This window comes from Carcharhinus amblyrhynchos, chromosome 3 (assembly GCF_965287045.1).
Source record: "Carcharhinus amblyrhynchos chromosome 3, sCarAmb.v2.hapA, whole genome shotgun sequence".
Lineage (NCBI taxonomy): Eukaryota > Metazoa > Chordata > Chondrichthyes > Carcharhiniformes > Carcharhinidae > Carcharhinus > Carcharhinus amblyrhynchos.
In genome coordinates, this window is record NC_137326.1 from 113,665,652 (window position 1) to 113,947,181 (window position 281,530).

Below are 281,530 nucleotides of genomic sequence, written 5' to 3' on the forward strand. Positions count from 1 at the left end.
ATGGCATTATGGGTACATAGCGGTCATAAAGCATACTAGAAATGCAAGTTTTAGAAATACTTCAACAGCATTTCCTGCCAGTGACTTGTACTACTGAGGACAAGAACAATTATACATGCCAGCATTCTATATTTTCCAATTCATATACCATATTGACTTGCATATATGCTGCTCTTTCACTATCACTGCCAAATCAATATTGCAGCATTCTTTCAACATTATTAGAAAAGCATGATCACAAAGATCAAAGGTTCTATTCATCCCCAAACCAAACATCTGAAACCTGCAAAAATCATGTGCAAACCTGTATTGTGATCATAGATTCAGTTAGCTTTTTCAGTAGATTCTGAGGAATCTCATTGCTCTGACTATTCTTGCAGCAGTAGTGCAAGCTGTAACATTTAACAATTCTAAATCTGCTCCTTCTGATTCTATTAGTGGGATTCTGCCATAAACCCCACTTTGAGTTTTGCTAATTAGAGATGAATAGCCAAGAACAGTACCAAAACAAAAAGCAAGAAATTTCACCTTGAAGTAATCTCTGACCTGTTGATAAAAAGCATTTTAATAATTACACACAATAAAATTTTCTTTTTAAAAAAAGTACAAGAATACTCTTTTTATCCATGCACTGGACAGCTGTCAACATGAGAAAATGAACCAAAGTTATAACAAGGCCTTTGCATAGTGGAAATTAAGAATTGAGCTAATTAGTATTTCAGAAATTGCTTGGCAAATGGTGAGGTACTTATTTGTAGGTCTTGGGTTAACTGAGGAAAATGCTGTTTTCTATTCAAGTCCAAAGGGAAAATTGAAGGAAATCTACAATACATAAATAACTTTGTTTAATAATAGGCTGAATAGGAACAGACATATTTCATAAAGAAGCCTGATTCTGGAAGAACTTGTTGTTCTTTCACATCCAGTTGAGGCAAAAATGCTGCCTTCTCTCAGTACTGTGCCAGCCCAGATTATGAGTCTAAAGTCTTGAATCCATAACCTTTTGACTCAAGAGGAACCAACGCTGAATGTATCTGCAACATAAGTTCAACTACAAGATTACAAGAGGTGATGTAGGTACTGCCACAAGACAGGTAAACTACAGACTCAGAGCAAGATCTGGGGACCAGAGTTCAAATCCCACTATGGCAGATGGTGAAATTATAGTGCAGCATGGTGACACAGTGGTTAGCACTGCTGCCGCACAGTACCAGGGATCTCAGTTCGATGCCCAGCTTGGATCACTGTCTGTGTGGAATTTGCACGTTCTCTGTGTGGGTTTCCTCTAGGTGCGCTGGTTTCCTTCTCTCAGGCCAAAGATGTGCGGGTTAGGTGGATTGGCTATTGCTAAATTGCCCTTAGTGTCAGGAGGACTATCTAGTGTTATGGGGATAGGGCCCGAATGGGATTGTGGTCGGTGCAGACTTGATAGGCTGAATAGCCTCCTTTTGGAGTATAGGGAGTCTAAGATTCATTACTGGAGAAATATGTAGACTTTTTGGATTTCACAGTAAGATGAAGAGCATTAAAACAAAAGTATAAAATCTATGGTTACAGGCTATTACATGAACAAAACATCTAAAATAACACAGCAACTAAGATAAGTGTTTGTGAAGAAAAGCTTCTGATATTTTCCAGATTGTATTTCTTCAATGTCTCCTAATGATCTATTGGTTAACAGGCTTCTTGTATTTGAAGAATTTGTGCTGATCAAGGCATGGTTAAAAAAAAATACTGTGTTAAATCCAAATAAAGCTCTTTCACGTGACACTAAACTCAGAGGAGCTCCTATGTTTAATTTAGTGAGCCAGTAATCTTTACGGAAGGTTTTTTTGCAGAGGAAAAGTTTGGTGCTGTACTCTGTAAGATAGGTGAGCCAAATCTGTCTGAACTGCATTATTCCTTTGCATTGTCCAACCCTGTATTTTGCCAAACACATTACCAAGCAATGTGATTATAGCCCAAAAAGTTCATTCTTCTATCACATACAATAATCGTTTTGAACTGATATGGCAAACTCATCTTATGTGCAATTCAAATCAATTGAATATTTTGAACAGGCTGGCTATAACAAACTCATTTAACTGATTTAAAATAAGATTCAGACCTGAAATGGTGAACCTATTGAGGGCTTATTGTTTATGAATGTATTTATCTTTATTGAAGCAATGAAATTTAATTAAAACAGTGAGTGCAAGAGTAATGGGGACACTGAAGTAACCATTAGATAAATGCAGTTCTTTTATTTTTCCAGAAGTTTTGTGTCTTCTCGAAGCAGTGATGCACGGAGTCAACTAACTACTCTGGCAACAGTTAATCTGGATCAGGGTGTAAAAGCAATTTCTCTAACACGTAGTGCATCGGCCATGGATACCCGAGCCAGCAGTGTGAAAAGTGAGACTGAGCGTGTCCACAAACGGAAGAGCCACTAACCGACCAAAACAAGTTATAATTCACCACGATTTTAAATCCATTGTTAAAAGCATCAAAAATTTAAAAGACAACTATTCACTATTCCTCGATATACAGAAATTATATTTTAAAAGCCCCCATAGGGTGTAGTATAACCAACAGTACATCTAACAGTTTTTTGAGAATGAAAATAAATTCAGATTCAAAATTAGTTTTCACATTTATTTAATAGGGACCACTCATTACTGTTTTAAGATCAATTCAGGAATAAATGGTATAAAGCTATCCTGTAACTAATTGGAAATAGCAAATTGATTGTATGACCACCCAAACAAATTTTCAAAGAAAGTTGTGGAATGGAATTGTGCCCCATAATTTGCTTATGAGCTGAATCCATCCAGGGATCAGTCTAGAGATACTTCACTGTGCTATCACTGTAATAACATAAGTCTGAGTAGTGCTTGGCTTATCAAAGAACAATTGCTGAGTGGTAATTAGGAAATGCGGAAGAATGGTCAGGGTTGTTTCACCTTCCAGTTCCTCTTGAGCTTCTCTTCCTGTAATGATGTATGTGGACCTCAGGCTGAGGACAAGATTATCAATTGTGGTGTACTCTTTGTTGAATAGCATACCTCCATTCACTGTCTAGACTCACACATGGAGTAATCTTTTGAACAAAATATCAAAGTAGCACTGGTTCCTGCAGGATATATCTCAATAAAGAGTCAATCTTCTTTCAAAGATAACACATGGGAAGGGCTTCATGTCATACAATGATGTTTAAATAGCCTAAGTTGTGTCCACTACTGCAGAGTTTTAACTTAAAGTTTAAAAGTTTATTTTGTTAGTCACAAGCTTACATTAACACTGCAATGAGGTTACTGTGAAAATCCCCTAGTCGCCACACTCTGGCATCTGTTTGCGTATAGGGAAGGAGAATTTAGCATGACCAATGCATCTAGCCAGCACATCTTTTGGGCTGTGGGAGGAAACCAGAGCACCCAGAAGAAACCCACACAGACATAGAATGTGCAGGCTCCACCCAGACAAGCCGGGAATCGAATCCGGGTTCCTGGCACTATGCCTACATACTTTAACATATATTATTTCTGCTGAAGATGGACACAAAGGAACACAAGCATCACAGCTAATTGAACAAAAGCGATTGTTATAGGCAAGAACTGGTGACAATCATCACCAGATTTCACCAATTGTTGTTCACTTCGATGTGAACGTCACTGTACTTGCTTTATCACTCCCCCCCCCCCCCCCCCAGTCATTAGTTCATGCTTTCTTTTTTCATTTGAAATGGGTGAAGACAAGTATAAAATAATCTTTTTGGTTGTCAGTTAATTATTAAGTACCGAAGATTTCCATGTTATTTTGAGCTGAATTTTAGGGTCTGATACAGGAATATGCTAAGAAGCAAGAGAAAAAAAGCATGCCATGGAGAGCTGATGTTCTCAGACTCCTCCACTGTTTATCCTGTATTTGTTATTGGGTGGAAATGGGTGACATAGTAAAGAAAGGAGCCATCATTAGAAACAGGCTTAATGAGATGAGAATTACAGGGAAAATGTGACTGAGCAGCTCCTTTCCTATTCTCTCACATCTTCATCCCTTCACTGTCATTCCTTGAGCTTTCAACCATCCCCTTCCTACCCCTCATGATTGCCACTTCTGCTTCCTCTGAACTCTCTGCTCAATTCCTTCTTTCCCTCTTCTCATTTTTAATGCTTCTAAACACTTCTACCATACCAGTGCGTGTGATGAGGAGGCCAGAAACATCCACATCTTTAACCGGTTTACTCCTCACTGTTTTCCTTCATATTTTTAACACAGTAACTTTGCTTACTTTCATTTTGGTAGTACAAACTTGAATGCAGATCACAGGTTCAATGGCAGGGTACTGAGGAATGTGGAGGAGCAGAGAGATCTTGGGGTTCATATCCACAGATCTTTGAAGGTTGCCACTCAAGTGGCTAGAGGCGTGAAGAAGGCTTATAGTATGTTAGCATTTATTAACAGGCAGTTTGAGTTTAAGAGCCGTGGGGTTATGCTGCAACTATACCAGACCTTGGTGAGACCACATTTGGAATATTGTGTGCAGTTCTGGCCCCCCCACTGTAAGGAGGATGTGGAAGCATTGGAGAAAGTGCAGAGGAGATTTACATAAGAACATAAGAAATAGGAGCAGGAGTAGGCCAACTAGCCCTTCGAGCCTGCCCCGCCATTCAATAAGATCATGGCTGATCTGTCGTGGCTCAGTTCCACATTCCCGCCCTCTCCCCATAACCCTTAATCCCCTCTCTTATCAAAAACCCATCAACCCACGTCTTAAAAATATTTAGCGAGGTAGCCTCCACCACTTCAACAGGCAGAGAATTCCAGAGATTCACCACCCTTTGAGTGAAGAAGTTCCTCCTCAACTCTGTTCTAAACCGCCCCCCCTTTATCTTGAGGCTGTGCCCCCTAGTCCTACTATCCTTTCTGAGCGGGAAGAGTCTCTCCACCTCTATCCTATCCATCCCATTCATCATCTTATACGTCTCAATGAGATCTCCCCTCATTCTTCTAAACTCTAACGAGTACAGCCTCTCCTCATAGCTCAACCCCCTCAACTCCAGAATCAGCCTAGTAAACCTCCTCTGCACTCCCTCCAAGGCCAAAATATCCTTGCGTAAGTACGGCGCCCAAAACTGCACACAGTACTCCAGCTGCGGCCTCACCAATGCCCTATACAGCCGCAGCAAGACCTCCCTACTTTTATATTCAATCCCCCTCGCGATGAAAGCCAGCATCCCATTCGCCTTCCTGACCACCTGCAAGCTGGGTTTTTGCGACTCATGCACAAGGACCCCGCAGTCCCTCTGCACCGTTGCCTGCTGCAGTTTTTCTCCACGTAAGTAATAATCCTTCCTACCATTATTCCTACCAAAGTGGACCACCTCGCACTTGCCAACATTAAATTCCATTTGCCATTTCCTGGCCCATTCGCCCAGCCTATCTAGATCCTTCTGTAGACTCTCACCACCCTCCGCACAATTTGCCTTTCCACCAATTTTGGTGTCATCAGCAAATTTCGACACCCTACACTCGGTTCCCTCCTCCGGATCATCTATATAAATGGTAAATAGCTGAGGCCCCAGCACCGACCCCTGGGGCACTCCACTAGTCACCATCCGCCAATCCGACCAGGATGCTGCCTTTTTTTTTGGGTAGGTCTTATGAGGAAAGGTTGAGGGACCTGGGACTTTTCTCTTTAGAGCAGAGGAGGATGAGAGGTGACTTAATAGATGTTTATAACATGATGAAGGGGATAGATAGAGTGGACGTTCAGAGACTATTGCCTCAGGTGGATGTAGCTGTTACTAGGGGGCATAACTATAAGGTTACATAAGAACATAAGAAATAGGAGCAGTAGGCCATCTAGCCCTTCGAGCCTGCCCCGCCATTCAATAAGATCATGGCTGATCTGTCGTAGCTCAGTTCCACTTTCCCGCCCTCTCCCCATAACCCTTAATCCCCTTGCCTTTCAAAAACCTATCCACCCGCGAAATAAATATATTTAGCGAGGCAGCCTCCACCACTTCAACGGGCAGAGAATTCCAGAAATTCACCACCCTTTGAGTGAAGAAGTTCCTCCTCAACTCCATTCCAAACTGTCCCCCCATCTTGAGGCTGTGCCCTCTAGTCCTACTGTCTTTTGAGCGGGAAGAGCCTCTCCACCTCTATCCTATCCATCCCATTCATCACCTTATATGTCTCAATGAGACCTCCCCTCAATCTTCTAAACTCTAACGAGTACAAGCCTAGTTTATTCAGCCTCTCCTCATAGTTCAACCCCCTCAACTCCGGTATCAGCCTAGTAAACCTCCTCTGCGCTCCCTCCAAGGCCAAAATATCCTTGCGTAAGTGCGGCGACCAAAACTGCACACAGTACTCCAGCTGCGGCCTCACTAGTGCCCTGTACAGTTGCAGCAAGACCTCCCTACTTTTATATTCAATCCCCCTTGCTATGAAGGCCAGCATCCCATTCGCCTTCCTGGCCACCTGCAGGCTGGGTTTTTGCGACTCACGCACAAGGACCCCAAGGTCCCTCTGCACCGTTGCATGCGGCAGTTTTTCGCCATGTAAGTAATAGTCCTTCCTACCATTATTCCTACCAAAGTGGACAACTTCACACTTGCTAACATTAAATTCCATTTGCCAGTTCCTGGCCCATTCGCCCAGCCTATCTAGATCCTTCTGTAGACTTTCCACACCCTCCGCGCAATTTGCCGTTCCACCAATCTTGGTGTCATCAGCAAATTTCGACACCATACAATCGGTTCCCTCCTCCAGATCATCTATATAAATGGTAAATTGCTGAGGCCCCAGCACCGATCCCTGGGGCACTCCACTAGTCACCAACCGCCAATCTGAATAGCACCCATTGACCCCCACACTCTGCCTATTTGACAGCCAATCCCCTATCCACGCTAACACCCTACCCCCAACTCCATGCCCCCTAACCTTCTGTAATAACCTCTTGTGCGGCACCTTATCAAACGCCTTCTGAAAATCAAGAAACACCACATCTACCGGCTCTCCTCTATCCACCGCCCTAGACACATCCTCATAGAACTCCAATAAATTTGTCAGACATGACTTCCCCTTAACGAAACCATGCTGCATCTGCTCTATCAAACAATTCTCCTCAAGATGCCTCGCTATTTTCTCCTTGATCACAGATTCTAGCACTTTACCTAAAACAGATGTTAAACTAACCGGCCTATAATTCCCTGCCTTTTGCCTGCCACCCTTCTTAAACAACGGTTCCTGGTGAGAGATATAGGAGGGATGTCTGAGATAGATTCTTTACTCGGAGAATAGTTGGGGTGTGGAATGCACTACCTGCTGTGATAGTGGAGTCGGACACTTGAGGAACTTTCAAGTGGTTATTGGATAGGCACACGGAGCACACCAGAATGATAGGCAGTGGGATAGCTTGATCTTGGGTTTGGACATAGCTCGGCACAACATTGAGGGCCGGAGGGCCTGTACTGTGCTGTACTATGTTCTATACTTTATAATAAATAAGAATATGGGTAAGACCTTGGCCAACCTTGCTGTAATTATTCCTTAATCCTCAATTCTCTGAGCTCTCAATTTTCTTCATTGCTCCATCCCTATCCTCCTTTGCTGAGGTTTTAAGTCAGTATTAAAACAGTAGAATGAGGAAAGAAACTCTCATGTTCAAAATTAGAATTAGTTCAAAGATGAGCTTTAAAGCATTGACATTTTTTTAACTGCCAAAAGAATACAGATAGAGACGAAAGATTAAATCAAATGTTTGCAACAATGACACTTTCACCACCCCAGTACTCATTCTACATAACACAAACCAAAGTCAACAAGATACAAAGTTTGGCCATTTCCTTCACTTGGACACAGACCAACATGGCCTCTTATTTGAGAAGAATTATCACAACTAAGCTTTTGAGAAGTGTTTTTTTTCACAATTATATTAAAATTACTGATTCAGAAATACAAGTAAAAAATTGAGAGGTTTTAGAAAATTAAGTGCCCTTTACATGCTCAGACTTCAAAATTCATGTTTCAGCTGCTTTTTATTCCAAGTATACCAATTTGAATTTCTGATCTTCAAGAGTTCAGATTGAAAAATCTGAGCTTTCGTAACAAAATTACATTTAATGTGAACTGAAGTTTAATTGCAAAGTCTTATGTTTTATGGATTCAAAAATATTCAATTTATCATGGGTTCAAATTATGCCTGTAGAAGAAATAATCAGAGGTCTGACTCTTGCAATTAAGTAGATATTTCTATTCAATGATTAAACACATAGCAAAAAGTATAAGAATGTGTTCAAACTAGGGCTGAGGGAGAACTTACTGTGTGACTTATTACTGGCAGAGTCATTGGTCCATATTTTTGTAGGCGGTTGTAAAGAAGTGGCACTTATCGTCTTACTGCTTCCCACACACATTGAGCTTTTCAGCAGTAACTTATAGTTTCAAGAGATCACTTCCTCTGAAACAGCACCCTCTAAAAGAAATTTGCAACATGTGTAAGCAAGTTACTGCAGCTAATCAATTGGAGGGAGACTGGCATATTGGCAATGTCACTAGATTTGTAATCAAGAAGGCCAGGCAATGCTCTAGGGACAAAGGTTCAAATCCCACCAATGCAACAGGTGGAATTTTAATCTAATTACTAAAATCTAGAAACGAAAGCTAGGATCAATGCTGGTCACAATGAAACTTATCAATTGGTGCAAAAGCCCATCTGACGCACTCCTTTAGGGAAGGAAATCTGTCTGGCCTACATGTGATTCCAGATCCACAGCAATGGAGTTGACTTTTAACTTTCCTTTGAAATGACCAAGCAAGCTACTCAGTTCAAAGGCAATTAGTGATGGGCAACAAATGCTGGCCTTGTCTGCAATAAACACATCACATGAAATACTAAAATAGTTAAGCAAAGGAGGAAAGAGGCACAAGGGATTTAGAGACAGAATTCCAGAGTTAGGCATTAGACAGAAAAAGGCATAGCCACCAGTCGTGCAGTGACTAAAGTTGGGAATGCTGAAGAGGCCAGAACTGGCAGAACACACAAGGACTTGTAAGGAGATTACGGAGATGGATGTTAAACTGGTGAGCAAATAAAACTCACTCTTTCAGTGCAAAATTTCAATGCCAAGGCAATTGCTGAGGCATGGTTTTCATCATTTAATTATTTATCCACCAATACAGTCTTTCTTCCAACTTTCATTTACCAGTGTGTTAAATTGCTGCATCATTGTACACTTTTCACATACCAGGCATACTAAACCAATGCATTCAATAGGACTTCTCACATGCTCAGCCAACACATTCACATACTTTGCTCCAAGCATTCAACAGAAACTTACAGTCAACGTAAAGTGTAATAGCAAATGGACTTCCATATAAAACATGAAAGAACAGTACAGCACAGAAACAGGTCTTTGGGCCCACCAAGTCTGCTGACACAGATGCCTCTCTAATATTTTCTTGCCTCTTTGTGGTCCATGTCCCTCTATTCCCTGCCTATTCATGTATTTATCCAGATGCCTCAAGAATCTGCTTCCAAAACCACCTCTGGTAGCACGTTCCAGGCATTCAACACCCTCTGAGAAGCTTGCCCCTTACATCTCTTAACTTTCCCCCTCTAATTCTCAATCAATGTACCCAAGTCACTGGCCCGTCAACCCTGAGAAAAAGTAGTACAACTCCAAGTGTGATTGCACCGCTCCTGTTCCTGAGTTCTATCCATTTGGTCTCACTGCATGATCCCACCAAGGTGTCCTCCCTCTGTATAACTGTAACATTCTCCCTGATCAGTAAAGCAACACCCCCACCTCTTTTATCACCCTCTCTATTTCACCTGAAGTATCTAAATCCGAGAATGCTAAGCTGCCAAACTGTCCTTCTTTCATCCAAGTCTCCATAATTGCCACAATTATGGAGGAAGGAATATATTTTGATAGAATAAGGATTCCACATGTAAATGGGTATCTAAATGGGGCAGAAGAGTGGGATCAGTGGATATGGGTACAGATACAGAAATACTAAAAATAGCAATGCCGGTTATTGAGAACATTAAAAGCTCAAAAAACAGATATGTTCATTTCTAAAGGGCCAGAATTGAAAAACAGAGAAGATACGTTAAACTTGTAGAGTCCTGAATGGATCACACTTGGGAAGACTGAATAATTCTGAACTGCATATTATAAAAAGGGTATAGAGGTCCTGCCGAAGGTTCAAAACAGATTTACTGGGATGATGTCAGAACTGAGGGGTCATGGGGCAATTCTGCCAGCCTGTTGCGCTTCTCTTAACATCTCAACAGGCCGGGAGACATCAGCGAAGCCCAGTTAGAGGGCTCCTTACTGGGTACCACAGCTTCTAAGAGTCTCTGACTCCAAGTGTTATGGAGTCATCAACTCTGCACTGGAAATCAACGTGGAGTGGATTTAAATATTGAAATTTGAATTTCCCTATCGTTAGTGGGCCTGGGACTGAAGTCACCAGGTCCGCTGGTGTCTCTCCCCATCCTCATCAGGAGTGGCTCTCTCAAGTGGGGTTCCCACTAATGGGAACAGGTGCCCCACCCCACTGGAGAGAAGAGGCTATGGAGGCTCTCCTGGAAAGTTGTGGGTAAGCGGTGGTGCCTTGGGCAATGCTAGCCTGGCGCCCTGGTACTGCCCAAGGGATAAACTGCTAATGCTCAAGGGGCACTGTGGTACTGCCCAACAGGCACTGGACAGAGCCAAGGGTTCAGGGCCTATAGGGGTTATCAGTAGGGGTGGGGGTTTCTCTGCCACTCTGCATTGGGATCAGTGGCAAAGGATATGGTGGTTGGGGGTGGGGGGCAGACACTGGGGCTTGGCTTGTCTGGGGACACCTGGGAGGTCAGTGATGAGGGGCCAGCAATGCGACGCCACTACTTATGCACCTCTGTCTGACAGATCAGCGCATGTGCAGTGGCCCACTCAGCACTGCTGCCGGTCTCTCCAGCAAGAATAGGCCCTGCCCTCAGGTTTTTGAAGTGAATCACACTAAGGCAATCTGCAGTGCTTAGAGTATCGGAGATTCATTCTGAAAATCCCACAAAAAATAAATCGGCAGGAGTTACTCCAGTTTTCAAGTGAGTTCGGCACTTAAAATGTTTTGGGAGAATTGCCCCTACACCCCCCTCAACATCTACATAGAAGACTGAGCATTTATTTCCTCTAGAAATAGGAAGAGTAAGGCATGATCTAATCGTGTCTAAAAGGATTTTTAAAAAGTTTCCATTTGTGGTCAAAATCAAAACAGGTCATAAAGATAGGATAGAGACTAATAGAAATAGCAGGGAATTCAGAAATCTCTTTACCTCCAGAGTCTATTGAATATGGAACACATCAGGAATGTTGAGGCGAATAGCATAGAAGCATTATATAAAACAAGGGAGAATGGAATGGAAGGAAATGTTGATGGGGGAAGGCGGGGGGCGGGGGGGGGGGGGAGGCAGCTTAAGTGAGACATACATACTAGCATGAGTAAGTGGGGCTAACTGGCCTGTTTCTGTGCTGTAAATACTTTGTAAACACTGGTGAAGTATTGGCTCATACCAAGTTTACCACAAAAATATACTCTGTTTGCAATCACCAAGTGTTTTAAACTGAAAAACTATGAAGTATAGTTGAATGAACTTCTACTGCTCACAATGAGCAGAAATGATGGCTTGTGTTTTTTGTTAGTTATTAAGTTCACTGCAATGATGGTTTTATTGTGCATTCCAAATGTTCCAAATGACATTTCACACTAGAGATGATTCCACAGGTCCCCAAAATCGCAGTACTAATGATCATAAAATGAAAGACGGAAACATTTTTTTATTATTTGTTTTTATATGGCTGTCATCATTATCACACATTAAGTGTCGTTTTTGATTTAACAGTCCATTTTGGCAAGTAAACTTTTAACAGAGTACGGTCTGCATCACAAGAATGCTATAATACAATAAAAAGTTAATCCACCCAAAGCAAAGTGTGACATTGTAGGGCCACTTATACACCTATAACTAACAAAGGATCAAATATGATTGATGTTGGAGTATATATACTTTAATAAGGCAACCAGTAATTTTAAAGTATTTACTTCTCAGGATGCAGTACAACTACCAAGTTAGGACTTATTACAAGCGTAAAATCAAAATTAAAATTTGTGGCACATTACTGGAAAATGACAAAACGTTTTTAAGACATGGCGTGTGCAGAAAAAGTACTGCTTTTTAACTCTCACTTCCATTCTTCTCCAGCTCCTCTTTCATTCTGCCACTACACTCAGCAAGGCCATTATGGGCATTTTTCTATCCCATGCTCTTGAATACGTGACATGAACATGGATAAGTGGTAAGCTCGAAAGTGCACCATGCCTAATATTCCATAGCAAGTCACGGTATAATTACAATTCACCTTTCTCATGGGTGATTTATTTACCAACACCCACCTCATCATCCACCCCCAACTCCAACCACACAATTCTCCAAATCAGTTGTGACTGATATATACATCTTTTACCTACCTTTCTTCCCTAACCTAGAATGTCACCAATAATATACTCTCAATCTTCATATTTGTTGCTTTTTTTAAAAAAAAATGTTCAGGTGAGTTTCCCCAGTACAGCTTGGAGGATGCTGCTGCTTAACAATTTTACAAAAATATTGCCAGCTACAATTGCCTGTCTATCTCTTGTGCTTTTTAAAACCCACACATGCCACTATCAGACACTACATAATAGCTACTTTTTAAACAATGCTAACCCCAATATTCAATCCAACACTAACATACCACATTTAAAACCAATTCAAAGGAAAGCATGCAGACATATAATTAGAGCGAATACTAACCTTTTCTTATTGATCACTGCAATAGCTGACAACATAAATATGTAAAGAAATTATTAAGCAACTTAAAGAATTCACAATGTGCTAAGAAAATGTATAGCAAATAAGAAAACTTATATCTGTGCAATCCAATAAATAATACTTCATGCTTTATGTTAGATCTTTTAAAAAAATAATCAGTGGATTAATTGCTCTTGTTTTTTTTTAAAAATGCATCCAACTTTCTTTCACAAGGATACTGGACAACAAACATGAAAAATATGCCACAATGGCAACTTATTTGTGTTTCTGCTTACATTTCCCTCCATGTTCTTTCCCTTTCTCAAACTCTTCAATCTGACTGAATATTTCCAGCAGATTTTGAGGCATGCTTTTCACTGCCTTTCCTTGAGCAGAATTATGATTATGAGGGTTATCTTTGGAATCCTCCTTCTTATCTTCCCTGTAAATACTACTTTCACTTTCCTCTTTCGAATCCTGGTAGCTAGCACCACTTTCATATATGTAGTCCTTTCTACCATCTCCACTTTTCCCAAAATCATGTCTCTTATCCTTACTAGCAGAATTACTTAACCAGGAATTTTTTCTTTCATGTTGATATCTGTCACCTGACAGATGTGAATATTCTAATCCTGAAGATCCAGAGTAGTTCCTGTTGCTTTTATCACACTTTTTGCTGCTATATTCATTTCCAAATTCATATTCTTGAACCCGTTTCCTAAATTTGTCTTGGTCATTTGATATTTTGTCACACAATTCCCTGCCTTTATCTACTTTGTGCCATTTATCGTATTGGCTCCAGCTATCCTGAGTTCTTGAACTATATGAAGAGTCTCTGCTATCCTCCGACCTACCTCCAAGAGGATCTAACACTTCAACCGATGAAGAAGAAATTGAACAGTACCTTTTTTTCTCCAAGATCTCTGACCACTGGTCTACTGAACTGTCATTTTTTTCCAGCAATTTTGCTACTTCCTGTTTCTGATTCAGAAAAGAAGCTGAAGTATCAGCTGGAGGAGTATACCATTCTTTCTTACTGTTGTGTGAATGATGAACTTTCTCATCACATGAACTCTTACTTAAGCGCCTCTTCTGATTGCGTGAGGAATCAGAATGTTTCCTCCGTCGCTTCTTTGTTGATTTGCGTTTCCTAAAACGTTCAGGTGACGATGACGAAGTAGACCATGATGAAGATTCTGAAGAATCGGTTGAAGATGATGATGTTGATTGCTTTCTTTTTTTCTTCATCCTGAAAAGAAATAAAACAGATTATAAAATTGACATGATTCAGAAGCAAAAGTTGTCATTTGTGTTCAATGTTCATGTTGTTACTTTCAATACTGTTGAAAGTAGATATCGCTGACATTAGCACCCAAGCCAATAATGTCTGGATAAAAAGTAGCCACTGTTAAGCTAGAAGATGTTCACTAAAGTTGGAATTTCAGTAAGTTGTACAATATGTAGAATGAAGATTTAACTTCATTTGAGAACAGATTTCCAAGATAGGCAAGAACTGGTTTAAAAATGTTGTGTCCAACAGATCTGAGAACCAAGCCTCTAGTAATAGAATTGACAACACTCCAATCAACTAAAGGCATTAAATGATATAAAGGAAAATCTAAATTCCACAAGAAGGCTTGCATGCCACAAAGCTATTGGTAGGAAAGTAGGATAAAGATCCTGTGCTGTCCGTTTCATACATGATCAAATTTGTGTCCAAGAACAGATAGCACATTATAAGTCTACGTCCAAAAGATGTGCTGGTCAGGTGCTTTGGCCATGCTAACTTCTCCCTCAGTGTACCCGAACAGGCGCTGGAGTGTGGCGATTAGAGGATTTTCACAGCAACTTCATTGCAGTGTTAATGTAAGCCTTATTGTAACACTAATAAATTAACTTAAAACTTCTGATAACATAGATCAATACTTTCCAGGCCATTGCAGTCTGCTGTTAAAAATAGTTAAGTCTCAGCTTAATGTTCTTTCACTTTAACATTGGTAGGTTAACAGGTCCTGTGAATCTCACCGAGCATCTTGTGATTCATTTTGACATAATTTCCCATGTGGCCTGATTGATACCATTTTAGAGTGGCCACTTCCACTTTCTGACCCTTTGACTTGCGCCTCTGCCCATGCCTAACCCACCCTCATCGCTTTCCATGCATGAATTTACAAAATTCAAATCCAATCCAAAATTGGAACTCAGATTGTGAAAATCTGGGTTCCAATAATGCACAAGTGCCAAGCAGGAGCTGTTATAATGGGATGTTGTTTTTATTAGATGACTGTTAAAACTATTCCTTCTGCGATGTCACTCATGTCCAGAACAACCACTCACAGTAGGGACTCCGGAGAGGGAAGTAACAAGCAGGAGCATTTAAGAAAACAAAACATTCGTTATGACAGGCTCAGCTGGGCACTTCTGCACTTTCACAGCTCCAGAGCAGATCTGGATATTAAACATTCAAAGGGAAGCTGTGAACGGATGGGTTGGGCACAGGGAAAGTTGCAAGTCAGAGGGTTGGGCATGGGGAGAGGCTGGCTTGGGAAGCAGGTCTGACAGTGAACAGGAGGCACTGCAAGTAGAAAAATACATTTTCAAACTTATTTTAAAAGTTATTTAAATGTAAAATAATTACAGGGTACAATGTTTTAATTTTTTTTCTGATTAAAAAAGAGTCCCATAGAACCTATTAATTGCTATGAGAGCTTATTTTCGCTTTGTTATGCTATTAAGGAACTCAACCACAACTTTAAGTGAGGACTTAGTGTAACTCATTTGGAGTGTGCTTTTAAAGAAGAACCAGCAGTAAATTTAATCTTTTGGAAATACCTTTCAAAATAAACAAAGTAGAAGCATTTTAGAATTAAAAGACTTGCAAGGAAGACCCAAGGCAGGATTACAATTTGCAAACAGCACCACCATCTGTGACACAATCCAATCTTTTGGACTCAGCCTCATAGCTGCTCTATGTTGCGCGATGTTTTATAAATGCTTATAGTCACCTGCACAAAATATACCTTGGTATCTGCCATTCACAATGATAATTTGAGTTAAGTAACTTGAAAACACCAGCCAAAGTAAAACATAAATATTTGAATAGATTTTAAATCCCACCTCTCTTGATCCAAGGAAGGCACAAGAAGTCTCACAACACCAGATTGAAGTCCAACAGGTTTATTTGGTAGCACAAGCTTTTGGAGTGCTGTCCCTTCATCAGGACTAACCTGAAGGGTCAGCGCTCCGATGAAGGGACAGTGCTCCAAAAGCTCGTGCTGTTAAATAAACCTGATGGACTTCAACCCGATGTTGAGAGATTTCTTAGTGTGCCACTCCAGTCCAACGCCGGCATCTCCACATCATGGGATCCAAAGAAGCGTCAATTTACCTCATTTTCTGGCAAAGCGTCATACAACTGCACATCTACTCTCAAATGAGAAAATTACCTCTTTTCTTCTTTTAACAGCTTACGCAATTTCTCTGCACTTGACACCTCGATTGTTTTTTCCTCTTCTCTAGATTCTTTTTCTTTCTTTTCAAGCGATTTCTTTTATGCCCAGTCATCATGAAATTGCGGCAGAAATTTGATTTAGTTTTCAGTCAGCAACACCATTGATCATATTTGTATCCAGAAAACCGTGTCACATTACCAGTTTTAAAAGATGAAAGGTTTATCATGTTAATCACCATTTATATATTATGTATATATTGTATAAGGATTGTATAATTTAGATATATTTTGTCAACAATTGGGGAACACAAAGTGGCAATGAAAAGACATTAAATTCATTTAAAGCAGCAATAGAGAAGTAAAAATAAGAAGGAAAGACAAATCAGGAACACATGATGGTAAGGAGATGGCAGTGACACATGAGGAAGTTTAACATTATAACAATAGAAAAAGCAAAGGATAGCATATCAACATATAGCAATTAAAACAGGAAAATACAAAGTTAACCAATATGGCAATCCAAAGAAAGCACAAGGTTCAAATCACAAAAATAGCAAAGCAAGGGAATTATTGAATATTCACAAATTTAATGATCAATTCAAGCAAAGGTTTTGTACAATTTACCAAAAGATATTTTTTATTTTTGCCAAAGTCACCGTACATCACCAGTTGTTCCCCAATGACCAAAGTACAAACCAGGATTGTGCAGTAGAATCCAGTTCAGATCAGGTATGGTATGTAATGAATTTCAGCAGCCAAGACCCCAGAAAGAAAATGCACACAAAAACAAAACAAGGGAAAAAATAATCAGTAATGCAAGAAAATTCTTAACCAGCATATATTATCAAAATGAAAATAGCTCATATAAAATAAAGTTAAAAGTTTAAGTTCTTCCTGCCAATAATTTTCACAGAAATGTTGGCAATAGTGCAAAATATGGAAATCTGTTTATGTTTTCACAAAACTTAATTAAAATTCAAGAAATTTCATGCACATTAAAAGTAACATTTTCTAGGGAGTAAGATATGGGAGTGTGGCAACAAAGGAGCTTTGTAACATTTGAGAAGTGGAAGCCTACAAGTTTTCAAACCATACCCTAAATAACAACCAACAAATCTGCTTGTGAGGGCAATCTGTGAAAAGGCTTCTGGAAAGCTATCTAAAAATCTTAAAAACCTTTTTAGTCACTCTTAAAGGATTGGCCGATTAAGATATTTTGGCGATTAAACTTATGCACATTAGCAGTGGTTTGAAAGATGTGAAATTGACCCGTAATGGTAAAGCAGAGATTGAAAGTGGAAATGCCACAGAACAAGATCTCCATTTTATAAATCTGATAAGTTCAATCTTAAAGTATCTTCTGATGTTAAAAGAACCATTTCAATAGCTCTTCAGATACATTTAACATGAAAACATCCAAAACCTATCAACTTTACGACACTATAAAACATACACCATTGCGAAGTCTTTTTAAACTCTGCCAGTATGATAAGATAGATTATGCTTGATTACAATTTGCTTATCAAAATAGAATTTGTTTTTCTGAATTCCCTTTAATTTTCCTACTCCATATTGTTAAGAGCTTGTAGGCACTTTACTAGGAGGCCATACATTTCAGCCAACCACCAGGGGGTAATTGTCACTGGTTCTCAAATTTGTCCTCGTTTAGTGAAACAGCTACCCATGTTTATCACGATCAAGATTTTAAAAAATTCATTCATGGCACGTGGACGTCGCTGGCTGGCCAACATTTATTGCCCATCTGTATTTGGCCTTGAAGGGCAGTTGAGAGTCAACCACATAGCTGTGGCTCTAGAGTCACATGTAAGCCAGACCAGGTAAAGGTGGCAAATTTCCTTCCCTAAAGGACATTAGTGAACCAGATGGGTTTTTTCAACGATCAACAAATATTTCATGGTCATCAGTAGTTTCTTAATTCCAGATATTTTTTATTGAATTCACATTTCACCATCTGCCATGGTGGGATTTAAACCTGGGTGCCCAGGGTTTAGCTGAGTTTCTGGATTAATAGTCCATCAATAGTCTAGGAATGTCAATTTCTCCACAAATTAACTGTTGGATCACAAACAAAATGCTGTGCAATGACACCCATAAATTTACAGGCCATAAAATAAACAATGAAACTATTATGACAACATTTATATGCTGGAGAATTGGTCCAGTCCCTTAAGATCTTAATTCTCTAGTTATGTTGCAATTACTTTATGAAGTATTATTTTGCAGACACTTGAAAAAAAAGTTCTGGAACTATTTAGGTCTGACAGAATTTACGTGATATCAGCACCGACTTGATTTTATGGAAGATTTTGAGTATATCTAATGTTGTAGAAGTCTAAACAACACAAAACAATTTTAAGTTTCCAAAATAAGCGAAGCAAGATTAAGTGCTAATTGTTCTAAGAAACTGAATTCCAACTTGTTTTCCAGGGGTTTATTGCTAAATTGTCCCTTAGTGTCCCAAGATGTGTAGGTGAGATGGTTTGGCTATGATAAATGTATGCAGTTACAGGGATTGGGCAGGGGCTAAAATACAGAAGCTCAGAATAGCCTTGAAGAAAACCTTCAACACTGCTACGTTTAATGTTTGGATCACAATGGAAAAACAAAGTAGCAAAATGTTTCAAGACAATATTAACTTAACAATGGAGAAGTGCCTAACAAAGATCAAAAAAATCAGAGTTGAGGCCAGCCGTCGTGATTGTATCAAATAGCAGGGCAGGCTTGAAGGGCCTGACAGCCGATTCCTGCTTCTTTTGTTCTTATGAGGTACTGGAGTTTGAAAGTATTAGCCATTTTGAGATTATAACTTGAAATGACATTCCTCTTTAAATAAACAGTAAAAATTACATTACAAAATGAGGCACACTCATTCTTTTATGGGCTACTACTTCAGCAAACTTGAATGCATCTTCCAGAGTTCAACATCACTGACTTAATGACTGGGAATCTTGTACGTAAGAGTTGATAAACAACATCCCTTCCAAAAAATCCTAATCGAAGCTAGTCATGAAGAACTGCTCAGGTTCAAACTTGACCAACGTAATATTACATTCTCTCACTTAGTGAAAACTCACCTCCGTGGATGGCCCAAGAGGTGGTCTGGAGTTTACCATGTGGTACGTAATAGGCCTGTACCCCATATCTCACCAGTCCATATTTCAACACGAGCACATCACACAAACGTGTCATTTCTTCTAGTTAATATGGTGGAATATCCTGTAGGTCTCTACTGAGTGAGGCACATATCAAACAGCAGTAAAATTATAAGCAAAAACTGAACCCAGTAAATCACCTGCATGTGTTTCCTTAATTTCTGTAAAGCTTCTTCTGCCTCACTGAAAGTCTCATCGAGCTTCAGTGCTTTTTTATAACAATTCTCAGCATTTGCCAACTTTTCTTCTTCTTCTAACCTGTTGGAAGATTTTTAAGAGCCATCAGAAAGTGGTCACACTCAAATTCTTTCCCGAATACAGAATTTCATAAAACACCGACCAAGCAAGCAAGATACAATCACCAAAACAGCAGCTCCAATCTGCAAAGACACCACAGCAAACTAAATTTCACTCTATTCCTATGCAGAGCCATTGGAGAGATCCCAAAATGATTTGAGGTCATTGGGATAATTAATACCATAACTCCAAATGTTGATACATTTCTTCCCAAAAAAATCCCAGGCCTCATCCTTTAATTCTCCTTATACCACATAGGTTTGGTACTTGCATGCTTTGAAAATTATAAGATATTGCCCTCTCTGCTACTTTCTGTTGGGAGGTGTAAAAAAAAGTTAGCTCAGTAATGCTGCCTACAGTGAATCTACATGGTGATTTTTTTGCCCCAGACAGCAGACAAGAGCCCAGTTTATGGCAAAGCTCCAGGTCACAATCATGGTAAATCTGATGCTGGTTCAGGTGTCTGGAAATACTTAAATGCATTCAAGTGGAAACAGAACATGTTATCAAGCAGGAAGATCAAGAGTTGTACTCGGTCAGACAGCAAGATAAACAGCATATGGAGGGCCACAGTAATAGGGCTGAGGACAAAATTTCAATGCCCACAACCATTCACTAGTCAGAAATTCACAACCTGCTTTCATTGTTGAAACAGCTGTAGCTATGCCAATTATCTCTGAAGAAAGTAAATGAAGTCCCTAATTGACTAAGTAAAATTGGTGCGAACATGACTAGTTATTCAAATAACAGTATTCCACCTTAGCCCAAGTCAAAGTTCAGATTTGTCCCAAATAGTCGAATGTTGACAGAACTGTCAAACCAGCAAAAATAGAATATATTAATTTATTTCTTATTACTGTCACAAGTAGGCTTACATTAACACTGCACAAGACAAAAAGGAAAAGAAGCCAGAAAGGTTAACTAACTGAAAGTGCATGGGAAGGAAAAATAACATTGTTCTCTTCATTTCTTCTTCGCAACTGATGATATTTTTGTTAATCAACACCAATGTTATGGAAAAACTTAATTTTTAAACATGTAAATTTTTTGGTAGCATCCATCATATATCTTTTGGTTGTGATTACAATAAAAATATATAATCCAAACTGTTAAATTTCAGGTATTGCTGATGTTGGTTTCGTCATATTGGATTCTGAGAAATTATATCATTTCACATTTTAACGTATACAAGTTTTTTTTAAGTCAGAGGGAGTGTGGTATATTGCAATATCTGAGCATTCTGTTATATGGCCTTCTCCATTGCCCTCTGTGTTGGGGAGATGTAAATAAAGTTAGTTCAATTATGAATCCCCGTGGTGAGTTTTTCATCAGTGCAATGCACAATATTTGGTTGCATTGCTTGGTGGTACAGAACTTGAGTATTTCTGATAAAGGAGATAGGCTGTTGAAGCCTTTCACCTTGTACTCATCTGGACATGTGCAAGAATACCAAATTTTAAAGGGAAAAACAATTTATACAGCGAAAAGATGCTGACTGGGAAGTTGATCAAGGCATTGCCATGAAGAATGCATCAGGGACTTATTGTCCCCGGGATCTTGCTTACTTCAAAAAAGCTCGATGCCTGAGGTTCCTCCGTATAAATATATGTAGCTTCTGGCAAGTGTAAGTGACCCACATTACCTGCCTCAGTGATATTAATTTTGTTGTTAGTGCAATTCTTAGCACAGTCAGGATTGTTCAAGTGCTATCCAATCATGGAATCACATCCAATGTTAGATTTTTTACAATAATTTCATTGCAGTGTTAATGTAAGCCGACTTATGATACTAATAAATAAAGTTAAACCTAAAACATGTTTGCAAGCATGGACCTGTTAAGTACAGTAGGTACTCTGCATATTGTGTCCTGTCCTCTACAAGCAAAAAAAAAGTCCAGACATTTTATCTATTTTGAAATAACCAAAAACCTGGCACTTAATAGTTCTGATGCATTCGCCATGGCAACACCTCAACCACAGTCAACCTGTTAGCCAATTTATGCATTTTATTCACAAAGTATGAACTGCTATTTGTTTTTTCAGCCAAATCTGGTTTCTTTTCTCCCCCTTTCTCAAAGCTCAAGTGCAAAGAAATTACAATTATTGTTTCAAAGTTTAAAAAAAAATTGCCACAAACTTAAAAAAAAATGATGGTAACCATTGAATCTTTCAATACTTTATCATGAAAAGTACTGATGAATAGCGAGACACAAAGGAGTATTTAATTGCATGTTGTAACATTCATCACAGCATACATCATGGGGAAGCAGGTAATTAGCGAATCAAGTAGCATAGAACAGATCTAATAAATTATTCCATTGTCGCCACATCAAAGATTCAACAACAACAAATGGTCGAGAAAAAAATTAGTTCTAGTCACTAATTATTCAAATCAAAAATGATCATGACCTGGCAACTAAGTTCAAATTTTAATGTCGTCTGGTGCCAACTTCTACCTTTACAAATTCACACACCAACATTTTATGATAGAAACTGCCAATGCAAATTTGTTTCATTATAAAAGCATGGCACAGTGGCTAACACTGCTGCCTCAGTGCCAGGGTGCCAAGTTCAATTCTTACCTCAGTTCATAGCCTGTGTGGAGTTTGCACATTCTTCCCATGTCTGCATGGGTTTCCTCTGGGTGCTCCAGTTTCCTCCCACACAAGATGCGCAGGTAAGGTTGACTGACCATGATAAATTGCTCTTTAGTGTCAGTGTGACTAGCATGGGGTAAATACATGGGGTTACGGGGAAAGGGTTAGGCCTGGATTGTTGTCGGTGCAGACTCAGAGGGCCAAATGACCTCCTTCTGCACTATAAGGATTCTATAACCCATCTGTTTCTATGATTACATCCGCCAACCATGATGGTACCGTAATTCCTGTTTGCTTTTATACACATTTCCCAGCTACTCAGGCTCCAGTGCTAAGAGCTCCAATGCTGGAACCAATTCTACTTTTCCACTTGTCAAAGTGGGATAACCTTTACTGCTTGATTATGAAAATTACAAAATTAAAGGTACTATATAAAAATAAGTACAGAATGTATGCGATTAGATGGAAAGTAATTACATGCCTGTGCTGTAGTCAAATTAACCCACCCTTTCATCAAACCCACTTCTCATCGGAACTGTATGTTTTGACTTCTTGTATACAATGCCATGAGAAATTGGTTTTATTAAATAGAAGCATGCTGTATTCAACACTTACTGGCCTCCTCTTTCCACTAGAGTTTGACAGAGATATTTCTTTGCATTCCTATGTGTCGGACATGTCTCCAAAGCCAAATCAAAGTCAGAAATAGCTTTGTTTAAACTCCCTTTTGTTGCATAACTGAAACAAAAAAGGAAAGAATTGTTAACAGGGTCCATGTAGATGGGCATTAATTGATGAATTAATCTCTAATCTCACATCTTAAGTTAAAATATTTTAAGAAATGAAAGGCATGTGGAGAAGTGCTTCCAGTTATTTGGACTGTCCAATTAATATGAGTCAAATAGCATAGTTTCTTCTGGCAGAGATTTAACCAAAACTATTACTTTAAATTAAATGGTAAATTCCTAACAGCATAACACGAGTGAAATACACATCAGCGTTATACATAAATCAAAGAATTATTCTCCAAACATTGTAAAGATTGGGAAAGAATTTATATGCCACTCACAGCATGATTTGTCTCACCACCATTATAGAAAAACTAGAAACCAAACTATGTGCACTGTTATAATTTGTTTTCCATCCCTAACCTTCCTCACCTGGAGGACAATTCATACAAAGTATGGCTCTGTTGCCCTACATTTTATGGCAAGTTTTAGTGGACTACAGAGCAGTGAAATCACACCTGAAGCAAATTTCATTTTCACTCATGTACATGTTCCAAACAAGATCATGAAGTAGCAATTCGAAGTAGAAATGCTAGCCCACCTAAAGCAGAGACACCACTGCTAATTATAAAACTCCTGTGTTATTCTGACTGGAAAGTAGCTAAGTCGGCACAGAGCAGTGATCAAGTACGGTACATTCATGGTCTGCATGGCTTGCCACAACACTATGATCCCTGTGATGCCTAAGAAGTCTTAACTGCATTAAGATCAATACATACAAACAAATGCTGCGCACACAACACACACAAAAATAGAAGAATTAGCAGAAGTAGGCTATTAGGTATCTCGAGCATGACCTGCCGTTTAATAAGATCATGGCTGATCTGATTGTGGCCTCAAATTCAATGACTCAGCCTCCAATGCTCTCTAGGTAGGGGAATTATACAGAGTAACGACCCTTTGAGCAATAAATTTCTCCTTCTCATATCTTAAATAGGAGATGCCCAATTTTTAAAATGTACACCCACAAGGGGAAACATCCTCTCAGCATCTGCCCTATCAAGTCCCCTTCGGATCTTACATGCAATAGCATATAATCTATCACATACTTACAGAGCACCACGAGCCACCAGAGCTTCAACATTATTACTGTCAATTTCTAAAGCTTTGTTGTATTCATTCATGGCATCTACATGACGACCTGCCTTAAAATGTTCCACCCCAGCCTTGACACTGTGGGAAAAAAAGAATAAATCTAAGTTAGTGCAGAATCAAATATTTAACTTATTTCTTCAAAATGTTTCACATAAAACTCAAATTTTTTCCCTGACAACGCTGACACATTTCATCAGCAGCACTTTGAAGAATATTCAATGACTAATAAATATTACAACAATGTTTCTAGCATAAAAATATATATGCACTGAATGCATGAATACAAGGGTAAAATACTAAGGACAATGGACACTATCAATCTTCCTAAGCTACATTCACAGAGACTGAAGATCCGAGAAGTGCTACATCACCAGCTTACCAAGACCAGCCTTAAATAAGATTAAGAAAGAATCTATTCTCTGCTAGATGCAAGGGCTTTATGTAAAATGCCTTTGGGTAGTGTTCACCTAGTTGATAGCCATTACGTGCCGTGGGTTTTTCAACTAGAGGAATGAATAATATAAACATTAATATGATATTTAATCTAGGGTACCTCAGAATTGGACAACTAGATTACAGTCCATTTAAAATTGCTGTTAACTGAGATTGAACTTTTTAAAAGATACTTTTATTGCTAAATTCAAATCTCTCAGTTTGAATCATAGGTTAATTCAGATTCCATCCTAAATAAATTGACTAGTTTAATCTTGGTTCAAGGAGGCCAGACCAAGTTTCCCAAGCTATTCTACGATTAACTATTGTCTAACATTCTGGAAAAGATAAACAATCTGAAACTACCCTCCTTCTGCATCATCTATGACTTTAATTGCAAACCAGAATACAGTATAATCAAAATGAGGCCCAGAAGTAACTTTCCCACAGAAAGTGCAAGCAACTGGATACATGATAAAGTTCTTGACATTTGTAACTTTTAAATAATGTCCAGTTTCTAAGACTAATTATAGTTTTCACTGAAAAAGTTCAAAATAGAAAAAGGTAAAGCAGCAGCAAAGTACATCAATCTGGCATGAACATTACTGAACAAAAAGTTGCTCTGACTGTGAATTCCAAAAACATGCAATTTTCGTGTGGTGTCACTATTCTTCCTGTAATGTACAGAAGCAACAAAAAGACGTGGATAATGGCTGTTCCCCCCCACCCCGCCAAAGACACACAAGCACTGCATTCTAATACAAGCGATAGAAGCAACGCACACCAGTCACAATAGCAATTCTACACAATGCTAAGAAAATGGTCAATACCGATGAAATTCTGCAAGATACCGAATGTATTGCAGGCAGGAATCAAACCATATTTAGTGTATCTTGTGAAATGACTGAATTGCACATCTCTTCAGAGCTCAAGTTGAGATCATAGACACTAATATCCTTTAATATCTGTTTTGATTCCTAATTACTGTAAGAGTTCCTGCAGTATTTTGAATTTTAATTAAAATTGTTTAGTTCCAAATGTTGGGACAAAGTTTTTCTGTTAAAATAACCAATTCAAATTAGGAGTAGACTGCATAATTGTCATCAAGAATGAGACAAGAATAAGCTATTATAAACCTCAACCACCTCCAAACTCACCAATGAACAGGGCATTAAATTCCACCTTATTGGGTGTAATATCTTGGAATTTGACACAATTACTCACCTCAAAAAACTGAACCAGTTTGGTCTATTCCAGGATAGTGCAAACTGAATATCTTCCACAAAGGGAATGAGCTTCTTGGGCTTTCTTTCCTGCTTAATTTGTGTATTCTTAGGATTCATCACAAAAATTGGCAATCTCACACAAGAAATCATTATGATAGCTGGTGTGATAAATGGAAATATTATACTAGGTAATGTTTACAGGTTGATAAAAAAGTCCATTATTTGGGATACAGTAGAGACCAGGTTGTGCTGCCCTTGACTTAGGCAGGTTTGATTAGGTTAATGGAATAGTGTTCTTTTACCAGATAGCTTCTCCTCTGATGAGCACAAAATTGCAACTAAAATTTAAAAGCTATCGTCAGTAAAGTAAAATCAAATAATGAAAAGATTAACCCCCCCACCCCTCATCTGAACCAACCAAATTTTAAGAAGTGCGATGGATGCAGAAGAATAATGGGTTTATTATTAAATGCAGTCTCATCAGAATAAGTATTAAAAATTTAATTATGTTAGCATAAAATTAGCATTTTACATGCTTGAAATTGAATTATTCTGCATTATGATGGTAACAATTCAGGTAGCTTCCTATTTTAAATGTATTACTCCTCACAAGAACCTGTCTTTCCTTTGCTTCCAAGAGTTGTTCTAATGCCATAGGTTACAGGAGTGAGTCAAACATTCATGAGATTTTAAAGAAAACAGACATTTTGCACTGCAATCCCTCATATGCAACATCAACAATGGGCAGACAGGTCTGCATTCCGTCTGCCCATTCGAAATATTACACGAGTTGAGTTGGACTGTACATTTGCTCCCAGATGATCTATAAGCAACAGTCCTAAAACATGACAGCAAGGAATAACCAAGAACGTCAGGTTTCATTGTACTAGATCTCAGGCTACAATCAGAATATTTTGTAACCAAACAACTAATTTACTAAAAATGGGTTTTTGCTTATCTCATTGGCATCAAACCCACAATAAATTTGTTACCTACTTTAAAATTAACTAGGCAGTGGAATCACAATTACGATTTTACTTTTCAGTCTTTTAAGTTAACGAGAATGTAAATACATACCACTTTAATGCCCAAGATGCTGACTGTTTCTTCCTTAAAGCTGCAGCATAATCATCCCCTACAAAGTTTTTGCTGTTAATAAAAGGAAAGGATCATCAGACTTCATACTTGATAGTAATAGCCATACTAGTTCAGAGTATGAGGTAAATACTACCATATTGGTTTGGAAGTAGTCAAATTGGCTGAGTGAGTGGACAAGGACCTGGCAAATGGAGTATAACGTTAGCAAATGTGAGGTTACCCCCTTTGGTAGAAATAATAGTAGGAGGGAATATTATTTAAAGGGCGAAAAGCTGCAGCATGCTACGATGCAGAGGGACCTGGGGATCCTTGTGCACGAATCGCAAAAACCCAGTCTGCAGGTGCAGCAGGTGATCAAGAAGGCGAATGGAATGTTGGCCTTAATAGCGAGGGGGATAGAATAGAAAAGCAAGGAGGTCTTGCTGCAACTATACAGGGCACTGGTGAGGCCGCAACTGGGGTCCCCGCATTTGTGGAAGGATATACTCCCTCCGAGTACAGAGAAGGTTCACCAGGCTGATACCAGAGATGAGGAGGTTAGCTTATGAAGAGAGATTGAATAGACTGGGTCTGTACTCGTTAGAGTTTAGATGGCTGAGGTGGGATCTTATAGAGGCTTACAAGATAACGAAGGGGCTAGATAGGGTAGAAGTAGAGAGATTCTTCCCGCTTAGAAAGGATAGCAGAACTAGAGGACACAGCCTCAAAATAAGGGTGGGGCAGTTTAGAACGGAGTTGACGAGGAACTTCTTCACTCAAAGGGTGGTGAATCTCCGGAATTCTCTGCCTATTGAAGTGGTGGAGGCTACCTTGCTGAATATACTTAAGTCACGGGTAGATAGATTTCTGATAGACAAGGGAATTAAGGGTTATGGGGAGAAAGCGGGAAAGTGGAACAGATCCACTTCGGATCAGCCATGATCTTGTTGAATGGCGGGACAGGCTCAAGGGGCTAGGTGGCCTGTTCCTGCTCCTATTTCTTATGTTCTAAGTTCTTACATAAATTCTCCTAAAATAAAATATAAATCAAAAAGGGAGAAATTTCAAATGTTACCCAAGATAATCGGAAATGGTCCCAACTTTGTTAAGCATCAATTAAACCCAAGAGAATCACTGCACAACTGTTCTGAATACAATGGGCCCGATTCTCCCAACCTGACATGCACAATTGTTTGGCATGTTGGGTTGGGAGCACGTACTGGACATTTAATAGGATTCGCACATGCATTCCCAACGTGCGCGCATCTCTCACCACCGAAGAGCAGGCACAGTCGGGACCGTGCTGGAAGACAGATTTTAATCTATTTTTCATGTAATTTAAATGTGATTATCGGGCTCGATAGTATCTCCCACCCCACCAGGGGTATTTCACTCTGGTAGAGTTGAGTAGCTCCCCACGTTCGGCGAACTAGTGGGACACCCTGCTGGAGTGAAGGGTGGGGCAATCAGGGCCACCTGGGCATGGGTACCCTGGCAGTGCCAGCCTGTGCCCCCTTGCACTGCCCAATGGGCAAAGTGCCCATGCCAAGGCAACATGGCCTATGGGCGATTGGTGGGGAGTCCTGCGGCCACTACATGGGGATTGGCCAGGACTTGAGGGAGGTCAGTGATCAGGGTGGGATTGGGGGGGGGCGCGGAGTGTAGGGGCAGCACTTCCAGGGTCTCAGACCATCCAGCAAATGTGCCCCCCCAACCGAGCTTTTTAATTATATTCACAATTGTGACCTCTGCAATTCACAGAATGTGGGAGATTTGAGTCTAAACTCTACTGAAAAAACAACTGTGATCTGCACCAGTTTTCCTGCCAATTCGGCACTTGGAATTTTTTTGGGAGAATCAGGCCCACAGCATCTGGATAGATTGAGGAGGTCTTTAACAAGCCATTAAATCACAAGCCATAAGCAGGTATTTGTATATTTTGCATTCTGTTAAATGGTTTTGCAGTAAACAGCAAGTTGGACAATGATTTTGGTTCCTCATTCAAAACCGTAATAAGAATGCAGTCACTAATAATTTGGGACTTCGCACAAGCTGCAGTTTAACTGATGAAAAACAAATTTTCAACATTTTCTGAGCAAATCACTGATCCTCCTTTTGGCTCTTTATTGACATTAGAAATTTCACCAATTCAAAGATCAGTTAGAGGAACAACAAGTGTTTAAATATGTATAATCGGAAAGCAATGTGATACTGACACTGTAATTTGGTACTGTTGACCTGCACTATTTTAAATGGCAACATTAAATTATTCTGAATATCAACTTAGTTTAGTGGTTCAGTAGCACTGCAATGCAACATTTGGGCCAGAATTTTCAAGGAGTGCCAGCCATAGCGCGATTGCCACTCCACTGCTCTTATCCCACCTTGGTCAGGTGCTGCACCTTTCTGCCTAACGTTCTGACTTGGGTTGAGTGAGAAAGAGCGGCACAGCAGCTTCCTACGGTCTTCAGTCCACAGTGGCAGAGTTGGAGGAAGTGAAGCAACGTTATTACAGCATTCACTGCTACAAGGCAGTAAAGATTAAGGTTCCAGCAGTCAGAACCATCTGAACTCTCCAATTTAATCAGAGTTTCGGATGGTTCCCAATGCAGGGTAATCACCCATTAGAAGTTGGAACTTCTTGGATAATTGAGTAGCCCTTGTATGAGGACTTGCAGAGTGGGTCTCCCTGCACATCTTCTGGGGTGCCTCTCGGGTAACAATACCCCGGAGACTGGAAGTTGTGAGCCAGTACTTGTTTGTTGGTTTTGGCAAGTACTATGTTATAAATTTCACAAACAGCCCAATTTGAGTGTTTGGCAGATTCTCAACTGAAAATAAAGGATTAGCATTCACATAAATGCTAATACCCAACTTTATCTCCTTCCACTTGTGACCAGTGGAAGTTCTTGTCAATTAATTTATTTGAATTCCAGTGAGCAGTCTGTTGAGTCTCTGAACAGTGCACTTTTCAGAGATGGTAGAATCACTGAGCAACTTCTGGATTTGTACTTTATTCTGTGCACTTGCAGAATATTACTATCAGTTTCTGTAGCTTAAGAGTGCCAAACACTGAGCTTTGCTACTACAAATCTGGATCAATGACAGCAACTTATGGCATTCCACATGTAACTGGACATACGCAGACTCCAAAAAGTGCTGTCAGTTTCAGAGGAATGAGGGGCAAACATGAATCAGTTTGACTGTCTTTACTAATCTAAAACTAGTCCATTGCTTACATTTGAGAATTAAAAAGGACAATGCAAAAGTAGGAATCACAATTTGAGTAGGTGGCCTATAACTTCAATGCAGAAAATATTAGCTTAATATTTTTAACCTCTCACTTGTTTAAACAGAAATTAATACTCAAAATCAAGAAATGTGTTCTATTCTTTCAGAGAAAGTATTTTTATATTGGCTGCATCTCCAGACTGAGATCAAACGTAGAACTCCGATATCTGTCAAGCCATCCCCACAGAAGTTAATACCCCTGGCATTGTGAATCAATTTAAAGTCAGGCAGCCTGTTACTACATTACACAGGCTGATTGCCAAGTTCTATCATAGTCATCAGGCTACTCAGTAAAATAAAATGAGAAGTATTGCAAAATACATGCAAAAGCAATTATAACAGCATAAGATGTTTGGTGATTCCCTTTGCAATGTTCTAACACCTTCAGGTGGTAAAAACTTTTATTTAACGAGTCCAAGACCAACAATCATTGATCCTTGAGGTTCATCTTACAACACCACAGGCCAAATAGCAAAGGCAGAATTCGACCAGCAGTATTGCATGCTTTGCCTATCCAGACAGCAGGCTGCCTCTGCACAAGTAGATTTCTGTGCCTCCTATATATACCAACACTAAATTCAGTCCAAGACTCTCATCCTTGGCTGGCAGCTGGAAGTTGTCAATCCTTTAACACCAACATCTGTCCACAATAAGATAACTGGTCTATGGAACTGCATCAGATAGTAATATCCCCAGTGACTGTCAAGCAATAGGGAGTCAACCTGAAATCATTTTAAAGTTTAGCATACCTCTTTCATCGTTGTTGCAATATCCTGTTCAAAAGCCCTGCTCTAATCCTGTCACTGCTGGACACATCATCCATACATTTCAACTTGCCCAAAATTACATCACTAGCATCCTGTCCCACTCATCACCCCACCTGCATTGTATTGCTCTCTGTCCTTTAACACATTACATTTACAATCTTTGTCCATAAACCTGTCTGTGACCTCCTTCAATCCTGGTTCCACAACCTAAAACAGCCTTATATTACCTCTCAAACTCTGCATTCTTCTTCTACAATACTTTGTGCCCCACCAATGTATTAACATCTTCTGCCATCATGGCCTTATTCTCAGAAACTACAGTTTAAACTTCTTGCTTAAAATGCTGGCAAAACCTATCTTTACCATTTAGCTTTTTAGGATTGATGCTCAATTTCCTTATACCCATTTATGAAGCATCGTGGATGACACTTCTCATTAAAGATGCTGTATAAAGGAAGTGCTGCTGTTTAAATAATCAAAACAATCTTAAACCACTTCGTGTTTAGTCTATGAAAAAAAACAAAGTTTTTGATTAAATTGGAAGATCAAAGATTATTAAACATTTGGGACTGAAAACAAGCTGCAAATTACAGTGCAACCCTTGAAACGCAGCCTCAGACCTCACCTCTGCAATCCTCTCATCAGAGATGGTGATTCAATTTCGCTAATTCCAAGTTTGCCCAGCAAATATTCAACAGTTGATGGATTAGCAAATCCAAGCGTGCGGTGTAAAATTTTGTCATACGTTTCAGCAACAGGATTACCCAGAGTTAAATTACACCTGCAGACAGAAATAAAAAGGTAAGAGAAGCAATAGTAATTGGTTTTGCAGTGTGGTGGTCAACATCGTTGGACGAGCTAGACGAGGAATACGATAACAAAAAAAATCAACTACTCTTAGAAGATCACATTAAACAAGAGAAACCAATGACATATTGATCATCAATAGTGAACTGCTGTATCACAAAATCAAAGCTAAACTGGCCGCCATATTTTTCTACATAATAACAGTGATAACACTTTAAAGCTAGTCAAATGTTAAACGGTACTTTGGACATCTTGAGGTTGTAAAGGTTTCTATGTATAAACACAATCCAAGAGGAAGGGGACATTGCATGATGTAGTTGTGGAGATTGAGATAGGTCAAGTGGATCAAGTGTCAGCAGGGAAAATTTAGAGAACAGTAATCATTGTATCCTATGGTTTAGGTTAGCTATGGAAAAAGGACAAGAAACAATACAAAGTAAAATTACCGAAACTGGGGGAAGACCAATTTCAATGGGATAAGAATGGATTTGTCCTGGGTAAACGGGAATCAAAGACTGGCGGGAAAGCTTGTAATGGAACGAGTGTTTTTCCCCAAAGCCAACATCCACCACTGATGCTTCAACACAACACCAATGAAAGCATCCCCTTGACAAACTAATCAATGGACTAATCACCTTAGCATGGTTTTAGCAATTTGCTTTCACAAAAAAATGGCAGTGAGGTCAACTTGCTTTTCTATTTTCAGAACAACGAGAATTTATGCAAGGAAAAAACATGCAAGGCTCTCTCCGAATAGAATAATTTGTATTTGGCAAATTTCGCATAGATTCTGGTGTTGAAGCAGGCCTCTGAGAATAGAGCAGACACTGTTATCATGTGTGCTCTGCAGTTGGAAAGGAGAATACTGAAGACGGGAAAAGAGAGGAATTATGGATTACGGTTGTTGAAGTGGTGTCAGAGGCCACCACATGATTTAAAGAGGTTGGAAAGGAAGTTTCAGGAGATTCTGCACAATCGAGACCGTCATGACCTGAGTGACAAAGGGTTAATCAACATGCACTTTATCGGTGTTAAATTCATTCAGGGATATCTGATGAAACATAGCTGCTGATGAATGCGGAAGAGTCAAAATAATTGGATGGGAAGAGAGAGATCTAACAAAATGTTAATATCTTGGGCCAGTTAATTAATGGTTGAATTTTGATTTTAGTTTGTTTGTTACAGTTAAAGTTTTTAAAAGTGAATTCTTGCCCAGTGGGTTTCCTATTAGCATTGTGGAGATCACTTTCTTTTTACCAAGCTGTACAGGGATTTTAACATACGATGCTGATAGATCCTGGGAAATTATACACATTACATATTCTGCATTCACCTAGTAAAGCCTTATGTCTGGACAAAAATGTCAAGTTCCAGTCCAAACCTTGGGGAAAGGTTGAGCCCCTTTCAAGTTAAAATAAAATGAAAGCAGTAAAAGACAATTCAATGAATAAGAGGGAGGAAAGAGTTGTACTTTTTGTACCTGTGGTATGCAGGAAGATCTTCACCACTGATGACGCCCAATTTCCAATGCGAAAGATGAGTTGGAAGAGCTGAAGGATGCAACGTTACCGCAAGTCTTTCATGATAACGATCAACATCTTTTAAAACCGCTGTAAAATAGATTGAAGAGAGATGCATGTATGAAAGTGGAAGCACATTCTAAACAACATAAACTTTCCAATAAATATTACCAATTTTCAATACCTCTTATGAGATCTCCTATTTGAAAGTAAGACAAAGGATCCTCATGTTTTCCATGTGAAGGCACATCTCTTACTGGACAAAGTGCCTGTAATAATTTTAAACACTTAATTAATACATAGTTCCATTTTCTATGGTGCATTTTGAACATCCTAGAACAACCGCTTAGTCAAATTTAAAGGCTGTTTGGTTAACTTAAAGATCAGTTCTGCGGGATTCAAATGTTCATATGTTTCCAAACATAAATCAGCCAATTGTGATTTTTTTGAGCCAGGGAGTAACACACAAATTTGGAAAACATTATATAGATGACGATTTGAATCATTCACCGTATTGACCATTACTCATTTCAGGAACTGAGGTAATCACACATAAGAATACAAATTTCATCACAATGCATTCTGTTTTACCTCTAAATTTACAAATGAGAGAAATTTAATCCTGAAAACAAGTTATTTTAATTATCAGACTATAGGCAACTCTGGTGAATTCATTGTCAATATTCTCTTTTCCCTTCAAATACATGCAGTAACAACTATTTTTAATTACATTATTTCCAAAATCATAACCTTTATAGCAATATTGCATGCTGCAATATCTTACTGTTATTTCCAAGGATTCAATATCCCGCCTAAGGTCTCCTCCAAGACAGATTAATGTCATGAAGAATCCAAAATCACGAATGGATGCAACTCGCCCAATCACTATATCTCCACGTTCAATATCACGGAAAAAGTACTGTCTTTTGTCATCACTTGGAACCTCCATTAGCTGTTCTATAGGAGGCATAATTGCATAATAATCTGAAAAGACAAAAGGACTTCAAGATATTTAGGAGTGTTTGGGGTTCCATCAGAAATTTGTAATAACACTATCACTAAAACAAAATCTACATGCAATGAGCATAATTTATTCTAAAATGTTAATAAATTGCAATGGTTAAACTTATTTTAGAACTTTATTCCAAAATATATTTTCAATCACAGTAATCTCTCAATCCAGCCTGTTTCATTTCTCTCCAGGTCACACAAGAATGATAAAATGCATTGGTCACTTTTTGTACATCTTCCTGTACAAGTGCTGCTTGGAATCTTGGTCAGAATGCTTTTGAGCAAATTCTCCACATTTGCATGGGTTTCCTCTGAGTGCCACGGTTTCTCCCAGAGTCCAATAATGTACGGGTTAGGTTGATTGGTCATGCTAAATTGACCCTAGTATCAGAGGAATTAGCAGGGCAAGTATGTGGGGTTATGGGAATAGGGCGTGGAATTGTGGTCAGTGCAGACTTAGTGGGCCAAATGGCCTCCTGTAGAGATTCTGTGATTCCAATAATGCTGCTCAATCACTAGCAGTGGCAGGCATCCAACAAGTCTTTCCAATTTAAATAGTTCAGGAGAAATTTAAATAAACAAACTGTATTTAACTAACACCTTTCACAATTTCAATTCATTTTTGTACTTTATTGCACCTTTTCCTGCAATTTACAGCCAATTAAGCTCTTGTTAAAATGTAGGATATGTGGTATCTAGTTTGCACACAGCAGAGTCCAAAAACAGTGAAATAAATGACTAGATCATCTGTTTTCGATGTTGGTTGAGAAATACGTTGGCCAGGATTTTCGGCACTTCAGCAAATAATTCCATTGGATCTTTCATGTCCAACTGAGGAGGCAGTGATCTTTCTTTCAAAAGCTGACACCTCAGTACTCCACTAAAGTGCTAGATTACGTATTCAAGTAGGACTTGAATCCACAACTTGCTGAGAGATAATTCCAGAATGCTGTTAGACATCCCTTCATTCACCTCAAGGCAACAACTGCAAAAGTGTACCCCTCTTCAGTCAGGAAAATGGGCAGGGCCTGAAAAGATGAGGACCGCAAAAGCAAGAAAAAAAGAGGAATAACAATCCTTCAGAAATTTTAAGTGATAAAACTTAAATATTGATCAAATCTGCATTCATTTCTTACAGCAAAATTGAATTAAGTAACATTCCAAATTTTTAAATTAGAAAAACATTGCAAAAATAGTTGACAAAAACGGTCTAGACAACTTCATGTGCTTGTTACCCACTCACCTTCAGTCTCTTCATCATTCAGTTCAGTACTTGTTGATGACTTCCATGATGGAGCAAAGAGAAGGTCTGCTTTTCTTGCAATAAATTGCTGGACAGCAATATTTTCAAGTCTTTTATCCCTCCTGCAAAACAGTGGCACAGTGCATTAAACACAGTATTACTCCCTGTACTGTGACCTTGTCAATTAGCCATAATGTATGTGAATGATTTATACACTGATGTACCATGAAATTTCACAAACTGACCAATCAACAGTTTTACTCAAAAATATCTAATACTTGAATACATGCATGCAGAATAGAAAAGCTATTACTGCATGTAATATTAAACTGCATAAATCATGTTTCAGCACATTATCAAAACATGTTGCACAAAGGAAGAAAATTATTTTTTGGCCTGATAATAAAGTTTTTTTGATGACAAGAGTGCAGCAGTCCAGTTGATGCCTTTATCACCAGCTATAGAGATATACACAAGGCATTAAAGTTTGCTAGTACACCAGATCAAGCTAAAAATTCCCCTCTTCACTTATCCAACTATTTACATTTTAAAATTTCCTCTTCAATGACTGCAAACTGCAGTTGCACTCCCAAAACAAGGATTTTCAGCATCCTTAGTATTCTGCATTTCAATTAGTGTCCAGTTCACTGCCACCCGCCCCGCCTCAGCCCTAGGACTCCCAACTGTGAAGAAATTCTACTCTGTAACAGGATCTCCGTTGCTTCTTTTACCCTGTTAATTTTCACTGCTTCCTGTTTTCCATCTTGTGTTTGATTACGTTTACCTTCATTTTGATCCTGTGCCAGTCACCTCTTTCCTCAAAACCAATTGCATCCCTAACTTTTCCCAATTATGATGAAAGGTCATCGATCTGAAATATCAACTCTGTTTCTCTTCCTACAGATGCTGCCTGACTGAGTATTACTAGCATTTTCTGTTTCCAGCATCCGCAGTACTCTACTTTTCAAGGTCTGATTTACAGTCTTCTTCATCTGGATTTTCAAAAATTTCCACCTGGGACATCTCTTGTAAATATTGAGAGACTTCCCTGAGCTAACCTCCGACAGTGTCAACAGCCTAAAGGGAAACAGCACTTTCATCACCGATAATCTCTATCTTTTAGTATGCAATAAAAATGTTCGTAAATTAAGTGCAGAAAAAATTCAAGAATCTAAGGACCTTGAGCACCATCTAGAGTCCAAGTTCCCCAACTCCAAACATAGCCTATATTATGGGATTTAGTCAGTCCAAAGCTCCTCAAAGATATTTCAGCAACAAGCTGCTTACCATAAATGTGAGGTTAAAAAAACATAGGTAACTTATAAAAATAAAGCATAGTCAAAAAGTGAGTACTTTCAATACAGAAAAAACAATAAATTCCTGCTTAAGTGGCAAAATGGAATTACAGCTTTTTTTTACTAAAAATGTTAACAGTTCTCAATGCCTGACTAATCATTTTTGTCCGTGTTTGCTCAGGTTGACTCAGGTTTAACAACCAGGTTAAAATCCAACAGGTTTATTTGGTAGCAAAATCCACTAGCTTTTACAGCGCTGCTCCTTTGACAGCTAAGTGGGAGTTCTGTTCACAAACAGGGCATATAAAGACAAATTGAGTTTACTGCCATCAATTACTCCCTAACCACTGCCATAAAATAGCAAGACTTAATAACTCTGGAGCCCTCTATTCAATCCAATGCACAGCTTTCCATGCTGGCACCTTCTCAAGGACAATTTGAGATGGGCAACAAATGCTGGTCCAGCTCGCTACACCCACATGATGTCAAAGAGTAAAAAAGTTAACAAAGACAGTTTAATTCCATCTCCACAACACCTCACATACCTCAGTCCACCTGTGTTGAGGGACTTTTCTTTGCTTCTATCATTATGTTCAAGTCTATTCACTATTTTTCTTCCTCATCTATGTAACCTTCTCCAGAAATAGAATTAGCCTCAAACTCTGTAAATGAATTCTGACATACTTGCACCATTCCACTGCTGATTATTTTGAGTTCAGCTGTCTGAATTCTATGCTATAAACATTCCTTTCCAAAACTTCATCTCTTCACTCTCTTCCTTTAAGACATGCCTTAAAACAGATCTCTGACCAATCTTTCATTGTTTCCTTCTTTGACTTTGAGTCCATTTTTCATTGGACCTCTGTGGTGACTTGGTATAGTTATTCAAATTAAAAAGAGACATGAATGCAGGTTCTTGTTGTTTATTGCCACTGTCAACTGAAGCAAGGTCACAGATGTTTGGTTGCTGGTGATGGGTATGTATGTCCAAATTTAAAAGAGTGCGTAGGAAACAAATTAACTCAGCAAACTGATTTACAATTGTGTAACCGACAACTGAAAAATAGGCCACTGGCTTAAGCATTCAAAAATATTTATAAGCACCTTTTGAAAATTATTAATAGTGTGAAAGCATGACCTCAACATTGGAATTAATTTTCCTCTCCTGCAGTACTTGGAAAAATGACACTTAATGACATCTTTGATCACAGGGGGATATTATAATTGAAATTCATATAGCTAGTTTTCATCTATTCCAATAATGTTCTGTTAACTTTCTCCAGATATTACACTTAAGAAAGCATACTTACAGTTGACTTGGGAAAGAAAAAACAATTAGGACTTTGCTGGTAGATTCTAACTATCACATTGCATTTACTTAGTGCCACCCCCAAAATGCCAGTACAGTACAAAGTTAACATTGGAAATGTAGTACTTGCTCCATTCTTTCATCTTTTAATCTCTTATTTTGTAGATTCTAGACTGTGTTCAAATAGATGCTATAATCTGACTTTTCTTAAGGCAAAAATCACTCAATTTCACTGCTGCTACATGGAAATAACTATTTCCTGGATTTATAGATTTTAAATATCCATTGAAGATGCAAATTTAGTTGTATAAAAAAAGGACAAAATTTCAGGAAATAGCACTAACTCCTGAGGGAAACAACCTCTAATTAAAATTCTGAGCACAATTCATTGAGTGGATCACTTCTCAAAACATCTTGATTGAGGCAAGCCAATGATTTTAATAGAGATGTCCCATTGAATACAAATGGCAAACAATGATGTGAATCTTTATAAAGTTAGTTATTACACCAAAGTCATCAATGCCCAAAGTCAATGCTTCGCAGTGAAATCTGCCTGATATTCCTGTCACCACCGTGCTCACTAATCCACATTGGCTCCTGGTTAAACACTTAAATTTAAAATTCTCATCCTTATTTTGAAGGCTCTCCATGGTATCATCTCTCCTTATTCCTAATCACCTCCAGCCCTACAACCTCTACTATTTATGGCCCCCTTCAACAATCAAAGCCCTAAACAAAGGAATTCCATCTCTTAATCTCTCTTTACACCTTTAAGGTGCCCCTTCATCACTCACCTGATGAAGGAGCAGCACTCCGAAAACTCATACTACCAAAGAAATCTGTTGGACTTTAACCTGGTGTTGAGAGACTTCTTACCATGCTTACCCCAGTCCAACAGTGTCATCTCCAACTCATGACCTTTAAGATGCTACTTAAAACCTAGCATTCTCCACAGACTGGAGGGGCTGATTGTGGACAAGTCCTCAGGACCGGATGGAATGCATCCGAGGGTCCTGAAAGAAATGGCGGAGGTGATAGTGGATGCCTTGGTGGTTATTTTCCAGACGTCGCTGGATTCCGGGGAAGTGCCGGAAGATTGGAAAACGGCTAATGTTACGCCGTTGTTTAAGAAGGGTGCCAGGCAAAAGGCAGGGAATTATAGGTCTGTTAGTTTAACGTCTGTTGTAGGTAAAATGTTAGAATCCGTCATCAAGGAGGAAATAGCGAGGCATCTTGAGGGGAACTGCTTGATAGAGCAGACACAGCACGGTTTTGTTAAAGGGAAGTCGTGTCTGACAAATTTACTGGAGTTCTACGAGGATGTGTCTAGGGCGGTGGATAGAGGAGAGCCGGTGGATGTGGTCTTTCTTGATTTTCAGAAGGCGTTTGACAAGGTACCTCACAAGAGGTTATTGCAGAAGGTCGAGGGACGTGGAGTTGGGGGTAGGGTGTTAGCGTGGATAGAGGATTGGTTGTCAAATAGGAGGCAGAGAGTGGGGGTCAATGGGTGCTATTCGGATTGGCGGATGGTGACTAGTGGAGTGCCCCAGGGGTTGGTGCTGGGGCCTCAGCTATTTACCATTTATATAGATGATCTGGAGGAGGGAACCGAGTGTAGGGTGTCGAAATTTGCTGATGACACCAAAATTGGTGGAAAGGCAAATTGTGTGGAGGGTGGTGAGAGTCTACAGAAGGATCTAGATAGGCTGGGCGAATGGGCCAGGAAATGGCAAATGGAATTTAATGTTGGCAAGTGCGAGGTGGTCCACTTTGGTAGGAATAATGGTAGGAAGGATTATTACTTACGTGGAGAAAAACTGCAGCAGGCGACGGTGCAGAGGGACCTCGGGGTCCTTGTGCATGAGTCGCAAAAACCCAGCTTGCAGGTGCAGCAGGTGGTCAGGAAGGCGAATGGGATGCTGGCTTTCATCGCGAGGGGGATTGAATATAAAAGTAGGGAGGTCTTGCTGCGGCTGTATAGGGCATTGGTGAGGCCGCAGCTGGAGTACTGTGTGCAGTTTTGGGCGCCATACTTACACAAGGATATTTTGGCCTTGGAGGGAGTGCAGAGGAGGTTTACTAGGCTGATGCCAGAGTTGAGGGGGTTGAGCTATGAGGAGAGGCTGAATAAACTAGGCTTGTACTCGTTGGAGTTTAGAAGAATGAGGGGAGATCTCATTGAGACGTATATGATGATGAATGGGATGGATAGGATAGAGGTGGAGAGACTCTTCCCGCTCAGAAAGGATAGTAGGACTAGGGGGCATAGCCTCAAGATAAAGGGGAGGCGGTTTAGAACAGAGTTGAGGAGGAACTTCTTCACTCAAAGGGTGGTGAATCTCTGGAATTCTCTGCCCGTTGAAGTGGTGGCGGCTACCTCGCTAAATATTTTTAAGACGCGGGTTGATGGGTTTTTGATCAGAGAGGGGATTAAGGGTTATGGGGAGAGGGCGGGAATGTGGAACTGAGCCACGACAGATCAGCCATGATCTTGTTGAATGGCGGGGCAGGCTCGAAGGGCTGGTTGGCCTACTCCTGCTCCTATTTCTTATGTTCTTATGTTCTATTCTGACCAAGCTTCTGTTCATCTGCTTTAATACCTTCTCACATAGCCCAGTGTCAATTTTTAGTTGGTCACACTGTGAAGCACCAAGGTGTTTTTCTATGTTAAAAGAAACTGTATAATAAATTGTTGGCACAGTAACCACATTGTCCTTATTGTTGATTACACGTTGTCACCAAATTCATCACAGGTTTAGGAGCCACATTTGGGACAACAATCTACAAAAGGGCATGTAGTTAAATACCATTATAGTTTATCCTATATGGGTACATTTCGTCTATCCGACAACTACAACACCATTTGTTTTTCCAAAACACATTTTGCAGCCTTTTCCATGTACTCCCCCAGCCCCAATATTTTCTTCACTTTTATTGACACATATCCCGTTTCCAATTGTTTCAGTACACACCCCTGGCAAGTCCAATACTTGTTTCTTAGTTAATGGTTCAGCACTAGAAAAGGTGGAAGACCAGCTTAACTGCAAAGTCGCAACAGATTTAAATCGGGAGAGTGGAGTTTTTGCATGAGAAAGTTTTACTTAAAATTCGCAATCCATCCTATTTCCATAATGCGGCGTTCACCACAAATAGGCCACGTCTTAAAATTAAAATTACGATTAATTCCTCAGGACTGACTGGTCTGATTTTGGACCCGCGAACAACTGGGGGCGGGGGGAGGGATCAGATTTAACGCTGGCGGACCGTGGTTCCTTTCAGACACAAAATAAACTGGCACAGGCCTAATAATGCCTCAGTTTAAATAAGTCGCATTTTCTGCAGCAGCTGAATTATGCTCGTTAAGTGTAGGACTCCCTGCAAACCTGCTGGTTAAAGTAGGCGGTGGTGGGGGGTTTGCTGGAGCTCAGTTAAAGAGGGAGGCACTCTGTCTACCTGTGATGAAGCGCTGTTTTCAAGAACTCGGTCGAAACGCTCTGGATGTCTGTGTTCTCATATTGTTCACTTTTCAGAAGAGACAACAAGGTGGGCCCGTGATAACCCACCGACTGGCGCATGAGGTCCTTGTTCATATTCGGCAACAATTTAACGCCCAATGACCAAACTCCTCGACATATTGCCTCCAGAAGTTGGTTGGGGTTAAGCGAGGGCTAACGTGGCACAATCGAGCACACAAGTAACAGCAGACAGACATTTCAGCCCAGCGCCAGAGGCTCACCCCGCGCCTGCGCGCTCCACCTCTCTCGCCCTGTGCCTGCGCGCCGCTCCACCTCCCCCCTCTCTGCGCCTGCGCGCTCCTCGCTCCTCCCCCCCGCACCTGCGCGCTCCTCTCCGCCTCCCCCTCCCCGCACCTGCGCGCTCCTCTCCGCCTCCCCCTCCCCGCACCTGCGCGCTCCACTCAACCCCCTCTCCGCTCCTGCGCGCCCCTCTCCGCCGTCCCCCCGTGCCTGCGCGGTCCCCTCCACCTCCCCTCCGCGCCTGCGCGTGCGCGCTCCGCTTCACCTTCCCTCTCCTCGCGCCTGTGGCAGGTGCCGTTTCTGTTGCTTTGAGTCTGCGCACTGTCCCTTCCTTTTCCTCATTCACTTTGCCATTCTGTGAAAGGGAAGGCGGGGGTTGGGAATACCGTGATTGCAGAATGTTACAGAATAAACTTACGGAATATTGAAAGGCTGGGATAGAGTGGACGTGGGGAAGATGTTTCTATGGGTAGAAGAGACTAGGATCGGCCTCAAAGTAAAGGGCCGACCCTTTGGAACCGAGATGAGGAATTTCTTCAGCCAGAGAGTGGTGAATCAATGGCATTCTTTGCCACAGAAGGCTGTAGAGGCCAGGTCATTTAAGACAGAGACAGATAAATTCTTGCTTGGTGAAGGGATCAAAGGTTACAGGAAAATGGTTACAGGAGAATAAGGTTGAGAAACCTATCAGCCATGATTGAATGGCAGAGCAGACTCAATGGGCTGACTGGCCTAATTCTGGTCCTACATCTTATGGTCTACGTACTACCTTTCACCACTTTAGGACAGCCCAAAGTGCATTACAACCAAGCAAGTATTTTTGAAGAAATGCAATCACTGTTGTAAGGTAGGAAACCTGGCACTTGAACCTACAGTCTGATTCCAAGTCCATGGATGGCAGAACCGGCTCACAGTGATTAGTGTTGCTGCCTCACAGCACCAGGGACCTGCGTTCAATTCCCGGCTTGGGTCACTGTCTGCATGGAATCCGGGCGCTCTGGTTTCCTCCCACAGTTTGAAAGATATGCTGGTTAGGTGCATTGACCCGAACAGGTGCTGGAGCTTGGCAACTAGGGGATTTCACAGTAACTTCACTGCAGTGTTAATGTAACCTTAGTTGTGAGTAAGTATAATAAATAAACTTTAAACTTTTAAATGGGGAAGAGAGTGTGATGAAGGAAGGGCTAATGAAGGTAAGTATGTTATATGATATCTGGAATGCACTGGGGGTGTATGAAAGACAATTCAATCATGACTTTTAAGAGGAAATTAGATTGGAAGCTGAAGGAAAAATATTTGCATGACTGTGGGGAAAGAGTTGTGGACTGGAACTAGCTAAATTGTTCTTGCAGAGAGCCAATACTGGCTCAAGGGCTGAATGGCCTCCTTCCGTCTTGTAACTGTTCCCTAGAAATTGTGTGTGACCCCAAAGTGTGTAATTTCATGGCAGATTCATTAATAATCTTACATCTTTGTGCATTTTTTTCTTTTCTCCACTTGTCTATTTATTCTCACATTTTTGTCAAAGTTGTCAAGTTGACCTTTCACATTATTATTGTTAGTGGGTATATTTATAATGGAATCTATGCAAATAAACTGTTACTTACATGATTTGGCTATTGTGGAATATAGAACAGATCATTGATCCATTTGTCAGCTTTGCTACTTTTCTCCTTATGATGTGGAAATGCCAACATTGGACTGGGGTAGGCACAGTAAGAAGTCTCACAACACCAGGTTGAAGTCCAACAGGTTTATTTGGTAATGACAGATCTTAGTGTCCTCAGCAATGGAACAGAGGAACTAGGCAAAGATCCTCAACCACTTGACCATTTTGGCTGATATGACCTGGACACCTGGATCTGTTAAACCATTCCTGACATAACCTGCCTTCCCCCACTTCCACTTTGGGTCTTGGCTCAATTATCTCGCGTTTTTTTCTGCTGCTGGTGATCTTCTTTTACTGTTTGCAGGATTTTTTTTATTGTTGCAATTTTTATATGTAATTTTAAACATTAAACGTAGAGTTCACCGATGAAGGAAGACATGGATGAGTAACTACATTAGTGGGGTGGACAGAGGAGGCTATATTTCAAATCCTTAGCTTGAAAATTAAATTCCAGTTACTTAACTAAAAATGGTAAATGAATTTTGAACAGTTTGTGGCGATCTAGTATCCAGAATGCACAGAGCTGAATTACTCTGAAAAATAGAATTGATTATTCTACCTGAGGTTCCATTGTTGCTCTCCATTTCTTTTGTATTTTAGAACCTTATCTCTGGTTTAGCGCACAGGTTAGATGGGCTAAAAGGCCTACTCCTGTCCCCAGCCTCTAATAAAGAGACATAAACATCCAAGGTATTTCTTCTAGCTTTACAAATGTGGTTTGGCCTGTTGTGTACAAGCAACATTTTTGTTTATTGAAGAAACCCAAATTTCCTTCTTGCACAAGAAAACAGAAAATGCTGGAAGAAAACTCAGCAGGTCTGACAACATTTGTAGAGCGAGAATAGAGCCAACATCAGGGGCAGTACAGTGGTTAGCAGTGCAGCTCCATAGAGCCAGGGACCCAAGTTTGATTCCGGCCTTGGGTGTCTGTCTGTGTACAGTTTGCACATTCTCCCCATGTCTGCATGGGTTTCCACTGGGTGTTCTGGTTTTCTCCCACATGCCAAAGATGCACAGGATAGATTGACTATGTTAAATTGCCCCTTAGTGCCATGGGGATTAACAGGGTAAATATGTGGGGTTACAGGGATAGGGTCGGGGTGGAATTGTTGTAGGGGCAGACTCAATGGGCCAAATGGCCTCCTAGACATGATTCACAGTCAGGATGACCCTTGGTCAGAGCTGTGCGAAAGAGGAGCAGTACTTCTTCAGGGAAGGCATCCCTGGGAGAGAATTACTGAAACCCCACAGTGCAGAAAGAGGCCATTTGGCCCATTGTGTCTGCACTGAACACAATCTCACCCAGGCCCTACCCCCCTATCCCCACATATTTACCCGCTAACCCCTCTAACCTATGCATCTCAGGACCCTAAGGGGCAATTTTAGGGGGATTGAATATAAAAGTAGGGAGGTCTTGCTGCAGCTGTATAGGGCATTGGTGAGGCCGCAGCTGGAGTACTGTGTGCAGTTTTGGGCGCCGCACCTGCGCAAGGATATTTTGGCCCTGGAGGGAGTGCAGAGGAGGTTTACTAGGCTGATACCGGAGTTGAGGGGATTGAGCTATGAGGAGAGGCTGAATAAACTAGGCTTGTACTCGTTAGAGTTTAGAAGAATGAGGGGAGATCTCATTGAGATGTATAAGATGATGAATGGGATGGATAGGATAGAGGTGGAGAGACTCTTCCCGCTCAAAAAAGACAGTAGGACTAGGGGGCACAGCCTCAAGATAAAGGGGAGGCGGTTTAGAACGGAGTTGAGGAGGAACTTCTTCACTCAAAGGGTGGTGAATCTCTGGAATTCTCTGCCCGTTGAAGTGGTGGAGGCTGCCTCGCTAAATATTTTTAAGAAGCGGGTTGATGGGTTCTTGATCAGAGAGGGGATTAAGGGTTATGGGGAGAGGGCGGGAAAGTGGAACTGAGCCACAACAGATCAGCCATGATCTTATTGAATGGCGGGGCAGGCTCGAAGGGCTAGATGGCCTACTCCTGCTCCTATTTCTTATGTTTCTTATGTTTAATTAGCCTAACAAGTGATTCAGATTCCAGCGTTCGCAATATTTTGCCTTTGCCTGGGTGCATTTCTCACCAGCTTGGCAGGAATTTCCAGAGTTCACCCACGTGACTCGGACTACGGATGACATTTATTGGACGAGTTCCAAACCTAACTATTTAAAGAAATACGCTGAAAGCTTATGGGATTTAAAGCTTAGTTATGTCTTGAGTTTTCTCTCGATGCGGCATGCGGGGTTCCCAGCACTGGACTATGTTTTTAAACAATGCAGGTTATTGCATTATAATATGTTATTGCATAATAACATCGGCTGTATTTCACGAGGAAATTCAGGATGGGTGATTTTGGTGAGCGGAGTAGGCTTTGTGAGGTGGGGGGAATGAGAAAGCGGTGTATCTGCAGCAGCAGTGCATGCCTCACACGTAACAGTGCAGTGGCCAGCGGGCCAGCCTCTGCTGCCTCCTTTCCTTGCTGCAGTCATGCCCGCCGCGCGTGCCCCATCTGACGCGCAAGGCGCGTGAGTGGGGCCGCAGGCGGACGCGGCGCAGAGGGCTTGCGCTCTCCCGGCGTCCGTCGGCAATGCGGGTGACGCATCGATCTAGCGCGGTGTTTGCCGGGTGATGGAGTTTTCCTGGCCGGGGCCCGCTCTATCTCTCTTACGGGGGGATGCGAGGTGAAGGACTACAACTCCCGGCGTGCACCTGGGCTCCTCTCCTCTCCGCAATTGACGTACCGAAATTAATCCACCCGCCCCCCCCCACCCCCCCAGCCCCCTCCGTTAGGGGTGCAGATTTTCCCAAGAAAAAAAAGAGACGTTCAACCGAGAGGGGGAAGGCTGGGGTTTTTTTTGACGGAAACGTTTTAGTTCCTGGAACCATCCAGCGCGACAGATTTAAAATTTAAAAGGGGAGGGAATTTAAAAAAACATGAACGAATGCCGTTTACCCAGAATCTGACCGACCTGGAACTCCCGATCAAAACCATTTTAAAGAGCGAATAATCCGTCAGGGATTGTAAAAAAAACAAATACGTCCGACAACGAATCCAAGAACAGAAGGCGAAGAACAAGGGGGAAGAAAGACAGTTCAGCCACACGGCGAAATCCGAGAGACGAGCTTTCGGGTGAAGATTAAACCGGTGATTTTTTTTAACTGGATCGTGTCGCAACTGCAGTGCAATCGGAGCAACAGGTATCCAAGATACTCGGGATGGTAGATATTTGTAGCCCAGTCAATGCATTTGGGGAGGGCAAACACAAACCAGACTATACGCTACTGACAGGAGACTGACCAGTGCAGACAGGGGTCTTGAGCGCTGATTGTAGCAGGAGGAGCAATGAGAAGGCACGAGTGTTAGTTTCCTTTATTGGCAAGGCGTAACATATAAGAATATGGTCTTTTATACAACACAGACATTACCCCTTCCGCTGCCCTCCTTGCAATTAATGCTTGTACTGTATCAAACACCAGTTAGGCTACAGCTGTAGAGTACTGTGTACCGTTCTGGCCAAGCCGTTGCAGGTAGGATGTGATCGCAGCAGAAGAGGGTATAGAAGAGATTTAGAATGATGTTGCCAGGAATGGAGAATTGTAGTTATGTGGAAAGATTGGATAGGCTGGGGTTATTTTTTTTTCAGAGGACGTTGAAGGGCAATTCATTTTTTAGGTGTATGAAATTGTGAAGCACTTAGAGTGGATAGGAAGGATCTATTCCCATCAGCAGGGAGGGCAACACCTAGAGGCAATACATCTAAAATAGTTAGTAGAAAGATTAGGGGGTAGATAAGTACTTTATCACTCCCTCGGGTTTTCAGGGTATTCTCACTGTCTGGAAGGGTGTTTCGAAGTATAAACCTTCATTGTGGTAAAAAAAGACACCAAGTAACCTACATGAACCAAGATCTGAAAGATGGGATTCAGCTCGATAACATTTCTACAGCTGTGTTATGGTTCAAGTCAGAAACTCGTAAGTGTTTTATGGAGACCGCCTGAATCATAAGTTTTGCCTGTTGAATTTGGTTAGAATAAACATGATATGTTTCACTTCAGATTTGATTCAAATGACCCACTAGGGAGCTTTAATTTATAAATTAAAGTTTATTTAATATTGTTAATGTAAAGTAAGAAAATTGGCAAAGAATGTTGTCAGTTACAAACAAGAAACAGAACAACCACTATAATGTATAAGCCTCAAAGTATATCCAATGTGTTCCAATCAAACCAATCCTGTAGACGAAAGACCCCATTCACAGGTTTAAAGCAGTGAAGACTAATGCTCACATGATACTGGATTGGATGAAGTCTGCAGTTCTCTGGATAGACTCAGGACAGATTCCCGAAACACTGGGGAGACTTGGCAAGCCGGCAATGGCTGGTTTTCCCCCTTCAGAAAGGTAAGACCTTGCTTTCAGGTGACCAGCAGAATTTCGAAAACCAGGGAGAGAGGATTTCTTTTCAGCTTAATCACTAAAATCTCAAAACTGTAGCTCCAAACTGAAAACGAAAAAAAACTCACTTGACCTGCCAACCAGTTTTTCTCCTGACACTGCAGAGTCACAAATGTCCCAGTAAAAATAAACAAACCCCTATTTAAGTAGCAATAAAAAGACTTATAGACAGCCTGGCAACAATGAGAAAAACAAATTGAAAAAGTTTGCTTATGACTGCAAAGAGCATGATTAAAAAAACACTTCTTAAAGGTACATCAACATCACAGCTGGCATAAACACAATGAGTTGAATAACCTCTTCCTGTGTCGTAAGATTTTGTGTTTCCCATGCTCCTTTCTGGCAAAAGGAGCTAATATTAAAGAGGTTGAGTAGTGATGCGAGTGGTTGCTGAATAAACCTGTCAAAAACTGGTTTAATCATGAACTGGCTTTTGTTATCCATGTAATCATTTTAGCAGGAATGCAATATGACAGAAGGTTAAGCACCCTAGCACATATGCGTGTTACGGAAATCCCAGTTAAATATTTTGCATTTTAATGTGCTATATTGTACTCATTTTGCTCTAGTGCAAGCTTATTCTGCATTTAGAAGGCAGTGCTGAGAATAATGAACACTGTATACGAGGGCAGACCCAAAGCCGCAGAATGGGTAATGGGTAGCCCAGCAATTCAATAATTTAAAAACTTGAAAGTACTGTTGAGTTACAAAAGAATGGAATAGTTTATTGTTATTAAACAATATTAAAAGAACAACAAAATTGTAGTGAAATCTAGGTTACCCTTCAGTGTGAGGAAGAAGATTGACAATGAAAATAAATTTTATTGTTTGTATTCACAAAATGCTACCCTTGAAATGACCATGCTAGAGCTGCACCTTACCTTCTGTGCCAGAACGAGCAAAGAGCAATCTGTTTACTTAGAAAACAGTTGCTGTTTGGCATGTCGTCATGAGGAAGGATTTAAGACTTGAGATATCGAATGACTTATTCTTCAGACTATGCTGCCAAGTCTTTCTTTTATTCATTCATGGGACATGGGCTTCAGTGGTTTGCCAGGATTTATTGCTCATTCCTAGTTGTTCTTGGTCAGAGGGCAGTTGAGAGTCAACCTCATTACTGTGCCTCTGGAGTCACATGTAGGCCAGACCACGTAAGGACAGCAGATTTCCTTCTCTAAAGGACGTGAGTGAAGCAGATGGGTTTTTTGACAAGCGACAATGGTGTCATGGTCATCAGTAAATTCTTAAATCCAGATTTTTTAATATATTGAATTCAAATTCCACCATCTACTGTGATGGAACTTGGACCCGGAGCCCAAGAGCATGAGTTGGTGAAGCCTTTTCTTTGTTTTCAAGCATGTCTATTTTTTTGACTAGAGTTTTAATTTTTAATTGTTTTTCTTTATATCTACTCAAAAGCGAAAACACTTCAAATCTTGGCCTGATTTCAAAACATGAGGGACATTGACGTTGGAACAGAATATGCAATCTCCAAGCCTGTGTGTAAATCAGGAAATAGAAATTCCCAGCACTTGGAAAACTGTAAAGAACAAATGGAAACCCAGGTTAGACTCTTTTGTTTTCCTATATATAGAGGTTTTATTGCTGTTGTGTGTGTGAACTGCAACTTGCTGATTTTTGACATGGAATGGCCTTATTAAAATTGCAGAGAATATGCACCTCAGAAACAGGTCATTTGGCCAAACTAGGCCTGGCTGCCATTTATGTTCAAGATACCTCTCATTCTTCTTCATTCAAGTGTCTCTGAGCATATTCCTCTGTTCTCTTTTCCCTCACATGCTTATTTAGCCTCTTCTTAAACAACACCATACATTTAAATCACTCCGTAGTAGCAAGTTCCACATTTCCACTGTTGTGTGGGTAAAGAAGCTCATGATAAGAAATCAGCTGAATAATTTTATTATAACAGAACTTAAGAAGCTATAGAATTTTCTCCAAGCAAAGACAAGACTCAATGTCAATGCATGTTCCATAAAGACATGGAGCTTTGGCTATTTGGCCCAATGGACTGGCATTAGCTCTTGGACAATCCACGTAGCCCGTTTCTCTATAAGTTTTAATTGCTTCATAATTCTGTTTCCATCACCTTTTCTGATGTGGTATCCCCGCCCTAACAACACTTGTATTTTAAAAAGGCCCTAACCCCTGTCTGTTGTTTTTGTGATTCAGTATGTTATTGACTTGTAATTTATCTCAACCTCCCCTTTAAGTGTTCCTTTTATTTACTAGAATCTTTGTTAGCTCTTACCTCAACTTTTTCAGTTCTTGTGAAAAATGCTCCAATTTCCCCCCCCCACCTATAATTAAGAGTCATCAATCATGTCATCTTACTAAGTCTCTTCTGCGCCTTTTCAACCATGAAACCCTAAAGTTTGTTATCCAAATATGGCATTTTGCCCAAGTCTTTGATTCTGTAAAGGTTTAGTGCTGTGACTTATTTATGTATTCTTTGCCCAATTAAAGTCTGGAATTTTTTTTTGAAAGCATAACCAACTCTTCACCCCACTTGTAAAGATTTGTCTGTCTGAACCCCTAAAATGTCCTCTTTCAAACTTTTAATTGTTTTTCTGTGTCTGTGTCCTTCTGCTTAAAATGTATTTTCTGCATTAAGATTTGGTCCTCCCTTTATCTGCCCAAGCTTTTAACGTGTATACATCCTCTTGAAGGCACTTCATAGTTGACCACGCTTGCCTACTTTTGTGTCATGTGCAGATTTTGATAGAGTGCCGCAGAGCTAAATCCAATCAGGGATAAAGAGGAGCAGTGATCCTTGCACTAACCCCTGAATATAGCAATGGTTCAGAAATACTTTGTTTTCTGTACTTTAGCCAACTAATACAGTAGCAGTTATCTGTATGCTTTGTTTTGAGTATTAGAGAATGTGCTGTACCAAGCGCATCCGATCATAGGACCATGAGATTTAAGGGCAGGAGTAGGCCATTCAGCCCTTCAGGCCTGTTTCACCATTTAATACCATCACAGCTGCTGTAATTGTGGTCTCAACTCCAATTTCCCACCTACTCCAATTTCCCATCTACCCCATAACCCTTGACTCCCTTGTCTGTGTCAAATTTAACCCAGCCTTGAATAAATTGAATGGCCTATGTTGGATATGTACAATGTATTTTTGATTAATGGTTGAGTAGTAAATATTTTTTTCCAGCTACAATTGCTAGTGTAATTACAAATGTAAGGCAGCATCTAAAATGTTACAGTTGATAGAATTTAGAGCTTTAAGAGTTTATAATGCTGATAAGAAACAATTACATTTGGTGGATTGGGATGTTGCTACACAGGTAACTGTTCAAAGAAAGATGACAGGAATGCAAGGTAAAACCGTAGAATGTAGGAGCAGAAGTAGGCCACTCAATCCATTCAGTATGCTCTGCCATTCAATTAGATCATACTACTGATATAATCCTCAGCGACGTTTTCTTGCCTTATCTCCATAACCCTTGATTCCTAATTAAAAATCTGTCTATATCAGCCTTGAATATACTGAATGGCCCAGCATCTACAGTTTTCTGTGGTAAATAATTCCACAGATCCACTATATCAGAGAGAAGAAATTTCTCCTCATCAGTCTTACTCTGAGATATACCATCAGGTCTTAGACTCTCCCACAAGGGGAAACAACCTCTCAACATTTACCCTGTCAATGTCTCTGAGAATCTCATATGTATCAATAAGGTCACCTTTCATTCTTCTAAACTCCTATGAGTTCAGGCCCAACCTACTTAATCTCTCCTCATTAGAAAATCCCTCCTTACCAAGGATCAACTGCGTGAACCTTCTCCAGACTACAACCAATGCTAGTATATTTTGCCTTAAACAAGGGGACCAAAACAAAGTTTTTTGATATGGTCTAACTATGACCTTGTATCGACTTCCCTTTTTTAGCAAGACTTCCCTATTTTGATACCCCATTCCCTTTGAAGTAAAGGCTAACATTCCATTTGCCTTCTGAATTATCTGCTGAACTTGACTGCTAGCTTTTTGTGATTTATGCTAGGCAGGTCTTTACCAGTTGCTGGGCTGATCCATGACACTAATCAGCCATCTTTCCTGCTAAACTCCTTTCCCAGTCCATTCCAGCCAACTCTGCCTTCATTTCTTTATAATTACCCATATTTAAGTCTTGCACAGTTGCTTCTGACTCGAGTTTCAATCTGAATGCTAAATTCTGCCATGTTAAAGTCACTGTTCTGTAGGGGATCTTGTATTCTGAGATTGCTTATTAAATCTGCCTGTTTATTACACATTATCAGATGCAAAATCATCTGGCCTCTGGCTAGATCTGCAACATAATTTATGGGGCATTGGCACCAGTATTGGGGTAGGTGGGACCTGTTCGGGCGGGATGGGGTTGGTCTGAACCGTGCTGGGACCAGAGTGCTGGCGAATCGAGTAAAGAGGACTGTAGACAGGGCTTTAAACTAATTGGGGGGGGAGGGTGCGAGGGTAGGTGGCGTTACGAGGTCTAAAGTTAAGGATAGGGTACAGGTAAGGGAAGAGGCCGAGGATGTCCCAATAATAGAGGGAGTAGGGGGCGTGAGTATGGTTGGTGGCGTTACGGCAGATAGGGTCCAGGTGAAGGCTGGGATGAAGGCACTGTATCTGAATGCACGAAGCATTCGGAATAAAGTGGATGAGCTGGTGGCGCAGACACAAATGGATACGATCTGGTGGCCATTACAGAGACGTGGCTGCAAGGTGACAGGGACTGGGAGCTGAATGTACAGGGCTATCAAGTGTTTAGGAAGGATAGGCAGGAGGGAAAAGGGGGGGGGCGTAGCTCTGCTGATTAAGGATAGCATCAAGGTGATAGCAAGGGATGATATTGGAGCCAAGGAGCAGAAAGTGGAATTGTTGTGGGTGGAGATTAGGAACAGCAAAGGGAGGAAGACGCTGGTGGGTGTCGTCTATAGGCCCCCGAATAATGATCTGGAGGTGGGGCGGGCTGTTAACGCGCAAATAAGTGCGGCGTGCAGGAATGGGACAGCCGTAATTATGGGGGATTTCAATCTACATATTGATTGGCCGACCCATGTTGGACGCGGTGGGCTCGAGGAGGAGTTCTTGGAATGCTGCCGGGATAGTTTCCTTGAACAGTGCGTGTTGGAGCCGACGAGGGAGAGAGCTATCTTGGATCTCGTGCTATGTAATGAGGCGGGTAGAATTAGGGACCTTGCGGTGAAGGATCCTCTTGGGGAGAGTGATCATTGTATGGTGGAGTTTCTGGTGCAGATGGAGGAGGACAAAGTGGGTTCCCGGACACGCGTACTTTGTTTGAATAGAGGGGAGTACGGTAGGATGAGAGAAGAATTGGCGAATGTTGACTGGGGGAGCGCGTTGGAGGGAGGGTCTGCTGAGGAGCAGTGGAGGATCTTTAAGGAGATCTTTCTTGGTGCTCAGCGGAAATTTATTCCGATGGTCAAAAAGGACCGTAGGAGGAGAGGTAATAAGCCGTGGATAACGAAGGAGGTGAAGGAAAGTGTTAAATTAAAAGCGGAGGAATTTAGAGTAGCTAAGAGTAGTGGGCGAGAAGAGGATTGGGAGAGGTTTAAATGTCAACAAAGATTGACAAAGAAGTTGATAAAGAAGGGTAGGAGAAACTATGAAGCTGGGCTAGCGCTTAATATAAAAAAGGATAGCAAGAGTTTTTATAAATATATAAAAAGGAAGAGGCTGGCTAGGGTGAACGTTGGTCCTTTAGAGGATGAGAAAGGGGACCTAGTGGTAGGGGATGGGGATATGGCTAAGGTATTGAATAACTTTTGTTTCTGTCTTCACGGAGGAGGACGTGAATAATTTGCTGGGTGTTAGTGATGGAAAGGTGGTAGGACTGGAGGGTCTTAACGACATTACTGTTACTAGAGAGGCGGTGCTCGACAGACTGCAGGGGCTGATTGTGGACAAGTCCCCAGGACCGGATGGAATGCATCCGAGGGTTCTGAAAGAAATGGCGGAGGTGTTAGTGGATGCCTTGGTGGTTATTTTCCAGACGTCGCTGGATTCCGGGGAAGTGCCGGAAGATTGGAAAACGGCTAATGTTACGCCGTTGTTTAAGAAGGGTGCCAGGCAAAAGGCAGGGAATTATAGGCCGGTTAGTTTAACGTCTGTGGTAGGTAAAATGTTAGAATCCGTCATTAAGGAGGAAATTGCGAGGCATCTTGAAGGCAATTGCTTGATAGAGCGGACGCAGCATGGTTTCATTAAAGGGAAGTCGTGTCTGACAAATTTACTGGAGTTCTATGAGGATGTGTCTAGGGCGGTGGATAGAGGAGAGCCGGTGGATGTGGTCTTTCTGGATTTTCAGAAGGCGTTTGACAAAGTACCTCACAAGAGGTTATTGCAGAAGGTCGAGGGACGTGGAGTTGGGGGTAGGGTGTTAGCGTGGATAGAGGATTGGTTGTCAAATAGGAGGCAGAGAGTGGGGGTCAACGGGTGCTATTCGGATTGGCGGATGGTGACTAGTGGAGTGCCCCAGGGGTCGGTGCTGGGGCCTCAGCTATTTACCATTTATATAGATGATCTGGAGGAGGGAACCGAGTGTAGGGTGTCGAAATTTGCTGATGACACCAAGTATGGGGGAATGGCAAATTGTGCGGAGGGTGTGGAGAGTCTGCAGAAGGATCTAGATAGGCTGGGCGAATGGGCCAGGAAATGGCAAATGGAATTTAATGTTGGCAAGTGTGACGTGGTCCACTTTGGTAGGAATAATGGTAGGAAGGACTATTACTTACGTGGCGAAAAACTGCAGCAGGCGACGGTGCAGAGGGACCTCGGGGTCCTTGTGCATGAGTCGCAAAAACCCAGCTTGCAGGTGCAGCAGGTGGTCAGGAAGGTGAATGGGATGCTGGCCTTCATAGCGAGGGGGATTGAATATAAAAGTAGGGAGGTCTTGCTGCAGCTGTATAGGGCATTGGTGAGGCCGCAGCTGGAGTACTGTGTGCAGTTTTGGGCGCCGCACCTGCGCAAAGATATTTTGGCCTTGGAGGGAGTGCAGAGGAGGTTTACTAGGCTGATACCGGAGTTGAGGGGGTTGAGCTATGAGGAGAGGCTGAATAAACTAGGCTTGTACTCGGAGTTTAGAAGAATGAGGGGAGATCTCATTGAGACGTATAAGATGATGAATGGGATGGATAGGATAGAGGTGGAGAGACTCTTCCCGCTCAAAAAAGACAGTAGGACTAGGGGGCACAGCCTCAAGATAAAGGGGAGGCGGTTTAGAACGGAGTTGAGGAGGAACTTCTTCACTCAAAGGGTGGTGAATCTCTGGAATTCTCTGCCCGTTGAAGTGGTGGAGGCTGCCTCGCTAAATATTTTTAAGACGCGGGTTGATGGGTTTTTGATCAGAGAGGGGATTAAGGGTTATGGGGAGAGGGCGGGAATGTGGAACTGAGCCACGACAGATCAGCCATGATCTTATTGAATGGCGGGGCAGGCTCGAAGGGCTAGATGGCCTACTCCTGCTCCTATTTCTTATGTTCTTATGTTCTTATATTACTCTGGGAAACTGTCCCAAATACACTGAATGAATCCTTCCCTATGGCTGCTTCTGCCAATTTGATTTTTCCCATCTGCATGAAGTGTAATGTCACCCATGATTATAGTATTGTCTATTTTTAATATGTCCTGTTATAAGAACATAAGAAATAGGAGCAGGAGTAGGCCATCTAGCCCTTCGAGCCTGCCCCGCCATTTATCTCTTGATTTATTATCTGTTCTACAATATAGACTACGCCAACCAGTGTCTTCTTCCCCTTGTTATTTCTTGCCTCCACTCATATGGGTCTACATCTTTCAATCCAAGATCATTTCTTGCTATCTTACTTACTCCATCCCATACTAATAAAGATACCCCACCACCCTTTCTTTCCCGCCTGTCCTTACGGAAAGTCACGTACCCTTAAATATTCAGTTCCTAGCTTTGATTTCCTTGTAACCCCGCCTCTGTAATGGCTATGAGATTACCATTCACCTCAATTTGTGCCATTAGTTCATTTATTTTGTTCTGAATGCTAGGTGGTTTTAAGTAAAGAGCCATTATTACCACTTTGTTACCATTTATTCCCCTTTTAACTCTATTTGTTGTTTTATTTTCATGGTTGTACACTCTGTCCCTTCCTGTTACACTCTATATATCATTACCTAAATAGCTGCCTTGTAATGCTGCCATACCCTTTTGCTTTGAAAGTCTAAATATCCCCTCTCCAGAACCATCCCTCTATTTAGTTTAAAACCTTCTCTACTTCCTTAGTTATTCAATTTGCAAGAACATTGGTCCCAGCACACCTGAGATGTAGGCTGCCCCAATGGTACAGCCCCCACTCTCCCCTGTACTGATGCAAGTGCCTCATAAACCAAAACCCATTTCTCCCATTCCAGTTTTGAGCCACATATTCATCTCTCACGTACTCTTTGCCAATTTGCACATGGCTCAGGTAATAATCTAGAGATTATAAATTTGGAGTCTCTTTTGTTTAATTTAGTGCCTAGCTCCTCAAATTCTTGATGCAGAACCTCTTTCCCCTTCCTATCTATGTCGTTGGTATGCACATGGACCACAACTGAATCCTCCCCCCTCACTGCAAGTTCCTTTCCAGCTCAGAGCAAGTGTCCTGACTCCTTGCATTGGGCAGGCAACATAGGACTTTCGTTCCTTGCCACAGAGAACAGTGTCAATCTCCCTCACTATATTGTTCCCTGCGACCATTACCACCTTAAATGCTTCCCCCATCCCACAGTGCCATGGTTAGTCAGCTTATCCATCCTGCAGCTCCGACACTCGTTCAAACAAGCTGAAAGAATTTCAGACCTGTTGAACAATTGCAGTGGCACTCACTCCTGCCCTCTGGGTCCCCTTATCTGCCTCAGCTGCAGTTACACCCTCCTGTCCCTGATCATTTTCCAAACTAGAAGATTTTACCCAACGGGTGTGACTGTCTCCTGAAACAATGCGTTCAAGTAAGTTCAGTGTCTCTGAAGCAAAGTTCTGCAAGCCGCAAATACGTACTGCAGACATGCTTACTTTAGATAAAACCAGTATCCATGAGCTCCTACATGCTGCAGCCTTGATACATCACCTGTTCTGCCATATTTATGATCCTTAATTAATTACTTAATTATTTTCAGTTATTTATTTTCTTTTAGATATTAACTAACCTTATCACAAACTGCAGGATAAATTTAAACCTTCTGTAAATAGGCCTTGGCCACTTACTGGATATTTACCAAATACTCACCACTGGATATTTACCAAATACTCACCACCAGTTCTTCTGTAGAACAACAGAAGCCAATGCCTACAAGGTAGAAAAATAAAGGAATGCTGCCCTCCCCACCTTACCAAACTCCCTTCTCTTTTCAAACTTCTGCACTCAGTGCTGGTCACACAAAAAGTTTCTGAATTTATATTTAACATTATGATTTTGAACAGATCGGTTCATAGGGCAGAAATTTCTGTAATTTGCACTTTGAGTTAGAAACTTTCCTTTATGTTAGGACAATGTGACAAAGACAGCTCCTCTGATAGTATTGCTCTTCCTTAGAATTACACTGGATTGTTGGTCTGGATTATGTTTTCAAATCCTATGGCAAGAATGCTATATTACTGAGCCAAGGCTAATGTATTGCTATGACAGAATTTGCACACAGTCTCAAAAATAGCTTTGAGCTATTTGGCTTTGGTAGAATTGGTTGAAGGATGCCTATTCATCATGGTCTGAGAATTCTCTGCTCTTCTTTGGATGAAAAAAATAATAATTGGACCCATTACATCTATCTGAATAAGTAGACAAGGGTTGAGTTCAACATTTTGACAAAGGTGGCATTGATAAAAATGCAACATAACTTGTAGTATCTGACGCATCATCTTAACTAAGGCTTTCAGAGGTTCTTGAAATTACAACATTCTGACTTTGGATAAAAGTTACTACCAGCAAATCAAATTGGCAATTATTCATCATTTTGAAGAATGTTATAGACATCGCTTTCAATAAAACTCTGCCAAACTATTGGGAACATTCACCTAATACTGTACCAAATGGGAGGCATCTAAGAATGTTGGGGGAAGTAAGTGTGGAAATCACAGAGGATCCCCCTGTCCTCTTTAATTGTGGGGTTGGTACAAAAGGACTGGAGAATTAAAAATGTTGCACTTCTGTTCAGAAAAGGGTTTGAGGGAAAACCTGCAACTGTAGGCAGTAAATTTAACGTAAAAGGTGGGAAAGCATTTGGAAATGATAGTCTGGGCCAAAATTAATAGTCACTAAGATGAGCTTTGATTAATTAAAGAAATTCAGCTACCATTTGTGAAAGGAAAACCATTTTTAACTAACTTGATTTTTTTGATGAGGTTAATGTGTTGATATTATGTCATGTATTTTCAAAAAACTTTGATGAAGAGCCACAAAATAGACTTGTCAGCAATGTTGAAGCCCATGGAATAAAAGGGACAATGGCAGCATGGATACAAGGCTGGCAGATTGACAGGAAATGGGGCACTCATTCAAAAGTAAGCTATTGCAGATCCTGGAAAAGTGAAAGAAAAACATAAAATACTGACATTACTCAGCAGGTCAGGTAGCATCTGTAGAGAGAAACAGAATTAACATTTCCGGAAGAAAAGGAAAATAGAAATTTACAAGTTTTGAAGCCAGTCAGGGGGAAGGAAGGAAGAACAAAATGGAAGGTGTGTGAAAGAGTGGAGGGCAAGAGAGATTAAAAGACAAAAGATTTCATGGTGCAAAAGCCAAAGAATGGTAATAGGTATAGTAAAAATACAAAGCTCGGTCTCCTGTGTGCTCACTTGCTGTGTCTTTCTTTTCTGCCCGCTCTCTCTCTCGCGTGCAGTCTCCCTGCCTGGGAGGTTTGGATATATCTTGATTTGATTTATTATTATCACATGTATTAGTATACAGTGAAAAGTACTCTTTCTTGCATGCTGTACAAAGCATACCGTACATAGGGAGGTAAAGGAGAGAATGCAGTGTTACAGTCATAGTTGGGTGTAGAGAAAGATCAACTTAATGTAAGGTAGGTCCATTCAAATGTCTGATGGCAGCAGGGAAGAAGCTGATTTTGAGTCAGTTAGGATGTGTCCTCAGACTTTTGTATCTTTTTGTCAACTGAAGAAGGTAGAGGAGAGTACGTCTAGGCTGTGTTGGGTCCTTAATTACGCTGGCTGCTTTTCCGAGGTAATGGGAAGTGTAGACAGTGTCAGTGGATGGGAGGCTGGTTTGAGTGATGAACTGGGCTCTGTTCATGACCCTTTGTAGTGTCTTGCGGTCTTGGACAGAGCAGAAGCCAGATCAAGCTGTAGTACAACCGGAAAGAATGCTTTCTATGATGCATCTGTAGAAATTGGTGAGAGCTGTAGCAGACATGCTGAATTTCCATAGTCTCCTGAGAAAGCAGAGGCATTGGTGGGCATTCTTAATGATAGCATCCACATGGAGGGACTAGGACAGGTTGGTGATCTGGACACCCAGAATCTTGAAGCTGTCGATCCTTTCTACTTTATCTGCATCGATGTAGACAGAGCATGCCCTTCACCATGCTTCTTGAAGTTGATGACTAGCTCCTTTGTTTTGTTGACATTGAGAGAGAAATTATTGTCATCACATTGGCTCACCAGATTCTCTATCTCATTCCTGTTCTCTGTCTCATCGTTGTTTAAGATCCGATTCACAGTGGTGGTGTCATCGGCAAACTAGAAAATTGAGTTGGAGGGAAATTCGGCCATACAGTCAAAAGTGTATAAGGAGTATAGTAGGGGGCTGAGAACACAGCCTTGTGGGGCACCAGTGTTGAGGATGACCATGGGGGAGGTGTTGTTGCCTAACCTTACTGCGATCTATGGGTTAGGATGTCTAGGATTCAGTTTCGGACGGAGGAGCTGAGCCCCAAGCCATGAAGTTTGAAGATGAGTCTCATAGGAATAATGGTATTAAAGACTGAACTGTAGTTGATGAATAGGAGTCTGACATAGGCATCTTTGTCATCTAGAAGTTTCAGGGTTGAGTGTAGAGACAGGGAGATGGTGTCTGCTGTGGACCTGTTACAGCGATAGGCAAACTGCAGTGGATCCAGGCAGTCTGGGAGGCAGGAATTGATTTGTATCATGACTAACCTTTCAAAGCACTTCATAATGATGGATGTCAGAGCCATTAGGTGATAGGCATTAAGGCACGCAGTATGGCTTTTCTTTGGTACTGGGATGATGGTACCAGATGATTATTACTGAGGAACAATTTGGGATGGCTGGGAAAGCACCTAGTGCTTCTTCACTCCATTCTTTCTGAAACTAGTTACGTGCACAAGAAGTCAGGAAGGCACTGTTACTGCATCTGCAGTTCCTCATGGCTTCTCTGGCTTGGTCTGCTAACTTGACCCATGCTCCTTTAGGTAGCCAGCACCTGTGCTGGAAGGTTGGAAGGTACACGGTCAAAGACATAGAGAATGCAATATGGCTGTTGGGGGCATTGGGGAGAAAGAGAAGCCACTCACCTTTGCAATGGCCATTGCTCTTTTAATCACAGAATGTTTCTCTGCCAGATTGAATGCTGATAGGCTTGTTGGTGCTGAACAGGGATTGAAGGAGTAGGTCATTGTAAGTCTGTCACTTCCACTTGTTGTTATTTTGAACAGTGAGTATATGGGCCAGGTGGAGTTTCAGGGTGGACCAGCTCTCTCTTGTGGGCTGCAATTATATCCAAAGATGCATAATTCATTGTGCAAAATGTGGCCAATTCGTGAACTACCTGAAGTCTTTAGTCTTATTTTGCCATTCTTTCCCTATGTCCTAATTTTTATTCTTTTTTCAAATGTTTAGATTCTTTACTTTTTGTAATTGACTTCAGCATTGTACTTGAATGGTTTTGCATACTGTTTAAAATTAAATAAATGAGCATCTGTTTACTGGAGCAGCTGTACCCAAATATTTATCTATCCGTAGCCAACAATCAACCAGCTCAGATCAAGTCTCCATCACCATATATAAATTTACACCCTTTACCATTAACTTGTGTCAAAAGAAAGTCTTATTTGTGCTGTTAATGTCCCTGATTCTAAGGCAAAAGTAACAGTAAAGCTATTCGCATTCATCTTTAGGTGTGAATCAGACTGCAACTTCTGCTGACTGTTCATATGCAGTAAAATATAGAAGCTAGAAAATTGGAGTTTACTTCCCTGCTTTTCCAATAGCTTTACTATAATGATATCGTGCTGAGAGACTTGGTATTCAAATGCATGGCAATTGGTGAAGGTGGGATATTTACACTAAGCTTGCCAGAAAAAGACAGGATTTGTTAATTTAAGTACATGATTTTTTTTTGAAACCTGGAAAGCAACAGCCAAAACAGTCTTAATTGATGAAATCACCCTATTAGGCATTGATAATTACAAATGTGGAGTCTCATTTCTTCAGTTTTTAATTATTATTTAAAATAAATAGTTATTTTTTCTTTGTCTCTTATCTCTCAACACCATCTTTGCTTTGCTTTAGTTTACTTTTTCCGCATGATTTGACACTGAATTAACTGTTCTAATATAGATTTCCTATTCCAAAGTTTCTGCCTCAGTTGGGAATGTTCAGTCATTGGTTAAGGAGATGTATAATGTTTGCTCTATCCTCTAAAGCCTTGGATCCTCTATTGAGGGCAGCATGTTGTTTTGGATTTCAAGTCATCACAATTTGCAATGCATAAGTCCTTGAAAGTCTGTGTATTCTAGCTAGCTAGAAGTATAAATAGAGTAATAGTTCCTGTAGCTATTTAAAAAAGAAAACAGTTAACAAAGTGAGTTTTGTTTTCATGCAAAGTGAGTTTGAGTAATTAATAATGGAAAATAAAAAGATAGCAAATGAACTGACCATGTCTTCACCATGTAAATCCCAGAAATAGCTGTAATTCAGGAAATGGAAGAAAATTACAATCGCCAAGGAAATGTTACTGAGTAAATTGTTGGAACTGTGAGCTGACAAATCCTTGGCCCCTGATGGACTTCATCTTGGAGACTTAAAGAAAGTGACTAGTGAGGTAGTGATGCATTGCTTTTCATTTTCCAAAATTTCCCCGACTCAGAGAAGATCCCATTAGATTGGAAGATAGCAAATGTAACTCCTTTTTTCAAAAAGGGAGGGGGTGGCAGAAAGCAAGAAGCTACCAGCCTTTCACAGGGAAAATGTTAGAAACTATTATTAAAGATGTTATTGATAGGGCATTTAGAAAATTATAAGGCACTTTGGTGGAGTCAACCTGATTTTGTGAAGGGAAATTATGTAAAACCGATTTATCAGAATTTATTGAAGGAGTAACATTTGCTGTGAATAAAGGGGAACCAACCAGTGGATGTACTTGGATTTCCAGAAGGCATTTGACAAGGTGCCTTTTGAAGGTTATTGTGTAAAATAAAAACTTATGGAGTTTGGCTAACACACTGAAATGGCTAGAAGGCTGGCTAACTAACAGGAAACAAGAGGACAGCTGTGAATGGGTCTTTTTCTGACTGGCAAGATGTAGTATGTGGTGTGCCACCGGTATCAGGATCCTCAAATTATTTTAGATGAAGGAACAAAAGATATGGTTGCTAAATTGGCTGATGACACAAACCAATTGCAAAGGGACATAGAAGGCTACAAAGAGGTATAGATAGGCCAAGCAATTGGATAAAAATCTGGCAAATTGAGTACAATGTGGGAAAATGTGAAGTTGCCCAGTTTGGCAGAAATAATAAAAAAAAGCATATTATCTTCATGTTGAGAGATTGCAAAGCTCTGAGCTGTAGAGGGATCTGGGTGTCCTAGTGCATTAGATAATTAGGCAAGCTAATAGAATTATTAATAATGATGAAAATGAATTAGGAAAGCTAATAGAATGTTATTGTGTATTGCGAGAGGAATTGAATGTGTAAGTAGGGAGGTTATGCTTCAATTATTTAAGTGGTGGAGTAGTGTGTACAATATTGGTTCACCTTGCACAGGAGAGTTGTAAATGCGTTGGAAGCAATTGGACTCATGCTTGGAATGGGCAGGTTGTCTTATGAGGTATGGTTGATAGGCTAGGCTTGTATCAGCTGATGTTCAGAGGAGTAAACAGCATAAAAGTTAATTGAAGCATACAAGATCATGAGAGACTTTGACAAGGTAGATGTGGAAAGGATGTTTACTTTTGTGGGAGAATGAATGAGGGGCCGCTGTTTCTTTAAAAAAAAATGGGGTCTCCCGTTTAAGACAGATTTGGATAATTTTTTCTCATGAGCTTCGTGAATCTGTGGAACTCTGTTCCTTAAAAGATGGTGGAAGAGTCTTTTGAATATTTTTAAGGCAAAAATAGATGGATTTTTGAGATGGGGGGAATGTGGAGTTGAGGTTAACCAGATTAGCGCAGGTTCGAGGGAATGCTATTTCATAAGTTTGTATGAATGATGAACACTATTCATTCACTGCTTACCGCAAAAATCTGGGCCATTGTGTATTCTAGGTAGGCTAGAGTTGCGCAAAAAGGCATCTTGGATTTAAAGCGACATTGTTTTTTGATTTGATTTATTATTGTCACAGGTATTGGTATACAATGAAAACTATTCATTCTTGCGCACTATACAGACAAGGCATACCATACATGGGGAAAAGTTTTAAAGTTTATTTATTAGTGTCACAAGTAGGCTAACATTAACACTGCAATGAAGTTATTGTGAAAAGGAAAGGAGAATGTGCAGAATGTAGAGTTACAGTCGTTGTTAGGGTGCAGAGAAAGATCAGCTCGATATGAGATAGGTAAAAGAGTTAGAATAAAGTTTTGGAAGCATAGAATGAGAGTGAAAGGTAGAATTCTGAGGTATGCTGGGCACAGTTTGCTAAAAGTCACCTCACTCCAGTGCCATCTTGATTTATTGGCATAAAACATTTAGATTTGTAATTTACTGACAACTAGTTCAGATAGTTGCAAATGTGTTGTTCAATCATGTCTAGGACAGAGGGAAAGCTTCTATGGAAGAGATGTGTTTCACTGCAAATAAGAAACAAATTTCCCAAAGTGCTTTATAAGCAGTGAATTACTTCTGAAGTCCTGTCACTGTATTGCAATCAACCAGGGCACCAAATTGCCCAAAACAGTATTGCACCAACAGTATTGAGATGAATGAGTAGTTAATATATTTAATTGTGCTAATTAACAAACAAATGAGCATCTCATGATATTTGAAAAATGTCTTTGCTTTTTGAACAATAGCCCTGGATTTTTTTAACCTCTTTCAGAATAGCTGTATAAACTAGGTTGTTCAGTAAATTGGACTAATTGGAGTAAAATAAATCTCAAGTCTATAGATGTCTTAAGGAACTTAAACAATCACCCCAGTTTCTTTTCAGCCTAACCTGCCAAGTGTGAATGAATGGTTCAAATCATGCACCCATTCTACATCCTCCTGATGTTTACTTCAGTGGAGATTAAAATCTACTGGAAGGAGTATGCTAGGATAAAATGGATAAAACATAAAACCACCCTTCTTCCACCAGGTGGGTTAAGTCAAGGTTATTGATTTACACTAACTCACCATCAATATTGTTAAAATGCTCAGATATAGGACTTTAGCATCTTAACCTTGAAGGAGTTCATTCCGTTATCTTTACTTAATTCTGCTCCAAACAGAAAACACTTGTAAATCATTCTGATACAGGAAGAAAACAGTTTTTGACCTTGATATTCTGCAGCAAGTTTCAACTCTTTCTCCGCATCCCTGCAACACCCCGTCAAAGAAATCCAATTAACCAGGACATGAGCAATATTTGTTATTAAGCCAGAATATTTCAATCAATAATAAAAAGCAAGATGTAGCCATGATGCTAAAAACATCTTGATTTTGATTGGTGATTTATTTTACTTCTGTTCTTTGAACAATGCTGTGTTGGTATTCCTATCTGTTAGCCTGAACGTTAGTTTCTCCTGACTTGTACAAAATATTAGTTGTGCTTGCGAAACTAAAAAGCACTGTTCAGCATTTGATATGAGTCAGCAATTGGCCAACATTTGCTGAATAATCCTCAGCATGTTAAGAATTATGCTGACAACCAATTGTCAGTCAGGCTCGCAATGTGATGTCTTTGCTTGTACTGAAGGCTACATATGTTAACACACGGGGTCCTGTTCTTTGTAGACAGTAAAACGTGTACATGCATTGTGAATATTTCAGCTAGTCAAAATAAGTGTCAGCCATTTGCTGGTTCATTCCTTGAGGCAGTGTCTGACCAATCGATCAATCTGCCTGGTTTAAATTTCAAATAATGCTTGACAGTTAACTGCCAGTCACCATCAACTGATGCATCTCCGTATCAATGCTGCTACCAATCAGTGACGACTTGCCACCCAACCTGCACTTCGTTCTCATACAATATAGATCTGTTGTTACCTTTACATTGGCATTCTTGTGAATTGTCTTGACAAGTGCAAGACTGAAAGCTTTGACAAAAAATGTTTTTTTTTCCAGCAATAAAATATTACTGGAATTGTTTTCCCTTTTTTTCCCCATTTGGTGTCAGCCACGATTTAATTGGAGCTATCATTTCTTGAGCAATAAAGTTCTGGGTACAGCACCCACTCCATTACTTGAGCACAAAAATCAAGGCAGACACTCCTATGCAGTACTGAGGTAATGCTGCGCGATTGAAGATTCCATCTTTCAAATGGGATGTTAACTGAGGTCTTATCCCTTTCATGGGTCTTAGGCATGAAATATGTCTTGGCACTACTTCAAAAAAGAGCAGATGAGTTAACTCTGATGTCCTGGCCACTATTCAGCAACTCAAAATACGGATTGTCTCGTCATTATCACAATGTTGTTATTGGACCGTGCTGTATTCCCAGCATTTTAATAGTGACTATAATAATATTCATTGGCTATAAAGAGATTTGGGATGTTTGGCAGTCATGACAAGCATTATGTACATGCAAGTCTTTCTTTCCTTTCTTTCCCTCCTTGTTAACTCATAGTGGAAAATATAGAATTTATTTTGATTGGGTCAATAGAGCAATGAGTTGTTCACCCACTGATATTAGAGCTTTTACTATCAGGTTACGACATAGATCCAGCTGTGTGACAAATACCACAGAATTGTGTATTTCCACTTGTGCGGCAAGGTTTTAAGTAGAAGTAGAAACTTGGATTGCATCATAGGAAAGCATCAAAAGCAATTTGTGCAATTTCAAGATAACTCAAAATGTCATATTGCTTTTCAGATGTTACAATGTGTGTTCTCAGTGATTGTTTAATATCAGTAATAGGAAATGCAGGATAGTTAGTGGTTTGATTATCCATCATCATATTTATAGGTCACACAAGTGAGATCCAAACACCTGTTAATTGCTTTTGCCGCATTTGTGTCAAAGGGAAAGCAAGAACTAGGGTAGGAGGTTTAGCTTTCAACTGGGCAGGGAATAGAGTGGATGCTAAAAAAAAGCATCACGTTCTGGTTCTCCAGCTCCATTTTGATCCCAGGCCAATTTCAGAGCTGGATTCCATCTCTGCCTTTGCACCCCTCCATTCTTACCTCTTCCATAGTGGTGGCCTGACTGAAAAGGTTATTTTCATTTTAAATCTGAGAAGTTTCGGGAGAGGATACCTCCGTTTTAGGATGTTCCCCCCTCTCACTCACTTACCTGCCTGGGCATCCTGCTGCTACTTTCAAGCTGGAGGGGCTTTTATTGGCCCTGTAGCTTCAAGAGCCTGCTCATCATCTTTAGTTGGTCAATGAGTCCATCCATTGATTAATTATTGGCCATTTTAGGAAAATCACATAAGAGTGACTATTTCTATACAATGCCCATTTCAACCTGACCATGTGAGTTTAGAGTCCTGTAGGAAAAAAATGTGTTCACTAAATTCTAAAATTCTATTTGTGGCCTGTTTTATCTAACTTAAGCATTTTTAGTTATGTAACTTAGAAAATTAGAATCCAAACAAAATAACTGGAATGTCCTTTTCTCCTTTACCCTATATTGACTTTTGGTTTTTGCTCACTATCTCATACTTCCTGTTCTTTTCCCTTATATTCCCTCTCTTCCTTCTCTTCCCTCCCTCCCTCCTTTCTCCCCCTTCCAACATCTTAATTAGACAAAGCTTGACATCTGATTTCGAAGAACTGAAATTGAGTTGGATAAACCAGTATTCTCGGGATCTTTGTGTCACCAAATAAACTGATTTTTTTGCCTTACAGATTTGTACCAAAACCAGCTGATTAGATTCAGATGTTCAAGGTCACCTCCCCTATGGTAGTGGAGGGCAGTGTATTCTGCTTAACGCCAACAAAAACAAATTGGATCTAGACAGTGCCTTTAATGTTGTACAACATTCCAAGTTCTTTAAAAGGAGCATTTCCAGATAAAGTTTGATGTGGAGTCATAAAATGAGATGTTGGGACTGGAAGCAAAATACTTGGTTGAAGATGTTTGCTATAAGGAACATCAGGGAGGCAGTGAGAGGCAGAGCTGGGGATTTTTATGAGTGGAATTTCAGATCTTGAGGCCTTGACGGCTGAAGGGACAATCAGCAGTGGAGAGAAGGTAGAAATTGGAAATGCGCAAGAAATCAGAATTGGAGGAGTGCAAAGATCTTAGAGTTGCATTGTTGGAGGAGGCTGAAAAGATTAGGAAGGGGATATGAGCACACAGTTGTGAATTTTAAAATCCAGGTGATGCAGGATTGGGAACTGATGTAGATAAAAGCAGCGAATGAATGGGAGGGTGCCAGTCAGGAGATGGACAGCAGAACTTTGGATGAGCTGAAGTTTATGGAATGTTTAAGATGGAAGGCAATCCAGAGGTGCATTTAAATAGTCAGGTCTGGAAGTAACTGTTCTGGATAATGGTTCCGCAGCAGATGGGCTTAAGTTGGGACGGAAATAGACATTATTACAGAGGTGGAAGTTGGTTTCTGTGATGGAGGCGATTTAAGATCTGAGGCTCAGTTCTGAGTCAAATAGGATGCCAAGGTTGCGATCGATCTGGTTTAGCCTTGGACAGTGTCTCGAGAGGAGTTGGGATTGGTGCCTAGAGAGTGGAGTTTGTGACAGAGGCCAAGGCAATGGCTTCAGGCTGCCCAAGATATAATTGCGCTATTAATTATTTTCTCTTGTTCCCTCCATCTTTTTGAATGAAAGAGGGAGTCGTGCGATAATGCTTTGGAGACAGCAGGCCGGATGGAAGGGCTGTCGCTTGATGACCGAATGCATTCCTATATGCAAATTCAGGATGAGAAAATCCAGAAGGGAAAGTATCACCATAGCCTACACCTGTTGAAGCCCTTTCGCAGCACCTCTAAGTGAGTGACTCTTGGTAATACAAACTTGGCATCATTCTTGATCTGTTGTCTCTGAAATAGGTGCTGAATATATCTAAAGTTGTTAACATTCTTCCGTGTATTTTCCAATGCAGTTTAAAAGTATATCTTTGGGTTTTACAGCTAAGATATTTTAATAATGAAATTGATACGAAATAAAATTGGAGAGACATTTGCAATTGTATAAAGTTTTTTATTTGAGCTAAATTATTTTTTCGAAACATTCTCTGCTATACAATCTTATTTAGTAAGGTATATTGTGATGTACTTCCTTGTCTCTTCTCTTCCTATCCCCCAATCTCACTCCATGTCCATGATTCAGTATTTGTCATATTGAGTCAAATTTCAACTGTAGAAAAGATGAGATTTTGGCAAATACATGAGGACTTTCAAGGACTTTAGAAATCATAGACCAAAAGCAAATGTGTTGTAATGTATGTAAGTGTTCAGGTAATACACTTGGGGAGAAAAATGAGGAATTGAAAAACAAGAGCAATAAAATAATGGAAAAGGATGTGGAGTTGTTGAAACTGAGAGCTGCAATTTGTGTAATTTATGCAAATTGCACAGGCAGGTAGATAACGCAGTCAAGGAGACATCTAAAACTTTAGGCTTTAATAAATTCGATTGCGAATGAAGAGTGGTAATGTTAAGGTTGTTGAATACAGTAATTAGGCCACAATTAAGGATATGGTGGCATTGTGGTTATGTTATTTGACTTCTGAACCAAAGGACTTTGTAACCAGTGACGACTTTGTAACCAGTGACAACTTTGTATTGGATGTAATGTGACCAATGGGAACAAGATGTAAGGATCAGCTGACCCAGTAAACCATAGAACCAATTACTAAGTGATGTAAAAGTCAGCTGACAAGCAGAATCACTATAAATAAGGAACTATGTAGAATTGTGGGGAACTTAGAATGGCCCGGGGCCAATCCAAATTTGGAGTAATGGTGTTTCTTTATTAAACCTTTCTTTGAGGAGGTAACTAAGTGTGTGGACAAAGGTAGAGCAGTTGATAGAGCAGTTAAAATCCATATACATGGATTTTAGTAAGGATTTTGATAAGGTTCCCGATGGTAAGCTCATGAAGAAGATAAGGATGTGTTGGATAGAAGGAAATTTGGCTGATTGGATAAGTAGCTGGCTGTATTATAGAAGACAGAGGTGGTAGCCGAAGGAAAATTTTCAGACTGGAGGCCAGTTACCAGCGGTGTACCACAAGGGTCAGTGCTGGGTCCTCTGTTACTTGTGATTTTTATCAATGACTTGGAAGAGGTGGCTGAAGGGTGGGTTAGTAAATTTGCTGACGACACCAATATTGGTGGAGTAGTGGATCAGGTGGACGGCTCTTGCAGGCTGCAAAGAGACATTGATAGGATGCAGAGCTGGGCCAAAAAGTGGCAGATGGAGTTTAACCCTGATAAATGTGAGGTGATTAATTTTGGTAGGACAAACTTGAATGCAGATTACAGGGTCAATGGCAGGGTTCTAAGGAATGTGGAGGAGCAGAGAGATCTTGGGGTTCATATCCACAGATCTCTGAAGGTTGCCACTCAAGTGGATAGAGCCGTGAAGAACGCTTATAGTGTGTTAGCATTTATTAACGGCAGGTTTAGGTTTAAGAGCCGTGGGGTTATGCTGCAACTGTACCAGACGTTGGTGAGACCACATTTGGAATATTGTGTTCAGTTCTGGTCACCTCACTATAAGAAGGATGTGGAAGCATTGGAGGGAGTGCAGAGGAGATTTACCAGGATGCTGCATGGTTTGGAGGGTAGGTCTTATGAGGAAAGGTTGAGGGAGCTGGGGCTTTTCTCTTTGGAGCAGAGGAGGATGAGAGGCAACTTAATAGAGGTTTATAAGATGATGAGAGGGATTGATAGAGTGGACGTGCAGAGACTATTTCCTCGGGTGGATGTAGCTATTACTAGGGGGCGTAACTATAAGGTTCATGGTGGGAGATATAGGAGGGATGTCCGAGGTAGATTTTTACTCAGAACGGTTGGGGTGTGGAGTAGACTGCCTGCTGTGATAGTGGAGTCAGACGCTTTAGGAACTTTCAAGCAGTTATTGGATAGGCACACGGAGCACACCAGAATTATTGGGAGGGGATAGCTTGATCTTGAGATTGGACATAGCTCAGCACAACATTGAGGGCCGAAGGGCCTGTACTGTGCTGTAATGTTCTATGTTCTAGACCCTTTCTTTGATATATAAGTTGGAGTAAGTTTTGTTGTATTTTCATTAGCTGCATTTTGAAGAGTTCCTTCTGAAGAAATAGCCCTGACAAATGATCTAGACAGGAATTCTGATCCCACCAGTGAACCCCGTGAATTTAAATTCAGTTAATCAAATAAATCTGGAATGAAAAGCAAGTTTTAGTAACAGTAACCATGAAACTATCAGATTATCAGAAAAACCTTTCTAGTTTACTAATGTCCTTCAAGTAAAGAAATTTGCCTCTCTTATTTGATCAACAACAATGTGGTTGACTCTTAATTGCCCGCTGAAATGGACCAGCAAGTTACTCAGTTCTATCAAAGTTGATGTACACACCTCTGATCAGAATGCTGTACATTTAAAGTTCCGGCACCTGATTGACAAAGTCGAAAAGTGTCCAGATATTTCATAGAATCATAGAACCCTACAGTGCAGAAAGAGGCCCTTTGGCCCATCAAGGCTGCACTGACCACAATCCCACCCAGGCCCTACCCCCATATCCCTACATATTTTACCCACTAATCCCTCTAATCTACACATCTCAGGACACTAAGGGAAAATTTTAGCATGGCCAATCAACCTAACCCACACATCTTTCAACTGGGAGGAAACCGGAGCACCCGGAGGAAACCCACACAAACACGAGGAGAATGTGCAAACTCCACACAGCCAATGACCCGAGCCAGGAATCGAATCTAGGTCCCTGGAGCTGTGAAGCAGCAGTTCTAACCACCATACCACAATGCCGCCCCATTTTTCTATTGATGAAAAGCAGAACAGATTCAATATGGCCAATTATTTGCCAAAAATGCTCAGCTCAGGACCTCATTGCAGCCTTGGTCTAAACATGGGCGATGAATATAAGAGGTGAGAAGAGAGTGTTCGTTCTTGACATCAGGTCAGCATTTGACTAAGTATAGCAGCAAGGAGCCCTGGTAAAATGTAAGTCAGTGGAATTCAGTGGGAAAATTTACCATTGCTGGAGTTATCTGAACAGAAAGAGAGATGGTAGTGGTTATTGGAGGACAATCATTTCAGTCCCTGCATGTCACAACAATGTTCCTCTGGATAGTGTCCTAGGTTCAAACATCTTCAGCTGTTTCAACAATGACCTTCTTTCCAATGGGGGTACCATAAGCATAGACATGGGTCAAGGGTGGAGGAGGAAAAACACATTGTTAAGATGGCGGCGTGGGCTCGTTGGGCCGAAGGGCCTGTTTCCCGTGCTGTGTTGTTCTTTGTTTGTTTGTTTGTTTGTTTTCCATTGTAAGATCGGAAGTGGGGATGTTCGCTGATGATGCACAGTGTTCAGCACTATTCTCTACTCAGATTGAAAAAAACAATCTTACCTACATGCAGTAAGAGCTGGACAATATTCAAGCTTGGGCTGATAAGTGGCAAATAATATTCACAGCATATTAACGCCAGGAATGCCAGCAGAAGTGTATCCAAACATCCCCCCCCATGACAATCAACAGCTTGACCATTGTCAAGTCTCCTCTATCACTATTTGGGGGGAAGAATGGTGAATCACCATTGACTGGGGTAACAATATAAATACTGTGGCTACAAGAGCAGGTCAGAGGCTGGGTATTCTGTGGCAAGTGACAAACCTTCTGAATCTTTCAACAATATTCTCCAAGTTCAACACAATTCATGTTGCCTGATTTTTAAAAAGAAAATTCATGGGATATAGACATTGCTAGCTAGGTCTGCATTTATTGCACATCCCTAATGCCATTTTGGGGGCATTTCAGAGTTAACCACATTGCTATGATCTCGAATTATGTAATCCAGACCAAGTAAAGATGACAGGTTTCCTTCCCTAAAGATCAGTGAAGAAGATGGTTTTTGGAACAAATGACAGTGGTTTCATGATTGTTACTAGACTTTTAATTGCAGATTTTTATTTGATTCAAATTTTACCTTCTGTTTGATGGAATTTGAACCCGAGCTCCCTGGGTCTCTGAAATTACTAATCCAATGACAATATCACTAAGCCACTGTCTCCCCTTCAGTAACGCATCTACCACCTTGACCATTAATTGCCTCCCCCGCATCTGAGCCTTGGTGGCATCATATACAATGGACACTGCAGAAACTTGCCAAGGTTGCTTCTACAGCACCCACCCCCCCCACCAAACTTGCAACCTCTTAAATGAGAATTTTGAACTTAGTTCCATTCGCCTGCCTTTTCCTATACTCTTGCACCTTGTTCCTATTAAAACAAACATCCAATGCCCTATTTTTTTCAATGCTTTGATTGAACCTGCCTCCACCCCTCTTCCAGCCAGTGTATTCCAGACCCAAACCCCTTGCTGTATGGAAAAAGTTTTCCGTGCATCACATTTGTTTCTTTTGCAAATTACTTTAAATTTGTGCCCGCGTACTCCATCCTTTTATGAGCAGGAACTGTTTCTCCCTATTTACTCTACCCAGTCCCCTCATGATTTTCAACATCTCTACCAAATCACCTCTTAGCTGCCTTCTCTCGAAGTAGAACAGTCTTAACATCTGCAATCCATTTTCATGACTGGAGTTTCTCACCTCTGGTAACATTCTTGTAAACCTCTTCTGCACTCTCCAATGATCATAAGAACATAAGAACATAAGAAATAGGAGCAGGAGTAGGCCATCTAGCCCTTCGAGCCTGCCCCGCCATTCAATAAGATCATGGCTGATCTGTCGTGGCTCAGTTCCACTTTCCCGCCCTCTCCCCATAACCCTTAATCCCCTCTCTTATCAAGAACCCATCAACCCGCTTCTTAAAAATATTTAGCGAGGCAGCCTCCACCACTTCAACGGGCAGAGAATTCCAGAGATTCACCACCCTTTGAGTGAAGAAGTTCCTCCTCAACTCCGTTCTAAACCGCCTCCCCTTTATCTTGAGGCTGTGCCCCCTAGTCCCACTGTCTTTTTTGAGCGGGAAGAGTCTCTCCACCTCTATCCTATCCATCCCATTCATCATCTTATACGTCTCAATGAGATCTCCCCTCATTCTTCTAAACTCTAACGAGTACAAGCCTAGTTTATTCAGCCTCTCCTCATAGCTCAATCCCCTCAACTCCGGTATCAGCCTAGTAAACCTCCTCTGCACTCCCTCCAAGGCCAAAATATCCTTGCGCAGGTGCGGCGCCCAAAACTGCACACAGTACTCCAGCTGCGGCCTCACCAATGCCCTATACAGCTGCAGCAAGACCTCCCTACTTTTACATTCAATCCCCCTCGCTATGAAGGCCAGCATCCCATTTGCCTTCCTGACCACCTGCTGCACCTGCAAGCTGGGTTTTTGCGACTCATGCACAAGGACCCCGAGGTCCCTCTGCACCGTCGCCTGCTGCAGTTTTTCGCCACGTAAGTAATATATCCACATTCTGCATATAGTATGGCACTGAGAACTGCTCACAATTCTCCAACTAAGATCAGATTAATATCTTGTGTAAATTTAGCATTCTTGCTCTTTGTCACATAATAGTTGAGTCAGAAATTTGCTGCATAGTTGGAGTTGATGTACATTGGACATTGAGAAAGGTAGCTGAGCTTGGTGTAAAATCAAGGATGAGTTTTGGATCACTCTGTCAATAAGCTCTCATAGACATAATCATAGAATCCCTACTGTGCAGAAAGAGGCCATTCGATCCATCTAGTCAGCACCAGTTTTACCCAAGCCCACCCTATCCCTGTAACCCCGTGCATTTACCATGGCTAGTCCACCTAATCTACACATTTTTGGACACGAAGGGGCAATTTAGCATAGCCAGCCCACCTAACCTGCACATCATCTTTTATGCTGTAAACATCTTGAAATGCCAAGGGAGCTCCTTGCTCTGCTTCAGATAGAACCTCAGAATACTTGCAGTCTTCAATTATGGTGTCATCCGAAGAGTTACAGGGAACAGTTTGCAGAATGGGAACAGGGTATGATGGATGCATCCTTGCACTAGCTTCTGTTGATATGGTGTACTTTTCATATATACAGACAACAGCATCCTGTGGACAATGCTGGTTTCTTCTCGTTCATGACCTTCAGTTGGTTGACGCCTTTGGCCTGGACAGCTTATAAAAAGGGGGAGCTCCTTCTAGAAGATGTTTGGTCCCTGTCAAAATATGAATCTTCTGAAGTCAATAGTAGAAGGTATGTGTATGATATCCTAAATCTCATTATGTCCCATCTGCCTTTAATTGCTGTGGCTCTATAATTTTTCCATGTGTTTTTGTGTAGTCCTTTATAGATATTAATCATAATGTAGCATAAAACTAAATCTGCAAGTAAATATTTTTATTATGATTTGTGTAGAACTGAACTGATCTCTGAACATGTTTTATCACACTATTTGAAACTAGTTATGTTTTTAAAACAATGCTGTAGCATAACATATCCTCTGGGATAGTTATCTGGTCTTGCCTATCCTTCCACTTTTATGCTGCGGTATGGCAAACAAAATTTGTTTCTCCTTCCTGCTCCCCAGGATTGCAGAAATTCCTCAGATTGTTGCATGCTTCAGGGAAAAAAAAATGAGGCTTGCATGTTTATCAGGACTATTGATCTATGCAATAAACTTTATTCTATGATGTCTGGCAGCAAAATACTTTTACTGAGAAAATTATTAATCACAAAATAAAATGCATTTATTATTGGCATATACAATGAATCAAATATAGCAAAGAATCTCAAATTGATTGAGTATTTGAGTAGAATAGCTATTTGTTTTAGAATCAACATTGTATTCACTACAGTTACATTATATGTACAATTTGCATTCCATTCCCTCCCCTTTTACATTACACAGAATTTTAACATCATTTAGTCTGAAACTTCTGTGTTATGCTGGCAGGTTGCTGTATTGTTAAAGGTGCCAATTTTCAGGTGAGATGTTAAGCTCTGTCTGCTTCTTCAAATGGTTGTAAAAAATCTAACTTTTCATTTGTAAGAAATACAGGAAGTTCACCTGGAATTTTGAACAACATTCATCTCACAACTAACATCACCACCTTAAATTGCATCTTATTTGTGAAACCTCCTTGTTTAGTTACCATCTAGGAAACAGTTTGAAAAATCTTCAAGGTTTTGTTTTGTCCAGTTCTTTTTTCTTCTATAGGGTACACAGCTCAAATACTCACAAAGACAATTTGTATAATTGTTCATACAGTTTTCTCTTATCTGTTACAATGCTGTTTTACTAAATATTATTTCTCACACACAGCGCAATGATACGCTCGGGAAGGAGGATTGCGCAGTTGATTTAGCCACACTATCCCACAGGTTGTAACATTAGTGTGAATGTTTAATTCACTCACCACAATGGCCAATGTTTACCTTTGCTATTGTTAGATCTAGAATGAAAGAGACTTACCAGGCTTCTTGCAATAAATTCAGAATGATTGAGTTGTTATAAAACAAGTTGCAAGAACTGGTTAGCACAATCGATCTACTGGAGGTGTAAATATCTATCCCTTTTAAAATTCTCCTGTACACATGTGCATGCGGGCATAGCGCATGGTTTTTGTAGAGGTGCGCAGTTTAAGAAAAAACATTATAAAAAGTGATAAAGCTCAGAGGGTTTTATTGTAATTGATCTGGTGCTACCCAATGTGAAGACAGATTGTTAGTCCTATTGGATGCCTGGAGAGCTGAGATGCTGAGTAAAGTTAGATGACATGAAGTGAGATAACTGAAAATAATGAAAGGCAGAAGATTAAGGAACAGATGTTTGAAATGACAAATAGTTGAATCAAGAGCATAAAATTCATTATGACTGTAAAGGATTGAATTATAAGGAAATGAAAATCAATCTCGTGAAGATCATTCCATGTTTTACACAGAGTTGAACTACTTGTTATGGTTCCAGCTGATACTACTGGACATGTCAGATCCCAGAGTGGAACTGGCTAATAGTTGGTAACTTGTATGTTTTGTTCGGAAACATGGAGGGAGCCTACTGAACAGAATCACATACTGCTATTGAACTTTTAATGAAAGAATAAACATGTATTAAACAAGAGAAATGAACTGTAATGCACTAATCCTTGAGTCAAAACTATACTTTTAGAGATATATACAGATTTGTAAGGATAACACAAGTTACAAAAGCTATCTTGCACTCTGATGTTCTCAGTAAGTGCATAGTCCATGTAAACCAATAGGTGACCTGTAGTCAGATATTCCACACTCTGAAAACATGACAGTTGCCATCCAAAATAACTTGTACAGATTTCTCACAACTCCCACCCCCCCCTCACGTTTGCCACAGAGAGACAACTGATCTCACTGAAACTCAAACAAAAGTTTATAATTTCTGCTCTTTGTGAACACACCTTGGAATCTTTTCCATACGGTGTTTTTATGTGGATGCCTTCATCAAGGATCCACCTCCAGAGTTTCCATTTCTCCTAATATTGCTCTTCCCTTGATCACCATGTGCATTTTAGGTTCGTTCTTGGGTATTCAACCATACTGACAGAACACCACTGCTCTGCAGGCCTTTTTTTACTTTAAATGTGCTTTCTGCCAATTTCATGTTTGAAACTGGGAGTCTCCCCTGCTCTTCACTGTTAATTTCACTGAACAGGATCTATTTACGATTCCTGTCCTTGTTCCTTGCCTTAGCTGTCATCTTGGGACTTTATCCTGTACCTCCGTGGTTTTTAGAGCCCTCTTTAGCTTGGACTTACTCTCTGTCCCTTTTCACGTGCTGTCTGTTCCAGCAGTTTCTACAAACTGATGTTTTCTTCTGGATCACTTTCCAACTGAACCGAAACTGCCTTTTCTGTCTCTGTTGTTCCCTCTATTGCTTGACAACCTCATAGTTTCTTCTACTTTAATAGTTATAAAACCTCATTAAAATGGTAGGTATACAAACAGCTCCAGACCCACTGTATCCTCTCTCAAAATGGACCGTGACCCAGGTTTTAGCTTTTTAACCCAAAAATAAAAGTATGAGTTAAATTTTAAGCTTTATCTTATTCCTGACACCTACAAAATACAAATATAACTTAAAACTATTTCTATTTCTTACCATCCTGTTCATGGTTTGGAGGTTATTTTCAACTTTGCTGGAGTGGAATCACTTGCTCCTTCGAGAAGTTACCTGGTTTTCAGTTTCACTGAAATCAAAGGGAATGCAAGTTGAGTAATTCTTTTGGGTGTGTTGGTAATTTGCCCTCCTGGTGTATGGGTCAAGCAGTGAGTTGAAAATTATTCTGATAATTCCTTTTTATTCTGATATTCCTTTTTAAAAAAATTCATTCGGGTGTTACTGGCTGAGTCAGCATTTATTGCCCATCGCTAATTGCCCTTGAGAAAGTGTTGGTGAGCTCCCTTGTTAAATAGTTGCAGTACTTATGAAATATTGTTCAGCTGTTGCCCAAGTGATACATTTACAGTCAAACTGTGTTATTTTTCTATAGTATAATGAGCCCTGTGTAATGCAAAACAGCGTGATTGATTATATGCTGTATTTCAAAGGAGCTGACCTTTAAAGTGTAACTTTAGAAAATATAAAGATCTTGGCCTGCATTTGTGGGTTGCGAACTACAACTCCAATTCAGTAATATACTGGGCAGGTATGTTGAGACAGCTCAGCATTTCAATTTATATAAATGGTAAGGCCTGAAAAAATGTAAGCTTGGAGTAAAAAGTCCTCAAATTTCATCTCAACATCAATAAACTGTTTTGATAAGTTAATGTCAAAATGTAGAAACATTTTAACACCAATGATTTTGGATTTTTACCAGAAATTGATATGTTTTAATTGTATTTCATGCATATTTCTTGCATGTTTTTTTAACTGAAATATTTTCCCCTCATGAGCTGAAAAATCACTTTTGCCTCTTTAAAAAAAAATGAATGCTGAGTGACAGCAAAGCAGTTTTTTGTTTTGCTGAAATCCTCACTCTGCATATGTTGCCTTTCTGCAGGTTAGAACGACTATGGCAAACAGAACTGAAAGAGCGTGGTCGGGACACTGCCTCACTAAAAACCGTGATTTGGAGATTCTGCCAGACACGGCTGGTCATCTCTATGGTCTGCTTGATGGTTACAATGGTGGCTGGCTTTTGTGGACCAGTAAGTTAGCTTGGCACTTTCAAAATTTTATTAACTTTTACATATGTACTTTTTTTTTGAGTAAGGAAGAGAGAGGAGAGCATTTTTTTTAAGTGGCATTTTGGGTCACATTATGGTTGCTCTCTCTCTTTGCTTGCCATACCTTTCTTCAAAATAATTACCACTGCACAATAGTAAGTTGTTAATTGTACACCAACCAGTCTCAAAAAGAGAGGTTGTTGGAGATGGATGGAAGGCGTGAAGGTCAAACCACTACTATCTGGAATCATTTTTATTGAGTCAACCATATGATTTTTGGTGCATCCCTGCACATCAGTTGTAAAGCTAATGACAAGGTATTTCTGGAACTGCTAAGTCATTTGATGTTTTATACAGAGACTGAATTTACTTCACATGAAAGGAGAAAAAGACAGGTAATGACATTTGAATTGGACTGGAATAGTGTAAGAATGATGTTGGTAAATGTCTTGTTTCCTTAGGCAGGAGTATTGCTTTTGGAGTACTTGAGTTAATTTTTACTCCAGCATCAGTCAGATCCTCCTGTTTACCTCAAAATGAATCAGATTCTTAACTTGGGTTTATTTAAACTCAAACTGTAATCGGTTTTTATGCAGTATGTGGAAAAACTTGTCTGGGACAAGACAAGTAAATACTGCAGGAAAAAGTGAACAGTTATATATATTTGAATTAATGGGAAATAATTTAAGGAAAATCAAAATGTATATATCCGCTCTGCGTATTTTGCCTGACATGCTAATAGACTAAGTGAATGTATGAATTTTGAGAATTGTGTGTGTGTGTGTGTGTGTGTGTGTGTGTGTCTGTGTGTGTGTAAAGTCACTTGAACTGAATCTTCTAACCATGTTGTTTTTGCTCTGGAAGGACATCTTTAAAGTTCTGTGGAAAAGGATTCTCCTCCTGCAGAAAGCTGCTCTCTCCAGAAATATGTAGTACAGTATGTATGAATTTTACTGGGCTGGGGAAGATGGAGTCTGGGAAATAAAACAAGAGGACCCTGCAATATTTTGGGAGCAATTGGCTGAATTTTGGGATTTGGAAAATTGAACTGGATTGAATTTCTGGGTAAGCAACAAGTTGTGGGAAAAGGACAATAAGTAGAAGAGGCTTCGGGATAAATTTCATAGGGAGTTAGAGGGGAGAACAGTAATAAAGTGCTAGTGATGTTGAGAGAATGAAAGCTTTAGGGCAGTGCCTGAGCTTGGTATATTACTGTGGGATGGAATATGTGGGTTGTAAGTGAAAAGCTTAGTTACTGTTAGAGGGGCAGTGATTATTTTTGTGGGGTAAACAATGCCGTATTTCTAAAAACATGGCAGAGTTCTCACCAATAGGCTGCTGAAGTGCTTGTTTTCAAGATCAGCCCAGTGTGCAATCTGTGCCCTCTGATTTGGGAAGCACATGTGAAATACAGTTTCATCTATTATCTGAAAACAAATAGGAGCTTAATAAGTAACTAATGTAGACCAAAGGAAAAGTGGGGTGTATGGAGAGAAGCTCAAACTGTTCATTCACAAAACTCCCGCCCACTGAACAAACACTTTAAATTGAAGTTGTAAGATATTGTTCTTTGTGGTGTTTGAAATTGAATCTAGTTTCCTGTTTTAATACGAGCAGCTTATTTTAGAGCATTTTTTAGTGTTTATTGGGCTACTTTTTTACAAAAAAAACTTTAGATATTTTGTAGTAGCTTAAGTTAGGCGCTCAAAAATTCACTATAACCAGAAGGGTGGAAGCAGGTCCACCATTATAAAATTGCCCTGGAGATAACCTTGCGTAGAGGTTTGGATTTGTTTAAAGTTATACCTCTTTGCAAGTCAGGTAGAGGAGAAATTTATTCAAAGCAATGTATCTCTACCCTTTGGCTTGGGTATTTAAAAATGGTCTCTAATTTGATTTGTGGGTTGGGAAAAGATTTTCTCTGACAAATAGTAAATGTCAAATGACTATTTTAGTCACTGTAGAATTTTGCCCAACAATAAAACAGAATTCATCAAGTTCACCTAATTTCCAATAATGACCCAGAATGCTACAATTCATTAACAGGTGCGAATTTTGTAACATGAAGGTTGACCAGTTGCGCTGGTGCTTGTGCTAATAGCACATTCTCTGCAGTGACAACCAAAAAACATTTTTTTGCATTGGGCTTGCTTTGCCTTCTATTTAAATCACATTCAAGGGGATATTGAATGGAAGCTCAATATTAACCCAGAAGTAAAAGACTGTGCTATAAATGAGTGAGTGGTTTGCTGTTGTGCATCTCCTGGTGTCTGAATGTATCTGTGACTATTTGGAGATGCCTCAGAGCACTTCTCTTTTCAATTTGCAATTAGTGTAGGCACTGAGGAAAGCAACATTTCTAGAAGCGGCTGGTGCATTTTTAAGGGTTACTGGTTTGCTCCTTATGTGTTAATGGCTTATAACAAGCTGCGGTAAGGTGCAGCTGACTTTCAAGTTTCATGGAACATTGATGCTGCCACAACATTTTTTTATTATAAAACGTGGAATTCTGCATGATTCATCTAGGTTCATTTAAGAAAGCTAATTTGGTGCTTTTGAACTTTTTTTTAAAATTGCTTTGAATTCTGTTAGGGCAGCCTCAATATTCTGAGAGACAGGTTCCTCAAATTGAAATATTGGGAAGAGAGAGAAACAATGCTGTTTTAAGTGTCATTTTTTTATTGGTCTGAATGATCTCTCTCAAAACTTTCTAACACTGAATTGAAATAACAAGCATACAAGTCTTTTTGAAATATGAGAAGAGCTTTTGTGCATTTCCCTATAGAGTTCATTAGGTTTTTAAAACTAATATGAGGCCTGTGAATAGCTTTATTGACATTCAACATGGCCCCATTAACACGTTTGGATTTATTTTTTTCCATTATTTTCAGATGGAGAATTAACATTGGAAATATAGTAATGGGAAATATAACCATTTTACTGAAACAATTAAATTCACTCCCAATCAGCTGAATGAAATGAATTGAAATATTGGTAAAAGGCTGATTATGTAGCCAACTACTAGATATAAATGATACACTTTTAAATGTCCTTCTGTACAAAGAATCACAAATGAATCCTGTTTGTGCATTCATTCAATTTATTCAGTAGTTAAAAAATTCAAAGCTGCTTTGTAAGACTTTAAGTTGAAAATTGAAATATTGTGGAAAATATTTATTAAAACTCTGGTGGTGCACTATTTTGTCGTATATAAACAACAAACAGTAATAAAAGAAACCTATTAGGTTGTTAGCCTCTGTCACATGGAATACATTCCCAAAAGAGAGTTTTTTTGTCAACTTTGATATTGTTGAGTCTTTTTTCTTTCACAATCCTAAAAAACCTGCATGTGCTGAATAAGATACTTCTTAAAACCTGCCTCTTTGACCAAGCTGTTAGTCACCTGTCTTTTTGTGAATGTATCAAAATGTTTTTGTTCTTCAGTACCTTGGGATGTTTGCTATTTTAAAGGCACCATGTGCATGCAAGTTGTTATTGTATATCATGACCCAGAGTTTGAACAAAACTAAAGTTATCATTAGGAGTATAAATCCATAGGCACAAGATTGAATCTGTTGCTAATGTTAGAATATCTTGCTAACAAGGACTTATTTTTTAATATCTAGGCACTATAGTTAATTTTATGTTGGTTGCAATAAATAGTCTGCTGAATCTCATATTCATATGATGGCCACATCACTGGAGAAGCCAGCATTTATTTACCAATCCTGATAGCTTCTGAGAATGTGATGGTGAGCCTCAGCCTTGCTAATTAAGTGGCTTGCTTGGACATTCCAAAGGGCAGTAAAAACCATTTCTATGGGTCTGGTCTGGCCTGTAAGCAAGTGCAGCAGATTTCTTCCCCCTGTCTTCCCCCCCCATAAAGAATCAGTGAGTCAGATAGGTTTTTACAATAGTTACAGGGTCACCATTTTTGATGCTAGCTTTTTTTAATAGCTTGACGTCGCTATCATTACCAATTTTTGTAGAAATTCAGCAGGAATGTTTCAAGGATTACATTTTGTCCCAAAGTTTTTAATTTATTAGTTTCAGGGAAAGAGTTTGTAACATTTGCCCTTTATTGTTTGAAAGGGTGCAACTGATTTTCCTGGCTCATTTCTGGCTTGGCACTGGAGAAAGCTGCCTCTGTGGAGAAAAATTCTGCAATTTCTGAACCATTGTAATTGACTATTTGGGCAGTTCAGATGTTTTTGTTATGAAGCCTTAAACTGATGAACATAGCATTCCCTTGGATATTGCAGCCTCATTGCAAAATTGAAGTACAAGAATAAGGAGGTTTTGCTGCAATTGTGTGGGGCTTTGGTGAGACCATGGACCGCACCAGGAGCACTGTGAACAACTTTAGTCTCCATAGCTAAGGGATGAACGTACTTTGCAAAGAGGTGTACAGCAAAAGTTGATTAGATTGACCAGTTGAGGCAAAATTTCTTAATTCAAAGAGTTGTGGATACTTACAATTCTAAATCCCCAGAGGATCCATTTCTGAATATATTTCAGGCTAACGTAGACAAATACTTAAACTGTTATGGTTTAAGTCAGAAACTCCGAAGTGTTTTATGAAGCCCTCCTGAATCATAAATTTTGCATCATGAGTTTGGCTAGGATAGGCATAATATGTTCCACTTCAGGTGTGATTAAAAAAACCCACTAGGGAACTTATATTTAAGTTTATTTAAGAATTTGGTTAACATGTATATTAGCAAGAACTTTTACTAAATACTAGAAACAAAACAACCACTATAATGTATAACCCTTAACAAAGACATTTACAATGTTCCAATAAACCAATCCCATAGACAAAAGGCCCTTTTCACAAGTTCAATACAGCAAAGTCTTCTGCTCACATGAAAATGGAAATTGAGTCCTTTGGTTGAAGTCTGCAGTTCTCTGGATTTACTCCATACAGTTTGAAAACAAGGCAGTTTCCCAAAACACCAGAGGGACTCTAGTCCAGCCCTCAACAACAGTAGATTTTCACCCTTAAGGAAAATAAGACAGAATTTTCAAAAACAACAGGGAGAGGGAAAACACTTTTTAGTTTGCTGTCCCTTCTAAGACTAAAAACTCAAAGCTGCAGCTTCAAACTGAAAATGAATCCCTGTCACCTGATCTGCCTGAACTTTTTTCCTCCTCTCAACAATGACATCACCTAAGATTATGAGCATGAATTTTAAAAAAACTCTTAAAGGTATCCCAACATCACCAGTCTTGTGGTGAATGAAATGATATGGGAAGACGGCAGGAAGCAGAGCTGAGGTTGAAGAGAAACCATGATCATATTGAATGATGAGCAGTATGATCCACTTCTGTTTTTACTTTTAATGTTCTTATGTATTCTTTCCTTCTTGATTGGAAATTTGCAGTTTTTAATTTATGGAGTTCTTGATCCTTTGTGTAACTAGTTGAGTTTTAGTGTTTGGCCTTTCCTGATGCAGCTATTATTTATTTATGAATCAGTGTTTGCTTTGTTTCGCATGTAGGATGAGAAGGGCATGGAAGGTGGAGGAAACTTTGATCACCTTTTTTTAAAATAATTCTTGCCAAGTCCATCCCCTCTTCTTGGTTGGAAGAAGTTACTTACAATTGTGAAATCCTATTTAAAAATCTTCTTTTTGGAATAAGGAGTTAACAGGGGAGAGCATTTGAAAAAAAATTGCATTTTCTGCTGCTCAGGATTCTCTACAATTATGATGTATTTACAAATCAGGAGTCTCTGTAGCGAAATGCACAACAGAAGCTATTCTTAGCATTTACAGAGCTGCCATTTAAAGGGGCTTTTGGATGAAATGTGAAGTCATACGGAAATGGTCACCATGCTCTCAGGTAAGGTAGCGATTACAAATAGTAACATGTTCAGTGCCATTTAAACTCACCCAGTCAGCTTTTTTAAATTTTGCTAAGTTATGTTGTGCCAGCAATTGCTTCTGGATGTTCATACTTCAGTGGAAGAAAATCTTTGTGGAAGAAGAGAAACTTCACATTTGTCCATTTCAAAACTCAAACTTATTTCTGTCAGTCACGGTATTTTGAGGGGAATAATGTAAGTGGTAGAGTAATCCTCCTGGATAAAAGTGACTCTCCTGAATTTCATTTCGAAATAATTCAATGCATGCTGTGTGCAATTGCTTTTATTAGTATTTTGTCTTTTTTTAAACTGTTGATGTGTTAACACTTTTTTTATATGCCAAGCATCACATTTCCCAATTTAAGATCAGGCTTGTATGGTAAATATGAGCAAGAACGATAAGTTCGTGCCACTTAAATCTTGAGACGAAGAATCTTCTGAAAAAGTGCATCTTATTGTATTCCCCCACAACGTTTTGTTGTACAGTCTGAGAATTTTTAGGCTGCTTGCACATATGTAGTTTTGTTCTTGCCAAATGTACAAAATTAAATTTGTAATTATTTAGCTGGAATTTACACTTTCAGAAGTGTGTGCATGATCTCAATAAAACATGACTGGAGAGTTTGCAAGAAAAGCCATTTTAAAATTGACTGGTGTGCATTACAATTTACCAAGAAATGGACAGTTGTTTTCATATGGTGATTCGCCGCTGAAAAGAATAACATGATCCAATTAGCTACAGAGTGAAAATGAGATGAGTGATTCAGCATTACAGCAACTTTCTAACGAGGGCCTTGATCCTCTTGTGGGATTAAATGTGAAAGAATTGCTGGGACTGCAGTTATTATATAACTTGCAAACTGGCACTGTCTATAATTCTAGTATATTTGATTTGTTCATGAGACTATGCGTGAACTGATGGACATCAAAAAAATTTCTGTGGTTTCTCCAGAGCTGTCTTCCTGCCTTTCTGGATCTTTACAAAGAAAGTTGATTTCAAGTTGTCCTAAATCGGTGCTCAGAATTCTGGTATTTGGATAATTATGCCTGTATACATACTGACTATCTGTACACTGCAGCCTTTTAATATAAGCCTTTGTATCAATCAGACAAATGTTTAACCACCACAAATTTTGCCACAGGTCTGGTGTAAAAGTAATGGATTATTATTTAAATTGATGAACTGTTCATATTTAAAAATACTTGTTTTTTGTTACAAATATCAATTGATTTTGTATTTATTTGTATATGCAAACATTTATTCTGGAGAAAATGAACTGTTGTTAATGTGAAAATTAATTTGAGTCACTGAAGTAAGTTAATAACAAGGACTGAAGGAGCAGATTTCTAGCATGAAGAGGGGGTAATTTGCCTGTTGAGCAGATCATGGGGTGGGGATAGGACTGCAATATAGAATTTATGCTCTGTCCACATTTGAATGTGTCGGCAAGAGTAACATTAATGGACAGAAAGAGATCATTACTGATGTAGCCACTGCTGTTCTAGACATATTAAAATGATCCGCTAAAACACTGTTAACTGGGTGATCTAGTCAGTCAGATTTTAATTTTTGTTGTTTTTGTGGTTGCTGTCACTGTTAAACCCATTAATGGAAGTGGGTTGGGGTAAAAAGGGAAAAATATGAGTTACATGATTTGCTAATGTATTGTTAGGATTAGCAATAAAGTGGTCAGGCAAATCCTTGTACTCACAAGTGAATGCAGAATGATTGTGTCACTTTTAGTGGGAACTGCAGTCTCAAGCTTGCTCGTTGCTGGCTCAGTAAATTATACACATGATGAAAATGTGACTGCCTCCAGTTCTTGTGTGCAAAAGCCTTGATACAGCAGAAGGCTTTTGAATTGGTTACATTCTAGCAGTAAAGAACGTTTTAGAGTTCTGCAGTTTTATTTATATTAATTACAAAACAAAGATGTTTGAGCAAAAAAAATTAGCATTCTAAAAGGTTAAACTCAAAAATTTACATTCTTTTTGACTTATTTCACAATCCAAAGTAGAACCTTTTGATTCAAAATGTGCCATTGTGAAATATCTTCAAACTATACTGCTCTTTTTTAGAAATAAGTAACATGTTGCCATGTTTTTGTCTCATTTTCTTCCTCTCCACTTTGTTTCTGCCCTTGTCCACGCCTCCTTCCTACTCCACTGGCGGTGGAAGCATTGAATACATGTAGTACAAAAAAGGAATTGACAAACCCTATAAGCATGTAGAAATTGAAACAAGAAAAATATTTCAAACTATTTAGGTTTGAATGAATATTACATTTCATTTTATGTGCAGTATACATCTTTACATGAATTGGCATTAATTTATTCAAAATGATTGTGGATCACCCACAATTAAGTTCTTGACTTGGCACAATTTGAGAAAATTCTGTTCTGGTTAAGTGTTTCTTAGAGTCTATATATTGTAGTGAGCTCTGTCCTGAATCTACAGACTTCTCATTTTCAAAGAAAAATGACATACACACTGTTTTGTAAATGTAGAGCATGAGTGAAGTACTGTAATGTAGATGCTCCAAGGCTTTCACTTCTTTTGCAGATCCTTTTGTAAGAAGTGGTTGACTTGGTGATTTACTTTGTTACAATAGTTGTACATCATTCACGATGGAGGATCTTATGTAGATCCAAACAGTATTGCTTGTAGTAATGCAGGTAAAATGTAGTGTTTTTTGTTATGACCAGAATGTAGTAATATGACTGTGTAAATGGTGCTATGCATAGCCTTTTTGTATTTATATGTGGGCTTTTATTAAAGTTGATTGTTGTGCTATATTTTATTGGAACTCAAATAAAACTGTCCCCCTCAATGTGAGTTGATTTCATGATGTGATGAAGTTGCCATTCTTGTGGTTTCCATTTCCTCCTTTAAGTTATATGTCTGCATATTCACATCTTGACTTCAGTACAGTATATTTATATGGGAGGTGAGTATTTTCAATCAGGTAGAGCATTAACCAAAAAGTATATGAATGTGAACGTCTCATCTGTTTTTCTCCTGTTCTAGTATGATTAAACTCCCACTGTTCACTTTCAGGAGTGTTTTGCAAACACTACCACTTGATTCTTCAGTCAACTGTAGGTAAACAGATAGATTCTCACAATGGAATATGGTAAAATATGCAATGTAACATTCAATATATAGATATTCTACATGTTATTGTTTATTTTTAAAATTACAAACAATTGCAATAACTTTTCACATTCACATCAGTGTTTTCCTTTTCCAGGCTTTTCTTGTGAAGCGTCTCCTGGACTATGCAGCATTGAATGAGCCGAACATGCAATATGGCTTGTTGTTAAGTCTTGGATTGTTTCTGATGGAAGTAGTCCGTTCCTGGTCATTGGCAATGACTTGGGCACTGAACTACCGCACTGCAGCCAGGCTTCGAGGAGCTATCCTTACCATGGCATTTGACAAGATCCTGAAACTTAAGAATATAAAAGAGAAATCTCTGGGTGAGGTATGTTCTCAATGCAGGTTTGTTGGAACAGTTGCATATTAATTGGTATTGTTAGCGCGAGTGGGCGAAACGACCACCATGGACTCAGGGTGAAGTTCAATAATGGCACAGCTTTATTTTCTTTTATGTCGACGGAGAAGCACAGTCAAGACATACAATCGGACTGTCCCAAAAGCGCTCTAAAGACTCCCCCACAACGGGCTACAGTTATACCTGAACATCGCGTTTCAAATGCTAATCCTTTATTTACAATATTTGACTTCAGCCATCCTGTTTCGATGTTTTCGAGTGTTGGAGCAATTGTTTTACGTGTGTGTTAATCGTTTTTGTCTGGTTGGTTATCAATGGTCTAGAATCTCTGTGGTTTGAGCCAGAGGTGTGTTATTGATCTCAAAGAGGCTTGAGGGGCCAGGGACGTTTCCTTAACTATGTTAATTTTAGGTGTCTCCATGGGTTGTTTGACTGGTTTAGAAGTGCTGATTTTGATGGGGTGGGGATGCGTTTTTTAATTTAGTTCCTGTAGGTGCCATCCTGTCCAGCTTCCCTTATGTGCTAGTCCTCATTTGCATTCTAAAAGCATGCTCTTGCCTACTGATCGGTGTCTCTAACTTTGTGATTTTAATGGAGGGCTCTGAGGGTAGCTTTAGTTTGCTTCCATTTTGTGTGCCCAATTTCATAAAACTTGTTGTCCAATAACAGTTCCCCCCTGTCAGCCGGGAGCGGCTTGTTCTGCCTCCCTCAGACCGATTTTCTTAACAAATTTTATGTCCGGTGCTCCCCGCACTTGCACGCTGCAGTCGTACAGTTTAGGGGAGCCCCGGTTTGTCAAATTAGGTGTACGCGGAAGAAGTCTTCCCGATTTGTTAATTGTCCCATACTGCCAATCATTCTGATTAGTTCCCTTCTAGTTTTGGTTTTCTTGCGCTGGCGGTATGTATAGCAGATTATGACCCCCCAGGATATGGCCAGTATGAGTTGGATGGCAACCAGCATGTGCGAGATTATTCGGATCCAGGGGTGAATGTCTACACTTAGACCCCAGTCCCACACCCTCTGAACCCATGTCTGGCTCTGTAAGGCTGACTCTGTGTCATGCTCTAGGGTTTTCATATGTGATTGTAACTGGTGGTATAATCGAACAGAGTGTCCCGCTTTGAAACGGAGCTCTCTCAGTTCTTCTGCTAAGTGTGGGATGGGAGCCTGTTCTGGCTCTTGGTAATATTTGAGGTCGTCTCTCAATGGGTCTGTGGCATTAAGTGTCAGGGTCTGTCTACTTCGGAAGTTGGTGATGTGGACCTGGCCAATAGTGACCGGTCTGCGAGAGGTGAAGCAGAAGTTTAGGCTGGGGATAGGGCATGTCAGCCCGTTGTATACGAAGGATGTTCTTGTTGTGGCTACACAATACCTGCCTCGTCCTCTACATCCTGCCCAGGCAAAGTGTGGATCAGTGGGTGTAATTTCTAGGGTACAGCCCTGCATTTTATTAAATCCGCATTCAGCTGCCTCTCCTTGTCTCAGTGGGTGAGGGCAAACGGTTATCTCTCCCCTTTGTTTGCATCCCGAGAGGGAGGTACTGAACATCACACCATGCCTTGAGATGGCCGTGACTTTGGTTATATGGTAGCGGAGGGAGGTATTGCCTCTAACAACACCGATGTTTTCAATCTGGAAGATAGGGAATGGTCCCGAGTCTGGTGTAACTATCGGAATCAATAGGACCATCCCTACTCCCATACTCTCGCTAACCTCGCAGTCGGAGATCACCGGATATACCCGTGTCATTCCTTTCAAGGTTCGGCTATCCAGCACCCTCTTCTGATCTGCAAGTTGTGCAAGCTGGGTGCTGTCAATCCAATCAGGCACCTCCCCACTGTGTACCTGGTCCAGGCACCCCTCTCCCCTAAAAGAGCCTGCTCGGCTTGTTGGGCTAGTGACCGTTGCAGGATATCTTTCATCACTCCCTTCAACAGTTCTATCTTATTGTTGAGTCCCTGGATGTCAACTGAGTTAAGAACATAAGAAATAGGAGCAGGAGTAGGCCAACTAGCCCTTCGAGCCTGCCCCGCCATTCAATAAGATCATGGCTGATCTGTCGTGGCTCAGTTCCACATTCCCGCCCTCTCCCCATAACCCTTAATCCCCTCTCTCATCAAAAACCCATCAACCCGCGTCTTAAAAATATTTAGCGAGGCAGCCTCCACCACTTCAATGGGCAGAGAATTCCAGAGATTCACCACCCTTTGAGTGAAGAAGTTCCTCCTCAACTCTGTTCTAAACCGCCCCCCCTTTATCTTGAGGCTATGCCCCCTAGTCCTACTATCCTTTCTGAGTGGGAAGAGTCTCTCCACCTCTATCCTATCCATCCCATTCATCATCTTATACGTCTCAATGAGATCTCCCCTCATTCTTCTAAACTCTAACGAGTACAAGCCTAATCTATTCAGCCTCTCCTCATAGCTCAACCCCCTCAACTCCGGAATCAGCCTAGTAAACCTCCTCTGCACTCCCGCCAAGGCTAAAATATCCTTGCGTAAGTACGGCGCCCAAAACTGCACACAGTACTCCAGCTGCGGCCTCACCAATGCCCTATACAGCTGCAGCAAGACCTCCCTACTTTTATATTCAATTCCCCTCGCGATGAAAGCCAGCATCCCATTTGCCTTCCTGACCACCTGCTGCACCTGCAAGTTGGGTTTTTGCGACTCATGCACAAGGACCCCGAGGTCCCTCTGCACCGTCGCCTGCTGCAGTTTTTCTCCACGTAAGTAATAATCCTTCCTACCATTATTCCTACCAAAGTGGACCACCTCGCACTTGCCAACATTAAATTCCATTTGCCAGTCCCTGGCCCATTCGCCCAGCCTATCTAGATCCTTCTGTAGACTCTCCCCACCCTCCGCACAATTTGCCTTTCCACCAATTTTGGTGTCATCAGCAAATTTCGACACCCTACACTCGGTTCCCTCCTCCAGATCATCTATATAAATGGTAAATAGCTGAGGCCCCAGCACCGACCCCTGGGGCACTCCACTAGTCACCATCCGCCAATCCGAATAGCACCCATTGACCCCCACTCTCTGCCTCCTATTTGACAACCAGTCCTCTATCCACGCTAACACCCTACCCCCAACTCCATGCCCCCTGACCTTCTGTAATAACCTCTTGAGAGGTCCGATGTTTATCCCTGTGAGGATGCCATTGACTATGCCCCTTTTGCTTCTGTGTGTTTGTGTGTTGTCTCTGTAGTGTGTTGCTCCCATCGCATCGATAGCCCACTTTATAGTTACCCTGCCCAGCATTTGGTACATGTCTCGTGTCTGTTCTGAACAGTATCCCGGTACCTGGATCCCTGAGGTATTGATCAGAACAGGCACGATTTTGTGTTTCATGTTGTCATCTACAATTTCTCCCTCGTTCCACAACACCAGTCCTCCCTCCGGCCCCCTGCTCAGCAAGGGGCAGGGTAAGATTTCGGGCGTCGTGGTCGTGGGGGCACACGTTGTAGGAAGTGCAAAACATACATATAGTGAGACTACTGGAGCCTCAACTAGTCCACAGTACCCGCAAATGTCAGTGTCCGGTTTCAAAATATCTCTTTGTGGCTGGATCCGTGGGCTCTCGGGAAGGGCGCAGATCGTTCCAAAGGTGCAGCCAGAGTCGCTCAGCAAGTCTGGCCGTTGGATACATGTTTGGGTCTTATCCAATGTGCAGGTGAAGCAGGTCATGTCGGGACCTGGGTGGACTTGTAGCCATGCATTGGAATACACTCTGTTGTTCTCGGGGTATGGTGCTGCCAGCACGCACAACGCCTCAGACGTATTGAATATTATTCCATGGGATTGTTGATAGGTGGTGTATCCCTGGATGGCGAACCTTGACAAGAAGATCACGGATAGGGCCACCCTCAAAGTGGTTATCATCCTGGAGAGGGGTCGGAAGGGTACACAAAGCCTGGTGGCCGCCAGGTATTAGAATCTTAATATTAACTAATCTCTATAAATTAATCTACTTAGGCATGCCTCTACATCTATATACATATATACACATATTAGAGCCATGGCTGATGTGTGGCTCTCCTCCGTCCTAGAGATGAAGGTTGTTAATTCGATCTCTGCTGTGTGAATAGAGGCGGTTAGTTATGGGTCGATACGTGGCCCATTTATGTCGACGGACTACTCTTGTCTTTACGGTCAGTCTGTCCTGTCTCTCTCTCTCTCTCTCTCTCTTCCACCCAGCCCCCCGCCGGTGGTATGCCTTTAGCTGTAACCAGTGTTTCCAAAGGTCTTTCCCTTTGATGTCAACACAGGCACGTGTGTTGCTGGTGAAGATAATTTCATGGGGTCCTATTCATTTCCGTGCAAACCCTGTTTGATCGGGGGCAACTCGGACCAAAGCCTTGTCCCCTGCCTGGGGAAGTGTGGGGGTATGGCAGATGTCATGTTTCCTAATCTGGTCTTTTATAGCCTGTTGGTCTCTGGCTGCATGGTGTAGCTCTCTGAGTTGGTGGTCTAACTGTTGCACATATCTTTTCATTTTATCCCGGAGGGGTGCCAGTTCTTCTCCTCCTACCGCTATGTTTTCTGGGAGTCTCATTGCCCTCCCCATCATTAATTCAAATGGTGTAAGTCCTATAGTGCAACCGGGGGTGGCTCGTAGGCGCATTAAAATACAGGGAAGGACATCTACCCACCCCTTACCTGTCTCAGCAATTGACTTGGCAATTGCATTTTTAAGTGTGCGGTTCATTCGCTCGACCATCCCAGAACTCTGAGGGCGGTATGGGATATGGAATTGCTGTCGGATTCCCAGGGTCTTACAAGCCTGTTTCATTATTTTGCCTGTGAAGTGGGTCCCTTGGTCGGAGTCTAGTTGTAGTGGGACTCCCCACCTCGGGATGATTTCGTGTGTTAGGATGCGGGCTACGGTGGTGGCTTCACCATCCCAAGTTGGGAATACTTCCACCCAGTGGGTGAATTGATCAATTAAGACTAAACAATATTTCTTCCCTTGGCTAGTGGATAGGGGGCCTATGAAGTCGATCTACAGGTTTTCCCAGGGTCCTTTTGGTTGGGGTTGGTGGGCCAGTTTGACTCTCGGGTCGGCCGGGGTTGTGCTGGGCGCATATGATACAGCGCTGGCAATGTTTGGCTACGTCCCGTCCCATCCCTGGCCACCACCAATCAGCTGATAGTCAGGCCAGGGTCCCATCCCGGCCGGAGTGGTCTGGCTCGTGGTGGAGTCAGAGTAGTTCGGTGTGTATAAATGAGGGGGCGACTACTTGGTGCCCTCTGCACCACATTCCATCTTTGTCCCTGGACGCCCCAGACTGTTCCCACTGTGCCACCTCATCTGGGCTGGTATTACCCTGCAGCTTATAAATATCTACTTCCTCCAAGGGTGCTGTTGTGGTGGCGGCTATATGCGGGAGGGCTTCCCCAGCTGCAGCCTTGCCTGCAGCGTCTGCTAGTTGGTTCCCTTTCTGTTCTGCTGTCTCTACTCTTTGGTGGGCTTTTATCTTAATTATGGCTGCTTCTGAGGGCATACTGGCTGCAGCTACCAGGTCTTGGATTATATTTTCGTGCTTTATGTGCCCCCCCCCCCCCCCCCCCCCCCGCCACCCCGTGGTGATAAACCCGTGCCTTTTCCTGGCCATCCATCATGGAATCGTGGACCACCCCAAACACGTATTGGCTGTCAGTATACACATTTACTTGCTTTCCCCTTCCTGTCTTGAGGGCCTCCATGAGGGCTATGAGTTCGGCCACTTGGGCTGAGGTCTCCCCACTCATAGTGTCTTTTGCTACCAGTGTCCCTTTTTGGTCTACTACTGCCCAACCTGTGCAGTATTGTCCCTCTACTTGTCTTCGGGACCCGTCTACATACAGAATGAGGTTGGGGTTATCTAGGGGTTGGTCATTAATCTGTCCCTCCTCTTCAGTGGCTGGGTTAATCGGGCAGTAGTGTGGACTTCCCTCTGATAGGAGTCCCTCAGCGGGGTTCTTCCCAGTATCCCACAGTATCTGGATGGACCAGTCTCGGGGGAGGAGTACTGCTTCCCAATTGGCCCTTTGGGCATCCGAAACAGTCCGGAGTCGGCCTGTATTCAGGAGCTCGACGATGGTGTGTTTTGTGCAAAAATGATTTGTCCTTACATAGTGATTGGTTCGCATACCCTGACTGCCCAGGCGGCGCAATCTAGAGCCGCCACACACTTGTGCAGTCCCTGGGCTACTGGGGATTGTTGGGTGGAATAGTATGCCACCGGTCGCATGGTACCCCCGTGTTCTTGGGTTACCACGGAGCTATAAAATCCCTCTTCTGAGTCACAGAAGAGGTGGAAGGGTTTGGTTATGTTAGGCAGGCTTAGGCCTGGAGCTGCTAATAATTCTGATTTTAGGCATGTGTATGCTACCTCCTGTTCGGGTCCCCACTCAATCGTTCCTGCTCCTGGCTTTCCCCCTTTGATCAGCCGCTGAATTGGTTCAGCCAGGGATGCGAACTGGTCAATGAAATTCCGGCAGTAGTTAAAGAGTCCCATAACTCTACGCACCCCTTTCACTGTGTTTGGACGGGGCATATTTATAATCGCAGTCTTCCGATCGGAGGGGAGGGCTCTCTTTCCTTGACTTATGTTGTGTCCTAAATACCGGACCTCCTGTTGTGCAATCTGTGCCTTGGTTGGGTTGATTTTAAACCCCGCAGCCTGCAAGGCGCATAGGATTGTGGATAGGGCTCCTATATGTCCTGTGAGGTTGGTGGAGGCAAAAGGATGTCGTCCACATACTGGAGGAAGGTACTTCTATATGGGAACAGATCGCAGTCCTCAAGGGCCTCACTCATAACTCAGTGGAAAATGTTGGGACTGTTGTGGAACCCTTGGGGGAGGCGTGTTCATGTGTACTGTTTCCCTCCACAGGTAAAGGCGAACCTTTCCTGGGTGTCTGTGTGAAGTGGGATGGACCAGAATTCGTTTGCTATGTCTAACACAGAAAGTACCATGTTCAGGTCGGAGTCCGTTAAAAATAGTGGATGGACTCGCGCCTATGGGGTGTCCTTTTGGGGTTATTTTGTTTAGGGCAGTGTAGTCTATGGTCAGTCGGTAACTTCTGTCTGGCTTACGGACTGGCCATATCGGGGAGTTGGTGTTAGACACTAGGTTTTAAAATACCCTGAGCAACCAGAGCCTGAACAATTTTCTCAGTGGCCTGTAGAGCCTCGGGCTTTATGGGGTATTGTTTGTGAGGGGTGTGGATCGGCCCATGTATGTGTAGGGGAGGGATTTTTATGAGGCTGCAGTCTTGTTTCCCTGCTGCCCAGACTTGGGGTAATGATTGGCATAGAAGTTCTACTATCCCTTCCTTTCCCCAGTCTCGGGCTGTGTATGTGTGGTCTCCTGCCCGGACTGCAGCCACGTTTTTGTTCGGGACCCAGTATCCCTGAATCCCACTTTTGTGTTCCTTTCTCGCAGTCCACAGCAGGCGCTTGTTAAAGGCATCCACCACTGCCCCTAACTCCCCCAGGAGGTCTATCCCCAAGATTGTTCCCTCCTGATTCGGGCATACCTAGAAGTGTACTGGGAGTAAGATGTCCTCAATCTCTAGTAGGACTGCCTCGCTCTGGTAAGCTGTAGTTCTATTTCCCTCTACCCTCACTACTACAATGGAACGGTGGATTGTAGGAAGTGCCATGTTGGTGAGGGATATCACAGCCCCCGTATCTATTAATATTTTGCATCGCCGGCCCCCTAACGATGCGTTAACCCAGATGCAGGGTTCGACTCCCGGGGTGGGGGCCGACGCAATTCATGCGGCCTTTTGCGCCGCCAGAGTCTGTATAATGGATAGGATAGAGGTGGAGAGACTCTTCCCGCTCAGAAAGGACAGTAGGACTAGGGGGCACAGCCTCAAGATAAAGGGGGGGCGGTTTAGAACGGAGTTGAGGAAGAACTTCTTCACTCAAAGGGTGGTGAATCTCTGGAATTCTCTGCCCGTTGAAGTGGTGGAGGCTACCTCGCTAAATATTTTTAAGACGCGGGTTGATGGGTTTTTGATAAGAGAGGGGATTAAGGGTTATGGGGAGAGGGCGGGAATGTGGAACTGAGCCACGACAGATCAGCCATGATCTTATTGAATGGCGGGGCAGGCTTGAAGGGCTAGATGGCCTACTCCTGCTCCTATTTCTTATGTTCTTATATCCAGCAGCTGCTGGTGGCTGTGGTGTGCAGTATCGGAAATTACTTTGTTCTCTTTCAGGTCGGAGGCGCTTGCCGGGGTTTGGTCGTACCTGGGGGGATCGCTCTCTCTCTCCTTGGGAACCTACGGCAAACTGAGTCGTTGTGTCCAGTCCTGACGCAATTGTGGCATATGTGGGAGGGTTGGGGCATCTGAACTCGGCAGTCCTTTCTATAATGACCAGGTTTCTCACACCTGTAGCAGCAGCACCCCCCCCACCCCCCTGTCAGTTCCCAGGGAAGATACCCCTGCCCTAGCGCTTTGGATCTTTCTCTGTTGGTTGTCTACAGTAATAGCCCAGTTCTCTAGCTCATCAAAGGTGTTGAAGTTTACCAACCCGGTCTTTAGGATTGCTTGGTGCGCTGGGCTCAGCCCGTCCTTATATAGCTGGAGGAATGCGAGGTTCTGTCTATCGGCATCGGGCATTCCCCCATGGGCCAAAAAGGCGTCAAATTTCCGTCGCCCATATTCCTGGGCTCCTTCCTCCCCCTGCACTACCCCTACGATTGCATTCCAGCTCACGGGGACTCGCCCCATGGTTTGGGTAATATCATCTTTAAAATCCATCAGAGCTTGGTCTTGCTCTCGGCGGCTCTCGTTCAGGTTCGCACACCAGGTCCCATTCTGGTGCTCTACCTGAAGACAGGTCCAATAACTCTCCGGCATTTTGGCTCTTACGAGCCCTGCTGTATCCCGATTATGTAAATTGTGACACATTTGCATCTCCTTAAGTTTTTGCCAGAAGATCGCGTTACTGTGTCTGGGCTGGAGGGTCGGGAGTTTGTCCAGCAGTATCATGGTGTCCCCTGGGGCAAGGGATACATATGTCATCTTTATCTGAGCCTGGGCAGATTGCCCTCGCCCGTCTCCCCCTTGCCCCCCGGGGACACACTCAATTTTAACGGGGGCTGCCATTACGCTCTGGGATGGGGGTCGGTGGTAGGTGGAATGCTCCCCCCTGTTGGGCATAGTGGACCCGTTTCATCCACTAAACATTCCCAGTCGGGACACTCCTCACTCGGAAGTTCGCGTGAGAAGTCGGACAGCACTGGCAGCACAGGGTTAGCGGCCATCACAGCAGCGTGTTGTCGCTGTGCAGCTTGCTCCTGCTTGCCTTGTACATATTTATGAACTCGTCCTGCAAGGATGACATGAGCCTTTAATATTAGGATCCAAGCCTTGTCATCCTTGCTCCTTTTCTGTTTCGCCCACCACTCCCATTGGATTTCGTGAGGGTTGTGGGGCTTCCACCCTGCCTTCATCATGCTTTTAATTAGATTCCTGTTTTTCTCTGCTAGATAGTGGGTGAGGGACCCTTCTGGTCCCCATTCAAAGGTGGTATTGTTGCTATCCATGTTAGTTTCCTTTACTAGGGTCAGTAGTGTACCAACCTTGGCTCTAATGCTTTCACAGATACTTGTGTGTGTATCTCTGGGTTACGGTCTTGTGTTTCCACTGTTAGTATGTTTGTACCTTCAGTGACAACCCGCAGAGCCCAACCTGCGTGTAGCTGGGAGATTGCCGCTCTCGGAGGCAGATGAGCTCTGTACAGCCTCTCCGCAGGGGCCGCAGCGTACGGAGAGACTACCAACTACAGTGACCGGGGCCACTAGCTCCTACCCAAACTCCTATCACTAAATCGACTCTCAGAGGGCAGCCGTTTCCCTATCTCCCAGGGAGTCACCCGGACCTGGGTGCAGACTGGCGTGTAGTTGACCACGGGTCGGAGTCCCCCGATGTGTAGTCGTTTTTTCACGCTACCAGAGGTCTCCTGCTTGTCATGGTCGAGGCATTCACAGAGGCTCCAGACTTAGTAGCGCCCGGACATGTAGCAAATTCCTCGCGGATTTTGCCCCCAGTGGCCCGATCTCTCACGCCTGCAGAGGTCCTCACCGACTTGCAGCACCCGGACGTGTACCGAACTCCGAGAGTCTGATCCCAGTGGCCCGAAACCTTGGATGTCCTCCTTAACCTTAAATCCCAGGGTGCTGTCCCTGAACCTTCAATCCCAGAGTAATACCCCTACTCTGTAACACCTGTTCTGTCGGGTTCACTAGTGGGCAGTCAGTCTGTGGTTGGGCGTCAGCGGAATGTAAAAATAACAAAACAAATCACAGTTCGCGATCCCAGCCGCCCACCCAAAAAGAAACTTAAACCCACGTTACTGCTGTGCAGCTGCTGAACGGACCCTGTTCACAAGTTCAGATCGCGGCAATCGTGAAACACCGCTCTGACACTGGGACACTAATATTCCGCGGGTTTGATGGAATGAGTAAAGATACTCACCCAGTGCCAGGAGATGGCGTTCCAGCGACAGTCGCAATCCCGGACGAGCCCCCAATTGTTAGCGCGAGTGGGCGAAACGACCACTACAGACTCAGGGTGAAGTTCAATAACGGCACAGCTTTATTTTCTTTTATGTCGACGGAGAAGCGCAGTCAGGACATACAATCGGACTGTCGCGAAAGCGCTCTAAAGACTCCCCCACAACGGGCTACGGTTATACCTGAATATCGCGTTTCAAATGCTAATCCTTTATTTACAGTATTTGACTTCAGCCATCCTGTTTCGATGTTTTCGAGTGTTGGAGCAATTGTTTTAAGCGTGTGTTAATCGTTTTTGTCTGGTTGGTTATCAATGGTCTAGAATCTCTGGGGTTTGAACCAGAGGTGTGTTATTGATCTCAAAGAGGCTTGAGGGGCCAGGGACGTTTCCTTAACTGTGTTAATTTTAGGTGTCTCCATGGGTTGTTTGACTGGTTTAGAAGTGCTGATTTTGATGGGGTGGGGATGTGTTTTTTAATTTAGTTCCTGTAGGTGCCATCCTGTCCAGCTTCCCTTATGTGCTAGTCCTCATTTGCATTCTAAAAGCATGCTCTTGCCTACTGATCAGTGTCTGTTACTTTGTGATCTTTAGTGGAGGGCTCTGAGGGTAGCTTTAGTTTGCTTCCATTTTGTGTGCCCAATTTCATTAAAATTTGTTGTCCGATAACAGTTTGATGGATGCAAAATAACATAGATTAATATACGGACCTAAAATACTGAATTTCAGGTTGTTGCAGGCCAATATCTGCCTTAACTCTAATTATTACAGGGACAGAGGGCTGCAATAGTTTAGGGAGTCAGAGTGAATGAATGCTAGGATAGGAGCAGAAAAATTGCAGGTAACAAATTCTGACCCAAAAGTGAATAAAAATCATGGTGTGGGAACTGATTGGATGTGGCCAGTGATGAAAGAAAGCTAGAGCACAGCTGGGGCATGGGAGTCGGTGGCATGTGGTTGAGGTTTGGCGCTCAGGATGTAGTCTCTGCAAGTAGTGAAGTGTAAAGAGATTTAATTTTCAAGAAGTCACGAATGTGTAAAGGGTAAGTACGGAGTTGCAGAGGAAAATGGCAGTAAAGCTAGAAGGCACGCACTGCAACCACATAAGTGGTAGCAGGCCTGCACTTTGTGTAACAAGGCAAATTAAGCTTTACCTTCTGTTGGCATACAGTTTTGTAGCTTTTCTTAATCAAAGTTTTGATATAGTTATTTAGGATATAGATATTGACATAAACACTGTTCAAAATTCATGATCGTAGAAACTATGGCTTGTGGCATTGATTGAGTCAAGCATGCAGTATGGCTTATTGTTAAGTCTTGGATGGAAGTAGTCATTCCTCATCATTGGCAATGGCGCCAGACAATCTCAAGTTACTAATATAATTTTAAAATGTACATTGGACGTATTGCATCTCTGTGTATTAAATGCAAATGCACGTTGCACTAAAAGCATAAATAAAAATAAGCTTTAATTAGAATAATCTACAAGGACTAGCACTGACCTGAACAAAATGCAAAAAGTGCACGCTGGGGCCTCGAAGGACCATACTAAATCATAATATGTCGAAGCAGAAGTCGGCCATTTGGCCCATTGAATCTGCTCTGGCATTCAGCGAGATCATGACTGATATAATCCTCAATTCCACTTTCCTGCCTTATCATAGAAATCATAGAGAAACTACAGCACAAACAGGCCCTTCGGCCCACAAGTTGCGCCGATCATATCTCTGCCTTCTAGGCTTACTTATAACCTTCAATCCTAATAATTCCTATGTACTCGTCCAGAAGTCTCTTAAAAGACCCTATCGAATTTGCCTCCACCACCACCGACGGCAGCCGATTCCACTCACCCACCACCTTCTGAGTGAAAAACTTACCCCTGACATCTCCTCTGTCTCTACTCCCCAGCACCTTAAACCTGTGTCCTCTTGTGGCAGCCATTTCAGCCCTGGGAAAAAGCCTCTGAGAATCTACCCGATCAATACCTCTCAACATCTTATACGCTTTTCTATCAGGTCCCCTCTCATCCTTCATCTCTCCAAGGAGAAAAGACCGAGCTCTCTCAACCTATCCTCATAAGGCATGCCACCCAATCCAGGCAACATCCTTGTAAATCTTCTCTGCACCCTTTCAATAGTTTCCACATTCTTCCTGTAATGAGGCAAACGGAACTGAGCACAGTACTCCAAGTGGGGTCTGACCAGAGTCTTGTACAGCTGCAGAAGTATCTCCCAACTCCTAAACTCAGTTCCTCGATTGATGAAGGCCAGTTCACCATATGCCTTCTTAACCACATCATCTACCTGTGAAGCCAGTTTGAGAGTCCTATGAACCCGGACCCCAAGATCCTTTTGATCTTCCACACTGCTAAGAGTCTTACCCTTAATATTATATTCCTTCATCCCATTGGACCTGCCAAAATGTACCACTACACATTTATCTGGGTTGAAGTCCATCTGCCACTTCTCTGCCCAGTCTTGCATCCTATCTATGTAACGCTGCAACTTCTGACATCCCTCCAAACTATCCACAGCACTTCCAACCTCTGTGTCATCAGCAAACATACCAACCCGTCCCTCCACTTCCTCATCCAGGTAATTTATAAAAATCACAAAGAGCAAGGGTCCCAGAACAGATCCCTGAGGCACTCCACTGGTGACCGACATCCATGCAGAAAAAGACCCATCTACAACCACTCTCTGCCTTCTGTGGGCAAGCCATTTCTGGATCCACAAAGCAGCGTCCCCTTGGATCCCATGCCCCCTCACTTTCTCAATAAGCTTTGCATGGGGGACCTTATTGAATGCCTTGCTGAAGTCCATAAACCACATCTACTGCTCTTCCTTCGTCAATGTGTTTAGTCACATTTTCAAAGAACTCAACCAGGCTCGTAAGGCACGATCCGCCTTTGAAAAAGCCATGCTGACTACTTTTGATCATACTATACTCTCTAAATGTTCATAAATCCTGTCTCTTAGGATCTTTTCCATCAACTTACCAACCACTGACGTTAGACTTACCGGTTGATAATTTCCTGGGCTATCTCTATTCCCTTTCTTGAATATAGGAACCACATCCGCAGTCCTCCGGAACCTCTCCCGTCTCCAGCGATGACGCAAAGATCATCACCAGATGATCCCCAGAACGCCACGGGAATCCCCTTGATTTTCTTACTGATTAAAAACCTGTCCATCTCATCCTTGAACATGTTTAATGACCCAGCCTCTACAGCTCTGTACATTAAAGAATTCCACAAATTCCTTCTCAAGTCTGTCTTAAATGGGTGACCCCCTATTCTGAGATAATGCTGTCTAACCCTAGACTGTGCTGCAAAGGGACACAACCTGTTGCCATCTATCCTGTCAAGCTTTCAAGAATGTCTCCGTCAGTGTCAACAAAACAAAGGACATTGTCACTGACTTCAGGAAACAGAGGAGAACATGCCTCTGTCTACATCAACAGGGGCAAAGTAAAAAGGGTCAAGAACTTTGAGTTTTTAGGTGTCCAGATCACCAACAATCTGTCCTTGCCCCCACTGCCGACACTATAGTTAAGGAAGCACACCATCACCTCTACTTTCTCGGAAAACTAAGAAAATTTAGCATGTCAGCTACAATTCTCACCAACTTTTACAGATGCACTATAGAAAGTATCCTTTCTGGTTCTATCACAGCTTGGTATGGCTCCTGCTGTGCCCAAGACCTCAAGAAACTACAGAAGGTCAGGAATGTAGCCCAGTTCATCACGCAAACCGGTCTCCCATCCATTGACCCTGTCTACATTTCCCACTGCCGCGGCAAAGCAGCCAGCATAATTAAGGGGACACACACACACAACCCCTCCCTCCCCACCGACATTCTCTCTTCTACCTTCTTTGGTTGGGAGAAAGATACAAAAATCTGAGGTCATGTATCAACTGACTCAAGAAGTGCTGCCATCAGACTTTTGAATGGACCTGTCTTGTATTGAGTGGATCTTTCTCTACACCCTAACTAAAACCGTAACATTAAGTTCTGCAATCTCAGCTTTCCTTCTCTATGAATGGTATGCTTTGTATAGCATGCAAGAAACAATACTTTTCACTGTATGTTAATACATGTGACAATGACAAATCAAATCAACCATACCTGGGATCAATCTAGTGAATCTTCTCTTGACTGCCTCAATGCCAGTATATCTTTCTTTAGATAACGGGATTAAAACTGTTCATAGTATCCCAGCTATGTGGTCAAACTGGTGCCTTGTATGGTTTTAGCAAGACTTCCCTATTTTTATACTCCATTCCCTTTGCAATAAAGGCTAACATTCCATCTGCCTTCCCAATTACCTGCTGAACTTGCATGCTTGCTTTTTGTGAATTATGCATGAGTACCCCAAAGTCTCTTGGCTGCAGCTTTCTGCAGTCTTTCGCCATTTAGATAATATTCAGCTGTATTCTTCGTACCAAAATGCATAACTTCACATTTTCCTACATTATATCCCATCTGCCAAGTTTTTGCCCACTCACCTAACTTGTTTATGACTCCCTGTAGATTCTTTGTGTCATCCTTGTCTTCCCACTAAGTTGTACAGGATTCAATTCGGTAGAAAAATTACATTGTTCATTATGTGATATAATGCTCCAGCCCTAACATGTGTAAAGGCAGATGAGCAAAGACAGTAGGGAGGTGAGTATTGAATATACATCTGCAGATGATTTTTTTAAAAAGAAAATGCAGCAAATGTATATTTTGTTAATGTCAGGAATCGAATGCCTTATCTGTAGAATCATTCAAATGTTCTGATTTCCCTTCTGCCCATAGCTTATCAATATCTGTTCAAGTGACGGACAGCGACTATTTGAAGCTGCTGCAGTAGGAAGTTTGTTAGCAGGCGGGCCACTTGTAGCAGTTCTGGGAATGATTTATAATGCTACATTACTTGGTCCTACTGCCTTCCTTGGTTCTGCAATCTTCATACTCTTCTATCCAGCGATGGTGAGTTGTGTCCTCTTTCCAAAACAAAATAGTTTAATTGAAAAGTAGTTATGTATTGAATTATGGTATGTTACGCTTATTATAGTGCAAAATTTGGAAATAAAAATAAATATCATATGAATTTGGACATTTTGATAGTTTTTAATAATTTTGATTAATTGTTTGTTTACATTTTGAAACATTAAATTTAATCTTACAGTGCTTTTTTGGTACTATGGGCAACTAAATTTTTCTACTGCTAGTGTTTAAAGTTGTATACGTTGATTTTAATTTGAAGCACAGTTTGAGTTATTCACATCTTGTACATACTTCAAGAGTGATCACAGAAATCACCATTAAGTGCCCTGGCTTGGGAACATGCTGTAATTTTGATGTCAGTTTTTAACAACACATTTCTTATGATGCATTATGTAAAGGAACCCTCTCTACTCACCGTACTGCGGAGGAATCCTCTGTTCACCTGTTTACAGGTGCCTCAGTTGTCGTTTCCACTTCAAAATCTTCGTCACTGAAAGAGCTTCCTTTCATTCCTACAATTTGTTGATTTCCTTTCCTGTCTCTCAGAAGAAATAGTATTGCAATTTCTTATGATTTCACTAACTAGTAGTCTGAGTAGTACCGTGGACTATTCTGTGCATTTAGAGCACTTCTTCAAATAATAAGTCTTTGTTTCTTTCTTTTTAAGTTTGTTTACTTTTTCAGCTCATGTTCTCTTAAACTTGCTTGCTGTTTGAGCCTTTGTCTTGTCCGTCACCCTTCAGTGACTTGCTGAATGTAGAGATTCTGACATGTTTTACTTGGGGGTAAGTTGGTGTTTGAACACCATTTTCCTGGAGGTTCCTGCCCTTGGGTGGTGCTCGTGTTCACCTCCTTTCCTTTTTTTTAAAAAAACTTATTTTTAATTGTTTAGAGAAAATCCCTTCTATCTTAAAACAAGCCTGAAGCCATAAACAAGCTCTAACTGTAGCAAGGATACATTTGTGTATGTGGGTTTATACTATTGACAATGTATTTATTGTATTTTGAAGGATATTTCTCTTTTTTGACATAGAGAAGGTATATGAATGAAGTAAGAAGTATAAAAATGTAGATAAATCAAAGAAATCATCTTCTTTTCACTCAGTAGTTTTTTGGGGTATACCCACATTTTTATTCTCCTCTCTACTTCATTGCTTCCTCTGTAAACAGAAGGCTTTACTGGGGTGAGCGAGGGGAAGGAGTGATTTTACATTGAGACAAAAATGTATGGGATGTATAAACCATTTTAACTCTTTTTTTTATATCCCATATTTTTATTGCAGTGCAGAAATACATACCTGGTCATTTATTTCTTGTTCTTAAGATTGCCACATTTTAGTTGCAATCTCTTCCAGCTACAGTATAGTATCTTAACATTTTCCTCTCACTCAACTCTGTTGAGGAACAAAACAGACTCCAAGTGTTAATTCTACTCTCTCCCGACAGATGCCCCATCTGCTGAATTTGTTCAGCCTTCTGTTTGTTCTGGATTTCTACATTTAACTGCACATGTACATATGCCAGAACTTGCTGGCAATTTCACAGTTATGCTGACAATTTTGCCAAAAAAAATGGCAAACTATTGGTCAATAACGCGTTAATTGTGATGGAAACATTATTTTGTAATTTCTGTTGGAGCTAATCTCTTGCAGCTATTGGAAGTCAAAAGATGCATCCCTCTAAATTGAAACTATTTTATTTTGTAAAAGATGTTTGTGTCCCGGTTGACCGTACACTTCAGAAGGAAGTGCATTTCTGTGACTGATGAGCGTGTTCAAAGGATGAATGAAATTATCTCTTGCATAAAATTTATTAAAATGTACGCCTGGGTGAAGGCATTTTCACAGAGCATTCTCAGTGAGTATAGCTTATTAAAGATTCAATATACTTTATCTGACTGATCAATGTTTTCCTCACTCTATTTCATAGAATTAATCATTAACACTTGCAGAAGGAGCATCGGAACTATTGGAGCAAGAGTAGACCATTCAGTTCCTTGAGTCGCGTGCAGATGGGCGTAGGGTAAATAGGATTAAAGAGGTGAATGGGTGGCTCAGGGATTGGTGTGGGAGGAATGGTTTTGAATTTATGGGGCATTGGCACCAGTATTGGGGCAGGTGGGACCTGTTCAGATGGGATGGTGTTGGTCTGAACCATGCTGGGACCAGAGTCCTGGCGAATCGTATAACTAGGACTGTAGATAGGGCTTTAAACTAATTGGGGGGGGGAGGGTGCAAGGGTAGGTGAAATTACAGTGTCTAAAGTAAAAGAGAGGGTACAGGTACGGGAAGAGGTCAAGGATGTACCAATAATAAAGGGAGTAGGGAGCATGAGTAAGGTTGGTAGCGTTCCTTCAAATAGGGTCCAGATAAAGGCTGGGATGAAGACACTTTATCTGAATGCACAAAGCATTCGGAACAAAGTGAATAAGCTGATGGCGCAGATCAGCACAAATGGATATGATCTGGTGGCCATTACAGAGACGTGGTTGCAGGGTGACAGGGACTGGGAGCTGAATGTCCAGGGGTATCAAGTGTTTAGGAAGGATAGACGGGAGGAAAAAGGGGGAGGGGTAGCTCTGCTAATTAAGGATAGTATCAGGGTGGTAGTAAGGGAAGATATAGGCGCCAAAGAGCAGAACGTGGAATCGTTGTGGATGGAGATAAGGAACAGCAAGGGGAGGAAGACGCTGGTGGGTGTGGTCTATAGGCCCCCAAATAATGACCTGGAGGTGGGGCGGGCTATAAATACACAAATAAATGATGTGTGCAGGAATGGAACAGTGATAATTATGGGGGATTTCAACCTACATACTGATTGGTCGACCCATGTTGGACACGGTGGGCTTGAGGAAGAGTTCTTGGAATGCTGCCGGGATAGTTTCCTTGAAAGTGTGTGCTGGAGCCGACGAGGGAGCAAGCTATCTTAGATCTGGTGTTACGTAATGAGGCTGGTAGAATTAGGGACCTTGTTGTGAGGGATCCTCTTGGGAAGAGTGATCATTGTATGGTGGAGTTTTTGATTCAGATGGAGGATGAGAAGGTAGGGTCCCGGACCTGTGTCCTTTGTTTGAACAGAGGGGAGTACAATAGGATGAGAGAGGAATTGGCGAATGTAGATTGGGGGTGCAGATTGGGCGGTAGGACTGCTGAGGAACAGTGGAGGATCTTTAAGGAGATCTTTCTTGGTGCTCAGCAGAAATTTATTCCAATGGTAAAGAAGCATCGTAGGAGAAGAGATAATCAGCCGTGGATAACGAAGGAGATAAAGGAGAGTATTAAATTAAAAGCTGATACGTTTAGAGTGGCTAAAAGTAGTGGGCGAGTAGAGGATTGGGAGAGGTTTAAATATCAACAAAGAATGATGAAGAAGTTGATAAAGAAAGGAAGGATAGACTGAATCTAAGCTAGCGCTAAATATAAAAAAGGATAGTAAGAGTTTTTATAAATATATAAAGAGGAGGAGGCTGGCTAGGGTGAATGTTGGACCCTTAGAGAATGAGAGGGGGGATTTAGTGGTGGGGGATGAGGAAATGGCTGAGGCCTTGAATAAGTTTTTTGCTTCGGTCTTCACGGAGGAGGACGTGAATAGTTTGCCGGGTATTAACGATGGAAAGATGGTAGGAGTTGAGGGCCTGAATGAGATCATTGTCACTAGAGAGGTAGTGCTTGACAGACTAGTGGGACTGATGGTGGACAAGTCCCCAGGACCGGATGGAATGCATCCAAGGGTTCTGAAGGAAATGGCGGAGGTGATAGTGGATGCCTTAGTGATTTTTTTCCAAACCTCGCTGGATTTTGGGGAAGTGCCGGAAGATTGGAAAACGGCTAATGTTACGCCGCAGTTTAAAAAGGGTAGCAGGCAAAAGGCAGAGAATTGTAGGCCAGTTAGTTTAACGTCTGTTGTAGGAAAAATGCTTGAATCCGTCATCAAAGAAGAAATAGTGAGGCATCTTGAGAAGAATTGTTTGATAGAGCAGACGCAGCACGTATTCGTTAAGGGGAAGTCGTGTCTGACGAATTCATTGGAATTCTATGAGGATGTGTCTAGTGCGGTGGACGGAAGGGAACCGGTGGATGTGGTGTTTCTCAATTTTCAGAAGGCGTTTGATAAGGTGCCGCACAAAAGGTTGTTACAGAAGGTTAGGGGGCATGGAGTTGGGGGTAGGGTGTTAGCGTGGATGGAGGATTGGCTGTTCAATAGGAGGCAGAGAGTAGGTGTCAATGGGTGCTATTCGGATTGGCGGTTGGTGACTAGTGGAGTGCCCCAGGGATCGGTGCTGGGGCCTCAGCTATTTACCATTTATGTAGATGATCTGGAGGAGGGAGCTGAGTGTAAGGTGTCGAAATTTGCTGATGACACAAAGATAAGTGGAAAAGCAAATTGTACGGAGGGTGTAGAAAGTCTGCAGAGGGATCTAGATAGGCTGAGCGAGTGGGCGAGGACCTGGCAGATGGAATACAATGTTGGCAAGTGTGAGGTTATCCACTTTGGCAGGAATAATCTTAGGAAGGACTACTACTTACAGGGCAAAAAGCTGCAGCATGCTACAGTGCAAAGGGACCTGGGGGTCCTTGTGCATGAGTCACAAAAACCCAGCCTACAGGTGCAGCAGGTGGTCAGGAAGGCAAATGGGATGCTGGCCTTCATAGCGAGGGGGATTGAATATGAAAGTAGGGAGGTCTTGCTGCAACTGTACAGGGGACTGGTGAGGCCGCAGCTGGAGTACTGTGTGCAGTTTTGGTCACCGCACTTGCGCAAGGATATTTTGGCATTGGAGGGAGTGCAGAGGAGGTTCACTAGGCTGATACCAGAGTTGAGGGGGTTGAGCTATGAAGAGAGGCTGAATAGACTGGGCTTGTACTCGTTGGAGTTTAGAAGGATGAGGGGGATCTTATTGAGACGTATAAGATGATGAAGGGGATGGATAGGGTGGAGGTGGAGAGGTTCTTCCTGCTCGGAAAGGACAGCAAGACTAGAGGGCACAGCCTCAAGATAAGGGGGGGGGCAGTTTAGAACAGAGTTGAGGAGGAACTTCTTCACTCAAAGGGTGGTGAATCTCTGGAATTCTCTGCCCGTTGAAGTGGTGGAGGCTACCTTGCTAAATATATTTAAGACGCGGGTAGATAGGTTTTTGGTAGGCAAGGGAATTAAGGGTTATGGAGAGAAGGCGGGAAAGTGAAACTGAGCCACTTCAGATCAGCCATGATCTTATTGAATGGTGGGGCAGGCTCGAGGGGCTAGATGGCCTACTCCTGCTCCTATTTCTTATGTTCTTATGAGTCTGGTCCGATATTTGGATGAATTATACTAAGGCTGGGAATTCTCTAACCTTGTCCCCAGCTAAGATTTTCTGGTGCCCCTGCCGTGAATGGAGATCATTACATTTGTAGCACAGAAACAGGCCATTTGGCTCCGCTAGTCTTTGCTGGTGTTTGTTTTACATGAGCCTACTCCCACCCTACCGATAAACTCTATGTGCAGAGACTTCTATTCTTTTCACCGCTGTAATTATCTAACTTCCCCTTCTGCTATTTCCCACAGCTACTCATGTGATGGCAAGTTCCATATTCTAACCACTCTTTTAGCAATAAAAAAGTTCATCATGAATTCCTTGGAGAGTTATTAGTGATTATTTTATATCTGTCGCTCTAGTTCTAGTTTTGTCTCCACCTCAGTTGGAAACATCTTCCCCATGCCTGCCTTATTAAAGATCTCTAATAGGATCCCTCTCACCCTTTCCTCTTTTCAAAAGGGAATTGGATAAGCACCCGGATTAGGGAAAATTTACAAAGTTATAGGGAAGGGCTGGGGAGTGGAACCAGCTGATTTGCTCCTGCGTAGAGCTGGAATGGATACAGTGGATCAGATAGGCACCTCCTGAATTATAACCATTGTGTGCTTCTATAATTCTGAGATATTTCTAAATATTAGTTCAGGTGGTTCACTCACTTTTGCATGTAAATATGTTTGGTTTTGCTGACTATCTGCACCTTTTGTTTCTTTGCTAGAAATCCGAGAGAAGGAACGCCAAAATTTGGAGTATGCTGGATATTTTCAAAGCATCTCAGTGGGTGTTGCTCCAGTTGTTGTGGTTATAGCCAGTGTGGTAACTTTCTCTGCCCACATGCTCTTGGGATATGACCTCACTGCTGCAGAGGTTAGTTTGTATGATGGAAATTTAAAATGTTTGAAGAGTAGTTATGTAAACGTTTCTGATGATTGTGAATAAAAATATTTCGTACATGTCAAATATATGGAGGTGGAAATAATGAATAATAGCAGAAAATTGCGAATTAATAAATAAAAACAATGCTGTAAGTGAAAACATGGAACTGCAGATGACCCCACCCCACACGTGCACACAGTGCAGATCCTATTCCTGGCCAAAGCCCATTCCAATAGCTGGCCTCCCTCCTACTCCTACCGATCCCTTTGCAGAGTAAAGGCAGTCTGACTCAAATGTTAGTGTATTTCTAGTTTCAATACTTAAACTGTCTGTAAATTTAATTTATGCACTTCAAAGTTTTAGTCTTTTGGTATCATGTGTTATTTTCCAGGCTTTCGCCGTGGTGACAGTTTTCAATGCTATGACATTTTCTCTTAAAGTCACTCCATTCTCTGTGAAATCGCTGTCTGAAGCATCAGTAGCTATCGATAGATTCAAGGTGAGTTTTTTTTTCAAGTTTGCCTTTTAAAATCATTTAAATGAAGTGTTGCCTTCTAAAGTACTCTTCATGTTATCTGAATTTTGGTCCTTGAGTAATTGGCCCTGTGGAACTGGACACCACTAATTTTGCTACTTAAATGTGAAATCTTCAATGTAATCAATAAAAATTGTGTGGTTTTTTTTGAAGTAACTAAAGGCAGAGTCAATTTGGAGTATAGATATGACAACTCGTAAGGCAAATATACTGTAAACAAGTACTCTCTTTATTCAGCATTAAATTTTGGATTTATGTTTTCAGAATTGAACCTCACTTGCATTAATGTGGTTTGTTACTGTAAATAGTTTTCCAGGACATTGTTACTTAAAATAGCACTGCTAATGAATAGCTTTAATAGGAACATAGGAGTGTAGGAGGAGACTATTCAGCCTTTCGACCCTGTTCTACCATTCAGTGGCTGAACTGGTTATGGTGTGAAACTCCACATTCCTGTTTGCACCCCATAACCCTTGCCACCCTTATCAAAAACTGCTTAATTTGCTCTTGAATGAATTCAGCCTGTACTGCTTTCTGTGGAAGAGAATTTTAAAGATCAACAACCCGTGTGAGAGGACAAATTTATCTTCAGTTACTATTTTGTCTTTAGAAACGATTTCAATTTGGAGTTATGACTGAAGTTAATGCTTATAAAAAAAATAAAGCACATGCATTCCGTCAAAAAGAACTCTCATCAATATTCTATGTTTATATCCATTTTTAGAAAACTTGTTTCTCTTCTATTGAATATGCTGGGTTTCATGTTTCCACACAATCATGCCTGACCAGTAGAGACACCTTAATGGTGCAATTAATCTGATTTATTTGTTTTCAGATCAATGGAAGTGCACTGTTATTAATAGATTAATACCTACAGGTTGGTGTACAAACATGATCTTTCAATTAAGCAGCACCTATTGAATGTTTTAAGGACTTTGTCACATTTTCTCAGAGGAGCTAACTCTGTCCCTTAGTAACAAGAATCAAGAAAAAGAAACCTGTTGGATCAGCATTAGTTACATGCTTTGTTGAGATAATTCTCTGTTAAAGACTCTTCTGCATTTCTGTCATGTGTTTTATTAATAGTCTTGGTAATCTTGCTGTTTTGAGAAGTTAAATAATTATTTTGAATACTCTATTGAAGAATTTAAAGGTCAATTGATTTGACGTTTGGTGCTTGCTAAATTCTTGAGGGAGGACAGAAATCTGTTTACGTGGATCACAGTAACATTATTTACAATACTAATTACATTTTCTATTTTTGAAGTGAATGGAAAAAACTCAACTTTCATAAAGCTGAAGATAAATTTGAAACATTTGGTGCATAAAAGGTTGCACATAATTCAGTAATCAGATATTAATCCAGCAATTTTATTTTAGCACAATTGTTTCTTGATCAGAACCTGGATTTTAACATCTTCATGCATGATCCAAGGCATTTTTGGATGAATGTAGCATTGATGGTCCAGTGTGCTGCATCCAATTTCTGTAGGAATAATAGAAGAATAGGTTGAGAATTGAACTTTATAATTTGTGTTTCTGTACCATATTTGGTAAATCAGCAATACCTATTAATTTAAATTTAGAGTGATTCTGAAATCAATTTAAAAAGAAAAGCCTTTTAGAATTTCTTGAGCAGAAAGATTGTGTGCTTTCTTCCCTGGAAAAGGGAAACAATGGGTGCGATCTTGCTGGCTTGTCCTGCCAGTCGATGGGCCAGGTAACCTGATAAGATTGAGCGAGAAGCAAAAAATCAGGTTCGCGCCTGATTTCTTCCATCTCACAATCTTACTAGCCCTGGATGTTCAGGTGAGAGGCTGATTTCAATACTTAAATATATTTAAAATCTAATTTAAATATATCACTTGCCTTAGTGGTCGCACTGGTGGAGGTCCTCATCGACAAGGATCACATGGTCCCTAGCAACAGGGACCTGACATGATGACCTCACCAGTGGGACTTGGAGGCCATTGAGACCCCCTGGGAGGTCAGGGGCAAAGCTGTGTAAGCTGCAATCGAGGTTGAGGGTGGTGGTCTTCTTGGCGGCGATCACCAGGAGGGGGTTGGGAGGTATCAGCTGGGGAGGCCAGCGATTGTGTGGGGTGTGCAATTGTGCCCTCTGATGTGAGCAGCTGCCTTTCAGGTGAGCCCTGCCCTTGCCCCCTGCTGGCGGGAATCAGATTGTGCATCTTTTTTGCACAAAGTGGCGTAAGATTTTCAAACATGCAAAAAACGCATCTGAAACTCTCATTTTTGCTCTCGTTCAGCACTTAGAATTTTTTGATAAGTTCACCCCCAATGTCTCTCCAAGTAGGAAATCAAAAATGATATCAAATGATAAATAAATAATACAGGGATGCTATATATGGCAAGCTTCAAAAGCCTGAACCTAAATTACGATTAAACTTTTGTTGTAGGCAGCCAGATTTTTTGATTTTTATCCTTGAAATTTTTTGCACACTTGCACATGCAATTTTTACATGCAGTAATTTCTGCACTGTACCTTCTCAGCTTCTGTGTGGCTATGCACGTGTAGTTTAGTGGAAATTTTGGCATCAAGAATTTGTCGAATGTTCTTTAGGAGACAGCTTTCTCAGCTCAATTATATTTTCATCTTTTGTTCAAATCTATCATTGGGTGCATTCTACCTCCTCCAAAGTGCATAAAAATTCCCAGTGTCAACTCTTCTGTGTTCGCAAATCATTAATCCTGTTTCTAAAATGTAAAGAACATGGGGGACTACAAGCATTTTTATTTAAGAAAGTAATTTAAATCACTTCATTAATCATGATTTTAAATGGTTCTTTGTTCTGAGTAGTCTCAGCTACATCATGTGATTATACAAGGTGACTTTGCCTTTTAATTCTGAAAACTGTGGGGCACACTTTGAGCATATTAGATATTTATGCAGTGGATTTTGGACATAATATGTTGTCTTGGATTGTATTAATACTGTATTATGTACATCTTTAGTTTGATATTAACTCAGTGAAGACAGAACAGCCCTTTCTGGCCATAGTGTAAAATGATGAAATGATTTTCTATCATATCTTTTTTTATAGACATATGAAAGATACCCAAACTAGTACCAGTCATTACAGTGATTTGTGTAGGACTGTGTACTATAATTTGGTGTTAAATTACATTGAGTAGTTTTGTAATTTTGAAAAATCTGCATTTGTAGTTTTTGAATAAAGAATGTTACTGAAGTTTGGAGTTTAGATAATTAGTTAATGACATTTCTTAACATTTCTTTAAATTACTGCATCCCAGGGATTTTGTACTTTTGGAAAACCTAACCTGATTCAGAAAAATTGTGTGTTTCGTAAAGCTACTGTTGCTGAAGGCAAAAAATGAATTCTGCTGAGATGTGAACTTTGCACTTCTGAATTTTCCATCTTTGATGAAACTTAATTATTGAACAGCTTAGATCATTATTATAATCATTGAATCATTATTGTGTCAATATTTTAATGTCCTGCAATACCTTCCCTTTAAAGTGAATAGATTGATTTTGAGGAGTGAAATTTCTGCATGTAGACAATTCACATTTGGGGTTTAAATGAATTAGATGCATCATTAGTGCTTTTGATATTGTACAGATGTGAGCTGAGTTATCTCAAATTGAGGTATTTTACTTTTGAGTAATTTTATAGATTAAGACTTTCATTTCATTCTTGCAAGTAGAATTTCAAATTGTAAATCTGTGATTAAAAGTGTAACTAAGGTTTGGCTTTTACATTCTTAAAATCATGTGTAAAGTAAGCTTTCCTAGCAATTTTAAATGGGTAATGTACTGCAGGGTATACCATACAGATCAGAAAATTCCACCTTTAAATGGTGATTGGCAGTGAGGTGCCTGACCTTTACCATAGTGCTTCTGATAGTTTTGTTGTTCCCAATCTGGGAAAGCATTGATTAATGTTCTTGCTTTTAACTACTGTTTTTAAGTTCCTGTTGGAACTGTACATGATTTGCCCTTGAGTGGGGACAACACCAGAAATGAGAGTAAAACCTCTTACGTGCAGTTGTTTGCTCATGCTTAGCCTCAAATAGAGGATAAGGACTTCAACGAAATTCCAGAGGGCTGGTACTGCTGCTAGTGTACGTCAGCAGGAGTTATCAGCTTAAGAAGGGGTAAGAATGATGAAAAGGATAAACTCAAAGTACTGCTCCATATTAAAAGCTTTACGTAGGCAGAATCTTTCCAGATAGTAACAGTACATAATGGTTTCAGTAGGATGATTTGGAAATATGTACATGTTGCAAAATGAGTTAGTAGCTTAAATCTGATGCTCTATGGGGACTGATCAGAGTTAGGCTGGCTCCTTCAGTAGTGAGCTTGCAGTAGTTTAGTTTTGGTACAGCTGGATCACTAAAGACAATACTCAGGCTTTATATATGTACTGCAGCTCACAACTTTATTCATCCCTATCAAATTGATTTTACAAGTTTAGAAGAAAAATTTCCTTCCTTGCGTTTCTGCTTGTGGACCACAAGATGCCTGTAAGCAAGTGATGAGAATGAGGTTCCTCACCATCTTGCTTAAAGAAATGGTTATTCTCATTTGGGATTTGCTTATGGGGGTCTGAATAACAATATGGGCTCTTGATAGTCTCCGGCCAATATTAATGCCTTGGTCATTTGTCCAGAATGGTGAAAAATCCATTATACCATGCAAAAGAAGTGGAATTTAATTGGTTTTGTCAACTGTAAATTAGTGGCCTGGTAATACACAGACTGAAAACAAAAGTCAAAAAGGATGTCTTGTGTGTTAAATTATAATGCCACAATAGTGGACCAGGAGACCTTTTGCTTAGTAGTCAATATTGAGCCATATTATGGGGCAGAACAAAGAGTTTTGCTACACATATGGCAGAATATTTTGAGTTGGCACTGGGTATTAAGTGAGAATGTTACAATTCAAAGTTCCAAGATCCTCCTGCTCGTTGAGCACATTTGCACAAAAAGTTAAAAATATATTTGCTAACGGCTCACTTTTTAAAAGTAAGCTTTTTTTTTGAGCAGAGGTCTTATATATCTTAAGTGTGAGTTACTCCCTTATAATAAAAAAAAATCAGCATGAGCTTATTCTTTTTAATTATGTTCCAGCCATTTGAGTCTTGCTAGATTGTAATCGGGCCTGGATTTAGTTGCTACTAATGAGCTCCATTTGCTCTTCAGAAGCTTCTTCTTTAGCCTGCTGCTGTGTAATGCTGCCTGTGCCATTGGCTTAACCTCCATTGACCAGATGTCATAACTTTACACCTCTTCAACCTGTTCAGAGTTTATTTCTAATGGAAGAGTTTCACATCATAAGAAAAAAGCCAGAATGTTCTCAAATCGCCATAGAGCTGAAAAGTGCTACTCTGGCTTGGGACTGCCCAGACTCCAGTGCTCAATCTTCACCCAAGATGACTCCCAAGTTGAAAAAAGATCAGCGAGATACCAAAGTGAAGAAAGAGAAAAAGAAAATGCAGCAGAACGTGCAAAATGGTCCACTAACTGAACAAAATGGACACCTTCTGATAGACAATGATGAACAACCCAGCCCAGATGAGAATAAAGGGACTTCTTTGACTAATCCCAGACTACAGAGAACTCTGTACAATATCAACCTTTGCATAGTGAAGGTAAGAAAAATGTCACAGGAAATAAGAACGTACTATATTAATTTTTATTTTTAAAATTTAACTTGATTACATAAATTATAATTCATTGCAGTATGTGCTAAAGAAAATTAGTTTTTCAAACTTGTGCTTATCATCAACAATGCCTGTTGCTAAAATACTAAGAATTGGTCAATATAATTTCTGACAGGAGAAACTTGTTGGAATCTGTGGCAGTGTGGGAACTGGCAAAACATCCTTGATTTCTGCCATTTTGGGACAGGTGATGTATCTTTAAGTTTTATCACTGCAAATATTAAACAGATTATCAAGTAGTCATATTGAGATGCATTTTTAAAACTACCTTTGAATTAAGTGTGCAAAGTGATAGATAATCATGGAATGGTTACTCCACAGTGGAGGCCACTCAGCCCGTTGTGTCCATGACAGTTCTCTGCAAAAATAACTAACTTAATCCCACTTCCCTGCTTTTTCCCTGTAGTTTTCCATTTTTTTTCTTTTCAGCTAACAATCCAATTCTCTTTTGAAAGCCTTCATTGAAAATGTCTCCACCACACTCTCAGGCAGGCATTTCAGATCCTAAACACTTGCTATGTAAAAATCCTTTTCTCTGTGTTGCCGTTGCTTCTTTTGCCAATCACTTTACATGAGTTCCCTCGGGTTCTTGAATCTGCTGTCTTTGGGAGTTTTTCCCTATCTACTCTGTCCATACCCCTCATGACTTCAAATTGAATGGAAAATATTGTGATTGTAAATTATTGAGTGTATTTAGTTTGCTCCTTTTGCCTTGCTTGCACCACTTCTCTTTCTCACTTCACCCTACATAAAAAGAAACATGGCTTTTCGTTGATTATTCCAGATGACCCTGATGGAAGGCAGTATTGCAGTTGATGGAGATTTTGCTTACGTGGCCCAACAAGCATGGATTCGAAGTGCCACTGTTAGAGAGAATATTCTGTTTAACAAAGCGTTCAATGAAGAAAGGTAAGAATTTAGAAATTGCTTAGGAAATAGTTGGTAAAATATGGAAGTACTCCTTAGTGCAGTGTTGTCAATGACTTAATGACAAGGGAAAAATGTGGCACTGATCTAAAGAAGGGAAACTCATTTGGTTAGTACAGGATTTTATGAAGTAGCCTGTCGTTAAAGTTATGTAAAAATACTAATCATAAGAAATTGTTTAAATTTGACTCCAACTCTCCTGAACATTGTTACTGAAAAGAGTTTTAACAATTGCAGCGAAGTACTACTAAATGCATGCATAATTTGATTTTCAAATAAAAAGGGAGGAGGATTAGAAATAGCAGTGATACATAGTGAAATATTTGGGCAGGTTGCTGAATTTATTTTGCATTAATTTGCAAACATTCTGTATCTGTGCCTTATCCCAGTCTACAGTAGACTGGAATGAGGTTCAAATTTTATTCTTCTTTTGGTCCAACCAGAAATTTCCAATAACTGGGAGCTCAGTGCCTCTTCTGAAAGAGACTCTGCTGAAAATTCTTTTTTTAAAAAAAAGATGGGTATGGTGATGCACATGGGTCCTCATGCCCACTGATCTAAACTGTGCCGACATGGACGATATTTTCCTATCCCACTTGCCGCGGGAATCGTAGCAGTCAAAACAGGATCATGCAAAGATGTGTTGACTTCGGGAGGATTTTTTTGGTCTTAGGGCGAGCATGGCTGGAAACTCCTGCCCCTTGTGTTCCCTCTCCAGGCACAGACATAGCTGCAGAACAGGAGGCAGGCAGTCCAGTGCTCTAAAATGCTAGTCTTGCCCAGGGTCCAGACCAAGGGATAGTTTCACAAAGAGGTCCCCTGATATGCATGTTCCCTTCTACACTGGATGGGCAAAGAATCAAGAGCATATGACCAGAAATTGAGGAACAGCCTCCTTAGTTAATGGAAGAGGGCTGCATCCTCTCACATCCTATGATAGATATGAAACGTAGCCTCCTCCAGGCAGCAGAAATTATATACAGCTCCAGCATCTGTGGGTCAACTTAACAATCTATGTTACAATATTGACTTTGAGTTCTCAAACAAATTCACTCAGCAGGATCACTGCACCTGTCGCAACCAAATTTTAAAAAATGGTGCGGTCTCCTTCAAAAGCAAGTGTGTTTCAGAGGCAGATGGGAAATGCTGAGCAGACGTCTTTTTGAAAACTCAATCATTTACAGTATCCTGTCCTGTTTGCAGCAGTATCTTCTAGTTGCACATCATCTTAACAGTCACTTACCCACTAGAAGCCTACCAAATATCCCAGTATCTGGGGCCCAAAGGATGGACATTTTATCTTTGTTCTTGTTTGTCCTTCAAAAAGATCTAACATCTGTCCCCTCATGAGGCAAAGCTATATTCAACTTTCTTGTGGTTTCATTGTTGGTATTGCGCAGATCCATTTAATTATATATCAACAATGTAGTTACTGTGAAGTTTAAACTTTGAATTATTGATTGGAAGAGCCAGAACTCAGATCAATATGACAAACACTTGTATCCATGTACATGTTGGATTTCCATCTATTCCGTGAACCTGATCTATGAATTACAAAATAGCAAAAACATTTTTATAATTGTATTTGATTGTTATTTTGCACATGATCTATAAAATCCAATTGATAATGTGTTATTGGCTTGGACTTGTCAGATAAGCTGAAGTCTGAGATGGCACTAAAAATGTTACAAGTTTGGCTGTGTTATTTGGAAACTGGTGGAAGTTTAAACAATTCAATGTTACTGCATTATATAATCAGGCACTGCAATGATCTTTTAGAAGTGTTAATTGCTATCCTAAAATAAAATTATAATTCAGGAATTGTTGCTTTTAATCCATTAATTCTTTAATACTTGTGTATGTTAATATTTGATCTGATTTATTAGTGAACTTGTTGAAGTGTAGATTCTGCATTCGTGAAGATCAGAAATGTTTATTGAACTGTAGGTGTTCTTTGTTGAAATTTATTTATTAAGTAGGATTAAATTTTCTCTGTCCTCAACCCAGATACAACAGTGTGCTTGCTGCATGTTGCCTGAGACCGGACCTTGCAATATTACCTAATGGAGATATGACAGAGGTATGTAAAACCACTAGTGTTTCTAACCTACCTGTGTTGTGTGTTTAATTGCCAATTCACCTACACAATATGAAAGAATATTAATATTCTGTTAGCTTGAGATCATTCAAAAACTGTGCTGCCTGAATCTTTGCACCAAGTCCAGTTCCACTAAATCTTAGTGCTTGCTATATGAGTGTCAATCAAATAATGACTTGACTTTAAAAATTACTTCCTTGTTTTCAAATTGGTCTTGCTCCTCTTCTCTGTAATCACCTCCAATCTCACAACTCTCTGAGATACCTGTGCTCCTCCAAATTGTACTGTGTATTCCCAATTATAAGTACTCCATCGTTCATGACTGCACCTTCTGTTGCCCTAGCTCCTTGCACCTCTGTACTTTGGTAAGGAGTATGGTTGAGGGAAAAAGAATAAAAATAACATGGGGAGCAAACCCTGCTGGATTTTTAATAGTATCATTGGACCCTTCATATCCACTTGAAGATGTCCCTCCATCAATGCAGCTTTTCATCTGTAGTGCTCTGAAGTGATTGCCCAGCTATTAAAATAAAGGAGAATTTGGAGTTTTGAGTGGTGACTTAATGGCCTTTTCTCACCCAGCCTCAGCTTTTAGGCTGGTGAGCACAAACACACACCCGCAGTGGCCATGGCACCGTGACATCATACCGGCGAGGGAAAGTAATCATGAGGATGGAAGCAGCTGTGCCAGATTCAATAATTACATTTAAATGTAGTCAATTCTATGCTAATGGGCTTTGTGCCCTTACTGAGCGCAATGCTGTTCTTGCCAGCAAAACGGGGCTATGAAGATAGCAAGGGCGCGAATCGGATTTTTGGCCTCATGCTATCTTCCCAGCTGGCCATGCTGATCGACCAGTGCGTGAAGCCAGTAAAATTACACCCAACGAGCGAAATGGCCTTTCCCTGTACTGTATTCTTTTATGATTCTATTTGTATTTGGATTGCTAGATGTCCTCCAGTCCTGTCTTATTTTCAACAAACTGTTTGGCAATTTTGCCCAGCAGGACGTCGCTGGGTTCCATTCGAGATTACTAATTATGTTGCCAAATATGATTTCAAGTTCCTTATCTGTAAAAAGATTTTAATTGTTTTCACTGATCAGCCCTGTTTGTAAAGTTCTGCCATTCTGACTAGCAAACCTTTGGACTTGTTCCAACTTTTTAAATGGAAGGCATGTTTCAAGTTGCATCTAGATTAGCAAATTGTCGTCTTGTTAATCTTAGCGTAATTCAGACAAGAAGTTTCTTTTGTTATGTAAATACTTACAGAAGCTCAGTTTATTCGAATCCTTACACTGCAGAAAGTGGCCATTAGGCCCATTGAACCTGCACCGAGAGCAGAGCATCTCACCCAGGCTCTATCCCTGTAACTCCATTTATACACCCCACTAATCTACTTAACTTGTACATCTCTGGACTCTGGGAGGAAACTGAAGTATCCGGAGGAAACCCATCAAGACATGGGAAGGAAATGCAAACTCCACATCGTCACCCAAGGCTGGAATCAAACATGGGTCCCTTGTATTGTGATGCAGCAATGCTAATCGCCGTGCTACCATGCCAACCCCACTGGAATTGCTCTGGAATTTAAGCAGTGTCGGCTGATTTCATTCTTTAATGAGTGGATAGCCATGTTATTGGAGAAGTGCAATTACACAACTTTCTTTCAGGAAGAAGGCCATGGGGCAAGTTGTGGGTCATTCCAGCCATTCTACAACTACTGTTTTGGTATATTTCAGTCAGTTTCTAGTCAGAATGTACAAGATTGCCACAAGAAGCAGTCCTTACACTGCTGAGAAACGCTGTTGTTTAGATTTAATTGCAGCCCATAAAACAGTTTTAAAAGCTGAAGCATTGTCTTTGAGCTAAAATACAATTTGGCAGGCTGCTATTTTGTGAGGCAGGTGAATGTGGGTTACATACCTTGTAGATATTTTCACACATCTTTCTAAATTTTGGTCTTGCCTCTGAAACATCTTGGGGATTGTTTTTACATTTAAGGTGCAAAATTAATGTAGGCTTTCATCATCTTTTTACATGCTTTGTTTCCCAGAGATGGGTGTGTTCCTTTGCTCTGTGGGGACATATCCTTTGATAAAAGGCTTTTGTTCAAAATGCTGATGACATAATTATATTTCTCATATATAATTCTCTGATGCTGCTATGTAATATACAGCTGTACTATCATTTAAAACTTAAAAGCACTCCACAATCTATTAGAAATCATTTCCAAGTTTGCCTCACTGATCTGGAAATGTCAAAGCATCTCGGTAATATTCCCACTACATCTGTGTTTCTGCAGAAAAACAACTAATAGATGAAGAAAAAGTTCTTGCTGATTTCCTTACAGTGACTATACCTCAAAGATAGTTAATTGGTTGTAAAGTCCTGAGGTTGTGGAAGGTGCTGTATAAATGCAAGCTTGCTCTCTCCTTCACATATTGACTAACAAACTGAGGCAATAATGTTTCAAGAAATATGCAAGTATTTAATTGCTTTAAAAGACTTTTAACTACACTTTTAGCTCATTTGAAGGTTTTACATTTAGATGTAGTGAAATTGTAAAACAATAGAGTACTATAAAAATCTGCTTCTACATTGTCTATACAAGAATAAAATTAATTGAACCTGTAATGACATAATTTCACCCATTTAAAACTATGGTAAAGTTGGAGTTTATTTTCAAATCAGAATCCTTTGTATCAGCGATTTAGCATTGAAGCCAGAATTTTACTTCTGCAGACTAATACTAAAATGCTATTTGGTTGGAATACAGGTGGGAGAACATGGAGCTAATTTGAGTGGAGGACAACGGCAGAGGATCAGTTTGGCACGAGCTCTGTACAGTGACAGGAGCATTTACATATTGGATGATCCACTCAGTGCACTGGATGCTCATGTGGGAAACCACATCTTTAACAATGCTATTAAAAAGCATCTGAAATGGAAAACTGTTCTCTTTATCACCCACCAGCTCCAGGTAATTTACATCATGGGTAAAGGAGATACTGTCATTATGAAAGAACAAGAATCTTTGAAGCAGGCACACAAAGTATGAATTAAGGTTCCTTGTATGTTTTTTTTTATAAATACAGGTTTTATCAGTGCTGTACACACTGAATATTGTATCATTACACAATTTATTTCTGACAATTATTTTTCTAAATAGTCTGGTTCGAGACGAGATTGTAGTTCCAATTTTTTTTGCTTATCTGGCCTTTCCACATTCACATCAGCGACAGTGAAGATAATGTTTTATTGTGATTACAACATGCATAAGTGTCAATGTTTGTGGAAGGACCTGATATCTGTCAATCACCATGATGTCTTTATGTAAATTGCTCGCAATTATTGTATTTCAAAAAATGGAGTTCAACTTTTACAAGTATAAATTTTGTGTAACACAACTTGGATTTTCCCTTTAAGTTGATATTTGGAAATGGCATCCATGGTAAACCTTCTGTTATGGTTCCAGCTGATACTACTGGACAGTCGGACCCTGGAGTGGAATCTCGGCTAAGTAGATCAGAACTTTTGTTTTTTTTTTGTTTAGAGATGTGGGTGAACAGAGTCGCAGGACCACCAATTAACATTTATAGATGGATATAGATTTACAAGGATAACAAGTTTTTAAAAAAAAGTGTGTTATACTCTAATGTCCTCACTAAATACAGTCTTTATAAACCAATAAGCAAACCATGGTCAGACACACCATAGTCTGAAATCACGTGGCAGGTGCCACTCAGTATAACCCCTGTGGATTTCTGATCAATCCCCGAGATGCTTGTCATACTGTAAGCCAACTGGTCTCACTGGAGCTCTGACTTAGGCAAGAGTTTCCAAGCTCTACTCTCAAAGAGCACAGTTGGAATCTTCACCCAAACAACGCTTACTTTAGGATGCTTTGAACAAGGATCCAGGATTTTAGTCTATCTATTCGGTATTCCTATGCCTTGAATTGCCACATGCATTCAAGTTTTCACACAATCTTCCATAAAACCAACCATACCAACAGGACACCGCTGCTTCAAGGTTGTATTAAGGTGTCACCAAACTTCTGATTTATCTCTGATCTGACTTTAAATCTGGTCCTTGCAGCTTCCTTTTAACTCTGAGCTCTTGCACTGCTTTTTACTTAAATTCTGCCGAACAGGACTTTGTTCAATTTGTTATTTGTTTCTTTAACCTAACTGTCTTCTTGAAGCACTAATCTTGTCCCCAACTCCCTGGTTTTTGGACTATCGTAGAATCCTCACAGTGCAGGAGCCCATTCAGACCGACTCTTCGACAGTCCATGCTATCCAGGCCTTATCTCCATAACCCCATGTATTGACCCCGCTACCCTGCTGATTCCTCTAACCCATAGCATGTCCAATCAACCTGACCTTGCACATCTTTGGACATGCTTTCTTTTGTTTTTTTTCTGGAAAGTTTACTTTGTGCAGTTTCCTGTTCCTGTCCATTTTCTCCTGTTTCCAACTTTAAAAAAAATTCTGTCCCAAGGTGGCCCTGGTTACTAAGCAGCAACCTAGTTTTCCATTAAGCCCTATTTGCTTCTACATCATAAACTCTCATTGCCTTACGTGCATCTAGACCAAAATGAAATCATTAATCCTTTCAAATACAGAAATACAAAATTAAACTTAAAGCTAATCCCTATTTCCAATACCCACAAATACAAATATAAATTATTTAAAACCACCTCTGTTTCCTGATGCTTGTTATGCATCAAAATACTCAGCTGGAGACCTCTTAGAAAAAGTGTGATATTGGAAGCAATGTTGGTGCTGAAATTTTAACTGCCTCGTCAAATTAATTCATTTGAGAGGGAATGTAACCTAGTTGGAATGTACCAGGAATTAACTTAGTTTGATAAAGGATTTTTGTTAGTCTAGACACATAATAGTTTTACTTTGAACAACTTGTTATGAAGTACTAAATAATTGAACAGTGATGTGGATCTGCATTTATACATTTTCTATCAGGGAAAGTGAGAGCTTACTTAACTTATGCACAGTTAATTCTTGGAACTATTAATTGCCAAACTCCGCTCAAGATCATTGTAGCATGATGACTTAGTTTTAAAGCAATTTGCATGCTAGACATTGCAATCTTGCCTTTGCAGCCCAGATTGAAAAAAACTTCACTGCTTTGAATTGCATTTAGTACTTTTGAGTTTCTAAATGGAGATTGGGAAGAACAATGGAAGATATGACATTCTAGAAGAAGTCTTTTAAATCTTATCAAAGCTACCTTCTGTTATGGCTCAAGTCTAAGATGTTCATCAGTTTCATTGTTCATTGTAATGTTTGTGCAGATTCATGTTAGTTTTATTATCACACAATTTCATTGTTATTTATTCTTGGTAAGTACTTCTAGGCTTGTTTCAAATCAGGCTGAGTGCCAAGACTGCAATTTGTTTTCTTTTAATTGGATTGTCAAAGACAAATGAGGTGGCAAATCTGACATTCATGAAGTTGTCAAAATTGATTTAACTGATGAAGATGTCTCAAAGGAAAGTTATCTACTACTTTCAATTTTTAAGCAAATGGTTGATTAACCATTAAATCCATAAAAGTTAAATTTAAATGAGAACAAAATAGTTTTTTTTTGCGGGAAAAATCCTTTTGTTATAGTAACGGAACTCAACAGGAGGGTAGGGAAGCTTGGCCGTGATGAATAAGGTGAAGCAAGAAAACAGAAGATTATGGCAACTTGGAATTGTAGGAGTAAATGTATTACAAGCCGGTAAGTTGCTTTGTTTTTCGGTTTAGCACAAATGGCAAATAACTTGTTTGTTGATAACTGGTGAGAAGAAGTTTTTGATGGAGCATAGTGTGCCTGTACCATTATTGACATTCGGTCTCAACTAATAAAATAGGATTAAGGAACAATGTGATTGGACATATGTGCGTGAGTTGTAAAAATGCAGGAGGAATTAATTTATTCTCTGTCTAACTTGAGCAGTATTTGGTGGACTGTGATGAGGTGCTGTTAATGAAGGATGGCTGCATAACTGAGAGAGGATCTCATGAAGAATTAATGATCTTGGATGGTGATTATGCAGCAATGTTCAACAATCTACAGCTGGGAGACACTCCACATGTTGAGGTAATTTTGAATATCAGTGAAATACAACTCGGGTGTTTTCTGTGTATAAGACATGGTCAGTATGTGGATTCTGCATGTTTTCCCAGTGTCTGCGTGGGTTTCCTCCGGGTGCTCCGGTTTCCTCCCACAGCCCGAAACAAACTTGTTTGGTGCATTGCCCATGCTAAATTCTCCCTCAGTGTACCTGAACAGACGCTGGAGGGTGGTGACAAGGAAATTTTCACAGTAACTTCATTGCACTATTAATGTAAGCCTATTTGTGACTAATAAATTTAAAAGAAGATCCTGTGCAGAAGAGGCCTTTTGGTCCATTGTCTTCAGCGATTCACCTTGGCAGAGTAACTTGCCCAGATCCACCCACCCACCCACCCTATACCTATAACCTCACGTAGATCTCATGGCTAATCCATCTAATCTACATGTCAGGACGCCAAGGGACAATTTAGTATAGCCGATCCATCTAACCTGTTCATCTTTGGACTATGGGAGGAAACTGGAGCACATGGGGAGAACATGCAAACTCTGCACAGTCACCCAAGGCTGGAATTGAAATCTGTGTGAGGTAACAGTGCTAACCACTGTGCCACCGTGCCTGCCCACAATAGATTATGATCTATTAAAATGCTGGGTAATCTTTAGAATCCAGATACTATGCTGATAGAAGGTGTGCTGATCTTATCTTGTACACCTTGCTTATTTGGCTGTAATGGGTAACACATAATGGTACAATGTATCCCATTCAGGAAAAAAAATTATTGCCCTGGGCACTCAAGGTATGTATGAGTAAATAATTAACTTTCAAAACAGGAAAGTGATCAGCAAATATTTAAAAATGGAATTTAGGAAAGTGTATTTTGGTAGTTTAAAGAGTACCACTGGTTATCAGAAAGACCGGTCCAACGCCAGCATCTCCACATCAGAAACGCAGCATTGCAGAAGGATTCATGGAGGTGGAAAGAAATCATTTTGTATAATTCTCTGATTTTATTGGTACCAGTTGCATTTAACAACAAGGCGACCAATGAATAAACAAGGCTGATTAAAAATGAAGCACTGGGTGGTAGAAGGAAAATAGGATTATATGAGGAATAAATCTTCTTGCCATGCTGGCAAAACACAGTGGAAAAAAATTGGATGAAAAGTTTTAAACCAAAGTTTAAAAGCGGCTTCTGAGTAAAAGAATCCATGCCAAACACATTTCAGTGCACTCCCAATCAGGTATAGATTATAGCAAGCCTAAAGCAACCTCACTCCACATCATGCATTTTGCCAACAATTTACTTCACTAACAACCTGTGCTGAACAATCAGATTCTCAACAATGGACTAAAGAAACAAATCATCACTAATAAAGGAATTGAAGTATGCAAGTCTAACCAGTAACAGCCTGGCTTTCTCTACAGACCAGGATAAGAAACTGCAAAGCCATGGGCAGACAAAGTATATGATAAATTATTGAAGCCCTGGATGCAGAGACCTTCACCTTACTGAACAGAGACTCTTTTCAACTGCAACTTCCCCCATCTGCGCTGTCCCCCCGCCCGCAACCACTGCCCCTCCTCAAAAAAACAATTCAGGCTGAAACAGAAAGCAACTGTGCATCTTGCAGTTCCTCACCCAGGACAAGTAAAAAAGCAAATAATAGGTCTAAAGAAGATGTAAATGGGACAAGCAAAGTCATCACAAATTGTTCCTATTCAAAACAAATGTGACTTGGGTGATCTTAATGAACTTGGTATTGAGTTCAGAAGATTAACATGCCAAATTGGAAGATGTAGTGCTGATCCCTAAGTTTGCTTTAAGTTTGTTGAAATAATATAGGTTAGAAAGATAACCATGGAGACAGATAATTAAAATGACAAGTTACTGACTATAAGTTTGGGGTCACATTTCCAAACTGAATGCAGATATTCCATAAGCTGCTACCCAGTCTATATTCAGCCTTCCCAATGTAGAAGAGATCACACCATGAGCAGTTGTACGCTAATTTGAAAGAAGTTTGACCTGGAAGGAGTATTTTGGACCTTGGACAGTTGGAAGGGAGGTTCTTCTGCATGTTCTGGAAGTTATTTTTAAGTAATGTCTTTGGCTGAATGTGTTTCTTTGAGGCTTTTTGAAATCAAAAGCTAAGGTTAAAAAGAATAAGAAAGGTTATTCAAATCAAGAAATGCTAAAAGCGATAGCAAGTTGAGATTTTAAAAGCCTGAAAATTATAAAAGGAAAGATTGAAGCAACCATGGAGATCCTGGGAAAGAGTGCGTTTGAGTGGGAACCGAATTGTAGCATGGAGTGGACTGAGTTTAAAAGAAACAAAAGCTGAGCCTTTAGGCAGCAATTACCATAATATCTGTTGAAATATATAACGGGTTATCTTAACAGTTTAAATTAAACTTACAAGTAAGATTTTTTAAGTACTTGCAGCTAATTACGTTTCATACTCGTTGGTTAAATTATCAAATAGCTTTGCCCTATTTGCTCCTTATCCACATGCAATGGTAAAAATGTGTCTATGTGACCAATAGTTAAAGTTATACTATTGATTTTGACATGGCTGAGGATGATTCTGTTTTTTTTCCAAACATAATGTTTTCTACACCCTGAGACATTTCTCTCTCCCTTGATCACCAAGCTATTTTAATTGTCATTGGGCTAGTATGGTTTATTTTGAGTCCAAAGCTTGATAAGCAGCAGATTCTATCTCCTTGGTAAGGCCCAGTCAGGAACTTAGCAGAGAAAACAAATGCATGGAGTTGTTATTGAAACTACACATTAACCATCTTCCATCAATGCCAAGATCAAGAAGTACTTTAGGATTCCTAATACTAATAAGTCAGCATAAAGGTGCAAATCTGTAAGTCTTTTGTACCACTGATACACTTGTTTTTTGTGAAGGTTGAATCAGAAAATATATTAAATAACTTGCACACCAAGAATAGTTTTCTTCAAGTACTGTAAATTAATCTTCTACGTGCAAATATTCTTCTCAGCCCACCCAGATAGCTCTTTTCTATTTAGTTTAGAACATAGAAAAACTACAGCACAAACAGGCCCTTCAGCCCACAATTTGTGCCGATGATATCCATACTAAATAGGCTTACCTATAACCCTCAATTCTATTAATTCCATATACTCATCCAGAAGTCTCTTGAAAAACCCTATCGAATTTGCCTCCACCACCACCGACGGCAGCCGATTCCACTCACCCACCACTTTCTGAGTGAAAAACTTACCCCGATATCTCCTCTGTACCTACTCCCCAGGACCTTAAACCTGTGTCCTCTCGTAGCAACCATTCCAGCCCTTGGAAAAAGCCTCTGAGAATCCACCCAATCTATACCTCTCAACATCTTGTACACTTCTATCAGCTCACCTCTCATCCTTCGTCTCTCCAAGGAGAAAAGACCAAACTCCCTCAACCTATCCTCATAAGGCATGCCACCCAATCCAGGCAACATCCTTGTAAATCTCCTCTGCACCCTTTCAATAGCTTCCACATCTTTCCTGTAATGAGGCAACCAAAACTGAGCACAGTATTCCAAGAGAGGTCTGACTAGGGTCTTATAAAGTTGCAGTATTATCTCCCAACTCCTAAACTCAATCCCTCAATTGATGAAGACCAGTACACCATATGCCTTCTTAACCACATCCTTTACCTGCGAGGCCGATTTAAGAGTCCTATGGACCCGGACCCCAAGGTCCTTCTGATCATCTACACTGCTAAGAGTCTTACCGTTGATATTATACTCCTTCATCCCATTTGACCTGCCAAAATGGATCACTACACATTTATCCAGGTTGAAGTCCATCTGCCACTTCTCCGCCCAGCCTTGCATCCTATCTATGTCACGCTGCAACTTCTGACATCCCTCCAAATTATCTACAACACCACCAACCTTTGTGTCATCAGCAAACTTACCATCCCATCCCTCCACTTCCTCATCCAGGTCATTTATGAAAATGACAAACAGCAAGGGACCCAGAACAGATCCCAGGGGCACTCCACTGGCGACTGACCTCCATGCAGAAAAAGACCCATCTACAACAACTCTTTGCCTTCTGCGGGCAAGCCAGTTCTGGATCCACAAGGCAACATCCCCTTGGATCCCATGCCCTCTCACTTTCTCAAGAAGTCTTGCATGAGGGACCTTCTCGAATGCCTTGCTGAAGTCCATATAAATCACATCTCCCGCTCTTCCTTCGTCAATGTATTTAATCACATTTTCAAAGCACTCAACCAGGCTCGTAAGGCACGATCTGCCTTTGACAAAGCCATGCTGACTGCTATTGATCATACTAAACTTCTCTAAATGTTCATAAATCCTGTCCCTCAAAATCTCCTCCATCAACTTACCAACCACTGAGGTTAGACGAACTGGTCGGTAATTTCCTGGGCTATCCCTCTTCCCTTTCTTGAATATAGAAACCATATACGCAATCCTGCAATCCTCCAATCCTCCGGAACATCTACCGTCTCCATCGCCAGAGGTTTAGTTTTTGAAAGGTTTGTTGCTCTGAGAGTCTCACTGCCCAGCTTCTTAAATCATGGTAAGGTCATGGCCCAAGAAAAAGGCTGCTATCGACACCAGAATGGAGGTCAATTGACCAGATAGGGTCCAGATTTCCTAAAAGGACATGACTATTTATTTGTAGATTTGTCAATGTTGAGGTTTTTCTAAAAGCAAGGAAACATTACTTGAGAAGTAGTCTATTTCCAGTTTTAGTATGAGGATTCATGACAATGTGCTCTTGAAACTTTCAAACATGAGTAGATGAGAAGCGCTATTTAATTGCATATGGTAACATATTTACAAAAATGACAGCCTTAAATTTTCTGCATTCTGCTTTCTAAAGTCACATCTTTGGCCATTTTTCAGGTAAACAACAAAAATAATACTAACAATTCCTTAAAGAAACCTCAAGAGAAAAGCCAGACCGGATCTGTGAAGAAGGAAAGAAATACAGATAAAGCAGCAGGTATGAATTCATAACAACAGCTATAATGTCACTAATATAGGAATGTAGAAAAGCATCCCAAGGCACTTCACAGAAATGTAATTTTTTTTTAATGTGCTGAACTAAAGAGAGAGATTTCTACAGGGGGTGGCCAAAAGGTTGATGAGAAGCTGGCCTTGAGCAGAGTCTTAAAGGAGAGAAAGTACTCTGAGGGCAGGATTCAATTCTGGTAAGGATATGGTGTTCAAGTGCACTCTTCAACTGCAAAACAATTTAAAGTGCTAGTCACTTAACAAAATTACTAACTTAAGATGCTAAGGGAATGCTCAAATCTAGTATTTGGAGCCATTTCAGCTGATCTTCTCTGTGTCAACATAGAATGACACTGTGAAGATTGTCAGGGACCAAATCAGAAACTCCAAGGTATGTTACGAAATTACCTTGACCCCAATCTTATTTAATTTTGGTATTAGTGTTTTGCTCCAGGTGTGATTTTGTTGATCCTCTTAGTAATTTTTATTAAATAAACTTTATTTAAGAACACCATTAGAATATAACAAAAAGAATTAGCATCACTTTTACCAATTAGAACACTTCAACCTGACAAAGTGTAATTCTTAACAGTTATCCCCAAACCATGAATCCTATTTCAGAATCATTTAGCCCCAAAAGCACATATGCTAACATGGATGCTAGATTTCCACCATTTTAACCCCTCTGTACAGATTCAGAAAGGTACTTGCTTTCTGACTCCCATATAGCAGTCTGTAAGATTTACCTTCAAGCAGCAGAGCTTCAGAGAAGAGACGTATGTTCTGGCAAATCCGGTCTCCAAATCCAGAGACTCAGCCATTTCTTCTCTCTGCAGTTCAGAAACATCAACTGAGTTTCTCTCTCTGAGCTGGCCCTGTCCAGTTACATGACCTTTCCTGTCAAACCTGAATCAAGCCCCACCCTGAAGAACCCCAAGGGAAAACACTAAAATAACAATTCTACATTGGTCCAGATTAAATCAAACATGTTAGCAATTAATATCAATTATGTTGCGACAGCAACAACAGTGGGCTGCTGGGTACAGAGAAAACAGCACTGATAATAAAAGAAACTGCTTAAACAAATTCCTCGTAAGAAACATGACTCAAATATATTTCTTAAAGGCACAGTATCATCAAAAGATGTAACCTAACATATGCATTTAAAAAGTATCTTGTGTCAAAATATCTCAAGGGCTTCACAATGTGAATTACTTTAGAATTCATTGACTGTCAAATGCGTAAACATAACACATTCAGTGACAGTACAGTCTCGCAGTGAGATGTGACCAGTTGATCAGTTGTAGAGCTATGTTGTCCAGGACATCTGGAGAATTCTTTATTTTGCTTCAAAATCCTCACCTAAACAAGGGCTTTGATTTAATGTTTTATTTGAAGGGCTGGGTCAAATGCAATCTTCCTGTTTCCAGATATTCACAATCTGCAGACATAAATCCAAGTTGTCGTTGGAAACCTTAATTTTTCTGCAAATGGAGTTTACATTTGGTATTGGACTCAATAGAGTTCGCATAGTGAGAGACTATTGCAGCAACCTGGGGCGGCACAGTGGTTAGCACTTCGCTAAACAAGGTTATATAATGAAAATCAGTTTAGTAACCTATCAATGGTAATAAAACAAAAATAGCAATACCATATATTTAAAGGAATTATAAATTCTTGTAATAAATTTCACAAGACAATTTGTTTCCATAGAATAGAATCTTCATAGAAACCCTACAGTACAGAAAGAGGCTGTTCGGCCCATCGAGTCTGCACCGACCACAATCTCACCCAGGCCTTACCCCCACATCTCTATATATTTACGCACTGATCTCTCTAACCCATGCCTCTCAGGACACAGGGCGATTTTTTAGCATGGCCAATCAACCTAACCTGCACATCTTTGGACTGTGGGAGGAAACCCACGTAGACATGAGGAGATCGTGCAAACTCCACACAGGCAGTGACCCAAGCTGGGAATCGAACCCAGGTCCCTGGATCTGTGAAGCAGCAGTGCTAACCACTGTGCTACCGTGCCGACAATTTGTTTCCGATTTGCCTGAAGTCTCTCTCTTTGACTTAACAATTGATCCTATGACTAAAGGTGCATTGCATAATCTTAAATAGACTGAGAAATAAGTTTAAGTCATCAGAATGTAGGAAATTTAAATATACGTTGTGATAGGTATTAAGAAAGAAGTTGAAAAATCATGATTAAAATGCTTCATTTAGTTTCAGCAATATTATGTAAATAATTCTGGTTCAAAGCATGAAGCTGTGTATTTGCAATAAAGCATGTGTCAGAATTCACAAAACTTTTAAGGCTGTTTTGCTGATTGAAATTTGTTGTCCCATTCATCAGCAGTAATTTCAAAAAGAATATGTATTCTCGTGTTTCATAAAGATTTTTTTAAGCAGAGGATATATTAGTACTATTGTTTAATAGTAGCTAATGTACATGATTCCTTTTATTCTGTTTCTAGATCAGCTCATACAATCGGAAGATAAAAGGAAAGGTTCCATACCATGGTCTGTGTACGGAGTATACATCCAGGCAGCAGGAGGCCCTCTTGCATTTTTCCTTGTGATGATCCTTTTTGTCCTGAATGTCGGGAGCATTGCCTTTAACAACTGGTGGCTTAGCTTCTGGATCAATGCAGGCAGTGGGGTAAGAAGTAGGACTGTGTTGCCAATATCTTTAAAGAAAATATAACAGGAAACAATAATTAAATTGAACTGAAATTGATTACTGTGTACTCATTTTGAATAACTTAAATAAACACCACAAGAACATATTACCTAGTAATTAGCACATTGCTGTTTGAGAATTTGCTCTAAGCAAATTATCTGCTGCATTTCCTATATTACTACAGTGGATACACTTCAGAAATACTTCATTAGCTGTAAAGTGTGATGAGATGTCCAGTGGTGCTGAAGAGTACCATATAAGTGCAAGTCTTTTTATAGCTGTAAAATAAAATAATTTCCATGCCTCAACATTTTTAGTTGGCATTTTTCCCACTGGTTAACTCTGTCGTCAACTTCTGTCAATAACCTGCCCAACTTGGGGAAAAAATATCCACTGCCTCTGAACATCTTTTTGTACAGTCACCATTAAAACATGCCTCTATAGTGCCTACTGCATATAATGTCATAACCATTTCCTGTACTTTATTCCTTTGCCTCATTGTCAGCTGCAGTTTATTCTGTTGCTAACATGGGAAAATATTTCATCACTTGGGTCTTCAATAGTTAAATGATTTTTTTTTAAATAGCAAAACTTTTCATAGATTTTCAGAAGTGCCTGTGACTTCTAAAACAAGGTCAGCTTTTGAAATGGGAGTTGTGGATTTATTTTCAAATTATTCATATTGGTCAGCTACCTGAATTGATCCGTACCCCTGCTATTGGATAGATGTTGCCATGAGCCTTTCAAATATGGATGAATAGGAACAGGATGATATGCCACATAACTACCAGCATTGGTGAATTCTCTCATCATTAATTAGAACAAGATCGAGAAAGCCAAGTAAAAATTATGCACTTACAAAAACATGCATTTTAAGCTACAAGACGTAGAAGGTGAAGGATTTCTATTTTTGCTTTCATGGGATGAGAATGTCGTCATTTGTTGACCATTCATAATTGCCCTTGACAAAGTGATCTACTTTTTGAACTGCTGCAATCTGTCTGGTGTGGGTACTCCTAATGAGGGTGTTAGGAAAGGAGATGCAGGATTTTGTGTATTTTTACTGCTTTTGATCCTGTGTTGTGTAGTATTTGAGTACATTTTGATGCTCCTGAGTGTTGAATGTTTCCAGACTGCTAATTATGTTTTGGCTGAATCATCATGGTGCTCTATACCCAATACACTTAATTACTGTGATGAGTAAAGCCTAAAAATAATGGAAAACTTACAAAGCTGGTTTGGGTTAGAAGCAAACTGAAGTTATCGTAATTGTTCACTTTACCTTGCCTAACCTGTAACTCTTGCATTTATCTCATCACCCCAACCCACATATTCCTTCAATTGCTCTTGGCATTGCACTTCCTTCAAAAGTCTAGTTATTTTTTTCGTTTTACCTACTTCTCTATTGTGTAAAATGAGATGTATTTCAAATCTTGTTTAAAAACATTGGGCAAGATCTTTCTGGCCTATTGCGCTGGTCGATCAGCACAGCAAGTGGGGAAGCTAACGTACAAGGCTTTCATACCAGGCATGAACCAGCCTCATGCCCAAAGCCATTTTTCCATCATGGCACAACCTCTCATTGACTAGAATCATTTATGGTCCTCACTAATGGGGACCAGATGTGACGGTGACACTGGAAGACCAGAAGCCAGTGAAATCTCATGGGGCAGTGGGGGCCTGGCAGTGCCCATGGTGCACCATAACTATGCAGGGCAGTGCCAAGTAGGTGAAGCCTGAGTGGGGTTGGGATAATGAAGGAGGGGGAGACTCGGAGGGGAGGGAGCTCAGTTGGGAGAGGGAAGGAAGAGGGACATGAGGCAATTCGGGACACCCGTGCAATGGCAGTTTGCAGTTGGCTTCACCAGCGAGCTTAGGCTTCAAACCCCTCAGTGATGAGAATTGCAGTTCTATCCAAAAAGTGACAAGTGTCATAAGATTGCATTTTCAAACTTGCTCAAAAAATGTCTAAAATTTTTCTGTTTTCTTGCTCGTTTGGCACTTAGAGTTTTTTTGGAAAGATCTTGGCCCTTTTTAAAACTTTCAAAATAAATCCTACATTTATGTAACACCTTGCACAACCTCAGGACATTCACTTTTCAACCAATTAAGTATTTTTGAAGTGTAATCACTATTTCAATATAGTGAATGTGGCAGTTAATTTACATACTATGAGTTCCCACAAGCAGCAGTGAACTAAATTCCCAGGTTGTTTATTTTGGGTGCTGATTGAAGGATAAAAGTTGCCCAGAACGTAGAGGCAGTTCCCATGACACAGAACCAATATCTGATAACTTGTAATAACTTGCAGTCTCTTGTGACAAATTGGTATGGAAATTTTGATAAATAGTTCCTTGGTAAACAACCAAATTAATTTGATTTCAACATCCAGGTCTCTATTGAAGTACCCAAAACTGATTCAAGTATGAACGTATTTTTGAACCCTGGATGTAGTTAACTCAGTGTCCGCATTTCTGGTCAGATTTACAGTTTAGAATTTCGAAAATCCAGGAGTGTGGAATTAGAATCGACAATTCGGTGCTGTTTCCATTCTTAAAGTTACAAACCGCATGACTGGACAACACAATCCCTTAAACCATCTCCTTGCTTTCTCCAAAAACCAATTCAAATTGAATCCAATTCATGATCCCTACAAGAGAGACGTACAAGAGAAGAAAAGGCATTACATCCCACACAGAGCTTGATTTGACACTTAATCTTAGCTAAAAGGTCAAGAAATGTGTACAGTGTGTCCCTTAGTATGTGATTAATTTTATTGCCATGGGCAGCTGTGAATTACAAGGTTTCTGGTTCAAGACCCTCCAAGGTGTGAATACAAAAATCAAAGGTGACACCTGAATGCTATACTGAGCAAGCATTATTTTATTTATTTATGAACCACAACTTGGCTTACATTAGCACTGCAATGAAGTTACTGTGAAAATCCCCTGGTTGCCACACTTCGACACCTATGCGGGAACCCAGGTCCCTGGCACTGTGAGGCTGCAGTGCTGACCATTGTGCCTGTGCCACCATGCCACCCACGTAATTACACTGTCAGGCTTAGCATGTTTTGGACGGGACATTTAACAGAGGCCTCATCTGCTTGCTGAGGTGGATGTAAAAGATCCACTAATGGCACTATTTTGAAAAAGTACAAGGCATTATCGCTAGTGTCCTGACCAATATGTATTACATAATCAGTGTTACAAAAAAAATTATCTGGTCTTAGAAACATAGAAAATAGGATCAGGCATAGGCTAGGTGGCCATGTCAGCCTGCTCAGCCATTCAGTATGATCATAGCTGCTCATTGAGCCTGATTCTGCCTTCTACCCAAATACTTGGATCCACCTTTGCTCCTTAGGCAGCATCTTCCAAACTCATAACCACTACCATCAAGAAGGACAAGGACAGCAGATGCATGGGAATACTGCCACCTACAATTTTCCTCTCCATATGACTCACCATCCTAACTTGGAACTATATCGCCATTCCTACATCGTTGCTGGACCAAAATCCTGGAACTCCCTCCCTAGGTGTATCTATGCATATGGACTGCAGCAGTTCAAGAAGGCAGTTATCATCATCTTATTAAAATCAGTTAGGGATGGACAATGAATGCTGGCCTAGCCAACGAAACTCACAACTCTTGAATAAATAATAAAAGCCCATATCCAGTGGACTACCTGTATTATTCCCTGCTGTTTCATAATCAAAGAACTCAATTAAGCTATTGAGACATGATTTGCTTTTAATAAATATTTAATAATAAGGCTGCCCTTTATTAACCCACAGCATTCATTTACTTTCTCTCTCAATCATCCCTCAAAGTTAGATGACTATTAATTGTATGGCATGTTTCATGACAGTGCCACATCCTTGGCAAAAGCTTGACTGGAGTCTATGAATGTACCACAGTATGACATTCAGACTACCCATTCGTGATCGATTTGTGCATGGAAACAGCCCCTTGCTTTAATTTGCAGCTGCGTTTGCTACAACTGCAAATTCAAGGCCGTATTCACCAGACATGTAATTGCTGTGCCTCTGATCATAGAATCCCTACAATGCAGGAGGAGGCTATTTGCATCGACTCTTCGACAGAGCATCTTACCCAAGCCCTATCCCCATAACCCCACTAATCCCTCTTAAACTACATATCTTGGGATACTACGGGGCAATTTAGCTGGCCAATACACCTAAACCTGATGTCGCAGCCTGTGACATCTGCATCAAAGAATAGGGCCATCTGTAATAATGAGCTATGTTAATATACTTTACTAAGTGAGCACCAGTAAAATGTGTTTTTTCACCATTGTTGAGGATTGCAGTTTTCACAGAATGTTGAACCCCAAAATCTCAGCTAACAATCCTAGGATTGTGATTTGCTCGACACCCCAGTTGCTGCCTCACTGGCTGTTCCAATCCCACCTCTCACTGCCATCTCCTCTCCTGCTCACTGTCCTGTTCCCTCGCTGTGTACTGTGGGGTACAGCAAGCGGGCGGTGAGAAAGGGGTGATGTGTTCAAAGGGTGCACAATGATGACACCAGCAACATTGCATATGTACCTGTAGATGGAGTGGATACCAAATTCCTGTTTGTACAAAAATGATGTCAACAGTACCAAATTTCTGTTCCAGAAGATGGCATTTAATTGCTACAACTTGCTGTGATCAAATAGTATATGTAACATGGTTTATTTTGATTTGGCATAAATTATGGAGGAATTCATTCTAGCAAGAGACTATTGTAATATTCCTGATGGGGTTTCAAAAATTCTGATGTTTGCACTTTCTTCCAGAACATATCTGTAACTTTGGAGAATGAAACATATGTGGGTCAGGAGATGAAGGACAATCCACATTTGCATTATTATGCAGGGATCTATGCATTATCTATGGCAGCAATGCTAATTATAAAGGCAGTCCGTGGCATTGTATTCGTTAAGGTACAGTAGTATGGATCTACAAATTTAAGGAGGCATGCAACACACAGTTTTATAGAAGAAACTTATTCATTCTAGAATTTTGATATTTTTAAATGTCTTTTGGCATCAGTGACTTTTGATTGGGCCCTTAAGGTATATCCAAGAGCACTTGTATAGCAAACAGCGAGATTGTCATTAGCTGAGGATTGCTTTTCTGTTTTGAATGCTGGAATTCTTCAGTTAAGCACCTTGCTAATGTAGCCAATAACTCCATGCTTGTTGTTCTTTAATGCATTCTTATTGGTTGGATATTGGAATTATTGGTGACTTGAATGATTTCTTAAGTAGAAGGTGACCAAATGCTGAATTCTTCCACAATACCAGACAATTAATACTAGAATTATTATTGCAACTGTTTTTTATTTCATTGTACCCTCTAATTCTCAGTCTTATGGAATAGTAGACAGGTGACCATATGTTGATTACGTTAGCCTTGTATGCATCTGAAGTTGTAGTTCAGAGTCTATTAGTTCAGTTGTGTCCTATAGGCATCAACTTCTATTTGACCAGGTTTTTCATTTAGAGCTGATAACTATTTTTTCATAGCCTTGCCACTGAGAAATGGCAGTTTTTGTCATTAGTTGATTGTTTCTGGTAATAGAAAACTAAATGACTTTGAGAAAACTCCATTAATGAAATTTATATCAGAATGCAAAGATTGAGTTCTTCAAGCATTTCAGTTAAGATTTTTTTCAGTCAAGTTTTTTTTTCTTCTTCACCATCCTCAGCCTTTGCTGTCTTGAGGAAGAAACCAAGCTCATTATGGTCCCATTTGTCATTTACAGTTTTCCATTATTTAGCACAAGTGGATTCTAAATGAGCACCATCACAGTAACTTTGTGAAATAAATTTTCATCTTGATATCTAGTACTGTTGCATGGGCATCAGAATCTTAAACTGTTATTCAAAACAGTATGTATCCTTCTCTTGGAAAAAGGACAAAATTCCTTACAACTTTGTTTCTGGTGGGGAATATTTAAATTCCACAAATGAAGTATACCCAAAGAGATACATAACCCATCATTCGATATTTGCTGAAAAGGGTTTGAATGTTGAGGCTTGAATATTTTAATATTCAGTTCTGCACAAGTTTACGCTGGGTTAATCTTGTAAATTTATTTTCATTAGGAATATGATTCTTTCAGATTATTTTATTTATTATTCATTAGTCACAAGTAAAGCTTACATTAACACTACAATGAAATTACTGTGAAATTTTTTTTTGATAAGAAAACACTTGGTACATTGAGTCTATCAGTGCTTGTAATTCATGCTGTGGCTTAATGATCTTTTCCTGCAAACTCCAAATAGGACGTATTACATTACAAACAAGTGAAAACATGCAAAATTAAGACTTTTTTATGATTTCTATAACTCTTTTGAAGGGAACACTCAGAGCCTCGACCAGGCTTCATGATGAACTCTTTCACAAAATCCTCAGGGGCCCCATGAAGTTTTTTGACACCACTCCCTCTGGCCGAATCTTAAATAGATTCTCAAAGGACATGGATGAAGGTATCTTTAGTATGCTGACTAATGCAGTCTCATGTAAAAAAAAGTTACTGTTTTAGAAGAACATGCTTCCTGTACATCTTGTGTGGTTGTTGTGCTCGTGTGTAATATTCCAGTTTCAACAAGCATGCTGGTGCCTTGAGAAAAATCTTTGTCTCCTCACTGGCTTATAGGGGAGGTCCCAAAGGATTGGAGAATAGCCAATGTCGTTCCTTCGTTTAAGAAGGGTAGCAAGAATAGTCCAGGTAATTACAGGCCGGTGAGCCTCACATCAGTGGTAGGGAAATTATTGTAGAGGATTCCTCAAGATAGGATTTACCCCCACTTGGAAATAAGTGGACATATTAGTGAGAGGCAACATGGTGTTGTGAAGGGGAGGTCATGCCTCAGTAACTTGATCAAGTTTTTTGAGGAAGTGATGAAGATGATTGAGGGTAGGGCAGTGGACAATGTCTACATGGACTTCATTAAGGCCTTTGACAAGGTTCCTTGTGGCAGACTGGTGCAGAAGGTGAAGTCGCATGGGATCAGAGGTGAGTTGGCAAAGTGAATACAGAACTGGCTTGGTCATAGAAGACAGAGGGCAACAGTGGAAGGGTGCGTTTCTGAATGGAGGGCTGTGACAAGTGGCATTTCTCAGGGATCAGTGCTGGGAACTTCGCTGTTTGTAACATATATAAATGATTTGAAGGAAATTGGAGGTTTGATTTGTAAGTTTGCGGACAACACAAAGGTTAGTAGATTTGCGGATAGCGATGAGGATCGTCAGAGGATACAGCAGGATATAGATTGGTTAGAGACTTGCGGGGAGAGATGGCAGATGGAGTTTAATCTGACCAAATGTGAGGTAATGCATTTTGGAAGGTCTAATACAGATAGGAAATATACAGTAAATGGCAGAACCCTTAAGATATTGATAGGCAGAGGGATCTGGGTTTACTGGTACACAGGTCACTGAAAGTGGCAATGTAGGTGGACAAGGTAGTCAAGAAGGCATATGGCATGCTTGCCTTCATTGGTTGGAGCGTTAAGTTTAAAAATTGGCAAGTAATGCTGTAGCTTTATAGAACCTTAGTTAGGCGGCGCTTGGAATACAGTGTTCAATTCTGGTCGCCACATTACCAGAAGGATGTGGAGGCTTTGGAGAGGGTACAGAAAAGATTTACCAAGGTGTTGCCTGGATAGAGGGCATTGGCTATGAGAAGAGGTTGGAGCAACTTGGTTTTTTTTTATCTGGAATGACGAGGTTGAGGGGGCGACTTGATAGAGGTCTATGAGATTGAGGGCCATGGACAGAGTGGATAGTCAGAAGCTTTTTCCCAGAGTCAGTTATTAGGAGGCATAGGTTTAAGGTGCGAGGAGAAAGGTTTAAAGGAGATATGTGAGGCAAATGGTTTAGACAAAGGGTGGTCAGTGCCTGGAACTCGCTGCTGGGGGAGACAGTGGAAGCAGACACAATAATGACTTTTAAGGAGCGTCTTGACAAATACATGAATAGAATGAGAATGGAGGGAGATGGTCCCTGAAGGGTTTTAGCTCAGTCAGGCAGCATGGTTGGTGCCGGCTTGGAGAGCCAAAGGGTCTGTTCCTGTGCTGTAATTTTCTTAGTTCTTGTTTACAGTAAATATTTCTTGAATTCACAATTGTTTCTCTGAATCTAAAATGCATTTTCCCCCTCTATTTGCTTAGTGGATACACGACTACCTTTCCAAGCAGAGATGTTCATTCAGAATGTTATCCTGGTGTTTTTCTGCATTGGTGTAGTTGGTTCTGTCTTTCCATGGTTTCTTGTTGCAGTTGGCCCTCTTGTCGTCATCTTCATGATTCTCAACCAGGTATCAAGGTAATCATAAAAAATAAACTTACGTAACCACTTGTTATTGATAAAAACAACTGTGTATGATTATATTAATGGTATTGTAGGTTGAATGTTTGCATATTGTTGATGTCTACCTAGGCATGCTTGAATCTATTTTGGTAAAAATAATACAATTTCCAGATCTTAACCAAATTACTTTTAGTCTACTCACCCTGAGTGGTAAATTACTGCTATGGATCTGTTAACACCAGAGTATTTTCTTAACTGTTGCACTGGAAAGAATACATGTATTCAAGCTAAATTCATGCCTGAAGGTCAAGATACATGTCTGGAAAAATCTAAAACTGCACAAGTGCATTGTCGTGTCTTCAATATTTCCTATATATGCATTCCTACTCCAGGATTTATTGATATAAAATTTGTATATTTGCTCAGGTCAAGTTCTGTTTCAGAGTAGTCTTACCAGTTCACGATAGTATTTGGGGTTCTTATCAAGACATGTCCCATTCTCTGATGCTCTGGAACCTACTCTTGACGTCATTGTAGTGGAACTCCCACTGAAATCTCTGATTTAAAAAGTGCTAATTTGATGTGTTGAGGGTATAACTGCTTCATAAAATTGCAGAATCCCAAAGAGCAGAAGGAGGCCATTTGGCCACCGAGTCTGCACTGACTCTGTAACAGAGCATCATATCTAGTCCTACCCCTCCTCCCTCCTCCTATCTGTCCTATCCCCGTAACCCCACGCATTTACTCCATTATTCCCCCTAACCTTGACATCTTAGGATAGACTCAAAGGGGCAAATTAACATGGCCTATCCACTTAACCTGCACATTTTTGGAGTGTGAGAGGAAACCCATGCAAACACAGGAACAATGTGCAAACTGCATGCAAACATAAGAACATAAGAAATAGGAGCAGGAGTAGGCCATCTAGCCCTTCAAGTCTGCCCTGCCATTCAACAAGATCATGGCTGATCTGAAGTGGATGAGTTCCACTTTCCCATAACCCTTAATTCCCTTGTCTATCAGAAACCTATCGACCCGTGACTTAAATATATTCAGTGAGGTAGCCTCCACCACTTCAATGGGCAGAGAATTCCAGAGACTCACCACCCTTTGAGTGAAGAAGTTCCTCCTCAACTCTGATCTAAACTGCCCGCCACCCCCCCCCCCCTTATTTTGAGGCTGTGCCCTCTAGTTCTGCTATCCTTTCTGAGCGGGAAGAATCTCTCTACCTCTACCCTATCTAGCCCCTTCATTATCTTGTAAGTCTCTATAAGATCCCCCGTCAGCCTTCTAAACTCCAACGAGTACAGACCCAGTCTATTCAATCTCTCCTCATAGGCTAAGCCCCTCATCTCCAGTATCAGCCTAGTGAACCTTCTCTGCACTTCCTCTAAGGCCAATATATCCTTTCGCAAATGCAGCAACCAAAACTGCACACAGTATCCCAATTGCGGCCTCACCAGTGCCCTGTACAGTTGCAGCAAGGCCTCCTTGCTTTTATATTCTATCCCCCTTGCTATAAAGGCCAACATTCCATTCGCCTTCTTGATCACCTGCTGCACCTGCAGACTGGGTTTTTGCGATTCGTGCACAAGGACCCCCAGGTCCCTCTGCACTGTAATATGCTGCAGCTTTTCGCCCTTTAAATAATAATCCCTCCTACTATTATTTCTACCAAGTGGATAGCCTCACATTTGCTAACATTATACTCCATCTGCCAGGTCCTCGCCCACTCACTCAGCCCATCCAGATCTCTCTGCAGACTTTCCACACCCTCCACGCAATTTGCTTTTCCACTCATCTTCATGTTATCAGCAAATTTCGTTACCCTACACTCAGCCCCCTCCTCCAGATCATCTATGTAAATGGTAAACAGTTGAGGCCCCAGCACCGATCCCTGCGGCACTCCCCTAGTCACCAACTGCCAACCAGAATAGCACCCATTGATTTCAACTCTTTGCTCCCTATTAGACAACTAATCCTCTATCCACGCTAACACCTTACCCCCAACTCCGTGCACCCTAACCTTTTGCAGCAACCTTTTGTGAGGCACCTTTTGGAAATCTAAAAACACCAAATCCACCGGTTCCCCTCTGTCTACCGCACTAGTCACATCCTCATAGAAATCCAATAAATTCGTTAAACACGACTTCCAGCGAATTTTGATAAAGAATTACTAAGGCGTCCGCTATCACCTCTGCCATTTCCTTCAGAACCCTGGGATGCATTCCATCTGGTCCCGGGGACTTGTCTACCTTCAGTCCCGTTAGTCTATCAAGCACTACCTCTTGATAGATTAACACCCAGTCACCCAGGGCTGGAATTGAACCCAGGTTCTCGGTGCTATGAGGTAGCAGTGTTGACCACTGTGCCACCGACTTAAAATAGGTTGTAATTGCAGAAAAACGTTTACCCTGTTCTCCCCCACTTCCCCTTGCCTCTTGTCATAGCCAGTCAGCGCCATTCTGTGAACCAGCCCTGAACATTTGGCTGCAAATCTAAAGAGACATCAGCACCCCCCCCCCCCCCCACCCCCCATTGCTGCTGCTAGTTCTGTCATTCAACATACTGAAGAATGTGGTATTTACATACATTTTAACAATAACAATCAGTCTCTTAGGATATATAGCGTGACTGGTGCACCCATCTTCGATTTATTTTCCACCCAACTGCTCGCCCCCTGCATATATGGTTTATTTTCTTGCTGTGCCAGCTCTGCTAGAAGGGTCAGCTTTATTCATGCCTCTTGCCAATCAAATGATGTCCTCACTTGTAATCCCCTACTTTGGCTTCACTCTAATAACACCATATGAGAATGACTTGTATATAAGTAAATATTGGAATTGTGTAATCAAAGTCATTTGAGTACATTAGACTATATTAAAAAAATTGCATCTGTGTCGGATGTCTGTTTGTACCACTTGACTCTGTTGTTTTTATCACTTTTTTCATTATGAATTCCAACTTACACATTTAAAATTAAAAATACCTCTATAAATTCTTCTTGATTTTGAGTGCAATGTTAGAGCATACACTACAGAAGTGAACTGCCAGACAATATGAGTTCCAGGCATAAAGACTTTCCTGATAGATTTATTAGAGAAAGAAGATGTGCACAAAAAAAAACACATGACAATGCAAAGATGGCAGGAAATCTTGCGTTAGAATTTCTGAGCTGAAGCTGCTGGGAAGCCTACTCTTAATTTACCTAATTGATGGCAGTTCACAATGATTAATTCAACAATCCAAAGACTCACCATTATAGGAACATGAGAAGGTAATTCATGAGATCATGGTTGATCTGTGGCCTGATGCCATGTATTTACTATGTCCTAATCCTTACTGCTTTTGGATAACAAAAAACTATCAACCTCTAATTTAAAGTTTACAATTAATCCAATATACCTTGCTTTTTGCAAAAAGCAAACTCTGTGTTGAAGTGTTTTCTAATTTCACTCCTGAAAGGTCTAGCTTTTTCTTAGACAATAGCCCCAGGTTCCAAGCTCCCCAACTAACAGAAATAGTTTCCTTCCGTTTACCCCTTGAGTTCTCCTTAAGATCTTGAAAATTTTGATAAAATTACTCATCCACCTTCTAAATTCCACTCCCCACCCTTTTCTGTACCTCACCATGACATTTTAATGACCGATGTACGTGGACACTCTGGTCTCTTTGGACCTCCTACAGTTGCTAAATTTTCACCATTTTGAAAGTACCCTGCTCTTTTTATGTCCAAGTTCAAGGATCTCGTATTTGCCGACATTGAAATCTTATTTGCCTCATTTTTGTCCATTTACACAATCTATCAATAACTTTTTGTATTTTTACTCTTCTGCTTCCAGTGCCACCTATCATGTGATGTCAGCAAATTTGGATATGTGGCTCTCTATCCCATTGCCTAAATCATTAATGAATATAGGAATAGTTGAGAGCCCAACTCTTATCTTTGCCGTACATCACAAGTCATGTTCTCAAACTCAGAGTAATTGTCCACTATCCCGATTTACCATACCCTGCCTCTCGGACAATTTCCTAGCCAGGTTAATAATCTTCAATTCCATGGGCATCAATTTTAGCTAACTTATGAAGGACATTGCCAAATAATTTATGAAGGTCCATATAAGTAACATCTATAGTTGTTCCCTTGTTCACTTTTTTTTTGCCCCAGTAGAATATCAGTCAGGTTCTTAGGCATGAGCAACCCTTATAAATCCATGTTGGTGCTCTCTCTTAGCTGAAAAGTTTCAAAGTGTTTAGTCATCTTATCCTTAATTATAAATTCTTAACAATCTCAAGGTAACATGGAATGGAAGGCACTAACCAAAGTCACAGGATATAACGTAAACATTTTTACCTACTTGTTAAATTAGAAGATCAGAGCTTACACACAATCCAAATCTACCTTTTATGTAAATAGTAAGCATCAGCCTTCCTGATTGGGCTGTTAATTGATGTTCACCAGATCGTAGCTGTTTCTGCAAATTTCTGAGCAGATTGTCTTTTAACTACAGAATTTTTAATTAAATGAAGTGGAATTGAAATACAGTTTCACCTTGCATAGCTTCTGTTAACAGCACGCAAAGTATTACCTGTCAGTTCTGTAGGTGCCATATGATGGGCATTTCGCAGTGTTATAAAAGCTACACGGCCTGATAGTATAGTGCCTTGTAATTCTGCAAACTGGCCCAAATTCCCTTAATCCATTCACAATATCGTCTGAGTTTTGTTGTCTTCATTTTTTTCTCTAACATGTGATTTTTGCCTAAAAGGAGTTCAAACAAAATAACATAAAATAATGTATCTCATCATAAATAAGTTTATCAGTTGAATTGCCTCTTGCGCCTTCATTGTAACATGTACTTGAAGGCCTCACCTTTCCTAAAAGTATGGGCTCGGAGGCGTAGGCTCGAAATTGTCTTGCAGTCTCCTGCATGATGGGAAATGCACATTCATTACAAACCTGCGGTGTGTCACTCACCATATTCATATAGGCAGCAAAAGAAAAGTCCAGTAGCCAAGCTAGAAACTCTGTTGGACCATTCACAAATGTAAATATGGTTGAAGTTAAATGAGGCAGCTGAAATAAACTGACTGAGCAAAGCTACCACTAATAGAGTTTAGAGTTGGAAAGTGTAAAGAAATACACTTGTGACCAGAACAAAGCAAATCAGAATATGTCCTTAATGAGAGATTGAGAGTGCTGGAGGAGACTTGTGTGTCCACATCACTAAAAGTACACACATACAAATTATGATCAAAAAGGTAAGAAACTCTAATCTTATAATTGGAATTGCAGTACAAACTGACGAAGTGATATTTCAGTTGCACAGAGCCTGGATCTGATCCTATTCAAATACTCCATTCAATTTTGGACACAGCATGTTAGGAAAGATACATTCAGCTTGAGATCTGCATGGGTTTGCCAGAATGATATCTGGGATTAAAGGGTTAAGTTATGAGGACAATTGAGTGAGTAGGAGTCTGAATGGGGAGGGAGGGTACACAAGTGTGTGCAATAGTTATGTAAGTGTGGCTGTAAATGTTCTCCTTGATTTGCTACTCTCCAAGGTCTGGAGATTATCATTTGCCGCTCTAAGATTCAGAAAGTTTGGTTATCCCTATTATTGCGAGATACCCAGAGTGCACTTTTAATTTCTTGCATGAAGACCAAGTCATGCGGAAGTGTGGAACTCTTCTCAGAGATGCGGTAACATAACTGGACACTACGCAGGCCACCTTTTATCCAATCTTGGATGGAAAATATCCTTGTGGATACTTCAGGAAGGGAAATTACTTGTACTGTGTTACATTTGGAGTTTTTGCTGAAACAAAATTGTCATGAAAATTGAAATAGTATAAGTTCTTTGTTATGAAAGAGCATTGTGTATGGGAGGAGAAAATATTTTGGTTATGATAAACATTAGAAATATATTCTTGGAAAAGGAGTATTATTGCATTTATTACTTTGAAACTTAATATAGTTTGTGGCAAAATGTGGTGCGAAATTACCAAACAGTAGTCCATTATTAATAATTAAGATAAACATGAAGTAAAATATGTAAAACTTGGGGAAGTGAATACTTAGATGTTTCAGATGTGAGGAACATGTATCTATTTCTTGTATTTGATCTTTTTGGATTTTTTAAAAACTTAATCTGCAGGATTTTTATCAGAGAATTAAAGCGTTTGGACAATATCACTCAGTCTCCTTTCCTGTCGCATGTAACATCCAGTATCCAGGGGCTAACTACAATCCATGCTTACAACAAAACTGGAGAATATCGACGCAGGTTAGTATAATACGCCAAAATGGGTGAGAATGAAAGGGAAATAGTTTGTTCACTGAGTCTCTCCTATAACGTATTGCTCACATTTGCAAATTTAATTTGCACTAAAGCCAGTCAACTCCTTTGCAGCAGAAAATAGCTACCTAATGAATTCAGGACTTCTGCTTAAAAAAAAATTTAAATTCAGTTATCATAAACTGATCTGAAATCTTCCCAAAAGCAATTAGCTTCTTATACCTGAAGACACATCTGACAGGAACACAACAAGCTGCACATTCTATATCCTTGATGTAAGATGATCTGAGGTAGAAAATTTGATTTTTTTTCACTTCATTAATGGGACATGGGCACCGATGGCTGTCCAGCATTTATTCCCATCTCGAGTTATCCTTGAAACTGAGTGGCTTGATCGGCTGTTTCAGAGGGCAGTTGAGGGTCAACCACATTGATGTCACTCTGAAGCCACATAGAATCATAAAATCCCTGCAGTACAAAAAGAGGCCATTCAGCCCATTTGAGTCTGCACTGACCACAGTCCCACCCAGGCGCTACCCCCATATCTCTACATATTTTACCCACTAACCTCTAACCTACGCATCTCAAGACACTAAGGGGCAATTTTATTACCATGGCCAATCAACCTTATCGGCATGTCTTTGGACTGTGGGAGGAAACTGGAGCGCCCAGAGGAGACACAAGGAGATTGTGCAAACTCCACACAGACAGTGACCCAAGCCGGGAATTGAACCCCAATCCCTGGAGCCGAGAAGCAACAGTGCTAACCACTGTGCTACCATGTCACCCACTACATGTCAGCCAGAGCAGGTATGGATGGCAGATTTCCTTCCCTAAAGGATATTAGTGAACCAAATAGGTTTTTCCGACAATTAACAATGGTTTAATGGTCAACAGTAGATCTTTAATTCCAGATATATTTTATGGAGGTTGGATTCCACCATCTGCCGTGGTGGGATTCAAACCTCGGTCCCCAGAACATTAGCCGAGTTTCTGGATTAATAGTCCAGTGATAATTACCACTAGACCATTGCCTCTCCATTTGTATGCCATGTCAGTTTCTGACACACTTTTGACATAATGACATTGCACACTTGCTCTTGGTTGGTTTGAACTATTTTCTGTTACTTTCAGGTACCAAGAGCTGCTAGATGCTAATCAGGCTCCATTCTTCCTGTTCACCTGTGCAATGCGCTGGCTCGCTGTGAGACTGGATATAGTCAGTATTGCTCTTATCGGTACAACTGCGGTGATAATAGTTTTAATGCATGGACTCATTCCGCCAGCTTATGCAGGACTTGCCATTTCCTATGCTGTCCAGGTTTGTGCAAAATATTGTGAACAAGAGATTTAAATTGTCTTGATATTTACTATTTTTCCATATGTGGCACTGAATTGTTTTATGGTTTGAATTCTTTTGGTTTTCTCTACTTTTATAGCTGAGTGATCAATAGTTCAAACTAATAAGGTCATACCTTCATTGGATATCATAGCTTTCTCTGAAAAGTAGTAAAACTTTGTCCTGTTTGCTATGAGTATATTTTTCTTGCAGCTGACCGGTTTATTTCAGTTTACTGTCCGACTTGCTTCTGAGACTGAGGCTAGGTTCACTTCTGTGGAGAGAATTCATCACTATATAAAGGTACCAGTTAAATTTGCTATGCTACTGCTGTAATTGCTGAGCAGAATTTTCTGCATCACCATACCACTGTTGGGGCCAGGCAAATAGCAACAATTTATTATAAAAACAAGACAATCTGTTTGCAATCTTGTCTTGATTCAAAGAAAGAAAAAATGCATTTATGTATTGCCTTTCATGATCTTGGATATCACAAATTACCTCCTGTCCAACGAATTACGTTTGAAGGGAAGTCACTGTTATGATCTAGGAAAACATGGCAGCCAGTTTGTGGACAGCAAAGTAATAAAAGCGCCAATGCAATAAGTGACCTATTTAAATAATTCTGGCTATGTTGATTAAGGGATAAACGTTGACCAGGACACCGATATTGACAACCACGTGATCTATTATGCTTACTTGAGAGGGCAGATGGGATCTCCAACTTGTACTTTGAGAGAAGAGGGGAGAAGGGTGTGCAGTTGCTTGTGGAAGATTGTATACTGAATGGACCAATTGAGTACGGAGTTTGCCTGTTTGTGTGGCAAGAGTGTACCCAGTGACTTAAAAGGGGTTCGACAGACCTCTTTACTTAGATAATGCTAGAAGAATAAGAAGAGAAAATTTTATGGAACCAAGCTTATGAATTGGCAACTGCTTTTGTGAATTGTTTGATAAATGAACCAATTTTTATTCAGCAATTTAATGTAGTTTAGCAAAGAACTGTCATGGCAACTAAATGTCGAACATTTTTATTTGTTGAATGGTAATTGGATGGATTTTTCTTAAGAAGAGAACAATTGGACAAAATATTGAAATTGAAGCAGAAAGATTTTGTGATCTTAATATAACTCAAATGTTAAAAATTGTTCCTAATTATTAAAAAAACTTGGCTTTTAAATATTAACCCTGAACCTTGATATAAGTAATCCAATATCACATCACAGACATAATGGACTGAATGGCCTCCTTCTAAACTGTAACAATTCTATGAAATATAAAGGTATTCCTATGAATACACACTTATTAACTACCTCATCTTTGCAGTGAGGAGTCTCTAGAAAAAAGGAAGTAATTGAATCATTGATAGCAGCAAGTCCCATTTAATGAAGGGAATTATGAGGGCTATTTTGAGCAGTAGGGTTGGTCTGTGATGAGACTGGAAGCTTGCCGAAGATCAAAGACAAGGGAAGGAAGACAGTAGGTAGGGAATGGAGCAAGTAGCAACTAGCAGATCAAATGTCAATTGCAAAAGAGTTGGAAACTTCCTGGCAGACTTTATGGAGGCAAGCTGTGATCTGTATTTTCCTTATTTCCATGTTTGCTAACCTATAAATTAGGAACCATGGTAGCTTAACTGAGAGCTAATTTTTTTTTGTTGTTTTCTGATCAACTTTGTATTTCACCTGTTGAAACCAGCTATAAAGAAAATAGAACCAAAAGTATGTTTCTATCATGTTTCTCCATTAAAGCTCACGTGTGCGACTTCAAAAGTACAGTCTCTAGATTTCCTGTGGCGCAGTGCGATGATCGTGTCAGAATGTAGCGTGGTGTGGGTGTGTTATCTTTACTGAAATGATGTTGCTGTTCTCCATTGTGGATTTGCAGTTATATCTGTTGTTGATGTGAGGAATTAATCTCATGGTTCACCAAGCAGCAATGATCTACAGCAAGCACCTCAAAAGCACTGGAGAAATACCACCGGTGGTGCCTTTGCGAGATCTGGTGACAAAAAAGGCAGTGTTCTGTCCCAAGCTAACCTCCCAGCATTGAGGTGCTAATCACTTTGAACCAGCTCTGCTGGGTGGGACATGTCACTCGTATGCCTGATACCAGTCTACTGAACTAAGTGCTCTCCTTGGTTGCAGCTGGACACTCCATGGAGGACAGCAAAAACACTATAGGGCTGTTCTCCATCCATCCCTGAAGAAACCTAACACATCTGCCAATCCATAGAAGACTTGGCTTGTGACCAACTAAAATAGAGAAGGTTCATTTCAGGAAGGCAGCGAATGCACCAAGAGACTTCATTGGGAAGGTGCAGAGGCAAAGTCGAGGGTACTGAAGGGAGCACACAAATCTCCAAACAACCCATCTACCCATACCTTCAAGCAATACCTGCTCTGCATATTGCAAAGTTCTACAGGTTGCATTTTGGGCTTAACCATTTCAGAACGTGATGAATTAGAGTGGAAGCAAGTCATCCTTGATCGTGAGACTGCCTACGAAGAAAAGGGAAAATGTAATGATTTGGAGTACTTTTAAAGGCAAATTTTGAGCCTGTCAGCTGAGTCCTGGGCAGTCATTATCGTTGTTGCAGTTCCTATTTTTGGAAATACAGGTCTCAAGGACTATTTTGATTTTGTAAAAGTACATTAGGCAAGACGCTTTACAAAAGAAATCTTAATGAGTTTATTTGGGGGTCACTCAGTACTTATTATTAGATGGAGGTGCGTATTCAGTCCAATGTTATGCAAGTATATAGAACCATAGAATCCTACATGCAGAAGAAAGCCATTTGGCTCATTGAGTCTGCACCGACCTCAATCCCACCCACACCGTATCACCATAACCCTATGCGTTTACTCTAGCTTGTCCCCCTGACACTAAAAGGCAATTTAGCATGGTCAATCCACCTAACTTGCACATCTTTGGACTATGGGAGAAAACCAGAGCACCCGGAGGAAACCCATGCAGACGCAGGGAGAATGTGCAAACTCCACGGTGGCCCAAACCGGGAATTGAACTTGGGCCCCTGGCACTGTGAGGCAGCTGTGCTAACCACTGTTCCGCTGCTGTGCCACACCACCCACTAACCTTGCCCCATCTCCCATCATCCAAAGCTGTGATTCACAATGCTAATAATACTAAATCCAACAATTCTATGGTGAATGAGCAGTTATTCATTCTGAATATTGGGGAATTTACTTTTTTTAAAAAGAATGCCTGTGTTTCTCCCAAAAATATTCCAAGTCCCCAATTCACATGAAAACTGGAATAACTCCTGCTGGTTTTATTTTTAGCAGGATTTTCAGGATGAGTCTCCGACACTCTGAGCACTGCAGAGCGTCCAAGCATGATTCACTCTGAAAATTAGGGGACAGGGCCTATTTCTGCTAGAGAGGCCAGCAGCGTAGTGCTGAGCAGTCACTGTGCATGTGCTGATCTGTCAGCATCGAGGTAGGCTGCGCACTGGTCCTGCATTGCTGGTGTCCTGATCACTGGCCTCCTGGGCCCCTCCAGGCAAGTTCCAATTGCCCTCTGCCGAGTCCAAATGCAACGTGGCAGCGGGACCCCCACCGATGACACTGCCTAATGTGTGTATGATAGTGCCAAGATGCCCATTGGGCAGTGCCAGGGATGAGGCTGGCACTGCCCAGGGACACCCCCTTGCCGCCTGACCTCATGTGGGGGTTTCCATGGCCTCTGTTTCCTCCTGTGGGATCAGGCTGCCCATTCCCTGTTTGTGGGGAGCTGTTGTAAATCCTGCTGGAGGGAACCATTCTGGGGGAGAGCCAGGGAGGGGGACGGAGAGACGTTAGCGGGTCTGGAGACTTCATTGAAATCAGCTCTGCACTGATTTCCAGCGTGAAGCTGATGATGCTAATAATCTTTGCCACAGACACCCAGCAGGAAGCCCACAGAACAGCCTCTGCTGATGTCTTCTGTCCCGTTGTGCTGTTAGAGCAGTGCAGCGGGCTGGGAGAATTGCCCTCAATATTTTGATCGTACTTTGTACTAAATTTCTACTTTGAATGGTATCAAACTGAACTCTTGGAGAAAGAAGGGCTGAAAACTATGGAGTTGTGTGTTGAAAAAGGGAGGATATATAATTTAACGTCCTGCTATGTTTTTCGTCTCTCATATTTGTAATAACAAAAAAAATGTTTCTACCCAGAGTAAGTTTGTCTTTGCAGCTGTTAATTTGGTGAAGGATATGTAAAGGTTAGCTGAGTTTGTGTAACGTGGATGTATAAGGTTTTGCTGGCTTTGCTTATGCTGTTATATAGAAAGTAATAGAAATATTATAATTTGAAAATATATTGCCTTTCATTGATGACCAATTATGGGCAGTAATTGGATAGATGTTTTGCTTTCTGGAAAGAAACACACTTAAGTAATGAACCAGATTATAATTCATACAGTAGCTGTAATGAAATGCAAAATATTGAAAATTCTTAGTCTTCAATTCTCAGCTAATTTTAATACAATTTTGAGAAGTCATGCTTGCTGTAGAGTATTTAAATGCCAGAAATCTTGTAACTTTCCTAATTTTCTACTAGACGCTGAAATCGGAGGCTTCAGCTCATGTTAAAGATAAAACTCCACCTGCAGATTGGCCACAGCATGGGCAAATAAGATTTGAAAATGTAGAGATGAGATATCGTGAGAATCTACCTCTGGTGCTAAAGAAAGTGTCCTTTACCATTAAACCTCAAGAAAAAATTGGTATTGTGGGGAGAACGGGGTCAGGTAAGAAACCCACTGATAATCAGAACAAGTTCAAATTTGTACTGGTTTGGTTTGATGGTTAGGGAGGAATGGAACACCAGAATTTTAATTAAGTTTGGAATTAACATGAAATAATGGGCTTGAAAAACTGTTTTAACAGGTAAGTCATCACTAGGAATCGCACTATTCCGATTGGTTGAACTCTCAGGTGGTTCAATATTCATTGATGGAGTGAATATTACTGAAATTGGTTTGGCCGATCTTCGCAGCAAACTATCCATTATCCCCCAAGAACCGGTTTTGTTCACCGGCACTGTAAGGTAAGCCCCTTGATTCTGCAAAATTCCAACTCCTTTATATACTCTATATATTCAACTCTTCTATTATTTTAACCTCTATTAAAAAGCCACAGTGGTGTAATGCATCTGTGCATTAGAGTACTACAACACTGCAAATGTTTTTGACATTTGTTAAAGATACTGAGTCATCAGACTGCATATAACTTCTGAACTTTGATAAGGTGCCTCACAAGAGATTATTACAGAAGGTCAGGGGGCATGGAGTTGGGGGTAGGGTGTTAGTGTGGATAGGGGATTGGCTATCAAATAGGAGGCAGAGAGTGGGGGTCAATGGGTGCTATTCGGATTGGTGGTTGGTGACTAGTGGAGTGCCCCAGGGTTCAGTGCTGGGGCCTCAGCTATTTACCATTTATATAGATGATCTGGAGGAGGGAACCGAGTGTATGGTGTCGAAATTTGCTGATGACACCAAGATTGGTGGAACGGCAAATTGTGCGGAGGGTGTGGAGAGTCTGCAGAAGGATCTAGATAAGCTGGGCAAATGGGCCAGGAACTGGCAAATGGAATTTAATGTTGGCAAGTGTGAAGTTGTCCACTTTGGTAGGAATAATGGTAGGAAGGTCTATTACTTACATGGCGAAAAACTGCAGCATGTGACGGTGCAGAGGGACCTCGGGGTCCTTGTGCATGAGTCGCAAAAACCCAGCCTGCAGGTGCAGCAGGTGGTCAGGAAGGCGAATGGGATGCTGGCCTTCATAGCGAGGGGGATTGAATATAAAAGTAGGGAGGTCTTGCTGCAACTGTACAGGGCACTGGTGAGGCCGCAGCTGGAGTAGTGTGTGCAGTTTTGGTCGCCGCACTTACGCAAGGATATTTTGGCCTAGGAGGGAGTGCAGAGGAGGTTTACTAGGCTGATTCCGGAGTTGAGGGGGTTGAACTATGAGGAGAGGCTGAATAAACTAGGCTTGTACTCGTTAGAGTTTAGAAGAATGAGGGGAGATCTCATTGAGACATATAAGATGATGAATGGGATGGATAGGATAGAGGTGGAGAGGCTCTTCCCGCTCAGAAAGGACAGTAAGACTAGAGGGCACAGCCTCAAGATAAAGGGGGGGCGGTTTAGAACAGAGTTGAGGAGGAACTTCTTCACTCAAAGGGTGGTGAATCTCTGGAATTCTCTGCCCGTTGAAGTGGTGGAGGCTGCCTCGCTAAATATATTTAAGACACGGGTTGATAGGTTTTTGATAGGCAAGGGGATTAAGGGTTATGGGGAGAGGGCGGGAATGTGGAACTGAGACACGACAGATCAGCCATGATCTTATTGAATGGTGGGGCAGGCTCGAGGGGCTAGATGGCCTACTCCTGCTCCTATTTCTTATGTTCTTATGTACTTGGACTTGCATAAAGTAATATGTGAAACTGAGAGCTTGAAAGGCAGAGAGCAAGGTGTTGCAGATGGCAGTATCTATGAAAAGAAGAACAGAGTTAATGCTTCAAATAAATGGCCTTTCATTAGTTCCCTTATTCCTTTATGCAGATAGAGATCATGTTATGCAGTTGAGATCCCAATGATTTTTTTAACTGGATGGGTCAGAAGTTCTGCTAAATAGCTAACTCACTGAGTAGAACCTTACAGGATTGTGATGTGGAGATGCTAGTGTTGGACTGGGGTAGGCACAGTAAGAAGTCTCACAGCACCAGATTAAAGTATTTGGAATCACAAGTTTTCAGAGCACTGCTCCTTCCTCAGGTGGTTATAGCTTATTTAACCGAACTTACTAAAAATGGTTGCTTCATCATAGTGAGATAAACTAGCTCAGCGGAGATCTGAGATTGGATTGGGAATCCTTGTAACTTGTACAGTTGATTGCTTCACCAAAGTGCTCCCAGTAAGTTAAGCTATCGACTGTATAATGTTCTTGTTTCATCATCAGGTACAATCTAGATCCTTTTCAACAATACTCTGAGGAGCAGATATGGGATGCACTGGAGCGAACACATATGAAAGAATGTGTAAGTACTGCTAAGCAATATGTTTGGTAATAGTTATAAATGAATTATGTATGATTGACACTGTACAGTCTGCATAACTTTACTGAACACATTAAAGATTTTTTTAGTAACTGCATAGTTCTAGGTATTGATGAGGAATGAAGCTGATACATACTTGGTACTATTTTGTTCGGTATAGAGTTCAGTTATTAGTGTATTGAATTGTGTCATGGTATATGTTTGTATATTGTCCATTCAATTGTGCTGGCAGAGTTTAAATCCAAATCTGGTTAGTAGATGAATATTTCTTTGTCTTTAATGCACTTTACTCTTTCCAGCCATAAATCTCATGAGAAATATTTTGTATAACTTAAAACCAGCTCTTGTTGAGAACATCTGTAAATCAAAGATCTGTAACAAGGAGCATTTGGCTGCAGACCTCATTGCAGCCTTTCCAAATGTGAATAAGAGAGTTGAATTCCAGAATGACCTGATAGTGACTACCTTTGATATAAGTGCAGTGTTTAACCAAGAGTGGCATCAAGGAGCCCTGACAAAATTGAAGTCAGTGAGAATCAGGAGGAAAACACTGATTTAATTGGCATCATACCCAGCACAGAGGAAGATGGGTATAGTTGTTGGAGGTCAGTCAATCTCATCCCCAGGACATTGCTGCAGGAATCCTTCAGGGTTGTGCCTTGGCCCAACCATCTCCAGTTCCTTCATTATTGGCCTACCCTCCAATATAAGGTTAGAACTGAGGATGTTTGCTGATGATTGCACTGTGTTCAGTACCATTCACAACTCCTCTGAACATGCCCTGTCTGTATGCAGAGAGACTAGACAACATTTAGATTTGAGCTATTGAGTGGTAAGTCACATCATTCCACATAAGACCAAGCAATGACCATCTCCAACAGTAGAGAGTTTAATCATCTTTTCTTGACATTCAGTGGCATTGTCACCACTGAATAACTCACCATTATCATCCTGAGGATTGCCATTGACTATAAACTTAATTGAATCATCCATATAAATAGACTGGTTACAAAAGTAGATTAGAGACTGGGCATTCTGTGGCATCTCCTAACTCCCCTAAACCTGCCCACGAAAATGCCCAAGTGAGGAGTGTGATGCAATTCCCATCACTTGCCTGGATGAGTGCAGCACCAGCAAAACTCGAGCTCAACACCAGCCAGGGCAAAGCAGGCAGCTTGATCAGCACTGCCTCCATTAGCAATTAGAAAGGAGCCGAGGCTCCTTTCAACAGTACTAATTGAATCACAATCTCTACCACCTAGAAAAACAAATGGACGGCAGACAAATGGAAATCCACCACCTGCAGTTTCCTCCCCAAGTCTACGTGACTTAGAATTATATCACAGTTCCTTTCTTATTTCTGGGTTAAAATCCTGGAACACCCGCTCTGACCAGCACTGCTGGTGTACCTATGGCACACAAACTTAGCAGTTCAAGAAGGTGGTCCACCATCACCTGTTCAAGGGCAACTTGGGATGGACAATAAATGCTGGCTTTGCCAATGACTCATACATCCTAAGAATGATTTTTATTTAAACAAATCAAAATAATTTTCTTTGTGGTTGAGGCAGAGTACATGGAACTTTAATTCACATTCAGGAGGCGCTGACTTCAGTAGAAAGCATTAAACATTGAATTAAAAGTTGTGTGCCTTTGTTGTAAGGTGACGTGAAATTGATTATTGTGGTGTTTTTTTCCACAATGCAGATCTCTCAGCTGCCTTTAAAACTGGACTCCGAAGTGGTGGAGAATGGAGAAAATTTCTCAGTGGGAGAAAAACAGTTAATATGTGTAGCTAGGGCTCTACTAAGGAGATGTAAGGTAAGAGTTGAAGGACAGATACTTGATAGTCGAGTAAAACAATCATTCCATATGCTGTTAATTTTGAAAGACTACAGTGCAGTAATAGAATCTTGTAAATGCTAAGTACGAATTGGAAAATTGAGCCTTTAATGCTTTAGATTTGTATCTCATAATCAGTGTGATCCTAAAGCAAGGGAACTTGCTTTATGTTTGGGACATGCTCAGAGAACCAGCTGGTCTTCTCCTCTCTGCCTTTTTATGGCAGAAGCAATACGAGTGGTATTCTCCACTAACAGGATGATTGCTGGCAATTCATAAAGACATCTACTTAACACACAAAGTAGTAATGTGCTATTTGAATTTCAGTGCCAATGTGATGCCAGACATTTAGGCCATACGCCCAACAACTGGCAGGCTGTATCAAACAGCATGTCCTTCAGGCTGTTTACAACCGGAACAGAACTGACCATACCCAACCATCCCGTTCTTGCAAAACTCAAAACATAGTGCCCAACATTAGATGTGATTCTGCGATTGGACAACACTTGCTGAATGATCCTGATTATGCTAAGAATTGTAGTGAAAATGAATTTAAAATTATCAGTTGGGCTCGCAGTGCACCTCCCTTACCACATGCTAGAAGCCACATATATTGACACGCAGAGCACTCTCCTTAGCAGACAAAAAGAGCATGTGCATGTGTTATATCTTTTCCAACTAAACATTGTCTGTGCTAATACCTTTCCTCAATATTATATCAATAATCATCTTTAATCAACAATGCAACTCCACCACCTTTTTCTTCCTGTCTGTCCCTCTTAAACAATGAATAGCCCTCAATGTTTAGTTCCCATTCCTGGTCACCTTGGAGCCATGTCTCCGTAATCTCAATGATATCCTACCTCCTTTACATCTATCTGTACAAATTTATTCATTTTAGTTTGAATGTTCTGAGTATTGAGCTGCAAAGCCTTAAGGCATGTCCTTTTAACGGTCCTTGTCCTGTTCCTACTCTTTGGTTTAGATGGTTATTTTAGTTTAGTTGGTTTCAGATGATCATTGCTTGGATGCTGGTGCTCTTGGCTCCTTCAAGGACACTGATGTTAGTGCGCTTGTTCTCCCAAATGATGTGGAGAATTCATCTCAAACGGCATTGATGGTACCTCTCCAGGGCCTTGAGATGGTCTTTACGTAGTTCAGGTTTCTGAGCCACATAGAAGAGTTAGGAGGACGATTGCCTTGTATACGAACATCTTGGTGTCAGTACGAATATCACAGTGGTCAAAAACTCTTGTCTATAGGCGGCACTCACAGATTGGATATGATATTGGATCTCTGCTTCAGTGTCAGCCTTGGATGAGAGGTGACTCTTGGGTTTCAACAGATTGAGGTTGAAACATTTCCCACCCATCCTGTAGATGCTGTCCATTCCACGGGGAAGCTTGTTCTTGGTAAGGTGAAGGATGGTGATGATGAAAGGAAGAGAAAAGATTGGGGGCAAATGACACATCCCTGTTTGGCTCCAGTCTTGACCTCAAAGGTTTCTGTCTGATTTACATCGATGAGAACTGTTACTGACATCTTTCATGAAGGAGTTGGAGGATGTTGATGAATTTCTCTGCACAGCTGGCCTCTGATAGGGTCTTCCATATCATTTCCTATTGAGTCAGAAACCCTGGTCAGATCGATGAAGGCCAGGCAGAATGGGTGATGTTGCTCCTGGCATTTCTCTTCAAGTTGTCGAGCAGTGGAAAGCATGTCCACTGTTCCACAGTTTGCTCAGAATCCACACTGGCTTTCTAGAAGGACTACTTCGGAGACTGGGAGAAGGTGGCAAGTGAGGATAATGATCTTCCCGGAGAGTAGGGAGATTCCTCGGTCATTCTCACATTCCATTTCACATCCTTTCTTGAAGATGGTGGTGATGAAGTTTTTACTGTTGCTCAAGTCTTCTGTCATCTGTCCTTTCCTCAGAAATAAACCTTTGATCCTATTGCCTTTGCTAACTATTACCCACCTCCAACCTAAACTTCCTCACTAAAGCCCTTGAACATCTTGTTGCCTCCCAAATCTGTGGCCATCTTTCCTGGAATGCTATATTTAAATTCCTCCAATCGGGATTCCGCACATACTGTGGTGTTGATGAAATGGCCCTTATCGAACTCACAAATGACATCCTATCACCCTGTCTGCCTTTGCACATTTGAATACAACACCCTCCCAATGCAACTCCACTATTGATGAGCTGGGCAGAATTGCTTTCTAACAGAGGACAAAACTAAAATACTGTGGCAACTGGAAATCTGAAATAAAATTTTAAAATTCTGGAAATAATCAGGTCAGACCCCATCAGTAGAGAGAAACAAGAGTTAGCATTTTCAGCTATGACCTTTCATTGGTTTTTAAGCCAGGAGAAAGTGGAGGGGGGTGGGGGGGGGGAACGCAGGAAGAACAAAAGGGGAAGTCTAGAATAGGATGGAGAGCAAGAGAGATAAAATGACTAAAGCTTTCATGATGTAAAAGCCAAAGCAAATTGTTGAAAAGAACAAAGGATGTGTCCACAGAGTTAATGGCTACATAGCAGCCATCCGAATGCAACAGCAAGCGATAAAGAAAGGAATGAGTCAGCAAAAAAAAGACAAAAACAAGATGGAGGCAGAGGTTATGATTTAAAGATGTTGAACTCAATGTATTTTTGAATCCGGGGACTGTTCTCACCTGGTTCCATTCTTCTTTATCAAACTTGCAGCCAGTGTCTTCTTTTCCCACTCCTGAACCATTACGTCTTCTGCAGTTTCCTCCCACCCACTCCCCACCCTCACCCTCCAAGGATCTACTCTTGTCCCTCTCCAGTGTCATCGTCCAAAAATGCAGCATTAATTTTCAAGACTTGTCTAAGTCACCTTTGGTAGGAGAGAACAAAGGAGACAGATGTGTGGGAACACCACCACCTGCAAGTTTCCCTTCAAGCCACTCACCGTCCCGACTTGAGACTATATCACTTTCTTTCACTGTTGTTGTATCAAATCCTGAAATTCCCTCCCTAATTGCACTGTGGTTTACTTACACTAATGAACTACTGTGCTTTAAGAAGGTGGTTCACCACCCACTCCTTGAGAGCAATTAGGGATGGGAAACAAATGCTGGCCTGGTCAGTGATGACTGCATCCTGTGAAAGAATAAGAAATATTCTGACAATACCCAACTCTATTTCACCAACCCTTTTTCGACTCCTCCGCCATTGTTTAATTATCAGACCGCTTATTCAGATATGTAGAAAGTTAACCTCCAATTAAAAATTGGGAAGATTGAAGTCCTTGTTTTTGGTCCTTTTTTTATTTGTTCAGGGGGATGTGGATGTTGCTGGCTAGGCCAGCATTTATTTCCCATCTCTAATTGCTCTTCAACTGAGAGGTTTGCTAGGCCATATTCAGATAGCATTTAAAAGTCAACTGTATTGCTATGAGTCTGGAGTTACCTGTACACCAGACCAGGTAAGAATGGCAGAATTCTTTCCCTAAAGGATATCAGTTAACTATATTGGTTTTTATGACAATTGACAATGGTTTCATGGTCATCGTTAGACTTTTAATTCCTGATTTAGATTGAATTCAGATTTCACCATCTGCCATGGTGAGATTTGAACCCTGGTCCCAGAGCATAGCCCTGGGTCTCTGGATTACTCATCCAGTGACAAAATCTACATTGCCTTCATTTCCCCAAATTCCATTCCATAGCCATCCAGACACTCCATCTCTCTCCTTGGCAAAAACAATCATAGAATTATAAGTATCCTACAGTGCAGAAAAGGCCGTTTGATCAGTTGAATCTGCACCTACCACAATCCTACCCCCATATCCCTACATATTTACCCACTAATCCCTCTAACCTATGCATCTCAGGACACTAAAGGCAACTTTAGCATGGCCAATCAACCTAACCCGCACATCTTTGGACTGAGACTAGAAACTAAAATCTGAGACTAAACCTTACTGTCCACAACGTTGATTATATTTGAATCCAGAATGTGCTTTCTACCATATCTGCACCATCATTAAGACTGCCTATTTTCACCTCCTTAACATTGTCTGACTTCAGCCATCTTGGCTCATATACTGCTATAACATTTGTTCCTGTCTTTGTTACCCACAGGCTTGATGATTCCAATGCATTCTTGGTTGGTCTCTCGCATTCTATCCTCTGTAAACTTGAGGTCAGCCAAAACTTTGCTTGTGAGTCCCATTCATCATCACTCCATGCTCACTGACTTACATTTGCTCCTAATCAAGCAACATCTTGGTTCCTTACCCTGGAACCCAAATCCTGCCATAGAACCATAGAAAATTTACAGTGCAGAAAGAGGCCGTTTAGCCCATCATGTCTGTGCTAGCCAAAAAAGAAAAAAGTAAGCTATCTGCTAATTTTAATCCCCTATTTCAGCACCAGGTCTGTAGACTTGCATGTTATGCATTTCAGATGTAGATCCAGGTACCTTTTAAATGAAATGAGCATTTCAAGCCTCATCACCAACTTCGGCAATGAATTCCAGATGCCCACCATTGTCTGGGTGAAAAAGCTTTTCTTCATGAACCTGCTAATCCTTCTACCAATCACCTTAAGTCTATGCCCCCTGGTAATTGACCCCTCATAGGGAAAACAAGTCTTTCCTATCTACCCTATCTAGGCCTCTCATAATTTTGTACATCTCAATTAGGCCATCCTTAGCCTCCTCTGCCCTAAGGAAAACAACCTGAACTGATCTAATCTTTCATGTAGCTACAGTTTTCAAGCCTGACAACATTCTTGTAAATTTCCTCTGCAGTCTCTCCAGAGCAATTGTGTCCTTCCTGTAATGTGATCAGAGCTATACACAAAATTCCAGCTGAGGCCTAACCATCATTTTATGCAGTTCCATCATTACATCCCTATTTTTGTATTCAATACTTTATCCAATGAAAAGCATTCAATATACTTTCTTGAATACCTTGTCCATGCGCCCTGCCATTTTTTAAGTTCCTGTGGATATGCATTCTAAGGTCTCGAAGTTCCTCAATCCCTGTCAATCTTCTTCATTTTTTAAGTATTTCCCTACTTTGTTTGCTGTCCCCAAATGCATTACCTTCTTTTCTGGATTGAATTCCGTTAGCCATTTCTCCGTCCAATCAACAAAGCCATTGATGTGACTCCAGCATCGACATCTGTCCACTATCAACTATACTGCCAATTTTTGTGTCATCTACTAATTTCCCAATCATGTCTCCCATATTTACTGAACTGTCTAACCCACAGACCACAATCAGTAAGGATAGACAACACCTCCACAACAATGATCCTCAACACAGGTGCCCCACAAGGTTGTGTTCTCAGCCCCCTACTACACTCTTCTTATGACTGTGTGGCCAAATTTCCCTCCAATTCAATTTTCAAGTTGCTGATGACACCACTGTGGTTGATCGGATCTTAAACAATGACGAAACAATGCATAGGAATGAGATAGAGAATCTGGTGAACTCGTACTGTGACAATAATCTCTATGTCAACAAAACAAAGGAAATTGTCATCAACTTCAGGAAATGTAGTGGAGAACATGACCCTGTGTATATCAAAGGGGATGAAGTAGAAATGGTCAAGAACTTCAAATTTCTACATGCCTTGGTCATCAACAACCTGTCTCGGTACCCACATGCCAACACTATAATTAAGAAAGCCCATCAATGTCTCTAGTTTCTCAGAAGACTAAGGAAATTTGGCATGTCAGCTACGACTCTCACTAACTTTTACAGATGCACCATAGCAAGCATTCTTTCTGGTTGTATCACAGCTTGATGTGGCTCCTGCTCTGCCCAAGACTGCAAGAAATTACAAAAGGTCATGAACGTAGCTGAATCCATCATGCAAACCAGTCTCCAACCACTGACCCTGTCTACACTTCCTGCTGCCTCGGCAAAGCAGCCAGCATAATTAAGGACCCCATGCACTCTGGACATTCATTCTTCCCCCTTCCATCGGGAAAAAGATACAAATGTCTGAGGTCACGTACCAACAACTGAAGAACAGCTTCTTTCCTACTGCCATCAGACTTTTGAATGGACTGACCTTGCATTAAATTGATCTTTCTCTACGCCCAAACTATAGCTGTAACACTACATTCTGCACTCTCTTACTTCCTTCTCTATGAACGGTATGCTTTTGTCTGTATAGTGTGCAAGAAACAGTACTTTTCACTGTATGTTTACTAAATCAAATCAAAAATCATTAATACATATGCAAACAACAGAGACACCATCACTGAGCCTTGTGGAACACCCTTTTTAAATAATGGTCAACATTTGCAGACCTCCAACCCTCTGGGACCTTGTCTGTGTTTGGTAAGGATTGGAAAATGATTCCAGAGCAGCCGTTATTTCCTCCCTGGCTTCCTTCAACAGCTTATGATACAATCCATTTGACCATGATAATTTACCACCTGTCTGGATGCCAGTCCTCCTCTCACTATGCTTATTGTGTCTAATATTTCACACTCCTCTTTAACGAGAATGTCAGTAGCATTCCTGTCTTCCATGAAGACAGAGACAAAGTATTCATTGAAAATCCTGCCCATTTCTTCTCCATCAAGCCACAAGTTACCAAGTACATCTCCGATAGGCCCAATCTTCCCCTTAGTTGCTTTAATGTACTAGTGAAACATCTTAGGATTTTCTTAGATTTTACTTGCCAATATTTTTGTACCCGCTCTTTGCTTCTCTGATTTCCATTTTTACTTCACCCCGTCCTTTCTATTATCATTTAGGCTTTCGACAGTATTAAGTCTTTTGTGACTGTTATAAGCTTTCGTTTTCTGCTTTATCTTGGCCAGTATGTTTCTGGATAATGAAGGAGCTCTAGATTAGGCAGTACCACCCTTTTTCTTTTTGAGGTCATGTCTACACTGTGCCAATAGAATATCACCTTTGAATGCCTCCTACTGATTTGACACATTTTTTCTTCTAATAGCTGCATCCAGTCCATGCTTGCCAGCTCACCGACTTGTAAAATTTTCCTCCCCCCAGTTTAGAGGCCATGCCCCTCCTCTAGCCCAATCCTCCCAAAGTATCAGCACTTAGCTATTTCTGGACTCTTGAACATTGCTGATTTTAATTGGTTAAGCAATCATTGTTCCACCAGATGAGTAACTGTTTTAAATCTTTTCTTTAGCCTATACATTATGTAATTTTGTTCTTGAACATTACAGATTCTAGTGTTAGATGAAGCTACTGCCGCCATGGATACAGAGACTGATTCTCTGGTGCAAGAGACAATCCGGGAATCATTTGCAGAATGTACAATGTTGACCATTGCACATCGTTTGAATACAGTACTCAGCTGTGATCGCATCATGGTGCTAAGTCAAGGCCAGGTAACAAAAATTTCCAGGTTTTTATTGGGAATGAATCCAGTCAAAAAGCGGGAGCAGTTCTTTTCAATTCTGTGTACTTAACAGAACTTTTAATGGAAAAAAAAGATCCAGTTGAGCTGATCAGTGTTAAGTGCTTAAAAAATGCTCCTCAATATTTCACCTTGGATAATGTACATAAGTCATTGGTTGTCAAGAGAACGTTTAGCTTGCTGAGTTTAAATGATCTAAAACTACTGGTAAAAGAAGCATTTCTACAATTAGTGACATCTTCTAGAGCAGTTTTGTCTAATATGCTTGCCACATAGGGCATTTCAGTCTCAGATGCAGTGAATTGTTGCTTTTGATTTTTAGAGAGAAATAATACTGAATTGTATTATAAAGTTGCAGTGATGGGTGTATGTACAGTTGTCACCTTGACTACTTTCTGTTCACTGTCCTGAATTGAGCAAGGCAGAATCAGTCATGTTGCTGTTAGACAGGAGGCACACATGGGTCAGACCATGACTGTGTTTATGAGAATACAGTTAGTCAAGTTTCTAGTCACCTGGAAGTTGAAAGCCACTTGTTCAATGAAACAAGGAAAATAGTCTCCTGCGTATTACTACTTTTTCTCTGTTCTCTCTTGCTTCCTCCAAATGACAACCCATTTTGATCTGTGGGACTGCATTACAAAGCACTTTGAAAGCAGGGCTGTCCTTCGGAAAGACACTGGGCTGATTACTTTCACAATTTTCTTGGGGAATCTAACTGAAGATCTCTATTTTGTTTAGCTGGTAACAGGCGGTTTTCACAAAATAGTTGAGGTGTGTGAGTGACAAAGAGTGCTTCATGGCTGACAATGAGGGTTGATATGTACAATTCTCATAAGCTGGGGAGGAGGTGCAACAAGATTCAGCGTTTCACCTTCATCTTAATAGATGTGTTGAATCAAGCTATGCAAAAGAATAGGGCGCTATTGGTGAAAAAAGATAACAGGTGGTTGGCCATGAGCGAAAGGTCTATTAAATATTTGAACATTGTATTTGGAAATGGCAGGCAATAGAGCATAAGCAAGGCAAGAGTCAAGAGCGTGGAAACTAACATAGAGATTTATCTGTTCTTTCTTCTCATCAAGTTTCCTTATATATTAGTTCTGATAATATAGAAAATTTACTCCTGATGAAATTAGATTTTTTTAAAAAACTGGGGCACACTGTCAGAAACAGGGCACTTAACAGCTTGTCACCATCCTTTGAGAGGGTGACTTGCTTTTTGGATTGCAAAACCCTTCTGAAGCCATTCTGCTCATTCTGATGGTGAGTATATCAATTTTGATTGCTGTAAACCTCAAACTTATTTTCCAAATATTGCACATTTGTTTTACTAATATTGCATATATTTTGCATCATGTACATTTTGATGTAGCAAATCACCTGGCCACCACAGGTTTGGCAAGCATTGAAATCCTATTGGATGACACTGCTGTAATGATATGTCAAGTCTGCTGTATAGCTCAATAAAGCAATATTTATGTCCTCTTTCAGGTTATGGAATTTGATGAACCATCTGTTCTTCTAGCCAATGAAAACTCAAGATTTTGTGCAATGTTCGCTGCTGCTGAAAATAAAGTCACTGTAAAGGGCTAACACAGTCTACAGGATTTTCTTCAGAAGTTACTTGCTGCTTAGGTTGTCAACATCTCTCCATCTAAAGACAAAATATTCTCAGTTGTTTTACAACAGCCTACACCATTCATGGACCTTCAGAGGAGTTCTAGACACTCTAAGACTTTGTTTTTCATATTTCTGTGTACATTTCACAATTAAACGCTGAGCTAATTTTAACTTCAAATGCACTCCAGGTTCAGGGAGCCTTAGATGTTGATAGTTTCAAATGCCCACAGTTAAGCCTCACACATGATCGATTTATAAATCTATTCATAGAATATTTGCAGTGCGTACATGCTGTACTTTATTTTGTATTCTATTTTTGCACTGTTATATTGTGCTTTCTTTTATATTCTACTCCTGTACAGTTTTGCACTGTATCAGAGTTTGCTAATTAATTGAGACAGTTGTCAATCTGAAGTTATATTTATATAGAATAAAGAGTACACCAATTCATAAAACAAATTAATATCTTTCGCTGTTTAATCCAGACAGCAGTGTGTGTTGTTATGGTAACAGTACCAAATAGACATATTTCAATCATTCAAATAGTATAACTAAATTATTTGAGGTTTTTGTTACTAGGAAGAAGATACCTCAGGTTCAACTTATTTTACTGTGTGATTTGTACTGTTGACACTTATTGTCCATGTGCACTGTGAGTGTGAGCTTTTGTCTTGAAGACCATATGAAAGTGGTTCTTGTTTCCATAGAAGGCTTGCTTTATCAGTCCAGGCAATGTTGCACGTATTTGTCACCTTGTAGAGCTTAGAGCCTTAGCATGATCTTACAAACTAAGCAAACCTGCCTTGTTAAATCTTTAAATATAAATAAACTATTTTGCATTAATACATTTAACTTATCCTATTTTTGTATCATAACAAATATTGGCAATAAACTATGAATACTTGTATTGAACATAAATGATAACAGAGAAGTTCATGGCAAGCCATGCAGTTTTTCTTTCAAACTATAGGCCGTAACATCTGAGCTCCTCAGTACTGGATTTGGGGATTACACCAAAGATGTGCAGGAAATTCTACTGGGAACTTCCAGGTAAGTGTTTGCACACCAATTGTCCAGAAGTGAAAATTTCTGTGGACAATTGCCCTACACTGAAAACCATCTGAAAAAGCGATTTAAATCACAAACTTTGTATAGTTGCAGCTGTGTTACACATAGTTAACCCAAAAAATATTAAAAGAATTAAAACCTCCTCTTCTGAATTCTGGGTCACTATTCTAAAGACCACACTGACCTCCCCACAGGACTCCTACTAGGTCCGAGTACCCATCTATACTCCTGACTGTCTATTCGGTCTCACTATCTGTCTCCATCTGATCAGACTGCTGCCCCCCACCGCCACCCCCACCATCACCTCGAAGCCCGATCCTACTCCTCCTCCCTGATCTGATCTCCAACCCCTCTCACCCATGAAGTGTATCCATCCCTAGTTAAGGTCCTACTCACCCCCAAATCTGTCCACCTAACTGAGAGACTTTATTTTCTCCTTGGCCTATCATTTTCAATGCCGTAAAAAAGGGATGCATCCTTCTTCAATCCAACAGATCTGGACTTCAACGCTGCTTGGCCTGAAGAAAGCATGGGACACTGAGTGACAGTCCAATGCTGATTGTCACTCCAAGTTACAGTCCCATGTCTTGAACCTAGGTTCAGAGGCACGATTTCCCACCCGAAGAGTCAGTGGGGAGAGAGGGCTGGGGCTCTTGATGGAGAAGCTGGGGCTCTTGATGGAGAAGCTGGGATGAAGGGCGGCTGCCCCCTGCCACTGAATTCATCCATCCTCATCAAAATTGAGACTCAAAATTGATGGAAATAGCCCTCAAGTGATCATTAATTGCCTGCTTAAAGGTCTTAATTGGAGCAAATGCAGGCAGACTGTCTTAGATCTCGCTGTCCCCTGTAAAATTGCAGACAAGAAGCGGGGTGGGAACTGGAGAATACTCTGGCAAAATGCAAACCTGCCAGTGAAGGGACTCAAAATTCTGCACCAGGTGAAAATTACTGGAGTGATAGTTCTCTCTCATCAGTTGGCAGCAGAAGTTTTTTTTGTTACACAATAGGAAGATTTTTAGCAACTTACTCTGTTTAGCGTCCTTTTAGTTTCATATCCAAAAGTTGTTCTGAAATTTTGGATGTCTATGCAGAATGGAAAAATCTTTCACAAAGCAACAGTATTGATTTTTCCTTTTCTGGAATGCTATTTTCCCAAACTCCAAATCAGTACCTGCATTAGGTGCTTTGTCTTTGTGGAAGTTTTCCTTTTGACATAAGCTCAAAGTTTATACGTACTGTTATTAAAAACTGTGACATGCTTATTTTAATTGGCTGCCAACATAACACAAGTTAACTAATGTATACCATTTGCCAAAGTATTAGCCTAGATAGATTTTAGAAAACAAGACAGAGGTTTATTATTCCCAGGAAACTTAAGGGACCACACTTCAGACATACAGAATCAAATGTAAATCAGCAAAATGAGGATTTCATATTTTTTGCAGGTGGGGTAGTTGTAATGGATGAAAAGATATTGACTATTTTGCATCAAGTGGCTGTAGACTTTGACATATGCAGTGGTGGGAAAAACAAACAGAATGATAACCTCTGGTTTGAAGACACCATTCTAAAACTGAGCAGTGATTTTTGTCAAGGCATTTGAATCTAAACAAGAAGCTTTTTGATAGATTAAATGCAGAAAGGTTGCGAACTGAACAGTAAAGGCTACACTGAGGCAGATAAACTGTTTTACTTCAGTATTCCTATATAACCCTAAATTTAATCGTCTAAAATGATTGCGCACCTTTTTCCTGAAAGAAACGTTTGATCGTCATCATGATGCATGTCACATGGGTTGTGGAGCACCTTTCATGCTCTGACAATATCCTAAAGTGGTCCTCAGTTTCCTTTCCTCCAGTCCTTCACCCATGGAGGTATGACTGTGTCAAGTATGGCAGGTATGCAAGATGCATTCTGTCAGCTGAAGATTTGGTACAGACTGGGGAAAAGACAAACAATCCCAGTTAAGTGAAAATCTCTCTGTGAATGAACTCTCCCATCAAAAGCAATCGTTTTTTTTTACAAAAGGCTATCAGATACATTTGATGTGTTTTTCTGGTCACATATTTTGCATGCTATGTACATCTTACGAAAATTTGGAGATGTTCTTGTATAATAATGTAGACCATGGAGCAATTTAAGATCTTTATAAATTCTCAATTTTTATTCAGCCACTTGTAATATTTTGGACTGAATTGAGTGCAGGAGTTTAATTTCTTTTCTGTACTATATTGGTACAAATCATATGTATTTCCAGTTAGAAGGGAAAATGTTAAATTACACTGATTAAGTCATAAATATTTAAATACAATTCAATTCCCACATAAAAAACTTGTGCACTATTTGTTTCTCTGCAGTCTTGCCTGTGTCGGTTGAACTTCGTAATTGTTCTCATTGATGGTCTTATGTAATCAACTTGCTGCTACATCTTTTAAAAAAGTTATTTCCCAAAAATTACTTAGAGCTGGGGCAGATTTTTTGTATATTAAATTTTTAACAGATTGTGGTCGTGAAATTGAGTTCTGTCATATTAAACCTCAAGCTGCAAAATGTTGGCCAGGATCCACTTAGGCTATGGTCTGCACAACACACTCTGACAGGTCACTTGCTTGGGTAGGGTGTGCTTGTGCTGGAAGCAGAAATGGAAGGATTGTGACATCAAATGATCTCATGCTGATTTGGCACATGTTTTGCAAATTTGTACTGCACAGGTCAAGTTAATATCCTGTCTTATTTTCAGCTGACTGCTTGGGAAATGATCCCACTTCTCCACTTCTGTTATTTAAAGCACCCCATCCAACTAGCAGGTGAATTGCTTTTGACTCACTTTGCTTATACGAAGTATGTGGAAGTATTGTGGTTTGCTTTTGGGTATGACTTAGGGAATTTTGAAGTCCATGTTGCAGCTTTATCAGGAAGATAAGTTGAAAGCCTGTCAACAGAAGCATGGTAGCATTATAAGGGCAATATTTGCTGATCTTCTTGATTTGCAACTCAGTAGAGACATGCAATACATGCTGTAGGGAGAGGACGCTGTGCAGAATAAGGAGCAGGGATCCTTCAAGGTAGCAGCAGGTGACATAGCCAAAATTTCCTCGTTTGCCAATTATCATTTCATTCTGGAGGTAACTGGGGCTATATAAGCTAAGAGAAAGATATCATAGTCTCTTATAAGGATGAAGCAGGAGGTGGAAAGAGTGTCTAGCTTTGGCAAACTAGCAAGATTCCAATTAGTACAGGGAGCCATCAACTGTATGCACATTGATCTGCAGGCCTTACACACACACATACGTATGTACAGGAACCACAAGTGCTAGCAAACCATTATCATGTAGTTGGTGTGTGGCCACACATTACTGAATGTTCACAATCCTGGCTGTAGCTACAATGCCTGAATCGCGAGACAGTCAACTGCTTTTCTCCACACCCCCCATCTTTGGTTTAACCCAATGAATTACAGGTTGACCGATTGGTGACAAGGAATACTCTCGAAATATTTGGGTCTTCACTACCCACTGGCACCCAAACACGTGGGGACAACATGCCTGTAACAAGAACTGTGCAGGCAAAAGTGACATCATGGAGCAAATCACTAATGCTCTGAGCCATGGTTCCACTGATTAGAATGCTTGTGTGTGGCTCTCCTGTACTCACTAGAGTAGCTGTCCAAGCTTGTGGTGGTTTACTGTGCTCCCCACAGTTCTTGCCACCAGGCACTAGAGGCCATCCTGGAAAGTGAGGAGGAGGTACCTAGTATTCTTCAGTCCCTAATGGATTGTCCCTGAGTAACTACTAAGTCTCCAATTCCCTGAAGGTAATATCCTATAATCACCATTGCCCCACAATTTCCACCTTTCAATCTGCTATGTACCATAGGGCTTAGTAACCAAGTGGAGATACCTCTGTGGTTGCAATATGGCTGGTGGAAGACTGCTGCCTCTCACCAGGGCAGACTAAAGATTGCCCCATACAGTTTTGGACTACACCACCTCAGCATATGTGGCAGCAGTATGAGGAAAAAACAGCAAGGGCACAAATGGCAGTTTGTGAGTATTTGAAAGCAGAAGTAGGTTAGAGTGAGGGAAGGGAAGTGGGATGGAAAATGGGATATCCATGATCATATCTGCAGTTTTTGGCTTCATGACATAGGATGCCAGTGCTCTGAAGATGACAGTGGCCCTGAACTTTTATGTCCCTTGTTCTTTCTAGAGGTGCATGGGAGATTGCTGGTGTCTCATAATTTGCTGCCCACAGCTGCATCAAATTAGTTACATGTTCTGAAGTTACATGCCAGATACCTAGGAAACTACCATAATTAGCATAGACTATTTTAGGTCATTAGGACCATTTTCAGGTGCATAACCCAGCTGTCAGACCAGTGTGCCTTGTCAGTCAATTTTTCAGAAGATGACCAAGATGGATACCAGTGGGTTAAGGAGGAGGGAGAGCCTATTAGCATGCTGACAGCCTTCACGGCAGCTGGAGTGTAAGTTTGCTGCTGAGCTGAAAGCATAAACGAGACTGAAACAAAATGGCTGCAAGAAAATGCCAAGCAAACCAGCAGCTATTTCAACATCCTATGCACAGTGAGAGCAATCTTAGGAGCTACTTGTGCACAAGCCTCTGCCTACGGTTACACCATTTTCCCTATTAACTAGTCATATTGCATCCTATTATCATGCCTATCTGACCTCCCAATGTCCTATCACTTCTAAGTAGCTGAAGTTCTGACACAGTATGGGGCTTACATGTCAAGTAACTTGCGCAACACATTTCTCCCTGATTTAGCTCTCTTCCCTCCCTCCAAGGCTTCATCCATAGGCCTGATAAACTTCCATCTCCCACCACCATACCACCCCCAATCCCATTTGTGTAATGTCTTTGAGAGCCATGAAGTGCAGATGCCAGCATTCAACTAAGCTGGGTACAGTAAGAAGTCCAACAGGTTTGTTTGGTATCACAAGCTTTCGGAGTGCTGTCCCTTCAGCAGATGAGTGGTGAAGGAGCAGCAGAATAGTGCTCCAAAAGCTCAGAATACCAAACAAACCTGTTGGATTTTAACCTGGTGTTATGAGACTTCTTACTGTGTCTGTCTTTGTGAGAAATTAGGAAAACAATGGAAACAGATTGTCATTCATTGTTCTCAATTTTTCATTATTTTGAAAAATGTGTTAATTATTGTGCTTTGAAATATTAATCCCAAGAAATGGAGCCATCCACTTCAAACTAACACTCGCTGACATTTTCCATAACTTCCAAGTATGGTAATTTATAGAACATGAGACCATCTGAGCAAATGGTTAGGGTTTTAGATGAGTGGTCATTCATTCAAATCCCTCCCCCACCACCGTAAGTGGAATTAGATAAATATGCAATATTGTGGGCCAGCATCACTAGACAAGGTGATGAAAGTTATAATTTCATTAATATCCTTGAGAGAAGAACCTACCGCGTCTACCTGGTCTTGCTTACATATAGCTCTGGTTTCATATTATGTGATTAACTTTTAATATCCTAAGAGTTAGTTTGGATGGTTTGCCGGTGTTGTCCATGTCTCAAAGTGCAGAATAGAATGCCTTTTGTTGGCCTCAATAAGGTGCCTTAACCTTAAACTCACAAGAGTATTCTCTACAGCATCAGTTTACATTTCCTACAACAGCTTTTGTTTTAGCCTTGAATGAGATTGTCTTAATGTTAAATTAAGAGTAGTTTTGTGCCACAAATTCTAGTTCAGGCCATTAAACAAATCTTCAATTCAGTTTTACACAGTTGATATTTACATAATGCATTTATTATAATAAAACATCCCAAGGCATTTTACATGGAAATTATAAAACAAAATAAGACACTGCACTAAGGAGTTGTGGGCAAATGGCCAAAAGTAGATTGAGAGTCTTAAAGGAAGAAAAGCATAGTGAATAAATTCCAGAGCTTCGGGTCTAGACAGTTGAAAGCATAGCCAACAATGGCAGAGTGATTAAAATTGGATACGGGCAAGACTAGAATGAAAGGAGTTCAGCATTCTGGGGAAAATGCATGGAGTAGATTACAAAGATAGAGAAGGATGAGGCCATCGATGGATTTAAAAACAAGGATGAGAAATGAAGGCGTTGCTTAACCAGGAACCAAAGCAGATCCCAGGAACGACCAGCTTGACAAATGAGGAGCATCTGAGGACTCTGTACTTAACAGCGCGTAGAAGGAATCTCATTGAAACTTACAGAATAATAAAAGGCCTGCAGAGTGGCCTTGTGTAAAATGTTTTCATTAGGAGTAACTAGGGCCTGAGGGAAAAGCTTCAAAGGGACTGAGAAGGAATTTCTTCAGCCAGAGGGTGGTGAATCTATGGCATTTATTACCACAGAAGGCTATGGAGCCCAGGCCAGAGTGCATTCAAGGCAGAGGTAGGTTCTTGATTGGTAAAGGTTCAAGGGTTACAGAGAAAAAGCAGGAGAATGGGGTGGAGAAATTTATCAGCCATGATTGAATGGCGGAGCAGATTCGACAGGCTAAATGGCCTAATTCTGCTTTTATATCTTACGATCTAATGAGCTCAGGGATGATTGGTGAATGGATTTGGTGTGAGTTAAGATATAGGCAGCAGAATTTTGGATGACCTCAAGTTTAAAGAGAGTAGAACATGTTAGCTGTATCATTAGACTCAAATCTAGAAGTAATAAAGTCACAAATTTTATATTGTCATTATCACTCTCCATCCTTTTTAGAAACACTGCTACCTTCAACATGGTCAATTATATCATACATACCCATCACTTCTCCTTGACTGTCCAGTTTGCTGGGTCTTTCTTTGTTTGGTTCCACACTTAGAAATCTGATAGGAATCACAGCATTTCTATCAATGGCTTCTCTATCCACCCTAACCTCTCAATTTTGGAGTTCACCAAGACCAATAATGGCTGTGCTGCCTCCATGCTGCCCCTTGACAACATCAATGCAAGCATAGGATTGGTTGGCAGGTGTATGCTCTGCCTCAATGCAACTTTTCACTTCAGTCATCTTAATGCTTGCTTGATACAGCTACAGCTTCCACTAGTTAAATACTGTAGAGACAGAAGCCATCATATTCAGCCCCCGAGAGCACAAACTCAGGCCCTTCAATGCCAAATCCATGTCCATCCATGGCCCCAATCTCTTGCAAAACTAGACTGTTCACAACCTTGGCATCATGTTCAGTCCCAAGCTGATTTTCGATCCCCCCTCGTCTTTTTCATCACCATGACCTAACCACTTCCACTCCAATGGCCTGGCACACCCTAAAAATGTCTTTGAAGCAACACAAAGTTTCCTGAAAAGCTGCAGTCCAGAGCTTCCAATTTCTTTGACCAGGGCAAAGACTGAAGAAAAACACCTGTAACTAAAATGTAAAGCTTATTTAGTAATGTCACAGCTTACATTATTACCACTGCAATGAAGCTGCTGTGAAAATCCCCTAGTCACCACAATTTGGCGCCTGTTCAGGGAGAATTTAGCATAGTCAATGTACCTAACCAGCACATCTTTCAGACTAGGAGAAAACTGGAGCATCTGGAGGCAACTGCCACTGATCAGAGCCTTGAAAACATGTTCATGCCGCCCCCCCCCCCCCCCCCCCCCGGAGAGAAACAGATCCAACAACTTTCCAGTTCTGTAATAAAACAAAGACAAAATACCAAAGATGCTGGACTCTCAAACAAAAAACCCCAGAAAATCTCAGCACGTCTGACAGCATCCGTGGGGAGGCAACAGAGCTGATGTTGAGAGTCTGGATGACCACTTGTCAAGAGCTGGGGTGGATCCTTTCAGTTCTGCCTCTGCCAGCAGTCTGGCTGACAATGCCAGCCTCCCAGGTATAAATTCAGAGTCCACCTGAGGAGGATGAGCCATCAGTGTGGAGGCCAAGGGGGTGGTGGGCCACCCCCTCCCCTGGGGCTATCAGGATGTGGGAGGGGGCTGGCTTTCACCCCACGGACCGCTGGGCTCCGGGGGGGTGGGGGTTGGGGGGGGGGGGGGGGGGGGGTGGGGCCTGGCCTCCACCCCTTGGGGCCACCCGGACAGGGGCGGCCCCCCCGCCCCGGCTGCCAGTTCCCTCCTACCCTCCCTCTCTAGCGCCCTCCAGTTGTTGCCCTGCCGGCTGCAGCCGCTGAGCCCCGAGCCTTTACTTCCTGTTTTTGCCGGGGATCTCGGGCTTTCCGTCCAGAGCTGCCTCTCTCCTTGTCCAGCTCTCTTTTTTTTTAAAAGAAACATTTTGTTGTTGTCTCCGCGACCCCGGGGGGAAGCTGATGGATTTCACGTAGTCGCCTCGAGTCGAGCGCCGCCATTTTATCCGGGCTCGGGGCGATTTATTATATTTTAATCTCTTCCCCCCCCACCTCTCTCTCTCTCTCTCTCCCTGTGCTCCCCTCCTCCTCCTCCTCCCTGTTGTTTGTGTTTCTCTGGCTGGACCATGGCTGCCGCCTTCGAGCGGCCAACTTTCTGCTGCTGCCGCAAAGTTGTGACGGGCTCGGGTCACAAGAGTGAGGGTTGGAGTTCGTCGCGGGACGGCCCGGTCGACGTCGCCTCCGCCTCCAACTTCCAGCGCTTCCACCTCCAGCACTTCCACCTGGAGCTGGACATCGACTTCCCGAGCCGGCAGATCCAGGCGCTGGAGGTGCTGGACCTGGTGTGCCTGCAAGCCGACACCCCCAGCCTGGTGCTGGACTCGCACCCGTCGCTGCTGCTGCGCTCCGTCAGCGCCAAGTGCCGGTGCGGCTCGGGCGAGAACAGCTGGCCCCTCGCCCACCGCCTCGACCCCTTCACCGACTACGGCTCCTCGCTGGTCATCAACCTCCCGGCTGCCATCAAGCCCCACAGCAACTTCCAGATCATCATCAGGTACACTACAGCCGAGGGGCCGGCGGTAAGTTCCCCCAGGTGGAGGTTTAAACTGCCAGCGCCAAAACTTCCGCCCAAACTCACTGTGTCAGACTGACTTGACTGTCTCCTCCAGCAGAAGGGAATGGGAGCACTCATCATTCGTGTTTCTCCACAATGGGTGGTGCAGGGTTTAACCCTGTGGTGATCAGAGAAGTCTCACAACACCAGCTTAAAGTCTATTTTATTTAGGTTTATTTAGTAGGAAACGCCACTAACTTTCGGAGCCCGCTGGGTGAATGGGACTTCTGTTCACAAACAGGGCATATAAAGACTCAAACTCAGTTTACAGTCTAATGATTGGAATGCGAGTCTTCACAGCTAATCAAATCTTAAAAGGTGCAAACAGTGTGAGTGGAGAGAGCATTAAGCACAGGTTAAAGAGATGTGTATTGTCTCCAGACAGGAGAGTTAGTGAGATTTTGCAAGTCCAGGCAAGTCATGGGGGCTACAGATAGTATGACATGAACCCAAGATCTCGGTTGAGGCCATCCTCATGTGTGGAATTTGGCTATCAATCAATTAATTATATTAACCTGGTGTTGTGAGACTTCTTACTATGTTACCCCAGTCCAACGCCGGCATCTCCACTTCGTGAGCAGATCACACAGCAGGATGAATGCATTCATGTTTTGTCCATAATGTTTTCTCTCTGTTTTTAAATCAGAGTGTGCATTTGACTCACTTTATTTCTCTAGCTCACCAGTTTGCACTTTGCGGAGTATACACATCCTCCCTGTGTCTGTGTGGGTTTCCACCCTCCCAGTCCAAAAGACATGCAGGTCAGGTGCATTGGCCATGCTAAATTCTCCCTCAGTGTACCTGAACAGGTGCCGTAGTGTGGCAGTTAGGGGATTTGCACAGTAACTTCATTGCAGTGTTAAAGTAAGCCAACTTGTGACACTGATAAACTCTAAACTTCAAGTGCTAAAATCTCCATGGACCCTGCTCTACCTCAGTCTGCAGATGCTACTGATGCATGTCCTAAACCAGATTCTCTTCTCTCATCACTGCCAGCCCTTTTCTGTTTTTCATTTCTCGTCACTTGAAGTTTAAAGTTTTTTGAAAGTTTAACAGTTTATTTATTAGTGTCACAAGTAGGCTTACATTAATGCTGCAATGAAGTTTCTGTGAAAATCCCCCTGGTTGCCACACTCCAGTGCCTGCTCGGTTACACCGAGTGAGAATTTAGCATAGCCAATGCACCGAACCTGCACGTCTTCCAGACTGTGGGAAGAAACCGGAGCATCCGGAGGAAACAGACACGGGGAGAACATGCAAACTCCACACAGACAGTCACCCAAGCCAGGGATCAAACCTGGGTCCTTGCTGCTGTGAGGCAGCAGTGCTAACCACCTGCCTCCCAACTTTAGTTGACTGACTTGGCAGTTTAGGAAACCTCGGTTTTTAGTTTTGTAGTGAGTCTGAAGTTCCATGGTCCATCATGATAGAATAAGGGAATTGTCTCCTGCCCCAGCTATTACAAATTTGACTTTGCCATTGACCTTTATCATATAAAATCTATAACTTACATTATGAAGGAACTCTGTACTGGGAATCAGCGCACAAGAACCACTGAGATTTCATTTGTCCCAATTGTCATTGAATGAGATAAAAGTTCGGTGAATTGATATCTGTGCATATGGTAGTTGATATACTAAATGGATGTATAACAGCAAGTGCAAAACCAAATGCAAAATTTTATCATAACTATCTGCCAGCTGTCTGAAAAAGTTAACCACATTTCTCAAACTATTAAAATTTTATTTTTCAGTTATCTACTTCCATTTTAAAAGTTTTATGGATTCTCCTTTCAATGCTGACTGACTGCTGTTTTTGGCTTTTCACATCCTATGTGTAAAGCAACTTGCAACTTTTTTTGGTCTTTCTGCAATGATCTTGTATTCATGACCTCCAGTCACTGTCTCCTGGATTTTAAATATTCCTCTTCTTCACTTACTTTGTCAAGCTTCTTTTATTATTGAATATCACTGTCAAATATTCTCTTAACCTTTGCTATTCTGGTGAAAAGAGCCTTTTAGATTCTTTATTTTCACAGTCTTGATATCATCATAGTAAACCCGTTTTGTACTGTGTCCGAAGCCTTGACATCTTCTCTAAAGTGCAGTGCTCAAAACTTGGCAAAGAGATGAGACTATGGCTTTGTTTAATTTTAGCATTAACATTATTATATTCTGTACTCAATTTTAAGAATTTAGCATTCCAGAGATTTAACAATCTTCTCAACTTGTCACTAAACTTTTAAAGACCTGCACCTGGATAACTTATTAATTTGCAAACTCTGACTACATTTCCCTGATTGAAATGAACTTGCATAATGAGCTAATAATTCACATTAAAGTACAATCAGTGTGCATTTTTAAAAAACCTCAGTGAATATAGCAATTTTATAACCTTTTCAAGTCATGAATATTTCCACTCTCCCAACTGTTACTCTGTTGTTTTGATTTTCCTTTTCTCACTTCTGTGAACTGTGTTGGGCGGGGTGGGGGGGGGGGGGGGGGGGGGTAGTGGACTGGAGGGGAGATTGGGGGGGGATGAGTGGGGGAATGGAGAAGGGGAGAGGGTGTGGAGGGGGGAGAGAATGGTTGGTTGGTTATGCAAGTTAAATATTTTGTTAAGAATTTTCCAAACACAGTTACACTCATTCTTCTATATGTCTGGAATCTGGTGGGCAGGCAACCTATTTTTAGAACACCAGTGGCCAGTTACTCAGGGCATAACTTGCCATGCTGCCTAATTTTCTCCACATATATCAGGATACCCCATTGACATTCCTTCCAATCCAACACAAATTTATATTATGGTCAGCACCATCAATTACTGACCACCGAACTCAGCTCTTTGGCTTGGCTTCCTTTGTGGTATATCCTGCCCAGTCAAACCTGCAAAGTCCTTCTCATTAACTTCTGGGATTTTGTGCCAAATTTCAGAGCTGTCCCATAGATTAGTCAAGTGCCAGACTGATATGGTCACATTCACATATCCTACCTTTCAGCCAATGTCTCAGAAGCCTCCATCGCCATCTCTTGGAATATCTTGTCCCACCTAAAAGACTGGACTATCGGAGGTGATGCAGCATTCTTGCTAATAAAGGCCTTGCCATCCATAAGCTTACTGTGGACAATCACATCGATATGTTAGCCTTTACAAGGACATGACTGAGAGCTGCACGTTAAATGTGAGGACAGACACACTGACATCAGCCTCCTTTCACAAGGAGGCACCATATGCATCGATGTTATCATCAACTGCCATCGGCTTCATTGGGTTGGACCTATAGTTTGGATGTCAGTACCAAGCTCCAAAAAGCAGGTTGCCTTCTCCCTCTATCAGGGCAGACACTCTCAGAGGAGGACAGAAGAAGCAATTCAAGGATGTGCTAAAAGCCAACATGAAGAAACGAACAGTGACGTTATTTCCTGGGAGACCACTGATCAAACCTGATGGTGGCAGAGTCTATGGGAAGGATTTCAGCATTTTGAAACCCAGCAATGACAAAATGAAAAATGATTGTGGCAAAAAGAATGCACCATGACCTGAACTGATAACATGCACCCCAAACTGGTCTCATCAGGATCTTTGGGCTCATGGAAGACAATCATCCTTACTAGCATTGATCCTTGTGACACGCCACTAGTTACAGTATGCCACCTTGAAAATGCCTCATTTAACTTTACTCTTCTTCCTGACTACTAACCAAACTTGCATCTATGCTAATGTACCCCCCAATTCCATGAACTTTGACTTGCATATTGACCTTTCATATGACACCAAATCAAATGCCTTTTGGATATCCAATTATACGACACCTGGCTCCATTTTATCTACTTTACTCATTACATGCTCAAAAATCGTTTAATGAATTTATCAAACACAATTTCCCTTTCGCAAAACTATCTTCACTTTGTTCAATGGAATTATGATTTTTAAGGTGCATTCTTAAGATTACCCTAATAATAGATCTCAGCGGTTTTTGTATGATTGATGTCAGGTCAAGTGGCCTGTAGTTCCCTATTTTCTCTCTTTCTCCTTTCTTGAGTAACCCTGTTACGTTTGCTAACTTCTAATCTGTTGGGACCATTCTGCAATCCAGAGAATTTTGGAAAATACAGCCAGTGGATCTACTATATGTCTTCAGCTATCTCTTTCAGAGTTCTGTAGCCACCAGGCCTTGGGGTTCTGTAGTATTTTAGTCCCTTAAGTTTCTTTAACATTTTTTCTCTGCTCATAAGAACATAAGAACATAAGAAATAGGAGCAGGAGTAGGCCATCCAGCCCTTCGAGCCTGCCCCGCCATTCAATAAGATCATGGCTGATCTGTCGTGGCTCAGTTCCACTTTCCCGCCCTCTCCCCATAACCCTTAATCCCCTCTCCTATCAAAAACCCATCAACCCGCGTCTTAAAAATATTTAGCGAGGCAGCCTCCACCACTTCAACGGGCAGAGAATTCCAGAGATTCACCACCCTTTGAGTGAAGAAGTTCCTCCTCAACTCCGTTCTAAACCGCCCCCCTTTTATCTTGAGGCTGTGCCCCCTAGTCCTATTGTCTTTTTTGAGCGGGAAGAGTCTTTCCACCTCTATCCTATCCATCCCATTCATCATCTTATACGTCTCAATGAGATCTCCTCTCATTCTTCTAAACTCTAACGAGTACAAGCCCAGTTTATTCAGCCTCTCCTCATAGCTCAACCCCCTCAACTCCGGTATCAGCCTAGTAAACCTCCTCTGCACTCCCTCCAAGGCCAAAATATCTTTGCGCAGGTGCGGCGCCCAAAAATGCACACAGTACTCCAGTTGCGGCCTCACCAATGCCCTATACAGCTGCAGCAAGACCTCCCTACTTTTATATTCAATCCCCTTCGCTATGAAGGCCAGCATCCCATTTGCCTTCCTGACCACCTGCTGCACCTGCAAGCTGGGTTTTTGCGACTCATGCACAAGGACCCCGAGGTCCCTCTGCACCGTCGCCTGCTGCAGTTTTTCGCCCCGTAAGTAATAGTCCTTCCTACCATTCTTCCTACCAAAGTGGACCACTTCACACTTGCCAACATTAAATTCCATTTTCCATTTCCTGGCCCATTTGCCCAGCCTATCTAGATCCTTCTGCAGACTCTCCACACCCTCCGCACAATTTGCCGTTCCCCCAATCTTGGTGTCATCAGCAAATTTCGACACTCTACACTCGGTTCCCTCCTCCAGATCATCTATATAAATGGTAAAAAGCTGAGGCCCCAGCACCGACCCCTGGTGCACTCCACTAGTCACCATCCGCCAATCCGAATAGCACCCGTTGACCCCCACTCTCTGCCTCCTATTTGACAACCAATCCTCTATCCACGCTAACACCCTACCCCCAACTCCATGTCCCTCGACCTTCTGCAATAACCTCTTGTGAGGCACTTTGTCAAACGCCTTCTGAAAATCTAGAAAGACCACATCCACCGGCTCTCCTCTATCCACCGCCCTAGACACATCCTCATAGAACTCCAGTAAATTTGTCAGACACGACTTCCCTTTAATGAAACCGTGCTGCGTCTGCTCTATCAAGCAATTCCCTTCAAGATGCCTTGCAATTTCCTCCTTAATGACAGATTCTAACATTTTACCTACCACAGACGTTAAACTAACCAGCCTATAATTCCCCGCCTTTTGCCTGGCACCTTTCTTAAACAACGGCGTAACATTAGCCGTTCCAATCATCCGGCACTTCCCCGGAATCCAGCGACGTTTGGAAAATAACCACCAAGGCATCCACTATCACCTCCGCCATTTCTTTCAGAACCCTCGGATGCATTCCATCCGGTCCTGGGGACTTGTCCACAATCAGCCCCTCCAGTCTGTCGAGCACCGCCTTTCTAGTAACAGTAATGTCATTAAGACCCTCCAGTCCTACCACCTTTCCATCGCTAACACCCGGCAAATTATTCACGTCCTCCTCCGTGAAGACAGAAACAAAAAAGTTATTCAATACCTTAGCCATATCCCCATCCCCTACCACTAGGTCCCCTTTCTCATCCTCTAAAGGACCAACATTCACCCTAGCCAGCCTCTTCCTTTTTATATATTTATAAAAACTCTTGCTATCCTTTTTTATATTAAGCGCTAGCCCAGCTTCATAGTTTCTCCTACCCTTCCTTATCAACTTCTTTGTCAATCTTTGTTGACATTTAAACCTCTCCCAATCCTCTTCTCGCCCACTACTCTTAGCTACTCTAAATTCCTCCGCTTTTAGTTTAACACTTTCCTTCACCTCCTTCGTTATCCACGGCTTATTACCTCTCCTCCTACGGTCCTTTTTGACCATTGGAATAAATTTCCGTTGAGCACCAAGAAAGATCTCCTTAAAGATCCTCCACTGCTCCTCAACAGACCCTCCCTCCAACGCGCTCTCCCAGTCCACATTCGCCAATTCTTCTCTCATCCTACCGTATTCCCCTCTATTCAAACAAAGGACGCGTGTCCGGGAACCCACTTTCTCCTCCTCCATCTGCACCAGAAACTCCACCATACAATGATCACTCTCCCCAAGAGGATCCTTCACCACAAGGTCCCTAATTCTACCCGCTTCATTACATAGCACCAGATCTAAGATAGCTCGCTCCCTCGTCAGCTCCAACACACACTGTTCGAGGAAACTATCCCGGCAGCATTCCAAGAACTCTTCCTCGAGCCCCCCACGTCCAACGTGGGTCGACCAATCAATATGCAGATTGAAATCCCCCATAACTACGGCCGTCCCATTCCTGCATGCCGCACTTATTTGCGCGTTAACAGCCCGCCCCACCTCCAGATCATTATTCGGGGGCCTATAGACGACACCCACCAGCGTCTTCCTCCCTTTGCTGTTCCTAATCTCCACCCACAACGATTCTACCCTTTCCTCCTTTGCTCCAATATCATCCCTTGCTACCACCGTGATGCTATCCTTAATCAGCAGAGCTACGCCCCCCCCCTTTTACCTCCTGCCTATCCTTCCTAAACACTTGATAGCCCTGTACATTCAGCTCCCAGTCCCTGTCACCCTGCAGCCATGTCTCTGTAATGGCAACCAGATCGTATCCATTTGTGTCGATCTGCGCCATCAGCTCATCCACTTTATTCCGAATGCTTCGTGCATTTAGATAAAGTGCTTTCATCCCAGCCTTCTCCTGCTCATATTAATGCCTTTAGGTTCCTCACTGTTATTCACCCCTTGGTCACCCTCTACTTGTGGTATCTAATTTGTGATTTCAACTATGATGACCCTCTCCTATTTCCTCATTGTCCACAATTTCTCTTGTTTCTGCCTTTAAAGGACCAATATTTGCTTCAGCAAATCTCTGCTTTACATACTGGTCATGATGTGGAGATGCCAGTGTTGGACTGGGGTAAACACTTTAAGAAGTCTCACAACACCGGGTTGAAGTCCAACAGGTTTATTACTACCAAATGTGGTACCAAATATGTGCTACCAAATAAATCTGTTGGACTTTAACCTGGTGTTGTGAGACTTCTTATGTACTGGTAACAACTCTTAAAATCCGTTTCTATATTCCTGGCTAATTTATTTTCATTCTTTTTCCCCCTTTTTGTTGATTTTGTTTTCTGTTATCTTTTGTCCGCTCCTTATGCTTACTTCTGTTCTTTTCAAGATTAAAAGCTTCGTTTCTATTCTAATATATCCTTAACTCCCACTGTAATCAACAAATCAACCTTTCTTTTTAAAGTTTTATTTTTTAATGGAACATATTTTTGTTGCGAATTTTAAATCATTCCTTTAAATATTTCCTACTGTTTACTTGCTGTCACACTTCTGGTCTGATTACACAATTAACTGTGGCATCTCTCCCTCAAATTGATGTGATATATAATTGGCTTTCTTTAAGTTTATGTTTCTTGCTTTAGACTCAAGTATGTCTCTTTCAACCACAAAATAGCATTCAATTGTTATAATCACTTTTTTCCAAAAGGACCTTTACGATGAAATTATTAATTAATCCTGCCTGTGCTAGACCTAAAGTAGCTTTTTCCTAGTTGGCTCCAGAATTTATTGTTTGAGGAAATTGTCACTAAAATATTCCACAAACTCATCTGCCACACTACTTTACCAGTTTGAATTGTTCAGTCTGTATGAAGATTGAAGTCCCTCGTGGTTAATACATTGCCTTTGGTACATACTCTAATCACTTCACGCTCAATGCCCTTCCTAATGGTATTGTTAGTGGCCCTATTAACCACTCCCACTGATGCTTCCTGACCATTGAGATGAAGCCTTTAGCTTCACCTCAAATGATAATAGCTTTCTCTTCTTGGAAGATTGGTCACAGAATTCTGGAAAGGAAAGAATGTAAGTGCCATTTTGGTGCCTAGGATGTAAACTCCCGACTAAGGTGATATGACCCAGAGAGCAATTGGGGTCATTGAAAGGAAAAGAAACTACTGGAGCCACTGAGCTAAATTTGGGTTTTGCCAGATCACAAACCAACTATTTTGCAGAGTAGTTTTCAAATCTTAACTTACAAGGTGACTGTTATCGTATGAGACCGTCAGCTGTTTTTAATGTGAAAATCTGGAGCACATGGCTATTCAGCCTATTAATTAAGTTGTCTCCAGATAATTCTTTCATTGTGGGCTGCCCATTAACATGACCTTTCATGGCTAAGTTTAAGCATTCCAGTGCTTTTTTGGCTTAAATCCTGCCTTTGGACTCGTGATAAACTTGAGCTTGTTCATAAATCAACAGTCCGTATCCTAACCCATACCAAGGCCCATTCACCAATCACACCTGTGCTCACAGACCTACAGTGGCTTCCTTTCTGGCAATATCTTGATTTTAAAGTATTCACCTTCATTTTCAAATCCCTCCATTGCCTCATCCTTTCCAATTTCAATTATCTCCTCCAACTCAACAACGCTCTGAGATCTCTGTGCTCCTCCAATTTTGGCATGCCAGATTTTAGTTTCACCACCATTGGTAGCAATGCCTGTGCCCTCAGCTGCCTATATTCCTAAACCTTTCCATGTCTCTGTCTCTCCCTTTAAGACATTCTGAGGTGGCATGGTGGTACAATGGTTAGCACTGCTACCTCACAGTGCCAGGGACCCAGGTTCAATTCCAGCCTTGGGTAACTGTCTGTGTGGGTTTCGTCCAGGTGCTTCGGTTTCTTCCCACAGTCCAAAGATGTGCTGGTTGATTGGCCATGCTAAATTGACCCTAGTGTCAGAGGGATTAGCAGGGTAAATATGTGATGTTAGGAAAATAGGGCCTAGGTGGGATGTGGTTAAACTCAATGGGCCAAACGGCCTCTTCCTGTACTGTAAGGATTCTATTCTATTTTATGATTCCTTAAAACTTACTTCTTTGACCAAGCTTTTGGCCACCTGTCCTAATATTTTGTTATTTGATTCTGTATGGGGTTTTGTCTGCTCCTGTGTTGGAATGTTTTACTGTATTAAGATACTCCTCATTTGCAAATTGTTGATGTAAAATTGTTTGAATAAATATTATAAAACTTAATGAGTCACATTCAGTAATATCACAAAAATAAGATATGAAAATGCTGGAAATTTGAAACAAAAGTGGAAAATACTTGAAATACCCAGCAAACTACATGTGGAGAGGTTTAATGTTTCAGGCTAATGACTGTTCATGTGCAGTGGCAGTATCGTAGCCAATGAGGTTTAACCAAGGTGCAAATTATTGCTTATTGAAAGTTTTCCCAATAACCCGCTATGACAACTTGAAATATGGTCAGAATTGCTGTTACTTGACTTGACACAAACTTTAAGGCTAGAAAATGGTTTACATTGTAAAAAGTTATAATTTTAGTCGTAAATACATTTATTGACCTGATTTTAACCCATCAGAGAAACTCCTGTTTACCATTGGGCCAATTTGCTATATATAGGTTTTCTCAGCTCTGTTGTTCCCTACAGCTTGTTATATAGCTGAGATTTACATGTTTGCTGCTGAAGTGGCACCCCCAGTGTCACATGAATTATTAATTAGAGGCATCAGCATTTCATGCTGGTTGTTTTGTCTATGTCCTCATTAACAGCGAGGTAAAGAGTGAGTCCGTTACAAGTCACTTTGGATAAGAGACCACAGGACCAAACCATTTTGCGATTGCTGCATGGATTTTTTAACTGTTTTTGCTGTTGTCTTCCAAAGCAACACGTATGTTTGCTGCATCAATTGAAATATTTCTGTTGGTTGACTAATGACATGATAGATAATTCAAGGGCGAAAAAACTGTAAGATGCAGAACACAAGGAGAAACATACCGTCTTTCAAAAGCAGAAGTAACATTGACATAAAATGATGGATTTCGAGTCTAGCTCTCTGGCTAGCACCAACTGAAGTTTGATTGTAGGAGAATTTAAAAAATCAAAACCAAGATTAAGACTGTTCTTCCTACATAATCAAGCAATTCTGACCAAAAAGACCCAATAATTTAAAGCACCCTGTTTTGTTTTCTTTTTCACACAGATTTGGTGGTTGGATCCAGAATTAACAAGTGGAAATTCCAAACCATTCCTTTTTACACACGGTCACTCGGTGTGTAATAGATCCTTCTTTCCCTGCTTTGATACACCTGCTGTCAAGAGTACTTACTCCGCTACAGTTATGGTAGGAAGCTGCTGTTGAAATCACTTTAATTGTTAATACATGCTGTTTTGTATGAGTGAAACCACTGTTAATGCTATAGGGACTCAAGTTTATAATAGGTAAGTTTGTTTGCCATTTGATAGTTTCCAACTGTGTCAAGAGAAAAATTCTACTGTCTAAACCCTGGTGCATCCTAGCACTTTGGTTCAGATTATATGGTGGTTATGAATGTTGCAATGCTATATGCAGTGGTCCAGCTGCAGAGGCTGTTATTTTTCTCCGTACCGTAGATTGTAACGTTTTTCTGGATGAAGGACATTGATCGGGTAATACTGCTGTTAATTATTTTTTGGTTCTGAAGCTGTTCTGTCTGGTCACTTTTATTGCAAGTTTTGTAGACAGACTACAGAATCTGTGCAGTTAGCAGAACTGACGTTTATCAAAAGCGCAGTTTACTAAACTGAGGAAGTTGCATTAATATTGTTGCATTTGATTCGGTGCTTCCTCACAGGTTACCACACAAGATAAAAGCACATGATGTAATATAATGTATTAGCATGGGTAAAGGATTGCTTAGTGAACAGAAAACAGTATTTTTCAGATAGACAAGCTGTAACTGATTGAATTCAGTGCTAGATCCTCAACTATTTACAATGTACGTCAATGACTTGGATGAAGGGAACAAATGAACACCAATATTGGTAGGAAAGTCAGTTGTCAAGAGAAAGCAGAGAGTCGGTAAAGGGATATAGACAGCTTCAGTAAATGGGCAAATGTTTGGCAGCTGGGGAATAATGTAGATTGTCCATTTTAGCAGGAAGAATAGAAAAACAATATACTTTTTAACTACAATAAGATTGTTGAACTCTGGTCCAGAAGCAGGTACGTCCATCACTAAAAGTTAGTATGCAGGTGCAGTAAGTGAATTGGCATTTATTGCAAGCTGAATTGAATATAAAAGTGGGGAAATTTTATTGCAGTTATACAGTGTCTTTGTGAGACTACATCTGGGGTATTGTGTTCAGTTCTGTGCTCACCATCCTGACTTGGAAATATATCGCGGTTCCTTCATTGTCACTGGATCAAAATGCTGGAACTCCCTCCCTCATGCACCTACACCAAATGGATTGCAGTAGTTCAAGAAGTGGAGGTAGTTTAAGAAGGCAGCCAAGCACCACCTTCTGAAGATCCCTTTGGTAGGTTTGAAGCTATTCTGAGGTTGCAAACTAATTTTTCCTACTTTTTAGAAAGGCAATGTTGATATCATGCAAGAGCTTGAATATTTTTCAGTTTTCTTTAACCCTGCTGTTGGCAGAATATTTTAACTGGCAATAATTATATCAACTAGCACAGTAGAATAGCCAAAGCTATTTTGAAGATGTCAGACAAGTGGTAACTTGAGAAATCTTATTTTTTTATTAGTTAATGAGATGTGGGCATCGCTGGCTGGGCCAGCGTTTATTACCCATCCTTAATTGTCCTTCAGCTGAATCATTTACTAGGCCATTTCAGAGGGCATTTAAGAGTCAACCATTTTACTGTAGATTTGGAGTCACATGGAGGCCAGACCAGGTAAGGATGGCAGACTTCTTTTCCTGAAGGAAATTAGTGAACCAAGTCAGTTTTTATGATAATCATCAATGGTTTCATGGTCAACAGAAGACTTTTAATTCCAGATTTTTATTGAATTTAGACTTCATTATCTGTCATCATGGATTCGATCCTGGGGCTCTGGAATTTCTATTCCGATGCCAATGCCACTAAGCCATTGCCTTCCCAGTGGAATTAACAGATAAGTACAGTCACAGAGAGAAGTTTTGAGGTATCAGGAGAGATAACAAAGTGGAGAGTTTTAAGGACAGAATTCTCAAGTGTTGGGATTCTCCCATCAGGGATCAAGAGGGAGGGTGAAGCAAAATGAAGTCCAAAGCAGGGAAAATGGACAGGATATGCAATAGCACACTGGGCTGAAGGTGGCTGCGTAGGAATGGAAAGAGTGAAACTGTGGAAGACTAAGGGTGACAACTTGAATTCAAAGTTGAGCAATGGAGATATGCGATAGTTTGTCAGAATTGGGTATAATCAACAACTAGAACTTGGTGCAAAATTAGATTTGGACAACGGACTTTTGGGTGAGTTGAAATCTTTATAGGTTCTAGCTTGAGTACAGTGGAGTAATCAGGCCTGGGAATGAGGAAATAGTAAATCAGGATTTTTGAAAAGACTTAGATAAAGGGTGCAGAGGAGATTTACAAGGATGTTGCCTGAATTGGGAGGCATGCCTTATGAAGATAGGTTGAGGGAGCTGGGACTCTTCTCCCTGGAGAGACGAAGGTTGAGAGGCGACCTGATAGAAGTTTATAAGATGTTGAGAGGAATAGATAGGGTGGATTCTCAGAGGCTATTTCCCCAGGCTGAAATGGTCGCTACGAGAGGACACAGATTTAAGGTGCAGGAAAGCAAGTACAGAGGAGGTGTTAGGGGTAAGTTTTTCACTCAGAGGGTGGTGAGTGAATGGAATCGGCTGCCATCGGTGGTGGTAGAGGCGAACTCGCTGGGGTCTTTTAAAAGACTTCTAGATGAGTATATGGGATCTAATGGGATTGGAGGTTATAGATAGGTCTATGGCTTAGTAGGTACAGAAGTGATCGGCGCAACTTGTGGGCCGAAGGGCCTGTTTGTGCTGTAGTGTTCTGTGTCCTATGTTCTATAAGCAGTCTTAATAGTGAAAAGTTATGGCATTTCAAGCTTAGGCTAGGGTCAAGCAGGACACTGATGAGGTTGTGCAGAGTTAGTCTTGAATAGGATGGCTTAAATCTTGCTGTATTTAATGTTGTAAATAGTTCTGATTCATTGATAGTGTCCATAGATTGTTACCCCATATATTCACAGGTGGGATGATGGCATGCTACTATTATCTAGGTTTTCCATAGCAAAATTTGCAAACATTTTCAAGTAACGGGACAGGGAATATATTGCTTTAGTGATGAACTTGTTTTGGAACATTGTATTATATATCCGGCCCCTCCAGTTAACCTTTTTCAATATTCTCTACTTGTCCCTATTCTCCAGTATTGAAGACAAGCTCAGGAAATATGCCAGTAAATAACATAACCTCACAACTGTTGTCTTCCTGAATGTATGAAAAGCTTTATTCACAGCATTAGTGCTGCATGGTTACGTTTGCATCTTTGGAAGCTAATTTTGCAACTTTGGAAGTTTGACATCTGCTGTCCTCTTTGGAGCTGTGATCATTCAGATTATCGTGGGTGCATTGCTTTATAGGTGAATATCCATTTACCAAATTAGGCAGCAGGAAACATTCTGATGATTCACACTGTTTATTGTGATACGATAGTTCAGTTACAAAAACTAAGTTCCACCCTTCCCTTCCGGATCCTCTCCTTGGCATGAAGTAATCGCCTTCTGGGGAAAAACCCAACTCTTAGGTACAGGTTTTACTATCAACTCACTTTGAAACATGACCTGGTTTATCCTTAAAGGCGCCTGCATTTCTGGAATTGTCATGCATCTTCTGCAGTTTTATTTTGGATAGATTTGCTGTTCCACAGCCAAGAGGTGCCACTTGCAGGAGAATATAGCTGAACACAGGGCATACAAGCAGACGATAAAGCTCTTTAACATGTCAGAATGCCAGTTGGATGCTCAGGGTGTCTCATCAGGTGATGGCATATCGTACAGATACTAAATGGATGTGGTCGCTATGCTTTACTAGAGGCTAAAGAAATCAGTACTGTCCTCAACCTCTTTACCTTTGGCTCTTTCCAGAGTTCAGCTGGAGACATATGGAGCAGCCGGCAACCCACAAATGCATAAGGCAGGTGACTGGCAGTTTGTTTGCTAGGGCAGGAAACTATGTTAATTTTGCCACTGATGGTGCTAATCAGAGTGCACAGGTACTTGAATTTACATGTCTAGGTGGCTTTCCACAAATGCAGAACAAAACTGACTGCATACATTTGGCGTTAAGGCTCTTCCAGATCACCCAGCAGTGTTCCTCAACCGGAAGGCTTCCATGCCATCAATATACTGATGTGTAACCACAAAAAGATGTTTATGCCAGTGTGCACAAAATCCCTAGACAGTTGCCATAATGATTTTCTTCTGTGGCAGCCCATCTTTCTAGATTTCCTTGCCCCTCAAACAGACTTTACTGACTAATTGCTTGGAGATGAGGGATATTCATGACTCATGACACCTGTGAGGAACCAAACAGGCTCAACAGCAAAACATTGAAGGCCATATGATCACCAGATGCATCATTTGAGCATCAATGTACTGAAGGTGTGCTTCAGATCTGAAGGCATTCTTCAATTTGTACAAACAAGGTGCAAACACTGAGCCTTTTCAAAAGGTCCCGAGGAGGAGAAAGCACAATGTGAAGCAACCAAGGTACCAGCAGTGGCACACATTAATGTCCAGGATGCCCTCATTATTGAGAGTATAATTGAATTTTCAGTCCATCCATTTGACAGTCACGTGAAAAATTCCACAACGCAATCGAACATCTTTATGATGTGTCATACACGTCATAACCTTACTCCTAACCACCACCACCACCATTTCCCCCCTCGCTCCACCCCCACTTTTGTCTTAATTTTTGTTTGCCAGCCATCATCCAAATAATACTTGTGTGGCTCCAAAGTTTAAAAAAAAATGTAACATTCAGACATACTGTAACACATCCATCTGTGTACCCTTGTGCAATGATAAATATTTACTCTTCTGCTTCCTCGCACTTGTTTTTATTCCAATTCAATCCAATCAAGTCCAATTCAGAGTCCCAACAAGTTGAGACATCCCCGTTCCAAGCTGACAAGACAGAGCTCTCACCACCTGTCTTGGGCTTGATCTACATGATCCAAGCTGATTGGAGTAGGCATAGCTCCTCCTCCAAGGCTTGATCTTATTTGCATCTTAGCCAAAAGACCAAGATGCCGCTTTTAAAAATTGCTTCAAATGAAGCTGAAATGTAACCTAATGACTTCAACCAAGCATGGCATGTTGATACATGGTACAATCCCTGTGGATTCAGCAGAAGTAGGCTGTTCAGATCCCTGCTCTGACTGCCCAGATAATCCTGGTTGACTTGTTGAGTTTTGGAGTCTGGAAATACCCCAAAGATTGCTCCAACTCTGCCTGTGCAGGGACAGACTTAGCCATTGGAACATGAGGCAGCATATTGGAGTATGGCTGGAGGGAGGGAGAGAATGAGTGAGAAGTGGAAATGCTTCAAGATTAATCCATACTTCCATGTCCCTTTTTACCATCATCCCTCTGATGACCTACCCACACTTTCTGCTAACAAAGAACTCATGAGAACTTTGCTGTAGATCAGTAGGGCACTGAACGGCCAAGGATAGGGTGTTTATTTATCTTATTAAAAGGGACATTCATAGATTGCAAGCCATTGATGAGAGCTGCATGCATTAGTTTGATTTTTCACACTTGATGCTGCATGCAAGTGACCACTCTTTCCATGGACAATCGTAAAGGTCTGTGACATCATGCCATAAGTTTGCAACACATTTCTCCAATCCCTTTGCAGTCATGTGGCTGGAACATCTATCGGAATGTCGCACATTCTTTACTGCTACTCCACACATGTAGACTTCATTCAGCTTCTGCATTCAGTTAAGCAAAGCTTTGAGCACCCTGCAGCTTCCTTCCAATGTGCACTCTTCCCTATTGCTCTTGCCTCCACTGGTTCCTTAAGTGACGTTTAAGTGATCAGGTGAAAACCCAATAATCTATCCTGCCAGTCCCACAAAGTGTGAGTATTTGAGCTGGTGCATGGTCTGTGTGAATCTCTGTATGAAGTTAGTGATCTCCTCTGAGGAGTCATCCTCACTCTCTGCACAGGCTCCTACAGGAATATTGAAGGCCCTGTGGGGAGATCAGAGTCATGAATTAGAACTGTCAGGAATTTGTGCTTGTTGTACACATGATCATATTTCACTTGCTGTTGGTATCAAGCCATTAAAGTGAGTCTCTGTGCCACATGGCTGTTTGATGTTTAGTTCTGACCCATCTCTGATTGCCAAACACTGATTTTCCTGATGTTCATCTCTGCAGCTCTCAGTTGTGAAATAGCTGGAATTCTGTTTATCTGTCCTTCCTTCACGTGCCCTGCAAGGAGGGAAAGAAGAGTAAAATGACTGAGAGTAATAATGAGCTGAACAGATGGATGGAGAGGGTGACTACGAGGAAGAGGCCTGGCTTTGCATAAAGATGGGGGTGAGTGTCAGTGGTGGATGGACTGTTAGGGATGTGAGCAAGTGCATGTTAGAGATGGATTGGTGCTCCTGCAGGGTAAGTTGATATGAGATGCAACCTTGGGGCATGTGCACTCCGTTCTTTCATATCCTTGTGTGCTGCTCTCAACTCTAGAATCTGCTGCCAAGTGTTGGAGAGCGCTGACATGCTTTTACAATATTAACCTGACAGGGCAGGACAGCACAGGTACATCTAGCACTAAAATAAAGCCTTTCTCATCCTTATCTATGAGCTTCAGTTTGGGTTGATAACTGGTGCCTTGGACAGTACAGATGAGGAAAGTGGTAACAGGCACTTGTTGCTTATACCCTTTCTAATTCTGTGAGAATTATTGGGTGCAAATCCAGGTGGCTCTGAGTAGTGAGAGAGCACAGATTTCCCATCCTGTTTCTGTCTTGCCAGTTGAGCATTGGGTTGGCTCATGCCATACATCAGTTCAATTTTCTTGAACTACTTCCTGGTCTGAAATCTTAGCTGTCTGAGGGAATGAAAAAGCAAATGAGTTTCTTAATCTAAGAACATAAGAAATAGGAGCAGGAGTAGGCCATCTAGCCCTTCGAGCCTGCCCCACCATTCAATAAGATCATGGCTGATCTGAAGTGGCTCAGTTCCACTTTCCTGCCCTCTCCCCATAACCCTTAATCCCCTTGCCTATCAAAAACCTATCTACCCGCGTCTTAAATATATTTCGCGAGGCAGCCTCCACCATTTCAACGGGCAGAGAATTCCAGAGATTCACCACCCTTTGAGTGAAGAAGTTCCTCCTCAACTCCATTCTAAACTGCCCCCCCCCCCCTTATCTTGAGGCTGTGCCCTCTAGTCCTACTGTCCTTTCTGAGCGGGAAGAGCCTCTCCACCTCTATCCTATCCATCCCATTCAACATCTTGTATGTCTCAATGAGATCTCCCCTCATCCTTCTAAACTCTAACGAGTACAAGCCTAGTTTATTCAGCCTCTCCTCATAGCTCAACCCCCTCAACTCCGGTATCAGCCTAGTAAACCTCCTCTGCACTCCCTCCAAGGCCAAAATATCCTTGCGTAAGTGCGGCGACCAAAACTGCACACAGTACTCCAGCTGTGGCCTCACCAGTGCCCTGTACAGTTGCAGCAAGACCTCCCTACTTTTATATTCAATCCCCCTCGCTATGAAGACCAGCATCCCATTAGCCTTCCTGACCACCTGCTGCACCTGCAGGCTGGGTTTTTGCGACTCATGCACAAGGACCCCGAGGTCCCTCTGCACCGTAGCATGCTGCAGCTTTTCACCATGTAAGTAGTAGTCCTTCCTACCATTATTCCTACCAAAGTGGACAACCTCACACTTGCCAACATTAAATTCCATTTGCCAGTTCCTCGCCCATTCGCCCAGCCTATCTAGATCCCTCTGCAGACTTTCCACACCCTCTGCACAATTTGCCGTTCCACCAATCTTTGTGTCATCAGCAAATTTCGACACCTTACACCCAGTTCCCTCCTCCAGATCATCTATATAAATGGTAAATAGCTGAGGCCCCAGCACCGACCCCTGGGGCACTCCACTAGTCACCAACCGCCAATCCGAATAGCACCCATTGACACCCACTCTCTGCCTCCTATTTGACAGCCAATCCCCTATCCACGCTAACACCCTACCCCCAACTCCATGCCCCCTAACCTTCTGTAACAATCTCTTGTGTGGCACCTTATTAAATGCCTTCTGAAAATCAAGAAACACCACATCCACCGGTTCTCCTCTATCCACCGTACTAGACACATCCTCATAGAATTCCAATAAATTCGTCGGACACAACTTCCCCTTAACGAAACCGTGCTGCGTCTGCTCTATCAAACAATTCTCCTCAAGGTGCCTTGCTATTTTCTCCTTGATTACAGTTTCAAGCATTTTACCTACAACAGACGTTAAACTAACTGGCCTATAATTCCCTGCTTTTTGCCTGCTGCCCTTTTTAAACAACGACGTAACATTAGCCGTTTTCCCATCTTCCGGCACTTCCCCGGAATCCAGCGAGGTTTGGAAAATAATCATCAAGGCATCCACTATCACCTCCACCATTTCTTTCAGAACCCTTGGATGCATTCCATCCGGTCCTGGGGACTTGTCCACCATCAGTCCCTCTAGCCTGTCGAGCACTGCCTCTCTAGTAACAATAATGTCATTCAGGCCCTCCACTCCTACCATCTTTCCATCGTTAACACCCGGCAAACTATTCATGTCCTCCTCCGTGAAGACCGAAGCAAAAAACTTATTCAAGGCCTCAGCCATTTCCTCATCCCCCACTACTAAATCCCCCCTCTCATCCTCTAAGGGTCCAACGTTCACCCTAGCCAGCCTCTTCCTTTTTATATATTTATAAAAACTCTTACTATCTTTTTTATATTTAGCGCTAGCCCAGCTTCATAGTTTATCCTTCCTTTCTTTATCAACTTCTGGAAAGTTCCAAACGCTTAGTTGGAGCACTTATAAAGTGTTGAATGTATTATCCTTTCCCATACTAATTTCTTCCAAGCCAAACATAATTAATCATACAAATCAAATTGTTGCTTATTTCTATCCTGCTCCTCCACAGCCTTCTCAGCTTGGTTCAACTAATTTATCTAAGCTCTGTGGCTGCTTCAATACCTACACTTCTATTTTACCCATATTTCAAATGTTGCATTTCAACCTAGCTAAAAATAAGCGAGATCTGACCAAGTAAAAACCTAAATTTATATTTCGCGTCACTTACTCTCTGGTAAGTTTTAGAAGCTGGGGCTGGGATTCCCCCAAAAATATTCTCAGTTCCCAATTCACGTGAAAACAGGATTAACTCCTGCTGATTTCTTTGTGTGATTGTCAGAATGAATCTCCGGCATTACACTGATTTCCGGCGCGGAGCTGATTATCCTCAAAGTCTTGGTCCCGGAGGTGCGTGGAGGCCTTGGCGACCAGCGGGAAGCCTGCGAAATAGCCTCCGCTGATGTCTCCTGGCCCATTGCGCTGCCAGAGCAGCACAGCGGGCTGGAAGAATTGTCCTCCAGTTCTTAATCATCAAGTTGTTTGAAACTGTTACAAATGCCGGTACATGAGTGAACACAACTTTTTAGAGAGTCCTTGCAGACCTCACTAAAAAGTAAAGAAAATATGACAGAGTACAACAAAATCGAGAAGGAAAGATGCAAAACCTGAAAACAAAAGGCGCAAATAATTGCACAGAAATACAACAAAGTAGAGTTAAAACAAAAAGGAGAGAATTATTTCTAGTAAAGTAACAGCTTTGAAAAAATAAACTGCATGAAAATGAACTAACCTAGGAACAAGGAACCTAGGAAGGACAGAATAAGAGAAGAAAAGAGGCTAGCCTTGCTGAAAGATTAAAAGTGAAATGCCAATCAAAAACTGGTTTGGATCATTCAAGGAAAGAATTAGCCAGAGGTCTGGGATAAAAACGAATTTTACTGATGGCCCCTGCTCCTCTCTGGTCCTTAAATCTTCTCTCTTCCCTCCCCTTCTTTCCTCTGCTCCAGTTTCTTTACGCTTCCCCCTCCTCCTCTGTTGTGCCCTTTATTTCTATTCTGCCTTTTGCTTTGCTCAAGTGGTGCTGTTATTTGAAGTGATTCTAGCTGCTTGCATACTGTGGACAGGATTTCTTGTTTCTCCTATCTATCATATGCAATGGCTGGATTGACTTCAAATAGCAGCAGCACATGATGTTTGGTATATATATGACAATGTGATGAGCTCATGTTGCTAACATCCATGGAGGGCAATGCAGTGCTGGATTTAAAGATCAAACAGATGATAAGCAGGTACAAAAGAATGCACTCCAAGCACATGACATCGGAATGCACCCTGGCAAATGCCACGAGCTCAATAACCTTGACATCAGCCTATGATTGGGAACTTTCCTCACACTTTAGGGTATCTAAATATTGTCAACACTGTGCAGTGGAATACATTATAATCAGCGACATTTTATAATGTAGAATACCCAAGTCTTTCAACTTAGACTTCATGTTTGAAGAATACTACCACTATAATTAAAATATTTTCTGCGTACAGGAAAATGTGAGCTCTTATTCTTCATTATTTAACTCATTTGAATTGGAATGCTGCCTCCCTTTAATGGAAGCTGGTGATTCCAGTTATAAGATACTTGACCTTCATCTTCACTGATAAAATCTGTGATTACAGTGAATAAATCTCACGTCTTTTTAAAATATTGCTCTCTGCCTAATGTAGCAAGCAATCCAGTTCAGAAATGCAATTTCTTTGTGAAAACAAATACTGTTAGTTCCATGCCAGAACTAAGCTAAAGAAGCAGAAAGTGTGGTACATTCAAATTCATACAGACATTGAAATTACACCATGAAATACTAGTGTACAAACATATTCGTCTAAACTTTCTGTCCACTCACAGCAGTCATCCATTTCAAATGGAATAATGTCAATGCCAGAATAACACTATTTCATACATTAAGTTTTCCTCCATTAGTATCTCAGTCTAATTTTATGGTCATATCATTGAAGAAACATTGAGAATGTGATAGTGTGCATTTTGTAGTAGGAACATGATAGTGTGCATTTTGTTATAGAATTGTTCATCACTTGCTTTATTTCAGTTGCCATTTCAATCCCCCAGCTCCTGATCAAATGATTGGTAAATTTGTTGATGACACATAGATAGGAAAGTAAATTGTGAAGAGGCTATAAAGAAACATAGGTTAAGAGAGTGGGCAAATGGAATTTAGTATAGGCAAATGTGAAACTGTCCATTTTGGCAGGAAGAATAAAAGAAAATACTTATTAGTGAGAGATTGCAAAGCTCTGAAATGCAGAGTGATCTGAATGTCCTAGTACATGAATCACAGGTATTAGAAAAGCTAATAGAATTGTGAGGAGAGTTGATTACAGAAATGGGGTGTTTATGCTTCAATTATACAGTGCATTGGTGAGAATTGAGTACAGTATTGGTTTCCTCATTTAAGGAAAGATGCAAGTATGTTAAGCAGTTCAGAGAAGGTTTACTAGATTAATACCAGGAATTGGCGTGTTGTCTTATGAGGAAAGGCTGGAACAGTTAGGTTTGCATCCACTAGAATTTAAAAGAGTATGAGGCGATTTGATCGAAATTTATAAGATCCTGATAAGTATTGACAGGGTGGATGTGGAGGAATGTTTCCTCTTATCAGAGGATCTAGAACTAGGGGTCACTGTTTGAAAATAAGGGATTGTTCATTTAAGACATAGATGAGATTTTTTTTTCTGTGAGAGTTGAGAGTTTCTGGAATTCTCTTCCTCTGGAAGCAAAGTCTTTGAATATTTTTACAGCTGAGGTCGATAGATTCTTGATTGACAAGGGGGTTGAAAGGCTATTAAGGATAGGCAGGAATGTGGGGTTGAAATAACAGTCAGGTCAAGCATGACCTTACAGAATAGTGGAGCTGGCTGAAGAGGCTAAGTGCCTATTCCTGCTTCTAATTTGTATGTTTGTATGAAATTAATTGTAAAAGATTACCTATTATTTCAAGTTGACCTGTTGGCCTATTGTAAAATTATACTGTATCAAAAAGGTTAGAATGGATTAATGATATTTAAAAACTTCACGTTAGTTGAAGGTATGGATATATTCATCTCTCTAGTATCATGTCATCTTTAGCACGTGTTCCTCTCATTTCGAACTGCTGTCTTCTCGTTCCATTGGAGGAAAGACAATGGCCCAGATATTTATTGGGAGAAGGTGAGAAGGAATGCCCTGGAATTCTATCTCAATGATGTGCATGTCTTTTAATACCAGAAGAAACAGAAGCCAGTCTGATTTACGTGGGGCAGAGGCCGGGGCATTGAGTTTAAAAATTGGCAAGTCATGTTGCAGCTTTATAGAACCTTAGGCTGCATTTGGGATATAGTGTTCAACTCTGGTCGCCACACTACCAGAAGGATGCGGAGGCTTTGGAGAGGGTACAGAAAAGATTTACTAGGGTGTTGCTTGGTATGGAGGGCAATAGCTATGAGGAGAGGTTGGAGAAAGTTGATTTGTTCACACTGGAACAATGGAGGTTGAGGATCGACCTGTTAGAAGTCTACAAGATTATGAGAGGCATGAACTGAGTGGATAGCCAGAAGCTTTCTCCCAGGTGGAAGAATCAGTTACTAGGGGCATAGGTTTGAGGTGTAAATGGCAAGGTTTAAAGGAGATGTGCGAGGCAAGTTTCTTACACGGATGGTGGTGGGTCTGGAACCTGCTGCCAGGGGAAGTAGTGGAAGCAGATATGATAGTGACTTTTAAGGGAGGTCTGGCCAAATATATGAATAGGATAGGAATGGAGGGATTTGGTCCCTGGAAGGGTAGGGGGTTTTAGTTCCATCTAGCAGCATGGTTGGTGCAGACTTGGATGGACAAAGAGCCTGATCCTGTGCTGTCATTTTCTTTGCTCTTTGAGATTTTGGAGAAATTTTGGGTGCTGAAGATAGAGTCGGAAATATATGGGCTCAGTGATGGATTTTGGGGCTGTCAGAGGCAGTTCAAGGAGAGAGATAGAGGGTCTGGGAGAGATTGACGAAGGATTTTTGTAGCAAGATCAAAGAGAAAGATCAGGAGTCTGGTGCATTTGATGAACATGGGGTTGATGTCATGGGACAATAAAATTGCTGGTCCTTTTTGTTTATTCGTTTGTGGGACTTAGCCAGCATTTATTGCCAATCCCTAGTTGCCCAAGGGCAGTTGAGAATCAATCACAGTGCTATGGTGCTGCAGTCACATGTTGGCAAGACCAGATAAGGATAACAGATTTCCTTCCCTAAAGCGCATTAGTGAACCAGATGAGTTTTTCCGACAATTGACAATGGTTTAATGGTCATCAGTAGATTCTTAATTCCAGATTTCTTTTATTGTTGAGTTCAAATTCCACCATCTGCCGTGGCGGGATTCGAACCCGGGTCCCCAGAACATTATGGATTAATAGTCTAGTGATACCATGAGGCCATCACTTCCAGACACACTGCTGAAAAAATGTTTACTTCCTTCATTCAGCTGTCCTCATGTTCCTTTAACTGTTGAGTACTCTGATGTCTCCAGAAATAAATTCAACTAAATTAATCAGACATGACCTGTCATTCACAATTCCACAATGGCTCTCGTGGATCAGCTGATATTTGGCCATGTGAACAAAGAACAGTACAGCACAGGAAACAGGTCCTTCGGCCCTCCAAGCTTGTGTCGCGCATTGGTCCAACTAGACCATTCGTTTGTATCCCTCCATTCCCAGGCTGCTCGTGACTATCCAGGTGATTTTTAAATGATGCCAGTGTGTCTGCCCCCACCACCCTACTTGGCAGCGCATTTCAGGCCCCCCACACCCTCTGCGTAAAAAAAAAGTCCCTCTGATATCAGAGTTATACCTTGCCCCTCTCACCTTGAGCCTGTAACCCCTCGTGTGCTTATTTCTGATGATAGATTCCAGTAACTTGCCCACAATTGTGAAACTGAATGGGCTGAATTTACTTGGTTTCTTTCTCCCTCCCTACCTTCTTATAGAATGGATTGATATTTGCAATTTTCCAATCCAGGGACATGATTCATGAATCTAGAATGTTGGAAAATTATGACTAATGCATGTGCAATTTCTAGTTTAGTTTTTTAAAAGTTTTCCTGGGGTGGAAGCCATCGCATCCTGGAGTTTATCTATTTTACATCTGATTATTTTCCCAATTTCCATTTTTAAATCCGCTGAGTTCTTTCTCTTGATCTATTATACCAATGCTATTCTCTTCTATTGTAGTACTTATTTAGCATGTTTGCCATTTCCTTACTTTCCAGAAAAGTTTTGCCTGGATCCGTCTTTGGCCAGCCAACATTGATCTACCCTGTGCTATGGCGAAGGTCATCTAGACTCAACATTGGCTCTATTCTCTCTCCACAGATGCTGTCAGACCTGCTGAGATTTTCCAGCATTTTCTGTTTGTGTTTCCAATTCCAGCGTGCACAGTATTTTGCCTTTTACTTAACATTTGCTGGTAGCTTTGCTCTTACTTGCAAATTTTCTTTTCATATTAATTTTTTGCCTCTTGTTACAAATATGCTGAAATAACAAATAGGAAAAGATCAGCAGATCCATCAAACCTGCTGGACAGAGCCTGTTGTGCCTGAGCTGGCTCTTTGAATGGGCTATCAATTATTCCCAATCTCTTACTCTTTCCCAATCGCATTGCAATTTTTTCCTTCTTTCTGAAAGTCAGCATGGATTTGTTAAAGTCAAATCAGATTCAGCTAACTTGATTGAAGAGTGTGGATGATGGTGATGTTGTTGATGTAGTACATAGACTTCTAATCCCCCTTTAGTAAAAGGCTTGTTAGCAAAGTTAAATCCCATGAGATAAAAGGCAGCATTGATCTGAAGTTAGTTGAGTGAAAGTTAATTAAGTGGCAGAAAACAGAGTAATGGTAAATGTTTGTTTTTTGGAATACAAACATACATATGAAGCAGGAGAGGAAGTAAGCCATTTGGCCCCTCCAACTTGCTCTGCCATTCATTAAAATCATGGCTGATTTGTTTGTGTTTCTAATTCCACATTCCCATCTAACCCCAATTATATTAAGATTATTAGGTTAGGCAAGGGCATCAATTTACCTCCACCTTAAGAAAATATTCAATGACTCCGTCTTCACTGCCTTCTGAGGCAGAGAGTTCCAATGTTAGAAAACCCTCATTGAGAATTTCTCCTTATCTCTGTCCTAAAAGGGTGACCCCTAATTTTAAAACAGTGTCTCTCTATTTTGGGCTCACCCATAAGGAGAAACATCCTTTCTGCATCCACCTTGTTAAGACCATTCAGGATCTTATATACGGCAATCAAAACACCCCTCATTCTTCTAAACTCCAGTAGAAACAAGCACAGCCCAGCCAACCTATCCTCAAAAGATAGCCACCTTCATTCCAGGTATCAATCTCATAAGTCTTCTCTGAATTGGTTCCAATGCGTTTATATCCTTTGTTAAATAAGGAGACCAAAACTGCACATAGTATTTGAGATGTGATCTCATCAATGCCCTGTATAACTAAAGCATAATATCCTTAATTTAATGTTCAATTTATGTTATAATAAAGGATAGCATTCCATTAGTCTTAATTACATGTTGCAGCTGAATGCAAATTTTTTGTGACTCATGCTCTGGAACACCAAGATCTCTCTGCATGTCTGAATTCTGAGATGTTTTGCAGTCTTGTTCAAAACATCGCGAGATATTCTGTGATCCTATTCAAAAGGAAAATAGGATGTTCTGTTCGTAGCGTGCATTTTGTAGATGGTGGTATGACAAAACAGCTTTCTCGACTCAGATATCATAGCCAGCATGAGACTGGAAAGCTCAGTATTGCCTGGTACAATTCAAGTTATATGCACTTTATGAAAGGAAAAGATAATAAGGTGTATTTTAAAATGTACAGTAAATCCCATTTAGATTGTGATTGCAGTTTGCCTGATCAGTGGGTCGCAATGGGTAGCCATTTAGTAGAAGTGGGTCACTGAGGAAAAAAGTTTGAAAATTGCACTGTGAGCACAGAGTCAGATTCCATATGACTTCCAGCTCTGCCTCACAATAGCCTCACCCCACCAAATGCCATTATACTGTCAAAGACGGTTTGCCCAACATCAAGTCATGGGTGAATTATAGTTTGTTCCAGTTAAACATTAATCAAATTGATGCCATCGTTTTCTACTCCCAGTACAAGTTCACTATCTTTACCATGACATCTATTGGGGCAATTTTAACCTACCTTGCATGTTGAAAAAAAAGGGGATCAGGCAGAATACCAGTTTTACTTCCTGTACAATATTATTCTCCATTAGTTCAGTGAAGAGTCCAGCTAGTGTAATGAAAAACCATGATGGCATCTGATCCCATTGCTTACTGTCTGGTGAGTTCAGTTAAAATTGTCCCTGAATGTCTCTGAAATATTTTCTGATATTTTTGTACACTGGAAGCATTAGTAAGTAAATGTTATTTTTAAGTTAAAAACATCCTGGAGTTACAGCCAATGGAAAATGAAAGTTAACACTTCAGAGTTAATACTCTGGTTGCAGCCTTCATAAGAACTGGCTGAATATATTTCTAGTACTTATGATCTTTTACCTCTTCATTAAGCTGAATGGTTATTAGAAAGTACACGATTTCTAACCAGATGTCTCTGTATTGGACCTGAGCCAAGGGCAACCTGTTTTGCTCCCTTAGCGAAACCCTGCAGACTGAACCTTATTTGGAAATGAGCCAGTGTAAGTTGTGTATTGTCTGACAGTGTTTCAGTCTGTTCTGTTCAGTGCACATTTACAGTTCAAAAAATGCAGCAAATGACTAACTTGCTTCTCTGATCCATGGAGTAATATTGCATTTGCTGTGGATGATCATTTATCACTAATGGATGTTCTTTGTTATAATATCCTCTATGTATGTTTTAAGTTGCAACTAAAATAAATACACTGATTAATACAAAATTAAGGTGGAAATTATGTCAATAATCTCAAATTCCTCTATCACAAGTTCCTCTGAGTAGTGTCCCAAACCCAACCATTTTCTGCTGCTTCATCAATGACTTCCATCAGAAGGTTAGAAGTGGGGATGTGCACTGATGCTTTTACAATGTTCAGCACATTTGTGACTCAGATAATGAAGCAGTCCATGTACAAATGCAGCAAGACTTAGACAATATCCAAACTTCTTACCACACAAGTTCCAGTCAATGACTATCATCAACAAGAGAAAATCTTAACCATTGACCCTTGGTTGTTGGTATTAGCATTGCTACATCCCCCATTATCAACAGCCTGATGATCAGAAACTGAACTGGACGGACAAGCTGCATAAATACTGTAGCTACAAGAGCAGGTCAGAGGCTAGGAATTCTGTGGTGAGTAACTCATCTCCCGAATGCTTGTCCACCATCTACATGGCACAAGTCAGAAGTATGCTGGTACACTCTCCACTTAGTTGAATGCAGCTCCCACAACACTCGTGAAGCTTGACACCATCCAGGACAAAGGCCACTTGATTGACACCTGATCCACAAACATTTAGTCCCTCCACCACTGATGTACAGTGGCAGCAGTTTGTACCATCTACAAGATACACTGTAGCAGCTCAGCTTAGATAGCACCTTCAAAACTTTCTTATCTAAAAGGATGAGGACAGCAGTCAAATGTGCAAACCACTGCCTGCAACGTCCTCTCCTAGTCACTCACCATCCTGACTTGGAAATGTATCGCTGTTCACTGATGCTGGATCAATATCCTGGAATTCCTTCCCTAACTGTGGGTGTACGTACATCACATGGAACTGCAGCAGTTCAAGAAATTAGCCACCATCATCTTCTCATGGGCAATAAATGCTGGCCTAGCCAGTGATGCCTATCTCTCATAAATGAAAAAGAAAATGCTCAGGAACATAGTATAGGGCCATATGGCCATTCAGTTTCCTAACCTGCCTTCAGGATAACAATTTTTTCATTCCCAGTGAACCAGGATCTGTCCAACTTCACCTTAAAATGTTTTAATGTGGGGGCCGGTTAGCTCAGTTGGCTAGATGTCTGGTATGTGGTCCGGAATAATACCAATAGTGTGAATCATGCTCCAATGTAAGTCGGCTTGAGAGATACCTGCCTACCTGCCCTGCCCCTGAGAGTAGAAGGCAATGGCAAATTGTCACTGACAAAAACTGCCAAGAAAGCGATTCAGGATCAACAATAAATAAGTCTAGGGTGTGCCTGGATAAGATGCTCTTTTGGAGAGTTGGTGCAGATCCGATGGGCCAAATGGCCGCCTCCTGCACGATAGGGAGTATATGATTCTATGGTTAAAATCACTTAGAAGATCAACCATGATCTAGTTGAATGGTGGAGCAGGCCCAAGGGACCAAATGACTCACTCCTGCTCCTATAATTTACAACATTCATGGACAAGTATGGTTTTAAACAAAGATAAGTACAATATATGCACTAAGAATTCGGCTCATGTAGGCTGGCACCTGAGTGTCGCAGGGTATGAAGCACTGACCCCACCTTTCACCTCATAAATCCCTCAAATAATGGGGTAGGCATCAGCAGAAATGAAATTAAAGTGGCTTCGATCATGGGCAACTGATCTGTCATAACTGTTTACTCCCAGGGCAAAGAGTTCAAAAACACTCCCACTGTCTTTGATGTTGCATCTCCAACGTATTGGCCACCAAAGAAATAAGCTCCCTTTGACTTGCAGTACTCTGGCACATTTTATCAACAAATAATTATGCCTAGTGTAACTGGTAGAAGTCTAGAGTAAAAGGTCCAGCAACAGTCAGCACTATAGTCTGAGCCAATTGCTTGCTCTCCAAAATCAGTAAATACAACTGGCCTGAAATGGCCCTTGATTTAAATGAGGCCTATTTCAAACACTGCCTGTGCTCACTTAAAATGAGCACAAGGAAAATGAAGAGTGCTACAGCTGAAAATGTGGCATTTTTAATGGATTAATGTAATTTTCTTTGGGAGAGCAGAAATGAGGCCAACTGAGACACATGTACCATGGCCTCAAAAACTTTAAAAAAACTTCTCCAATAGACTTAGATGTATGGCACCAACTATACGTATGTCTACTTGCTTGATTCTTGCACTTGTGGCAGTGAGTGAACCTTTTCCCAATTGTAATGTCTTTTAGTTTGCTATGTCAAATGTTCTTTTGCTTCATAATGCTTAAATAAATTTGTTCATAGTGGTATGGCTCTTTATTATGCCCGTTCTGGTGGCCGACATTGTCAAGTTTGTGTTCCAGTTTTGGCATGTTTCCATAATTTAGAACATTAGTTAAAGAGAGTCTGTTCTTGCTATTTTTTTCTAGATTTTTTATTTATGCTGGCCCACTGCTTTACAAAATTGCTTTTGCATCTTGCTTTTCTAGGCTCCTTGACTTTCTAAAAACTATAGTGTCAGAAAGCAAATCATTTTCATATGTCGTGGTTTGTTTCTTAGGTTCCACCGGGTATTAAAGTGCTAATGAGTGCAACTCGGAGCACATTTGATGAGCAAAAGAACATATACCGATTCCAGATGGAGTATCCAGTTCCTGCTTACCTGTTAGCACTTGTAGCTGGAGATCTAATTTCTGCAGATATTGGTCCACGGTAAGCATTTTTGTGACAGTAAGCAGATATTAATATCCTATCCTTAATTGCCAAGGCATTTATCTAAATCTAATCCCTTCTCCCATATCTGCTGCTGATCAAAATATATAAACTCTGAAACAGCTGAATTTATTGAATCAACATTGCCCATTACAATGTTAAGCTGGCAGTATCCCTCACTTTATTTAACTTCCTGAGGAATGGGAATAACCATCGATAAAATCTCCCTAAAAGAACAAAACTCTGGAGCCTAAGCCACTGGTACAGGAGAAAGTGGCTAGTGCTGCTAGGTGCAATTTGCAATATTTTTGGAAAAGTTTCTGGATGATGCATGTATTTTGGTTTGGTGAAATCAGCTTTGCTCTTTAGGCCAGTCAATGGAGTTTAAATTGAGCCATGCGGCGCCCCTTTCTTTGGAAAAACGCATACGTGCACATTTTGGCTTGGATGTGCACCATACGTCATTTTGGGGAAAAAACAAATAATACGTTCCTTCACACAAAGGGTGGTAACCTTTGGATGTCATCTTCTAACAGCAATTGATGCTAGATCAGTTAGTTTTAAAACTGCCATAGGCAGCTTTTTTGTTAGCCAAATGTATTAAGAAGTATCAGCAAAGGTAGGTATGTAGAGTTGTCACAAGCAGGTCATGATGTCATTCAACATTGGAACAGGTTTGAGCAGCTGAATGGTCCGCTCCTGTTCCTATATCCATGCTACATCTTTGGTTTTTCCAAGGTAACTAATGTTGGCTGTCTCTAAACATTGCATTATTTTTAAAGGCAGGAATTAAGTTCTTATGATTGTCAGCGTTCTTGTTTCTAAGAGCTCTGAAATCCAGACCCTTGTCCAGACATCCAATCTCTCTCCAGTGCCCCCAGACCTCACACCACTTGCTGGTCCTTGGATGCTTTCAGTGAAGCAGTTTCCTGACAGCATATTTCAAACTCTACAATTGTCTCTAAGGCCAACAAACCTTGTCCTTCCTTGCTAGATTGTAGCCTCAATGACCTGCGTGTATTGCAGCCTCAGTGACCACCAATCTGTGTTTTTTCCCCCCATCTCCAATTACAAATCCATAGTTCACCTGAATTTCTACCCTATCTCACCACTTACTGGCCATCTTCTAACACGGAACTCCCTCATTATAGTAGGGTTCCTTACCCAGAACTCCCCCTTTGATAGATAAAAAAGCACAATTTGTGTAGAGGGTGCCAACAGGTCTAATGAGAGATGTTCAAAAGTGCTTCCACCCCATGAATGGCATTAGGAGAAATATGATAGCACATGGGCTGATCTTCTTATCAAACTCAGAATAGGATTCTATGTATAGATATTAATCATACAATGAAGTGTCAGTCTAGATTATTCACACAATTGCAAGAATGGGGCTTGACCCCCCACGACATCCTGACTCAAACAAGAATACTTCCAAGTGAGCCAAGCAGCCAATACCACAGCATTAGTTGATCTATTTATGAGTAGTGTTCTGGTTTGTTTCTGAATGGGACTGCATAAGTTGAAATCTTATTTTAAAAAAAACAGTTACCTTAGGGAGCCTGCAATTTCCTAAAGATCTGCTGGCAGTTTTAGGATTAAAAATTTATGTTTTGAGTATATTGGTTTAATCTCTTTAATCCCTAGATCTGTCTATTAAGGTTGCCTATTTCTACATTAAATGTGTAGCTGAGTTTCTTGGTGATTATTATTCTATTTTTCTTGTGCATATTTATACAGAAGCAGAGTTTGGGCTGAACCTTGTTTGTTAAAAATTGCAACTGCAAAATTGAATGGCACTGTGGAACGGTGGCTGAGTGCTGCAGAGAATCTCTTTGGGCCTTATATGTGGGAAAGGTAAGAAAGGGAACTCATTTGGATGTGGTTTAACAGTAGATATGGGAATAGCAAGTACGTGATGGAAACTTGTACATCTGCTGTTAACTGCAGTAAGCAAAGAATATATTCCTTTTTTCCCAAACATCAAGTTACTGATCGTAGGTTCATTTGTCCTTTGTAATGTTTTGTGAGTTATAGCTGCGGCCCTTCCCCACAGAGAGAAAAGATTAGTGAATGGATCAAACTGGACAGTTCTCCTCCACTTCCTGACAGGTGATATCTAGTTAACACCAGGGAATTCTGAGAGCATGTCATCTGATTATCTACAAGACAGAAATCAGATGACATGCTCTCATGTCATCTGATTTCTGTCTTGTAGATAATTGGTGCAATGCACCTTTAAAATGAAAAAATAACTAGCACAGAAATGATAATTTATTTATTAGTGTCACAAGTAGGCTAGCATTAACATTGCAATGAAGTTACTGTGAAAATCCCCTAGTCACCACATTCCGGCGCCTGTTGGGATACACTGAGAGATAATATAGCATGATCAATGCAGCTAACCAACATGTCTTTTGGACTGTGGAGGAAACTGGAACCCCTAAAGGAAACCCACACTGACATGGGGAGAAAGTGCTGTCTGCGTACAGACAGTGATCCAAGCCAGGAATCAAACCGGGCTCTTGGCACTGGGAGGTAGCAGTGCTAATCATTGTGCTGTCCATGATGTTTGACTTCACTGGGTTTTACTGATGCTGAAGGGAAAGGACAGTTTACTGTGGGGTTGTTGAGTTATCAGTTTGAGTCCAAAAGCTGCTCGCTACATGAACTTGCATGCTATAGTTAAATGGAATTCTTGGTTGGATGATCAGCTGCAGGAGGACGCTTCCCTGCTGACTCACTACTAGGGAAATGCTCGCGTGCTAAATCAGCCATTTCCTGAACTCAGCAATTTATACAATGGCACATGATTTGCATGAGTAGAAGGGTAACATGAAAGATATTTTACAAATTGCTTGTGAAGCTGGAGTTGGGTCTACTGCAAATACACAGATTGCTGCTAACTTGACTCTTAGTAGTGGAAAATAAGGCTGGGTGAAAGATTATATGCATAATAATAAATCTGCTTCACTATTTAAAAGAATTATTTTATTCATATAGGCTGATTCCATTACAATTAAGTTTTCTCAGAATCATGCAGCACAGAAAGAGGTAATTCAGCCCATCACATCTTGATAGGACTGCAATTGGATCCACTCTCTTGCCGTTGCCTATAGTCAAACAGATTTTCCTGCCTTTGTTTTTAGAGGAAGCTGCTCTTATGCTACTCAGTTGTGTTATTTAATGTTGTTGCCTGGGGATCAGCTCCCTAAAGAGAAGTTCTGATTTAAACATATGGAACAACACACTTGGCTGTAATATTATTTAGTTTCTCCCCCTCCTCTCTGAAGCCAGTATTTCATGCTGAGGAATTATTTTAGAACTGTTCTAACTAAGGTGTTGAAAAATCCTCCAGTCATACATTTATGTGGTCACGCCACTTGTATAGCTTAGTGATGAATTTTGGCAGGATATTCAACTGTACAAGCATGGCAGGATAGTATGACCTCATCCTTCACATGTACTTTACAAGCAGGAATCACTGGATAGTGATTAGGAGTAAGAAGCCCTGTTCTTTTTTTTCTTGCCCCCTTTAGCATGACAATGTGGAGACCATATTTAACACCTCCAAGCTATGATTGATTAATTCAGTGCAGACCAGGAATAATAGCTCAGAGCTTACTGGTCTTTGTTAACTCAGAATCATGCTGATTCCTTTTGTATATTGACTCACTGAGGAAGTCGTGTTTGAAAGAAGATGAAGTTTTGTAACATGTGGCCATTCTGTTTTCCCTTCAGGTATGATGTTGTTTTCCTCCCGCCCTCTTTTCCAATTGTAGCAATGGAAAACCCTTGTTTAACTTTCATTATTTCCTGTATTTTGGAAAGTGATGAGTTTCTCATTATTGATGTTATCCATGAAATCGCACATAGCTGGTTTGGAAATGCAGTTACAAATGCCACATGGGAAGAGATGTGGCTGAGTGAGGGGTTAGCAACGTATGCGCAACGTCGTATCACCACAGAAACATATGGTAAGCACGTATTCTCTACTTTTTTCAATAATGAATGCATGTTAGGCCTGATTCTGCATTTGAATATTCCCAGTGCAGAATAATGCAGAACGTTAGTCTAAAAGTTGTGGATTTGCAGGGTCTGATTTTCCTACTATTAATTTAAATGTTTGGAATTAGTCATTGCAGCTGTTGTTCCTTCAGAGCATTATACCATACCAAGAGACTTCAGTGTTGAATCTGCTCCATTAATTGCTTGGTTTGTGCAACTATCATTACCTCCATTGTGATTGATTTGATGACAGCTGGGTTTGACTTCATCTCACAGCACCTAAAGATCCCAACTTTTTGTGTTTCTGAAGCAAAGTAATGCCTGTAACACGAGAGATTGCACAACCTCTACCGGTGTGTATTTCGATCCCTTTAAGCACATTTTGATTTAATGTTTTCTGCTTTGTTTATCGTTTCGGATAGTTCCTTCTTTGTGGGGGCTGCTCTTCTTGCTTTGTCGCTGAGTTTGTTTAATTTGGTTTGTTTAGTTGGCATTAAAAATGAATGCCTTCTCTTCCTGTACAAGGAACAAGCTTGGGAGTTCCCAGAGTGCAGGAGATTGTCATGTCATTCTTCTTTTCCTTGTCATCTCTTTGAACCTTTCATTGCCTATCAGCTAATTACATCGTACCACCCCCTCTGAAAGTGATGTAGAACTCTGCTCCCTTGGCTACCATTCCAACCTCTCTTTTTTGTGTCCTGTGTTTTTTCTTGGTCTGGTGTATGTGGAAAAGAAGAACTACCAAGTCCCGTGCTTCAGCCTGTGGCAGCACTTGACCACACATGCCTTGCAATACTTCTTCCCTACCAAACACCATCTCAGATAAGATTATCCAAATGGTCATTAGACAGTGAACTGTGAGATATGTTCCTGCACTGTGAGGGGTGATGACTCCTGACACTCTAATCAGCAGCCTCTTCTAATCATGTTCCACTATCAGTTCTTTTGGCCACAAGCTTTATGCATCATCCTATGCACTTCCCTCAGATGAAGATCTTCAGGATCCAGAGCACAAGTCCTGCTTTTAAAAGAAAGATCCTTTCAGAGCACCAACAAATGTAACAATGTCTTCAACAATGCGTGGCTGATGGATCAAATGGAGAAGTCTGCTGCTTGCACCTGAGATCCTGATGAATGACTTCCCTGCAGTATTGTCCATCTTGGAGTGTGTGGCAGCTTCAGGCTGATCTGCTTTGGAGACCCTCACAATAACAAATGCTTAAACTACTGTCAAAGATGCCTTAGGTACCAGTGAGAAGGGAAATGATTCTTCTGGTCTCCAGGTGCCAGGGCACGGAAAGTATCTCTCGGGGTTTCGGTGATGAGATGGGTACTATAAGAAAGGGAGTTCCAGGACTTTGACTCCATGACAATGCAGGAACAGCGATATAGTACCAAGTCAGGATGATGTGTTGTGTGAAGAGAAACTTGCAGTTGTGGTATTCCCATGCTTGTGCCTTCCTGGCCCTTCTCACTGGCAAAGGTCATGGATTTGGAAGGTGCTGTAGAAGGAGCTTTACTGAGTTGCTTTATTAGAAATAGGTAAATTAATACAGTATGGTTGGTAAATACAATTATTGTACCATCTTTATAGTGGGAAGGGGGAAAGATAAAGATGGCACAGTTCATGTTTGGTCAGATGCAAGAATCAAGAAATGGTTTATCATACCAGTTGGTGCAAATATCTCTTACAGTTATTACTTTGTGCTCATCTGGCTGTTGTTCCAACTCCCTCTGGGTGCCATTCTTCTGCAGGATCTTCATGTGGGACTGCTTTTAAAGGCAGCAGACCATTATAATTCTTGATAAACTGGGAGATCAGATGAGGTCCAGACACACAAATCACTTCCAGTCCCAAAAGAGCATGGAAATGAAATTCTGGTGGAAAAATTGCCCTTTTTAACTGTGCTTCATTGGCCTTTCCAGGCACTTGCACATGGCATCAGACATGGCTATTCTCTGAGAAGCTATCATTGGTGGCTTCATTTATAGCTTCCACAGGCATTATTAGTAGATAAGCCAGAGTCAGAAAGGCCTCGGTCTGTGTATCCTCCTCGTGAGCATATTTGCAACTGGGTGCCTAATGAACTTGGTCTCCCTCCTTCCTTCAATCAACAAATGTATTGGAGTATTCCCAATAGAAGCTGCCTTTAAAACATGTGTGGGAGATAGTTGAATAGAAGCCCTACAGAAGGTACAAAATTTAAATGGTAAATCAGTTGTCAGTAGTGATAAAGCAAAAAAAAACATCAACTGAGAACTATGCTTTCTATAAATCATCCTTTTTCCTAACACCTTGCAACACCAGACACCTATTTTATACCAACGTGACTGACAACTCCATATAAATAAATAATAAACCGCATTATCTGTTAGAACCTTGTAAAAAGATGATTTCCACTTCAGGGCAAGCGTTTCTGCTGTCAGCTGGCAGGGTTGGCAGAAATTTGTGTTGGCACAAAAACAGGACCTATAGATCCAGGCTTCGTTTTATCACAAAGCCCAAATGGGGACAGGTGGCCTCGTGATATTAATTTCCTAGGTGCGTAGAGACAATTTATAGTATGTCAGTGAATGCTGACTGTTGCCAAAGGCTGAAACAATTAATTTCCTTTATTATGCACTATGTTGAGGAAGACGTAGAATGAATTTTATGGTCTCTTTATGGCGGGGGTAAAGGAGAGTCATTCAGAAGTCTGTTGAATTCTGTGGAACTGGGAAGCAAAATGCTGAGTTAAAGGGCAAGCAACAGGAAGATTAGGATTATGTTTGCAGGCTGAGTCTTCAATTGGTGTAATTCCCAATCCAGTGAATGTTTTGCACATAGTTCAAGCTTCTGGCTTCTATTTGACCATCATGTGGGGCTCCAAAGCCTGCTGGAACATCCTCTCCATGATAGCATCTCCCTAAAATGCAATCTGAAACGTCATGATATTGACAAATAAACCATTTAACACAACTTATGTAACAAATAATTCTGTCTAATCCTTTTGGAGGGATGAAGGGTTATAGTTCAGCATTTTATAGTATTGTATCTGATTTAAACATAATTCTCAATGTTGTGACATGACATAAGAACATAAGAAATAGGAGCAGGAGTAGGCCATCTAGCCCTTCGAGCCTGCCCCGCCATTCAATAAGATCATGGCTGATCTGTCGTGGCTCAGTTCCACTTTCCCACCCTCTCCCCATAACCCTTAATCCCCTCACTTATCAAAAACCCATCAACCCGCTTCTTAAAAATATTTAGCGAGGCAGCCTCCACCACTTCAACGGGCAGAGAATTCCAGAGATTCACCACCCTTTGAGTGAAGAAGTTCCTCCTCAACTCCGTTCTAAACCGCCTCCCCTTTATCTTGAGGCTGTGCCCCCTAGTCCTACTGTCTTTTTTGAGCGGGAAGAGTCTCTCCACCTCTATCCTATCCATCCCAATCATCATCTTATACGTCTCAATGAGATCTCCCCTCATTCTTCTAAACTCTAACGAGTACAAGCCTAGTTTATTCAGCCTCTCCTCATAGCTCAACCCCCTCAACTCCAGTATCAGCCTAGTAAACCTCCTCTGCACTCCCTCCAAGGCCAAAATATCCTTGCGCAGGTGCGGCGCCCAAAACTGCACACAGTACTCCAGCTGCGGCCTCACCAATGCCCTATACAGCTGCAGCAAGACCTCCCTACTTTTATATTCAATCCCCCTCGCTATGAAGGCCAGCATCCCATTCGCCTTCCTGACCACCTGCTGCACCTGCAAGCTGGGTTTTTGCGACTCATGCACAAGGACCCCGAGGTCCCTCTGCACTGTCGCCTGCTGCAGTTTTTCGCCACGTAAGTAATAGCCCTTCCTACCATTCTTCCTACCAAAGTGGACCACGTCACACTTGCCAACATTAAATTCCATTTGCCATTTCCTGGCCCATTCGCCCAGCCTATCTAGATCCTTCTGCAGACTCTCCACACCCTCCGCACAATTTGCCTTTCCCCCAATCATTGGTGTACATGGGTGTTCCATTACACTTAGGTACATTACTACTCCCTAAGCTGAGTTCATACACCATGCCATTGGATGTGTCAGCATGAGGACTGCTGCTCCTTTGCAAGGTGAAGGAAAAATTCAAACTTGAGCCACCCAATTGGTGCCCCCTTCTGTCTTCAAGTGGCCAGTTTCAGGCTGCAGGGAGTAGACAACTGTCCTATCTGTACATTCAAGGAATGGTGTAAAATGTAAAGAAAAAAGGGCTGGCAGAAAAGAAGTAAATATTTTTATGGGTGGAAAAAATATACATTGCTTTCCCTTTTTCAGGGGCTGCTTTTACTTGTCTTGAAACCACTTTCCGACTGGAAGCACTGCATCGTCAGTTGAAACTGCTCGGAGATGAGAGTCCTGTCAGCAGACTACAAGTGAAGTTTGAGCCAGGTCTGCCTTTTATCTCTGTTTGCAAGTTAAATGAAACCTGCTGTTCCAGTAAAGCATGAATTAACCTAAACTAAATCTACTGTCTGATTTCAGAGTGCAATTCTTTTTTTCACCGAGTATTTCTGCATGATGTGTTGTGGCATTTGCAGTCCAGTGAGCAATGATAGATCCAAACTATGATGATTGAAAAACCTGCTCAATGGATCATTTAAGATTTGGAAGTTAACGTGTAGAATCTTCAGTGAATCTCAATCCCTGTTGTTGATAAAATAATTTATTAAATTGAGTGATTACGTTATGATGCTTGGATTTAAAATCATAGCATCCTTACAACACAGAAGGAAACCCTTCGGTCAGTTGAGTCTGCACTGACTCTCCGAAAGAGCATTTCACATAGGCCCTCCCCTCCTAACCCCATAACCCTACATATTTAGCATGGCTAATTCCCCTAACCTACATATCTTTGGACATTAAGGGGCAATTTAGCATGGCCAATCCACCTAATCTGTACATCTTTGAACTGTGGCAGGAAGCTGGCACACTCAGAGGAAGCCCTTGGAGAGAACATGCAAACTCCACAGAGGCAGTCAGCCAAAGCTGGAATTAAATCCAGGTTCCTGATGCCTTGAGGCAGCAGTACTAACCACTGTGCCACGATTATTACCATTATCACCCATTTAATTGTTCTTTGTTTCATTACTCCGCTTTTAAAAGGTTAGTGTTATAGCTGATGTAAACCAGTTTGTATTCTGAGCCAAGCCAGTGAAGGAATTGTAAATCACTCTGTAATCCAACAATATGCACATTGTAAACCAGCCTTCACAGTGGAGGCAACAGGATGAATCCATTGGTAGTCTGTATAAGGATTAGTAAATATTTATCATCATACTATTTTTGATTAGTGACCAGGAGTAGCTGAAGGGTACATGATAAAGGAATATGTGTGATGTTTTTCCTACATTCCCGTGCAGGTGTCAATCCCAGCAGTCTGATGAATCTTTTCACCTACGAGAAAGGATTCTGCTTCGTGTACTACTTGTCACAGCTCTGTGGAGACACAAAGTGCTTTGACTCCTTCCTTAGAGTGAGTTCACTCAGCAGTTTGTTTAATTCTTCATTTTATTTTTAAAACTAACTTTTATAAATAGCAAAGCAAAATCTGGTAGTATAAGTAAAAGCAAAATACTGCAGATGCGGGAATCTGAAACAAAGACTGAAAATACTGGAAAATCTAAGCAGGTCTGACAGCATTTGTGGGGAGAGAATGGAGCCAACATTTTGAGTCCAGATGCCTAGAGTCTAGCTCTAGGGTCATCTAGATTGAAAACGTTGACTGTTCATAGAATAGAATCATAGAATCCCTACACTGCAACAATCTGAGGTCCCTGTCCTCTTCAAGAAGATGACCATTATCCTGGTACCTAAGAAAAGCCAAGCAGCGTGCCTTAATGACTATCATCCGGTGGCTCTGGCATCCATCATTATAAAGTACTTCGAAAGGCTAGTCATGGTACGAATCAATTCCAGCCTCCCGGACTACCTGGATCCTCTACAGTTTGCCTATCACCGCAACAGGTCCACAGTGGATGCCATCTCCCTAGCCCTGCACTCAACTCATCTAGATAACAAGGCCACTTGTGTCAGACTCCTATTTATTGATTACAGTGCAGCCTTCAACACCATTATCCCAACAAACTCATCTCCCAACTCTGTGACCTGGGCCTTGGCACCTTCCTCTGCAACTGGATCTTGAACTTCCTAACTCACAAACCACAGTCAGTTAGGATAGGCAACAACACCACCTTCACAATCATCCTCAACACCAGTGCCCCACAAGGCTGTGTTCTCAGCCCCCTACTATACTCCTTATGCACCTATGACTGTAGCCAAATTCCCCTCCAATTCGATTTTCAAGTTTGCTGATGACACCAGTGTAATGGGTCAGATCTCAAACAATGACAAGACAGAGTACAGGAATGATGTAGAGAATCTGGCGAACCTGTGCAGCAACAATAATCTTGCCTTCAATGTCAACAAAATGAAGGAGATTGTCATCGACTTCAGGAAGTGTAAAGGAGAACATACCCCAGTCTACATCAAAGGGACGAAGTAGAAAGGGTCAAGAGCTTCAAGTTTTTAGGTGTCCAGATCATCAATGACATATCCTGGTCTTCCCATGCCGACACTATAGTTAAGAAAGCCCACAAACGCCTTTACTTTCTCAAAAGATTAAGGAGATTTGGCATGTCAGTTATGACTCTCACCAACTTTTACAGGTGCAGCATAGAAAGCATTCTTTCTGGTTGTATCACAGCTTGGTATGGCTCCTGCTCTGCCCAAGACTGCAAGGAACTACAAAAGATCATGAATGTAGCCCCATCCATTGACTCTGTCTAAACTTCCCGCTGCCTCGGCAAAGCAGCTAGCTTAATTAAGGACCCTATACACCCTGGACATTTTGTCTTCCACCTTCTTCTGTCAGAAAATAAAATATGAAAGTCTGAGGTCACGTACCAACCAACTTGAACAGCTTCTTCCCTGCTGCTGTCAGACTTTTGAATGGACTTAGCTTGCATTAAGTTAATCTTTCTCTACACCCTAGCTATGACTGTAACACTACATTCTGCAATATCTCATTTCCTTCTCTATGAGCGGTATGCTTTGTCTGTACAGCGCGCAAGAAATAATACTTTTCACAGTATGTTAATACATGTGACAATAATAAATCAAATCAAAATCAAAAAGAAGCCATTCGGCCCATTGAGTCTACACCGACCACAATCCCACCCAGGTCCTATCCCCGTAACCACACATTTACGCTGCCGATTCCCCTGACATTAGGGTCAATTTAACATGGCCAATCAACCTAACCCGTACATCTTTGGACTGTGAGAGGAAACCAGAGCACCCGGAGGATTGTTATTAGAATTAGAATTGTTATTCTGTCCCCTCAGGTGCTGTCAGACCTGCTGAGAAAACCTAGTAGTGACTGCCTTTTCTTGCTAACATCTATATAAAGCATTGGAATAAGACAGAGTAACGAGTCCTTTGATTTGCCCAACTGAATACTCTAACTTCAGATTATGAGAAATACTCCCTAATGCACCATTGAATTATTTTTCCACATTAACAGTTTTGTGCTGTGGAATTATTGAGAAATGAAAATCTTCAAATACATTAAGTGGGCTTGCTGGTGCAGCCATGTGTCAATTCATCCCATAACTGGAATGCTGTCACTGTTAAAATGTTTTTATGTACAGGTGGTGTCAGTAGTAGAATCTGTTCACAATGACATCTCCAGCAAACACAGAATGGGCCCAGTGGTCCACTGTGACTGATACAGTTAACATTGTTAAATGAAGTACAAATGATTCCCATGTAAAAATCAAGCTGCTAACATTTATAACTTCTTTTTTAGGCCTATGTAGAAAAGTTCAAGTTTACAAGCGTTGTTGCAGCTGATCTACTGGAGTTTTTCCTGGGTTTTTTCCCTGAGCTGAGGGAGAAATGTGTGGACAACAAGGAAGGTTGGTGAGATGTTTGAACAGGATTTTACTCAGTAGCATTTGTCCACCATAAGCAATTGCTTATTACATCTGACTGTTATACAAGTAAAGCCTACTGTACAACTAAATATTAGGGGAGCACATGTTTCTCTTCCTTGTTTTGTTTAAACTTCTCTCTAATTGTTATTCCTGGTGCTGACTTTGGATTGCCTGCCAATACAAGTACACTTTGGATTATTCATTTGTTACAAAGGTAAATTTGCTTATTGTATTCTCTGGACCAGTAGCCTAGGACAGGGTTTCGACTTGTTCGTTTGTGATTGCTTCCCCTGTTCCCCCCTCCACTCCCCCTCACCATTCATTTTAATGTGCAGGAAAATTGCAGGCAGGCGGTGCTAAACCAAAAAACCTTAGCCTCTTTAACTTGTTTCTCTGCATTTGATTATTTTGGGTAACTACAGTCTGTGCTTTAGTTCTGATCTTTCTGCCGAGAGGCTTCACCCCATGCGTCCATCCTCTCAGTAAGAAGTCTCTCAACACCAGGTTAAAGTCCAACAGATTTATTTGGAATCAAGAACTTTCGGAGTACTGCTCCTTTATCAGGTGAGGCTCATCTGGTGAAGGAACCACGTCCAAAAGCCTGTGATTCCAAATAAACTTGTTGGATTTAACCTGGTGTTGTGAGACTTCTTACTGTGCCCACCCCAGTCCAATGCCGGCATCTTCACATCTTGTCCATCCTCTCAGTTAGATGGAAGATGAGCAAGCTTTAGTTTTTATTTTGATTGTGTTTCCTCTATCTTAAGAAAACAAATCTGTGTCCTGTGCAATCTCTGCCCTTGAAGACGAGTGAAAACATTCTCGAACTGTTATTTTGGGCAGTATTTTCCACTCACAGCAGCAGCAGGAATTATGACGAGCGGGGACACTAAATTTAATGTGATAAAAAAGTCTGTTTCCCATCAGCAGGAAACAAGTTTAGAATTTTGTTTCCTGACTTCGATGGTAGGTTCAAGATGAATCGAGTTTTCAGTTGATCTACGTTGACAACCACACTTGTATTCATTTCCATCTCATGGATGCTCATTAAAAGGCCAACTTGCCAAATTACATTTCTCTTCCAAATGTTGCACCTTACCAGCTGATAATTAGAACAATCTGTTTCCTGGCTGTATATAAGTGGCGCGTGCCTGGTGAGCTCCAGTTCATCCACAACTTGGAGGTCAGTAAACGCCTTCCTTTAACAGCAATGCTGCGAGATATTGGGTGTCTGTAGCACAAGCTGTGCCATGGCATGGGAGGCAGGACCAGCAAGAAGTATGAGATGGAGGCAGGACTAAAACTTGGGACTTTTGAATGGACCTACCTTACATTAAGTTGATCCTTCTCTACACTCTAGCTATGACTGTAACACTACGTTCTGCACCCTGTCCTTTTCTTCTCTGTAAACAGTACGCTTTGTCTGTAGACGGTGCAAGAAACAGTACTTTTCACTGTAGACTAATACATGTGACAATGATGAATCAAATCAAAGCATCCAGCTGATTTGTAATCCTAGCGAAGAGACTCAGCATGTTTGTGCTAGGTACCTAGAGAGTGCCTACAACTTGCACATTCTGTGTTATTTGGAGGAGCCAGGGTATTTGAGGGAGCTTGGTGTTTACAGGGTTGACTTCTCAGTGATAGGGGGGTGCCCCCAGAAGACATGGCTAATGGTGCTCACGGAGTGCATCTGAGGAGAGATACGATGATACACATTCCGCCACAAAGTCTTTAATTCAGCAAAGTATTGGCCTTATTTCCTCAATCTGGACAGGACATGTGGGGCTGTCCAATACTCTTCATTGAGACTGTCATGCAAAGTTGTTGTTTGCTTGCTCTGCACAACCTATTGCTGCATAGGGGGAAATGGGTTGCCAGAAGACGACTCTGAGGAGCTAGAAGTCTCCTTGGATGAGGGGCACTTGGATGGGGATGAATGTGAAGAGGACGAGGATTCATTTGAGGCACATGAGGATGCCATAGCACAGGCACAAATACACCAGACATTCCAGTGACAAATTTAAAGCTAAATGTGTGCCAGCCACTTTAACACTGACCTGCCTGGTGAACTTCTCCCAGGCTGGCATGGTCAGGCAGGAAGATCTCTGGCTCCCATCCTTTGGAAAGAGGACCTCCCCCTCCCCCTTTCCTGGACAGCCTGGAGGAGAATTCCTAGTGAGGCCCTCTGAACCACGGAGCAGAGGGATTTGGGGTTTGTAGGGAGGTGGGGTGGTGGGGGGTGGAATGAACCATTGAGAAGCTGAATGAAGCAAAACACTTGGCCTACAATGAGTGAATGTTAATGCAGGTGCCATTTCAATTTGACACCAGGACCTTTGACCCCATGAAGTAATGGTGGGCAGATGAATTTTGACCTGCCCTGCCACAAGATTTGATGAGTCCCTCCATGCTGCCTAATCAATGATCTGAAAAGTGGAAAATTGCACTGGTTAACCAGACCTGCTGCCCAGCAGGAATCAGGCCAACTGTCCCATCTGCAGTCGTCCCCTGAATGGAAAATTCCGCCTTTTGTTTCTCAATCCAGAGGAAAATCAATTCCAAAGTATACTGTTTCACATCTTAGGTGAGATGCCCTGTTTGTGGGGACATATGATTTGAAGAAAATCATGCGTATGCATGCATTTATAATATGTGTGTATACTCGTATATGCATTTACTCAAAACCAATGTGCCTAGTCTGAACTTTGGTCACTGCTTTGACAACTCGTGATGTTAGATCAGCAGTTCTGCCTCAAGGCTGCAGTGTCCTATTTTCGGATTGATTACATCCAATTTATGGGCAAAAAACTGGCATTACTGACCTGACAATTAGCTGGTGCCCCATTATTCAAATCTATGCCCATTTTTAATTCAAATCGGTTTTGTGAGTAATTTTGATGAGTTCAAGAAGCTTTGTTAGATGCATCAGATGCATGTAAGTGAAGCCAAAATGACATTGTGCGTGGATTTTTCACTAGTTCAATATGGCCTTTTATTCTTACACATATCAGCCGAGTGCGCAGGGTGACTTGACAGGGAATCGTATGAAAAAATAGAGTTTAAGAAGATTGCCAAATTGTCAGACCATTTTTCTGCTTTTGATTTCTGGTTGGAACTTGGGTTTTTTTCCATGTAGGAATTCTCTTGCTGTGAATTACTTGGAGCAGCAGAGTTTGGCCAGTAGAGGGTTGCCAGATGGCCAGATTGCATCAGGGATGCTCTGTACCTCTCTGCCCCCCTCATAACAATGTACAAACAGATATGAAATACATTTGTTGTCAGAAGAGCAGTGCCCAAAGGTACTGTAATTTATGAGGGATACCATACTGCATGCTCCATTCAGGACTGTCTTCACAGGAATGGCACTGCCAATAGCTGTCAAGGTCATAACCAGCTTGAATTTTTTTGCTTCAGAGTTATTTCAGACTGTTACTGGAGACATCAGGAGCAGAAGTCAACCAGCTGTCCATAGTTATGTAAAGCAGGTGACTAACACATTGTTTGCTTAAAAAAAAGCATTTCATCCCCTTATCCATAGACAGACAATAACTGCATGAAAGGCTGTGTAACTTTGTAGTATAATTCCCAAAGACCAAGCAGATTATAGATTGGACACATGTGTTTTCACATGCTTCATTGCTCAGTGCCATTACTGACATAAATAGACAAGCAATCCACTCTGTCAAATAGGACAGACAGTCTGCATAATTATACTTTGATGTTCGATGCAAGGGATGGTAATGAAATATTTTTTAAATATCTGGCAGATTGCCAGATCAGAACCACCCCTGATCACCACTCTTTGGAGATTCGACGATCTCCAAGAGGCCATGAGCTTGGTATATAGAAGTAGTAACATATTGCAGTAAGGCTGTTCAAAGGTTAGGTTGGAGCTTGTCATAAGAGACGATTTTCAACTAACCTATTTTCTCTAAGTATTTCTGTCAATATATAGAAAGTTGAAAGTACTCATTTTCATATTATCTTTAACACTTGTGTATCAGAACACATTACTGAGATAAACTGTACGCTTCGATTGAATCACTTTTCATCTTCTCACACTTTTGTTTTTCTTTACCATATTACAAAATATTTTGCATATTTAATGTAAAAAAAGTATTTTTTAATAATAATATCATCTGGCATTTTTTCTTTGCTTTTAGGGCTAGAATTTGAGCGCTGGCTGAATGCATCTGGTCCTCCACTGTTGGAGCCAGATTTGTCTCAGGGATCTAGTTTGATTAAACCGGTGGAAGCTCTGTACCAGCTCTGGAGTTCAGAAATTCTTGATGGAAACCGTATTACAGACATTGATATTTCCAAATGGAAAACGTTCCAAATAGTCCACCTGTTAGATAAACTTCTCGACAGATCTCCACTGCCTCATGGTAGGACAACACACTTGTTTAACTGTTTCTTAGAGTTCACCATTATATATAAATACTTTGATAATTGTTCATGCATTTAAATAAATGTTTTTATTTGACGTGCTCATTTTGTGTTCAAAAAGGGTAATACCTTTGTAAGTACATTCTTGGTCACTCCTCTTTTCAAATATTAAAATTGGAAAGTGTACCAACTTATAAATCTTTTTATTTAGAGACATAATTGTGTACTTCAAAATTTTAGTTACTTAATCAGTATTGTAAAACCCCATCTCCTGTGTGATGAATCCAAGAGGTCTGCAGTGAATCTGATCTGTTTATTGCACACTTCATGGGGTTTGTATAGTGATGGAATTTCTTCCAGGTTATATGTTAAAGAGACTAAATTAACAGTGGAGGGACATTTTCCCGTCCCATTTAAGACTACTCAGAGAAAGAGGAGTACTGTGAGCTACAGACTCCTACGTGACAGCTGTCAAGTCTGCTTTGTGATAACTTATTGCAAAGTATGATGTGAACAAGGCATGTTATAATTTTCTTTCCATGATTTTTGACACTTTTGCTTTCTCCCTTCCAAATTCATTCATAGGCTCTGGGGCCAATGGAATCGCCAGTCCATTTCTCCATCATCAAAATCTCTTAATTTCATCTCCTCCCTTACTTCCCCCTGTCTGCCAATGAAACACATAGCAACACTTTGGTCACCACCAACCTTACTTATTACAATATTCTTCTTACTGACTGCCTTTTATTTATATTCCATAGACTTCAATTTTATTCAAAATGTGAATGCCACTATCTGTTTCACACTAAGCTCTGTTTAACTATGCACTTGTCCTCGCAGAACTGTACCCTCTCTTCCACAATGCGTTGAATTTAATTAAAATTTGCCTTCAGTCTCTCCAAGGCCTCATTGCACGCCACTCTGTAAACTCTGAGAGGTGTACTTTCCTTTTTGTACTCTTGAATCTTTCTGTCTTTAACCTCCCCTGCATCCCCTATTCTTTTGCCCTATCATAAATGGCAGAGCTGCCTGCAACCTAAGGTTGCTTTTGAAATTTTCTCAACGAAACCCCTCCATATCCTTCCTCCAACTCAGAACTCATCTTTGTGTGTAAACTCTTCCCAATTGTCTTCCTGGCTTGATGCTTCATTCCTGTTCGCACCACTCTGTAAACGAGGTTATTTTCGATAGTAAAGGCACTATGTAAGTTCAAGTTGTTCAGGCATTCATTCTCGTCACTGGAGCTTACGAACTGAGATGTCTTTTTTTTAGAGGTATATTTAGACTACTGGTTGCTGGTATATGTAACATTAAGAGCTTTCAGTAGAGGTCTTTATTATGAAGTATGACTAAAGTTCTGTGCAGCAATAGATAAGTTTTCCTCAATATCAGGGAAATAGATTTTTGAGAAGAGTGCAAGTGATGCAAATTGATAAAATAGTAAAGCACCCTCATAAAGAGTGCGCTTTGATGATTAATTGGCCTGACAAGTCAGTTGTGTTGTGCACTTTGGCACAGACCTTGATTATTTTACTGCAAAAACAATCTACCACAGTAAGAATAATAAAGAAACTACTGGTTCCAATTCGAGCCTGTTCAGCAGATTCATTGTTGGAGGATGGAGGCAGTGTTGGTTGAGAACTGACAGAGATAACAGTTGTTTATAAGCACAATTTTGTTTTTTCTGTTTAGAGAGCCAGATTATATACATGTTGTCAAGAAGCTGAGTTAAACGAATGGAACGGAAAACGTAATAATGAGAAAATCCTCCAAGTAAACTGTAGGATTATAGGCACAAGCGTTTTGGATTCTGAAATCATATCAAGAGGTGTGCTTATTGCTGTAAAGAAAGGGTTAAATCAAACTATCTTAAAGCCTTTATTTAATTTAGTATCTTTTATCTTTTGTCTGTTATGTGAGTTTCTGAAGAATTAAGAGTAAAATGTGATGGAGGCAGTAACAGCTGAATATGGACTTAAAGTGCCTTAACTTACACCACTTTGAACCCAAAATTGGAATTTGGGATTAGGCTGGTTAGCTCTTGTCTTTATAAGCACAGACACGATATGCCAAATGGCTGCCTTCTGTGCTGTAAACTTGTTTTATTTTGGATTAATGTGTTTTTGAGCATAGTTTCTGACTGGACAGTGAGAATTAAAAGCTGTGCCAGGCAGAAATAGTGTTTATAAAAGCAAATTACTGCAGATGCTAGAATCTGAAACAAAAAAAGAAAATACTGGGGAATCTCAGCAGATCTAACAGCATCTATGGAGAGAGAACAGTGCTAATGTTTCGAGCCTGGATTTGTTGGTCAGAGCTGAAGACAATAGAAATAGGATGAGATAATATTTGGCTGATCAGAAATTCAGCGGTGGACAAATAGGCTTTCTTTGACAATATAAACAGCTTCCAGCCTCTTACAGCTTTTTGACTTTGCAGTGAAACATCAGTATGCGATATCTTTATGGCAGTTAAATACTTTCCCTCAATGTAACAGACAAAGACATGATCTGGCCATCAATTTAAGAACTTTTTTGTTTCTCAAAGCCTAACATTCAATAATGACACAATTTATTTTGGGCAAATTAACTACTCCAGGAACACACATACAGAAGGATGGGGGTCAAGCGATAATATGACCTGGATGGGCTTTTTCATTAAGCTTTCTAACTGTCTCCAGTTTATTAATGACTTAGATTTCATTCATGGTGAAACTATAACAGTTTCAAGAGTTTTACTGATTTAGAAATTGCAGTTGTTACTGAGGGAGATGGGAAAGGGGTTATGTATCTGTAATAACTCCACAGAGACGAAAGTCCCATCACCAAATTACTTTATTTACACCACACGCCTGTACACATCCAGCTCTCCAGTTGCTCCCTGCTGAAATGCAGGCTGGGAGTCTGACATATCTGCTTTAAATAGGGAGCATGACGCTCCCTGATTTAACCATCAATTAAAACCATCAGGTACCCCTTCTTATTGTAAGACTTATCAGGTATCTCTTTTCATACTCTAGCAAGCCAACCTCATTAGCCTGGCTGAAGTCATCACAATATCTGTATGAATTATGTGAGATGTCACACAGTAGTTGTGAAAGGGGATATAAAAATGGAGTTAGAAGAGCATTTTTGAAATTTAGAAATTTAGCCTTCCAAGTACATGAAACTCAGCTTCAATGTTTTGAATTTCAAATCGAGCTGTCAAGGTTTTGCTGTAGGTGCTTCTGTTAATGGCATGACTAATTATTGCTACTAGTTATTACTGTATGCGTAATTCTGTGAACATCAACTGTAGATGTGTTGAACCCTATTATTTTGAGGGAAAATATTAAATAAGAACACCTATTCTCTAATAGTTGTTGCTTACCAATAAGTTTTGGATTGTTGAGTGAGGCTACACTGTCTATTGTGGAGGTGCCCTGAGCAAACAAACACAGTTCAATACACAGACATCAACCACAAATTTTAGTTACCATGAAATTGCTCTGATTCTAAGCAATTGTATAATTTGCGATTTAAAGACGGTGTTAGATTAAATATGGTATTGAATGTGTGTTTGTACCTAGTCAGTTCTAAGAAATACTTTATATTTTGGAGTCATGCTGAGACAAAATTCAAGGGCAATTCTTTCATGAACATAGCACTATTGCTATGATTTAATTTTAGGTTACTGTACTTTATGGGATAGAAACTGATTCAAGATATAAATAAAAGATTTAAGCCAAGTTTCTCAAATAGTAAGGGTATTGGTTTGGAAAGTCAAATTTCAGTAAAATCTTAAATGACTTCCTATATAGCTTAAGTGTCATCATATTATAAATTCCGTACAAGACTGCCTTTTCCAGATATTGTATTAATTGAACAAAATTAGATGGGAACAATCTCCATATGTTTGTTCCGATAATTTATTGGGTACGATAGTGGAACATTGTGCAAAAAGTGAAAGCTGTTGGAGTCTGAGAATGGACTATTTTGGATTATGCAGAGATATGGAAATATCACAATAGTTGTTGGATCAAGGAAACAAAAGCATGGCAGTTCTTTTAAGTTAATTTTCCATTATTTTGAATGCAAAAATATTAAGTCAGCAGCTTGTTATTGATTGGATGTAATCTTTAAATATTGTCTTATACAGTAGAACCCTCATTTTGTTTTATTTGTTTATGAAATGTGAGCATCTTTGGCAAGGCCTGGATTTGTTGCTCATTACTAATTGCTGATTAGAAGGTCAGTGGTGAGCTGCCTTCTCGAACTCCTGCAGTCAATCTCTATAGGTACTTCTTTCATTACATCACTATAGTTGTATCAGGTTTTTGGCAATAACAGTGACGGAATGATGAAGTGGTTTCAAGTCAGGATGAAGTGTGCCTTGGAGGGGAACTTGCAGGTAGTGATTCCCACATGTCTGTTGCCCTTCTCCTTCTATATGATAGAGGTCATGGGTTCAGAAGGAGTAGTTGAAGAAGGCTTTGTGAATTATTATGGCGCATCTTGCACACAGCAACCACTGCGCACTGGTACTGGAGGCAGTGAATTTTTAAGGTTGTGGATGTGGTGCCAATCAAGTGGGCTGTTTTATCCAGGATAGTGGCAAACTTCTTGATTGTTGCTGGAGCTGCACTCATCCAGGCATGTGGACAACATTCTACCACACTCGATTTGTGCCTTGTAGATATTAGACAGGATCTGGGAGTCAGGGGGTGAGTCAGAATTCCCAGCCTTTGACCTGCTCTTGTAGTCACAGCATTTATATGGCTGGTCCAGTTAAATTTCTGATCAGTGGTAAGCCCCAAATTTTGGGGGATTCAGTGATGGTGATGCTATTGAACGTCAAGGATAGGTGGTTAAGTTTCTCCTTTATAGAAAAAGTTAGATTCTCTCTTTTTGGAGATGGCCATTGCCTACCACTTGTCAGGTGCAAATGTCAAGTGCCACAGTGAAGTCCAAGCCTGAATGTTGTTCAGGTTTTACGCAATGCGGGTATGGACTCATTCAGTATCCGAGGAGTTGCAAATGGTACTGAAGATTGCACAATTACAAGCAAACATACAATCTTTTGATAGAGGCAAGGTTGTTGCTGATGCAACTGAAAAAAGTTGGACCTAAGACACTACCCTGAGGAACTCTGGTATGATGCCCTTGGGATTGTCCTTCAACAACCATAACCGTCTTCCTTTGTACTAATTCTGACTCCATATAGTAGAGAGATTTTCCCCTGACTTTCCATGGGCTTTAGTTTTGCTAGGCATCCTTGATGCTGATAGTTAAATGCTGTCTCGATGTCAAGGGCAGTCACACTCACCTCATCACCGAATTTAATTATTTTATCCATGTTTGGACTAAGGCTGTAGTGAGGTCTGGAACCAAGTGGTCCTGGTGGAACTGCAACATAAACTCTGTTTAGTTGATCTCTTTCTGAAGCCTGCTTGTTTGATTAATATTTAGTTCGGTCAGATAATTTGAAATACCTGCATTTATAATTTCTGTTTTTTGCCTTGTTAGAAGCCATGATGAAGCTATCGAAGAGTTACTCTGCACTGCTCGATTCAATGAATGCTGAAATAAGGATTAGATGGTTACAAATTGTAGTCAGAAATAATTATTTACCAGATTTCTACAAAGTGCGACGATTCCTGGAAAATCATGTAAGATACTTAAAGCGCTGGACGCATTGTGTAATGAAACTTAATGAAATAAGCATACAGTAATTAAGCTATTAAAGGTACTGATGACCATAATTTATAATGTGGAGATGTCGGCATTGGATTGGGGTTGGCATAGTGAGAAGCCTCATAGCACCATGTTAAAGTCCAACAGGTTTATTTGGAATTATGAGCTTTTGGAGCACCTTCATCAGGTGAGACTCCAAAAGCTTATGATTCCAGATAAACTTGTTGGGCTTTAACCTGGTATTGTGAGACTTCATAATTTATAAAACACCTTTGAAAAGCACTTAACTCAACAACTACGGTGTTTATCCATTTGCAGACTGCATACCAAGCAGTTCTCAAACTCTATTTGCTTACAACGTCCAGTTTTAGAACTGAGGGAGGGGTAAAGCTCAGATGGTGCAGATATTTGCATCAATAATAAATAGGCTGTGGTTGAGTGCAACGTTGCACAAAACACCTTCAACTCTAGCATTATGTAACTCACCTGCTGTTTGTCCTATTATCAGTGGCTGTCTTTTCAGCCATCTGAGATGCATACTGTAAAATTGTCTCACTGGAAAAACTGAGTCTCCCTACCTCCCTGTCCCTTTAAGAGTCACTTTAAAACTACTTCGGGACTCACCAAAGAATCTTCGTGCCTTTTTATAGGATTTCACAAATTACATAATGGACAGTGAAACTGAAAGCATCTTATAGTATTTAAATTAATCTTGTGAATTGGTTATGTATTCAGAGGGAAGATCTTTTTCTAATGTGCCCAATTTATTGTCTTTACTTTGTATTTAATTTGACAGCTAAGAAGCTCTCTCATTTCTCTCATTGCATCCTTCCTAGACCTCACGAATGTACACCGGTCCTTTGTATGAGGATCTGTGTGCTGGAACCATGAAGGCCATTGCCATGGAGACCTTTTACCTGACTCAAAACAGACTACATGTGAACTTGAGGAGAGCAATCCAACAGATATTTGCACACAGTGCTAACCCTGCTGCTGTTATGACACTGCTTGAAGATAAACCATCAGATGCGTCAAACCCCATGTCACTCAGGGATGTGAATGTCTCTGCATAGCTGAGCAACCCATGCCATTACAAGACGAATCTAACTAATTGGCTGAGGTCCCTTACATGAGAACATAACAGCTCTGTAAACTGAAATATTTCCAGCTGTTAACTTTTTAATTTAATCAAAATTCCAGGATTTACGCTGGTTACCTTGAGAACCTCTTCCAGGGAATGAAGAAGCCTAAACCAGCATTCCAAAATGTTTCTTAAAATATAGCATTTCATTCAGCCATTGGCCATAGTTATACAGTAATAGTAATCTTGTCACTCTTGAGTGTCTGACACACGTACAGGATGTGTAGATTCTCAGATCATAGTTCGAGGATGATTCATTGATAATAAAAATAGCCTAAATCTTCAGTGAGTAGAACACCTTGAAATGAAAGACTACATCTCAACTCTGGCAAGTTAGCTACTCCAGCCCTATTGCTGCTGAAAGATGATCAGCAAATGACCTGCTTTTGAATGGTTGATTCTAATGAAATGATTAGTATAGTGTTGGTTGATTATGCCTAGTGGTGATGATGTATTGCTAAAGGCAAGAGGAATTATTGAAGACAGAGTTTGTTACTTCCAATGAGTACATCAGCACAAAACGTGTGAATTCCAATTTTGCCAAAGCGGGAGGATTAATAAGTAGAGCCTCTTATTTCAAATGAGTTTGGTGGTACAAGTTTGCTCAGCTCAATTTTTCTTTTCAATACAAATTTGATTTGTAACTTAGCAGGCTTTGTTTAGCAGTAATGAGTCACTCGATGCAAGGACTTTTGGTAAATTAGTTGGTGCACAGAGTATGATGTTTATTCTTGAGAAAGAGGCTTCACTAGTAATAAGTTGAGACCCAAATAAATTCACTCTACATATTTCAGGTAGGCTAGAATCCACACTAGGATGCAAACTAAAAGGTAGAGATGTGAAGATGCTTCATGTCTGGGTTGTTTCAGAGCATTTTCTGTTAATCCTCTTTGAATTTTGTCCAAAACTTATTTAAGATGAGTTTTCTTTTGCCTTTACATTATACTATGATTAGAAATGTGTGTTTATTCTGTTATCATTCTCTTATTCTACTTTACATTCTTGCAGAATATAATTTTTACGAAGAATTATTGGAAAGAATGTTTCTGAGAAAGTAAATGAGCTCTTGAGTTCTTTGAGTTCATTCTCTTGCACTCCTTTGAAAAATGGAATTAGGCACATGATTATTTTATCCAAATTGGTCAACTGTTTTGTTATATATATTATCATTGATTTTTTTTAAAGAATGAACATTATCTCTAATGTTTCAATTTGTCATTTTTAGTATTAATCCATAGGAGAAACCTTCATTTTAAATTGCACTTTGTGCAGTGGAGTCCAAATTATTGCATTTCCAATCCAAGCACCATTTTCCTTCAATTCCATTATACTTGTTTCAGTTGTAACAACTTTGGCAACTTAGCGGGTTAATAGATATGTCTAAGTATTTAGCTACTGCTCTGTGCTGGAGCAGGTTGTTACGGAGTTGGGTTGGGATGTATTAAAGTTCAATGTTGACAGTTGCTTCCGCTGTCTGGTAGTTTAGGTATCTGGTTGTGGTTCAGAGGTGACAGTAGGATATACTGCAGTGATTGCAACTAGAGCTGTATTAATGTGGTTTTGACAATTGCCAAAATTTCTATTCATTTGAATGCCTGATTATAGTTCCACAGATTGGTTAGAATGTCTTTGATACTCATTGTTTGTATGCTCTGCCATGGCTGTAAATGTTGGAATTAGCGAACACACCCATAAATACGATCCAGGTGACAAAGAAGACATTGAGAGAATTGTAGCTTTTGTGTCAACACTGGAACCACGTTAGTAAAAGTCCATTTATTGTGATCAATTTTTGTACATTTTCCCCACTTCTCGTTTGTGTGTTTCTTAAGTATGTGCAAAAAAAAAGTACATTTGTATAGGGGCCAAAAACTGTATAATGGATTTGCACAAAAAAAACTTGTATGCAAGTGTTTAACTGGTTGTACCTTTCTCAGGTGGTGCAGTCAGTGGTGCCTTTATCATCAGTATTCTACTGATTTATAGTCCACAAACTTCTGTCTTTATTTAACAGAAGCCTCATTATACCATGTTTCATAAAATGAAAGAAAACACTTCCTCAAAATGTATTGTTAATTGTTTACAAACAAATTCTGTAAGTCAGAACGATTTTATAATGTCCAGATAATACACTTATCTAAGCAACACAAAGTGGTTGAGCTTTGTTCTTTTTAAGTGCCACAATGTTTTGCACAATGCCAAATTATCTTTTAAGATATTACATTTTCCCAGGAAGGATGCTCTTTATCCAATGACATTTTGTGTGCAATTTGTAGTTTTCAGGTTTATATCTTTCACCATGTTCATTGATAACCTGATGGCGATTAAAACAAAAAATGAAACAACAGTTCTGAGCAAGGGTATGCACCCAAAACTTTCTAATATGCCCTCACCTTCCCAGATGTTAACTGACCTGCTGCATATTTCCACCATTGTTTTATTTCAGATTTCCAGCATTCAGTTTTGTCTTCTATTCTTGCTTGATGAAACTTTATTTTTATTAACCAACTAAAATCACAGAAACATTCTCATAACTGCAAATTCATCAAGCTGAATTGAACTATATGTATCTGTTTTTAAGGATGAAAAGGCCAGTGGAAACATTTTATGTTATCAAAGTATTTTGCAAGTACTGATAATGTGAAAAATATGAATGTATACAAAAATAAACAAGGAAGTCTTGATTTGGTGGGTGACTGGATAATGCTACTATTTGTTAAACCTACCTGTCTTTTGCAGCATTACTAAAACTGATTAAAATATTCCTATGTGCATGGGGAAGTAAAATAGTGCAAACTAAAAAGTGATTTTTTTTTAGAGCAGACTGCTCGCCTGAAGTCACTTTGTGGGGCAGTGGAAAAGAATTGTGACTAAAATTAAATACTTGAAAAGTAATTGCTGGAGAAATTGAGAGTACAATTGATTGGGTTTGATTGCACGATCATAGCCTCAAATGTTTCAATTGGACTTTCAGCAGAACTTTTTGTATTGAAGATTTCTATTGTTCTTCAGGAGAATTTCAACATTGTGCACTGGATAGTACATCTTGGCAATGGAGACCAGAAACATGTATTAAATGTGTAAACTCTGTATATTAGGCAATTTAAAATAATGATTTAAACTTTTGGTTTGATCTCTCATTTTCGAAGATGCGGATAGATATGTACATCATGGGGGGAATTCTCCAACCTGGTCATACCTGGCGCATTTCAAGCTAATCTCAGAGAATAGTGTGTGAGCCATAAAATTGATTCTGCGCCTGGCTCCAAACAGTTTGAGAGTCTCCTGGCCCAAAGTGCAAACGAGATCATGCCCAGAAAGGGTGCAAGGCTGATTAGCGTATTTAAAGTAGCATTCAAATGTGCATAGTCCAATTGCATGGAAGTCTCTGATCTTCAGACAAGGCGTGATAATGGCAAGAATCACTATTGGTCTTCACTAGCTGGTGTGACGATCATGCCGGGGAGCTCAGTGACCGCTGAAGCCCCAGGATGTTTTGGGGGCATGGCTGGGCAGGCCCACCTGGCACACTGGCAGTGGCCACCAGGCACCCCAGCGGTGCCAGTTAGGCACCATCAAAGGGGTGGAGCCTGAGTAGGGGCTCTGACAGGGAGAATGTGCAGGGGGCTTTCACAGGGAAGACTATGCAGGGGGGTCATACAGGGGTGGGTCATGTTGAGAGTCCTAGTGGGAGGGACATGTCAGGGATTAGGCAGGGGGACTGTGGCAGGGAGGTGGTTGGGGGGGACATACCACCAATGAGGGAAGTCTCCTAGTGCACTGAGAGATCAGGGGGCCCTTGCAAAACAGCACCCAAGCTGGGCTCACCAGCATGTTTAGAATGCCCTGCCCCCTGAGTACCAGTGCCAAACTCCCAATTCTCCAAAGTAGTAACCAGTTATGTGAAAATTGTAGCGCACACCTGAGATACCAGCATGGATTATTCCATTATTTGTGCTGTTATGACACTTGGGTTTTTTTTGGGAGAATTCTGCCCAATATTGAGAGATATGACCATCATGTTTGTGGACATGATTGTGTAGAAATTATTTATCCAATATAATGTTGAAATATATAGACCCTAGAATCATGTGATCTATCAGTTATACTCAATGGCTCCCCAGCATTGGTCAGATTTGGGGATACCCCAAAGATGTGCGTCCCTCTTGGAAGTTCCTTCCTAGCTAAAGCTCTACGCGGCAATTGTCCATAAGGGACACTAGGACTCTCGACATGACCCACACCTGTATGACTCCCCTGCATAATCCTCCCTGTGAAAGCCCCCTGAACAATTGCGCTGTACTGGAACCATCCAACAAAGCAAGTCAAATAGCTAAGTTTGGGTTGTTCTACTAATTTTATACCAATAATTTCTCAGAGTTAGAAGCATGCTGGATATTGCCAAACCCTCCGCCGTGGGTTTGTCCCTGACCTCCAGTCTCATGGGATTCCTCTGTTCCTTCCCCTTCAATCTGCAGGCCCAAATCTAAATACCTTGCACTTCCAAGAAGAACCATCCCAGCCAATGGACTTGATACCCCTGTGAGTGGACCTGACATTCCTGCATGTGGATCTGGCCATGCGCTCACCCTGTCAGAGCTTTGAGCCAGGTTTTCCTGAGTGTGCTTTCGATCTCTAATTCTAGCGAGCCAGGACATAAGTTTGGGTGGAAGTTAGGACCCTATGTAACTCATGTAGCTGTCATTGTAGTAAAAAATCTCAAATTATTCAGTTTGTCAATTTCAGTTTGTTTATTCTTAGTATCACATTCCTTTCAAGTTGAACTTTTATTTATGCTGGATTCTATCTGTTCTATTTTATTCAAACTTTACATGCTGTATTGTGCAGCTTCTTAGTCTGAAGACTCATCTTTTTGTAGTCAGATTTTGGAGATAAGCATGTGGCTCCATTTCAACAATGGATGCAGGTGCTCCAAATTATAGAACACTCTGAATACTATAGAAGGACATTTTATTTGATTACAGGATGTATCTATTTTAGAGATGCATTAATTTTTATGTCTACTGATTGCTTTGCATGTGGAGTGCATTTTGCCCTGGTAACTTGTTGTCCATTTTATCACAAGAACTAAAAAGGACAATAGCTCATCATCTATCTGAAGAGCACTTCAGATAAAATCATCCTCCCATTGCCTTTCAGGAGAAGTACAGGGAAGAAATGTCAAAAGATCCATGTTGTTTCATCGTCATTCTTTTGTAAAATCAATATAATGGTATATTCCAGCATAATTTATATATGTGTGAAGTATAGCCAACTTGTGTACAAAGTATACTGGAAGGTATTAGAGATCTGTATTAGGAACATTGTTCTCATCATCATAAATAACTTCTGAAGGCAAACAATGAATAATTCTACAGATTGATGATGGAAAACTATCAAGTACGTAGATATTTAATTGAATTTAGATACATTTGGGGAATAATTCCCTGTGTGGCAAATGTTCTCCAATTTGGGTAAATGCAGTGCAGTTTAAGACGTCTACTATGTATGGATTTCGGCTAAATGTTTTGGGGTCACAGTCGATTTGAGGCTGTTCGATCAGTATAGCAAACATATTGGAGAGGCAAACAGGATTCAAATGTGTATTGATAGGGCATCAAGATTTAGAATTTAATGATCATATTCTCAAGTTATTCTGCTGATAATCATTTCAAATAACTTGCATTATTTCTAATACTGAATATTCAAATCAAATCATGGCGCTGAATGTGTGTAACACGAGGGAGGATACTTTAAATCTGATTAATTTATGCTGCAATTCCTGCCCAAAGTACCAAAGAAATATAGAACCATAGCATTGTGACAGTGCAGAAAATGGCTATTCAGCCCATCGCGTCTACACCAACTCTCTGAAAGGGTATCCCATCTAGGCCATCCTCTCACCCAATCCCCATAACTCTGTGCATTTACCATAGCTAATTCACCTAACCTACTCACCTTTGGACTGTGGGAGGAAACCGGAGCACCAGAGAAAACCCACTCACACACAGGAAGAATGTACAAATTCCACAGACAGTCACCCAAGGCTGGAATCGAACCCAGGTCCCTGGTACTGAGAGAGCAGTGCTAACCACTGTGCTGCCATGCTGCCCATTTTGGGGAAATCTTCCGCACAAGCACTGAGTGAAGACCCACCATGTCTCGCCTCACTTTCTCATGTGATGTATGCCTTATAATTCCAAAACATGCTCTTTATACTGATCTCTTGTTGTAACTCAATTTGTTTGTGCCATGTTACACTAACAATGCATTCTATTACCATAATGGTCTGCTTTTTGAAAATTCCTTTTAAGAGATTATTGCAAGTATAAATACACTTCAGCATTGGCCTGTTATTTCCACTGGCACAATAACAAATATGCAAAGGAATATATATCATTGTTAAACTTTTTATTCCTTTACATGAATTTCTTTAACAGAATCATTTAAAAATAACACAAGTATAGTATTTCTATCAATTTTCAGTTGTGGCACTAACAGTTCACTTGCAACTTTATTTGAATTATAGGGTCATTCTATCCATAAGAATATCTGACAGATTGTTGTGATGTAAACACATTTCATCATATGGAACATTGTTTATTTTTAATCTGTTTGAAACTTACTTAGAAAAAAATAAATTAATGAGACTGACTTTAATGATTTGATGTTTTAATTCTGGTGTATTTTGAATATGAAGTTTTCCAAACCATGTGCAGTGCGTTCACAACGTTGTGAGTTTAAATGAAAGGCAAAGGTTAAGTCAGAGGAAAATGCTGTGGATGCTGGAAATCTGAAATAAAATCTAAATCTAAATGAAAATGCTGGAAGTACTCAGCAGTATGGTTGGGCACCCTCTGTGAAGATAAAAACAAAGATTGTTTGACCTGTTGCAATTAAAGATCATCGACCTAAAAGGTGAACTTAGTTTCTGTCATCGCAGATGTTACCTGATCTGCTAATACTTCCAGCATTTTTTGAATTAATGACAAAGTTGTTATTTTTTTAATTGAACTCAATGTAAAATAGAAGGTATCTTTTGGCATTGCTGCTGCAACATCTGTTTCCTCTTTAAAAATGCAATCAATGCAGAATTGGGCTGAGATTAGTTTTTTTATCACATCTATAGATCCTGGCTTCAGTAAAAGAATGACAATTTACATTTACATAGCACATTTAAAGTACCCAAGATACTTCACATAAATACTTTAAAACATTTCCACAGTGTCACATGAGATATTGGTAGGAATTTTACCGTCCTACCCGCTGTGGGAATCGGTGCGGGCATGGAATGGATCATGGATGAGCGAGGCCTTACAATCCTGCCCATTCAGACAGATGTTGAGACACTCAGTCAAAGAGGTAGGTTTTAAGAATGTCCTAAAGCAAGAAAGTGTAGCAGAGAGATGGAGGGTGTAGAGAGAAGGAATTCTAAAACTGGGGCCCTTGGCAGTTAAAGGTGCAGTCACCAATGGTAAAATCGGGATGCTTGAGGCCAGAATTAAAGAGACGCAGAAATTTGAGGTTTGTGGGGCTGGAGGAAATTGCAGAGATTTTGAGGCCATGGAGAGATCTGAAAACAAGGATGAGAATTTTCAAGTCAAGACATCGCTTGACCAAGAGCTAATATAGGTCAATGAGCACAGGGATGGTAGGTGAATGGGACTTGGAGTTAAGCACTGGCAGCAGAGATATAGATGACTTCAAGTTTCAGAATATGGGTGACCAGCCAGCAGTGCATGGAATCTTCAAATCTTGAAGTAACATAGATATGACTGAGGATTTCAGCAGCAAATGAACTGAGGACAGGACAAAGTTGGGCCATGATGCTATGGGCATTCTTCATGATAGTATAAATATGAAATCAGAAGCTCAAGATCAAATATGACACCAAGGCTGCAAACAGACTAATCTCTGGGGGGCAATATGTAGTTGAGAAATGGAAGAGGGCCTTGGGTAATTCCTTAGGGGACATCAGAGGCATGAATGTGGGAGTGGGAATGTAAACCATTGCAAGTGATTTTTTTGGCTATGATTAGGTAGATAAGAATGGAACTGGGTGGGAGTTGTCCCAAGTTGTCCGACAAGTAAGAAGGTTTTGAAAAGTGGTCAACTGTGTCAAAGGCTGCAGACAAATTGAGAAAGATAGGATGGAAAAATTTATTGTGTATGTGAAACATTTTGTAAAATGTGCGTAGTTCAGTAGGTCTTATAAGGAGATTCTGAAACTTGTACAGTTTAAGTATGAGTAGCGATACACATATATGCAGTATAAGGTCTAAGCTAGAAGCTGTCTCCAATGCTTGCCTGTTTATACATCTATGTCCGGTACAAGACTGGCCTCTAAACTCAGGCCATGAGTTCCTTTACATCATACTGCGGGTGGTACTGTACCCAGTCCCATTTTAACCCTTATTAACCCATATTATGCCAGACCTTGTACTTCACCTTCCCCCAAATCTTTAACCAATGTATTTGCAACACGCTCCTGTTTATCAGACATATTTGCATTATTTCTGCTTTGCCTTCTCTCCTTGCGTAAATCTGTGTTTACAAGTTCAGGTGGTTTGGAGGCTTTATAATTCTTCCAGGTCTTGTCATTGTAACAGTTGGAAGAGTGTTAGACTTCATTGTACTGGGAAGACCTTGGTGATTGTTTTGGATATGTTCATTCTGGCATTTGGTTGGCTGATTAATTCTCTTTCTTCATCCTTCATCAAAGGTAATTGGTTTATCCCCTTCTTTACAGGGAAAATTAACTTACAGTTCGTCTATAGTGCTCACCCTGTTTCTCTTCCTATGTGAGGTTCACTGTGATGCATGTTGGGGTGCAATATGTCTCTTCTTATTATGTGGGTTTGACTTATCAATGGACTTGCCTTATAGTTTAGTTTTCTGTGCAACAACATTTTCATCGGGTTCTCCTGATGGAAACATTTGTTGGACTTTGCTCTTTAAGGATCTTGTTGCTGTTTATTAAAATGAGTTGAATGATATTAAAATTTCATCAAATTTTGATGAAGATTCCTTATCTAGCTGTTATATTGATGGTTGTTGGGCCTACTGAATAAAGTTCCTTTTTTTTGTCTTGACACGAAGCAATCCTGTATCTGAGGAATTTCTTTCTCCAACATCCCCAATTGTATTCAACAAAGGTGTCCAGCAATCAGGAGAACCTGAAGACACCTTCATCAATAAGCTGTACAGATGGCTGAAGACTGTGACTATGATGAACTGAAATCACAGCTAATCAGGGACAGAATTCTTATCGTAGTGGCAGACAATGCACTCTCAGACACTCTTCAAGTGAAGGAAGATTTGACCCTTGAAAAGGCCGCCGCTCTCCAACATTCCCAAATTTGTAACTGGTCAAGGCCTTGGATGGATCCAAATTGACCTGGAAAGATAGATTTTTGACCCATGGTCATTTAAAAAGTATATATAGCTTCAAATGCTGTTTGAAAATCCAAGATGGTGCTGCCATACACTTCTTCTTAATGAGGTTTCCTATGCTTGTGAGCTTTGGTGCAGTAATGGCAGTCACGGTTTCCATAACTGTGGTTTAAATGTTTAGCAGTGACTCTGTGTTGACTTTTTTTGAGTCTCTGCAATATCTAAGAAATTTTGGGCCATGAAACCATTGATTCCCAACATTTGCTGTTTTAATTTAAACTGCTGAATATTAAAATTCATTTTTTCAATCAGAGGGAGCTGGGCCTCCAACTGTTCAGGTGCCGAATTGGAACTCGGGCTGTTTGCCCTGCATTTAAAAATGGCAATTTAGACTGCTGTTGGCTTTAAAGCTTTTTAAAACTTGTTCTAGCCAAGAACCTAAGCTTTTTCAGCTCCTCCCTGCTAGGTCTTCTGACTCTGCATTCTTTGGGGATTGAAGCTGGACTTCCATGAGATTCAATGGAATCTTCTGCTACAGTGGTGGGGTTTTATTTCTGCCTTCTGCATCCAGTCTTACTTTTGTGTGGCAGTCTCCTTTTGCACCTTCACTTCTGATGCTTTTTATTAGTTCCGAATGCTGCTTTTTCAATCTTCCAGGTTTCTTCTCTAGCTGCTGAGAGGTTCTGAGGTCTTCCAATTGCTGTCAACATTGAGGTTCTGAGTCTTGTATGGTAGTGTTTATTAACTACCATTTAGGCCCGGACCCCAAGAACATCCCACTTCCCAGCAATCTTGAGACAGAAGTGGGATCATGACAACAGGCTTAGTACTGTCTCCTGATTGCTGCCTCCAGCATGAAAATCCAGCTGCCCAATTTCTGGATTACTGATTCTTTTCTATATGTGTAGGTGCCAGCTTTTGCTGTCAATTTTGCACAGTAATAATTATGAGCACTTACAATATTTACATTATTGCTACTGAAATTCCTGGCTGTTGTTATTTCTATCTTCAAAAGGCAATTTTCAAATATGTCATGCTTTGATGAGCCCAGCAATGCTTTGAAACCTTCCCAAAAATTGGGATCCATCTGGAAATTCCATGAGTTAATATTTATGTATATATGGCCCATATCCCTTTATGACTATAGACGGATATGGGCCAAATGCAGGCAATTGGGACAATTAAGGGGTTCTTAAAAGAAAGTAAGGCAGCATGGACAAATTGGGCCAGAGGGCCTGTTTCCATGCTGTAAACCTGTATGACTCTACTGGTGACTATATTTGTATATACAGTCTAAGCTGTTTCCATGCTTGCCTCTACACACATCTCTGTCCAGTGCAAAGCTGCCCTCTGGACTTGGGTAATGTGTTCCTTTACATCACACTGTGGGCAGTGTATCCAGTCTCTCATTAACCCTTGCTATACCAGACCTTTATAACCATATAACTAATCTTCATATACTCGTGACGTTCCCCAACTTCATCTTTCCTCTAAATAAAAACAGAAACTACTGGAAATACTCTGCTTGACCTGAGTATTTCCAGCATTTTCAGTTTCTATTTCAGACTTCCAGCATCCACAGTATTTTGCTTTTCCTTCCTCGCACTTAATTTTTTTTCTTCCTTCCTTCCCTGATTTCCCAGTCTTTCCACGGATCTTTTGACCATGTTTTTTGCTGATTGCAGAGGGAATACTTCTTATTCATCTTTGTTTCAACAACATATCCTTATTCTCAGTGAACCAGGTCTCTTTGGTGACAAAGGATTGGATTAATAATTTTTTGTTAATATGTTATTTATATATATATAGTTCCAGAAAGTGTGTCTAAATTCTAATGTTTTTCCATGCCTTGCAAACCCAAGCTGTTGGCTGAGACCCTCTCCTTCCTCACTCATCTGGTCATTATTACATTTCTGTTTGTGGAAACATGCCATGTGCAATTTAAAAAACACCTGAATTTATATTGCACTTTCCAGAAGACTCAGTGATTTAAATCATTGATGATGTCCTTTGTCCAAAGATGTGTGGGTTAGGTGCATTGACCATTAGCAGGGTAAATGGTGGGGATATGTCCTGGAGTGGGATTGTTGTTGGTGCAGACTCAATGGGCCAAATGGCCTCCTGCACTGTAGGATTTCTATGATTTCTAAGATATCAGTCAGCGGGATACATACATGGGGTTAAAAAAATGCCTTGGGAAGAGCTGGTGCAGACTCGATGGGCTGAAAGGACTCCTCTGCACTGTTGGGATTCTATGATGATTTGAAAGGTGGTAGCCAATTTGTACACAGCAAATTCCTGCAAACAGCAATGTGATAAGGGCTGGAGAATCAGCTTATGTGATATTGACTGGTGTATTTGCTACATTAGAATCGAGGTTATAATTCTAAAAGTACTTCTCAGCAGGTCAGACAGCATCTGTGGAGAGAGAATAGAGCCAACATTTCCAGTTAGGATGATCCTGTATCCAGACTCAAAACATTGGCTCTGTTCTCTCTGCACAGATGCTGTCAGACCTGCTGAGATTTTCCAACGTTGTCTGTTTTTGTTTCAGATTCCAGCATTTTCTGTTTGTTTCAGAGTCCAGCATCCGCAGTATTATGCTTTTATGTAAAAAGTACTTCAGTGGCTGTAATTACAGGTAATGGATATCCTGAAGTTACAAGAGGCACTTTAAGAATGCAAATCTTTGCCTCCTTCCTCATCAACTCCCTTTGGGATTGCCCGCATGTTCAGTGATGTGAGTCTGGGCAATCTGGGTCCTTCTTCATTCAAACAGGGCGGAGCTGTGGATAGAGTTGATACACACTGAGCTCACAGCTCTTTCCAAACAGGGTGGCAGACTGTCCCCTCCTCCAGGTAAAGCTATTCAATTTGATCATCTCGCTCGTCTGTTTCTTGTTCTGTTGTTACCGCTGAACGGTTGTTCATATAGCTGAAGTAACTCTGAAATATCCGATTGCAGCGGAGTGAGTGAACAACTCCGGGCCCCTAGTCCCCGGCGCTGGGCTGAGTTTAAAGCCGGCTGGGAGCCGAGCTGAGGCGGGTATGTGCAGGTAAACGAGTCTTTAGTGCATTCCTCGCCGCGATCAGTGACACAAACGCAAGAAAAAGATAGCAACTATACCGAAAGAGCAGCATTGAGTGACATTAAACAATAGCAAAAACAATTCAACATTATATAAATAACAACCAGCACAAACTATGCTTGTCCAACAAGATGCTGCCTTATACAGCCTCGAAAGCATTCTTCCTCTTTAAAAAAAGACTTTTAAGCACTTAATTAAATGTTGTTTTTTCGTTATAATCAGTGCTGTAACGCAGGATAAAATGTATCTGTTACTGCAGTGCACAACTGTATTACACGAGATAGTATCCAGGGTGCAGCATGTTATAAGGCACAAATACAGATACAGTCAGATTTATGAGAGAAATCATAGATTGTAATAATGTACCTATAAATGCAATCTCAACATGTCAATCATTTGCTAACTTAAAAAACACATCAATCAATGCTTCAAGCGTCAGTGGAATTCTGTTTCAACAGTCAAAACAGACTTTTGCTCACAACATTTGATGTGGTATTTCAGACCAGTATATTCCTGTGATCGAATTATCGAACAACTACCATATTATGTGACAATACTGGGCCAAAGAATGAGATGTGAGGAGGGGTGAACTTGAACTAAAAGATGGACTTGAAGGACAGTCTTGAAAGAAGAGGGATGTGGGAGGGAAGTCATTTCAGACGTTGGAATCTAAGCAGTGGAAGATGGGATGAAGGATCTGGAGCTTTTCACTGAGCTGAGTTAGTTGATAATCGAACCAGGTGGAATTTTCATAGGGAAAGTTAAGGTAGAATTGTGAGTTTATTGCTGACTTAAGATCACAATAAAATATAAGGACTCAATTGTTAGTTGTAAAAGAATGGCCTAGCATTAGATTGCAACTTTTATTATTTTTTTCCCACTTGCAAATAGTAACCGAAGTGCTATAAACACATAATTGCATATCACCTAAAATTTTTGCTCATTTTCTTTTAATATATCTAATTAATATTTTAAAATTAAAACCAGGCTGTACTATTTTTAGTAACTAGGAGAGAGGACGTATAAGATGAGTTCCAGTAATTTTAAGATAAATTACCAGACAATTTTTGTCGTCCTTTACCTTGGATACATTATAAATGGCATACCTAGACCTTACTGACTGCTTACCTACAGACGCTTATGTAGCTGTGGGGAGATGCAATCAAAAATCTAAAATACAAGGGGTGGCACAGTGGTTAGCACTGCTGTCTCACGGTGCCAGGGATCTGAGTTCGATTCCCAGTTTAAGTCTCTGTGCAGAGTCTGCATGTTCTTCACATGCATGCATCGTTTCCTCTAGTTTTCTTCCACAGTTTGAAAGACGTAGGTGCATTGGCCATGCTAAATCTCCTTCAGTGTACCCGAACAGGCACTGGAATGTGGCGACTAGGGGACTTTCACAGTAACTTCACTGCAGTGTAAGCCTAATCGTGATAAATAAACTTTAAACAAATTAATCTCAGGTAAGAAGTATAGAAAAGCCTTAGAAAGGTAATTGTAATCAATATAATGTGGACTTCTAGTAGAGGTGAAAACTCTGGAATTACTCGAGAAATAATGTCATGTCCGAAATGTGGTGGCGGGGGGGCATGTGGATTATAGACTCCAGAGTTTAGAAGGATGAGGGGGGACCTGATTGAAAGTTACGGCATACTGAGAGGCCAAGATAAAGTGGATATGGGACAGATGTTTCCACCAGTGGAAGAGAGTAGAACTTGAGGGTGCAACCTCAAGTGAGTGAATGGATGCTCCTTTAAAACTGAGATGAGGAGGAATTTCTTCAGCCAGAGGGTCGTGAATCTGTGGAATTCGTTGCCACAGAAGGCTGTGGAGGCCAGGTCATTGAGTGTCTTTAAGACAGGTAGATAGGTTTTTGATCGATAAGGAGATCAAGGGTTATGAGGAAAAGGCAGGAGAATTGGGATGAGAATCATATCAGCCATGATTGAATGGTGGAGCAGACTCGATGGGCTGAATGGCCTGATTCTTCTCTTATATTTTATGGTATTTTTGAATGGATGAGCTGAGATGAGCCAAATGGCTTTCCTGATCTGTAACTATCCGGTGTCTCCTGATCTGTAACTATCCGGTGTTTGCGTAAGAATTACCCTTTACTTTTTACCGTTGTGTTGGCTTGACTTTTACTTGATCATTTTTTCACAATTACAAAGTAAATGTTTTTGTCGTTGATCTTGTAATAATTTTCCTTTAATAATTATTTCTCAGTCTAAAGACAAAAACCTGATGAAGATTAAAATGTCATTCTGTTGGGATTTCTTTGAGCATTTGTGAAGGCTTCTGTGACAATGACGATTTGGGATATGGAAATCCCAGAGAAGAAACTGTTTGAAGATACTGACTTCCCTGCTTCTAGCACGTCTCTTTTTTCAAACTACTCTACACCCATTGCCAAATTTAGAGATAAAATTACGTGGCTGCGACCGCAGGTAAGAATCTGTCTGTCTGGTTAGAAAGCATCTCAAGCAATTACAATTTCTAAATGTATAGTTTATTGTGTGGCTGCTGATAGTAGGTACGTTACTTATATGTGCATGTTTATGTAATGTATATTTTTAAATTTACTGTGTTTTACATAGATGCATCAATATTTATATCCAATCAGATATCAACTTTGATACCGTGAATTGACCGGATTAAATATTTTTCCCAAGGTTTTGATTTGATTTATTATTGTCACTTGTACTGGGACACAGTAAAAATTATTGTTTCTTGTGTGCTATTCAGAAAACATTCTGTTTACAGGGTACATAGGGGAGAAGGAAAGCAAAGGGTGCAGAATACAGTATTGCAATTACAGATAGTACGGAGAGATTGGCTTTCTCTCATATATGATATTACAGGGCAGCAGGAAAGAAGTTGAGGATGGGTAATCTAAGTTCGTGACATTTTCAGGGATTTTGTTGGGCTTTAGAGCTCACATTTACAGCATGACAGCAGCAGAAGTTTCAGCACAATCCTTTTTACTTGTTAGCTTGGGGGTACTGTAACGGATAAAATGTTATTTCTTACTTAAAAAGCAGCAACGCCATTGCTCTGTACATAATGTAATGTGCTTAATCATTTAAATTCTACCATTTTAAAGAGACCTCTGTACTTTTTATTATTATCTAAAGGATACATACAATTACTGGTTTATATAAAAGCTGATATGATGTGTTAATACCCAATTTTTGAAATTCTGTTTCATGTTCTAAGTGGTTGCTAAGGGAAGTAAGAGAGGCTGTGGCCATGATCTTTCAATCCTCTTTAGACATGGGATTGGTGTCAGATGAATGAAAGATTGCAAATGCAACACCCCAGTCAAAAGAAGTTACAGGTCTTATCAGTCTTAATGCTGGTGGGACAAAGTTATTTTCATTTGTGTAAGAAAGACATAGATTAATAAATAACAACCACATGGGATATGTCTGTGTTTCACATACTTAGTTGACTTCTTTGACAGCAAAGAGGGTAATACAGTTGAAAATTTGTAAATACACTTTTAAAAGGTGTTTGATAAAGTGCAAATAATAGACTTGATCACAAAATTAAAGCCCACATGGCCTTAAAAGGGCGACAAAGCTTAGAGAGCAGTGGAGACCAGACTGAAGGGATGTATACAGTGACTATCCCCACCATTCAGTGGTCAGCGTTAGGAGCCCTGGTTGTTTTGAAATATGTTAATGGTCTGGCCTTGGATATCGGGGTGTCATTTCTAAATTTACGGATGAGACAAAACTTGGGAAATATGGTAAAACAGGGAGGAGATATTAACAGATTAGTGAAATGGGAAGAAACATGGCAGGTGAAATTTAATGTAGAGAAATGTAATGCTATATATATGTTTTGTAAGAAAGAATATTATAAACTGAATGATGCAATTTTAAAGGGGAAGTAGGAGGAGAGGGACCTACGGCCTTACAGAAACAAGTCTTTGGAGCTGTCAGAACAAGTTGCTAAGCTGTTTTTTTAAAAAATGTATTTAGAATTACTATAAATAGAGACAGAATACAAAAACAAGGACATAACGCTAAACCTTTACAAATCATTAGTTAAGCCTTAGCTGTGGTATTGTGTCCAATTCTCAGACCATACTTTGGAAAGAATGTTGAGCAAGATCATGGAGAGTGTGCAAAGGAAATCTACCATAATGATACCAGAAAAGAGGAGCCTCTGTTATATGGAGAGTCACAAGATGCTAGGATTGTTCACAGGGCATGGAAGGTTACAGGAGATTTAGTATGGTATTCAAAATAGAATAAATAATACAGAACTGTTTTCATTGGCAAGAGGGACGTTAGCAAGAGGATACAGATTTAAAAGCTGGTTGGGGTGGGGGGGGCAAGGTTGGTATGATTTGGAATGCGTTGCCTGAAGGAATGGTGGAAATTCAGCTGTAGCTTTCAAAAAGGAATTGGATATATTTTAAAAGGAAAGTTTTGTTAGGTATGTGAAACATACAGAGTGGTTGAAGTAGAATCATCATAGAATCCCTACAGTGCTGAGGGTCATCATTCGGCTATTTGAGTCTGCACTGACTCTCCGAAAGAGCACCTAAGGGATAATTAGATAACTCTTCCATATAAGTGACACAAGTATGATGGCTGAATTGTTCCTATGCTGCATCCCATGGAAACATTCTAACATATATAAATTACCTATAGAAATAATTTCATTAAAAACGCTGAATAGAGTAATCCCTGTTATAAATGTGAACTAGATTCACTTTCTGATCTAGAACCTGAATTATTCTCACTTTATATTTTTAAGGGGGAACTGAAAAGGTGATTTTTTTTTCTTCATGCTCTAATATAAGGTAGAGTTGGGGGGTCTTTTGCTGCCTTTATCTGCTCTTTTGTTTGACTGGATTTGCTTGGAATTTTCAGGAAATTTCCTCTTCTCCTCGGTTGTTCCCAGAAAACCCACAGGATGGATACATCAAACAAGGGCTATTGGGAGATTGCTGGTTCTTGTGTGCTTGCGAAGCTTTGCGTAAAAACAGGTTACTGTTAGACAAGGTAATTCAGTAGAAGAAAGACAAATCTAATTATGATATTCATCAGTGAATGCAAAATATTTACTCGGCAGCTTGGAGCTAGGACTGGAGTACCCATTTGTGGGACTGTTTTAATTGGGAATCCAAGAACAGTTGGCGCTGATAGGCAGAGTATTATTTGAGCCTGGGCTTTCCGCTTTCCAAAATGTGTGAATGCGGTGGTGGAGTGAAGATTCCTTAACGCTGTGACAAGGAAAAGATCATTTGTGCAAGTGGGAGCAAACCTTGCCCATCACCCCACTGCATATATTTGCTCATGTGGCTCAGTGGTAGGGTCTCTGCCTCAGAATGCTGTAGATTCAAACCCCAGTCCAGAGACCTCAGCACATAGCTTAGCCTCACACACACTAATGCAGAACTGAAGGAATATTGTACTGTTGGAGGTGCTGTATCATGGATGAAATACCTGGCCTCTTAGGCAGATGTAAAAAATCTAATCTCTCATTCAGAGGTGATTGGAGGAGTCCTCCCAATGTCCTGACCAATACCAGCCATCAGAGGGCAGGGACAGCCATTGGAGTGGGGGTAGAATGTCAACTGTTCTTCTAATGTACTGGGAGATTGGAACATGCTCAATGGCCCCCTGAACACTCAGTAGCCGCTGCCCCCCCCATCCCCCACCTCCATTGGCATCAATCCCCTGATGGCCTCTGTATTGCACAGAGTGCTGTAAATTTATTTAACTCAGCCAAAAAACTGCAGGAAAACCTTTTCATCACTTAGATTTGTTTTGGGAAAATCGCAGTAGATCCATGGTGCTTTTCTGAAGAAGGGTAAGGGTATTTACTCTTTAAAAAAAAGTTTGGAGAAAGTTTATTTGATTATTGTGACATTCCTTGTGCATAACAAAGTTCCACAAACCCTTTCTTACATTACAATAGTGACATTACTTCAAAAGTAATTCATTCGTTGCAAAGGGATGATATTAACACAGGAAACAGGAGCAGGAGTATGCCATTCAGCCCCTCAGACTTTAGAGTGTGAAATGCATGATATGAATGCTAGTGTTTCATTTAACACCCTGATTAGGTGACTCTCCCCACTGCACCCCCCCCCCCCCCCCCCAAGTTCTATAACTATATAAACTTCTAAGCTACTTTTTAAGAGAAATCCATGCATAATGATACAGCTATTTTTAAAGAAATCCATGCATAGTGATACAGCATAGATATTAATGCAGACAGTTTTATAGAAGATTGTCCTACATTCCTAGTATAATTTCATACTTGACTAGAAAGATCATTTGCTTTAAAACAAAATTCTGCATGGCATATTTTCCTTTGAGACTATGCCTTGTGATGTTAGATTGGTCTGAGCAATCATTCAATTTTCCTTTTCTAATTTTAACTATATGAGACAATATTGCTTTGTTTGCTTACTAAAATAAGCGAAATTTGGAGCAAGCTTGGTGCTTTATTCAAAATTGACAATGATGTCAACTTGCACCAACCATACAGTGGTTAGGAAATAGTAGAGTCTGGTTAATGGTCACGGACTGGAGGGTATGACTGCGTGTTAGGCAGGTCAGGAGATCTACATGCAGTGCTGAAGGAACCTTAGTCTTTGCCCTTGTCCAGCAGGTAGGGTTCTTGCAGCCTGTGTTAATGATAACAAAGTCTGCAGGCCATATACACAAATTGACCATGGCACCTTGGTGCAAGAAATAATTCAAGTCAGGGGAGGGGGTGTAAAAGGAAATGTGGTAGTGATATGCTACAGTATAGTCAGGGGGATGAATGCTGTTCTCTCCAGCCATGACCAGGAATTCCAAAGATTGTGTTGCCTACTGGAGTCAGGGTTAAAGACAATTTCTGGCTGGAGAATAATTTGGAGTGGAAGGGGGAAGATTCAGTTCTTGTGATCCATATCAAGGAAGCAATGAATTCTGCTGAGGGAGTTGAGGAGTTATGAAATTAAAGAGCAGAAGCACAAAGGTAATACTCTCTGGATTATTACCTAGGCTTTGAGCAAATTGGCATCGGGTCATACAGATCAGAGAGTTGAATGCATGGTTCAAAGTGGTGCTGCAGCAGAGATTTTAATTCAGGAAGCACCAGCCGCAGTAGTGGGGAAAGAGGGAGCAGTTCCGTTCAAACAGGTTCCACAAACTGTTCTGTGTGGCCAGTGTCTCAGAGGATCATATGAAGGGTGTGGACAGGGCTTTGAATTGAAAGTGGGGGTTGGGAGGATTGAAGTGAAGGGAAGTTATAAAATCCTTACAATACAGAGGAGGCCTTTTGGCCCATCAAATCACAGTTGAACGTGGGCCCCTAAAAGCTGAGACATGAGAAATTATAATGAGGAATAAAAAAATGGCAGAGATAAATCAAATATTGCGTGTTGGTCTTCATTGTAGAGGGCACAAAAAAAATCTGAAATAGTAGGCAACCACAAATCTACTGAGAATTAATATTGGTAATGAATAAGTACCTGAGAAATTCACAGAATTGAAAGCTGATAAATCCTGAGGATCTGACAGCCTGCATCCTGGGGTTGTAAAAGAGGTGGGTGCAGAGTTAGTAGATGCTTTGGTTGTGATCTTTCCAAATTCCCTACACACTGGAATTTAAGATTGGTACTCAAGAAAATGGAGTAAACCGGGAACAGAGGAGACAATGGTATTGTCACTGGACTAGTAATCTAGAGACCTAGAGCAAGATCTGGGGACCTGAGTGCAAATCCTGCAGATGGTGAAATTTGAATTCAGTAAAAGTTTGAAACTTAAAGATGGCCATGAAACCATTGCTGATTGTCCGAACAACCCTTCTGGTTCACTAATGTCCTTCAGGGAAGGAATTCTGCCGCCCTTACCTCGTCTTATGGAACAGGCTCGAGGGGCTGAATGATCTCTTTTTTTCTTTGAGTTCTTAGGTTGTTAATTCTGAGAACAGGAGGAAGGTATTTTTAGAAAGTAAGTTAAAGTCAGCTGATAAAAACTGCATAAGTGTAGCCTTCTGATGATGAATAATACACTTAGCTCAGAAATAATCCTGGAACTTCAGTTAGTCTAAATTGACTGTAGTTACAGAAAGTAATTGCTGCACCATGGAAATAGCATGTGGGAACATATGCTGCTGACGCAGTTTTAATGTCAGTTGGAGACGTGGTATCAGAATGCCACAAAATAATGTCACTTCCCTGTCATCTGTTGTCACCCTATTGAATGCATGCGGACAGCTAGTTAGATGTAGTGTGGAAGTTACATTTTATGATTTTTACTTTGATTTGGAGTTCCTTTTCAGTGATATAAGTAAGACGAGAGGAATGTGGACAGCATTCCTCATTTGTAAATCACTGGAGAGAATCTTTTTTGATGCCATATGATGGTTAGATTTATGCAGTATGTTTGTTGCCAAGTTCCCACTAACCAGCAGTCTTTAAGACAACAATTACTACTATTGTTTACTACTAAATACTTTATCAGTGGAGAGGTAGACATTTAATAGCAAAGTGAGACACCTGGGGGGTATGGGGAGCTGGAACAACGTTTACAATTGGAATTATTCAACCATTGAACATAGGAACATGGGAATTAGGAGCAGAAGTAGACAAATTCAGCCCTTCAAGCCTGGCTCCTTCATTCAATCAGATCAAGGCTGATCTCTCCGTGGTCTCAAATCCACCTCCCCACTTGTTCATTGTATCCCCTTATCCCTTTTTTATGAGAAAGGCTACCTTAGTAGTTTAATAGCATAAGGTTTTATTATTACAGTTGTGATCAGAGCGTGTACTGTTCTGGTATTCATGGTACGCTTTCACACTTTTGATATTTAATCCAGGTGATACCTTCAGGCCAGGACTCATGGACACAATCTGGATGTTTAAGGTGTAGATTTTGGAAGTTTGGACATTGGGTTGAAGTGGTAATAGATGATCGATTGCCATGTATTGGTCGCAAGCTCTGCTTTTCTCGTTGTCGCTCTGAAGGAGTGTTTTGGTTACCGTTATTGGAAAAGGCATATGCCAAGTAAGGAATTTTTCGTGATCTAACTGTGAAGTTCCAATGTGATATTTTATTTAATACTTGTTACATGGAATTGAGGACTTCTGAAGGTACGTAAAAGTTTGCTCTCCTGTATGGATTTTCTCTAGGCATACTGTTATAATGTGCTGATTCTCTTCATTGTATTTATGTCAATGAGAAAAATAACCACCCTTGTTCCAAATAGTCTTTGGATGTACTGGTTACATTGTACATGATTATTTTAGTGTACTTTTCTAATCTTCAGACATAAAATTAGGAAAGTCAATATTAGCTTATAATGTTTCAAATTGTTTATAACTCTTGATATTTTAAAATTAATGTGAATGACAAACGCTAATACGAGAAAAAGCACCTTTAATTGATGGCATTTGTATCAGAATCCAATTTTCTACGACAGGCAGTTGTCTTTGACGCAAACAGCCTATAAAGATTATATTTTTTTAAAAAATATCTTCTTAAATATGGAACTAAAGGGAGCATGGATGGGACAGGGGTAGGAGTGGTTTTGGTAAGTCCTCTCTCTAAGCATTGGACTTTCCCAATGAAGAAGGCAGGTAAGTGCCAAGCTATAATAGTGGTGGTTACGCATGCCAGACCTGTGCAGTTTAGATGAATTCCTGCATCCCTTGCCAATTCCATTGGGATCAATGCAAGAGGACACCAAGAGTTGTGCACAGGGATTTTTGATGACTTTGTATCTTCAGTATTCGGATAGCATTAATCAATATCCTCTTTCACTCTTAGTCACCATTTTGATTTAAATAAACATATCAATATTGCAGAAAGTAATTTGAACATTTCATTAAACTTGTGCTGTTGCTAGATTGTTAACACACATTTTAGAAAGATACTGTCACATTGTTGTAGAAGAGGTTCAGAAATGTTATTGGACTCTGATTATATGACACATTTTAATTTGAAAAGCATTTGACAACTGTGTTTCCTTTACCTCAAAATTTGAAGGCATTTTAATACTCATAATTTAATAGTGTTTCGATGCAAGTAACCCAAGATATAAGATGAATTTGAATCCCTACAGTGCAGAAAGAGGCCATTCAGCCCCTTGAGACTGCACCAACAACAATCCCACCAAGACCTAATCCCCGTTACCCCGTGTATTTTGCCCTATTAGTCCCCCTGATACTAAAGGGCAATTTAGTATGGTCAGTCTACCTAACCTGCACATCTTTGGACTGTGGGAGGACCTGGAGGATACCTGTGCAGACGTGGGGAGAATGTGCAAACCACATAGGCAGTGACCCAAGGCCGGAATTGAACCTGGGCCTTTGGCACTGTGAGGCAGCAGTGCTAACCACTGTGCCATGTATTTAGTGATAACTATACTAAAAGGTATTGATATGTCTTTTTTTTTTATAGACTCCATGGTTGCTATGAACAGCTGTGGGCTGGTCAAGTTTGTGAAGCGCTCGTGGATGTCACAGGAGGCCTGGCGGACAGATGGTCTCTGAAGAGTTACAGACAAAGCAATGAAAAGAATGCTCATTTCTGCTTCTCTGAAAGATCAAAGTTCAAATTGATGAAGGATTTAAATGATAAGAGCTTCATTAGTTGCTCTGTTCATGGGTCGGCGAAAGGTAAAGATAATAATTACAGAATATAGAGAATACCAAACAATAGATTATGATCAGTCAGTGTGATAATAACAATAATTAAATTCAGACTAAGTGTACAATTTAATTTTATATTATTTGCCTTCAGGATCCAGTGAACGTGCAGAATTTCATGCCTTCTGTGTAACTGATGTGAAGCAAATTAGTGGACTCGAAGGCAATTATATCAATTTGCTAAAGATAAGAAACATGTGGGATAGACAGTGTTGGAATGGTTCCTGGCAAGAAGGGTAATGTATTTATTTAATATCAATGTAATCAACTAGGTTCAACTGATAGGAATTCAGTGGAGTTTTTTCTGCATCATTTTATTGTCCTCAAAACATGACTAGTTCAAAATGCCAAGGGCTCCCTAACAGTAATAACAAAGACTTTGAAACATTAATGGTATATTTTTTGGAATGTTAATTAAGTTTTTTTTTCTGTATCTGAATGATTAGGCATTAGATCAGTATCTCCAAATGTAAAGTGTAGAAGCAAGTGTGGAGTACAAGGCAAGTAGAAAGAAACTTAAGCAAGGAGTAAGAAGGGCTAAAAGAGGTTATGAAACTGGTCAGCAGGATTAAGGAAAAACCCAAGATTTTTTACACATATATAAAGAGCAAGAGGACAGCCAGTGAGAGGATTGGCCCATTCAACGACAAGGGAGGGAATCTATGCATGGAGCCATGGGAAATGGACATGGTATTAAATGCGGTAGTAATCACCAAAGAGAAGGACTTGGTGGATGATGAATCTGGGAAAGGATGTGTAGATAGTTGACTCATGTTGAGATCAAAAAGGAGGAGGTATTGGGGTTTTTGAGAAACATTAAGGTAGACAAGTCTCCAGGGCCTGATGGGATATATCCCAGAATACTGAGAGAGGCAAGGGAGGAAATTGCTGGGGCCTTGAGAGAAATCTTTGTATCCTCACTGACTCCAGGGGAGGTCCCAGAGGATTTGAGAAAGCCAATGTTGTTCCTTTGTTTGAGAAGCGTAGCAAGAATAATCCAGGTAATTACAGGCTGGTGAGTCTTACATCAGTGGTAGGGAAATCATTGGAGAGGAATCTTCGGGACAGGGCTTTGTCCCACTTGGAAATAAGTGGGCATATTAGTGAGAGGCAACATGGTTTTTTGAAGGGAAGGCGGGTCTCACTAACTTGATCAAGTTTCTTGAGGAAGTGACAAAGATGATTGATGAGGGTAGGGCAGTGGATTTGTCTACATGGACTTCAGTAAGGTCTTTGACAAGGTCCCTCATGGCAGACTGGTGCAGAAAGTGAAGTTGTATGGGATCAGAGGTGAGCTGGCAAGGTGGATACAAAACTGGCTCAGTCAAAAAAGACAGGGTAGCAGTGGAAAGGTGCACTTCTGAATGGAGGGCTGTGACAAGTGGTGTTCCTCAGGGATCAGTTTTGGGATATTTGCTGTTTGTAATATATATAAGTGACATGGAGGAAAATGTAACTGGTTTGATTAGTAAGTTTGCGGACAACACAAAGGTTGGTGGATTTGTGGATGGTGATGAGTACCATCAGAGTATATAGCAGGATATAGATTGGTTGGAGACTTGGGCAGAGAGATGGCAGATGGAGATTAATCCGGACAAATATGAGGTAATGCATTTTGGAAGGTCTAATACAGATAGCAAATACACAGTAAATGGCAGAACCCTTAAGAGTATTGTTAGGCAAAGGGATCTGGGTGTACATGTACACAGGACATGAAAGTGGCAATGCAGGTGGAGAAGGTAGTCAAGAAGGCATACGGCATGCTTGCCTTCATCGGCCAGGGCACTGACTTTAAAAATTGGCAAGTCATGTTGCAACTTTATAGAACCTTAGTTAGGCCACACTTGGAATATAATGTTCATTCTGGTCGCCACGCTCTCAGAAGAATGTGAAGGCTTTGGAAAGGGTACAGAAAAGATTTACCAGGTGTGGAGGGCATTAGTTATGAGGAGAGGTTGGAGAAACTTGGTTTGTTCTCACTGGAACGATGTAGGTTGAAGGGCGAACTGATAGAAGTCTACAAGATTATGAGAGGCATGGACAGAATGGATAGTAAGAAGCTTTTTCTCAGGATGGAAGAGTCAACCATGAGGGGACACAGATTTAAAGTGCGAGGGGCAAGGTTTAAAGGAAACGTACGAGGCAGATTCTTTACACAGAGAGTCTGTGGGTGCCTGGAATTCGTTGCCGGAGAAGTAGTGGAAGCGGATACAGTAGTGACTTTTAAGGGGCGTCTTGACAGATACATGAATAGGACGGGAATAGAGGGATATGGTCCCCAGAAGAGTCGGGGCAACATGCACGTTCCTGTGCTTTGTTCTTTGTAAAAAAGGCTACTGTCAAATTATTAGTCATTGTTTTTTGGCCTAAGTGATAGAAAGGTTCTGGGCTTTGTAACAAAGACCATAATAAGACATAAGAGTAGAAATAGGCAGTTTGGCCCATTGAATCTGGTCCGTCATTCAATAAGCTCTGCTGTGATAACCATCAACTCCATTTTTCTGTCTTATCCCCAATAAGACCATGGAGATGTGTAAAGTACACAATCAAGGAAATTATGATTACTGCTATAAAACATAGGTTCCACCTCAACTGGAGTATTGCCCAGTTCTGAATCCACATTTGAAGAAGCATATGAAGGCTTCAAAGAGATGGCAAAAGAGATTTACAATGGTTCCAGGGATAGAGGTCCTCAGTAACAAGGATAGATTGGAAAAGCTGGGTTTTTTTTCTCCTTTAGAGGAGGAGGTTGAGAGCAATATTCAAATTGGGAGTCTTGACAGGATAAGTAGAAATAAACTTCCCTTTGTTGGAACCAACAACAGAGGACACATTGTTAGCAGAACTAATAGTGACATGAGCAATAACGTTTACACAGTGAGTGGGTTAGTAAATGCTGGAGGCAGATTTGATTATAGTTTTCAGAAGTGAATTGGATATAGAACATAGAACACTACAGCACAAACAGGCCCTTCGGCCCACGAGTTGCGCCGATCACATCAACACCTATCTATAACCCCCAATCCCATAAAACCCCATATACTCATCCAGAAGTCTTTTAAAAGACCCCAGCGAGTTCCCCTCCACCACCACTGACGGCAGCCGATTCCACTCACTCACCACCCTCCGAGTGAAAAACTTACCCCTAACATCACTTCTGTACTTTCCTCCCTGCACCTTAAATCTGTGTCCTCTCGTAGCGACCATTTCAACCCGGGGAAATAGCCTCTGAGAATCCACCCTATCTATTCCTCTCAACATTTTATAAACCTCTATCAGGTATGAACATTTTTAAAATGTAGTGTTAAGGGGAAAGGTCAGGGAATGGGACGAGCTGAATTGCTCTTGCAGGGAGCTGGTGTGGACTGAGTTGGCTGAATGACCTGTGCTGTAACCATTCTATGATTCTATGTCTGTTTTGGACCTTTACACATCCCTTTACACCTGTTCCTTCATATATTCAGAGAGCAATTTTTCTTGTTTCCTTCCGACACATGCACCCTGATATCAAGAGATATTCAGTCCCAAACTTTCTATGAAAAGTGTAATTGTCTGTATCTTGTTAAAAATCTTTGAATTGTGAGCATTTCCTGTTTGCGTTGGCTTCCTGTGTACTGTTCTCATCGCATTTTCCCATCATAAGTTCCTATGTCCACACTGATAATGTGTTTTCCCAAATGAAATTGTCATGCTATAATTACATAACTTGGCTGCTGAATGGGTTTGTACCCAGTCTCAATGTTCTTGCAAGAACTTTTTTGAAAACATTCAGAATCTCTGGCAGGCAGCACAGTGGCACAGCGGTTAGCATTGCTGCCTCACAGCGCCAGGGACCCGGGTTCGATTCCTGGCTTGGGTCACTGTCTGTGCATGGCCTGCACATTCTTCCCCTGCCTGCATGGGTTTCCTCCAGGTGCTCCGGTTTCCTCCCAAAGTGCTGATTAAGTGCATTGGCCATGCTAAATTCTCCCACAGTGTACCCTAACAGGCACCAGAGTGTGGCAACTAGGGGATTTTCACACTAACTTCATTGCAGTATTAATGCAAGTCTACTTGTGACACTAATAAATAAACTTAAACATTTTGTTTTATCTCTGATAAAGTTTTGGTTTTGCCTTCTCTTACGTTTGAACTGAAACTAGGAATGGAGATTTTTCCTAGAGTTTGTCTGACGTTAATCTGTATCTTCCTAACGTCTACACAATAATTGTTCCTGTTTGCAGGCACTTCAATGGATTAATGTTGAGGGTAGAGTTCTTCTATATCTTCATCACATTTAATTACATTAAACAAATCACATTTTTCAACCTCTGTCATCATACCCCAAAATAAGGGCTTGGTTTTGTATTTGAGAATCTTGATGCGATGTCTTGACCAATATGTCACCTCCCTGCTAACTGTTTTGCCCACTTGACAAATGCTTTATTGAGATCAGATAAAATCAATGACATTTCTCTAAATTGACAGCCTGATATGAAGAGTAATCAACATTAGCAATTAAGTATACTCAATCATCTTAATGGAAAGTGCATGATTTTTCATTTCATATGTAATTATCCATCTTCCTCATTAAGTAACTTATGCCCAAATTGCCTTTCTCTTGCCCCACTGAGCACCATTTTGATTACCTGAACTACCCCTTCCTTACTCAAGAGACCCACAACCAGGAAGGGATCATCCTTTCCACCACTGTTCCATATTACCCCATTACAGTTGAGCTTGACAACCAGAGCTCTGTCACTCTTCTTTCAGCATCACATTACCCCACCCAGTGAGCACAGTGTCCTTCTTCCCACTCTTACCTGTCAAACTTCTCAAAGTCACCTCCCTAACTAAGCAACAGGTTTACTATGCAACCATTAAGCAATAATTGTCCCATCCAACTTCGTTCCTCCCCACCTCATCCCTTATTCTCCTCCTGTCTATTCTTCCCTTTCCTATTTCCCCTTCTCTTACCTAACTCCCCCCTCAGCTTCCCCCTCCTTTTGTCCCCCTCTTGCTTGACCTGCAGTCTACAATTGGTCTTAACATCATGTGAGATTGGCTGATAAATTGATCCTAATTTTTGACCAGTGATTTCTTTCACAGGGGTGATGGTTGGAAGAAATTGGATCCTGCCATTGCTACACTACTGCAATCCACGGCAGAGGAGGGGGAGTTCTGGGTGGAAGAACATGAGTTTTTTCGGGATTTTGATGAGGTAACGGTGGGTTATCCAATAAATATGGAGAGACACATCCTCAGTCTTGTAACAGGTAGGTTCAGATATTTAAATCTTGGGCAGCTTTACAGACTTTACAATATTCTTCAATGCAGTTGATGTTAGCCTCAGATCATGGCTTATCCTGTCAGGGAACCTGCGGCTAGTAGGGATTCATACAGTGCAGGGGCCATGGGAATTCTTATATTGCTCCTGCACTCATAGGATTGCAACAAGTGTTCAGAGGGATGCAGCTGCTTTAAAGTGAATAGCTTCACGTGAGACTAAAATTTCAAGAAGCCAAAAGACTATCGTAGATAAAATCAGTGAAGGCTGCAGAATATAAAAGTAAAATACCGCAGATACTGGAACTCTGAAGTCAAAACAGAAAAACCCTGCCAATACTCTGCAGGTCTGGTAGCCTCTATGGACGTGATGTGGAGATGCCGGCGTTGGACTGGAGTAAACACAGTAAAAAGTCTCACAACATCAGGTTAAAGTCCAACAGGTTTATTTGGTAGCAAAAGCCACTAGCTTTTGGAGCGCTGCTCCTTCATCAAGTGACTGGGAGTTGTGTTCACAAACGGGGCATATAAAGAAACAAATTCAATTTACGAGATAATGGTTGGAACGCAAGTCTTTACAGATAAAGGTACAAGACAATGTGAGTGGAGAGAGTGTTAAGCACAGGTCAAAGAGATGTGTATTGTCTCCAACCAGGACAGTTAGTGAGATTTTGCAAGCCCAGGCAAGTCGTGGGGGTTACAGATACAGATGTGTGACATGAACCCAAGATCCCAGTTGAGGCCGTCCTCACGTATGCGGAATTTGGCAATCAGTCTTGCACAGCGACTCTGCGGAAGCAGAGAGAAAGACCTGTGACCTTTCATCAGAACTGTGCTAAGTTAGAAACGTAATAGATTTTGAGCATGTGAATGGTGGGTGGGAAGGCTGAATAATTGTGGGGATGGCAAAAAACTGGTAGGAAATTCTGTAGATAAAAATGGAGTGATGCCAGATCCAAGATATTTAAGTGATAGATTCTGAAGTCCAGATACTGCTTGAAGTGTGTGATGAGGATTGTCCTGTTTTGCACTTCAGCTGGTCATAGATGATGGTCTTGTCTGCAGGATCTGGTAGCTTTGTGATTTCTTACATAAGTGACTGCACTTCAGAAGTAACCCGTTGGTTATAAAATGATTTACAAGATGCTAAGGAAGTGATTTTTTTTAGTGTTAAATTACAACGTAAACTGAAATTGTAATATTTAAAGTGTATTTACTAGTGTCACAAGTAGGCCTACATTAACACTCCAATGAAGTTATTGTGAAAATCCCCCAGTCACCACGCTTGGGCACCTGTTTGGGTACATTGAGGGAGAATTTAGCATGACCAATTAACGTAACCAGCGCGTCTTTCAGATTGTGGGAAGAAACCGGAGCACCCAGAGGAAACCCACACAGACACGACGAGAACATGCAGACTCCGTACAGACAGTGATTCAAACCAGGAATTGAACCCGGGTCCCTGGTGCTGTGAGGCTAACCATTGTGCCAAAAATGCAAATTCTTTCTTTGAGTTCCACTGTTTTTCTGTATAAGTATTATTTTTTTCTGGAAACCAGACTTTGATGTGTGTGCATATATTCTGAAATTTTCAATGCTCATTTGATGATCAGTGAGGTACTATTTGTGTAGCTACTACCATGGAGTTTGTAAATGTTCACCGTAGCACTTGGGCAGCAGTTGCTGATGCTAAACAAAGTATGCACCATATTAGGCTGAACTTGACTGGTAAAACACTAGAGGGCTCTCTTTATTTGTTACAGTGACAGTGTTTGCAGTGAGAATTTTGCTTTCTTTGTTCAGGTAAAAGTTTGTGCCAAACACTTCAACTCTCAGGACGATGGGTCAAAGGTCAATCTGCAGGTGGTTGCCGTAACAACAGCAGTTTCTGCAGCAACCCCAAATTCTGGCTGAGAATTCTGGATCCAGGTGAAGTAGTTATCGCAGTCTTACAAAAAAGAGACAATTCCAGCAGCAGAAGTGGCAAAGCTTGTTGGTCAGAAAACGCTGCGGTGCATTGTCAGAATAGTCAAGAATGGCTCACCGCTGATATCCTCCATCAGAAACGTTATCGAGCAATAGGACTACATGTATGGAAGGTACTGGTAGCTCAAACCAAACAGCACAAGCAGGAATTAAGTGTAATGTATAAAAACATCAAAAACATTGGTTTTATGTCATTCATTCATTTTTACCTGTTGCATTGTGATGGCAGTGTTTCACCACTGGAACCTGAGAGAATATCCAAATCAAGGCTCTTAACACTTGTAGTGGTGTAAATTGAAGAGTTTACATAGAAATCATAGAATCCTACAGTGCAGAAGGAGACCATTCGGCCCATCGAGTCCGCACTGACTACAATCCCACCCAGACCCATTCCATGCATTTACTCCAGCTAGTGCCCCTGAGGGCCAATTTAGCATCCCAATTCACCTAACCCGCACACCTTTGGAGTGTGGGAGGAAACCGGAGCACCCGGAGGAAATCCATGCAGACAGGGGAAGAACACGCAAACTCCACACTGACAGTGACCCAAGCCGGGAATTGAACTGGAGTCCTTGGTGCTGTGAGGCAGCAGTGCTAACCGCTGTGCCACCATGCCACCCACATGTAAAACATGTTATCATGAATAGAAACGTAAACCAGAAGCATCTTCCATTACTTTCCAAAACCAGAATACACTAAAATACACTCCAACTGGGAGACCTTAGACGAGCAGTGTATGAGAATGGATAGTTTGGTTTATTTCTTGCCTTTCAACCAACCGTTTATCATCTTTTGTTTCTGAAACTTTAGGTGGAGAAGAAGCGATTTAATTTGCAGAGAACTGTTGCCAAAGCTCCAACCATTTCAACAGAGTGCCATATGTATGACAGGGAAGTGAAACTACATTGTGATCTAACACCTGGCTACTATCTTGTCATCCCCAGTACATTCATGAAAGATGAAGATGGACATTTTCTGCTACGTACTTTCTCAACATCGAAAATTTCGTTGAGGTAAGAATGTAGAGAGCAAGGCTTGTGGAATAAATGAAGTAGAGAAATTTTTATTTGCACTGTGGGCAAATTTTGGAAACGTAAATACACAAAAATAAGGAATCCAGATTACCACGAGAAATAGATTTACGGGATTGATTTTGTCATTAGATCTGAAGAATACAAAACGAATCAAGCATCATAACCACTTCATTTAATATGATTAATGAGAAACTGATGCCTTCTGATCAGTCCTTACTATTTATGACAAACTCCACTATTATGCTGGAGAAGAGAATGTTTGAATGGTCCTGTGTAAGAAATTCAATAAAACTCAGATAAATATAGGATTTGTTTTTACTCTGTTATTTCCCCCGCCTTAATAATTTCTGACACCAAGCATGATGAAACAATCTTCATGATGGCGTTAAAAACTGTATTTCATTAAATGTTCTTCTCCCTTCAGTGTAGTGAAAGCAGCTCATTCACTTACTCAGTTTGAGGAGAATTCAGAAGGGGAGTGGGAGATAATGCAGTTCACAGATTCGTGGATCAATGGAAAGAGTGCTGGTGGAAGCAGGAACTTCCCAACGTACAACACTAATCCACACTTGCCATTCTCAATCTTCTCCGATACTGGTGTTGGGAACGTTAGAATCACACTCTGCCAGGAAAATATTGATGGACAGTTCCTACCAATAGGATTCCATGTTTATCAGGTAATCCTATGTGTTGAATGGCAATGGAAATCTAACTGGTCTGAATTAAGCCCTGGGATCTGGACTGAAAGGGGATACAATACCCTAGTGGTATTAATGGTAGATTGTTAATCCAGAAACTCAGCTATTGTTTTGGGGACCTGGGTTTGAATCTCGCCACGGCAGATGGTGGAATTTGAATTCAATAAAAAAAATCTGGAATTAAGGATTTACTGATGACTGTGAAATCATTGTTAATTGTAAGCAGCATAGGCAAGGTATGAATTCAACTTGCATTCAATAAAAATCTGCAATTAAAGTCTAATGATGACCATGAAACCATTGTTGATTGGTGATCCAGATGGGTTTTTATGACACTGTCTCTTAGGGGCAAGATATCTGCTGTTCTTCCCTGGTCTGGCCTGCATGCGACTCCAGAGCCTCAGCAATGTGGTTGACTCTCAGTTGTCCTCTGAACAAGGGCAACTAGGGATGGGCAATAAATGCCGGCCAGCCAGCGACACCCATGTCCCATGTATAAATTTTAAAAAAAGGTTGACCTGTATTGAAAGTGGTTTTGTTGAATTTGAAGTGAACAAACTGCTCAACTTGATGTGCTAACTGGTAGCCTTTCTAACAAGAAGAATGTAAGTTGGGTAGTAGAAATCTGGAAAACATGAAGTTTGTGGAATGTCACAAAGAGACAACAGTGTGGAACTTCAGGGTCGAATAACCTCTGAGACCATGTTTGATTATTTGAATTTATTATTGTTAATGATATTAGTTTGAATTTATATTGCTGTCTTATGAGCTTAGTTATAGTGTGGCAGTATATTATAAAATATTGCCAGATTGTCTTTACAATGTTAAGTATCTTTACAGTGGATTCAGCTTAATGCCAATGAATTTTTAATGAATAACCAATACCTATTTATAAATCTCAGTGCTCTGATTTTATTATACGTCTGAATGTAAAAGCTGCAAGTATATATTTATTGAACATTGTACTTATTCTGATCCATTTTGGCCCAATTAACATGAACTTCTGGCATTTTCTAACACCTACTTTGAACAAGATGAGAGTTTTTATGTTCTTATCATTGGCAATTAGTTTTCTAACTCCATAAAGAACATTCATGCAGTACCTTAATGTAGAAAAATCTCCCAAAATGTTTAATTAAAAAAAAACAGACAAAATAAGATGCTAAGCTGTAGAGAGATATGTTAGGAAGGATAAGTAACAGCTTGGCCAAAAAAAAGGCTTTAGCAGTTGTCTTTAAAGATCGGAGCGATCAAAAGGTTTTGAGAGAGAGAATTCCAAGCCTTAGACAGCTGAAAACATGGTTAGCAAAGGTGGGAGGAGGGAGTTGCAAAACAAACCAGAGTTTGGAGGACCACTGAGTTGTCTTAAGAGCTGAAAGCCAGAGAGTTTACAGAGATAAGAAGGGGAGACGCCATGAAAGGATTTGAACCTGAGAATTAGAGTTTTAAATCCAATCATTGCCCTGCAGCTCTTATCTGCCCAATCACTCCTTCACTTCCAACTTGGATGCAAAATAGAATCCATAGAATCCCTACAGTGCAGAAGGAGGCCATTCAGCCCATCGAGTCTGCACTGACAACAATTTATCCAGGCCCTATGGCTGTAACCTCACCCTGCTAATTTTCCTGACACTAAAAGTCAATTTAGCATGGCCAACCAACCTAACCTGCACATCTTTGGAATGTGAGAGGAAACCAGAACACGGAGGAAACCCATGCAATCATGGGGAGAACGTGCAGACTCTGCACAGTCACCCAAGGCCAGAATTGAACCCAGGTCCCTGGCACTGTGAGGCAGCAGAGCTAACAACTGTGCCACCATGCAGCCCTCAACTTTATTAATTCCAGTAGAACTTTTTTTTTCCATCCTGGTTGTTCCCATGGAAGAACCCCCATCTTAACTCCCTCTGAGAAGTCCAAACATGATACCAACTGGTGGACAACTACATTAGCTGTTCATTGCCAGATCTCTGTAGATCACATTGACCCTTGTCAGGTTCCAATCTGCTCACTTGATCATCACGGAAGCAACAATGATACTTGTGTTAGCCTCCAAGTTTGTTCCTTTCTACCGAGCCCTGCAAATAAAGCAGCCTTTCTCACTCAGTGGCACTTGCTTCTGAAGCAATTTGATGAGTGATCAATTTTATCATTACTATGACATAATTCTCAGCCTCAAAAATATTCTCAGGTCCTAGGGAGGAGTTTGAACCCATTATTTCTAAAACTGAGGCAAAGGTACAAGCAATTAAGTCAAACTGCATTGTGCTGTATACAAATAATAATATACTTCCCTATTGGTGGTTTTATGCTTTTTTTTCATTGTGTGGTGTTAGGCAATCATGGTCTGACACCGAATGTTCCAACTATTTTTGTTTCATATGCATTCAAATTCAGCAGCTGCAGAAGCAGTAAGCAGCAGCAATACTACATTGCATAATTAACAAACATTTCATTTATTTCCAAGTGGAATTATATACTGGTAATGCCCATCATAATCTTTTTATTGTTCCTATATTGAGAAGCCATTGCCTTCCTAGTTTCTGAACTTAACCATTCATAGAGCTTTCAGATGTGTTATTTATTTCACACAGGTTCACGGTGGTGAAAATTTGAACCAAGCATCTCCTCAGCTTCTTGAGCCTGTGGTAACTTGTGTGCCTCATCGCTACACACAGGAAATGACTCGGCTTTGCACTCTACCGACTGGGAATTATGAGGTCATTCCTTCTACATACCTGCCCAACAGTGAGGCACACTTTACAGTCACAGTAGAAATCAAAATTGACAGGTGGGAAACAAATTACTTATTGATTTTTATTGGATCCAAATTCTTTTCCTTGACTTGTGATACCAGTAACTTTTTTTCTGTCAAGCACTGAATTTTATATAATAGATATCATTGGTAACTTTTTATTTTATGCGAAATGACTTACAAGTTGTGGCCAAACTCCTTGCGCCAATATAAATTGTATGTTAAATTACAATACACATTTTAAAAAAAAAATTGTGATAACAAAAGTACCATTAAAATTTAGCAACACCAGATCTATTTCAGGTGGTGACAGTTGCATTTCTTTGGCCTTTTACATATTCAGCACTTAGGATTTGGGTGTATTCTACATTCTAGTGAATTGAGAGTAGATTAGGAAGATCCAAGCAATTTGTTTTGGGATCCTACTAGGCATCAGGAGCAATACTATCCTTGCCTATCTGAGCTAAAATTTGAAGAACATGTTCAAGGGTATTTGACATTTCAGAAGGATAGGAAGAAAAGAAGGTTGACTAACTTTGTGAATAAAGAGTGAGATCAGTACAGTAGTGTGAAATAGTCCTAGCTCACAAGATCAACATGTAGAGTAAGTTTGTGTGGGGATGAAAAGTAGCAAATAACAGAAGTTACAGGAGAGAGTAGTTTATCAACCCCCAAACAGTCGCTATGTTGTAGGACAAAGCATAAATCGAGAAATGACACGCTGAAAAGAAAGGTGCAGCAATAATAGTGGATGATTTTAATCTTTTTATAGCTTCAACAAATAAATTTGGCAAACGTAGCCTTGAGCATGAGTTTATATACAATACTTTGACAAGCTTTTGAGTAAGTTTGCAGATGACACAAAAGTTGGTGGATTTGCAGATAGTGATGAGGACAATCAGAGGATGTAGCATGATATAGATGAATTGGAGACTTGGGCGAAGAGATGGCAGATGGAGTTTAATCCAGACAAATGTGAGGTAATGCATTTGGGGAGATTTAATACAGATAGGAAATATACAGTAAATGGCAGAACTCTTAAGAGTATTGATAGACAGAGTGATATGGATGTACAGGTACACAGATCATTGAAAGTGGCGACGCAGGTGGAGAAGGTAGTCGAGAAGGCATACGGCATGCTTGCCTTCAGCAGCCAGGGCATTGAGTTTAAAATTGGCAAATCATGTAGCAGTTTTATAGAACCTTAGTTAGGCCACACTTGGAATATAGTGTTCAATTCTGGTCGCCACATTATCAGAAGAATGTGGAGGCTTTGGAGAGGGTGCAGAAAAGATTTACCAGGATTTGGCCTGGCATGGAGGGCATTAGCTACGAGGAGAGGTTGGAAAAACTTGGTTTGTTCTCACTGGAATGGCAGGGCAGGCTGGAAGGGCTAGATGGCCTACTCCTGCTCCTATTTCTTATGTTCTTATGGAGGTTGAGAGGCAACCTGATAGAAGTCTACAAGATTATGAGGGGCATGGACAGAGTGGAAAACTTTTTCCCAGGGTGGAAGAGTCAGTTACTAAGTTGTATAGGTTTAAAGTGCGAGGGGCAAGGTATAAAGGAGATGTATGAGGCAGATTTTTTACACAGAGTGGTGGGTGCCTGGAACATGTTGCTGGGTGAAATAGTGGAAGTGGATAGGGTAGTGACTTTTAAGGGGTGTCTCGACAAGTACATGAATATGATGGGAATAGAGGAATATGGTCCTGGGAAGGGTAGGGGGTTTTAGTTCAGTCAGGCAGCATGGTTGGTGCAGGCTTGGCGGGCCGAAGGGCCTGTTCCTATGCTGTAATTTTCTTTGTTCTTTGTTCTTATCACTAAAGGAACTGAAGGTTGAAATGCCTTCTGGACCTTATGGTCTGGATCTTAGGTGCTTAAAAAAAGTGGCTGCAGAGATGGTGCATAATTCTGGAAAGGTTCCTGCTGATTGGAAAACCACAATGTAACACCTCTTTTCGAGAAAGGAAGGAGATAGAAAGCAGAAAGCTATCGGCCAGTTAGCATAACGTCTATCGTTTGGGAAAACGTTGGCATTCCCTATTGTGAAAACAGTAGTGGAACATTCAGAAAATTGTAATACATGAGGCAGAACCAACGTAATTTCATGAAAGAAAAGTTATGTTTCATAAATTAATTTGAGCTCTTTTGAAGATGTGAGAAGCAGGTTAGGATTGGGGTAATTGCATGGATAGAAGGATGGATACCTATGAGTTGGGATAAATGGATCATTTAAAGTAAAGTTGATTTATTAATCATAAGTAAGGCTTACATTAACGTGCAATGAAGTTAACTCTGTGTGGCGACTAAGGGAATTTCATAGTCGCCACACTCCAGCACTTGTTGCGGTCAGTGCACCCGACCAGTATGTCTTTCTGATAATGGGAGGAAACCAGAGCATCTGGAGGAAATCCACACAGCCACAAGGAGAACTTGCAAACTCCACACAGACAGTGACACAAACTGGGAATTGAACCCAAATCCCTGGCTTTGTGAAGCAGCAGTGCTAACTACTGTGCCACCCATTTTCAGATAGGCAACCTGTATTTACAGGAATGCCACAGGAATCAGTGCTGGGGCCTCAACTATTTACATTCTACATTAATGACTTGGATGAAGGGACAGAGTGTATTGTAGTCAAATCTGCTGATGATACAAAGATAGGTGGGAAAGCTAATTGTGAGCAGGAGACAAAGAGTCAGCAAAGGGTTAAATATAATTGAAGTAAGAGGACAAAAGTTTGGCAGATGCAATTTTATGTGGGAAAATGTGAGCTTGTCCACTTAGATGGGAAGAAAAGAAAAACAATATTATTTAAATGGAGAGAGACTGAATAATGTTGCAATACAGAGGGATCAGATATCCTTGCACATGAATCAAAATGTTAGCATCCTGGTTAAGCAAGTGATGAAATGTTGACCTTTATTGCAAAGGGGTTGGAATATAAAAGTAGGGAAGTCTTGCTGCAACAGTACAGGATATTGATGAGTCCATGTCTAGACTACTGCTTATGATTTTGGTCTCCATATTTAAGGAGGGGTTTCCTTGCATTGGAAGTACTTCAAAGAATGTTCATTGGTTTGATTCCTGAGATGATGGGGTTGTGTTATGAGAAAATATGGAGCAAGCTGGGCCTGTACTCGTTGGAGTTTTGGAGAATGAAAGGTAGTCTTAGAATCTTACATATTTTAATGAGGGGGGATTGACAGGACAGATGCTGAGAGATATTTCCTCTTGAGGGAGGAATCTAGAAAGACTAGGCACAGTTTCAAAATAAAGGATCTCCCATTTAAGATGGCAATGAGGAGGAATTACTTCTCTTGGGGTCTTTGGAATTCTCTCTCCGAGAAAGAGCCTGGGTCATTGAATATAATCGAGGCTGAGTTAAATAGACTTTTGATCTACAGAAAACTCAAGCGTTTGAGTTTGGGGAGCAGGCAGCAAAGTGGAGTTAAGACCACAGTCCAATCAGCCTTGATCATATTGAAAGGTGGAGCAAACTCAAAGGTCCAAAAGCCTTCTGCTCTTGTCTTATTATGAAGAAGGCCCCAGAAGTGAAATGCCAGCTTTGCACCCAGGGGGGGAAAAGCATTTCAATCTAGTTCCTCAGTCATGGATTTCATCTTGTGCTTGAAAAGGTGAAAACACTTGAAAACATTTCAACATGTAATGCCTTTAATTGAGAAAAGGCATTCATCCAAATTGGGCCAGTTATAAAGAGATTCTGAAGAAAGGTCCTTGACCTGAAACGTTAACTCTGTTTTTCTCTCTGCAGATGCTGCCAGACCTGCTGAATATTTCCAGCATTTCCTGGTTTTATTTCAGATTTCTGGCAGCCACAGTGTTTTGCTTTTGTAGACAACAAAATGGACTCATAGAGGAAAAAGGAGCAACAATCCACTAAGTCAGTTTCTTCTTATTGATGATTGTTATTTTCGTAACATTATTTACAATATTATGAACAAGTTTCAAAGTACCAAGCCTGTTTTACACATAACCCATGGAGAGTTAAAGTGGGCAAAGTGTTTAATCCCAAAATACTCTGTACATGGGTTATTTTAAAATCAGTACTGATGTTATTGATATATATCGGTATGATATATTAAAGAACAGATTCCATGCTAAATAATGTTTATTGTTCTATTTAGGAAGCCATTCCAGTGTCGGGAGAACTTAGGACAAACAATCAATGAGGTAATGATTTTTTTAATCTGTCTGAAATAGACAGATATTTAGGGTAATAGTTCTAAATTAATTTATAGAAAACTGTATCCTATAAACCATTAGGTACAAGTGGATATTGGATAATTTCTACTGTCTCCAGTAGATTTGATTGAGTAGTATTAAACTGTTTTAGGGTCAACATTTCTCAGACCTGTCCTTTGCCACCAACCTTTGCACGTAACCCTGCCAGAGTATTTGGGGTCAACGTGGAACGATTTGTTTCAGATGTTTTTGGCCGGCACTAACTAGGCACAACTTGTGTACCTATACCAGAGGAAGTGGAAAGAAGATGTGGCGCTTTACAGCTTGTCAGGACTGAGCTGCTCGTAACTAACCCCATTCTGGCAGTTTTCCTGTGTGCCCAGATCAATGCACAGGCTTGGCCATCCAGGTGGGAAATGAGTTGCTGGTTCTTTCCAGCATCCCGATTGTTGAATATCCTGCAGAAATAAAGCTACAGGATTTCCAGTGGGAGATGCCTAAACGTTGGTCCCACGTCCTTTTTGGCCGCCTTTGAAATGAAGAGAAATTCTGTCTGCCTTGGACACTAGTGGTGAATTGGCATTGGAGCTTTCTGGGATGAAGACCTTGTATTTCTGAGTGTTCCCCAGTTTTCCAGCTCCTTTAAAATTGCCTCCATTTCCTTTCTTCCCAGATTATGTACTAGACTCCATGGAACCCATGGTCCTTATTTCTATTTTTTTAAATTCATTTATGGGACATGGGCGTTACTGGCTGGCCAGCATTTATTGCCCATCCCTGGTTGCGTGAGGGCAGTTGAGAGTCAGCGACATTGGCTCTGAAGTCACATGTAGGCTGGGCCAGGTAAGGATGGCAGATTTCCTTCCCTAAAGGACAGTAGTGAACCAGGTGGGTTTTTCCGACAATCAACAATAGTCGTCAGTAGATTCTTAATTCCAGATATTTTTTATTGAATTCAAATTCCACCACCTGCTGTGGTGGGATTCGAACCCAGATCCCCAGAACATTAGCTGAGTTTCTGGATTAATAGTCTTGCAATATTACCCTGCCAGCTTTCCTTTTTCTTTTGCATTCTACTTTATTCTAAATCTCCTTCTAGGTTTCTATTATAATTTAACTCTTTTAACCTAATCTACCTATTGCATACTTACATTTTAAACAAAAAAATCTTTCTTACTCAGTCCAATATTACTTTTGGAACTGGAACAAAAATCAATTCCTGAAGTAATGTTTCGAAGGGAAGAGTAAAGGTTGCCCCGCTCACATTATGGATGTTAGCAGGCTAATCTTTGGCCTGATTTTCTTCCAACAGTCTTCCTCTGGTTGGTGCATTTCCTCACTGGCAATCCTGGCAGTAAAATTGTGGTCGCACAAGATAGATCATCAGTGGCTCAGCAATGGTTAAGGAAATGTCTGGAATGTAGATCTGCGGTTATTTACTTATGCCCACTAACAGAAAACATGTACTTCGGAATGTGTTGGTCCCACACAAGCAGTCTGACCCAGTGCAGTGAAGCCAAGTGATAAATCAAAACTTTCAATAGCATGAACTCCTGTTATCCTTCAATACTCCAGAGAAACAATATCAGACAGACTCCACAGCAATTGCAAGTAATGCAGATCACTTATTAAAGGCTTCATTTTCAGTTCCAGTTACTTTAATAAACTGTTGATCAAGTTATTAGCCTTTGATGCTTCTTCCCTCCACAATGTGGTTTAGTTCAGAGTAAGAAGTCTCACAACACCAGGTTAAAGTCCAATAGGTTTATTTGGAATCATGAGCTTTCAGCATGCTGCCCCTTCATCAGGTGAGTGGTACTCATTTATCTGATGAAATACCACTCAGCTGATGAAGGAGCAGTGCTCTGAAAGCTCATGATTCCAAATAAACCTGTTGGACTTGAACCTGGTGTTGTGAGACTTCTTATTGTGCCCACCCCAATCCAACACTAGCATCTCCACAACATAGTTCAAAGTAAACACAGAAATATTGTTCAATATTTCTTTTCTGTACCAAGTAATGAAGCTAGATTTCAATTTCATTATGTAAAATTGAAGAATGATAGTTATAAAATGAAAATCTCCACACCTATGATTTGAACTGGGTGATTGGTTTGACAACTGAAATCTAACAAAGATTTTGGTGCCACTTTACACAAGTCTGTGTGTTTGCCTTTGCTGGTAGTAATCAGCTTCCACCAGAAGGGCTCAGTGTAGTTCAAGATTTGGAGCATCACTAAGCTTTGAATTTTGTCAAAAAACAGCAAAGAACTGTTTCCATTTTGTTCATAGGGAATATGTTGCTCTTGCAATCTGTAATTGGGGCATGTGTTTTACTTGCAATATTCTCTTCAGATTGTGTCTGAGGTTCTATCCCAGTTGCATTTTCGCTGAAGCTCCAGCACTGGTGTGAGCCAATTTCTATTTCACAACCAGCAACAACAATTTGCACTTATCCTGCTTCACAGGAGCGAACATCAAACAAATCTGAACACCAAGCTATGTAAGGAGATAGTAGCACAGCTGACCAAAGGTTTGTCCAAAGGCAGAGATTATGAGGAACACCATAAAGGGGGACGGAGAGGCAGACAGGTTTGGTCAGGGAATTCTAGAGCTTAGGGCCTAGGCAGCCTAAAAGATTGTCAGAGGTGGATCAAAAAAAGAATTGGATGGGCAAGAGGCCAAAAACGGAGGAACAGAGAGATCCCCGGGGCTGGTAGGTCTGAAGGTGCTACAGAGATAGACCCAGGTGAAGCCATGGAGAGTTTGAAATTAGTTGCATTAGCTAGATTGTCATAAGACTCCATCCATTTGTGTGCACTTCACTATCACAAGTGCATGTCTCCTGAAAGTTTATGAAGTTTGGACATTTGGGCAACTCATCACAACCAGCTAAAATGATCACTGCAATTAGCATTTCTGTTGTCTTCATTTCAGATCTCCCTATCTTAATAACATTGATTTCTTGTTCCTAATACTTCCCTACACCACTCTGACTTTGAGCTGCTTTGCATTTCTTCCTTTCTCCATTCCATTTTGAACTGCAGAGCAGTTTTCCATTTTGACGTCACAGTCTAGGATATCTTTCCTGAACTGTTTTGCCTTATTTACCTCCCTTTGCTCCTTAAATTACCAACTGGATATTGCTTTCCGACACCACTTCAGTCCTCGGATTGCCACTCTGTACCCACTTACCTGCACTAAAATTCTTCCTCACTCAGGCTGGGTGAGAGTCAGGCACCACAACCCTGGGTCCAGCGTCAAAGAATACAAAAGAAGCAAAGGAGGACATGCCCCCTTTTTTCTAAAGCACAAAGTGCCATAATTCAGGTCGAACTTCAAGGTCCCATTGAAAATGTTCCAGCCAGGTAAAGTGGGGTTTGGGTTAGGTTGTTGGTAGGGGAATCATGTGCGGATCAGGGGTGGGGAATACTATGGGGAGGGCGGTGATCAGTGGGGCAGGCTTGGATGGGGGCTGGGGGGGTGTGGATGCAGATGCGGGGACCGGTCTGGGTCTTTAAGATAGTTACACCAAAGTGAGAAGTGGTTTCTTTCAACTCTTTCAGAATAGCTGTTAATGCAAGACTGAATAAAACTCTTACCTCGGAACATCTGAGAGAGATTCCCCAGCACGTCTTTGGGAGGAGTAAGGAAAGTACGGGCAGAGTTACCTATAAAATTCTAACTTTGACTAACACCACTGTTGTGGAGCTTCACCTGTTCTCATTCAAACTTCTGCCTTGCTTTAAAAGATCTTTTTAACATTGAATACCGTTCCGGAGCGGGGCTTGTTAACAACTAGTCCCAACGTAGACAAAGTTGATTGATTGATACTTCACTTGCTTTTGTTGTGTTAAAACTATAGCCAAAGCATAACATAAGCCCTGGTTAAAATAATCTAATTATGAAAGAAACAAACATGAACTTGCAATGTACAACTCACTTGTTACAATTCTGTACAAAAGCTGTCCTATTAGTTAAGTTTTGACCAAAATTCTGTTTACAATCTGCTTTTATCTACAAGACAAATTGGCCCTGATCTTCTGTTCTGCGACAGAGTGGGTGCACCCACCACGGATTACGATTTAAACTGAATTCTTGGCACCTTTCTAGTCTTGGCTCCAGCAATGAGCAGAGTTGGGAGGCTGAATGGCCAGTGTCATGCCCCCTTTTTAGTTGTGAGCTGAAGGGGTCTGTCTTCAGTGCGTTGACTGATACTATTTTAAAATTGAGTTGTCACCCTCAATACCGCACATCTCCCCCCAGTAACAATGTTCAACCGCCTGACAGTGTTCACCCCCGACAATGCTCATCCTCTATCCTCACACACTCATCCCCAAAGATGCTCACTCCACCCCCCTCACTATCCAGCTTACCTTCACTCCAAACAAGGCTTCTTCTCCTTCCCTGCACACACTCCCTGACAACGCTGACTTTCCCAATATTGACTCGACAGGAACCAGGAATTCCAGAAGGCGAGATGAGCAAAGGGCTGAACGTTGCTGGGAGTGTTGAACATTACCTGGCGGGCATTGCCCTGATGGGCTGGTGTGCTTTGACACTCCAGCTGATTTACTTCGAGTTTTAAACTTACTAGGCTGTAAATAAATCTGTGTAAAAATCTGGGTAAGCATGAATAGCATAAGTCTCTACGGATGAGGCCTAGTCCCACTGTGAGAGTGAATTGTGCAGCAATCCAAGTTGGGTAAAACCAGCAATTGGAGGTTTAAATTTCCCTCATAAATAGCACGTCCTTGGAATCCCAAGGTGCATCAGTGAATTAGGTTGTCATTCACAGCTCTCCATCTCGGGAGTTTCAGGTCAAAATCTTTTTTTTAAATTTTTTCTGATCTATCACTTGGGCATTTGGATTGAATGCAGTGAAGCAGAAATACTGATAAACATTACAGTATGTTTATAGTAGCCCTAATGTCAGTCAAATTAACACTGCTAAATTAAGTCATATTGTGCAAAACAGCCTGGGGTTGTCAAGAAATTCGTTACCAGCTAAAAATATCTCCTGTAGCTCGGTAAAATGTTGACGAACAAGTTTGCAAAGTGAATAACAGCAGGCTTGCAGTTAACCAATTGTGGCTATAACTGAGGAGCTCATTTGTATACTGTGGAATCACTGTCAATTAAATTGTTTGAATGATTGAGGAACCCTTAATAATTTGTACTGAATAGTACAAAACAGCACCATGAACAATGAATAAAAACTTTGCCTTTATTATTTTCAGTTTTCAGAACCCTGTATAAAATTGAGATTTGCAGATGGCTACCCACTGTGAATCAGCTACATGTCCAACTGATGCAGGTTGATGGAATTAAAAATTGCAATGGTTTTAGAAGCAAGGAAAGTATTTTCCATTTTAATTTTAGTTGTGTTTAGCAATTCTTTGGAAAGATTAAGTGAAGTGGGTCATGAGATCAGTCAATATCGCAACCAGGCAGGCAATAAAATGGCAAAAAACCTTGTTCAGGATTTTGCAGCTGGGCGTGAAGAGGTGTTGCTCGCTACTGTCCTTGAAGAAAGCTGCCCACAATTCTGTCGCATTGATTTGCTGTTATGATGCCACTTTCATTCTGATGCCATCTACTGGGGATTCTGTTGTCCAGGAACAGTAACTGCACAGAGTCCTTAATGACTTCAGTTAGAAGAATTCTCAAAGATAGTAAACCAGGAAGTTAAGAGCACTATTTTGTTCTATTATTTTATTCCTTCGCAGAGTAGAATAAGATCCCTACAATGCAAAAGGAGGCCATTTGACCCATCAAGTCTGCACTGACAACAATCTGCCCAGCCCTCATCCCCGTAACCCCATGTATTTACACTGCTAATCCCCCTGACGCTAAGGGCCAATTTAGCATGGCCAATCCACTTAATTTGCACATCTTTGGAGTGTCGGAGGAAAACCAGAGCACCCGGAGGAAACCCATGCAGGCACGGGGAGAATATGCAGACTCCACAAAGACAGTTACCTGAGGCTGAAATTGAACCTGGGTCCCTGGCACTGTGAGGCAGCAGTGCTAACCACTGTGCCATCGTGCTGCCAAAGATCCAATGCTGACATCACTGGCTAGGCCAGTATTTATTGTCCATCTCTTCACTTTTTGATTATTTCACGGCTGAAATAAAGATTGAGGAATATAGATCCAATTGAGACTGAAATTGAAATATCATAAGAAATCTTAAAATTAAAAATCTGTGGAATTTTGTTATCATGGAATGGAGGGAATGACACTCCAGATTGTGATCATGAGTTTTCCAGGGCAAGAGTAATTGTGATTTGGCATAAGTTACATCTTTCAGCAAGGCATCACTTTTTCAGTGGTCTTAACTGAGAATAGTGCATAAAAAGTTGAAGTTCACATCAAATCATTGACTTAGTGCTGAAATGCACCTGCAAAGATTGCATTAGCAAGTCCTGTCGAGATGCGGAGTACCACTGACTGCAACTGCTGAATTTATGTATTTAACTGTGCATGTGCAAATATCAGGAGCTGCTGTCAGTTTTGCGCAGTTATAATGGTAAATGCTGATATTTTAGCTGTTATTACAACCACAAATTCCAGGCTCTTGTTATTTCACTTTTACCTCTGTTGGTTCTTGCAGCCGTCTACTTTCTGCCTTTCTGGTCTACGTGTACAAAGCTTCAACCAATACCTATTCACTTCTTGTTGAAAATCCATTCCATCTCCTTCCAACGGTTCAAAATTTGATACAAAACTGATGAGCGAAAGAGACGTGTTGTTCAAAGTAAAACTGTTAATCTCTCAAACCGGGAATGAAAATTGCATGTGAGGGTGGCAGAGGTGCGGGCAGTGCAAAAATGCATTGTACTGATAGAGTGACTTTGACAGGAACATTTCTTTCCCTGGGAAAACCTATTGTTTATATTGTTAGGGGAAGGAGTTGTGCCTGTGTTAAAATACTTTTCATAATGCTTTTGTTTTTGTTAGCAGTATTAATATGGATTCTGTAATGATGTGATGCATTTTTGCACATTTCCTTTCAATTATTTGCACTTTCAGGGGGTGAAATGAAATGGCGCTGTAATAGAAGGTTGGATTAGTTTCAGTTTTTCAGGAGATAAAGATGAGAATTTATGTTCTCCATGTGAATTACTGCTCCCATACCTGTTTAGTGTCTCTGAAGGAAATATTTTCTGAACCCATAGCAACCAGTAATATTACTGATGATTACAAATTGCACACAGACAATACCTTTTAAGTTTATAAGTAACAATAATTTTCTGTCTCGTTTCTCTTCAGGTTTCCTACACCTCGGTGATGCAAAGGTAGAAACATCGAGATAAAACCCTTCAAACGCCACCCTGGAAACAATAAGAAAATGTAATCAGAAGAGAGTCAAAATCTGGAGGCCTTCGCTGTGTACAATTTGCACTTCACAAAGCCCGACCCTCTTGGCACTAATAAAATGTGACAGGGCTCGTCATTGTAAATAAGCAACTCTGCTTTAAGCAGACTGGCGATGTGCTTGATGCTCCGCAGCAAGAACAAAAGCTGCCTCAGAACTGGACGCTACTTCAAAGAGTCAGCAGCTCTGCACACAGTAACGGACAAAGAGCCGATCAGTCTCCTGCTGCTTTGATGTTATTGAAGGCAAATGAGAATGACATTTAAATTCAGTTTGTACTTTCAGCACACACCGTATTAGACAGTTCACTGAATTTTAAAGGTCTGATTCTGTTCTGCTTATGTTGTGACCTCCTATGGGCTGGATTTTTCCATCATTTTAAAAACAAAACTGGAACTTAGGCTGCTGTTCACTGATGTCATTGTTTTCTTCTAATTTGTTTGACGTCGCACTGCAATAAGGTGGAATATTAACCAAAAGAGTACAGTCCCTTTCAGTGTATGAGCAGCTTTGGGTTTTTTTCTCAGTGACTAAATCCTGCCTTGCAGTTAGACACAAATCAACAACAGAATATTCAGTGTGATGTTTTTAATTCGGGACTGAACATACAGTGAGAATATTTGGGCTTGTTCTTTGTACTATTGTGCAGGAGGCCCAATATTCTATATCTGAATAATATGTCAGCTGTACTGGTGCAGACACAATACTTGCAAATACAACCTAATCTAGTATAAATCTAATTAAAAAATGGTTTGCATTAGTACAGGTTTGATGTGGATATTTGCATTACCTACAGTGGTATTGCTTCAAAGTTCCAACTTTGATACAGTGTTGCTGCTTTTATGAGCTAATCTTTGAGCTAGATTTATCGTGTACTTTAAATTATTGTGAAGTAAGATAGTACACTAGAATAATAACCATGTCAGAACAAGGGGTGGCATGGTGGCACAGTGGTTAGCACTGCTGCTTCACAGCATGAGGGATCCGGGTTTGATTCCAGACTTGGGTCACTGTCTGCGCATTCTCCCAGTGTCTGCATGGATTTCCTCAGGGTGGTCTGGTTTCTTCCCACAGTCTGAAAGACATACTGGTTGGGTGCATTGGTCATACTAAATTTTCCTTCAGTGTACCGGAACAGGTGCTGGAGTATGGCTACTCGGAGGTTTTCACAGTAACTTCATTGCAGTGTTAATGTAAGCCTACTTGTGACACTAACAAATGAACTTAAGCACTGGAAACTTGGAAATTTCAATTAAAAATTGCCTATTAATAACCAGTGTATGCTTCAAAATGCTGGCCAGAATACTCTTACAATAACTAACTGTTGGCTTAAGTTTAACCTTTGTGCACTTGTCAAGCCAAAACAATTGATTTATTAAAGTGAACAGGAAGGAAATTGTTGGCCAGAGAGCACAGAAGCCCTGGAATCATCATAAAATTACTTAAAATTTTGTAGAAATGACGTCGCAAAAAATATTGTCTCCTTGTAATAAAAGGTACAAATTTGTACACGTTAGAACTTTCAAATGGAACAATTTTATCTGGTCATCCTAATTAATGATAAACACACTGATAGAGGCATAGTCCAGCACATTTCTATAATTAATAATATTTTTCCTTATTCTTAATTCAGGGTTTCCCCTTAGAGGATGTTATGAATGGATACATATTACACACACAAAACATAACACATTTCAGTGAATTTTTATTGGAGAAAGTTGTATTAATTCTTATGCACAAATTTGAATGTCTTTCTTTATTCAGCAAGAAACCTTAAGTTATTGTAATGCATTGGTCTAGATTTCTTGTGTAATTGTCATTTTATATTAGATCATATTTATTAAACAACCTTCTAGACCACATTTCTTTCTCTTGTGAATACTACATCTACTCAACTAATTTACAAATCCATTCACATCAGAACCTGAGCAAATGAGAGAATATTATGACCAAAATCCATTCTGTATTGCGTACTTGTACTTTCAATGTTTGCACTTACCATGTTGAAATTTGCAAAATGACTGCATTTCTCTCATTCCATCAACAAAACATATTGCCGTTAACTTACAAGTAGTGGAGACTAGAGATTTTAAACTTAGAAGTGACTGAATATTTGATTCCTTTTTACTTCATACATTTTTTTTAAACTACTTTCTTGCAGGGGAATAATGTCTGTATCCCAGACAGTTTTTCATGGCCTCATATTTTGGTTGTACCTTCTGACTTTAAATGAATAATAATGTGTATTTTCAATAGAAAAAGTAGTTTTAACTATGCCAAATTGTTTTAGTTTTTTTTCCACAGTGATTCTTTTCTTTGTCAACTATTGCAGTATTTGCACTCACTAATTTATTTGAATTCTCTAGAATCCTGATTAAACAAAAAAAACATAGAATCCCTACAAGGAGGCCGTTCAGCCTGCACTGACAACAAACCCACCCAGGTCCTGTCCCCATAACACCACATATTTACTGTGCTAATCCCCTGATACTGGCCATGATAAATTGCCCCTTAATCAACCTAAACCTGCACACAACTTTGGAGCGTGGGAGGAAACCAGAGGAAACTCACGCAGACACGGGGAGAATGCACAAACTCCACACAGTTACCCAAGCTGGGAATTGAACCCAGGTCTCTGGTGCAGTGAGGCAGCAGTGCTAACCACCGTGCCACTCAGTCTTGCATAGCTTTCCAAATTGCAGCACAGGCCAACACATTGGCCTTCTGTTACTTGTCGTTCAAAGAAAAAACCTATGCAAAGCCACTGGGAGAGAACTGGAACAAACTGTGGTAATGATACCACTCTGCTGTTTCCCCATACAGCAAGCTTATCACCCTCATTGAAACTGGTTTTGAAATTAACTTCAAAAAGGGCGCCTTTCTCAATCTCTCTGTAACATATGATGAGACCTGGCACACTGATCTTTTTGTCAAAATCTCAAGAGTCCTGATGCTTTCGCGTTATTACTCCAAGATAGACAGTTGAAAGTATATAAGGGTGATGAGACAAACACCTGGAAAAAATTGTCCAAAGGGCTTGCCCAGGGATCTGTTCTTGTCCTTACCCTTTTCAATGTCTGTATCAACATTGTGCCTCCAGCCCTGTCTTGGATGTTCATCTATGCTGATGATATCTGCTGTGCCTTTCAGGTCAACCAATTTATTTGATAGTAAATTTATTTGATAGAGTTTACTATCAAATAAATTGGTTGGACTCAACTCTGGTGTTGTCAGACTTCTTACTGTGTTTACCCCAGTCCAACGCCGGCATCTCCACATCGTGCCTTTCAGGCTCAGACATTTTCTAAACTGGAGGCAGCACTAAGCAATGTAGTTGCAAAACTGGCCAACTACTGCAAGACGTGGCACCTTCAGCCCAGCAGCAACAGAACTGTTTCAACTATATTCCACCTCCACAATTCCAGCACCAAGGAGGAACTTAACATCTCCTTGAATGGCAAGAGAGTGAATCACAAACAAAATCCCACTTATCTTGATGTTACCCTTGTCTGAACGCTGATATACAAAAAAAATCTGAGCAAGACAGCAACAAAGAACAAATGCAAAATAACTTCCTGAACAAAAGTGCTGACTCTTCATGGGTTGCAGATGTTCAAACCTTAAGGACCTCAGTTGTACTTGACTGAAGAATGCTGTGCACCAATATGGTACAACTCATCTCACACCAGTCTTATACTCAACACAACAATGCATATCATCTTGGGTATCCTCCAATCAACTCAATTCCCTGGTTCCCAGTTCTGAGCTACATCCCACCCCTTCAGGTAAGGAAGAAGATTGCAACATGAAAGTTCCCGAAGATGGTTTACATCAACTCAAGCCTATACAAGGACCTTACCAATCCACTTGCTACTTGCCTCCCATCATGCCAGCCTGTATGGCTAACAGCACTGTGCCAAGCAATAGCAGTGGAGACCCTGTGGCTTAGGAGCAGAATCAACATGCTCCAACTAAAAACCTCATCACTGATCCTGCAGTCCGCTTACCTGGCTTCAATCTGCCATGCCAACAAAATTAGCAGTACAGCCCAATAGTTTGTAATTGAAGACCGTGGAGAGAGCTTGGGATATGGGAAGACATACTATCCAGGCTAAAGCTGCAATAGTTCAAAGGCCTATCACTATTGTAAAAGGATCAAGAGAAGTTTAAAATATTTCTGGATTGACATCAGATATATTTAACTGGGGAAACTAGGATACAGAGGGAGTACAAAGGCATTTGGGAAAATGAAGTGATTACCTTCAGCACACCCACTTGTGTCGAGTGCTGAAGGTAAAAGCACGAAAGCAAAAGTGAATCAATTGGCTAATGGTATTAATGATTTAAGTAAGAAGTTTGAGAAACAATGTTCTGAGTCACTCAAGGCAACACAGTGGTTAGGATTGCGGCCTCTCAGCCCCAAGGACCCGGGTTCAATCTGGCCTTGGGTGACTGCACGGAGTTTGCACGTTCTCTGTGTCTGTGTGGTTTCCTTCTTTGTCCAAAGATGTGCAGGTTAGATGGCTTGTCCCTTAGTGTCGCAGGATGTGTAGGTTAGATACATTAGCCAAGGTAAATATTTGGGGTTACGGGAATAGAGTAATGGGGGAAGATACTCTGTCAGAGATAGTACAGATTTGATGGGCCGAATGGCCTCTTAGTGCACTATAGGGATTCTACAAGTGCTAGACAATGACTATCTCCAACAAGAGAAACTCCAACCATCTTGCCTTGATGTTCAATGGCATTACCAAATCTAAATCCCCCACTTTCAACACTTGGAGCTTACCATTGACTAGAAACTGAGCGGGTCCAGCCATCTAAATACTAAGGCTACAGGAGCAGGTCAGAGGTTGGGAATTTTGCAGAGACTAACTTATCTCCAAACTCTCCAAAGCCTGCCCACCCTATCTACAAGGTACAAGCCAGGTGTGTGATGGCATATTCTCCCCGCGCCTAGACATGTGCAGCTCCAACAACACTCAAGAAGCTTCAGGACGAAGCAACCTGTTGAATTGGCACCCCATCCGCCACCTTCAACATCTACTCCACCAACGATGTACAGCGGCAGCAATATGCATCATCCACAAGGTGCACAGCAGAAAATCATATAGACTCATTGA

General features: G+C 40.8%; 5 protein-coding genes and 1 non-coding gene across 9 annotated transcripts in view; 5 read left to right on the forward strand and 1 right to left on the reverse strand.

Moving 5' to 3' along the window:
• The window catches only part of ccdc39 (coiled-coil domain 39 molecular ruler complex subunit), an 81,567-nt gene extending 78,931 nt beyond the window's left edge, over positions 1–2,636 (forward strand). Inside the window, exon 20 of the mRNA XM_080186168.1 lies at positions 2,255–2,636. Coding sequence (XP_080042294.1) covers positions 2,255–2,432 — 178 coding nt within the window. The 3' untranslated portion in view covers positions 2,433–2,636. The remainder of the gene's footprint in view (positions 1–2,254) is intronic.
• An 8,917-nt stretch (positions 2,637–11,553) lies between these two features.
• Positions 11,554–41,952, reverse strand: ttc14 (tetratricopeptide repeat domain 14). Of its 2 annotated transcripts, none has more exons than XM_080185753.1 (12): positions 41,658–41,952; positions 35,601–35,722; positions 34,131–34,303; positions 33,531–33,615; positions 33,307–33,436; positions 31,645–31,800; positions 26,962–27,033; positions 24,185–24,304; positions 22,959–23,081; positions 19,591–19,708; positions 16,273–16,373; positions 11,554–14,075 (listed from the first exon to the last, which is right to left on the reverse strand). In XM_080185753.1, the coding sequence occupies exons 1-12, from the start codon at positions 41,792–41,794 to the stop codon at positions 13,103–13,105; spliced, it is 2,310 nt and encodes a 769-aa protein (XP_080041879.1). In that variant the 5' UTR covers positions 41,795–41,952; the 3' UTR covers positions 11,554–13,102. The 2 variants fall into 2 exon arrangements, with proteins under 2 accessions (XP_080041879.1, XP_080041878.1); XM_080185752.1 differs by having other exon boundaries at positions 11,555–14,075; positions 34,131–34,330.
• A 4,454-nt stretch (positions 41,953–46,406) lies between these two features.
• LOC145341034 (ATP-binding cassette sub-family C member 5-like) lies at positions 46,407–167,747 on the forward strand. 2 transcript variants are annotated; one of them, XM_080185755.1, is made up of 31 exons: positions 46,407–46,828; positions 47,870–48,030; positions 49,504–49,649; positions 68,258–68,418; positions 74,642–74,797; positions 78,580–78,727; positions 87,863–88,096; positions 103,452–103,625; positions 105,353–105,500; positions 109,655–109,803; positions 110,204–110,311; positions 115,633–115,980; positions 116,168–116,239; positions 116,837–116,961; positions 118,987–119,059; positions 121,856–122,059; positions 125,047–125,190; positions 130,064–130,163; positions 132,658–132,842; positions 137,668–137,814; positions 139,239–139,368; positions 141,055–141,208; positions 147,355–147,483; positions 148,630–148,816; positions 149,048–149,137; positions 153,397–153,586; positions 153,726–153,885; positions 155,799–155,877; positions 157,603–157,716; positions 164,930–165,094; positions 166,618–167,747. In XM_080185755.1, the coding sequence occupies exons 3-31, from the start codon at positions 49,539–49,541 to the stop codon at positions 166,717–166,719; spliced, it is 4,287 nt and encodes a 1,428-aa protein (XP_080041881.1). In that variant the 5' UTR covers positions 46,407–46,828; positions 47,870–48,030; positions 49,504–49,538; the 3' UTR covers positions 166,720–167,747. The 2 variants fall into 2 exon arrangements, with proteins under 2 accessions (XP_080041881.1, XP_080041880.1); XM_080185754.1 differs by lacking the exon at positions 47,870–48,030 and having other exon boundaries at positions 166,618–167,746.
• Positions 167,748–175,968: 8,221 nt separating this feature from the next.
• On the forward strand, positions 175,969–232,620 carry rnpepl1 (arginyl aminopeptidase like 1). The gene is made up of 11 exons (XM_080185756.1): positions 175,969–176,713; positions 187,221–187,361; positions 206,611–206,762; positions 208,500–208,616; positions 210,501–210,736; positions 215,068–215,181; positions 216,153–216,265; positions 218,600–218,708; positions 222,893–223,117; positions 228,623–228,765; positions 229,627–232,620. The coding sequence occupies exons 1-11, from the start codon at positions 176,261–176,263 to the stop codon at positions 229,861–229,863; spliced, it is 2,040 nt and encodes a 679-aa protein (XP_080041882.1). The 5' UTR covers positions 175,969–176,260; the 3' UTR covers positions 229,864–232,620.
• On the forward strand, positions 186,377–186,510 carry LOC145341625 (U4 spliceosomal RNA). Its single transcript, XR_013886395.1, has one exon. It is a non-coding gene; the product is annotated as a U4 spliceosomal RNA (small nuclear RNA).
• Positions 232,621–242,060: 9,440 nt separating the features above from the next.
• On the forward strand, positions 242,061–277,421 carry capn10 (calpain 10). Of its 2 annotated transcripts, XM_080185759.1 has the most exons (14): positions 242,061–242,183; positions 242,290–242,380; positions 244,640–244,860; positions 247,300–247,431; positions 251,249–251,436; positions 252,832–253,049; positions 253,174–253,315; positions 258,168–258,334; positions 260,148–260,443; positions 261,141–261,343; positions 261,789–262,041; positions 264,657–264,853; positions 268,969–269,014; positions 276,302–277,421. In XM_080185759.1, the coding sequence occupies exons 3-14, from the start codon at positions 244,720–244,722 to the stop codon at positions 276,329–276,331; spliced, it is 2,013 nt and encodes a 670-aa protein (XP_080041885.1). In that variant the 5' UTR covers positions 242,061–242,183; positions 242,290–242,380; positions 244,640–244,719; the 3' UTR covers positions 276,332–277,421. The 2 variants fall into 2 exon arrangements, with proteins under 2 accessions (XP_080041885.1, XP_080041886.1); XM_080185760.1 differs by lacking the exon at positions 242,290–242,380.
• The last annotated feature ends 4,109 nt before the right edge of the window (positions 277,422–281,530 follow it).

Bases quoted from the DNA above. Each gene is read 5' to 3' on its own strand.
- ttc14 (XM_080185752.1), bottom strand. From the start codon at position 41,794: ATGAACAAGGACCTCATGCGCCAGTCGGTGGGTTATCACGGGCCCACC. The intron at 23,082-24,184 runs GTAAGTATGTGA...TTTTTGTTTCAG, and splicing joins CTGGTGGCTCGTGGTGCTCT to TTATGCAACAAAAGGGAGTT. The intron at 16,374-19,590 runs GTGATTTACTGG...TGGGCATAAAAG, and splicing joins AATTAAGGAAACACATGCAG to AAATCGCTTGAAAAGAAAGA.
- LOC145341034 (XM_080185755.1), top strand. From the start codon at position 49,539: ATGAGGGACATTGACGTTGGAACAGAATATGCAATCTCCAAGCCTGTG. The intron at 116,240-116,836 runs GTGATGTATCTT...TGATTATTCCAG, and splicing joins TTTCTGCCATTTTGGGACAG to ATGACCCTGATGGAAGGCAG. The intron at 157,717-164,929 runs GTAAGAGTTGAA...TGAACATTACAG, and splicing joins CTCTACTAAGGAGATGTAAG to ATTCTAGTGTTAGATGAAGC.
- rnpepl1 (XM_080185756.1), top strand. From the start codon at position 176,261: ATGGCTGCCGCCTTCGAGCGGCCAACTTTCTGCTGCTGCCGCAAAGTT. The intron at 208,617-210,500 runs GTAAGAAAGGGA...TTTTCCCTTCAG, and splicing joins GGGCCTTATATGTGGGAAAG to GTATGATGTTGTTTTCCTCC. The intron at 210,737-215,067 runs GTAAGCACGTAT...TCCCTTTTTCAG, and splicing joins TATCACCACAGAAACATATG to GGGCTGCTTTTACTTGTCTT.
- capn10 (XM_080185759.1), top strand. From the start codon at position 244,720: ATGACGATTTGGGATATGGAAATCCCAGAGAAGAAACTGTTTGAAGAT. The intron at 244,861-247,299 runs GTAAGAATCTGT...TGGAATTTTCAG, and splicing joins TTACGTGGCTGCGACCGCAG to GAAATTTCCTCTTCTCCTCG. The intron at 251,437-252,831 runs GTAAGGAATTTT...TTTTTTTTATAG, and splicing joins TTGGAAAAGGCATATGCCAA to ACTCCATGGTTGCTATGAAC.